General features: G+C 46.9%; 15 protein-coding genes, 2 long non-coding RNA genes, 2 other non-coding genes and 2 pseudogenes across 42 annotated transcripts; 11 read left to right on the plus strand and 10 right to left on the minus strand.

Moving 5' to 3' along the window:
• Nucleotides 1-15,481: 15,481 nt before the first annotated feature.
• On the minus strand, nucleotides 15,482-19,469 carry 2310069B03Rik (RIKEN cDNA 2310069B03 gene). The gene is made up of 4 exons (NR_040520.1): nucleotides 19,385-19,469; nucleotides 18,853-18,925; nucleotides 18,011-18,072; nucleotides 15,482-17,092 (listed from the first exon to the last, which is right to left on the minus strand). It is a non-coding gene; the product is annotated as an RIKEN cDNA 2310069B03 gene (long non-coding RNA).
• On the minus strand, nucleotides 24,879-26,336 carry Gm6312 (predicted gene 6312; annotated as a pseudogene).
• On the minus strand, nucleotides 49,500-77,385 carry Sema4f (sema domain, immunoglobulin domain (Ig), TM domain, and short cytoplasmic domain). 4 transcript variants are annotated; one of them, NM_011350.4, is made up of 14 exons: nucleotides 77,077-77,385; nucleotides 74,677-74,828; nucleotides 73,511-73,570; nucleotides 73,203-73,301; nucleotides 68,514-68,607; nucleotides 57,179-57,298; nucleotides 56,933-57,084; nucleotides 56,148-56,326; nucleotides 55,800-55,947; nucleotides 55,439-55,661; nucleotides 55,205-55,314; nucleotides 54,938-55,098; nucleotides 51,983-52,041; nucleotides 49,501-51,720 (listed from the first exon to the last, which is right to left on the minus strand). In NM_011350.4, exons 1-14 carry the CDS (start codon nucleotides 77,237-77,239, stop codon nucleotides 51,107-51,109), a joined length of 2,334 nt encoding a protein of 777 aa, NP_035480.3. In that variant the 5' UTR covers nucleotides 77,240-77,385; the 3' UTR covers nucleotides 49,501-51,106. The 4 variants fall into 4 exon arrangements, with proteins under 4 accessions (XP_011239566.1, XP_011239567.1, NP_035480.3 ...); NM_001308374.1 differs by lacking the exon at nucleotides 68,514-68,607; XM_011241264.2 differs by lacking the exons at nucleotides 68,514-68,607; nucleotides 73,203-73,301 and having other exon boundaries at nucleotides 49,500-51,720; nucleotides 77,077-77,376.
• A 7,138-nt stretch (nucleotides 77,386-84,523) lies between these two features.
• On the plus strand, nucleotides 84,524-167,925 carry M1ap (meiosis 1 associated protein). Of its 4 annotated transcripts, NM_033079.2 has the most exons (10): nucleotides 84,538-84,568; nucleotides 94,025-94,322; nucleotides 105,583-105,768; nucleotides 119,432-119,600; nucleotides 141,346-141,519; nucleotides 143,122-143,284; nucleotides 143,934-144,075; nucleotides 163,814-164,020; nucleotides 166,008-166,148; nucleotides 167,386-167,925. In NM_033079.2, the coding sequence occupies exons 2-10, from the start codon at nucleotides 94,083-94,085 to the stop codon at nucleotides 167,551-167,553; spliced, it is 1,590 nt and encodes a 529-aa protein (NP_149070.2). In that variant the 5' UTR covers nucleotides 84,538-84,568; nucleotides 94,025-94,082; the 3' UTR covers nucleotides 167,554-167,925. The 4 variants fall into 4 exon arrangements, with proteins under 4 accessions (XP_006505431.1, NP_149070.2, XP_011239443.1 ...); XM_006505368.2 differs by lacking the exon at nucleotides 166,008-166,148 and having other exon boundaries at nucleotides 84,524-84,568; nucleotides 167,386-167,798; XM_011241141.2 differs by lacking the exons at nucleotides 84,538-84,568; nucleotides 94,025-94,322 and adding an exon at nucleotides 98,726-98,820 and having other exon boundaries at nucleotides 167,386-167,798.
• On the plus strand, nucleotides 90,396-90,752 carry Gm19287 (annotated as a pseudogene).
• Gm32644 lies at nucleotides 145,797-160,122 on the minus strand. Its single transcript, XR_377783.3, has 3 exons — nucleotides 159,937-160,122; nucleotides 159,588-159,653; nucleotides 145,797-145,916 (listed from the first exon to the last, which is right to left on the minus strand). It is a non-coding gene; the product is annotated as a predicted gene, 32644 (long non-coding RNA).
• Nucleotides 167,926-168,547: 622 nt separating the features above from the next.
• Nucleotides 168,548-171,111, minus strand: Dok1 (docking protein 1). Of its 4 annotated transcripts, none has more exons than XM_030255140.1 (5): nucleotides 170,987-171,111; nucleotides 170,383-170,682; nucleotides 170,151-170,244; nucleotides 169,921-170,031; nucleotides 168,548-169,676 (listed from the first exon to the last, which is right to left on the minus strand). In XM_030255140.1, exons 1-5 carry the CDS (start codon nucleotides 171,044-171,046, stop codon nucleotides 169,660-169,662), a joined length of 582 nt encoding a protein of 193 aa, XP_030111000.1. In that variant the 5' UTR covers nucleotides 171,047-171,111; the 3' UTR covers nucleotides 168,548-169,659. The 4 variants fall into 4 exon arrangements, with proteins under 4 accessions (XP_030111000.1, XP_006505560.1, NP_001278728.1 ...); NM_001291799.1 differs by having other exon boundaries at nucleotides 168,550-169,676; nucleotides 169,847-170,031; nucleotides 170,383-170,680; nucleotides 170,987-171,087; NM_010070.4 differs by having other exon boundaries at nucleotides 168,550-169,676; nucleotides 169,847-170,031; nucleotides 170,987-171,087.
• Nucleotides 171,112-171,820: 709 nt separating this feature from the next.
• Nucleotides 171,821-190,182, plus strand: Loxl3 (lysyl oxidase-like 3). Its single transcript, NM_013586.5, has 14 exons — nucleotides 171,821-171,905; nucleotides 173,071-173,413; nucleotides 175,045-175,208; nucleotides 176,011-176,225; nucleotides 185,604-185,823; nucleotides 186,194-186,374; nucleotides 186,485-186,639; nucleotides 186,800-186,967; nucleotides 187,100-187,262; nucleotides 187,390-187,633; nucleotides 187,732-187,847; nucleotides 187,924-188,060; nucleotides 188,174-188,285; nucleotides 188,416-190,182. The coding sequence occupies exons 2-14, from the start codon at nucleotides 173,098-173,100 to the stop codon at nucleotides 188,487-188,489; spliced, it is 2,265 nt and encodes a 754-aa protein (NP_038614.2). The 5' UTR covers nucleotides 171,821-171,905; nucleotides 173,071-173,097; the 3' UTR covers nucleotides 188,490-190,182.
• Nucleotides 187,327-187,389, plus strand: Mir7040 (microRNA 7040). The gene has a single exon (NR_106007.1). It is a non-coding gene; the product is annotated as a microRNA 7040 (primary transcript).
• Htra2 (HtrA serine peptidase 2) lies at nucleotides 188,882-192,187 on the minus strand. The gene is made up of 8 exons (NM_019752.3): nucleotides 191,537-192,187; nucleotides 191,229-191,433; nucleotides 190,945-191,139; nucleotides 190,654-190,686; nucleotides 190,314-190,419; nucleotides 190,089-190,158; nucleotides 189,358-189,453; nucleotides 188,882-189,250 (listed from the first exon to the last, which is right to left on the minus strand). Exons 1-8 carry the CDS (start codon nucleotides 192,040-192,042, stop codon nucleotides 189,085-189,087), a joined length of 1,377 nt encoding a protein of 458 aa, NP_062726.3. The 5' UTR covers nucleotides 192,043-192,187; the 3' UTR covers nucleotides 188,882-189,084.
• Nucleotides 192,111-195,298, plus strand: Aup1 (ancient ubiquitous protein 1). Of its 5 annotated transcripts, none has more exons than XR_377416.3 (12): nucleotides 192,111-192,448; nucleotides 192,527-192,664; nucleotides 192,745-192,895; nucleotides 193,122-193,306; nucleotides 193,514-193,586; nucleotides 193,683-193,756; nucleotides 193,984-194,050; nucleotides 194,158-194,260; nucleotides 194,403-194,494; nucleotides 194,594-194,709; nucleotides 194,830-195,010; nucleotides 195,114-195,298. XR_377416.3 is itself a non-coding variant. In NM_007517.4 (12 exons), the coding sequence occupies exons 1-12, from the start codon at nucleotides 192,312-192,314 to the stop codon at nucleotides 195,148-195,150; spliced, it is 1,320 nt and encodes a 439-aa protein (NP_031543.2). In that variant the 5' UTR covers nucleotides 192,137-192,311; the 3' UTR covers nucleotides 195,151-195,298. The 5 variants fall into 5 exon arrangements, 2 of the variants coding, with proteins under 2 accessions (NP_031543.2, NP_001288578.1); XR_377415.3 differs by having other exon boundaries at nucleotides 194,892-195,010; NR_125891.1 differs by having other exon boundaries at nucleotides 192,137-192,448; nucleotides 194,375-194,494.
• Nucleotides 195,299-195,362: 64 nt separating this feature from the next.
• Dqx1 (DEAQ RNA-dependent ATPase) lies at nucleotides 195,363-204,929 on the plus strand. 7 transcript variants are annotated; one of them, XM_006506808.3, is made up of 12 exons: nucleotides 195,363-195,450; nucleotides 196,106-196,351; nucleotides 196,533-196,726; nucleotides 197,055-197,442; nucleotides 197,784-198,017; nucleotides 198,107-198,206; nucleotides 198,313-198,471; nucleotides 198,552-198,743; nucleotides 202,140-202,259; nucleotides 202,410-202,600; nucleotides 203,706-203,896; nucleotides 204,049-204,835. In XM_006506808.3, exons 2-12 carry the CDS (start codon nucleotides 196,124-196,126, stop codon nucleotides 204,206-204,208), a joined length of 2,157 nt encoding a protein of 718 aa, XP_006506871.1. In that variant the 5' UTR covers nucleotides 195,363-195,450; nucleotides 196,106-196,123; the 3' UTR covers nucleotides 204,209-204,835. The 7 variants fall into 7 exon arrangements, with proteins under 7 accessions (XP_006506871.1, NP_291084.1, XP_006506875.1 ...); NM_033606.3 differs by lacking the exon at nucleotides 195,363-195,450 and adding an exon at nucleotides 195,460-195,755 and having other exon boundaries at nucleotides 196,046-196,351; XM_006506810.4 differs by lacking the exon at nucleotides 195,363-195,450 and adding an exon at nucleotides 195,474-195,755 and having other exon boundaries at nucleotides 204,179-204,929.
• A 1,011-nt stretch (nucleotides 204,930-205,940) lies between these two features.
• Tlx2 (T cell leukemia, homeobox 2) lies at nucleotides 205,941-207,841 on the minus strand. Its single transcript, NM_009392.2, has 3 exons — nucleotides 207,296-207,841; nucleotides 206,670-206,907; nucleotides 205,941-206,590 (listed from the first exon to the last, which is right to left on the minus strand). Exons 1-3 carry the CDS (start codon nucleotides 207,693-207,695, stop codon nucleotides 206,374-206,376), a joined length of 855 nt encoding a protein of 284 aa, NP_033418.1. The 5' UTR covers nucleotides 207,696-207,841; the 3' UTR covers nucleotides 205,941-206,373.
• Nucleotides 207,842-215,167: 7,326 nt separating this feature from the next.
• On the plus strand, nucleotides 215,168-218,471 carry Pcgf1 (polycomb group ring finger 1). 2 transcript variants are annotated; one of them, XM_030255588.1, is made up of 9 exons: nucleotides 215,168-215,854; nucleotides 216,511-216,616; nucleotides 216,732-216,884; nucleotides 217,050-217,121; nucleotides 217,256-217,361; nucleotides 217,538-217,571; nucleotides 217,670-217,756; nucleotides 218,166-218,246; nucleotides 218,326-218,471. In XM_030255588.1, exons 3-9 carry the CDS (start codon nucleotides 216,782-216,784, stop codon nucleotides 218,371-218,373), a joined length of 531 nt encoding a protein of 176 aa, XP_030111448.1. In that variant the 5' UTR covers nucleotides 215,168-215,854; nucleotides 216,511-216,616; nucleotides 216,732-216,781; the 3' UTR covers nucleotides 218,374-218,471. The 2 variants fall into 2 exon arrangements, with proteins under 2 accessions (XP_030111448.1, NP_932109.1); NM_197992.1 differs by lacking the exon at nucleotides 215,168-215,854 and adding an exon at nucleotides 216,006-216,094.
• Nucleotides 218,472-223,980: 5,509 nt separating this feature from the next.
• Lbx2 (ladybird homeobox 2) lies at nucleotides 223,981-225,859 on the plus strand. Its single transcript, NM_010692.4, has 2 exons — nucleotides 223,981-224,238; nucleotides 225,299-225,859. The coding sequence occupies exons 1-2, from the start codon at nucleotides 224,040-224,042 to the stop codon at nucleotides 225,685-225,687; spliced, it is 588 nt and encodes a 195-aa protein (NP_034822.1). The 5' UTR covers nucleotides 223,981-224,039; the 3' UTR covers nucleotides 225,688-225,859.
• Nucleotides 225,860-227,926: 2,067 nt separating this feature from the next.
• Mir3470a (microRNA 3470a) lies at nucleotides 227,927-228,003 on the minus strand. The gene has a single exon (NR_037301.1). It is a non-coding gene; the product is annotated as a microRNA 3470a (primary transcript).
• An 11,128-nt stretch (nucleotides 228,004-239,131) lies between these two features.
• Nucleotides 239,132-246,737, plus strand: Ccdc142 (coiled-coil domain containing 142). Its single transcript, NM_001081266.1, has 9 exons — nucleotides 239,132-240,254; nucleotides 240,574-240,660; nucleotides 240,736-240,885; nucleotides 241,018-241,148; nucleotides 241,228-241,341; nucleotides 244,669-244,783; nucleotides 245,071-245,248; nucleotides 245,371-245,570; nucleotides 245,707-246,737. The coding sequence occupies exons 1-9, from the start codon at nucleotides 239,300-239,302 to the stop codon at nucleotides 245,991-245,993; spliced, it is 2,217 nt and encodes a 738-aa protein (NP_001074735.1). The 5' UTR covers nucleotides 239,132-239,299; the 3' UTR covers nucleotides 245,994-246,737.
• Nucleotides 246,724-247,548, plus strand: Mrpl53 (mitochondrial ribosomal protein L53). Its single transcript, NM_026744.3, has 3 exons — nucleotides 246,724-246,819; nucleotides 246,930-247,042; nucleotides 247,138-247,548. Exons 1-3 carry the CDS (start codon nucleotides 246,728-246,730, stop codon nucleotides 247,287-247,289), a joined length of 357 nt encoding a protein of 118 aa, NP_081020.1. The 5' UTR covers nucleotides 246,724-246,727; the 3' UTR covers nucleotides 247,290-247,548.
• Nucleotides 247,549-253,121: 5,573 nt separating this feature from the next.
• On the plus strand, nucleotides 253,122-256,518 carry Mogs (mannosyl-oligosaccharide glucosidase). 2 transcript variants are annotated; one of them, NM_020619.3, is made up of 4 exons: nucleotides 253,122-253,542; nucleotides 253,635-253,864; nucleotides 254,244-254,440; nucleotides 254,593-256,518. In NM_020619.3, exons 1-4 carry the CDS (start codon nucleotides 253,197-253,199, stop codon nucleotides 256,322-256,324), a joined length of 2,505 nt encoding a protein of 834 aa, NP_065644.2. In that variant the 5' UTR covers nucleotides 253,122-253,196; the 3' UTR covers nucleotides 256,325-256,518. The 2 variants fall into 2 exon arrangements, with proteins under 2 accessions (NP_065644.2, XP_006506487.1); XM_006506424.2 differs by lacking the exon at nucleotides 253,635-253,864 and having other exon boundaries at nucleotides 253,253-253,542.
• Nucleotides 256,519-256,659: 141 nt separating this feature from the next.
• Nucleotides 256,660-259,077, minus strand: Wbp1 (WW domain binding protein 1). 3 transcript variants are annotated; one of them, NM_001083922.1, is made up of 5 exons: nucleotides 258,819-259,077; nucleotides 258,388-258,489; nucleotides 257,801-257,903; nucleotides 257,484-257,660; nucleotides 256,660-257,336 (listed from the first exon to the last, which is right to left on the minus strand). In NM_001083922.1, the coding sequence occupies exons 1-5, from the start codon at nucleotides 258,885-258,887 to the stop codon at nucleotides 256,876-256,878; spliced, it is 912 nt and encodes a 303-aa protein (NP_001077391.1). In that variant the 5' UTR covers nucleotides 258,888-259,077; the 3' UTR covers nucleotides 256,660-256,875. The 3 variants fall into 3 exon arrangements, with proteins under 3 accessions (NP_001077391.1, NP_058037.2, NP_001077392.1); NM_016757.2 differs by having other exon boundaries at nucleotides 258,388-258,492; NM_001083923.1 differs by lacking the exon at nucleotides 258,388-258,489.
• A 303-nt stretch (nucleotides 259,078-259,380) lies between these two features.
• Nucleotides 259,381-262,735, minus strand: Ino80b (INO80 complex subunit B). The gene is made up of 5 exons (NM_023547.2): nucleotides 262,627-262,735; nucleotides 262,201-262,393; nucleotides 261,923-262,041; nucleotides 261,610-261,779; nucleotides 259,381-259,980 (listed from the first exon to the last, which is right to left on the minus strand). The coding sequence occupies exons 1-5, from the start codon at nucleotides 262,682-262,684 to the stop codon at nucleotides 259,444-259,446; spliced, it is 1,077 nt and encodes a 358-aa protein (NP_076036.2). The 5' UTR covers nucleotides 262,685-262,735; the 3' UTR covers nucleotides 259,381-259,443.
• Nucleotides 262,736-270,461: the final 7,726 nt, after the last annotated feature.

Consider the following 270,461-nt stretch of genomic DNA (forward strand, 5'->3'; position numbering starts at 1 on the left):
CATCACCCCCATCAAGATCCCCATTTTATGCTGCGGTGTAATGTGGTTTTGCTACTTAAATCCTTAGCCGGGAACAGCATCTACCTACCTACCTACAGGTGCACACACAAGTATAGACGTCTGGGAGAGGCAGGCCAGAGGTGGGAGCAGCGGGGACCTCAGAAACAGGCAGAATAAGCAAACAGGTCACAGCAGCCAGGGGAGAGACAGAGGAGGGAGCAGCTGGTCCGAGTGTCACATGTCCCTAGAGGTTAAATTGGATGAGGACTAAAAAAAGACCCAGGGATTGAGTGACGAGAAGGTCACCATGTAGGTGTCAGCTAAAGGAGCGCAGGCAGAAAGGGCAGACTCATAGTCCAGCAGTCTGCAAAGGGAAAGGGCAAGTGTGGGGTGAGCCAAAGGGGGAGGCGTTCACGGCACTCTCTCTCTGGTGGGCAGGTGGGGGGATTGTTGTTTGTGTATGTACAGAGTCTCCTGTAGCCCAGGCTGGCCTTGATCTGATCCTACCCTCCCGTGTATGTGTTGTGGATCCTGTAGCAGCAGCTGACCTTTAACTCCTAATCTTCCTGCCTCCGCCTCCCAAATGCTGGTTCGCGTTGCAGTGTATTATTTGTAGGGGTGGGTGGGGGTGGAGGCAGGGCCTGTGAACGTAGGTGGAAAGAGACGCTTCTGTCCAGGGAAAGCATTCAGGGACCTACGAACCTGGATACGGGCTTTAGCCTCCGATATGAGGAGAAAGCAAGAGTCTACATGCTGGGGTTTCCCTGGGTATGGCTAAGAGATGGGAGTGCGCAACCACGAATCTGAGAAATGGGTTTAATATCCTTCCCTCTGCTCCAAATATTGGAAAGGCCACTGACCCAGCCACAGAATCCTGACCCTTTATCCCCCTTTGTGCATCGGTGAGGCCTTCTCTTCTCAGGGATTTGATTTTCCTGCCTGAGGAGCCTGGTGGGGTGAGGCACGCTGGTGGGTAGGATGGCAGAGGAGGGCAAGCCAGGGCTTGGTAATGCAGACTTCCACATGCTGACTCCAGCTTCTCATAAGAGCTGGGCTCCCTCCCATTAATGGAACAGTTCCTGTCCCACCTGTTTTCTGATCACACTGCCAGGCGCGTTCCAAAGATGAACTCAAAGGGAGCACATATCCCAGAGGAGGCTGGAAGGAAAAAAAAAAATGTAGCACATGGGTTGGGAGAGGCCGGTGGCAGCCACAAGCACATAGGTCATGTTGCCTGTCCTCACTGTTACACAATCACAAGGACTGCAGTGAGTCACAGCAGCAGCAGACAGAGCTCCCCAGAACCTCTGCCTGCCCCAGGAGCCCAACACAGCCCTCTGCTGCCATGGCCTGGCACAGGCGGGCTGCCTGCCTGTAAACTCAAAGCTAACCACTTCCTCTGGAAGGGAATCCCGGCCCCCCAAAATACTTCTCTGAGACAGCAGCAGTATCAACAGTCTGCACAGCAGCGTCCGCGTGAGAGATGTGGACTCTCAGCAGCTGTGTGTGGGTTTTGAATGTTCTTTAACAAGCTCATAAATGCATATACTGAATTTTGGTCATTTTGGTCATTTTTACCCCCATTTCTATCCTTCTCCTTCCCACTCAACCCTTCCTACCTTCTAATGACTTCCCCTCCTACTTAAAAAGCAATTATATTTAGTTATTACTTTGTACGTGTGTGTGTGTGTGTGTGTGTTTGTGTGTGTGTGTGAGAGAGAGAGAAAGAGAGAGAGAGAGAATGTCAAGGTCAGAGGATAATTTACAGGAGCCAGTTCTCTCCATTATATAGGTCCTGGGGATTAAAGTCAGTTTACCAGGTTTTCTGGAAATTGCCTTTATCCACTGAGCCATTTCAACACCCCTAGCTTACCTTGGAGAGGGGTGTGTGTGTGCCCCACTATGTTTAAATAAAGTTGTTTATGTGAGCATGAGAGGAAGAAGAAAATCCCAGCATTTCAAAACTGGGAGATTTAGGCAAGGCACATTGGCGAATACCTTTAATTCCAGCAGAGGCAGGTCAGGGGGATCTTCATTAGTTCAAGGCCAGCATGAACTACCCAGCAAGTTCATGGCTAGTCAGGGTTACATAGTGGGACTCTGTCTCAATAGGAAAAAAAAAATGTGCTTCAAAGATGAGAGAATCTTTAGAGTTCTTGAACAGATAGGAAGCTGGCAAGGTGGCTTATGCCTGTAATTCCAGCACTTGGTGGGGAGGCTGAGGCAGTAGAACTGCCTGGGGTCTTGGCTTACATAGTAAGTTTCAGGGCAGCCAGGGGAATAGCAGGAGAATTTTTCTTAAAAAAAAAAAAGCCCAAACCAAAGAGGCAAAATCAAAACCAGGTAGGAAACCTCAAGCCCAGCATCCAGTGAGCAACAACTGAAGGCCACACAGTGAAACAGAAACAGAGTTGGGCCAAGCTGTCTTATTTCAGGCCGGAAGCCACTGGCTCCCACTCCACTGGAACCTCACAGCCCTAGCAGAGACTGGAGAACCTGGAAGCAGAAGAAGCCCTGGCCTTGGAGTGAGCCAAGGGATAAAAAGAGCTAACATCTATAATCTAAGCTCTAGAGGTTCCCCAGGGATGACTGAGAAGGAGCAGTTCCTACCCACCTCCACCTCCACCTCCCAGAAATTCCACAGGAGGCATCGATGCAGCTGACAAACCCTGGCCCTTCATGTCCATGGGGGCAGTTCTTCTTAGGACCACATTCTTCCTTCCTGAGGAACCCCAAAGGGTTTTCTCACACTCTCCAAATTCCACTTAGAAGTCGCCTAGCTGAGCCAGGTGTGGTAGCTCTCGCTTTTAGTCCTGAACTAGGTGTAGTAGCTCTCAGGAGGCAGAGGCAGGTGGAATTCTCCTACCTGGAACATTTATAGGGATTGTATATGGGACCAGGTCAGATCCCAAGTCTGTCTGCTCAGATGTGCTTTTCTCATAGACACTCTGGCTCCGTGACACGGGACATGTTATCCAAGTTATCTGAGTCTCCATCACCTTGCACATATGATAAGATAAAAACTATAGGTTGTTGTGAAATCACTCAGATAATCTGTGAAAAGTGCTGAGCGCAGTTGGTGCTTGGTGTAAGATCCTTTCTGGGCCTCTGCCTGATGAGTGCTGACATTCCTGTATGAGAACACTGGAAGGGCCACATCCCATATGGTGCTGACTCTGGATGTAGTCAAAGGTAGAGGACTGCCGTGCTGGCCAGTCTTAGTGTCAACTTGACACAAGCTAGAGTCATCTGAAAGAGGCGACCCACAACTGAGGAAACGCTTCCATAAGAGCCTACTTTAAGGCATTTTCTTAATTACTGGTTGATGTGGGAGGGCCCAGGCCTTTGTGGTTGGTGCCATCCCTGGGCTGGTGGTCCTGGGTTCTACAAGAAAGCAGGCTGAGCAAGCAATGGGGAGCAAGTCAGTAAGCAGCATCCCTCCATGACCTCTGCATCAGCTCCTGCCTCCAGAGTCCTGTTCTGAGTTCCTTCAATAATGGTGTGATGTGAAAGTGTAAACCGAAAAAATTCTTTCTTCTCCAACTTGATTTTTGATCACGGGGTTTCGTCACAGCAATAGAAACCCTAACTAAGACAATTGCTGAAGGGGCAGATCAGATCCCCTCAAAAGTATCCTCCACAAAAGATTAAAAGTCCCTCTTGCTAGCCCAAAAGTCTGGGGGAGGGGTATATATGCATACACACATTTGCCTGCATGTCTAGGCCAGAGGCTAACCTTGGGTACCACTGCCACCATGCTTAACTTCATCTAAGAATTCATCTAAATGGATGATTGTAAGAAAAATATTTTATTCATGTATCTGTTCTCTTTGGACACGTCTAGTTTTTGAGACAAGGCTGATCTCACTATGTAGCCCAGGCTGTTCTCAGGTTCATGGCAATCTTCCTGCTTCAGCTTCCTGAGATATGAGCTACCAAACCTGACTTGTATTTGAATATGTTTAAAGCCTATATTCTAGGAAAGAAGGGCCAGTACGTATTAACAATAATAGAGGCAGTAGATGAACCCTGCAGGTAACAGGAAAGTTGGATCGAGGAGATGGCCTGAAAATAATGGATTAAATCTGCATATTAAGCAATGACACTCACATATCTTCACCCTGTTTGTTTCCAAAAGTGCTGGAAACCAGGTCCAGAGAAGTGAATCAAAGGAGGAGAAACAGCTACAGATCCTACAGCTACTAGCATCTGAAAACGCCTCAGTGCAAAAGTCCCACTGGTGTCCCAGTGTCCTCTAGCAGGTCTGTTGTTGTGATAAAAGATCCTGACCCAAAAAAAAAAAAAAAAGAATGTAGGGGAAGGGGGGTTATTCGGCTTACAATTCCAGGCCACAATGTTATAGCAGAGAAATCACAGCGGCAGTAGCTTGCAGTACCCTCCCATAGCCAAGAGTAGAGAGAAATAAATGTGTTCGTGCTTGCTTGCTTGCACTTAGCTAGATTTCTCCACTTTTACCCAGCCCAGAAAATGATGTCATCCATCACGGGCGGGCCTTCCCATAGCAGTTGATATAATCAAGACAATGCCCCCACAGGTAACCTGATCTGAACAATCCCTCATTGAGATTTTCATCCCAGCCGATTGATTCCAGGTTGTGCCAAGCTGACAATCACAGCTCAGTATCACCGTGTCCTTGTGTCCCTTTGCTGTTTCCCACGTCATGTTCCCAGGCAGTCAGCAATCTTCCTTCTGTCACTCTAGATTAGTTTGCATTTTTGAGAATTTTATAGAAATTCAATCATACCAACATGTACTCTCGTAATCTGGATTCTCTCATTCAGCATAACTATTTTGCAATATGTCCATCTGGAGATGACATTTGACCTTCTTTTTTAAAAACAAAAATTTTGAGCCTGGCATGGGATGCCCACTTGCAATTGAAGCCATTCAGGAGGCTGAAACAAAAGAATCTCTGCAAGTTTGAAGCCAACCTGGGTTACAAAGTAAATTTGAAGCTAGCCTGGGCTACATAGCAAGACTCTGTCTCAAAAAACCAAAACTACCAAAAACTAATTAATTTGTTAACATTTTGAAACATCCTTTGCTGTCGGAGCTGAAATTCATAGTTAAAATAACATGCCAACAATTTTGTTTAAAAAAAATCACACTAAGGAAATGAGGAGATGGAATCCTGTGTGCAGTGCTTTCTGTGGAATCATTAGGACATAAGTCCAGATCTCCAGCACCCACATCAAAACTGGGCAGAGCAGGCAGGCAGGTCTGTAACACTGGCACTGGAAGGACAAGCCAACATTGGGCTCATTGGGCAGACAGACTAGCTAAAGCAGCAAGCTTTGGGTTCAGTGAGAGACCCTGCCTCAAAAAATAGAGCAGAAAGCAACAGAGGAAGATACTTAACAGTGGTCTCCAGCCTCCACATGTGCATTCCCAGGCAAATATTCTGGCATTTGCACATATGCACACACACATGCACGCACAATGAAACTGCCCTAACAAAGGAGAAGGAAAAGAAAAGAAATTTATGATATAATGCAGGTGCTTCTCTGTGTGAGCTGTACGTTCTGGAAGACATAATAAAGTAATTACATAGTTTCATCATCTTGCAGTGAATAAGTTCAAGACAAATTAAAGCTGTTCAACTGAAAAACTTCCAGTTTCCTCATTATACTGAGTTTGTGGGTTTCTTTTCTTTTCTTTTCTTTTTCTTTTGAGACAGGGTTTCTCTTCCTAGTTCTGGCTGTCCTGGAACTCACTCGTAGACAAGGTTGGCCTTGAACACACAGAGATTCTCCTACTTCTGTGCCTTGTGTGTTGGGATCAAAGGTGTGTGCCACCACCCTGCATGTTGTGTTTCTTATACCAAATTTTTCATCTCAGAAAGAAAAGAGAGAGAGAGAGAGAGAGAGAGAGAGAGAGAGAGAGAGAGAGAGAGAGAGAAGGAAGAAAGGAAGGAAGGAAGGAAGGAAGGAAGGAAGGAAGGAAGGAAGGGGGAGAGAGAGAGAAAGAAAGAGAGAGAGAGAAAGAAAGAAAGAAAGAAAGAAAGAAAGAAAGAAAGAAAGAAAGAAAGAAAGAAAGAAAGAGGAAAAAGAAAATCTCTTAAATCCATGCATTTGAATACTCACGAGGAAAGGAGGCGTTTACACACAGGTACCAGGGTATTTAACCACCAGCGTTGCTGTTGACAATGGCAAGTTCTTCTAAGTCATGACAACCTTCAGTTACGTTATAGATGTTTGTCTCCAGTCTCCCTTCAATTTAAACAGTAGTTGCATTCTTTACAAATCTAAAGGGAGATGCTGGAGAGATGACTCATCTGTTAATAGTGGTTGCTGCTCTTGTAGAGAACCCAAATTTGATTCTCTCAATCTGGTGGCTCACAACCATCTGTAACTCAAGTCCTAGAGCAGCAGTTCTCAACCTGTGGGTCGAGAGCCTTTGTAGGGTTGCATAACCTATTTACAGGAGTTGCATATCAGACATCCAGCATATCAGATATTTACATTATGATTTTTGTTTGTTTGTTTGTTTTTGGAGACAGAGTTTCTCTGTATAGCCCTGGCTGTACTGGAACTCACTCTGTAGACCAGGCTGGCCTCAAACTCAGAAATTTGCCTGCCTCCAAAGTGCTGGGATTAAAGGTGTGTGCCACCACGCCCGGCTGATTCTTCATAGTAGCAAAATTACAGTTATGAAGTAGGAATGAAATAATTTTATACTTGGGAGTCACCACAACATGAGGAACTGTATTAAAGGGTCACAGCAACAGGAAAGTTGAGACCCCACTGCTCTAGAGGCTATGGAGGCCTGAACACATATACACATGAAGGCGAACACTCATACACAACAAATAAATAAGTAGACAAATAAACAAACACACAAATAACAAATCTTCTAAAAATCACAGGGTATTTAAAACATAAGTCTATGTTTTAAAATTATTTGTATCTATATATAAAGCAGACTCTATGCCATGTATAGTTATAAGCAGAGTTGCTCATACAAGCAGCTGTAATTAAATTCTATGGGTCGCAAAACCCAACAAGATATGGAAGCAGGAGGAGAGTTTTATGGGGACAAAAAGGGGGTCCAGGAGAAATGGGAGGAAGATAACAGGGGAACGGAGGGTATATGTGATTAAAATATAGTATACATTCATGAAATTATCAGAGAATAAAATCTCTCCTAAGTTTTGCCTTCAAGTATTCTGTCTGCAAAATTCCAGACTTTCCTTAGCTCTCCATTAAACAGCAATTATATGGTCATAAAATATAAATACCAAGATTGGATTAAACTGACAGCTTGATGTGGTTATTTTGGCAGAAAGAGGAGTCAGAAATGGAAAGAGATACCAGGAAAGTCATCTCATATGAGAAAGACTCAAGCCAATCATATATACATATCACAAGACTCAAGCCAATCATATATACATATCACATAGGAAAAATATGACTAGAAAAGATGGAAGAGAGCTAAAATATAACCTAGGACCTAGCAGTAGCACTACTGAAGATCTGAAATGAAATCAGTGTATCAGAGACATCCAGTGCAGCACTCTCATAAAAGCTGAGAAATAGAATAATCACTATTGTCTAATGGCAGATGAATGGGAGAAAGACTGTGGTATGCCTATGCAATGGAATACTACTCAGTCATAAGTAAGGATGCAGTCCTGTCATCCATGGTAATGTGCATGGGTTGGGAAGGCATTATGTTAAGCAACATACATAAATACAGCATTGTACAAATAAGGTGTTTGTTTTTACAAATACTATATGATCTCTCTTATATGTAGGATCTAAGAAGTTGGTGTATCAGACACTCTCACCTGGTAAGATAGTGCTTACCAAAGATTCAGGGGTTAGGACCAGGGCAGAAGGGAGGGAGATGGTCCCAGGGTTTGAACTTGTGTCTTCAGGCCTGCATGCTATCTTAGTTAGGATTTCTATTGCTGTGATGAAACACCATGACCAAAAGAGTCTAGGGGAGAAAAAAAAAAGTTTATTTCTGTTTATACTTCCAAGTAACAGTTTATCACCAAGGCAAGTCAGGGCCGAAACTTAGCAGGGCAGGAGCCTGGAGGCTGGAACTAAGACAGAAGCCATGGAGAACTGCTGTTTGCTGGCTTGCCTTCACAGCTTGCTCAGCCTGCTTTCTTGTAGCACCCAAGACTGCCAGTTTGGGGTGGCCCCACCCACAGGGAGCTTGTTCCCCTCATCCATCAAGAAAATGCACCAAACTAAGTGTAGTGGTACTTTTAATACCAGCACTGGTAAGCAGAGGCAGACAGATCTCTGATTTTGAGGCTAACCTGCTCTACATATGAGTTCCAGGCCAGCCAAGGCTACATATAGAGAGACCCTGTCTCAAAAAGAGAGAAAAAAAAGGGAAGGAAGGAAAAGAGGGAGGGGAGAGTGAAAAAAAAAAGAAAGAAAATAATTAAAAGGAGAGAAATTGTACCACAGGCTTGCCCATAAACCAATATGGTAAGGGCATTTTCTTATTGACATCCCCTCTTCCAGAATGACTCTGGCTTGTGTTGAGTTGGCACGAAGCTAGCTAGCACTCATAACAAGCCGGTAAACCGCTGAGATCTCCTGCCAGCCCCTAGAATGTTACATTAGATGTCTCCGAGTGCTCTTGCCACAGGATATGATAAATGTATGAATGATCAGTCACTATGCCAGCTACCCTGAACAACAGAGCACTATGACAATGTGATACATTATACATACCTATGTATGCTTAGTTAGTATATCCTAAATATGTATAGCTATCGTAGCCTCATTAAAACATTCAGAAATTGCATGTGTATATATAACATTTTTGAGCCAGAGTCTCATTATGTAGCCTTGGAAAGCCCATATCTACTTGATATGTAGACCAGTCTGGCCTTGAACTTACAGGGCTCCATCTCCCTCTACCTATTGAGTGCTGGGAGGGATTTTAGGTATAGCAAGCACACCCAGCTCATGTGGTACTAGATATCAAACCTTAAAGCTGCTGGGTAATCATATCATAGTCCTTTAACCCTGGCACATCGTCCTTTATTTTTATTATTATTATTATTATTATTATTATTATTATTATTATTATTATAAGACAGGATCTTACCATGCAGTGCTGGCTTGCCTGGAATCTGCTGTGCAGACCAGGTCTCAAACTCACAAAGATCCACCTGCCTCTGCCTTTCAAGTGCTAGGCCTGAAGGTGTGGGCTAGGAAAAATAAAAGAGCATAGATCTGGCAGGTGTCACCTGGCTTCTTTATAAGCCCCTTGAGGGGCAAGAGGATCAGAAGTTCAAGGTCATTCTTGGCTTCAGACCTGGGCCATGGGAGACCTTGTCCTGGAAAGGGGTTGGGGAGGAGCAAAAATCCAATGTAATGAAAAAGACTTCAGGAGATGGGGTGGTAAAGGACCCTTACAGACCCACTGTGGCATTCTCTCTCTCTCTCTCTCTCTCTCTCTCTCTCTCTCTCTCTCTCCCTCTCTCTCTCTCTCTCCCCCTCTCTCTGTCTCCCTCTCTCTCTCCCTCTCTCTCCCTCCCTCCCTCTCTCTCTTTCCCTCCCTCTCCCTCTCTCTTTTCCTCTCTCTCTCTCTCCCTCCCTCTCTCTCTTCCTCTCTCTCTCTCCCTCTCTCTCTCCCCTCCCTCCTTCCTCTCTTCTCCCTCCCCTTCCCTCCCTCCCTGCCTTCCTGCTGCACTCCGTATTCATATTCTGCCAAGTCACCAGGAGCAGGAAGCCACTTTCTCTCTTATGCAAGCAACCAGAGGATGAGTGGTTTCGATCATGAAAGCTGATAACTGTCCAGGCAGAAAAAGCCTGGGCCTCCGAAGGCTTTAAATTACAACTTTGATGGCACTGATCCGAGTTCCTGAAGCTGCAACTGGGACACAGAGAAGCCACAGAAGAACACGGAGTATTTTTCTTGAACACAAAGAAGGACCTGGAGTCAGATTAAACAAAGATTCCCTGCTACTGAAGCAGGTGGGGTGGGGCAAGGGGGCAGATTGAGATGAATCTATCTCTTCAAAGCTTGCTCTAAATTGCAAGACGGTTGCCTTATAAGTGGGGTGAAGATTAGAAATTACCTCATGGTTATTCAGTTTCTTATGTAGAGTTTTGTTTTTGGCAGGAAAATAAAACCGCATGTGGTTGTGTGACGTGGGGAAGTGATAAGCAACTCAGCCCTACTTAGGAGAGATTAGTATGTTTCAACCATAGTTAAGGGCCCGGTGGCTGCTGATCACGCCACAGCAGCCTTACCAGGGCTGTATGTAGACTTCGTGCCAAGGAAGAGTGTGTCACTTGAATCCAGGACTTGGTGAGAAACACCATTCCTACCTCAGTCACGCGTGCCTTGTGCATCTCAGCTTCTGACTGCACTAATGTTTTGACTATAGAATGTGTTGGGCCTAGATGTGTTATAGTAGCTAGCACACGAAGCCCCTTAGAACATGACAGCCATTGGTGTGCAAGGGTAAGGGAGCAGGTAATTAAAGCCTGGGTCTCTCACCCAACTCTAGACAACTCTGAACATCAAACACACTTTAATCACTGTCCATGGGACGGATCAATTGAGGGCGTAGAATAAGATCAATGCCAAATTTCCTCCCCGTCCAATCCTGTCCAATCTTGTTTCTTCTCTTCCTCTCTCCGCTCAGGCACTGATCAAGAACTCCTTGTAATGAAGATCTGAGGATCATCCTAGGGAGGAATGGAAGAAGGAGGGAAGGAAAGAGATCTGAAGAGATGGCTCACTGGTTAGGAGCCACCTAAGTGGCTATTCTTGAAGAGGATCAGGGTTCTATTCCCAGTACCCAGAAGCAGCTCACAGCCATTTGTGACTACAATTCCAAGGGATGTAATTATTTCTGACATCCACGGGTAGGGCATGCATGTAATGCACACACATACACCCATGTAAAACATGAATACACTTAAAAAATAAATACATCTTTGTTTAAAGGAAAGGAAGGAAGGAAGTGTTTGATTTTTTTTTTTTTTTAGAAAAATCTATAAGCCAGAAACTAATTATTTCTGCAGAAGTCTTGCCAGACTTGGGTTGATTTTTCATTTCTTTGTTGTTGTTTGTTTGAGTCAGGATCTCCTGTAGCCTAGGCTGGCCTCAAAGTCATTACTTAGCCAAGAATGCCCTTGAACACTGGTGTGTACCTCCACACCTGGTTTCTAATTCCTTTTCTTATTTCTTTTTGCTATTGTTGTTGACTGCACACTAAATAATTATGTAAAAAATGTAAATACCTATCTTATAATCCAAATATTGGATAATAAATAGGTATACATGGGAAATAGCAATGTAAATAAATATTTTTAGCACCAACAACAGAAGCCTCATCCAATAAGCGCGCCCACTGAGCTTTTTTAGGAGAGGAAAGAGCCACCAACTCAAGCATCTTGGATTATTTCTATCCCTTAATCGTATGGGTCACTGGAGACAGAAATTAAGTAAGAAGTAAAGTCCTGTGAAGATTTTTGGGAATTCTGATAAAACACACACACACACACACACACACACACACACACTTAATAGAATCAGAGCAGCACGTGTCTTCTGAGTGAACACCTCTGTTCTGGTTTCTCCCTCTCTGCTCCCTGCATGTTGCCTACCAAGATTCTAAGAGCTGTGTGCTCTGAGATGTGTTGTTCTACAGAGCCCCTTGCTCCCTTCTGGGGATCAGCCCAGGTCCACACACAAACACATCCTCCCGCCCACTAATGACAATTGCTTAAAACATGTAGGACAGGGAACTGGGGGAAGGGAGAAGGCAGCCTTTTGCCAGTAGATTCAGTTTCATTTGTTATATTTTTATTATTATTTTAAATTATGCATACAGGCAGTGGCGGGTATGCACACATGATTGTGGCTATGCACAGAAATCAGATGGAGCTGATGTTACAGGCTACTCTGAGCCTCCTGATATAGGTGCTGGAAACCGTGCTTGGGTCCTCTCTAAGAGCAGTCCTCGCTCGGGCACTGAGCCATCTCTCCAGCCACTGTTGCTTAGCCTCTTAATTAACATTTGTGTGTGTGTGTGTGTGTGTGTGTGTGTGTGCACCATATACATGCATGGTACCACAAAGGCCAGAAGAGGGCATTGGATTCCCTGGAACTGGAATTACACATGGTTGTTAGTGGCCATATGGGTGTTGGAAATCAAACCCTAGTCCTCTGCAAAAGTAGCCAATACACTTAACTGTTGAGCCATCCTGCCATCCTCCAGGCACCAGAGTTTTTTGTACTATTTAGTAGTAGTAGTAGTAGTAGTAGTAGTAGTAGTAGTAGTAGTAGTAGTAGTTTGAGTCAGAGGTTTTCTGTGTATCCCTGGCTGACTTGGAGCTCACTATGTCAACCATGAACGATCAGAGATCCATCTGCCTCTGCCTCCCAAATGCTGGGAGCATAAAGGTGTGACCTACCAAACTTTATGACTCATACTCTTTTGTTCATGTGTGTGGCATATGAGTGTGTGATGCATGTATGTGGGTGTGTGGCTGTGCACAGCTTAACATACATGTTCAGAAGTCAAGGCAAGATAGTAGGCGTTCTCCTCCATGCCTCTCACTAAGGAGTTATTGCCTAGAAACAGAGATCTCTCACTGAACCAGAAGTGGCTCTCAGGGTCATCTGTCTACACACACACACAGACACACACACAGACACACACAGACACACAGACACACACACACACACACACACACACATGCACACAGAGCAGTGGGGTTATAGGCACGAATAGCCATGATTGACTTTTTACATGGGTTCTGGGAATTCAGACTTAGATCCATCATTCCAGAGCAGGCACTCCCACCCATTGAGCCCACAGTCCAGTTCCTGATATGTGAGTTTTAAGCTGAACTTTATTTTTATAAAGGGCACATGTGCTCACAGTTGAAAGGGTGAAGTAAAAGAAAGGTAAGCCACTCTGGCTTTCTGAGGAAGATATCTCAGGCTGGGGTGGATCTTCCAAAGCCAAGCGGGGCTGGATTCCCTACTTTTCTTCTCTTGCTGTCACTGAACACCTGATAAGAAACAACTAAAAGGTGGAGGGTTTGTTCTGGGTCAATTTGAGGTGGTTCAGCCCATTAAGAAGAGGAAAGCATGGTGACAGACAGCTTTATGGTGACAGGTGCTGTCACTGGGATCTGCCCACCCTGGCCCCACCTCCCTGACCCACTTCCCTTAGCTAGGCTCCAGCCCTTTAAGGCTCCATTGCCTTCCACACCAGCCACACCAGCTGGGAAACCAAGTGTTCAAACATGAGCCACTGGGGGCACATTTCAAACAAAGCCTCTTTGTCTAACGTTGTGTACGTCTTCCTGATGGTTTATCCAGAGAGGGCGGGTCTGTAGGAGCAACCTGTAAAAGTAAATGGAGAAATGAAATAAAGCAAAGCCTGCCCATCGTTCAGTGGCTCTGCCTGAACTGTGTGCCTCCTCCTTGGCTAAACAGAGAACTTCCAAGAACTCTCTGTGTGGCAGCTGTTGGCGTGACAACTGGTGTGGCTCGTGGGACAGGAGCCTTTCCCAGAGCTTACTCTTGACACCACATTTTCTGCCCCAACACAGACTCAGGGTCAGATATTCACTTCCAGGGTAGTGCCTTTAACGCCAACACTCAGGCAGAGAGGCAGAGGCAGAGGCAGAGGCAGAGGCAGAGGCAGAGGCAGAGGCAGAGGCAGAGGCAGAGGCAGAGGCAGAGGCAGAGGCAGAGGCAGAGAGGCAGAGGCAGAGAGGCAGAGGCAGAGGCAGAGGCAGAGGCAGAGGCAGAGGCAGAGGCAGAGGCAGAGGCAGAGGCAGAGGCAGAGGCAGAGGCAGAGGCAGAGGCAGAGGCAGAGAGGCAGAGGCAGAGAGGCAGAGGCAGAGAGGCAGAGGCAGAGAGGCAGAGGCAGAGGCAGAGGCAGAGGCAGAGGCAGAGGCAGAGGCAGAGGCAGAGGCAGAGGCAGGCAGATCTTTGTGGGTTCGAGGCCAGTCTGGTTTCCATATAGTGAGTTCCAAGCCTACATATTGAGACCTGACTCAAAAACAACAACAAAAAGCTTCCCAATGTTGTCCTTGCTTATGTCTTTGGCCCCTGGCACCCTTTTATCTTCCTGGGTTTGAAATGCCTGGTCTCATTCCTATTCACTATAGAGTTGCTAAGATTTCTTAGAAAAAGCATCACAACTGAGTTCAGGGATTTATTTTCTTTTCAGTGAATGAGTGTTTTGCCTGTATGTATATATGTGTACCACATTCACGCCTGGTGCTCAAGAAGATCAGAAGACATTGGATCCCCTGGAACCCAAATTACAAGTGGTTGTGAGCTACTGTGTGCGTGTGCTGGAAATCAAACCATGATTCACTCTGCAAGAGCAGCCCGTGCTAGGAACTGCTAAACCTTTGCTCCAGACTATCTTTTTTTATTTATGTTTCAGGAAGTCTGTGAAAAGGTTTCCAACTATCTTCCTTTAAAATTTTTATTTTATTGAGACAAGCTGTAATGTGGTCCAGGCTGGCATTGAAATCAATACATAGCTAAAGATAACATTGGATTCTTAATCTTACTGCCTCTACCTCCCAGTGCTAAGATGACACATGCTTACAACTACCCCCAGCATCCTCAAATACCAACATGTTTTCTAGCCAGAGTACATCTATCAACACTGGAAAAAGTCAATTAAATAATACCATCCACTAAACTACAGAATCTATTAGAATTTTGGGGGCCATAGAGATGGCTCAGCAGTTAAGAGCACTGGCTGCTCAGGTTCAATTCCCAGCACACACATAGCAGTTCACACCCACCTGTAGCTCCTGTCCCAGGGCTTCTGACACCCTCACACAGACATACATGCAGGGAAAATGCCAACGAACAGAAAATAAAAATAAATTATATATTTAAAACAGTCATTTTTCCAATTGCCCCACTATTATTTAGTTTCTAAAGCTATCTTTTGAAAAAGCTTTCTACTAACTTCATGCTAAAGAACTACTTCTAACCTTTAAAGTTCTGAATATACACATCAGAAATGGCAAGAGGGAAAATTTAGAAACTGTACTGGCTGGTTTTGTGTCAACTTGACACAGCTGGAGTTATCACAGAGAAAGGAGCTTCAGGTGAGGAAATGCCTCCATGAGATCCAGCTGTAAGGCATTTTTCTCAATTAGTGATCAAGGGGGAAAGGCCCCTTGTGGGTGGGACCATCTCTGGGCTGGTAGTCTTGGTTCTATAAGAGAGCAGGCTGAGCAAGCCAGAGGAAGCAAGCCAGTAAAGAACATCCCTCCATGGTGTCTGCATCAGCTCCTGCTTCCTGACCTGTTTGAGTTTCAGTCCTGACTTCCTTTAGTGATGAACAGCAACGTGAAAATGTAAGCTAAATAAACCTTTTCCTCCCAAACTTGCTTCTTGGTCATGATGTTTGACCAGGAATAGAAACCCTGACTAAGACAGAAGCTATAGCAAGATATATACGAAGAAAATAAGATATAACCACATCTGACCAAAGACAAAACTACTCGTTTATTGGACACGCACAACAGAAAAGCTTGCTCAATACACACTGTGGGGTAGTATCAGGAAAATCCAGACGGTGTCTTAGGAAAGAAAAATCAAGCAAGTTTAAAGGTAATGAGAGGGTGACCTGTGTCTTGAGGAATCACAATGGGTGAGCTCTCTCTGGGTCCCAGTGTAAATATGCTATAAAAGGTTCTAATAGAGTTCTAAGGTGGCTCCTGAGGATCGAACTCAGGTCATCAGGCTTGACTGCAAGCCCTGCTACCTGCCGAGCCATCTTGTGGACCCATAGATTTTCATATTGGAGATACTTGTGGAAATATTTACAGATGTAATGACTACTTCAGAGTCCTGGGGGTGGGGCAGGTAAGGAGGAGGTGACACAGATTAGCTGTGCAGTAACAATTATCAGAAAGGTGTGACTTTGAAGCAAGTTCATTGCACTTGGTTATGCTTACAATTTTTCCATTACAAAATATTCTTCAAGTATTTCTTTCTTGTTTCTCATCAATGAAGTCCCAGTTTTATATAATCTATTAACTAACTTCCTGCTCAGACAATTTCATATATGTACATAATGTACTCTGGTTACGTACACACACACACATACACACATACATTCCCTGACATCACATTTTGATACTCGTCTGTTAAACAACTTTTAATTGATCATGTTATTGATATATCTGGGATTAATTGAACATGGTGGCCCTTACCTTCTCAAGGCTTATAATTCAGATTATTCCTTTTAAAGATTTTTTTAAAAATGAGTACATACATGTGTCTCTCTGTGTGTGCACATACATGTAAATGCCCACAAAGAGAGCAGAAGAGGATGTCAAATCCTCTGTAGCTGAAGTCATAGGCAATTGTGAACTGCCTGGGGAGACTGCAGTGCAAGCTTAAGCAAGGAGCCACCTCCTCCACCTGGACTATTCCTTTATATAGATATGGACATGGATATAGATAAAGATTCCTTTATACAGGGATATAGATTATAATTAATTCCTTGACAGTTTTATACAGAATATTTTGGTCATATCCACTCTCCACTCTTCTCCCTACCCCTCTCAGGTTAGCCCATATACTCCCTGTCTTCTGTGGGTTTTAAATAATCCATGGGGTCCGATTTGTGCTGCCCACATACTTCTGGGTGTGGGGCTATCCACTGGAGCATGGTCAACCAACTGGGAAACCACAGTCTTAAAGAAAACTCTTCCCCCCCCCCCAACTTATCTCATAAGCTAGTAACTGTCCACAGCTCCTCAGTTAGGGGCGGGGGCTCATGAATGCCTTAAATTCCATGCAGGAATTATTGACAGGCTGGGTCTTGTACAGGTCTTGTGAAGGCAATTACGGGGCACTGTGAGCTCGTGAGCACGATGATTCTACCATATTCCATATCCGGGAGACGATGTCACTCCAGTTTTTCTCGACATCTGGCTTACAATCTTTCCCTTCGCTCTTCCACTGTGTGCTATGGTCCCAAAGCCTGGTGGGAGTGTGTGCTGTAGAGAGGACCAATCTGTGCCTGGGCACTCACTCCACTGACGCTCACTCTTTGCACTTTACACAGTTCCGATTTCAATGTTAACCACTGCACAAAGAGAAACATGGAAGATTATTCTTTCAGGAAGAAAACTGAGAGCAAGTCAGGGCAATCTGTAACAATGCATTTAATCAGCTATAATCAAATTCCACAGGGTGTAATTTAGACACGTGGTTTCCCGGAGGGGGGGGGGTCAGGTGGGGAGCGGTGGATAGGGATGGGTGGGTGAGGCAGGGAGGGGCAGAGGCTGCGGGAGTCACAGGAGTCACGTGAAGGTTGAGCTGGTGGAAAGGAAGTCAAACACAGGTAAGGAAAGTTGAGTGAAGAGTAATTTCCCAGAGGACTAATTACTCCCGCTTTCATGGAGGGTAGGAGGGGAGGGAGGATAAACTGAGGTGAGTCTGCCACCCACTGAGTTAATGATTCTTTGTGTTGGAGTGCCAGTAGGTGACAGGGGATGCCAGTTACGTTGTTCATGTGCAGTCACTGTCATAATTATAAACCTCGGGGAGAACTAACTATCTGTCAGCAGACTGGCTGAGTAATAGAAGTCTCCCTAACCTGTTGCTGAATAAATGCAACTTCCGGGCTTGCAGAACCGCCAGTGATTCATGGAGCGTTGGGGTTTTGAGTGTCTGAGGTACTGTTTGGATTTTAAGGTCATGGCTTCATGTTTCACCTGAGTGATGTCGGGAAGTCCAGCCGCCCTTTCTTAAAGGAGCACAGCTGACACGAGTTAAGAAACGTAATTAGGGATCTAAGAAAGAAATCCACATGCAAAAGCCCTTCTCAGCCTTTAATCCAGCACTCGGGAGGCAGAGGCAGGAGGATTTCTGAGTTCGAGGCCAGCCTGGTCTACAAGTGAGTTCCAGGACAGCCAGGGCTATACAGAGAAACCCTGTCTCAAAAAACAGAAAAAAGACAAAGGGAAGAAAAAAAAAAAAAGCCCTCCTCCCAAGGACTTGCCTGCAACTTCTGTACGGCGTCTTGAGTTGGGGCTCATCTCTGCCTTATGAATATGAGCATTCCTGAACAGAGCACATTGAAGTCTGTTAGCTATTGTGTGTGTGTAAGTTCACATGCATGTATGCACATATGCACATAGGTACCTTCAGAAACCAGGCATTAGTTACTAGGTACCACAGAGCTGTGATTCTCAGCCTGTGGGTTGCACAGGCCATCCTTTGGGGGAGTTGAATGACCCTTTCATAAAGGTCACTTCAGACCACCAGAAAACGCAGATATTTGCTATAACAGTAGCAAAATTACAGTTATGAAGTAGCAACAAAATAATTTCATGGTTGGAGGTCACCCCCCATGAGGAACCATGTTAAAGGGTGGTAGCATTAGGAAGGTTGAGAATCACTTATATATGGACCGTTGTGAGCCACTTGATACAGTTCTGGGAACTTAGCTCTGGCCCTCAACAAGAGCAGCAAGTGTTTACCATTAGGGACACCTCTTCAGCATCAGGTATCTTTTAAAAATTTTTATTAAATTTTTATATAAATTTTATACAATTTTTTTTATTTATGTGTGTGCATAGGCAGGTGTGTAAGGAGGCCAGGAGAGGGCGCTGTGCTGGGAAATGAACTTAGGTCCTCTGGAAGAGCAGCAAACTGCTCTTGACCCTGGTCACTGCTCATACATCCTTCCCACCAAAATCTGTTATCTTTTTAACTATGATTAGCCTAATTTTTGTTTGTTTGCTTGCTTGCTTATTTTTGTTTTTCGAGACAGGGTTTCTATGTAGTCCTGGCTGTCCTGAAACTCATTTTGAAGACCAACCAGGCTGGCCTCGAACTCACATAGATCCTCAGCTTCAGCCTCCAGAGTGCTGGGACCAAAAGTGTGTGCCACCATGCCCGTCGATTATCCTGTCTTTAAAGGGAGAAACAGAGAACCCTGAGGAGGAAAGGTGGGGTGCAAATTAATCAACACTGCCTGGTCTAAAATAAAAAGTCTCAAGACCAGGACCCCAAACCATCTTCTCTGCCTCTCCAGGGGCCTGCACTAAGGGGCCAGCCAGCCAGTCAGGGGAACGCCACAGTAGCCCACTCTTGGAGGTCCCAAGCAGATGACCTTGTGGTCCCCAGGAGTGGCAGCACGGAGGGCGGACATGCTCAGATCTCAGTGGCTGTTGGCAAGGTTACATAAAATTTTATGAAGCACGCAGGACTGGCCCTGGAGCTGGCAGGAGGGCGGAGGAGAGAGCCTCATAACCACGCAGGCTATTGATCACTCAGCCTCTGCTCACAGTCCCCCACACCCAACCCACCCGCAAAGGCGTCCTACCCGCTGGGCAAAGAATGCTGCTCCCGCACTGGCCTAGGGCCCAACCTGCGCTGCAGGTCTGCAGGACCCACCGAGCCTGCTCCGGTGGCCTTTCCAGTGGACCTAAACTGGTGAAGGTTAGAAGAGTGAGGCTTTGTATCACAAGTTTCTGACTCAGTATTCTGATGCTCAAGTTACTCACAACCCCGAGCGCCCTCGCGCGTTGGCCATGCGCACTTCCTTCAATGCAGCCGACTGGGCCATCGGGCCTGGAGGGAGGACTCAGAGCAGGGTAGCAGATATTCCAATTTATGCTTGCCCTTTAGATATGCTTGTTCTGAAAAGAACGATAGCTCAATAGCTGTCAACAGACAGAATCTAGCTCTCTCACCTCTCTCCCATCCTCCCTCCTTCCCTGCCTTCCTCTCCTCTCCTGTCCTCTCCTGTCCTCTCCTGTCCTGTCCTGTCCTGTCCTATCCTGTCCTCTCCTCTCCTCTCCTCTCCTCTCCTCTCCTCTCCTCTCCTCTCCTCTCCTCTCCTTCCTTCTTCCTCTTCTTTGTTTTGAACCCCCTTATGCCTCTTCTGACCCAGTCTCTCCATTTAGTCCAAACTGGCCTTGAACTCCCAGCAGTTCTCCTGCCTCAGTTCATCAGCCTGGCCACATTTCCTGTTGATGAACTCCTACACCACAAATGCTATTCAGAAGTGTAAGGTAACATTCGCCACCAAAGCTTGTAGTTGGGGCGGCTCATTCAGAACAGATTTTCTACCCCTACTACAGCAATGTCCTTGAGATTTCCATTACAGCCTGCTCCGCCCTGTCTGCATTGCTCAGAATGACCAGTAGACATCACTTGTGGGTCATCACAGCATAGCTGGTTACTCTACCAGCTTACTGTGAGCGAGGAACTCTTTCCAAACCTAAGCAGCTATTACAGAAGTATTTAAAGGACAGCATTCGCGTGGTGGCTCACGGAGGGCACTGAGTTGGAGTCTTAACACCAACTATCGCTAGTTTGTCATCTTGAAGTTACCTTTGTGTGCATTAGCTCCACACCTGCCACCTGGAAATAACAGAGTCTTCGTGAGACAGAGTCTCAGGTACCCCAGGCTGGCCTCAAATTCACTATGTAGCCAAGGATGACCTTGAGCTGACCTTGAGAGTGGAATTAGGGGTTCATGCCACCATTGCCAGTTTACGTGGCACCTGATAGTAAACCAGGGCTCGGTACATGCTATGAAGGCATTCTACTAGCGGAGTTATGGCCACAGCCTCTGTGGCTCCCTTTAATTGAGATAGTATACACAGTCCTTTAGAACTGAAAAAAGAAATGTGCTCTGCACCTGAACATCTGGGCGTGGACTGTTTGGGGACTTGGGGTGAGTCACTTCCTTTCTCTCTGCCTCAGTTTTCATCTACAAGATGGGTTTGAGAAGATTGTTTATGAAATCCCAGCACTTGAGAGGTTGAGGCAGGAGGACTGCTACAAGTTCGACCTGGGGCTACATAGTGAGTTTCAGACCAGCCTGGGCTCCAGAGTGAGACTTTCTCTTATACAACAACGATAAAAAGTAAAATAATAAAATGGGATAAGAGAATCTTACCAAGTGATACTTACTCATTTATGAGATTAAATGAGATATGTCTATCATGCCTACATACAGTGAAGGCTCAATAAGTGTTAGTCTTTTTTTTTTTTTTTTCCTATTTGTTTGAGACAAGGTCTCGTGCGGCTCAGGCTAGCATCCAATATGTGTATCTGAGGTTATTAACCTTGATCTTGTACTCTTCTTGCCTCTGCTTCCCAAACACTGGGATTACAGATAGGTGCCACAAGCCAGGCACCATAAGTCTTTAAAACCTTTATGGTGTTTGCTCTTTTTAGCATCCCACTGTTTAGAAGACCAACTGATTTTATCCTGACTCTTAGATTCCTGGGTAAACAGCATGTATCTGCTTGTTCATCTTTTGACCTTTGTCTCTTGTGAACTATATGCGACCCTACCACTACCTTAGAAGGTAGTTGTTCTTGCCCCCCAACCCCCACCAGTTTATGGACAAAGATACACAGGCTCAAAGTGGTTTGCTCACTTACCGGATAGGGACGGTAAGTGGAACCAGACAGCATACAGCTCCTTCCTCCAAGGTCAGGGCTCTGTCTGTTTACTGTAGTACAGCTGCCTTTATAAAACCGCTAAGAGAAGCATTCTTGTGTGCATGTGTGTGTGTGTGTGTGTGTGTGTGTGTGTGTGTGTGTAGGCCAAAGGTCAACTTCAATGCCATTCCTCAGAACACTGTCCACTTTGGTTTCGAGACACGGTCTCTCATCTGTCTGAAGCTTGTCAAGTAGGCTAAGAGGCAGAGGATCTCCGAGGATCCACCTTGCCAGTCCTACCCAGCACTGACCGGCATTGCAAACGTCAAACACTACATCCTGTTTTGTTTTTTTTTTTAAAACAGGTTATGGAACTGGAACTTAGGTCATCTCCTGCTCTGCCAGCACGCCAGTCACTTAGCCATTTTCCTAGCTCCAGTGCACATCTTATTATATGATCCTTTGCCAGATATCTATGCAGGCTTGTTTCTCTTCTCTTCTCTTCTCTTCTCTTCTCTTCTCTTCTCTTCTCTTCTCTTCTCTTCTCTTCTCTTCTCTTCTCTTCTTTCTCTCTTTCTTTCTTTCTTTCTTTCTTTCTTTCTTTCTTTCTTTCTTTCTTTCTTTCTTTCTTTTCCCAAGATGGGTTCTCACTGTGTATCTCTAGCTGGCCAGAAACCTACTATGTCAACCCAACTGACCTTGAGCTCAAAAAGATCCCCCTGCTTCTGCTGCCCATGTGCTGGGGTTAAAGGCCTGTGCCACCATGCCTGGCCTCAGGTTTTACATTTTTCAACCTACAGCAACTTCCTATCCTGACCTCAAAACCTCAAGGAAACTAAAAGAATTCGACCTCCAAGCCTAACAACTCAGCTTCCTAACTTCTCAGTGGCCCATTAGCTGATGCTTCCAGGGGGAAGGCCAGCAAGGGCAGCAGGAGGCAGCTGGGAGTCAGTCCAGCACTTCTTTGTCTCCCCCAGGCTGTTCCCAACACCTGACACAGCTCTTTCCAAATGCTCCTCCACTGCTGTGACATCTGTCACACTTCATCTCTGACTGACTGTGAGCTCTAGGAAGCTCAAGATAAAGCCCAATACGTCCTTTCCCCGAGAGAGAGCTGTCACCCTGTCTGTTTTCTATCTGGGCCAGGCATGGTGGCAAATACCTACAACCCAAATACATGGGGGCCCTAAAGGCAAGAGAGTCCCTGGAGTTTGAGTCCAGTCTGGGCTATGCAGGGAGATCTGTCTGCACTGATTTGCTTCCGGTTGCAGTGATAAAACACTGACCAAAAGCAACTTGGGAAGGAAGGGGTTTATTTTATCTTACAAGTTACAGGGCATTGTTGAGGGAAACCCTGGCAGAAACACAAGGGAGGAACCTAGAGACAGGAAACTGGAGGCAGGAAACTGGAGACAGAAATGCTGCCTACTGACATCTTTTCTCTGGCTTGCTCAGTAGCTATCTCATATAACCTAGACCTACTTGTTTAGGGATGACACCGCCCATAGTGGGCTGCGTAATCCTTTATTAATTAACAATCAAAAAAATGCCTTCACATGCATGCCCGCAAGTCAATCTGATGGAGGTTGTTGTTTTTTTTAAGTTTATTTTATTTTATGTACATCAGTGGTTTGCCTACACGAATGCCATGCACCATGTATATGTAATGTCCTCAAAGGCCAGAAGAGGTGTCAAATCCCCTGAAATAGAAGTTATAGGCAGTTGTTAGCTGCTAAGTGAATGCTGGGAGCCAAATCCAGGTTCTTTGAAAGAGCAGCCAGTTCTCTTAACTGCTGAGCCATCTATCTCTCCAGAGACTTGAGCCTTCCTGGATTTGATATTGGCAGGGGTTCCTGGATCCAACCCCCATGATACTGAAGGTGGCTATACTAGTTAGCACTCCTGTCATTTTACTGAGACGTCTTGGAGAGCTAGGATCAGTCAGCATAACACACCTGGTAAGAGAACAGCTGAGACTTGACCACAAGTCTGTCTGACATAGAGCAAGAAGACTGTTGTTGCGGTAATTCTCTCCATCCCAAATATGCCCCGGCAATGAAAACACGACTCAGTTAATATGAATACATGCTGTGCACCTAGATTGGGCAGATCTACTGATACACTACCATCTTTCACATCTATCCCTTAGATTCCAAGCCATGTGCTTCTGCTCTGCGTCCTCTCCCTCTTTCATTTTCTCCTTCTTCTCTCCCCCACCTTCCGCTCCACCTTCCCTTTTATCTGCCCAATCATCAGCTCTCCTTTGTTTTACAAATTAAGGTGGGAAAGAGGTTACAGGAAATCACCTGAGTGCTGACTCATTCCTTGTTCGAAACCCCTCACAGGAAGATTGGAATAACATCAAATATAATTAGCCCCAGGGCTATCCACAACAGACTTTAACCTCTGTCCTTGCCTCTGGGAGCCACAGAGCAGCTGAAGAAGTGGCAGCCATCTCAGGGGAGACCCTCGATGTGGAGAAACATGAACCATGGTGAACACAGCAGCCCTCCTACACTAACCATTGGTTTCTTCTCTTTCTTTTTCTCCTAGGTGGTGGGGGCTCCTCTCTGGGGGGTGTTCTCCCAGTGCCTGGCAATCCATGCCCTGGCTCAAGTCCAGAGAGCTCTGTGTCCCAGTGCCTGGCACCAGGCTAGGAAGGCTATCCAGTGTCAGAGATCAGCAAAGCCCTCCATGTGACCACCCCATGGACCAGCACTTGCCTTCCCAGCATGCCGCAGCCACGTTCCCAACAAGCGGCTTCAATGGCGGTCAGCCAAGGCAAGGCCAGGCTCTTGGTTGGCCAGTCACAGAACAGCTGCTCCCTGCATGTGCCTGGCCCCAAAGGCCAAGTGTTTCCATTCAGTTCCTGCAGTCCTAATGCCTCCTCATTCCTCTACCCATGTCCCCAGATGTCCCTTCCCAGAAAGCCAACCTGAACCAGAGCCATTAGCTCTGGGCTTGATTTCTTCCTTTTTGTTTTTTAATAACTGTATATTAATAATCTCAATTCCTCGATCAAAAGACCCAGACTAACAAAAAAGATTAACAACAGCAACAAAAACAAAAAAACAAAGTCCCTACCCAGTTAGATTCCTCAGCTGGTAAAAAAAAAAAACCTTTGCCATGTATGCATATTTGACCACTGCCGCCCGGGGCTGTGCTTGGGTCCCTGGTCCTGCTGCAGCTGGGGGAGGTATTAATGTCTGTGGCCTGTGTTATCACTGTGTCTGGTCTGTGCTGCCCCCTGAAGCCATGTTGACGTCACTGGCCTGTGCTGCTGTGGAGGGCTATGATGCTGTCCGTGGTTCTTGCTGTGGCAGAGGGCTCAGCTGATGTCCAAGATCTGCACTGCCACCTGAGACCAATGTGGATGTCACACGTGGTCTGTGTGGAAGTCCATGACTGATCTGTACTCCGGCTGAAATATGGTGTGTGAGATGCCTTAGTTCTCCATGTATTCACACTCTCAGCCCAGGCCTGGGTAAACTGTCATTGTCTTTGTCCTCATATAAATATTTTGCAATGATGTCCAGGGCACCATTGCTGATGTAAGTGTTGTGCTGGTGCTTAGGGACTTCATTGTTTCAAAGCCACCAACTTCCCCTATCTGAAAACACAGCCTTTTCTTCTCCTGTAGATTGTCTACCTGGAGAAGATGAGAAATGATGTCAAGGATGACAGTGACAACCTCCATGTCTGGGGCAATGAGCAGACTCAGCATTGGCTCCGAGATTCCTGAGTGGTCCCTGTTGCCATGTTAGCCACGGTGCACACAATCTCTTTCTGGACTTTTAATTCTGCATTCCTTAGTAGGTCTACCAAGAGAGGCAGCAAGTTACACAAAGCCAGCTGCTGGATGTGATGCCTGGGCCCAGCAGCCATGTTGCTCATGGTCCTGGCAGCCAGCATCTGGATGAAGGACTTTGGGTGCTTCAGGACCTGGCCCAACACCTTCTGCATGCCAGCATCGATGGCCATTTGGGTCTGCTCATCTGCTCCAGCCACAAGGCTGCCTATAGTGTGGAGACAAGGCACTGAGTTCTGAGCCGGTCCTAAGTTCTACAAGCCCGGGCAGGATGTCGGTGGTCACCACGTGATGGACGAACTCTTTGCTACCCTCAGTCAGGTAGGCCAGGGCCCAGCAGATATCTGAAAGAATCTCATTATCATGATGCAGCGGGAGCTGACAGAGGGTCGCTAGCATCTGCCTCAGTGCCTCCTCATAAGGATGTGGATCTTAGTTTCGGCATAAGTTGGCCAAAGTCCATGTGACGTTCCGAAGAGATGTGACTAGTATGTTTTTTGAAATAAGGTTGATCAGGTGCGGGATGGCAGTATTGGAAATGACATTGTCTCTGAATTCTGCACAGTCACCAGCGATATTCCCAAGGACCCACACTGCCTGCTCAGACACAGTCAGGTGAGGGGAACAGAGGAGTTCAATCAGGGGCTGAGTGGTACCCCCTTTCATAACAGCTTGGGTCTGCTCTGCAGTTTCTGAGGTGGTTTAGTGAGTGCCCATGCCGCCTCGAACTACAGGTTGTGGAAAGGTGTCGCCTTCAGGACATCTACCAGCTTGGGGATGGGCCTGGCCTCAATAATCAAATTTAGAGGAGGGTTATTTTCCTGAGATAGCATTTCCCTGGCAGCCTTGGTGGCCTGGAAACGCAGCATCATATCCAAACTATTCACCCCTTGGATGATGTCGTCCAGAGTGAAGTTGGCCTTTTTGACTAGTGCTTGAGAAACCATGTCACTGAAGAATAGATCGATATTTCTTCTCTTTAGCACCTGCTTATATTTCCTAGTCTTCCAGAGTTGTAGGCTGGAAGCAATCCTCTGTTGCTGCTGCAAAGACATTTCTTTGCCTCGGTACTTAAATTTCTTCAGCTTCTCTTGGGAGCCTCTGAGGTAGCCATATTGACTGGAGGAAAGACACCACCTCATGAAGTTTTCTTCTGGCCTCTGTCTTCTTTGACTCCTAGGCCTTCTCAGAGTACTCCCCCTTTTCAAGCCTTGGCGGAGGGTCCTACAGACGACGCTGGGCTTGATTTCTAAGTACTCAACAGCCCCAGTCATTTTGGCAGCACTGGGCAGGCGGCCCCAGAATCTCTAAGGCCTTCCATGCTTATGGCTATTTTAAAGGTGTCCTCCTTTTCTTTCTGTTGCTTTGACAAAATACTCGGTCCAAAACTCAGAGGAGGAAAGGGTCTATTTCTTACAACATCACACTCCATCAGTAAGGAAAGTCAGGGTAGGGACTGTAGCCAGGAACCTCAAAGCAAGAACCACAGTAGAACGCTGATGCTGGTTCACTCTCTGGCTACCTCACAGGCTTAACTAGCCTTTTTCCTTTGTTAAAGCCTGCAGACATTGGGTGCCTATTTATTTATTTATTTACTTACTTACTTACTTACTTATTTACTTATTTATCTGTCTGTCTGTCTATTTATAATATACATGGGATCCCCTGGGATGAGAATTACAGATGGTTGTGAAATGTCTGTCTGTCTGTCTGTTTATACATGGGATCCCCTAGGAGGAGAATTACAGATTGTTGTAAGATGTCTGTCTGTCTGTCTGTCCGTCTGTTTATAATATATATGGGATGAGAATTACAGATGGTTGTAAGATGTCTGTCTGTCTGTCTGTTTATACATGGGATCCCCTAGGAGGAGAATTACAGAAGGTTGTGAGCTCCCAAATGGGAGCCAGGATCCTCTGGAGGAGCAGCAAGTACTCCTGATTACTAAAGGTCTCCAGACCATTCTCTAGCTTTCTCATACATCCCATTTCCCTCTGGCTTGGGGTGGTACCACCCACAGTGGGCTGGGCCCCCTAAAATCAATTAATAATCAAGACATTCCCCCAAGTCAGCGAGCCAGTTTCATAAGGACAATTCCTCAATCAAGGTTTTCCTCTCTCATGACCCTAGGCTGTGTCAAGTTGACCATTCAGGGTGACTAGGACAAAGGGGTCCTTTAGAACTCTAAACTCATTTTCCTGTTGTCTTTGATTCTAAGGAACTACTAAGCTCTGTGGCAGGCCCTAGGAACCACTAGTCACTTGAGGGACCCTACAGGAAAGGCAGACGCACACAAACATGGTGCTTTAGAAATAGCAGCTACAACTGCAGACGGCAGAGCAGGGCTCAGGGACTCTGAAGCAGGGTCACCGCAGCTTCTGGGGCCACGAGGACTCATCATCTCTTCTTTACAAAGAACTGTCTAGCAGCAGCAATGTCGGCTGAGCCCCCTCCACATGTCGTGTGCTGGGCTCTACATGTGGTCTCTAACCCAACCCTTCTGATGATGCCATATCCTATTTTACAGAAAAGGAAACCGAGGCTCAGAACTCAGGCCCACCTCTCAACCAAGAAACCACAATGTGGTGCAGACAGTCCGAGAGTCATGCTAGATGCGATTTCAGGTTGAAAGCTACACAGCCCAAAGAAGATCAAAGTTAAACTGCAGAATGGGAGTGGAGGAAAGGGGTCCCAAGTATTGATAGAGCACCTCAATTCCTACCCAGCCCACCCGGGGTCAGCTTTCTGTACTTGACCCCAGAGACCTGACACTCACAGAGGCCCAAAGGATGAATCTGTTTCCTGATGCTCACATCCTGGCCTTCTTCTCCCAGCTAAAGTGGACACTAGGAGGCTAAGAGTGTAGCTTAGGGGGAGGATACTCTACATGCTCGGCATGTATGAAGTCCTGGCTTCAGTTCTGGAGATACAGTTAAATAAAATGGATACTAGGAACTGAACATTCCAAGAACCATTTTCATCTGGGTACCACCTTCAGGGCTCGTGGGTTGCTGAGGAGGACTCAAAACCTCAGGTCACATTGGGATTTGACCCTACCACTAACAAAGAGATACAAAGACCCGCAGTGTCCCTTTTCATCAGCATCTCACAGGAGGGTCAATCCAGGCGAGCCCATGCTTTCCTCAGTTCCCATGAATCAGTGCTCTGGAAGCAAACGCTGTTATTGAGACTCTGGAAGCTCAGTTATTAATAGAGCCAAAGACCGGGCTTTACTTGAAAGACAGGTACCCTGTCCACCCAGTGCTGACCAGGCCATGGGATGGGGGGAGTACTGAAGTTGTTGCGGGTGGTTTTCTGCTCTTCTTAGTGCCCCCTAATGACAGCATCTCCCAGGAAAAGGTCAAAGTTAGCCTTTCATTCTGGTCCTTGCAACGCCCAGGGCTTCCCAGCAGCTGGCAGAGGAGGGTGGGCCAGGGAAGCTTGCTTTACTGATTCTCTGTTGAGACCCACTCCTTCCATGCCTGATGCTTTTCCAAACCACTCTTGTCAACATACCTTGGCGACTTTGCAGCTTCCCTAACCTTCCAGAGCCTTGTTTGTCTCCATCAGTCGCTACCATAATGCCTTCTTTGTTCCATGGGCACTTGCGCACCTTATGCACATCTGGATTGCTGAAATATTGGAGCTGGGGGTGGGGCGGTGATGATTTGAGATGTAGTTCTTGCCTACAGACCAAGTGCTTGCCTACCTATTGTACGACAGACTTTTCATGGAAGGACACCAAGACACTCATCTATTCACCCCAGAGAGGGAGGCCATGGCAGATCAAAGTAACGACTGTAGCAACATCCAATTTGGTAAAAAGTAAGTTTTTACAGGAGTTACTATCAGGACTGTGGGTGAGGGGGTCACTTATAAAGAGCAGGGATCACTCAGAAGCAGCCGCATCACCAGAAAGCCCACCCCAACATGGGTGACCTGTCCCCATAGCTGCAACCCTGGAGCTCTCTGTGCATCCTGGGGCACTTCAGCAGCTCAATCTCCAGACACTGCGCATGGGGCTGAGCCGTAAGCATCCTTCAGACTTGTGTGCTCCCAGGCATGTGACCTTTCGTTGCCCTCCTGGAGAAAGTATTTGCTCAGAGGGCGTGTTGCCACTTTGCTGCTGCGTTTCTTTTACAGGATAATAGCAGTGGGTTTTCCCCTAAGGTGGCATAGGCCTGACCCACTTCCTTCTGCAGGAAATAGAAAGGGGAAAGGTTGTTGGTGCCCAATTGGTTCTTTTCCCCTTTTCCTTAAAGTCTGGGCCCCATCCCATGGGAAGGGATCACTCTGTTCAAGGTGGGCTTTCTCCCCCAGTTAATCCTCTTTGGAAAAACTCTGTCTCTCTCCCCGTCTCTCTGTGACTGTGTGCATGTCCGTCTGTCTCTCTTCTCTCTCTGTCTTTTCTCTTCATCTATATCCCTCTCTCATACAGACACACAAAATGGGCTTCATTAATGACCTGCTTGTGTATATTTGTATTTTATCATTTAATTTTTTGTGTGTTTTGTTTTAAGATTTATTTTATTGTATGTGTGTGACTGTTCTGCATGCGTGTATGTCTATGTGTGGGCCTGGTACCCATGGAGGTCAGAAAAGGGCCTGAAATACCCTGAAACTGGAGTTTATGGATGGCTAACCATAAACTGCCGTGTGGGTTCTGGGAAGTAAGCTCTGGTCCTCTCCACGGGCATCTGTTGAACCATGGAGCTCTCTCTCTAGCCCCTGCTAAGCTGTGTGTCTGTCTGGTGTCCTCTTGCTTGGGCTGCAGCCTTGTTGATGGATTGTATGTTGATGAGGACTGACCTGCTCTCACCACCCTGAGAAGACATTTATGATGATTACTTTTGATTGTCGACTTGACTGACTTAACGGCCAACTAAGGTTGTGCGTGATGGCACATACATTTAACCCCAGCACCCGGGAGGCAGAGATAGGTAGATTTCTGTGAAATTTGAGGATAGGGGGATCTATGTAGTGAGTTCCACACTAGCCAGGGCTATAGTGTGAGACTCTGTCTCAAAATCAAATCAAAACAAAAACAAAACTAACTAAAAGGAAAAACAAACAAAAAACTGGGCTGGAGAACTGGAGGGTCACAACCACCTGTAACTCCCATTCCAAGGGGTCTTCTGCCCTCTACAGGCCTCCATGGACACTGCACTCACACACACAGCAAGAAAGACACACACAAACACACACAATTTTACAAAATAATAATGAATTCTTGAAAGGAGAAAGAGAGAGAGATGTTGGCACAGAAGTGTCAGAAACTTCTCGATTGCCCCCACACTTGGCTCGTGGGATCCTGCTGGGCATTCCATGAACACGCGTGAGCAGTCACCACTGTTTGGTGGCTGGCATGGTTAACCCCATAGACTGATTCTGAGATTCTCGTTTGCACAGGCTTCCATAAATGCACAAAGTACCTAGAACGGTCTTCTTCTTAAGGTTGAAATCACAGCCTGGACTACCACTTGCTTCTGGTATCTCTTCTATACTGATGCTAAGTTCCTTTGACCTGAAGCAGGTGATGTCAGTCTCATTGCAAGGACTGCCCAGTGCCCTTTCTCCTCATATTCTGAGCACAGAATGCGCTGCCCTTGCTCATGACCCATTCAGGACTCATCCCCGCCCTCCACTCTTCGTGAACCTGGGGAGTATGGAGATGCGGCACACAGAGGAGGAGAAGAGGGCTTCAAAAGGCCTGGCCAGTTGGTATGAGATGTCTGAAATGTGTTTACTGGTCAGGGAGGAGTTGTGGAAGAGGTAGGTATCATTAAAATACATTGTCATTGTATGAAATTCTCAACGAATGAATAAAGACACTGTCTTTTTTAAAAGTACTAACTGAATATAGAATATAAAGATTTTTTTCTAGCAGTGTTGAGAACCTGTTGAGGGAGGAAGTCATCAATCTGTCCCCAGTCAGCCAGTCTGACTGAATTTTCTCTGGCTCAACTCAAGCATAGAGAATAAATGTTAGGAATGACTGAGTTAGGAAGTGACCTAATTCAGGTGGATGGGGAGAGCAAGCTGTGGGTCACTGGGTCCAGGGCACGCACAGACACACAGACAGACAGGGGGGGGAGAGGGAGAGGGAGAAGGAGAGGGAGAGGGAGAGGGAGAGGGAGAGGGAGAGGGAGAGGGAGAGGGAGAGGGAGAGAGAGGAGAGAGAGCGAGATGTGGTGTCCCACTGCAGTCAAACTGCGGGGAACCAGCCAGGACCTTGAGAGGGGTAAATGGGGTGGGGTGGGGGGGGGTGTACAGAGGAGGGAAGTTCAGGATGAAGGAAACTAATACAGTTTGCACTTCAAGGTAGATTTGGATTCAGTGCCCTTGACAGCTACATAGTAATTTTAAGGCTGGTGTAGGTCACATGAGACCCTATTTCAAAAAGATAAAAATAGGCAGAGCAGAAGTGGCACAGGCCTTTAATCCCAGCACTTGGGAGGCAGGGACAGGAAGATCTCTGTGAGTTCAAGGCCAGCCTGGTTTACAGAGTGAACTCTAGAACAGCCAGAACTACACAGAGAAATCTTGTCTTTATTATTATTATTACTATTTCTTTATTTATATTTCAAATGTTATCCCCTTTCCTAGTTTTCCCTCTGAAAACCCCTATCCCATCCTCCCCAGAAACCCTGTCTTTAAAAAATAAATAAATAAATAAATAAATGAATAAATAAAACATGTTTAAGAAGAATGCTTCCTATGTCCTTTAACACCCAGGTTCTCAAGACTGTTAATCTATCAACTATCCTTTTTGTCTACACCCCACACACCTTCCCTCTGTTCTTATCTCCTGAACTCTTCCCACTGGCAATGGAAGCAGCCAGATCTTGGCTGGATGTAGGGTGCCTGCCTAGCATGCATGAAGTCCTGAATTCCATCTCCAGCACTCCACATAGACTGGACATGGTAGCACATGCCTGTCATCTCAGCACTCCAGAGGTTAAAGTGGGGAGGAGCAGAAATTCAAGATCATCCTGGACCATAGTGAGTTCAAGGCTAGCTTGGGCAGCAGGAGACAAGAAGGAGGAGGAGGAGGAGGAGGAGGAGAGAGAGGGGGGAGGGGAGGAGGAAGAGAAACAGAAAGAAGAGAGGAGGAGGAGGAGGAAGAAGTAATAGATCTATCCCTTCATAAAGCCAAGCAGCTCTTGATTTTCCCTAACACCACAAAAAGTTGTCTCCTCTCCCTAACGACTTTCTTCTTCCTCTCTTCTGGTCTCACTCACTTTTAAGAAACTAATGCTTGCCCACAGTTTGCCACATGTCTAGGGATCTACCATTGATGTCACTGTAACCTGTGCTCAATTCTCTCCTGGGTGACCATTATCAACAGTCTTTCTGTCACTGTTCCTCTTCAATCACTCCTTGTATTTTTGGGGTATCTCCCTCTTCACCCACAATCCATCTTTCCCCCACGGTGAACAGTTGACTTCTTGTAGAGTCTGAGCTTTGTTTTCTGTGTATGGAACCATCCTATATGGGTTTTGTATTACCTACATTATGGTGAGATGTTCATATTTGAGCTCTGTGCCAGCAAACCTAACCAGGGATGGTCAGAGACTCCTGAATCTGGGGGAGGCATATAACAGCCTGAGGCCAGGAAAGGACTTTTGAGCTTAAATCTACAGATAGGTCTGTTTCTTGGGTGGAAGAACAGAAGACAGATACTACTCTCTGAGAAAGGGTAGTTCAGTCAGCTTTCTGGATAGCTACATGACAGCTCCAGCCCTAGCCACTCTGCTCCAAAACATGAGTTATACCTGTTTTTTTCTTGTTTACAGCCTACAACCTCTGCTGGCTTTCTCCCATTGAAATGTTTTTACTGGATAGATCTCTCGATCTATACCCAGGTTCTCCTACTTTGCATGAGATTGGCAATTAAATTAGATTCTTTCACACAGTACCTACTGTTGCTCTGAAATCCCTTTGCCTACTCCCTCCCCTAGTCCCTGTGATCTTCATTAAAAGAATTTGGTTATATTTGAACTAAAGACTGTTTCTATTATTTTTATGCAGTCTAGAGCCAGTCTTCAATGCTACTTTCTGCTTCCTTCCAATGACCCACCCCTCTCTAGCAGGAAGCAACTGCAGCTCAAAGTGTTTCCATCCCCAAATGCTCTCTACTTTGTCTTAGCTCCATCTTGGGAGATATCTCCATCTTCTTTGCCTGGTGTCTTCAGTGAAGCCTAACGACTTCCCCTGTATTCACAGGGTCATTTTTGAGGACTCGTTTAGAGTTGGCCACCTGGTTGCTCAACATCCAGGGCTATTCTAAGCAATGACCTCCCCAAAGAGAATCAAAAGGAGGAGGTGATCTGAGGTGAGAGACACCAGTTTGTAAGTGCCAAGTTTGTAAGTCTAACCTGGTTCTTCATGTTACTAAGGAAGTCCCAAAACTATGTCCTCAAGAGATGAAACAACAGGGGACGTTGGTTCAAACAGAACACAGCTCAAGAAGGCAGAGCTCCAGCAAGGACTAACACATCTGTTCTGCCAGAGGGATTTCAAAGTGGTTCAAGCACTTTGGTGAAGACATCTGAATAATGCCTGACAAAACTATATATGCAGGGTTGCAGAGAAGGCTCAGTCAGTAACAGGCTTGCCACACAAGAATGAAGACCTAGATTTAGATCTGCAACACACACACATAAAAGCCAGATGTGGTAGCACATGTATGTAGTAACTTCAGTGCTGGGCAGGCAGAGATAGGTGGCTCCCAGAAGCTCATTGGCCAGCCAGACTGGCTGAATTGATGAGCTCCAGGCTCAGTGAAGAGTCATTACTCAAAAGGAAAGATCAGGGTGGAGGAGTAGTTCAATGGTTAAGAGGATTAATCTTCCAGAGGACCAGAATTCAGTTCCCAGCACCCACATATGGTACCTCAGAACCACATGTACTCTGTTCCATAGAATATGATACCTTCTTTTGGTCTCTGCAGACACTAGTATTGTGTGTATTGCACACACATATGCACACCACACACAACTAACACCTACATATATAAAAAAGAAACGTTTAAAAACAGGTTGAAAGCAGTTGAGGGGAAAGTCCAACACAAGTCTTGGGCCTCCACATGTGCACATGCACACACATACACACAGATATACGTACACACACACACACACATACACACACACACACACACAGAGTGCCTAAGATCTTAATAAGAGATAAGGCAATGTTCCATTTATATTGTTTTATATTTTAATATATTATTTATTCTTTGACAATTTTATGTATACATGCAATGTATCTTGAGGATTTACACTCGTTGTCTTTTATTTTTGGATGATCCCAATATTTTAATTTTCAAAAAATGGAATTAAGGCCTAGGGAGGCAGCTCAGTCAGTAGAACGCTCCCCTGGCACACAAGAAGCGTTGGCACTTGCACATCTCCAGCACTGCGTACACAAGGTGTCATGGTGCATGCATGCCTGTGATGTAGCATTCAAGATGTGGAGGCAGGAGGATCTGAAGTTCAAAGTCATCATCTGGTAGACAGTGAGTTTCAGACCAGCCTAGGATACAAGAGAACTGGTCAAGAAAGGGAGTGGCAGGGAAGGAAAAAAGAGAGTCAAAAGAAAAAAAGAAGGTCAAACTCTCTCGGGATGTTTCCAGAAAAGCAGGGTGCTGGGCTAGGTGACAAAGGTCCTGTCTTGAATACCCAGGTCCTGGTCCACTCTGTGCCTTGTTACCTGGAAGACGGGAGTGGGTAGCCCCATCTACCCTCAGTTCCTCCCAGGCCTCTCCTTCTATAGATACAAGGCTTTCTGGTACCTCCTGTTCCCTCTTACTTGTGCACATAAATAAGCTGACCAGGCAGGGCAGCCTCACCAGTGTTAGGACAATCCCCAGCACCTCACAGCTCGTATCTGGTTACTTCCTTCTCTTGTACTGGCATGTCAGTTACCCATGTTCACGTGCTTGTCTCTCAGGCTTAATTTAGAAGCTTTGAATGTTACACACTGACTCCAGTTAATCCCTTTAGAAAGGATTGGACCCTATAAAAGGCAGCAGTGGGGGAGTGCAGCAGAGCACCCTCCTGCTTGGTCAATTGTCCTCTACATGACAAAGTCCAGTTCTGGCTTGTTCATTCGTTTGGAATCATTTCAGTTAAGGTTGTGGGGATGAGGGAACAAGGGTGGTAGAAACCTATGGGACAGGATGGGTGTAGGTGAGTCGGATTGCTCTGCTGTGTCTGAAGTGAAGGAAGGGAAAGCTGGGGACTAAAGAGGAGCTGGTCAGGGCTGTGTGTTAGACCTGGGGACTTTCACTGCTCTGGGCTGGGCAGAAGCATTGCCACGTTCTAAAGTATTGTGAAGATACAATGTATAAGAGTCCAGACAACAGCAGGTCAACTAAGGGCTAAAGGAAGAGGGAGGCCAGGCATTGTGATCTCAGAACTTGAGAGTAGAGACAGGAAGCAAGTTTGAAGCCAGTTGGTCAACTTAACATGTTCCATGATGCATACATTGTCCTAAAATCATCAAAATCATACTAGTAAATGAAGGACAGTAGAGGTGTTCTGTGGATGGCAGCTGCCAGCTGGCTGTACACTTGGATCTGCTAGACTGTCACACCTGGCCAAGTGTCTGATGGACAGTGTTGGTACCCTCCCCTGAGATGCCTATCCATCCCAGCAGATCTATTCTCCTTTTTGTTGTTGTATACTAATAGTTAAATCATATTGGATAGGTATGTCCCCCACAGACTCATATGTTTGAATATGGGGGCCAGGGAGTGGCACTGTTAGGAGGTGTGGCCTTGTTGGAGTAGGTTCGGACTTCTTGGAGTGGGTGCGTCACTGTGGGTGTGGGCTTAAAGACTTGTCCTAGCTTTCTGGAAACCAGTCTTCTCCTAGCAGCCGTCACATGATGATGTAGAACTCTCAGCTCCCCCTGCACCACGCCTGCCCAGATGCTGCCATACTCCCACATTGATGATAATGGACTGTACTCTGAATCTGTAAACCAGCCACAATTAAATGTTGTCTGTTGGCCATGATGTCTGTTCACAGCAGTAAAACCATAAGACATACGATACTGGAGAGGTTGAGGCAGAAGGAGTGTCATGAGGCCAGCTTGGGCTACAGTGAGAATGCTTCAGAAAAGAGAGAAATGGAGAAAGAGAAGCGTGGGGGAGGAGGAATGAAGAAAAGAACAGATGAAGGAGGGAGGGAGGGAAGCCAGAAGGGAGCAGGGGAGGGAGGAGGAAGGGGGGAAGAAGGGTATTCTTTGCTAGTTTTTCTGACTTAACCTAGATGGTAATAGGCTTACAGACCTAAAGTTTACTTTGGCTGTGTGGAGAGGGGCGCCAGGAAGGAGCAGGAATTCGCACTGATTGAGTGTGTTTATCTTACACTATATACAGTCCTCCTTGGGGACACTAATTGAGCAACATTAATTATCTGGTGAGGGTGGGAATTCGCAGGGTAACCAGTCAACTTTGACATTGCTGTTCAAGACCAGGCTTCTATTTGTCTCACTTTGAGTTCTCACCTAAACTTCTATACTGCATGCAGCAACTAGCCCCACCCCTCCCCGTGGGAGATGCTCCATAAGTAGTCATTAATCTGACATGATCTGACATCAGAATAAGATGTCATTTGGGGAAATAATCCAGAAGCTACTGAGTATTGTTCTTAACCAACAGGACACAGCACAGCATGTTGCTCACTGCAGAACGAGAATACTGGCAGAGCTCAAGGGTCAGCGTGGCTGATAGACAGGGCGTGGTACAGAGCAGGCAGACTTGGGTTCAAATCCAGCTTCTGCCACTTCTTAGCTGAGCCTTGAACAACTTGAGCTCTGGGACCTTGCATAAAGCAGAGCCCAAAGTGTTCTTGGTGCCGCTAAAATGAGAGAAGTGACACACTCAGAGCTGCAATCCCAGTGTCCAGAGGCTGGAACAGGAAGAGAGTGAGTTTAAGGCAAGCCTGGGCTACACACAGAAAGGCCTTGCCTCAAAACATAGAGAAACAAAGGAATGGAGGAAAGAAAAGAAAGGAGGGAAGGAGGGAGGCAATGGGGGAGGGAACAGGAGAAGGAACGTAAAGGAAAAAAGAGGAGTGAAAGCAAAAAGAAAGAAAGGAGGGGCTAAGCAGACGGCTCCATGGGCAAGAGCACTTGCTGCATAATCAGGAGGACCTGAGTTCAAAGCCCCACACATCAAAAGCTGGCTGTGCTTGCTTGCAACCCACATGTTGGTGAGGATGTGGAGAAAGAGGAACACTCCTCCATTGCTGGTGGGATTGCAAACTGGTACAATCACTCTGAAAATCAACCTGGAGGTTCCTCAGAAAATTGGAAATAGATCTACCTGAAGACCCAGCAGTACTACTCTTGGGAATTGTCTTAGTCAGGGTTTCTATTCCTGCACAAACATCATGACCAAGAAGCAAGTTGGGGAGGAAAGGGCTTATTCAGCTTACACTCTACATTGTTGCTCATCACCAAAGGATGTCAGGACTGGAACTCAAGCAGGTCAGGAAGCAGGAGCTGATGCAGAGGCCATGGAGGGATGTTCCTTACTGGATTGCTTCCCCTGGCTTGTTCAGCTTGCTCTCTTTTTGAACCCAAGACTACCAGCCCAGTCCTTTTTGGTACCACCCACAGTGTGCCTTCCCTCCCCCTTGATCACTAATTGAGAAAATGCCTTACATCTGGATCTCATGGAGGCATTTTCTCAAATGAAGCTCCTTTCCCTGTGATAGCTCCAGCTTGTGTCAAGTTGACACACAAAACTAGCCAGTACAGGAATATACCCAAAAGATGCCCCACCATGCCACAGGGGCACGTGTTTCACTATGTTCATAGCGGCCTTGTTTGTGATAGCCAGAAGCTGGAAACAACCCAGATGTTCCACAACAGAAGAAAGAATACAGAAAATATAGTTCATTTACACAACGGACTACTACTCAGCTATTAAGAATGAGGACATCCTGAGTTTTGCAGGCAAATGTATGGAACTAGAAAATATCAGGACAGGCATGGTATGTACTCACTAATAAATGGATATTAGCCCCCCCCCAAAAAAAGTGCCGTGCCGAATACCCAAGATACAGCCCACAGAACTCAAATAGGTCAACAAGCTGAAGGGCCCAAGTGAGAATGCCTCAGTCCCACTTGAGAGGGAGAAGAAAGCAACCACAAGGTGGGGGAAGGGGGATGGCGGTGGTGGAGAGGGGAACATGATCAAGTATTGGGTAAGGGAAAAGGACTGAAATCCCTGAGGGCCTGTGGAAAGAATGGAAACAGGCAACCTGGGGAGGTAGGAGGTTGGAGGCACCCTCCGAATGTACCAAAGGCCTGGGAGGTGAGAGACTCTCAAGTCTTTAAGGGAGAAACCTTAGACAAAATGCCTGACAGTGTGGAGAGGGAACTTGTAGAGCCTACCTCCAGCAGGAAGACAGGACATCAAGTGAGGGATGGGGTTGCCATCCCACAGTCAAAACTCTGACCCATAATTGTTCCTGTCTGAAAGAACTACAGGGATGGAAATGGAGAGGAGGTTGAGGAAAAGAAGTTCCAGTGACAGGACCAAAGTGGAATCCAGATCAAGGGGAGGCCCCATGACCTGACAGTATGACATAGGCTATGGAGCACTCACAAAAAAGGACCTAGCATGACTGCCCTCTGAAAGCAGCTGAAAGAGTCAGAGGCAGATATTTGCACCAAACCAATGGACAGAAGCTGCTGACCCCTGTGGTTGAATTAGAGGAAAGCTGGAAGAAGCTGAGGAGAAGGGCGATCCTGTAGGAGGACCAGCAGTCTCAATTAACTTGGACCCTGGAGAGCTCTCAGATACTGGAACACCAACCAGACAGCATACACCAGCTGATATGAGGCCCCCAACACATATACAGCAGAGGACTTCTGGGTCTGAGTTTAGTCAGAGAAGATACACCTAACCCTCAAGAGACTGGAGGCCCCAGAGAGTTTAGAGGTCAGGTGGGGTGGGGTGGGGGTGGGGGATTGGGACATCCTTGTGGAGACAGGGCGGGGAGGAGGTATAGGATGTGGAACAGTCAGAGGGAATAAAAGTTGGAGTTTAAAATACATACATACATACTACATACATACATATATAACACATACATAATACATGCATAATACATACATAATACATACATACATACATACATACATACATACATACATACATACTTGGTTCCAAATTGGTGGAGCTGTTTGGGAAGTCTTAGGAGGTACAGCTTGTTGGATAAAGTACATGGCTGAGGGCTCTGGGGTTTCAGAGTTTTGTACGATTCTCAGTTCACTATCCCTGACTCCTGCTTGTTATTTGAGGTGTGAGCTCTCAGCTTGCCACTCCAGCTGCCTGCGTGCCACCTGCCAAGCTCCCACCCACCATGATGGCGATGGACCCCTCTCTATCCTGGTCAATAGGCTCATGTAGACCCTTCTCTCTCTAAGTTGCCTTGAACATAGTGTGTTTTATCAAAGACATAGAAATGGCTATTGTTTTCCTTGGTGACATTGCTTCTCAAAATCTGAATGCATAAAAAATAAAATAAAATGAATCCCAGCTTTTAGGAGGTAGAGTCAGGTAGATCTCTGTGAGTTCAAAGTCAGCCTTGTCTACACAGTAAGTTCCAGTCCAGCCAGCATTACACAGTGAGACCCCATCTCAAAACAAAACAAAACCCTTGAAAGCCTAGAAGTTATACGCAGCTAGGGGAAAATATGAATATAAGGAAGGAAATATGAAAGTATAAAAGAATGCCCCACACGCATATGCACTCCCTGCTCAACAGTCTTTGTGGAAGTTATTAATAATATGTAGTTATTAATAATATGTAGTTGTACATGGATCACCGCTGAGTGACCTGAACTCTGTGCATCTGAGCCTATCATAGTCTGTTTAGTGGTTATCTCTAAAAGACTGAAAGTGTCTCAGTTCATTTCAACACAAAAACTAATCCCATTTCTGAGAATGTCTACTGAACTATACACCCGTAATATAGTGTGTATGGGAAGCAACTGTGGCAAGAGGTCTGGAACCACCTCTAATCTCCTCCACCCAGGAACTGGCTTCATAAACCCTGACACAGCCACTCAAAGGAACACGCTGCGACGATAACCAGAGAATAAGGAAATGCTCTTGGAGCTGATAGGGAAATAGTTTCCTGGATTTATGGTGAAGTAAAAAAAGCAGGTACCTCACGGGTTATAAAGCCGGCTATCTTTTCTTTAAGACTTCCGAGAGCAGCAACTTCCCCTTCTGAGATCACAGAATCATTTACGCAGGGGTCATGCCAGGAAGGAAGCCAAGGCAGGTGCCACACCAGGACACTTCCAGTAAAGGAGAAAAACTACATCATCGTCTTGGTGGATGCCAGGATTCATTATTTGATGTAATTTAGCATCTACTTTGATGTGTGTGTTCTATAATTTTCTTTTTCTTTTTAAAAAGATTTATTTATTCATTATTTATTATATTTAAGTAAACTGTAGCTGTCTTCAGACACCCCAGAAGAGGTATATAAAACACTGTATGTGTTAGAAAACAGCACAACAATTCTTCCTTAATACTATAAATTTGGGGACTGTAGAGAAAGTTCAGCAGTTTAAAAGGCTTGCTTCTCTTCCAGAGGACCTGAGTTCAGATGCCGGCACCCATGCCAGGCTGTTCCCAACCACCTGTAATTCCAGCTCCAGGGGATTATGCATCTTCTTCTGGCATCCACAGGCCAGAGACACATAAATAAGTAATGCAGTAATTATTTTTAAAAATAGTATAAACTTACTGGAAATCAGCAAGAAAACTAGATAAAGCTGCTGGAACACTAGAGGTGCTGCTACAAAACCAAGCTGAATTCTGTCTAGGCTGTCATGGGAGGTCTAGGCATCTTGCTTAAGTAAAAGAGAAAGAAATTTATTCAGATATGGTATCAAATGGAAGAAGCAGATCACAAAACTATTTCAAACTCAGATTTCATTCACAAATGTGTTACGAGATAGGGAGACAGCTCAGTCAGTCATTACAGCGCTTGCTGCCCCAGTATGGAGATCTGAGTTCAGTTCCTCGAACCCACATAAGCATGCATGCATAATGACTCCGCTCTGGGGAGCAACGAGATCCCTGGGACTCACTCGGTGTCCAGCCAGCCTCGTCTACTTGGTGAGGCCAGTTAGAGACCCTGTCTCAAAAAGCAAGTCACATTTTGAAGTTTCCAGGACATAGTGGAGTTTAATCCCAGAACTCTGGAGTAAGAGGCAGGTGGGTCTTCAATGAGCTTGAGAGCATCCTGGCTTAAATAGTGAGCTCTGACCAGTGAGGACCACATACCGAGACCCTGTCTCAAAAAGGGGATGGGGCTGGACAGATGGCTCAGCAGTTAAGAGCATTCACTGTCCTTCCAGGGACCCAAGTTCAGATCCCAGCACCCACATGTAACAACTGCAGCCACCTATCACTCCAGTTCCAGGAGATCTGACGCTGAATTCTGAGCACAGGGACCAGGCACTCATGCGATGCACTTACACTCATACACATAAAATAAAAATACACAAATCTTTCTTTCTTTTTTTTTACTGTACCTTTTCTTTTTAAACTAAAAACCACTGCAACAAAGAGCACTGAATCCTGAACAAGGACACACAGGTTGTTGTCTGGCTCCCATGTGTGTGTATGAGTCACACACACACACACATACACACGCACACACACACACACACACACACACACACACACACACACACACACACACACATGCACACACACACACGCACACACACACACCCTTACAGGCTGATGTTGAATAAATTTTTCCATATTTGAGATTATACTCCTGACCTATGGGAACTAGTTTTCTAGATCTTTCAGGATTTCCTGAGTGCTTCTTTGTGGGGGTGTATTTATATAACAATTTTAAAAATCGATAAATCTCTTTACCCACTAATGGGGTTGTGTATATGGAAAACCCATTTCAGGGTACATTTCTCATAAAGTGGTGGTGTTTGTAATCTGAGGCCACTTCCAGACTCACCTCCACCTCTGAACTCCCAAATTGTTCTGCTCTGCAAAGTCCTGAATCTCCTTCCGACGGAAAGTTTCACATCTCTGGGTAGGAAGCTTTCCGTCTCTGGGTTCTAGTCTGGGCTGAGGCCCCAGAAGACCACGGATTGGCGCGAGAATGTGCGTCAGTGCTGATGCCCCCTCATCCTCTTGCAGCAAAGCTTTCCTTCCTCCCAAGGCCGCCTGCCTTGCCCGACACTGAGGAGTCTCTGCCTCGCAGCAAGTGAGCACCCTCTTACGAAGCATCCTCCTCTACACCCAAATGTGGGCACATTTAGCAACCTCTCTGGCAGCCTCAGCTCTCCTCAGGACGGGTTTCCCAGACCCACTGTTGGGCTGCAGGTCACAGACAGAGCGTGCCAACTCCAGCCTCCTCTTTCTTTCCACGGTTCCTGGGAACCCTGACTTTTACCTCCCAGCTAGAGCTCCTGACATCTCACTCCTGAAGACCACACGTCATGAACTCCAGGCTACCAATACTCACCGCATCTTAGACACATCACCGGGCACCGACGCACAAGTGGCTGCTTCTGACCTGTGAACCAAACCAAGGCCTCGCACACGCAAGTAACTTACCCCGCCCGGAGCTACATCTCCGACCCACACCCAGTCTTCTTTTTTTTTTTTTTTTTTTTTTTTTTTTTTCTTCTCTGTGCCCTGAGCTTGCGACCCAGCCCTAGTGGGTCTCAATACTTCTAAGGAGAGGACCCAATTGGCCATTCTCTTTTTCTGTTCAAGTCATTGTGACGGCTTGCTTTCATTGTCAGCCTGACTGGTCTTAGAATGCCCTAGGACACACAGCTCTCGGCACATCAGAGGGTATTTGCAGAGAGTTTTAAGTGAGGAGGGGAGACCTGTCCTAAATGCAGGCTGCACCATCCTCTTGCTGGGCTACTGGGCTTAATAGGAAGGAGGGAGAATGAAGCAAACTGAGCAACAGTATTTAGTGCTCTGTCCGTCCTGACGGCAGACACAGTGCAACCTCGCCTCTGGCTCCTCCATTCTTGTCACCATGACCTCTAAAACTTTAATCCAAAATAAACCTTTCTCTCCTAAAACTGCTTTTTGTCAGGTATTGGTGGTGTCCAGGCCAGAGGAACTGCAGCCAGCGCTGGAGTTTGTGGAGTGTGGCTCAGTGGTTAGCGCAGCTACAAAGCGTGTACCTCCAAGAGACAGTTCCCCTGGAGGGTTGTGCCCAGCATGTCCTCTGTTGCTGCTAGAGTTTCTTGCGCTTGGTGCTATGGTGTTTTCCTCGTGACTAGCTTGGTGTGATTATCTGTGGGAGCTTCCCACTCCTCCCTGGGCATTTCATCTGCCATATAGAATAGAAGTGCTGATTTCCCCAAGACAAGGCTGCTTACGGATTCAAGATTCAGTTGAGCTTTCTGAGAAGAGTTTAAAGACACAAGTAGCTAGGGCTTCTAATGAGGGATTTGGAGGATAGGGATAAGACTTGAAAATACCTCTTTTCCAGCTGGACGTGAGACAGGGAATAAGAACAGGGAAGTTTCAGGCATTGTTAGCCCACAGTTCTTGGCTGTGAGACTCAGGCCAGTGATCAAAGACAGCAATTATGTTCCTAACTATGGTTAGGTCTGAGTCTCCTGGTCATGTAGCTTATAGATCTAATTGCAGGGTTTTGGTACGCACCTTAAGAAAACAGAATACTTTGTAAGAGGGAACTAAATGATCCTATTGGGAGTGAAAGAGAAGAAAAGCAAATGGTTAACTAAATGGCTAGCTAAGCCAGCTCAGAAAGGACAACTCAGCTAGGCTTTGTAAACTAGAACAAGAACAACAGTCCAGTTGGCCACACTGTAACCGCAAACTGCTGTCAGCCAGTACAAGAAACTGGCTGAAATATACTTAAAACTAGAAGAGAAAATTAGAGTGTTATGCTTCAAACATAACAGGTCTATGTGTCTTCCTATCTCTGACTTCCTATCTGTCTCCCCCTCGGACCCCTGACCTGCTGGAGTTGGACTCCGGGAAGATATTTTGTCACAGCAATGAGCAGATAACTAATGCAGTCACTATCTGGCATTGCCTACAGCTCTCCCTACAGACCTAAGTTCAAATCCCCCATGCCCATATAAAAAGATAGGCGCAGTGGTATATGGTTGAGATCCCTGCACTGGGAGGGCAGAGATGAGAGTCTCTGAAGCTCATTGGTCAGCCAGGCTAGCTAATCATCTCCAGGTTCAGCGAGAGACTATATCAGAAATAAATAAAAAGTAAAGAATGATTGAGGAAGATGCCTAACATCAACCCTGGCCTACACACACACACACACACACACACACACACACACACACACACACACACACACACACACACACATCATATATAACTTAAAGGTAAAATCTCTACCAGAACTAGCCATCACTAACAGTTTAGCTGTGTTGTCCCACACAAACTTGTGACAATAGAGATGAGTTAGCATCACAGTCGATAGTGAGATGGCAGTACTTAGCAGTGCTCTCCTGCCTCAAACCACCATGAGCAGCCAGCCACAAGCTGGGCTTATCATTCTCTGTGGTTAAAGAGTACGGGCATCCATGAGACATTTCAGTAAGGGCTGGGCATTGGGAAGAGCTTATTATGGGGCCTAGGCTACTACAGGTGATTTGAAGAGAGGTTTAAGAATTCGGGGCATTGATTGGATTGGATACTGAAGAAGCCAAGTCATTCTGAGACCAGACATCTTAATATATCCTGTCTGAAAAGAGGGGAAACTAGTGTAAGGCCAAAGCTAGAGAAGAGTCAAACACCTATGTCCTTACATCAGCTGGGAGAGGTGGATTCATGCTCACTTCTTCTTTTTTTTTTTAATTAGGTATTTTCCTCATTTACATTTCCAACGCTATCCCAAAAGTCCCCCATACCCTCCCCACCCCTACCCACCCACTCCCACTTTTTGGCCCTGGTGTTCCCCTGTACTGGGGCATATAAAGTTTGCAAGTCCAATGGGCCTCTCTTTCCAGTGATGGCCGACTAGGCCATCTTTTGATACATATGCAGCTAGAGTCAAGAGCTCCAGGGTACTGGTTAGTTCATAATGTTGCTCCACCTATAGGGTTGCAGATCCCTTTAGCTCCTTGGGTATTTTCTCTAGCTCCTCCATTGGGGGCCCTGTGATCCATCCAATAGCTGACTGTGAGCATCCACTTATGTGTTTGCTAGGCCCCGGCAACAAAAGAAACAGCTATATCAGGGTCCTATCAGCACAATCTTGCTAGTGTATGCAATGGTGTCAGCGTTTGGAGGCTGATTATGGGATGGATCCCTGGATATGGCAGTCTCTAGATGCTCCATCCTTTTGTCTCAGCACCAAACTTTGTCTCTGTAACTCCTTCCATGGGTGTTTTCATGCTCACTTCTGTGGTCTGGGCACTATTCTTGTTTGTGCCTGTGCCTGTGTTTACATGTACCTAGAGCTCTTGCTTTCATTCTGACCTGTCCTCTGCACTGAGTGTCTTATCCAGTGCTGATGCTCTGAGCCATTCCCCGTTCAACAGAGCTTGCAGAACCCACATGCTTGGCTAGCGCCCAGCACTCCGGGGTGACTCTCCTCCCTCTACGTTGTCTCTTCCTCACTAACCAGTGTTGCAGACATGTTTTCACGCCAACACTGAGTCATATTCAACTAAAAATATTTTTCATTGACTCGTTGTGTTTTCCTGTTAGCCTTAGAATTAATGTTAGCATGATGAAAATCTTTAGAGACACATCTCCACGCGGGCTTCAGAATTGGAGAGACTTGAAAACAGTCCCACCTCCACTGGGAGATGACTGTGTGATGTTCAGCAGGCTCCTGCTCTGAACCTGTTTTTTGGCTACAAATATGACTATTTATTCTAGACTTTCTGGAGTTGAGATTAGTATGAAAAATGTTTACTATACCATACATAAAATTAGTACATGCATGGACATAATTTTTATTATTAGTTAAAGCAACTATTCCTATATAGGATGTCTATTCTTGGAAAAGAATATTGTTATCTCAGATAAATGAGTTTAATATCTTTGATCTGGAAGGAAGAGCAGGAGAGACTAGTCTGCAAATAACCAAACACGAATTATTAATAGAGAATTATTAATAGAGAATTATTAATAGAGAATTATTAATAGAGAAAATTAAGGTCTAAGCGGGAGTTCAGAACCCAAGCTAGAGGGAGGCTGTGGGAGTTATAAAGGGAAACACCCTGACACTACCTGTCACAGCAGAGCGTCTGTGTGGTGCTTTGAATGTGAACTCCATAGGCTCAGGTGGGAGAAAACTTAGACCCCAGTCACTGGTGCTATTTGGGGAGGTTTAAGACGCGAGGTCTTGTATGTCACTGGGGTCAGCGGTCAAGCTTAGATGGCCTCTCCCCGCGTGCAGTTTACTCTCCCAAGTTTGTGCTTGTGGTTGGGGGTGTGAGTTCCTAGCTTTCTGCTCCAGTCACTGCCTGCTGCCATGTCACCACGCCCGCCAGGCTTCCAGGCCACGGTGGAATTTTATCCCTCTGGAACCGAAAGCCAAAACCAAGGATTTTCCCGTAAGTTGCTTTTGGTTGTTTGATGTTTTACCACAGCAACAGAAAAGCAACTAAGTCAGTCAGCCTGCGAGACAGAGGATTCCCAGCAGCCATGACTCAGCGCTGTGGAACCGGGGCAGCTGGAGCCTTGTGAGTTTCTGCAGGAGTGAGTACACACTAGTTCTTGCCATGACTCAGCGAGCCAGGTCAGCGATGGTCACACAGACTCACTCAGTTAATATTGTTGACGTCTCTGTAGGGCACGTCTTAGGCACTGTGCATCTAGGATTATGCTAAACGGCTATGGTGCGGGACAATATGAAGTACAGACTTAGTAAGAAGGAAAATAACTCTAACAGAATAAACAAGCCAAAAAGAGGAAATGCACATTAATGATAAATGCTATGCTGAGAAGGATGTGTAGGTAGTGTTGTAGGTTAAATATGAAATGGCTCCCACAGGCTCGCACTTGTTTGCCACTTGGTGGTGCTGTTTGCAAAGGTTATAGAACGTTTAGGTTTGGAGCCTTGTTGGAGGAAGTTAATCACTGGGGACCAGGCCTCTGTCTCTCTGTTTCTCTCTCTGCCTGTCTCTGTCTGTCTGTCTCTGCCTGTCTCTGTTTCTCTGTCTCTCTCTGTGTGTATTTGTATCTGTCTGTCTGTCTGTCTGTCTGTCTGTCTGTCTGTCTGTCTGTCTCTCTTTCTCTCCCCTCTCTGTGAGGGTGAAACATGGTTGCTCTGCTTCCTGACTGCCAGGCCATCCTCATTTTCCTGCCGCCATACTTCCTCACCTTAATGGACTGTGTTCCCAGTAAGCTCCCCTCCCCTGCTAAGTTGCTTTTGGTCAGGGTCTTTTATCCCAGCAACAGACAAGCACGCATCTATACTGTGTGATCAGGGTGGTCCTCATTCTGGAAGTGATACTTAAAATAAAGCCTAAATAGCCAGAAGAAGCCAGGCTTTCCACCAATAATGAGCTTAATTGGCATATGGTAGGAAAAGCCTTATCGTGTCCACAATGAGTGCCCACCTTGAGTGAGAGGGAAGAAAAAAATAAAAATAAATAAAAAATAAAAAGTAATATATATGTAAAAAAAAAAAAAACTTAAGTAAGAACAACAGTTCTAAATTAGAAGGAAGGGTTGGAATTTCTCCTGGGTGTCATAAGAAGCCATTAGAAAACTTTAACTTGAAAGGAACATATTTAGCATTAATTTTTGAAAGATCACTGTCTACATCTAAATACCTTTAGTAAACTACAACTGGTGTTTTGTTTGTTTGTTCTGTTTTTGTCTTTTTTATCCAACTTCCTTATGTCCATTCTTCTGATAATGTAATCTTTCCCTCCCTGGACACGTATGTGACTTAGGCTTGGCCAATCACAGTATCCCATTTCCTTGGACACACTCATTGGTGCAATGGAGTCATGTGATATGAGCAGAGCTGTCCTTGTGATTCTTGGTTTACGCTGAAAAAGTAGTTTTGGCTTCTAAGATCTGTGGCTGAAAGGATGTGGAAGCAGCCATATTTCTTTTTCTCTTTAACATTCATTTATTTTGTGTATGTGTGCATGTATGTGCATGCACATGTGTGCCAAAGCACACATGTAGAGGTCAGAGGACAACTTGAGTCAGTTCTCCTGCCACGTGGGTTCTGGAGATCAAAGCCAGCAGCACGTGCCTTTGCTCATGAAGTCATCTCAGCAGCAGCCACCTTTTCTGCTTCTTTGAGTGGGGCCATTTACAGCAAGAAAGAAAGAAATCAGGCAAGACAAGCAAAGATGACAGACAGGCAGACAGACAGACTCCCTCTAACCCTGAATCCTAATTCCAGGGGCTGGGACCTTGACTCCTAAAGTCCTTTGTGCAGTCCTGAGGGTATCTTATTCCTGACTTCTCTACTAAGTGAGCCATGAATTTCTCCATTTACTGAACTGTTAGCCTTCTTAAAGGCATGCCAGTGTATACCTGTAATCCCAAGACTTTGGGGAACTGAGGCAGGAGAATCACAAATTCTGGGCTAGTCTGGGCTACATAGTAAGTTCAAGACCAGTCTGAACTATGTAGTAAGACCCTGTCTTGAAAAAAAAAATCCTTACTTCAGAATCTCCTTCTTAGCTGGAGTGTGTGTATGTGTGCATGTGTTTTCAATCTCTTTTTTCCTGGAGTAAAATCCACGTCCATCTTGGAAGTGGAATAGCACAAAGACTTAGTACATGTGTCCCTTCCATAGAGAAGCAAAGATGACATCAGTGGCTCCTGGTTTAGCAGAAGGAAACTCTGGCTATCAACATCACTCAACATGTATAAGACTAGAGGGCTGGAAAGATGACTCAGCAACTAAGGCACCTGCTACTCTTTCAGAAGGTCTGAGTTCAGTTTCCAAAACACACATCAAGCAACTCACAACTGCCTCTAACTTTAGCTTCGGGGATCCATTGCCCTCTTTTGGCCTCTTGAGGTAGCGGCACTCACGTATACATACGTTAACATACACATATACACATAATTTTTTAAAAAAATAAATCGCAGATTTGAGTAAAGCCTAAATATGGGTGGTTAAGACCCATCCTGAGATGATCGAAGATCAGATGTTGGTGAAGGCTTGTCCACCTTCCACTGCATGGGGTGCACAGTGAGTGCCTGCCATGGTGATCACGTGGTTCGGCTATGATAAAGCAACAGCTACAATAACCACGCCCGCTGCTCTGGGTAATGCTTTATTGTTCATACGTTTCCTCGTTTGATCCTTGCAGCAACCCTGAGGTAGGTATATCCCCACTTTACAGATGAATAACCAATGTCCCTAGGTTAGACTACGTGCCAAAGATCCTACTCAAAGCCACTGGTAACTCCAAACCCAAGGGGACTCTTGAGTAATTCACAGGCTGCTGTCAAGGAAAGTAGAACAGAAACTTCAACTGGAAAGGGCTGCATCCTCACCGGGGTTCGAGGTCCCTCACCAGGGATGGACGAGGCACATTCACAGGCCAAGAGCAGGACGGAGCAGATGCAGCGCACACAGGAATAACGAAGCAAGAAAGGAGGCGATGGTGTCTTCAAGCACGTGCAGAGCCTAGCTTCACTAGCTTCCGAGGAGGACTGGAGAGAGGTGGGATCTCCAGCAGCAGTGTGTCCAGGGACTGGCCTCAGGCAGCAGGCCAGGGAGGAACTGCCTCACAGCAACACCTCCTCCATTTATGTGGCCCAAGTGTGGTGACTATGGACCATGGTCCTTTAACCTCATTAAGGCCTTGAGAATCTGATGAAAGCCATCACACACACACACACACACACACACACACACACACACACACGCACGCACGCACACATGCCACACATGGACAGACATTTCTTTGCATACAATTTCAGGGAGTCCTGCTAGGGGACTCCTGCTTTAGGGCAAGGGTGAAAGTCACTGAGGCAAATCTTCTTGAACCTGCTTGTAATTTCCTACACACTTTTCTGGGTTCCTTTTGTCATCCCTCAATAGCTAGAATGTTGTGAAGTTCATTTTAAATGGAAGCCAAGGAAAGAGGGCTCAGCCTCCACTCCAGCCAGGGAAAAAGCAGCGGTGGCACGGCAGTGGTGGCAGCCAGAGGAGAAAGATGAGGAGAAGGACGGGGCCACGTGTCCTGCTGCCCTTCCCACCAGAAGGTCACTTTGGGAACTTTGCTCAAAGTTGAAGAAGCGCTGTGGGGTGATGGGGTCGTGTGGTTTCCCTCACTGGCTACCGAGGGTAAAGTTGTCCCCCGTTCCAACCTTCCTCTCCGACCCCCCAAAAGCACCTAGGCACCGGCCCTGTCATCCACACACACCTGGACAGGTCTTCGAGGCACACCAGTGTATAGACACACACTCTTCAAGGGACAAAGGGAAACTGAGTTGGGAGAGATCTCAAGGCAGTCCGGGGATCATGCGCTCCCCAGAGTCAGCAAACTGGAAAATCATCATACAGGCACCACACGGATGCAGGGCACACGCGCTCCAACCACCCCGCAGTGCTCCCTCTTTCCGGGGGCCCACCATAAGCAAATCAGAGCCTGTGTCCTTGCTCCACCCCACAAGCTGATGATGGGCCCAAGACAAGAGGCCATAGCAGAGGGCTACAGGGTTGATCTCTCATGAGAATCAGGAATCAGGCAAAGGTCTGGCCCTCAGCTCATCCAGGTCCAGAGGACAGACACTGACGTGTGATCACACAGACTCCAAGAGAATGGAGCAGCCATGATCGTCTCCCAGGTTCAGTGACCCTGGTCTTCGTAGCCGCTAGTTCCAGAGATTGCTCATGGCTGGCAGTCATTTTCCTGGCTTTAGATAGACGTCTCATCGCACGTGGCCAGAGGAGCCCCAGTGAGCCGGATGTGGGCTGGGCTCGGGCAAGAATCCAGCAGGAAGGGTGGAGGGAAGCCACCAAAACCACTGCCCCGCTTACCCAGGGCCAGGGGCAGCCGTTCATCTTCAGGTGAAGGAGAGGGAGGGTCTTGGCTATAGCTTGTGGTCCCAGAAGGTGGAGCCCCCAGATCTAAGCCCACCTTGTCTCTAGCTAGAAGCTCCCTCTGTCGCCGCCGCTGCTGACGGCGACCAATCAGGAGGAGAGTGAGAGATGCTGCTAGAACACCCAGGAAAAAGCCAACCAGCCCAGCCCCCACAACGGTGTGGGCCCGGTTTGCGGGCCCCCTCTGGCTGCCCCACACCAAGCTATAAGCAGCCACCACACGGGCGGCTCCACCCTCCTGACACTCGCAAGCATAAGCCCCCATGGCCCCTGGGGTCACCACCACCTCTAGCCCATCCCTTCGTGGGGTGAGCGAAGTCACTCCACTGGGCTGGTGCCACACACAGGATGCCCAGGCAGAACTGGGGGAGCACGGCAGGACCACGTGGCCCACCGTAGCCACTGGAACTTCAAACACTACCGGATGTTCTGTGGAGAGAAGGCAAAGACACAAAAGACATGAAGCTATAGGCAGGAAGTAGGATGGGGGCATATGGAGAGATGTCATATATAAGATATGTAGGGACATTGCCAAAAGGGATTCCCAAAAATGGAAAGGCCCTGGGTCCTGGGTCCTGGGTCCTGGACTGCCATGTCTTCATGGGATCAAGTCTTTTGAATGAGACAAAAAAGATCAACTCTCTAGCCCCTTTCTATACATTCCACCCGCATTTCTCTGAGCCATACAAACCTCCAGGTTCTTTTGGACACAAAGAAGAGACATCTGCTGACTCTATGTCTTGAACCATCCTACAGAGAAGAGAATATCTGGTAAACCTAGTGTTCCAATGTGCTTGCACCTTCCTCAGACCCTCACAGTACCATGGTACTCAGCCCCACGGTACTCCCACTACCACAGTACTTGGTTACCACAGTACTCAGTTATCACAGTACTTGGTTGCCACAGTATTCAGTTAACAAAGTACTCAGTTAACACAGTACTAAGTTATCACAGTACTCAGTTATCATAGTACTTGGTTACCACAGTACTCAGTTATCACAGTACTTGGTTGCCACAGTATTCAGTTAACAAAGTACTCAGTTAACACAGTACTAAGTTATCACAGTACTCAGTTATCATAGTATTTGGTTATTACAGTACTTGGTTACCACAGTACTCAGTTATCATAGTACTTGGTTGTCACAGTATTCAGTTAACAAAGTACTCAGTTAACACAGTACTCAGTTATCATAGTATTTGGTTATCACAGTACTTGGTTACCACAGTACTTAGTTATCACAGTACTTGGTTGTCACAGTATTCAGTTAACAAAGTACTCAGTTAACACAGTACTAAGTTATCACAGTACTCAGTTATCATAGTATTTGGTTACCACAGTACTCAGTTAACACAGTACTTAGTTATCACAGTACTCGGTTATCACAGTCCTGACTCCAGAACCCATCATGTTAGAAATCACTCCTGGAGTTAGTCAGCATTCACCCCTCCACCAAATCTTTCCTTAATGTACCTCAAGGCTTTTCCCTGTCAAGTATCCACATATTCCTAGCTGACAATCTGTTGGAAACGTGCTTGGTGGGTATCCCCTAAGAGGCAGGGAAATCTGAGAAGTGAAACTGCTGTCCATGGCTACAGGGTGCCCTCTCCTTTACACCTGAAGGCTTGGGGGAGGGGCTGTGAGTCGTGGTAAACAAGATTGCCATGCAAGCATGAGGCCCTGCCGTAAACCTGCAGCACCCAGGTAAAAGGCTGGGTGTGAGGCCAGGCTGGTGGCCTGCCATGGGCTTCAAAACGGAAAATCCTAGTGTTACAATGAAAAAGAATTTTGCAAGCACCTGGCCAAAACTATTCCACTAAGAGAATTTAAATTAACAGCTGAGACTAGCTCAGGGGAGGGGGCCTCCCGACCCTCACAGACCTAGGTTTGGATTAGGCACTAATCGTGACGCCTATAATCTCAGTGTGTGGGAAGATGAGGCAGGAGAGATCACTATGAATTTGAGGCCAGCCCGGGTTCTACAGATTAGGGTGAGCTCTAGGCCAGTGTGGGCTACAGATTAAGACATTATCACAGTATTTTTTTTAATTAAAATATATTTATAAAGCAAATAAGCCTACGAGTATTGATGGTATTATTTGAATCTTGAATTATACAGGTTAAGTATATGCAAATGAGGAAACTGAAACATCACTGTATATTTGATAACACTAAAAAGTTAAGGATTGGGTATGGCTACATAAGTATTACCTATTATGTAACATGATTATTTTGTGTGTGTATATTTATGTTTGTGTGTGTGAACGTGGACATACGTGTGTGTGTGTGTGTGTGTTGAGCCCAGAGGACAGTCTTCATTCTGTACTGAGTGACAATCTGTCATTCCTCAGGCAGCCTGCACCTTTTCCCCACCTCAGTGCACTACAAGGGTGCAATTCCCTCAGAGGCCAGAAGAGGGCACTGGAGCCCCTGGAACGGTGAGCCATCCTGTAGGTGGGAAGAATTGAACCTGAGTCTTCTGGAAGAACAAGCAGTGCTCTTAACTGCTGACCCATGTCTCTCTCCAGCACCCTTTTCTTTTGTTTTAGTGTCCTTGTATGCCACAGATACTCAAAGATTTATGAATAAAATAACATGATATCTAAGAAAGATTTGCTTCAAAATAACTGACAGCGAAGTCATTAAAAACAGTGTTGGTCAGGCAGCAGTGGTGGAAGGGGTGGAGATACACAAATTTATCATTTTAGTCACATTTATTCATTCATCGTACTTTTAAATATTTAAGATTTCCAAGGATAAGATCTTTTTAGGAGATTTCTTATGTGACAAGAGAGTCATTCTGAATTATTCAGAGTGAGGGAGGGACGTCAGGGTTTGCTTCCGTGTGGTATATTTTTAAGGTCACCTCTGAGAGGCAAATGGATGGCAGGAGCCCAGAATTAGGAGACCCCAGTGAGAAGTGACTGGGTTGGGGATAGCTCAGTGGAAACAGTGCCTGCTGTACAAACCTGATTAAGTGAATTTGGTTCCCCAGAACCGGCCTCAAAGTTGGCCACAGTAGGACAGGTATCTCACAAGTCCCTGTGCAGCCCTATCGCCTGATGAAGAGACAAAAGAAACTAGAAGCTTGAGGGCAGCTAGCTTGAATACAAAATAGTGAGCCACAGACAGACCTTGTCTCAAAGTGTAAGAAAACTAGCAGGGATTGTCCTCTGTCCTCTGACACACAAGCTGAGGCAATGACATACACTTGCCAGTCCTCATGTATACACATACACACACCTTACATAAATATACATCATACATACACACATATCATATACAAACACACACATACATATACACTCTAATACATCACACATACATACACACACGCACGCACACCACGCTGGCTTGGTGGCAGTGGAGGTGGAGGAAGCCAGTGGAGCAATGATCCACTTCGGAGCTGGAGTCACTATCATCCGAGGTACAATGTGTGCAATGCCCGGTCTAGCATTAATTAGACAGCACCAGACGGGCAGACAGATGAGTTAACATGAGCTAACCGACGGGCAGGCAAGAGATGCGGCTCCAAACAAGAAGCCACACACAGAGGGAATGGCATCGGCAGATGAGACAGCCATATGGGAGGGCGGAGTCCAGGAGGGCGGGCAGGCAAGAGAGCAAAGCAAAGCAGCCCCACTCACCCACGGTGCTCGCCTGCATGGGCCACACAAGCATCGAGCCGGAAGCTCCAGGCACACACGGGATCCTGGGCCAGGATACATTCTGAGCAGCTCTGGAGACGGCCACAGTTGCTGGTGTTCACTTGTGTCACCTCAGTATGGGAGCCCACCAGAAGCCAATCCTGTAGAAATGGAGCGAGAGAGAAAATGTGCTCATCGTCCAGACCAGACCGTTAACTGGCCACAGACTCGACTCTCCCCAGCAGGCTCCCCGAATACACAACTCACATGGTACAATTTCATGCTTTCAACCGGCTGTGTTTCCGGGAACAAGGCCAGATCCTCCAGGACACTGAGCTGAGCTCCGATGCGCACAGCCCGATGGAGGTGCCCATCCTCTGGGAGGAAGGAAAAGGGCAAGAAAATGGCTTAGCTGGCACTGTGCCTGGAACCCTGGTGCCTGGATGTCACAGGGCACCTCTCTGTGGTGACGTTATGGGCAACTTGCTTGATGCTGTATACCTGTCCCCAGGTAGAGCACATCATATTCTTTCCCTGAGAGGCTGGTCACCCGGTGAGCCACAACTCTGAGATAGGCTGTATCCGTAGTGACCAGCAGGGGGCGGCCATCAGCTGGAAACACGGGCCTGTCCATGAGCGGGTGGTCTCTGATAAAGGTGAGCACACGGTCTGGCAGGGAGAGTGAGGATCCAAACTGCTGGAACTTCATGTTGTTGGTGATGCACTAAAGGAGACAGGTCTGGGTGACAATGTTTCTCAGGGAACAGGAAGTATCAGGGATGCTTAGCAAAGCTCTTGTCCTTTACGATGGTGGAAAAAAAAATCAAGGTTGTGATGAAGACCTGCCCCACCCCCTCCTCACCTCTCCAGGTCTGGGCTGGGGCACCTCGTTGTCCATGACAGGTAGTCCCCTGTTGCAGTCATGTTTTAGCTCTCTAAAGGGACCATTCAGCACTGCCCGGATGTCTTGGGGTCGGAAGGCACACACAGCAGAAATGGCGGCTCCTTCCCTGGAGGAGTCACAGATTGGAGCTAAGTATCTGGAGAGAGCTAGGTGACAGCAACTCGTCCCTTATCAAAGGACTGGATCCCCGAGAAGCACACAGGAGCCATGCAGCCGAGGGAAAGAGAGTCCACCTGCAGTGACCATACCAACTCCACGGACACCCCTCCCCCCGTCACCCCGTCATCCACACCAGGACCCCCTCACCACTGGGAGGAAAAGATGCCATAAAAGAGGGGGGTCCCCGCGCCAGGCTGAGGTCGAAGCTCTGTCATATCCTGCAGAACCCCCGAGGCCCTTCCATGCTCGGGCCCTGGACACAGCAGGTCAGCCTTTAGAAACGTCGTCCATCTCTGCTGAAGGGTCTTCCGGCCCCCAAGGTCCCCCTGGGGTGACAGGAACATGGGAAACACTCTTTAGAAGACCAAAACTAGATAAAACATGTGTAGACCCTTGTGTGTGCTACCTGAGTTCATAGCACGCGGACAGACAGACATGGAGAAGAACAGACATAATCTGAGAAACTGGGGGTAACAGGGTGCAGAGATGGATAGGATTGTGATAACAAGGACACTGACAACGTAAATCATGACAAAGAACTGTGACTTCACTTAGTCCTTAAAACCAATTTGTCCTCGGTTGTTATAAAAACTCTACATATACGCTTCAAAGGTGCCAAGGAACAAGAGAGAGGTCACAGAGGCAGGAAGTGGTGGGGCAGGACTTGAACCTGGGTCCATCATTACATCCTTCCTTAAACTTCTAATGTAACCCAACTTCCTATAGACAGTGTGTTGCGAAGGTAAGTGTGGGGGAGAGCTAGAGTCGCCAGAGTGGCCAGAGCCTTCTCCCTCACCTTCCTCAAGCTCCCATGAGAGAAGCCTAGGTGGAGAACAAACCAGACAGAGGAGAGAGGCGAAAGAGGCCCAGGGAGGAAGAGATGGAAGGCCAAAACACTGGGAGATGACAGCCAGCCAGGACAGAGCTCTCACCGCACACACACGGGCCACTCGTGGGACCTTGATGCGCTCATATGAGTCCAAGACTCGGGAGGTCTCCGTGAAGAAAAAGAAGATTTCATCGTCTCCATCTTCATCCCCCCACTCAGCCGGGCTCAGGACCATAGCTGCGACAAAGGCTGGGGCTGAAGAAACCAATGACCTCAGATCTTCAGACAGCCTGGGGCTACCCAGCCTCCACCTGACCTGTGTCCCAGGTGACCCTGTCCCTCTTCCCACCATTAAGCCAGGATGACAAGGTCTCTGTTCGAATCCAGTCCTCAGCTCGACCCACAGCTCGGGAGATAATCGGCTCTGTCCCCAGGAAGTTTTTCACAGTGGCGGTGTAGAGGACGCCCCCTGCAGGGTGACAGGAAGGAGATGAGCAGTCAGAGACACCTGGAAGCAGAAACAGTCACAGGCAGGGCGTGGGACAAAGCAGAGTAGCAACACACAGACTGAGCATGCACCAAATGTCATCACGGGGGACACCTGACTCACAGGAAGTGCTGGAGTAGGAAGCCTGCACTGAGGGAGAAATGCCAGAAGGACCCAGGCATGACAGGAGCAGAAAGGCTTCTCTAGCAGACATTGGGTGTCACTGCAGTAACCTGGTGAGAGCTAACTGTCCTCAGACTCCCCAGGCGGTGGCCTTTGCTTTGCAGCAAACCCCAAGTTTTCCACTATGGAGTAGAGAACCCGTGTTCTTTCTGAACACTGCTGGGTACACTACCCTGGAACCATTCACAGCTAAGGAGTATACTGGGATCACGTGGATACTTGATGTAGGTCATCAGGCCCAGCAACTCTAACTGGGTAAAATCGGGGCATGTCCCAACACCTTGCATTTCAAGCAGGCAGAAGTCACACTGATAACAAGTGGTTCAAGCCACACTTTGGGAAATACCAGCTCAGTTTGATGAGAGGAAGCTTCACAGAAAGTGAGGAGTGTCTCCTGCACTGAGACAGTCTCCAGCACTCTAGGAATAGTGGGGGTAAGAGATGAATCACAGGCACGTTGGGACACAAGAGAGGAACAGCTCTGCCACCATGAATAACATGGGCAAGGGGTCAGACACAAGGAATAAGAAAGTGGCTGTGGGCCATAGAAAGTCATGGGCACCCAGGGTCTCTCATGAAGCACAGGCATTCTGGGAAAAGCAAGGTGGCAGGATTCCATCAGTTGCTGTGCACAAGGCACTGTGCTGAGCGCATCACCTTCTGGGGCAAGGAGGACAAGCAGATGTTCAGGGACCAGGAGTCCTGAACTGGGGGAGGGAGACAGGCAGACGATGATCCAGCCATGCCTATCTGGGATTGCAGCATCTTTTGAGGGGCAGCAGAGAGGTACCAGGGATTGAAACTGGGACCCTGCATATGCCAGGCAACTGTTACACCACCTGAGCTATATTCCCAGACCCATAGCATCTCCGAAGAATAAAAAATTTGCCAGTTAGAGGGCATCAGGGAGAAAGACAGGGAAGCAGTGAACAAAGGAGCCATACTCAGGCATAAGGACCATGGTGGCTGATGCCCAAAGGGGCAGACGTTTCTGCACCAAGCAAATGAACAGAGGCAAGGCTAGAGGCATGGAGATGTGTCCTCGTTTGTGAAGTGTGCTCTGACATATCAGGACACGAAGTCTTTATCTCACAGGGAAGAGAACAGTGGAGTTTTTTTTTTAAATGGGGAGTGTAACATAATCAATTGGGGTTTATAAAGAAAGCAATGAGGGCTGGAGTATAGCTCAACGGTAGAGCCTAGTAAGCCCTAAGTCCTGGGTAAGAAGACCATGATGATGGTGATGGTGATGGTGATGGTGATGGTGATGGTGGTGGTGGTGGTGGTGGTGGTGGTGGTGATGGTGGTGATGGTGATGGTGATACTGACAATGATAATGGCCAGGCATGGTGGTGTGAATTTGTAATCCCAGCAGTAGGGAGGCTGAGGTAGGAAGATCAGAAATTGAATGCAAGTCTGAAATCAAAAAACAAGAAGCACATGCCTTTCATCACAGGGCTCTGGAAGCAGAGGCAAACAGATCTCAAGGTCAGCCTGGTCTAGAAAGCAAGTTCTATGACAGCCAGGGTTATGCAGGGAAACCCTGTCTCAAAGCAAAACAACAACAAAGATGGCTCAACCATTAAGAACCCTGGCTTCTCTTGCAGAGGACCTGAGTTTGATGCCCAGCATCTACATGGAGGCTCACAACCATCCTTGACTCTAGTCCCAGAGGTTCCAACGTCCTCTTCTGACCTCCTTGGGTACTGCAGTCACGTGGTACCCAATCACATGCATGCAGTATGCACACGCGCATGCACACACTCACACACACATATGCACACACACAGGAAGTGAAAATGAAGAAGAGGAGCCACCTCAACATTAAATTCCTCGTGTGATGTTTTGATTTGTGAACTCATTACAACAAAGTGATGTTTATGTTTTCCAAAAGAGAAGAGGGAGAAGAGGAAGAGGAAATGGAAGAGGGTGAAAGGGGAGAAGAAAAGAGAGAAAGAGAAGATGCAGAGGAGAAGTAACAGCAACAAAGGACCATTCACACAGCTCAAGAAGCATGGAAGACCCAGAGGAGGCAAAGAAGAAAGGGGAGAGGCCAAGAAGGTACTTCTAAGAGAAAGTGTGTTAGTGCAGACTGAGCACAAACTGAAATCGGAGAGATGAAAGAATAGACAAAGATAACATCTCTGTGGTTTGTCAGACATAAGTAACCAGGACAGGAAACAACAGAGGAAGGCTTGTGAAGAAGGCAGCCGGAGAAGAAGGGCATTCACTCCTGGACATGCTAAGGCAAAAGGGCTTTCAGGAGACATGGGAAATTCAAGAAGGCAACTAAGGATGGTCCAGGAAACACAGCCAAAGCCATCACCTACGCGTCACTACACATCCTGTTTAGGTCCCAATAGGAACAACACAAAGGTACTGATCAGAGATGCAAATAGACTAGGGTGCCCTGAGGAACACCACCGTCTAAAGGAGAATATTCTGCAGGCAGCTGAGAGGTCAGATCAGAGAGCCGGGAGAAGGAAGCAAGGGCTTGAAGGGGCTTGTGCTAGCCCGGGGAAGCAGGAGAGAGCAGGGTCATGCAGAAGGAAGCAGAGACATGCTGGCTAACAGATGCTCCCTAAGGGCTGTGCGTTGTTAGCAGTGGCCAGATACCCAGCCTTGAAACAACACTCAGTGCAAAGTGAAAAACAGCCAAGAGGCCTGGGAGACTTGTAGACCGAAAACCTCCTTGCAGGGTGTAGGTGGGAAGGAGAGGTGATTCCACCGCTTGAGATTGTGGGCAGGGTTTTGGCATCAGAAGACTTGGGGTTGAACCCCGAGAGCACTCACTAGACAACAATCTTGGGCAAACTGGCTTTCCTAAATCCCAGGCTCTTCAAATGCAGAACAGGGAGAAAGCCACCTTCCACTCATCAGTGCAGATGCTAGAAAACAAGTACAGAACCCTCGCGAGGGCCAGCCACACGGTATGCATTCTGTACCATCGGTGACAGTCCCTGTAGAACTTCAGAGACATGTCTTGCTGCTAGCAGAGGAGGAGCAGCTGTCAAGTGACATGCCAATCCCTTCCAGAAGAGTTTAGGACAGAAAACCTAAATATTAGTCACAGGTCCCAGCAACTAATGGAACCCCACATGAGCCAACACTCTGTACTTGCTAGGTGGTAGGTGAGAGAGAACTGATACTGGAAAACTGATTGAAGAATGGTGCCTAGAACCTAGGCAGTAGTGGCACATGCCTTTAATCCCAGCACTCATGAGGCAGAGACAGGAGACAGGTCTGGGTGACAATGTTTCTCAGGGAAAAGGAAGTGTCAGGGATGCTTAGCAAAGCTCTTGTCCTTTGTGATGGTGAAAAAAAATCAAGGAGTTCAAGGCCAACCTGGTTAACAGATCAAGTTCTAGGACAGCCAGGGCTACACAGAGAAACCCTGTCTGAAAAAAGGGAAAGGGAAAGGGAAAGGGAAAGGGAAAGGGAAAGGGAAAGGGAAAGGGAAAGGGAAAGGGAAAGGGAAAGGGAAAGGGAAAGGGAAAGGGAAAGGTCCTTAACAACACCATACACAGAAAACCCTAAAACCAAACCTCCGTGAGCCATAAGAAGCTGTGCCACGCTGTCCTGAGAATGGAAGACGTGTGAAGCAGACAGTTATGTATATTTAGGGAGCATGTCTTCAAGGATAAAGGTGATAAATAAAATTGAAGAGGGATCACAGATAATCACACAAAGGCCTAGTTAGCACCGGAGGCAAAGGGTTTCAAAATGCTCTAAGGGATTGTTACCCTAAAGAGCTAGCAAGACTGGAACCTGCAATGGCGGAAGAGAACTGTCCCTGAAGGTGGACTAGAAAAGGGTCACTGACACTAGGGGACAGAAAAAGGGACAGACACCTTGGAATGTAAGTAGCAGTTGTCCAGATGCAGAGGCTTACCATGATCTCAAATATTTACAGAAGGGACATCAACCGCACAGATATGAAGATCATGTCTGTAGGAGGACATAAGACCACAAGACATTCTAGACTGTCCCAGACATTCTCAATTCCAATATGACAGAACTGTACTTTCATATAGTAAAATATTCATAAATATGTAACTGTTTGGCTATTTATTGCTGAGTAGATCAATTGGTAAGCATTCAACTACACATCTGGCTCAGTGGTACATGCCAGAAAACCCCAACACTGAAGTAGGAAGCTGAAGTAGGAGTATTAGGTGCCCCAGGTTAGCCTAGGCTACACAGGTCTAGAGACTGAGGGCAGGGTATAATGGTGCACCTTTAAACTCAGCACTTGGGAGACAGAAGCAGGCAGATCTTGAGGCCAGCCTGGTCTATATAGTGAGTTCCAGAATAGCCATAATCACACAGTGAGACTTGGTCTCAAAAATAAAAAACAAAAACAACAAAAAAACAAAAACAAAACAAAAGAGCCTGGTGGCTGGGGTGGAACTCAGCAGTAAAGCTCTTGCACAAAACAAACAACAAGAAAAACTAAAAACCTTCAAAAGAGAGCAGTGAGATGACCACAGTGTGATGACCCAGTGTGATGACCCAGTGTGATGATCACAATGTGATGACCCAGTGTGATGACCCAGTGTGATGACCACAGTGTGATGACCCAGTGTGATGACCACAGTGTGATGACCACAGTATGATGACCCAGTGTGATGACCCAGTGTGATGACCCAGTGTGATGACCACAGTGTGATGACCACAGTGTGATGACCCAGTGTGATGACCCAGTGTGATGACCACAGTATAACATAGAGTTCAGTGAGGACAGAGAGTATTGAGACAGCATCTCATGTAACACACGCTGGCCTCAAACTCCCCATGTAGGGAAAGATGACCCTGGTTTCCCTACCCCCACTTCCCAAGTACTGAGATTAAAGGTGTGTATAGCTCCATACCTGGCTAGGTTTTTCTTTATACTTTCAGAGTCATTGATTTTTTTTTGTAGTTAACATCTTTTACTTTAATAACTCAAAAATTAAAATATTTTCACTTTAGAAATAGAAAAAATAATTAAAAAAAGAGATTGAAAGCCATAAAAGATAAAAACAAAACAAAACAGAACCAAAAAACAAACAACTGTCTGTGAAACTGATCCCTACTTGTCTAGATGACCTGGGGACACAGGTCCCAGAAGTGTTAGCCACCTGAAATTAACAGACTTGGTGTGTACCAGCAGCAAGTACCCATTATACTCCTGGAGTCTCAATTTTCCATTTGAGGTACTGGAGAGATCGCTCAGTGGTTAAGAGCACTTGCTGATCTTGCAAAAGACCTTGTTTGACTGTCAGAGCCCACATGGTAGTCCACAACCATCCTTGCTTCCAGCGTCAGGAGATGCAGTGCCATCTTCTGGCCTCCGGGAGCACCAAGGGTGCATGTGGTACACAGACACATGTGCAGGCTAAACACTCAACACACATAAAATAAAACAGATCCAAAAGAATTTCAACAACAAAACAATATCAACAACAAAAACCAACAATCTACTTTGCAACCTAGAACAAACAGCCTTGACCTCCAGATCTTCCTGCCTCCATCTCTCAAAATGCTCAGGGTTAGAGAAAATTAACAATTGGGATTGTTTGGTTTTAAAGAGAAGATCATTAATATGCTCTAGTTTTCCTTCTTATGGTCAGGCTCCTTTCTTCCTTCCTTCCTTCCTTCCTTCCTTCCTTCCTTCCTTCCTTCCTTCCTTCCTCCCTCCCTCCCTCCCTCCCTCCCTTCCTCCCTTCCTTTCTTCCTTCCTCCTTCCTTCCTTCTTTCCTCCCTCCCTCCCTCCCTCCCTCCTTCCTTCCTTCTTTCCTCCCTCCCTCCCTCCCTCCCTCCCTCCCTCCTTCCTTCCTTCTTTCCTCCCTCCCTCCCTCCCTCCCTCCCTCCCTCCCTCCCTCCCTCCCTTCTTCCTTCCTTCTTTTTCCTTTCCTTTCCTTTCCTTTCCTTTCCTTTCCTTTCCTTTCCTTTCCTTTCCTTTCCTTTCCTTTCCTTTCCTACCTCCCTCCCTCCCTTCCTGTTCCTTTTTTTGACAAGGTCTCATGAAGCCCGGTCTGGCCTAGGACTCACTCTCTAGCTGAGAATGGCTTTGAACTCCTGATCCCCCAGCTCCTCCTCCACAGTGCCAGGACTATAGGCTCGGGCCACCACACCCAGCTGCTGCTGCTCTCACAGTCTTTCTGCTTCGATTCCACCACGTTTTCCATTTCCTTATCTAAGGATTAGTTGAGCAAGTTATCTTTTCTCATCAGTAAGCCACGAGAGATAACGTGTTTGCCCCTTACTGCTCTCTGTTGGCCATACAGGATCCTATGACTGTCACGTTTCAGCGTATACTTGGATGTCCAGGGGCAGATGTGGATTTCGGAGGTCGGGTTTGACCTAAGATGTGGCAGCAGCTGCACACCTGAACACTTGCAGGGCACCTTGGCAGGAGCATTGTCACCAGATGGAACGGTTCTGGAATCCACAGGAAAGGGTGCTGGAAGGGTTCCAAAAGAAGACACAGCAGAAGCTGCAGCTCAGCATCATGAAAACCTGATTTACTACAAGATGTGGTGGGAAGACCACAGACAGTGGGCTGCTGGCTCCGGAGTGGGCGCCTGGGTAAGAACAGCACTCTGAACCCAGGAGCAGGTTTGGGGGACTCGGAGGAAGACGGTGAGCTTTTGTTGGAGCACAGTGGTTTTTGAGATCCTTTTGGGACACTCAAGCACACTGTCTGAAAAGCAGCTGGATGTGTGTTCTCCATCCAGGTTAGGTCTGGGAGGCAGGTAAAGAGCCAGGAGCCACTAGAATGCGGTGGAGAAAGACTCCACACGGCTGGTTAAGCGCACAGCTGTGTGCATGAGAAGAGGCTTCTGGGTGGGAGCCAACCTTCAAAGAGCAAGCAGAAGGCATGGGGACTGCCAAGGAACCACCAGTGATTTCAGGCTAATAAGAATCGATTGCCAAATAGTCACACTTTCCCAAGTATAAATATCACAAATAAAGATAGTGAGATGACTTCGCTCATTTTATCTGACTGCTGTACCGATAAATGTCATATTTCAAAATCGTACTTACAGCTAGAAATGGATGCTTTGGTCTGCTATCCCAGCACTCGGGAGGCTGAGGTAAGACTATTAGCAGAGGGTCAAAGCCAGCCTAGACCACACAGAGCCCTGTCTAAAAAAACCACTAACAACAACAACAACAATAGACCCTAGGTTTTTGGGTTATCCCAAAAGAAATACAAGTACCAGAAAACATGAGGAAAGCTGCTTGACTTCATCAGAGAAATGCCATTCAAAATACAAATCAGGGCCAGGGTGGTGTACAGTTTTAATCTCAGCACTCAGGGGGCAGAGACAGGAAGCTTTCTACAAGTTCAAGGCCAGTCTAACCTACTAGGCCAGTTCCATGTCAGCCAATGACCATGGAGAGACCATGTCTTTAAAAAGAAAGAAGAAATATAGAGAAGAAGAAAAAAGAAAGAAAAGGAAAAAATTACAAATCAAATTGGACACTGGAGGAGAATTTACAATTAAATAATAATAATAAATGTAACCAATAAAATAAGCTTAAAAGAAAGTTTCTCTCCTTAAACCATGTCTTAATAGGAATTCTCTTTCTCACAGAACAGACAAGCTATCCAGAGACTCACACGTCCTTAAAGAGTATTTTGCTTAGGAAAAAAAAAAAAAAAAAAAAGCAAGCTAATATGCTAATAACGACCTCAGGTTCCTGCAACTGGGAAGTCATTTGTGTTGATACACAATTCTGCAAAATGTAACAGTGTTTACAACAGCTACAACTCAGAAATCCTTCTTAATGACCCCAGTGACCAATTCAGAGTTTTGCCAAAACTGTTGGTAAAAAGCCAAGAAAAATATTGACCCAGTTGTTTTATTCAAACCTGAGCTTGTACAAAGCAGGTCTCCTCGGGTCCACACTGGGTGATGCAGCTCATGGCGGCTGAATACCATAGTTACTCGGCTTTCTGCTTGCTTTCCAACAGAAAGTCATACCTGTATGACTGAAGGGTGACTTAAGAATGAAGTCATCCGTAAGGACAAAGCTCACTTTTGCAGTCCAAGGGTCAATTTTTGGTTTGTACAGAATATTATGCAAGCTGGATGTGGTGGTGCAGGCCTTCAATCTCAACATTCGGGAGGCAGAGGCAGGTGGATTTCTGTGAGTTCAAGGTCAGCCTGGTCTACAAAGTGAGTTCCAGGACAGCCAGGGCTATACAGAGAAACCCTGCCTCAAAAAACCAAACCAACAAAAGAACCCATAATATTAACAAGTAATAAAAACTTTTATAGCATGCCCAAAAATATAAGAAAAAAAATATTTTATGATAACCTTGGCAACAAGTGTCGAGGAAGAAAGCAGAAACAGCTCGATCCACGAGAACAAGCCCTGCATTAGCTAGCTAGGAGAGACAGACTGTGAGCCCCACTCACACCATTCATAAAATAAATTCCAAATATTCAAAGAACCAAATCAGAGAGAACTTTTTAAAGGGAAAATGGCTATCTGTTCTTTAAGAAGAAAGGCTGAACTTTAAAAAGGTATAAATCAAAAGCCAGTGTGAAGACACAAATCTTTAGTCACAGCCTAGGGAGGCAGAGGCAGGTGAAGCTCTGTGAACATATGGCCAGCCTGGTCTACATGTTAAATTCCAGGACAATCAGGACTATGCAGAGAGGTCCTGTCTCAAAACAAAACAAAACAAAACAAAACCTAAAAAATAAGTAAATAAATCAGGGCTGGAAAGCTGGTTCAGTGGTTAAGAGCACTTGCTGTTCTTTAAGAAGACCCAAGTTCAGCTCTAAGCACACATCACCAGTGACCCACAACCACCCATAACTCCAGTCCCAGGGGATCTGATGCCTCCTCTGACTGCCGAAGGCACCAGGCATGCACATGTTGAACTGACATACGTGTAGACAGAACATTCATACACATCAAAGAAAACAAAGAAAACACACCACACCACACACACACACACACACACACACACACACACACACACACACACACAGAGGGAAAGTTGTGTGGCTTGGAACACTAACACCCTATCTGAACTGAGACTGTATGCAAGAAGAAACAAAAATAAGTACTACAACAGGGGGAAAAGTGCAACTTCACTAACATTCAGACACATTAAAGCAAAGTGCCGCTTTTAGCCTCAGATTAGCACAGATTTTCTTAAATGACAACAATATATTAATGGCAAATTGAATGTGAGAAAATAAAATACCCCCATACTGATGTCTTAGGGTGTGAACTGGTACACCTCATCTAAAGACACCATTAGCTCTCCATAAAGAGCCATAAAATATCACACCCTTCAATGTGGTAACCCATTTCTAGGAATCCTGAGAGGATGATCGAAACTGAGGACAAAGACCATTCGCATACAAGTTCACTGTCGCAATACGGATAATACTAAGAACTTTGAAGGAAACAAAAAATAACAACATTTTGGAATTATTTGATTAACTTATAGTATGCTCAGAAGATGAATAGCATAATGTCTTTTAAAACTGTCTTCTTGGCTGGGCATAGTGGTGTATGCCTTTAATCCCAGCACTCGGAAGGCAGAGAAAGGCAGACAAATCTCTGTGAGTTCAAGACCAGCCATGTCTACAGAGTGAGTTCCAGGACAGCCAGAGCTACAGAGTGAGACCCTGTCTCAAAGAACCAAATATAGATAGATAGATAGATAGATAGATAGATAGATAGATAGATAGATAGATAGATAGATAGATAGATAGATAGATAGAATGGAATTTTAAAAATGTCTTTACAAAGTGTCTTTAGAGACTGGGATGGAAGCTCAGCAGAGGGTGTGCCTAGCACTCACAGAGCCTGGGTCTCCTCACCAACGGTGCATAAGGCAGATGCAAGCCTATCATTCCAGCCCTTGCAGGTGGAGGCAGGAGGATCAGGAGTTCAGGCTCGCCTTTGGCTACAGAGAGTGTTTGAGTCTGGCCCGGACTACACGTGACTTTGTCTCAAAATAACAAAAAGTATTTGAAGATCATATAGAAAGTTTTATAAAGTTACATGGCAAAGTTCAAAGTTATATTTATGTCAAAAATGAAATATTTTAAATGTCAAAATACACACCTAAGATTTCTATTCTGTTCCTGCCGCTTCTGCGCCATCATGAGAAGACAGCTGGCCTTTTCTCTGAATTTGGAGAGTCTCGGTGAGGTGCCCTCCCCTAAAATATGGGTTATGTAGTACAGAAACAATCTGTTCCCTATGCCAATAAATTCATCATTCTCCAAAAGAAGTTTGGGTGGGGTCCACCCTGAGCAACTGCAGGTGGCTCCTTCAAAGGAGGTAATGAAATAAATTGAAAAACAGCCATTCTGCTGAAGAACTAAGAAAGGGCCAACAAAGTGTGCCTAAGTGTCTAAGGGTGTGTGCACACATCTCAGAGGCTCGAAAGGAATATCCTAAAATACTGGCAGTGGTTTTCTAAGTAGAGATATTCTAGAAGTGTGTTAAGTGATAGCTACAGGAAGCATGGGGCCACTTTCCCTAAATTAAACTCAACTTAATTTAAAATTCCCTCTTTCTTTCCCTGCAGTCGTCACATTTCAAGGGCTTAATGGCCAAGGTAGCAAGTGGCTGCCAAATCCGACAGAGCTCTCGACCACCTCATTATCACAGAAAGGTCATCCGGACTGTGCCATTCTATACTATGCTCTTTTTAAAATGCTCTCCCCAAATGTATTACGATATATGCTGCAGTCAATCCCTCTTGCCAACGGGAGTGGGTGCTGTAAGAGAAGAAAACAGGGTCTACAGAAGCAGCAATCACACTAGAAGTGCAGAGGCTACAGTCCCTAAAAAGGAGCCAGGGGGAAAATATCATCCTATGGAGACATGTTGGTAGTCACAGTCACGCGGGGACACCAGGAAAGGCTGAATGGAGACATGAGTGCAGTTGACATCCCAAGGGAAGAAGAGACACAGAAATTGGAGTAGCAGGGGTGGGGAAGGAGGTCGTTAGAGCAAGAATCACCGACTCTTGGCTCTCCCCACTCACCAGCCATTACAGCTGCTGACCGTTGAGCTGGCTCAAAAGGACATTTCCCCCGGCCACTCTCAAGTCTTTCAACCTGCTGGAAACTGGACACATCCTACAGACCAGAAGGGGAGGGGGGCAGGTAGTTTAGGGTTTATGGAGAAGGTTCACAGTGAGAATTAAACATAAGATCAAATGAAGGAAAAGCCCATCTCCATTCGTACCCCGCTCACCCCACTCCCATCTCCGTATTCAGCTAGCTGCCTTACCCCTGCCTCCTCCACCCACTCATTTCTTTCTCTGCTTTATTCCTCTTTGCCGCCCAGACCTGTCCCCCACACTTCCCCCATGAAAGCATCCCTAGAATAGCCCTAGAAAATACCATGAGGCTGCACAAAGACCTTTCCTCTCAAATTCTGGAGTCTGTAACTGCCTAGAAGATGTGCTGCAGCCAAAGAGATGGAAGGAAGCAGGCAGCCTTTTGAGGAAGGGCTAAGAAAGCCATATGTCTATGGGGACCAGCTGAAGCCCAGGGCCTTGAAGAAAACAGAGTATCATTCTCTCTCAGTTCCCACCCAAAGACAGAGGGGAAGGCCAGGGTTCCACATCCAAGCAGAGAAGGAAACTGAAGTCAGTGAAGAAGGACCTAAGTCTTAGATCGTGATCTTAGCGCTTGAGAGATCTTTTTCTTCTTCCCAGGATCTCCAGAGGGGTGGGAGGTGACAGATATAAGAGCTCCACCAGGCTCGGTCACAAGTGACCTTAGATACAGCACTAAGAGAGTTTCAAGACAACATCTAAAAGTGGAAATGAAGGGTGCTTTCATGCTATGTCTCAAAGGAACATTGCTGTAGTTGGTTTCAAATCAAAGTTACACCACAGCCATTCCAGGCATGCTGCCTCTAGCTCAAAAACTCAACAGACATCCACTGTGGCTCCAGCTTCCTTGTTCTGATGGCACTCAGGGGTGGGAAGCAAAGATGTGTCCCCTGAGCTGAAGGCTCTTACTGGACTATATCCGTTGCTCCTCTCTTTGCAGCAGATGGCAAACAAGGTTTGATTCACTTAGACAATTCTTAAAGAAGGCCTGTGAAGATGACGGGCAATCTGATGGCTTCTCCAAAGGGAGAGAGTTGGATCAAAAGAGCATTTTAGAATGAAAGACCCCCAAAGAAGGACAGCACTCCACGTGTGTGATAGAGAAGAAGGAAGTCATCCTTGCCTGAGGCGAAGGATGGTGGTTTTGACTACTGAGGTGTTCAGGCAACCTTGAAGTTCAGTTAGCACCTAACATGGCTACACTTCTCTCTCACCTGAGCTACTCCTTGCTCTACCCTGAAGAGCTCCATCCCCAGTTTACTGCCATACTTACCTCACATCACTCTGCCAGAATCACATGTGTGTGTGATTCTGTTGGGCTTTCTCACAATACTCACCTGCCAGCTTCTTAAAACTCCATATGTCAAGACTAGCTCCCTCCCAGTTTCCCCAGTGGCATAGTCATATCATCTAGCCTTCTAACACACACACATGTACCCACACACCCATGCATGCAGCCCACCATTGCCCCTGGAGTACAAACTCTAACCCAACCTACTTATTTTCTACTATTTCTCAATATGATCTTTGTTCTGTCCAAAGTATCTATTATGCCAGAAACCAAACCGTATTCCCATCCCTGTGCCTAAAACTCTTCCCTTCCATTTCACCAAAGACCAAAAAGATGGGCCTTTTCCTGATTCCTATCCACTTCAATCTCTATCTGTCAATTGGCACTTTCAATTCATTTCCTTGAAATATCCCATTCCTTGGCTCTTAAAACTCTATCTTCCTGGATCCTTCCTCCTATTTGATACTTGTCTCTCTAGCTCCTTCTTTTGCTAGCTCCACTATGTTTATCCTTAGGATCTATCTATAGTCTTTGTAACATTCTATATCACTCAAACATCCCATTCATTCTTGTATTCCCAGTCTTTCTATGCAAACCAGTGGCCCAACCAGTGGGCTTTCTCACAATACTTACCTGCCGGCTTCTTAAAACTCCATATGTCAAGACTAGCTCCCTCCCAATTTCCCCAGTGGTATAATCATATCATCTAACCTTCTAACCTTTGAGAAAGTGAGCCACCCATTAACAAATAAGTTCAGATTATCCTCTGATTATCAAATAGGTTCTGATTATTAGAATGAACCTATGATACCTTGAACTAAGGTATGAAAATGGAAACTGTTCTCACTGGAAGATGTTTTCTCTGTCTGTATGAAGAGATTCTTCATTATATCACCATGTCAGTAGACAGTCTCACTATCAGCTGTGGTGAAGGTAAGTCCCTAAAGCTGAAATCTGGGGATGGATAGGAAGGCTCTACTGAGTAGTGAAGTTGGAGTTGGCATTGGCCCTTTGGCCTTGCCCCAGAAAAATAAATAGAAGGCAAATAACAGACCTCTCCAGATAGGAAAACAGCAGCAGCAGCAGCAGCAGCAACAACAACAACAACAACAACAACAGGATTCTCCAAGATGAATGAACCATGTCAAATGGCACAAGAGAGTGAAGTCAGATGAAGTCCTTGGGTTGCAGGCTGACCACACAGACAGGGTTATAGAACATATCTAGACCAATCCAGGTTCAAATACTGGCTCTGCCTCTTCTAGCTACATAACCTTAGCCATAGTATCTAATTTCTCTGAATATCAGTTTTCTTGCATATAAAATAGAAACACATCATACCTGAATAGCATGATGTGATGGTAAAAATTAAACTTAATTGTGAGTATAAGGTACCCAAGCCTGCAACACAGTGAGTGGCCAGTGCTTTTCTGGTGGTCATTATTGAAGCCTAGTGTGTTTCTCTATTAATGGCTGGAGTTCCTTCAACAAGTCATGTGTGGTGGGAGCTGGCACTGAAAGACAGCAGTCTCGCTAGAACCGTTAGCTCCAGGGCTTCCTAGGGACCTTCACTTCTCCACAGTCATCAATGAGTGAGCTGTGTCAAAGATCAAAGATGTCTGGGAATAGTTATCCACAGCCTCAGCCCCATTACTCAGGGAGCTTCAGCACTAATGGAAAGCAGGAGCAAAATCAGACAGAATAAGAGAGTAAAAGCACAAGAGGATGCTCAAAGAGTCTTCAGCACTAATGGAAAGCAGGAGCAAAATCAGACAGAATAAGAGAGTAAAGGCACAAGAGGATGCTCAAAGAGTCTATAGAGCATGCTCACGATGGGTCTTGGCAGGCTATCAGAGCTAACCTTCTCCCTCCAGAGACTGGCCCCTCAGTTCCTGCGTCTGTTACATAGAAGGCTTCAGAGAAAACACTGAACTGGTGAGATGAACTGGGGGGACACAGAACCCTGGCTCCACTCTTCATTACCGAAATCTCTCAAGAATAAATAGGGGCCCCAGACACACCAACGACCACAGGCATTCCCAGAATATAGTCCATCTTGGAACTTTGGCTAGGACCTACCAGGGTCCTAACTCAGATCCCAGGAAGAAAGGAAAATTCAAGAAGATGAGCTGGGATGGTCACAGTATGTCTGAGCAGACTGGGAAAAATAGCCCTGCTACCTTGTGGACCTGGTGGTAACTATAAAGAACTAAACCATCAGTATGGGTTGATGGGATTCAGAGATACTATCCAGAACTAATAAACTTACTCAGACTTTTGTAAAGAGTGTGTGGAAAGAATGCCACAAGCCCAACTAAACCTGAGGAAAGTCATGGAGGCTGCCTGCATCCATCCTAAACTAGAGACAGGAGGATGCTGTAGGAGAGAGGGTTGGGGGATGTGTACTATCTAGGCCCAAGTGGATCGATGCATTAGTGCAGACTACAGAACAGTCCAGCCTATATCTGCAGCTCAGGATCAAAGCCAAGAAAGAAACATGGTGCCCACTGTTGTGTGCAAAGGGCAAGTAGCCTTTCTGACTCACCCCAGCACTCAGTCACAAATCTGCTGCCAGAAGACCAGTGGTGAGCACCGTACAATTAACAGAGAAAGGTCAGAGTTCCAAACATGTAGCTGTAACTAGACTAGACATCACTAAGAATATATTCATGCCCAGACTGCCTGGGTGTGAGGGTGGGAGATCCCACAGGCTTTCACCAATAAACAAGATCTAGAAGAAAATGTGGTTGGCAGGGTGTCTCACCCCAAAGATTCAGAGGACAGAGCCAGCTGGTACCACATTACAGGGTGGTGACATCAGAAGTCATGAGAGTCACACCCTGCAGAGAATGGGGTTGGCAGAGGATGCCAGAAATGATGAAGCCTACTATGACAGAAGAGAGCCTGACCTGTTCTAAAGAAGAAATAGGCTCCAGAGTTGGGCCGAAGCATCTACTGGACAAAGAAACATTTGTGTCTGCCTTCTGAAGCATCTCTTGGATTTGTCCTGTACCCAGGCCAACCAGCAACCCTAACCCCACTCACTGTCTTGCTTCATCTTGTTACACTTAGCATAATCTACTCTCTATAGACCATCTCCCTTCCCAACTCCAATTGCCCTCCCCTGAAGGCAGACAAAGGCTCCACCCTAGGAAGGCATCCTTTACCCCCCCCCCAACACTTATCCTACACATTGGGTGTCTTAACCATGCTCAACATGGTCACTCCCAAAAACCCCTTCCCAGCATCTCCTACCCACCCCCACCCCCAAATAACTCACACTGCTGCAGGCTCCCTCTCCCTCTGCCCCTGTCACTCACAATAACCCCGCACTTCGGATCAAAAGCGAAGGTGCCACACGTGAGGAGGTGAGAGGCATTGGCAATGGCGAGAATCTGGATAAAATTGTGACATTCGTCCTGGTGGGGGTTAGAGATGGTTAGAATCAGAAGCAGTGGATATGAGGAAGGACAGGGTTGGATATAGATAGTTAGAGGCAGCTGTGGTATGGGGGTGTATGGGCGATGGTGTTAGAGTCTTTGCCTGGACCCTTCAGGATAGGAGCGCTGCTGGAGGCTGAGCCAAGGTCTCCACAGACACTCAGGACAGGGTGTGGGTTTCCACCTACCTCTTTCTTGCCTTTCTTCCTACAGTTCTGTCTGTGAGTCTCGGGCACCATCCAGTCGATCTGAGAAAGAAGAACTCATTTCAGGTTCCCTTCCCCACCCCACTGCACACTGAGGCCAGGCGTGCACTGACGCCACAAGCTTCAACAATCTGGAAACATCTAAGATTCCTCACTCTCTGCACCTCCTTTCCAAGTCCCCTAGCTACTACTGAGTAAAAAAAAATCAACTGTGAGATCAAAATCACATTTATATTTTTGAGACAGGGTCTCAGGCAGCTCAGGCTGTCCTCAGACTCTTTATAGGGCCAAGGCTGACCTTGACCTTCTGATCATCTTGTCCCCCTCCTCAGTTCACAGGCCTATGCCTCTACACCAGGTTTTATGTGGCGCTAGGGAGCAAATGCAGGGATTTGTCCGTGCCAGGCAAGCACGTCACCTACTGAGCGAACACCCAACCCCAAACCACATTTAAGGAAATAGAACATATCAGAAGTTATGACTTTATGACTGACAATGCTGTTCTGAGTGTCCATCAGGACACAATTACATTTCTGTGCACTGTGTCACAATGTACTACAGTTCTTACTAATACATGGTGAGATCAGCTTGCAAACTCTCTCTCTCTGGAAAAACCACCATCCTAGAGATACCACTGCCCACTGCCCTTGAAACATGCCACTGGGCACTTTCCCCATCTTTATGCTTCTCTCAGACTCTCTCCCATTACCATGTCTCCCCCTCACAGCCGACACAGGTAAGAAAACCCCCTTCCCATTATCTCCTCCCTTACTGGCAGACAAGGGTTTTACACTCAGTAAGGTATCCTCTGCCCCATCCTCTATTTCGTACAGTGATGGTCTTACCGATACCCACCACAGTCACTCACAGAAAACCCTTCCCCCGCCACCCACCACCCCCACGTAACTCATGCTGCTGCAGTCTCTCTCTCTCTCTCTCTCTCTCCCTCCCTCTCTCTCTCTCTCTCTCTCTCTCTCTCTCTCTCTCTCCATCTCTCTCTCTCTCTCTCTCTCTCTCTCTCTCCCCCCCCCTTCTGCTATATTACATTACATCTTTAGTTATTATGAAATTCTCCCACCTACAACCCTCAAGATGATGGATTTAAATGTATGCTACTGGCTCTGGGTTACCCCACTGTCATCTCTCACCCTTCGAGGCTTTTCCCCAGAGAAGGGCAGGGTTAAAGCGAAGATGCTGTCCCGTGCACCGACGTAAAGTGTGTGAGAAGCAGGATCCACCAGGAGAGCAGAGTAATTGTACGTATGAGGGGCCGCAAACCGGGTGAGATAGGAGTCAGCCTCTGGCAGGAAGAGAAGAGGGGAGAGGAGACTCAGCCATCCTGTCAGAAACACTCAGTCCCCAAAGGGGGTGATTTTTGTTGTCTTTCAAGGACTAAATAAATATCTGGTAGCCAACAAGGGGGGGAACCAGAATCTCTACATGCAAACCATCTTCCTGTCCCCAGAGAAAGATAACTGGGGAGGTTAGAACAGTTAGCACACGACCCAGTCAGGCATGCTTTTTCTATAAAAAGAACACTATAAAAAATTGAGCAAATATTAACTCTGTCACTTCTACTCGCAACAATGTGATATGTACTTTAAAGTACCCATAGAGAGTATAAATACTTTCCTGATGTGCCTTTTTTTTTTTTGAGATAGACTATCATTTTTGTAGACCAAGCTGGTCTTGAACTCAAAAACCTCAGCTTCCTGACAGCTGGGATTAAAGGTGTGTACCACCACAGCAGGCACTATTTGGAGTCCACTCCCTGTCTTACCCTACACTCTTGACTTCCACTTACCTCATTAAACCGGAAGCTATAGTGGATGGATATGTGTTTCTGACATAGACTAACCTGCATTGAAACACAACTCTTCCCTTACCACTGTGTGCACTCTGAGAGCCTCCTCTTCCTTGAAGAGTGTTGGGAGAATTACATGAGTGAACATGCCACCATCTCACAGACCCTTCCTTCCTTCCTTCCTTCCTTCCTTCCTTCCTCCCTTCCTCCCTCCCTCCCTCTCCCCCTCCTCCCTCCCCCCTCCCTCCCTCCCTCCCTCCCTCCCTCCCTCCCTCCCTTCCTTCCTTCCTTCCCATGCATTCCACCTAGACTCAGACTCAACTCATTTTCAGCATCCAAAACACTTAACTATTTAAAGTTCACAACAGCTTTTCATGAATTCCCCTTTGCTCCACCTCTGGCTTTGGAGAACCAAGTCGTTTGTGTTACCTACTCTGCTTTGCCTTGCCATCTGGGCCTCTCTGGATCCCTGGATATCAGCGAAGACTGGCATCTGTAACTCTCTTTGTAGGGTATGGGTTCAGCACAAACTGAAACCCCAGAGGTTCTGGTCTCAGCTTTGACTTCTGGACTCAGCATCCGTGTATGTCATTTGGCCTAAGCATAAGCTTTAAGTTTCTGTGACCCAGTTGTGAGTTGTGGCGTCATTTGTACCCACTGAGAAGAAAACAAGCCCCGTGCCACACTCATGTCCAGATCAGCAAAAAGTATTTAAACTGTGAGCACCATTTATGCTTTTTCCATGTCTTCATAAAGAACCTAAACCCTATCTTGTTTTATTAAATATATAATTTTTATGTTTCTTTAAACATAATGTGTGTGTGTATGTATGTATGTATGTATGTATGTATGTATGTATATTAGTGTCTGTATATATGCACTATAAGTAACCACAGAATCCTGTTCCCTCGGAGCTGGAATTGCAGGTGGTTGTAAGCCACTGACATGGGTGCTGGGAACAGAACTCAGATCTCCTGGGAAAGCCGCCAAATGCTCTTAACAACAGAGCCATCTCTCCAGCCCCTCCTTTGTTTTGTGTGAAGAACTTTGAATGGGCTCATTGAAGTGTTTTCTAGCACTCAAAGTAGGGAATGGGCAGGGGGAGCAGCGGACATTCGGGGAATTAAAGTTAAAGTGAATTGATAGCGGAGGATGGATGTCAGCCATAAGGAAAGTGGGCAGGAGGGATACAGGTCTGGATGAGGGTGGGAGGGCATTTAAAAGGATGACGTGGGGGTGGGGGGAATGAAGCTAAAAGGGCGGAAATTCTGGGCTAGGGATGACCCATTAGAATGAAAGAGCAAGAAGACAGGGAATAGCAGGAGCTTGGAAATGAAGTGATGGGTGTGGGTGTATGTGTGGGCAACAGGGATAAAGGACTGAAATGGACAACCTTGGGCAAACCCCAGGCCCTCCATGGGCCTCAGTATCCAGGTCTACAGGGTAAAGGACTGCACCCTAATGAAAAGAGGGGCTTCGGGAGCACCCTGGTTGTGTCTTGGGAGCTGAGGTGCAGGGCCAGGTTGGGGGTGGGATAGGTGGGATGGAGTAAGGTGGGGTGGGATGAGATGAGATAGAAAGATGCAGGGTAGAAGTCTCAGCTTTGGTCCCACAGGGGTGTGCACCGTGCAGAGGGGCCTTAGATGGCTGTCACTGGAGTTAGCAGGGCAGGTGGGTGTGGGCACCTGCTGGCAAGGGCAGGGTACCGTGCGAAGGGCTGAGGACAAGGGTTCCTGCATCTTACCGGAGATGGGCAGCGAGGTTCTGGGCACCGAGCGGGGGACGCGGCCGCACACCGGGGCGCTCAGCATCGCCAGCAGCAGCAGCAGCAGCGACGACGGCGGCGGGAAGAGAGAGACCGGAGGCGGCCGGGGGCCCGGGCGGGGCCGCTCGGCCCTGGCCAGCATCTCTGGCTCCGCCTGGTGCCGGGTGGGGCGCGTCGGGCAGCCTCTACTCAGTACCGCTACTGCGCGGGCCTCGGCCCCTCTCGGGTACCCTCGGCCGAGCTCGGCCTGCAGCGGTGAGATGAAACACAACCCGACTCCTCCCACTCACAAAGGAACCAATGGAGGACCGGTTTCTTCCTATAACCAATGAAAATTGAGTGGAGGAGGGACGAGGAAGAGAGGCCCTACCCAGGTGTAGGCGGAGCTAGGACAGGTGTAGGTGTGGGTTTCTTCCTCAGAAGGATGGAAACGTTCCTAGGTCTGGAGTCACCAGTGAATTTGTAGCAGTTGCTCCAAATCCCCAAATATCCATATCTGTGCTACTAAGAGCACCAGATTTTTCAGATTTTTATTTATTTTTTTTGTTCCTGTAAGATGGCTCAGTGAGTATAAGGGGCCAGCTGCTAAACTTGAAGTCTGAGTTGGATTTAACCACTGCCCCCACCCCGGGACCCAACAACATGGAAAGCAGAGAATCCACTTGCTCAGATGGTCCTCTGACTTCCACATGCACGCCATGGTACTAATGGCCTCCAACACACATACACACAATAAATAAATTAAAATGCAAATATACTTATGAATATATTAGTTACTTTTCTCATTGCTAAGGTCCAACTTAAGGAAGGGTTTATTTTGGTTCACAGTTGGAAGATATAGTCTGCCATGATGGAAAAGCAGGGTGGCAAAAAACTGAAAAGTCTGGTCACATTGCATCTGCAATAGGAAGAAGAGAGCTTAGCCCAGAGTATGGTGCCATCCATAGTCAGGGTGGGTCTTCCCACCTCAACAAAATCGAGAGACTCCCTCACAGTAGCTCGTCCAGTTTTGTCTCTGGGTGGTTCTAGACTCTATCAAGTAGACATTGTTAACGGTCCCACTTTGAATCATTGGGCTGGAGAGATAGTCCAGGGGTTAAGAGCACTGACTCCTCTTCCAGAGGTTCTGAGTTCAATTCCCAGCAACTACATGGTGGCTCACAATCATCTGTAATGGGATCTGATGCCCTTTTCTGGTGTGTCTGAAGAGAACAATAGTGAATACATTAAAAAAAAAAGTAAAATAAATAAAATAAAAGAACTAAGGAGACTGGGAAGTGTGCTGGCCAGAGTCAGGAATGACCACTGTGTATTTGAGAGGAGACTCCACAGAAATACACCCAATGCAGTAGACCTGGAGTGGTGCCTTGGCCCTGTTCTTCACGTAAAACTACCTCATTTCTAGGCAGCCTTTAAGGAGTCAAGTGCCCAGGTTTTCTACAGAAGCTGTGGTTTAGGGCAGGACTCTGACATGTGAAGTAACTTCCTCCTGTCTCAGAGGGAACTTGCGCTTACCAGGTGTTTCACTTATGATTCCGTATCATCTCCTTGCCATCCTGGGAGGGAGACCTGAAACAGAAGTTAACATCCCCAGTGGTGTGCTATTGGGAACTGTATTGGGATTTGCTGTCTCAGATGCAGGGTTGACAGACTTCCTACAAACAGGCAGTTTTTAGCTTTTTAAAACTCCTACCCACTTAGGTATGTCAACAAGCCCTTTACCAACCCTCACTTTCATATTGAGAAAGAGAATTTAGTGGTAATGACCAAAAAAAAGGGGGGGGGAATGAACAGTATAGGTTGTAGTATGAGCTTATGTATGCAATCTGTATGTTACCATATAGCACATTTAAATTTACCATCTTATTATATTTAACTTGATACAGTGTTGTGAATTATTTTAATAGCATACAATTATAAATGGATTTAACTATAACCTGCTTTGTTGATAAAGCTATGAAGAACTCCTACTTAAAGATTCCTGCTTAAACCATAATAAACATATATTATGGTGTAGCTAAGAGAGAACTTGGCGGCTTTGAGCGATAGCTCCGTGGTTAAGAGAACTTGCTCCTCTTCTAAAGTAGCTGAGTTTGGTTCCCAGCACCCATGTCAAAGCAACTCCTAACTGCCTGTAACTCCAGCACTAAGAGACTCAACACTGCCTTCCAGCCTCTGCCCCCACCTACACATGTCATTCACTCACACATACACAGAGAAAACTTTTTAAAGAGAAAGAGAGAGATCTTGGGTTTCAAATAATATGGATGTGAGTAAACATCTATCAACTTACTAAGGACTAACTAGATACTTCACAACAAAATTATGATAATTATCTAGTAAACAATGACTATTAGGAATTTGTAAAAGTTAGATAATTATTATGGTGATTTGAATGAGAAATGCTCTCCATAGGCTCAGGTATTTGAACACTTGGTCCCCAGTTGGTGGCACCATTTAGAGAGGTTATTGAAACTGTAGAAGGTGCTGCCTTGCTGGAGGAAGTATGTCACTGGAGTTGGGCTTTGGGAGTTTATAGCCTCACTCAACTTTGTCCTATCTGCTTCCTGGGTATACTTGAAGATGTAATTTCTCAGCTTCCTGATCCAATCACCTGCTACCATGCCTCCCCACCATTATACACTCTCCCTCTGGAAACATAAGCCAGAATAAACTCTTCCATAAGTCACTGTTGGTTGTGGTCTTTTATCACAGTAACTGGTAGAATCATAAATCATGAATAACGGGCTGGTGAGATGACTCAGTGGGTAAGAGCACCCGACCGCTCTTCTGAAGGTCCAGAGTTCAAATCCCAGCAACCACATGGTGGCTCACAACCATCCGCAACAAGATCTGACTCCCTCTTCTGGAGTGTCTGAGGACAGCTACAGTGTACTTACATATATTAATAAAATAAATCTTTAAAAATAAATAAATAAATAAATCATGAATAACAACTGAAGACAAAGACTAGCTGGAAGCATCCCTGATGTCATTTCTAAAATTGCAGAATTACATTCTACTTGTGCTGTGCACGCAATAGGTGCTTTACAGACCAACAGCATGTCTCAGTAGTGACCAGATAACAAGTCCAGCCATGCAGAAGTGTGCTCCTCTATTTTTGTGTGTTAGTGTTAATACTCATAGCAACTGAGTTGAGATGGTGATGAGTAGGCAGTCCTTAGTCACCTGTAAAACGGAAGTCTGGAACAGCATCCATGCTGTCTGTGAGCAGTGAGAACTTTCACTAACTCAGGATGAAGACTACTTCAGTTCATCATACACTGTTCTGTCTCCTAAGGAGGTCTCTCTGTTAATTATTTGCTTACTGGGAAAAGCTTCTGAGCAAAGCCTGGCCAACTCTCCAGTCTTGATCACATTCCCATTAGGTGCACAGCTCATGAAGGCAACTGTGGTCTGTCATGGCTTGCTTCTAGCAATCTCATTTCCTTTCCATAATCAAAACCTCAATCAAGTCAGTTCTAAAATAATAATAATAGTAAATGACAAATAATAATAAATAATAATAATAATGTGTGTGGAACTGGAAAGTTGGCTCACTGGTTAGGAGCCCCTGTTCTTCTTGCAAAGGACCCAGGTTCAATTCCCAGCACCCACATGAAGGCTAAGTACTTCCTCAGGCACCAAGCATGCATGTGGTGCACAGATACACATTCAGGTAAAACATTCATACACACAAAATATAATAGATCTTACAATAAACAAGTGAAAATTTTTCAAAAGGAAAGATGATCTTTGATAATGGTCAGGAATGGAAAATGATCTTTGTGAATTCAGGGGTTAAGTAGTACTATTTGGTGTGTTTATTTCCCTCTCTCGGGGTTTAAGAGAGTAAAAAGCACCCTACAATTATATCCTATTTCATCAAGAATTCTTTGCCTGTTCAAACACTTCCAATATAATTACTAGATTTATGACCATAGTTGTGCCTGACATTTTGAAGTATATATATGCTTGTACCTTTGCACAGAGCTTCTTTAGCACAGTGAGCCTCTGCTGCCTTTTTATCAGCTTACCCTGTGCTCCCTCCTCAAGTTTCCTTCACTAACCTTTTCCTTCCTCCCCAGGTCTCATTATCTCATGCAAACCTCTATATCCTTTGAGGTCTGGATTCTGTCTTCACTCCTGGGCTATGCATCTCATTTGCTTCCTTCATGGTGTTACTAATACTTTGTAATGGTCAAAAGCAATTGCAAACTTTTAAATTTTGGGAAAACAAGTGTTTGCTTTTGTCCTGGTCACTGTTCTATTGCTATGAAGAGACACCACGATCAGGGAAACTTTTATAAAGAAAGCATTTAACTGGGGGTCTGCTGACACAGTCAGAGGGTTAGCCCATTATCATCATGGTGGGGAGCATGGCAGCACGCAGGCAGGGATGGAGAATTAGCTGAGAGCTACATCCTGGTCTGTAGAAAAGAGAGAGAGCGTTCCTGGGCTTGGTCAGAGCCCACCCACAGTGACACACTTCCTCCAACAAGGCCACACCTCCAACTCCTTCTAACCCTTTCAAACAGTGCCATTTCCTGCTGACTAAGCATTCAAACATATGAGCTTCTGGGGGCCATTGCCACTCAGATCACCAAAGCTTTGTGGATCCATTCTGGATTATTAATTTCTTGAATATTATTTCCTCGCAAAAATATTTATACCTGATATTCCTTCTCAGATTACAGGGTGATTTACATATTTTCCTTTGCTTTTAGTTTTCTTGAAGAGTTAATACTGTACGTCCACTTCTTTGCCTTACAAACTGGTTAAAGGAACACGTTGTGTCACTTGGCAAACCTAGAAAAAGTATGTATCTTAGCCACTCAAAATATAGTCTGGGGACCAGTAGCCTTGGGTGTCACTAGAGAACTTATAGAATTGCAGACCTGCTGGATCCGAGTACTCACACTAATGAGATGCACACCCTGAGAAGCATTCACTGTGAGGCTCTTTTGGAGAGAAGATGCTCGGTTCCTTATATGTGGTGGCATCTGCTGCATTCACTAACTTTCTCGCCAGCATCTCATATATCACATTTTTACCTGTTTACTCACTGGGTGAATCCTCCCACTACCATATAAACTCTCTCATAAGGGTTGTGCTTTCTTGTTGCCATATCTTCTGTACCTAGCACAGTACCTGTAGAAAGTGGTTACTATTTTTGAATGGATGAATACATGCATAATTTATCAGTCCCTGCCATTTGTCCTGCTGTCATTTGTTAACACTGTTATGCGAACTGCTCTCATTTAACATTGTTATGTTAGACAATGAAGATATAGAGCATTTCTATATCTTCAAGCCACTAGAGTGGCTTGATCTACTTGGGCTTTCTTGTTTCCCTTCCATCTACCTTGAATCCATACTTTTGCAGTATCATTCTTACCAAAACTGTGAAGAATCTGTAATACCATACAGAATTAAGTGCATAGTTCTTAGTGCAAACTTCAGATCTTTGCAGTTACATTGACTCACATATACATACATATATACATATATGTCAATTGTATAACATACTATATTATATATTTATATATACATATATGCACATACATACACACACATACAAGAGTCATTCAAGTCCATTGCAGGCACAGCAGCCTTCTGCTCCATAGTGCATGACTCCCATGGAACTTGACAGTCAAAGGAATCCGTAAAAATAACCTGATGGTCCTTTGCTGGGCCACGGATAGCAAAGCCTTTTGTTTCTGACTGAGATTTTTACATCATTATGGTATAGCTACAGGCTGTTAGTATGTAGATAGGATAAAATCAGATCCTGGAACCCAAAGCACTTCCCATCATGTTAGATCGGGATTGATCGACACAACGTGAAATCATTTGTTCTGATCAAAGAACAATTCTTCTCATGTAAAGATTGCTCTCCATCTTCTTTTATTTCCACATCGATTCAATCACTTCTGATTTTAATACATCCCACCGAAAATTTCTATAAATCCAGATTTTAAGATCCATATAGTATCCTATAAGTGAATATATTGTTATTTTTTAAGCCATTGCTCTATTTTGATTATTTTTACTTTAGTTTACTTTGTAATTAATGATTTCGTGAACATTTTTGTCTCCTTTGAGAATTACCTTAGAATTGGTTTCTATAAGCTTAAAGGCTCAAGTTGGGCACTAGGGATATAGCCAGAGGAAGAATTTGTTTTGCATCAATCTCTAGGAGGAAGAGAGAGAAGAAAAGGGAGAGTAGGAGAGAGGGAGGGAGCAAAGAGGGAGCGAGAAAGGGAGGAAGGGAAGGAGAGGGAGGGAGGGAGGGAGGGAGGGAGAGAGGGAAGGGAAGGGAAGAGAAGAGGGAAAAGGAAAGTAAAAGAAAATACGTTTTAAGCCAGGTTGTGGTGCTCACACTTGTAATCACAATATTCAGGAGGGTCGAGACAGGAGGATTACTTGAGCAACATGAGTTTCACTTGCAGAGGATCCAGCGCCCTCTTCTGGCCTCTTCAGGCACTGCGCACTCAGCACACAGACATGCAATTAGGTAAAAACACTCATACTCGTACAATAACACTAAATAAACATTTAAAAGACAAAAACAAAAGAAACGAAGCAATGAGGCCATCTTTTTTTAACCTCAAAAACTTTTCATAGACAGACTCTAAATCTGTCCCTTGTAACTCATTAAAATCTTTTTATATCAGCCTCCCACCTAGAATATCTGCTTAATAGTATTTTCCTTAATTATTTCATGAAAGATTAAGAGAAGTAAAAATAATTCTAGTATTCCTACAGTCCAAATTGAGACATACATTACTTTAACAAATACATTAGCAATGCATTAACAAATGCCATTGGATCAGGCATGGTGGCATGCACCTGTAAGACCAAAAAACAGAGACACTGTAAAAAAAAAAAAAAAAAAAGGCAATTTTCTTTTACGAGGGGACAGGGGACACGATGGCCATTGTTTGTGCACTTCCATACCCAAATCATAGCTTACTGCATGGTACAGCTCACCACCAGGGTTACTGAGTAAGAGTTGGCCAACTGAAGAAAGTTGTGGACAGGAAAAGTTAAAGGCAAGAACACAGTAGATCTTGTGTTTGATGGGGGGGGGGGGGTACGAAGAGAAAGTTATCTTCACTATGTTTTTCTGAAATCTACAACTGCTCATGGACCCTAGAGGACTATTCTCAGGACACCCTAGAACTTGAGCGACAACTCCAGGAATGAAGCTGAGTGATTCCCGAGGTCCGGAGCTCGCGGGTGAGGGGCCTTGTGCAGTGAGATGGCCTGATGCCTCACACCCTGGGGCCACAAGCGGCACCAAAGTGATGTCTGAACTTGAGGAGCCTGAGGGGAAGAAGGCCCAGGCGGCGGGAGACTCAGTGGGAGGAGCCTCTGGGAGGGGCGGTGCTACAAGGGGAGGTCCCTATAAGAGAGGAACTCTGAGGCTGAGCCAGCGGAAGGAAGGCGTGCAGGTGCTGAGCTTGAGGTGAGTGAAGGGAACTTCTGAGACGGAGTGGTGGGTGCGCTGAGGGTGCTACCTGAAGAGGGACTCCAGAGAAAGGTGCCCGAAGTGGGGACTCTCTTCAGCAGGTACCTGAGAAAAAATTCGCCTGAGGGAGTTACCAGAACTCGGGGTTGACGGGTTGCCCCAGAAAGAGACTCCTGAAGGAACATGAAGGGAAGGTCTGAGGGGGGACACCAACCGGGTGTCTGGAGGCGTACCTTCCAATTGAAAAATAGTTGCCTAAGTGAGCGACTTAGGTTCTAGGCTGGAGCTTTGGAGCACTAGAGCGTTGCTTTTGTTTGCTGGGGAAGGGGTAACCAAGCAGGAAAGCCTGAGGGACTTGCCCTGGGGAAGGCATCTGAGGTGGACTCTTGAGGGAGCGGAGCCTGAGGTGACCATATCTGAGGGGCAGTGCCTGAAGGAGTTCTCTTGAGTAATCTCCTGAGGAGTTCCCTCGAGAGGCCGTGCCCGAGGTGAGCTTTCCCAGAGATGGCGCTCTCTCTAGGACCAGACAGCCTGACTGAATGGTAATAATGTTCAGTCTTCAGACCTCTGGGCTAAGGAAAGACTGAAGGGCTTGGGAGTCAGAATTGCGCCTCAGAGGTTGGTTTGAGAACACACCTTAGATCCGTGTATCTGGGCGGGTACGAAGGTGCAGCCCGAGAACTGCATCACCATCGCTGGGTCGGTGAAGTCCACTAGGGCTTGGTCGCTTGAGGGGTGACAGGACTAGAGAGGCCCAAGGCCTAAGACCCGCTCTGGCCAGAGCCCTCTGACTGACTGACAGAAGGAAGAATTAATTCATTCTCATTCTTTCATTCATTCATTCTTTCATTCATGCATGCATTCTTTCCCCCTCAATGTCGTGTGTGGGGGGAGGAGTCTGCCTGTCCCCCCCATCTCTGTCTCTGTCTCTCTAACTCTGTCTCTCTGTCCCTCTCTCTTCTCATCTGTCTATCTTTCTGTCTCTGGTCTGGAACTAAGGGTGATATCTCTGTTGGGGTTCAGGAATCACCACACAAAACATACAATCACTGATCTCAGTTAAGCAGAATAGTTTATGTGAGACATAGCTCAGAATTATCTGAAGTATAACAATGGACATCTTTGTCTGTTAGCTTATAAAGGGAAAAAACATGAAAACTATAATGAGTACAGGAAGTACTACCCAGTGGGCCAGCTCTGACTCAAGGTATTTTAGACATAACAACTCATAATTGACCTTTAACTTGATGGGTCCTAGGTGAAGCTTTGTAGAATTTCTTAAGATTAACAAACCACATAACATAACATAACATAACATAACATAACATAACATAACATAACATGGTATGTCATCAGCATGATCCTGTTCTGAGTCAAGTTATTCTTTTTCTTGTCAGTGGCTGGCAGGCATATTACAGCAATATGAAATAACTGTCAGGCATGGAACAAAATTGCTGCAGTTATGCTGGTGGAATCAGATCAGACCATAACAATTTCTGCCTCTGTCTTTCCAGAGCCAAGGTTACAGGTGTGACTCACTGAGCATGTTTTAACTTCTTCAGTAAGAAGGAAACAATGAGCTATGAAGGTCAAAGAAACTTTGCTTTTGTCTCCTCTCCCCCGAGGAAACCTTGACTTTTTAAAGACTCTTTTTAAAAACTATTAATTTATCTTTTTTTTAAAAAATGGAGGATAGTGTCCATGAAGGTAAAAATTCTTAAAACCCACAAAAAGTATGGTTTTGTTTGTGCTACTAGGATGGAATCTAGGACCTGCACATGCTAGACCAGTATTCCCCCACAGGACAACACCCTTCTGACAACACACATACACACACACACACACACACACACACACAGAGAGAGAGAGAGAGAGAGAGAGAGAGAGAGAGAGAGAGAGAGAGAGATTTTAATGGAACCCAACTCAAGGGAGAACAATTGAATCATTTACAGAACAGTAAACTGTCCTTAGAGGTATAAACACACAGCACAGATGTAAAGGAACCCAAATCTCGTGAGAAAATCTTAGAAAAGAAAGTATTCAAAGAGCTGGAACCTGAATGTGTTTGTGATGAAAGAAGCCTGAAGAGTGAGCAGCCCGCTGCAAGCTTCAAGCCTGGCTCAGGGATGGAAAACACAAAGACAAAACAAAAAGACAAAAACTTGAAGCCAGGATGAAGAGTTTTAGATTTTGATACAAGCATAGTTGAAGCCCATTGAGAGATTTTAGTACTAAAGTAACTTGTTTTAGGATGGTTCAAGTCCAGCTCTGGGGTTAAGCGCATTACATAGGAAAAAACATTCAGGGGATGTTCTTATAAAAGGAGAGTTTATGGGGTCCAAACACTTCAGATGCACTATTTGACTATGTCTGAGGAGAGGTATCTCTTACGTCACCTGAAACATAGCCTTCCAATTGTAGATTACTGTGAGATCTGAAAATGACTGTGCAGCCACAGTGGTACAAGAGCATTTTACTAAACTTAGAGGAAAGAGATGCTTCTACTGTCAGCGCATTTTCTAATTTCAGTGCAAGGAATATCTTAAGTTTACTCTTAGAACTTACTACACAGAGAGGGTATTTTATTCAGAATAAACTGTATAATCTCGTTATCATTGCTGCTAACACCCATTCTCTTTCACACAATCATTTCATTCCTTTTTTCTCCATTTTTTTTTTGAAATTTGTAATCACAAGAAACTCATTTGTTTAGATTCTTGTACATTGTGGGCCCTAAAGATTTCTGAGGGGAAAAAATTAGTTTTATCTTTGTCTTTTTTATTGTTCATTATTTATATATTGTTCATCATATATATATGTATGATGTATGTGTGCATGTACATGTTCATGTGTGTGCAAACACACAGCTTGAGTGTGAAGGTCAGAGATCAACCTCAGATGTTGGTTCTTGCTTTCCATCATGTGTGAGACAGGGTATTTTTGTTTGTGTATTTGTTGTTCATAATACATATGCCGAGCAAACCAGCTCAAAGGCTTCTGGGAGTTCTTCTATCTCTGCTTCCTATGTTAAAGTAGAACTGGGCTAGCAGGTGAGGTGTGCTATGTCTGGCTTTAGGTGGGTTTCAGGGATTCGAATTCAAGTTGTCAGGCTTGTTAAGCAAGCACTTTATCCATGGAGTCATCTCCCTGGTCTTATTTCATCTTGAGCTTTGTGTTTATTTGTAATACTTTCCTGTAACTATCTTGTAATACTTTACTTTCAGTGAAATGAATCACAATCCATTTCCTATCAGACAAGATAAATGTGTGAGAAGATACACAACATTTTTACTAGAATTATTTCCCACTGATCTAAAATAATAATAATAATAATTGTATAACCTGAAACACAAAGGTATTCTAATCACTAGGAAAACACTAAAAGCTCTCTTCCTATGTACATATAGGAGAATGTAAAGGTAATAGTTCACATACTATACTTTAAAACACCAGTAACACTGAAAAAATGTTTTGTTTGTATTTAAAGGGGAAATAGGTTTGGGGCATTGGATGTGATGATATCCCTCTGATTTCAGCACTTCAAAGGTATCAGAAGGATGAAAATCAAGGCCAACCTGGGCTATATGATAGAACCTGTCTAAAAAAATAACACACAAAATTATTTTCAAACAAAACCTTCTCAGTGGTTTGAACAGTATCTTGTGCTTGCTTTCTTCCCACAATAGAACTCATGATATACCACACTTTTTCTATGCCTCAGAAAATGGTTATAATCCTCTCTAAGTTTGTATCTATTTGAAAATTTTCCTGAGAGTTCCTTTAATGATTCCATTTTTGCTAGTGGCATTTTCTCTGAACTATCTGCATCCTTTTTGTCAACCTTCTGTAAAATGCTACGTGGACTAGTCACAAAGAGAAAAGGAAGCAACACACTTACTTCCTTTGCAGTCAGGACTCTGCAATGTCCAGTCACTGAGAGACTTTAAAAGGAGTTATATAATTGTTCACTGATCATCACAATACACATCTGTTATTTCCATAATGATCTGTGGACTAAAGAGCTAGTTTCTTTATGCAATTACCTGATTAGTTTTCTGCAGCAACCTGAAATTTGAATTGTTTTTGATAGACTAGTATTAATTACCAACCCTGTTGAAGCTAAAATTGGTATGTTGTGGAACTGTGCAAAATGCAAACTGCCTATATCTAAAATGATGTTTTCAAGCTGTGCATGGTGGCTCACTGTAATCCCAACATCTAGAATTCTGAGGAGAGAGAAGCAATGTGGATTTAAGGCCAACCTGGACTACATAATGAGTTCCAGGATAGCAAATGTGATATTTTCATATATGAAGGAAATAGGACTGGTAAACAAGAATAAGCCTTCTGGGTGTCCATTTTTTTCTGTATCAATATATGTTACCCTCAAACAAAGCATTCCATTTATGTTTATACTGTTGTTGTCTTCAAACACATCAGAAGAGGGCACCAGATCCCATTACAGATGATTGTGAGACACCATGTGGTTGCTGGGAATTTCAGGACCCCTGGAAGAGCAGTCCACTCTGGAAGAGCTTTTAACCACTGAGCTATCTCTCCAGCCTAAACATTCTATTTAGAAATTAGCCTTGTACACTAGTTTATTTGTTCACTTTTATTTATTTTGTTTGTTTTTGAAATAGAGTCTCCCTCTGTAACTTTGGTTAGCCTTGACCTTGTGATAATCCCCCTGCTTCAGGCTACTAAGCCATGCACTAATTTAAAAAGTACAGTTAAAGGAGTAAATGCCAGTTAGTATTGCTTTTTTGGTAACTATATTAGGCATTGATTTGGATTTCCAGTTCCAAGAGTGCATTTAAGCAAGAGTTAGAGAAGTGGTTCAGTGGGTAAAGGCACTTGCCTTGAGTTCAATCCCCAGAACCCACATAAAAGTGAAAATCACCACCAACTGCGCAAGGTTGTCTCCTCTGGCATCTGTATGCATGTGTAGCACACGTGTACCCTGTATACATGTGTTGTCCACACACAAACACAATAATAATAAAATAAACCTTTTAGGAGAGTCCTTTCAAGTTAGGCTTGGAGGTACAGGCATGTAATCATAATTACTATGGAGGCTGAGGCAGGAGGCCAGCATGCTCAAGGACAGGGGTAATGTAGCAAGCTCCTGTCTAATTAAGGGATAAAGTCAACTATAATTCTATACAGTAGGGAACAAATATCAAAAATTAAATGTTAATTTATAACCAGATGTCACTATGTATCCCAAGTTGGCCATAAACTCAGGGTCCTCCTGTGTCAGCCTCCTGAGTACAGGCGTGAGTCACCACACCTAGCTGTCTGCCTTTTATTTATTTTTCTTGCTTTGTTGCCACCTTCAGTATGATATTGAATGGAGGTGATTGTAGCAAGCCCTTCATCTTATGGAGAAAACTGTCAACACATTACTATTAAGAATGATTGTGGGACCAAAGAGATAGCTAAATCAGTAAACTGCTTTCCACACCTGAATTTGTACCCTCGGTGCCCACATAAAAAGCCACACATGATAGCATGCACTTGCAGTGCCAGCATTATGAAGGCAGAAAAGATAGATTGCTGGGGTTTGATGACCAGCTAACCTCAACCAGCAAGCCCCAGGTCCCAGTCAGAGGCCTTTTTTCAAATAACAAAAGGTGACTCCTGAGGAATGACACCAGAGATCATCTTCTGACCTTCACACACACACACACACACACACACACACACACACATACACACACACACACACACACACACACACACACACACACACACACACACACAAAGAATGAGTTTGTTGGGTTTTTTCCTCTTCCGGGGACGGTGCTCAGAGGCACTCAGGATGGTCCAGTGTTTGACATACTACTGTAGGCTTTCCTACAACACAGCCTCTAACAAAACTAGGCTGTCTCGAACCCCTTGCAACAGGATTGTTTACCTCTACACCAAGAAGGTTGGGAAAGCATCTAAATCTGCATGTGGCGTGTGCCCAGGCAGACTGCGAGGGGTTCGCGCTGTGAGACCCAAAGTCCTTCTGAGACTGTCTAAGACCAAGAAGCATGTCATGACGCAGGGCCTATGGTGGGTCCACGTGTGCCAAGTGTGTCCGTGACGGGATCAAGCAGGCTTTCCTATTGAGGAGTAGAAAATCGTTGTGAAAGTGCTGAAGGCACAAGCACAGAGTCAGAAAGCAAAATAGATATGCAACTATTTTAAGTAATAAAAATCAAGACTTGGAAAAAAAAAAAGAATGAGTTTGTTGCTGGAGATGTGGCTTAGTGGTAGAAGACATTAAAGTTACTGTGTGGTATGTGTAAGGTCCCAGGTTCAACCTTCAATCTAAAAAAAAAATAGATAGCGTTCTCTCCAGGGTTTTTGTTTTGGTAGTCATTGCTTTTATTATGCAGGTTCTCATTCTATACCAGAAGACTAACACAGAACTCACTATAAAACCCAAGTTGGTCCCAAACATGAGATCCCCCTGCCTCTGCCTCGTGACTACAAGAGTAAGCCATTAGGCCTAGGTTACTCTAGACTTTTTTTGGTTGGGGGCAGGGGGAGAGGAATTGAATCAATGTTAGATCAGTCTGTTCTGAAGCTCACAACATAGCCCAGGCTGGCTTCCATCTTCCTGCCTCAGCCTCACAACTCATATTGAGCCACAATGCCGTGCTGCTCCAAGTTTATACTAACGTATTTTAACCAAATTATTCTTTCCCAAGTTACTAAGGGACTTTGTCATGTATGGACATTAGATTAAAAAAAATCTATAGAGGATTATATAATTTTCTCATTTAATCTTTTACTGTGATAAATTATAATTCTGATGTTATATTGAACTTAGACTCTCTGGTTTCTTTCTTTCTTTCTTTCTTTCTTTCTTTCTTTCTTTCTTTCTTTCTTTCTTTCTTTCTTTCTTCTTTTTTTTTTTTTGGTTTTTCGAGACAGGGTTTCTCTGTGTATCCCTGGCTGTCCTGGAACTCATTCTGTAGACCAGGCTGGCCTCGAACTCAGAAATTCGCCTGCCTCTGCCTCCCAAGTGCTGGGATCAAAGGCGTGCACCATGCCCGGCTTCTGGTTTCTTTTTTTTAGTTCCTCTTTTTTTAAAAAAATTGTTTATTTATTTTATATATATATGAGTACACTATTGCTGTCTCCAAACACACTGGAAGAGGGCATCAGATCTCATTACAGATGGTTGTGAGCCACCATGTGGTTGCTGGGAACTGAACTCAGGACCTCTGGAAGAGCAGCCAGTGTTCTTAACCACTGAACCATCTCTCCAGGCCCCTTTTCCTCTTTTTAAAGACAAGTTTTTCTTTACACTGTAACCCAAGCTGACCTCAAACTTAAAACAATTCTTCTGTCACAGCTTCCCAAATGCCAAGGTTAGAGATGTATGTGTAAGCCACCATGCCTGGCTAACATTATGCTTCTGAGATAAACCCAACTTATGGTCATAATATGTTATTTTTACTTTCTGCGTATGAGTGTTAATGCTTGAATGTATGTCCATATACCACTCTGATACTTGCAGAGGCCAAAAGAGGATGTCAGAGCTCCTGGGACTGGTGTTACACACAGTTGTGAGCTACCATTACAGCTGCTAGGAATTGAACCTGGGTCCTCTGGATGAGCAGCAAGTGCTCTTAACTGCTGAGCCATCCCTCCAGCCTATGATGTGCTATTCATTTTACATGTTCCTAGTTTTAATTTCTTGTCTTATTTGGGATTTTTACATCTAAGTTTATGGTAAAAATAATTTTACTTTTCTCCTTTTTTATTAACAAAATTGGTTCTTTGACAATCAGATATATATACATATATATATATATGTATATATGTACATGTGTATACACACACACACACACACACACACACACACACACATATATATATATATATATATATATATATATATATATATATATATATATATACATATATATCATTTGGAATACTCTCCACCCTATCACCTGCTCTTATTTCCTCCCACCCCTGTCCACCCATATTTACTAGTTTTTGTTTTGTTTATTGTCCCACTGAGTTCAACTAGGGTCATCTGTGTGATCCAGAGCATAGCAGTTCATGTATAACTGGATACTGACTATGCCTCCCATCCTCCCAGATTCTATTAATTCTATTGATTCTGCAAATCAATTATAATAAGCAGTAGAACCCTATCCCTTCCATAGCTGACTATTAGGAGGGCCAATCTGCTTTCATGATTGTTGTGGCCATGCTGTACTTTTTCAGCCCTTCTCCATATCTTCCATCTTTTACACCTTTCTGCCTCCTCTCCCAGAGTGTCCTCAGAGACTTAAAGGGATCGGGTAGATGTCTTATTTAGGGCTGAGCCCTTAACCATCCATCCTTTATTCTTAGTATCTTATGCATGGTTTTCATATTCACCTCTGTTCACTGCCAGGATTGGCTTCTTTATTTAAAGCTGAGAGTAGCCTGTGGGTGTAAACATAGATATTTAGAAGGTGGTTTAATAGTGTGTCAGTTTATCTAAGCAGCAATGTACCCATGAACTCTACAGTCATGTTTTGGACCAGGTTTACAGTAGTAGGTATAGGTTCCCTCCTATAGAGCCAGCCTGAAATCCAATTGAGAAGTGGTTGGTTACTCCTGCCCCATAACAGTCATGCCATTATTGCACAAATGGGCACATCTTGCCAGGCAGGTTAGAATCATAGTTCCTAGGGTTCACAGCTGCGTAAAACTGTTGATGCCTCCAGCCCCCAACAGCCTTCACAGCACCTTCCAGCACTGTGGGAGGTAGCCATCAGGGAGGAAACATCTAACTCAGTTTCTCAATACCTTTTATTCTAGGTGTGTGGTGCCTGCAGCAATAGGCTTTTATCAACTACTTGTAATGGGGAACCAAGAAAAAGTAGCAAGAACCTTTATTATTTTGGGAGCCTCCCTGAGTAGCAAATCCTATGGAGTTATCCCACACCCGACCCTGTGGGAAGCCTTATAATATGGTGAGAAAGACAAACATAGAAACAAGTTAAAATATAGGGCAATAAGCAGTAACAAAACTTATGAGGGCAGATAAGAGATTCCAAAACTTGTGTTTGAGGCACACTGATGTTCATGTATAATTCCTGCACTTGGCAGACGGAAGCAGAAGGATCAGGAGTTCAAGATCATACTCAGCTACATAGTGGACCCTAGGCTAGCCTAGGTAACATGAGACCTTGTAAAACCAACCAACCAAACCTGAAGTTTGACTTCTGTGTAACTGCTTTATTCTTTATTAGTTCCACAAGCATCTCTAAGCATTCTCATACTTACGCTAAAATCAAACACAAAGATCAATGTGGGGTGATCTTGCCAAGTTTGATGTGGTGCCCACATTGAATCCTTTTTAGGGATTTTTATCCCCTCAATATATATTCTTTGCTTCAAGTACCTGATCCAATTTTATGAAAGCCAGTCATTTTTTTTTCCTTTCCTTAGGCTCATAAAACATTGGTTATTCAAGTGGTGGCCACAGTTCCACACTGCTTTGGCTGCCATGAACCGAAGGAAAACTACTAGTAGAGGGACCTCCGCTGCCATGAAAATTAGTCATCAACCTCCGAGGCTTCTCATTGTGAATATTGCCGTACCTTCCTGGGTTGACATCTGCCCCAACCTCTGTGAGGCCTTGCAGAACTTCTTCTCGATAGCCTGCAGTTTGATGGGCCCCAGCCGGATGTCTCTGTTCAGCTTATACACAGTACAGAACCAGCATGAGTGTGTCCTCCCATTTGTGGTAAGTCTATCTCTACTGTTGGTATCCTGAAAGCAAATGAGATTTCCATAGCAGAACTCACAGTTGGTATTTCTTACAGTAAAAACCACATTGGTTCTTCATATCTGATTAGCCCACATGAACCAGAAGTTATCAGGTGTATGTGGGAGTTTGTGCTGCAAGAGGGAGCCTCTGAGTTGTAAATTTGAGGGTTGAAATAGGCTGCAACCATCCCTCTCATTGAGAGAAGAGAAGTCTTAGCATTTGCAGTTCTTTGAAGTGCAAACAGCTAGAGCCTTTCACCCTCTTTGAAATGTAAACACTTAAAGAAGTTTCTAAAGCTCTTCAGCGGTCTGGTTATCCAATCAAACTTGTCCTGGGGTAAAACTCAAGGCCCTAATTTCTTTGCTCAGAAATTCCTAACTGCAAAAACCATGAGACTATTTTTCCCTGGGCTCCACTCCAGTGAAACATGAGCTCCCTTCCTGTCAAACACCAGTAAGGTTTTAGAAGGAGGGGCTGAGGACCATTCTCTTTACAAAGCCCCCTTTCAATAGTCTACTTCCTCTCTTCCTCAAAGAAATTCAAGCTTCCCTCTCTCTTAGATATAGTTCAAAATCATGGGGATGGCAAAGACTTCCAGTGATTCCACGCAGCTCCTTCTCTGAGTCAACCTTATTGTTAAATCGATGTACGTGCACGATGTCTTTAAGATAACCAAAGGAAGGCGCTTCACAGACTTGTTGGTGGTTAAGTCTGTAAAATCTAACTAGAAGCCACTCGTTTTCTCCTCACTGAAAGTGAAAATATAACATCTCTTTTGGTATTATAAAGTATGGAAATAATACTCATTTGTTGAGTTCCCTTTCTATTACCATAATAAACACTGTTGTGGTTTGAATATGGTTGGTTCAGGGAGTGACACTATTAGGATGTTTGGCCTTATTAAAAGAAGTGTGTTACTGTGGGGGTGGGCTTTGAAACCCTCCTCCTAGCTACCTGAGGATGCTGAGTCTTCTCCTATCTGTCTTTGGATCAAGATGTGGTCTGCTAAGTTAATATATTCTAAAGGTTTTAATATATCAGTCATAAGACATTGATTCTAACACAGAGGTGGGCAAGGAATGGTGCCAGTGGGCTAGAACTAGCTAACTGTGTCTCTCCACTATACAAAAATCCTAGTCAGACACAGCTTCTTTCCAGGAGCTCTCATTCACAGAGAGGAAAGGGTTTATTGGACTTACATATTCAGATCACAGTGCATCATGAAGAAAAGTCAGGGCAGGAACCTGTCAGAAGTCATCTAGGAAAGACTAAGGCATGCAAATGAGTTTTATGGAGATGACCTTCCATTTTGCATGGCCTTCGATGGGTGAGCTCTGAGATGCAAGGCCACCAGAGACTTTATCCCAGGATTGCTTCTTGCTGCTGATATGCCTTTCCTGTCACTGTTATAAAACCTAATGAATCCTGGACATTGCCCCATCCTATTGGGCAGATTTCCTGTAGAATCAATATGAAGATGTAGTTTCATATAATAATGCTGTGTAGACAAATTGATGATTTCATAATTCCTGATAATGGTCTTATAAAATTCCTAAATTTATATAAGTGATTTCAAGCCATATATAGAATAAAGCTGCAAATAGAGCTCTGTAAAGCTTCATGTGTCATGAGTTAATTGCAATAAGATAAGAAAGCAGGTTTGAAATAAATATGTGATCAAGAAAAAACATTCATTCTAAGTCAGATCCAAGGATGAAATCATAGGTATGCGCTATGGTAAAGCAAGGCCATGTGAAACTGTCCTTTTAACTTGCAATGAGCTTATAGAATGAAATACTGCTTTGAACTCACTATGGACATCCTTTTGTAACTCCCCTTTTGTGCAACATTTTATCTATGAAGTAATTTTATAAAGAACTTTTGTCTAAGAAGGTATAAGGCAGACAGAGAGAAAAAATAAGTGTGACACTTGGGGCTCAGCCCCATCCACCAAATGTATATACGTATAAGTCTATTTGTCTATCTGTATGCACATACATATGTATATAGGTATATGTGTAGGTATGTAAATATACATGAATATTTGTGGAATTGTTGAGACTGGTGGTCTGGCCTGGCCAAAGTATTTCCTCTTCTTTTCTTTCTGGCTCACAAAAAGTTAATGAACTCCAAATCTCTAGGCTTGCCAGCCAGGGACCCTTGAGCCAGAGAAGAACTGCTAAAAGTCTGTAGATTTTGGTCACAGAACAGCAAAGAATTAAAGACAGAAGAATTACCAACAATAAAGCAGCTTAGGCTCCTATCACTGACTCCATATCCCTACACTGCCTTCCTCGGGGGAAACTGTAATGCCAGAAAGCTCCCCAGCAGGAAACAAAGTAGAGGCAGGCCGTGGAGGAGTGCTGCTTTCTAGTTTGTTCTTCATAGCTTGCTCAAACTGCTTTCTTATACAACTCAAGACCAGCTGCCTAGGAATGACACCAACCACAGTGGTTTGGCCCCTTCCATATCAACTGTTAATCAAGAAAATGCCCTATAGACTTGCCTACAGGCCAATCTAATAGAGGCATTTTCTCAACTGAGGGTCCCTCTTCCCAGATGACCCTGCTTGGTCAAACCAACAGAAAAAAAGGTTGGGGGAACCAAAACAATAACCAGCACAATAGACCTCTTGCCAGTTTTATGTTTTATATTTATTGGGTTACAGTACTGCTAAAAAATATAATATTCCAGGCTGGAGAGATGGCTCAGTGGTTAAGAGCACTGATTTTTCTTACAGAGTCCTGAGTTCAATTCCCAGCAACTACCTGGTGGCTCACAACCATGTATAATGGGATCAGGTGCCCTCTTCTGTCTGGTGTGTCTGAATGTCTGAAGATAGCTACAGTGTACTCATATAAAATACCTAGAGTACATTGCCTATGAGCTTATAGAATGTAGGTTTTGTGTCTCAAAATGGATCATACAGGGAAAAATTTTTTTATATAAACACTCCAAGTACTTAGTCTAGTAATTGTGTCTAAGTACATTGTTATTTCAGCTGGGTTGGGCATAGGAACTCATTAAAATTACGTAAGGAATAAAACTGATTCTTTCTATGTGTTGTGTAGAATTTGGTTCCTTAGATCATCGACTTTTTCTGTCAGATTATGCTAAAATGTGATAGCTTAGCATAATAAACATTTATTATCTCATGTTTATTGTGAGTTAAAAATCCATAAGCAGCTCAGGTAGGTAGCTCAGGCCTGAGGGTCCTCGTGAGGTTGTATTAAAAATGGGAGCCATAATTGTAGTCATTTGAGGGCTTGATGAGAGCTAAAGGAGCTACTTCTAAAGTTTTAAAGTAGAATATTCATATGCTAATAGTTCATACTTCCTCACGACCTGGATCTCTCCATAGCATTATTTTCATGTTCTCATCCTAACTCTTCTACAACCAACTGATGAGAGACAGAGACAGAGAATGCTTTATGTCCTTGTCACAAAAGTCCATTTATTCCACATTCCATTGTGAGAAGCAAGTCATTGTTCTATCCAGGCAAAGCAACAAGGACCAGATGTACCATCTTGTCTAAAGTAACCAGAACAAAACAAGAGGCTGTGGAGATAGTTCATCAGTTAAAGAGCTTGCTGTCTCAAGACCTGAGTTTGATCATGAGCCAGACCTGTTGGCTGAAGAATAAGAACCTGAGGCTGATCTTAATCATCATGTAAAAAGTTAGATGTGATGTGTGCTAATGCTGAGAAGACAGAACAGGAGGAGCCTTGGTACTCTAGCAAGGCCAAATCAGCAGGCCCTAGGTCCCAGTGAAACTCTGTCTGAAAAAGAAGGGAAGGGGAGGGGAGGGGAGGGGAGATGAGAAGAAATGAGAGACGAAAGAGGAGAGTAGAGAGGGGAGAAAAGAGGAGAGAAGAGAGAATAGAAGAGAGAAGAGAGAGGAGAGAAGAGAGAGAAGAGAGGGGAGAAGAGAGGAGAGAAGAGAGAATAGAAGAGAGAAGAGAGAGGAGAGAAGAGAGAGAAGAGAGGGGAGAAGAGAGGAGAGAAGAGAGAGGAGAGAAGAAAAGAGAGAAGAGAGAGGAGAGAAGAGAGGAAAGAGAGGAGAGGAGAGAGAGGAGAGAAGAAAGAGGAGAGGAGAGAGAAGAGAAGAAAAAGGACAGAAGAGAGGAGAGAGGAGAGGAGAGAAGAGAGGAGAGAAGAGAGAGGAGAGAAGAAAGAGGAGAGAAGAAAGAGGAGGGAAGAGAGAAGAGAGAAGAGAGGAGAGAAGAGAGGAAAAAAGAGAGGAGAGAAGAGAGAGAAAAGAAAAGAGAGGCAAGAAGTGAGAGGAGAGAAGAGAGAGAAGAAAAGAGAGAGGAGAGAAAAGAGAGGAGAGAAGAGAGGAGAGAAGAGAAGAGAGAGAAGAGAAGAGAGAAAAGAGAAAGAAGAGACGAGAAGAAAAGATAAGAGAAGAGAGAAGAGGAGAAGAGGTAGATGACTACTGTAATGACTATCTTGGCTGTCAACTTGACATACCAGGTAAGAAGAAACCTCAATTGAAGAATTGTCTCCATCAAATTGGCCTATGAGCATGTCTGTGGGAGCATATTCTTGATTGCTAACTGATGTAGAAGGGCCTAAGCCCCTGTGGGCCATGTCATGTCTGAGCAGGTGGGATGTACAAGCCAGTAGATAGCTGAGCAAGCCACTGAGTAGCATTCCTCTATGGTCTTTGCTTCAGTTCCTGACTCTAAGTTCCTGCCCAGTTTCCCTCAATGATGGACCTTTCCTCTCCCAAGTTGCTTTTGGTCATGGTGTTTATCACAGCATCAGGAAGCAAACTAGCAAAGCTTCTGAGGAATAATGCTCGAGGTTGGCCTCTGTCCTAAGCACATGCGTGCACACACACACACACACACACACACACACACACACACACACACACGTCTTAAGGAATCTGTACATCAGAGAATACCATGAGGGGGAGCAAATGAGGGCACCTAAGGCTGCCACTGTCTTCAGTTTCCAAGCCTCAGTACAGAAGAGGAAAACCTAGGATCTGGGACTTCAGAAAGACCAAGGTATCTAGAGGAGAGAGAACTATATATGGGAAAGGAAAGAAAACTCCCATTTTCCTTTTTAAAGGAAGCTTTTTAAAGAGCTATATAAATCAGTCAAGTTGCAAGCAAGAAACAGATGGTATGCCCAAGCTGAAATTTTTTCAGAGATACAGAAAGAGGATATTTGCAGAGGTGAAGGCAGAGTTTAGACAGAGTCAACAAAAGATACTGCTACAGCCAGGCCACCCAGGACTAAAGAGGGCCGCCTCATGGAATCTGTGACCTTTGTTACAGAAAATGTAGTGACTCTTGTTAAAGCACCATTAAAGATTTTATTTAGAGCCATTGCAGTAGGTGCAAGAACACTGACAATGGGATTTCGCAGTGGGGAGAGCCTGGACTCAGCTAAGTACAGTATGGGTAAGTGGGACTCCTGAATTAAATCCCCAGCTACTGCCTTCCATTGGACACACAGTTTAAGAAGCAGGAGTGTGGGGAAACTCATTGAATCATCCCTATAGATTTGCCTTCAAGGATACAAAACCAGAGAGTGAAAAGTAGACAGATATCTGAAAAGGCAGACAGAAACTACACAGTATCAAATATTGTGATAATTTCTCTTATCTCCCTGTTACTCCCTAGTATAGGTGGCCATTTTGAAATCAATTGATTCCCTTAATCACTTCTCTAGGAAAGGCAAGCTGTTTTATACTAAAAACCATGAGCTTGAATGAGCTTATCCAAGCTGGCAAACAGCTGATCTGCCAGGTGTCAAAGTCAACTAACAAACCAAGGGAAAAGGTTAAGCCTTTAGTCACCTACTGAAATGGAGTAAGCAAGGGTCTAACCTGAGAAAAGTGCCTATCCCCCATTCCATTTTGCTGTTAGTGGTGTTGGTGATGTTGCTGGTAGATTTTGTATTTTATTCTTTTGTTTATTTAATTCAATATCTCTCTGTGTCAACCAGACTGACGTGAAGCTCACTACATGGCTCAGGCTAGCTTCAAACCTGTGGCGACTCTGATTCATTCCTCAGAGTGCTGGGATTGCAGTTGTGCATCACCACACCCAGCTTTCCCACTTTTTTTTTTCTTCTTCAGAATGTTTGAGAGCTAAATGTATTGACAGAGATGAAGACACTGTTGAGTGAACCCCAGACAAAAAGTTTTGATGGCTTTGTAAGGTTGGGGTTAAAGAAAGCAGAAGGAAGGCTAAGGGTAGAAAAGACTGAGTTAGAATAGAGAAAGGGGTATTCAAGTTTCCCTGTCCTCTCATAAAGAAGTCTTGGAAGAAGCACTTGAGGAGAACCTCATTATAGGCCTTAGAGACCTAGGAATGAAGCTGTCGAGAGATAAGGAGACAAATATCCCAAGAACAGGACATGCCAGGGCAACCTGAGTCCTTGGCCATGTCCTTCAGAAACTGAAGTGAATTGGCTGCACACCAGAGTCACTTTTCTACTGCCACCATGAAACCTTCCAGGTAAAGCCTTTTAATTGCCTATAGTCAGTCCTGGAAAAAAAAAAGTCACCCATAGGACTCCTCAGTGGTAACTCAGAAGTAATGACAAGCCAAATTTTCCTAACTGTAGAACAGTAAAGTCAGTGCTAGTTAGAAGTTCAAGGAAATGGCAGGAGTGACTATCATTGTGTATACAAACAATGCAGTCTATAAGGAAAAGAGGCCCTTAAATCCATTTTCACTGAACTATATAGACATCTGACATTTTCTGTCCACAGAGTCACCCAAAATGTAAATGTAGAAAGACAGCATATGGTGGATCATTTCTAGGATGGACCCAAGATTACCCTCACATTTAATTTTTTAGTATCATCAAATCTGAACCTGTTATAAGGACTCATGACAGAGAATTCATAATTAAAATATTAGAATTCCTTTTATAGCCATTGTGACATGAATATAAATAATTCTAACCCAAATGATTAATTTCCCCCTCAAAGGAGGATTCCAGAAGAATGTCCTTCCTGTGACACTCTTCCTAATTCTTTAAAATTTTTCATTATAAAGAATTTATTGAAATTAATCTACATTGAGGTGTTAGGGTTCACCTAACTTTGGTTTACCTATAGTGTTATTTCCTCATCCTTAGTAGCTGATATTCAAAAGGAATCATGTCAAAGCAACAAATAACAGAGATAAAGGTGAGTTCTAAGAAAGATGCTGTGGTAGACTATAACTGAGTGCAATGGGAGAGGGAGAATAAGACAAAGAAATAGAGTAATTCTGTCATGTGGCAAATCAAATACTTCTAAAGTTTAAAGGAATCGCATAAACATAGAGTTATGAAGATAAAAACCCAAACAGGCTCACATATTCCTAGTTGTGACAATAAAAGCATACAGAAAAAGGGCAAATAAAAATGCACAATATAGTGATTTTTCTTTCCCAAAAGTTGTAAAACAGAAAGTACTGGGGCTGGAGAGATGGCTCACAAGTTAAGAGTATGTACTGCTCTTTGAGAGAACCTGAATTCAGTGACCAGCATCCATATTAGACAACTCACAACTGCCTGTAACTTCAGTTCAGGGAATCTACGGGCACTTACAGTCACGAGTATATAACCACAGACACCTACACACGTACATACTATCTTACTTTGGGTTTTATTGCTGTGAAGAGTCACCATGACCATAGCAACGCTTATAAAGAAAAAACATTTGATTAGGGCTGGCTTACAGGTTCAACACCAAGCAACAAAGAGACCCGGACTCAAAACAAGGAGGAAGGCAAGGAAGAGACTCTAGGCTTTCCTCTGACTTCCACAAACCCACATGAAATGTCTCCATTTGTGCACATGTACACACATACACACACACACACGCACACACACGCGCACACACACACACACACACACGCACGCACATGTACATACAATCACACACATACATGCATACTCCGCACAAATAAATCTTTTAGGCTATATTTACGGTCTGATTTCGCTTATTTCTTGAATAGGTTTTTTTTTTATTTCCCTATCTAGATTTTTCATTTTCTCTGTGTCAGAATTGATGTCTAATTTCTTGTGCCTTCAGGCCCCCCTCCCTGAGACTTAAAGAGGAACATATAAAAGCAAAGTAAGAAAGGCGAGACAGCCTGACTTAAACAGTCTTTTTGCCCTGGCAGTATTACAGCTCAAACTCATGGATTTTATAAGCATGTCAAGTATCATTTATTTCTGCTTTTGGGTCATGTCTTAGTCACCTTTCTATTGCTGTGAAGTGACACCATGACCATGGCAACTCTTATAAGAGAAAACATTTAACTAGGGGCTTGCTTACAGTTTCAGAGGCTTAGTTCATTATCAACATGGCAGAGAGCATGGCGGCAGGAACAGCAGACCTTTTGCTGGATGTAGTTGAAAACTACATCCTCTTTGGTTGGTGGCTTAGTCTCTGGGAGCTCCCAGAGGTTCAGGTTAGCTGACACTGTTGGTCTTCCTATGGGGTTGTCATCCCCTTCAGTTCCTTCAATCCTGCCCCTAACTTGTCTATAGGAATCCCTGACCTTAGTCCAATGCTTGGCTATAAGTATCTGCATCTGTCTCATTCATCTGCTAGTAGAACCTCTCATAGGACAGCCATGTTAGGCTCCTGTCTGCAAGCACAACATAGTATCAGTGATAGAACATATATGGGCTAGTCCAAAGCACCCCCTTTCCTGCACATATGTATCGGAGAATTGCTCTGTGTGGCCTCAGTGGGAGAGGATGAGCCTAATCTTGTAGAGACTGGATGCCTCAGGGAAGGGGGATTTGGAGATGGGGTGGATGGGAAGAACTCTGTGAGGGGGGGCAGGGAGGGGCAACATTTGGGATATAAATTAATAAAAATGAATAAATAATTTTTAAAAACCTTAATCCTGATCCACAGGCAAAGAGAGTGAGACTGGGTCTGGCATGGTCTTTTGAAACCTCAAAGCCCACACCCAGTGACGCACCTCTTCCTAAAAAGTCACACCCCCTAAGCCTTCTAATCCTACCAGACAATTCCACTCCCTGGTGACTAAACATGCAAATATATGAACCTCTGGGGGCCATTCTTATTCAAAGGTTTTTTCCTCCTTCCTTACCTTACTGATTCTTGGAATTACTTCAAATAATGTCTCAGATCTTTAGCACACATTCTTTTTAATTCATACATCCGTACAAGTATCATTGAACTAGAATCAGATTAAATTACATTGCTTCCTTAAGAATCTGTCTTTAGTTACAAACTATAGAAATGATCCCTGATACTCACAGGAGGAAATATGGAGACAAAGTGTGGAGCAGAGACTGATGGAAAGGCCATCCAAAGACTGCCCCACCTGCGGATCCATCCCATATAGAGCCATCAAACCCGAACTTTATTGTGGATGCTGGGAAGTGCTTGCTGACAGAAGCCTGATAACGGCTGTCTCCTGAGAGGCTCTACCAGAGCCTGACAAATACAGAGGAGGAAGCGCGCAGCTAACCATTGGACTGAGCTTGGGGATCCCCGATGGAGGAGTTGGAGAAGGGACTGAAGGAACTGAGGGAGTTTGCAGCCTCATGGAGGGAGCAACAGAGCTCCCGGGGACTGGGCCATCAACCAAAGAATACACATGGAGCAACCCATGGTGCTGGCCACATATGTGGCAGAAGATGACCTTGTTGGACATCAGTGGGAGGAGAGGCCCTTGGACCTGAGGGTGTTCAGTCCCCCAGTGTAGAGGAATGCCAGGGCCAAGAAGCAGGAGTGGTGGGTTGGTGAGCAGAGGGAGGGGGAGGGGATAGGGGGTTTTTGGAGGGGAAACCAGAAAAGGGGATAACATTTGAAATGTAAATAAAGAAAATATCTAATAGAAAAAAAAGAAAGAAAGAAAATACCCAAGGGGGGAAAAAGAACACTTGCAAAAAGAAAAAAAAGAGGAGGAGGAAGAGGAGGAGGAGGAGGAAGAGAAGGAAGAGGAGGAAGAGGAGGAGGAGAAGGAAGAGGAGAACTGGTCTTTATAAAGGATGGTGAGGAGAACCATGAGGTCACTTCACTTGTCCGGGGTTTACTTGTTGGCTCCTTAAATTAAGTGAGATTCTCTTCTTCACTGAAATGCCCCTGAGGAATGGATTCAATAGATCCTTATCAATTATAAAATGAGAGACCACATCACAATTCTTGTTTCAGGAGAAACATTTTTTGTTGTTGTTTGAAAGATTGTCAATATATAGCTCCAAATACCTTGAACTCTAATAATAGCCTGAACTCTCAGTCCTCCAGCCTCAGCTTCTTGAATGCTGTAATACCAAGCTAGGGAAACATCATTCTTAAACAGAGAATCTCTTAGTGACAGACTAAGAAACCCAGATAGTATCTAAAGTTAGCCCTCTTAGACTTCCAGTTTGAAGATCACCTAAAGTAAAACTATAGTCATGGCCTGGACACATGGCTCAGCAGTTAAGAGCACTTGTTGCTCTTTCAGAGGACCCAGACTTGGCTCTCAGCTCCCACACAGTGACTCACAACTTCAGATCCAGGAAATCTGGTGCTCTCTTACAGCCTCTGAAGGCACCAGGCACACACATGGTGCACATTTTAGGTGCAGAGCACTCATACACCTAAAGTAGTTGCAAAGACCTTTCACTGAACGTGTAACTGAATTATCACGTTTCCTTCCCTGTTTCTGATAAATCCACAGCATCTAGGATTTTTAGCTGCATTCTTCCTTCTGATTTAGAGAAATTTTAGTGCAATACTTAGAACATGATTGACATTCTGTATGTGTCAGTCAGACATACATGGTTTTAGGAAGGAGAGGAACTCCTAAGGAGTTACTGATGAAATAAAACTGCCAATTAGTCAAAGCCTGAGTGTTTCGTAGTTTTGTATCTATTGATATGATAAACATCATGACCAAAAACATTTTGGGAAGAGAAGGGTTTATTTGGCTTACACATCCTAATCAGTCTATGACTGAGGGAAATCAGGTCAGAATTCAAGCAGGAGGAGGGACCACTGAGGAAAGATCCTCACTGGCTTGCTCCCCATTGCTTGCTCAGCCTGATTTCTTATACAACTCAGAACTCCCGACTCAGGGTTAATCAAGAAAATGTCCCCACAGACAAGCTAACCGGCCAATCTAATGGAGGCAATTCCATGACTGATGTTTCTTCTTCCCAGGTGACTCTAGTCTATGTCAATTTGACAGAAGCTAACCAGCATACTGGGTTCCTAAAGCTTTGTGTCTTTGCTTCACTTTCTCTCTGCAGCAAGTGAGAGGGAACTTCATTAGGCTGCAGGCCTGCATCTCGGAGCTTCGAATGTTACAGGTAGAAGGTTGTCACAGACCACCTCACGCCTTACTACCCCTGGCAATAGAAGATGGGCTCCAGCAGTTCAAACAGTACAGCAGTCACATGGCCTCAAGTGCTGCTCAGCCCTGGACTTCCCTGGAGGTAAGAGATGCTGCTTTTTAGGACGTGAAGTCATCTCCCCACCCCCATCTCTGTAGTGTTACAGTATTTATTAACCTTATGTTGTTCTGTTTTATATACATTGAATATCATTTTTAAGATGAGATGTTCAGCTAACATTATTTTTCTATCCCATTACCATTTTCTTTTCTCCTAAATTCTTTTTCTTTTCTTGGTGAGTACGTGTGTGTGTGTGTGTGTGTGTGTGTGTGTGTGTGTGTGTGTGTGAGAGAGAGAGAGAGAGAGAGAGAGAGAGAGAGAGAGAGACCCCAGACCTAGAGTTACATGCAGTTGTAAGTTTCCCAATCAAGTACTGGGAAAGAACACCAGTAAATGTATTTTATTTTTAAATTCTTACTTTATTTTCAATTATGTGTATGTGGGTATATGCATGTGTGTGCAGGTGCCTGCAGAGACTAGAAGCACTGGGGCCCCTGAAGCTGGGGTTATAGGCAATAATGAGCTGTCTGCTGTGGGTGCTGGGAACCAAACCCGGGCCCTCAAGAAGAACAGTACAGGTTCAGAACCACGGAACCATCTCTCCTGCTCCAACAAGTGCTCTTAACTGCTGCCACCATGTCCTCAGTGTCACCTACTCAGCTCTTAATATGCAGAAGGGCATCAAGAGAAACTGGAAAACAGGGACCAAAGTGAACTCTAAGGAAAAACTGAAATAAAAATGAAATGTAAATACACCTGCCCAGGACATTTGGAGTTTGCAGGGTAAATGTTAAGTTCCCTAAATTGGCTCTGTTTTCTATCTATCTGGGTACCCTTAAAGCCAGACAGGGAGGTTCACACCTGTAATCTCGGCACATAGGAGATTGAGGCAAGGCTAAACCAGCACGGGCTATGTGGTTCCAGGCCAGGCTAGGTTACTGAGTCAAATCTTATCTCAAAAAAGAGCCCAAAATAAAGAAAAAAATTGTAATTGTCTTTAATCAAAATTTTACCCAAATTTACTAAATTTTCTCTGGGATTAGCGAATGTCAAAGTTGATGCTATTCTGATGCCATGCTGAGACAATCATAAAAATATAGATAAGTTATGGGTGGATACTCCACGGGTACATTCGTGTGTGTGGGTTAAAATATTTGAGGGACCTCTGGCTGCAGACAGAAGAGTTGGAAAATAATTGTGTTAATTTCCCATTGCCATTTTCACACGCTAGGAAGGTGGAAGTTGCCACTTTGTCCCAACAATTATGAAAACACTTGCAAAGTCAACAATTCCCTTTAGATGCCTAGGAGAGGCAAGGTTACAACACAGGGCAAACAGCTGCCTCCAGAATCAGACAGACTCACAGCACACTAAAGCAAAACCTCCATGGCAACCACTGCTTGGGTAGGAAAACCCAAACATTAGTAAACGGCTAAAAGCTAAGTCTCAACATTTAAAACTCCAAGGGACGTCCTAAGGCCTCACACACTTCTGTGAGCTCCAAGTCTAAGAGTTCAACCAGACCCTTAAGAGGAAATTCCCTTATGACTCAAACCTGGATGGCAAGGGGGTGGGGCAGGAGAGAACAGGCATTCTGAAATACACTCAACGGTTCTTTTTCATAAGTTCTGTGGCCAGGAGAAACTAGTTAAACAGAACCTAGGGTTTGAACTGACCTAACTCACCTGAAGGACAAGAGAGAGCAAACTCAAGCTAATTACAGCCTTCCACATAGAGAGGAATGATCAACTCCAGCCCAATCGAGTCCCCATGCTCTAACCCACTCCAGCCCAGTCAAGTGCCCATGCTCCAACCCAAGGGGAAGAACACACTGAGAAACACTGTGGAGTTTGTATTTGAGTAGCAGCTTCTCTTGAAGACTAGGAACAAATAATCACATATCAATATTATTTTACGAACTTGTTTTGGGGGCTGATGAGTTGATTGAGTGGGTAAGAGCACTTGCTGTTCTAGCAAAGGACCCAAGTTCAATTCCCAGCACCCATATAGAAGCTCATCACCTTCTCAGACACCAGTCACACATGTGGTGCCCAGATGCTCTCGCAGGTGAAACACCCACACACATAAAATCATAAAAATAAATCTTAAAAAATGTTTAAAAACTTGATTACGCGAGATTTTAAAAACTTATTACTCTTATTATTTGAATAGAAAATAATAATAGTAGAGAATGTGTCCTTTCACACAAATACCACATTTGTAAAGGCCAATTACAATAACATCTTTGACCCAGTGGAACCCGTCTATCACAGAAGATGACAAGCGGAATAAAAGGCAAGACACACCATTTGAAGTTAGAATAGGTATTAGACCCAGTCATGGCAGGTATGCTAGAATTATCTGACTGTAGAATCTATTTGTTTGTGTGTGTGTGTGTGTGTGTGTGTGTGTGTGTATTTGTATGTTATTTATTTTTGAGACAAAGTCACACTATGTAGCCCTGGATGACCTGGAACCTACAATGTAGACAAGGCTGTGCTCATATTTTTGGAAATCTTCTTACCTCTGCCTTCCAAGTGTTGGCATTATAATCATGTACCAACATACCTGGCACTTGACTGTAGAATTTAGAGAACAAGGATTGATAGCTAGCAGAGAACAGGGCACGGTGACACATCCCTATAATTCACGGCAGTCGTGGCAGATCCACAGAGCCACCACAAACCAACCTGATCTAAGCAGAGGCAGCTTGAGGCCTGGGAGGACAACCATTTCGAGCTAAAATGGCAAACAGTAGCCCAGGCATAACCACATCAGAGCCTTAGAGTTTAATCCAAGCTGAGGCTCCCAGCACTGGGGACAAAGTATCTCCATGAGTTCAGGCCAACTTCATCTACATAATGAGTTACAGGCCATCCAGATCTAAATTGTCAGACTATCTCCAAAACAAACAAACAAACAAACAAATCAGAAATCCAACTGTTCGTAACAAGAATGTGTAACAAACCAAGCTTGGGAAATTTAATCAGCCAGTACACATGAAACAGGCATGGATGGGAACTACCCAAATTCTAGTCCATGTGGAGGGCTGGGGCTGGAAAATGAGGATGTGCTGACATCTACTGGACACCAAGAAAAACTCAACCCAAACGGTTATACGTGTGTACTCCACTATTCACAAGGCATGCCCACCCCGGGAATCTGGTTTTACGGGTTTGAACTGGACCTCTAGCCCTCAAATCCTGTCAGTTTGCTACAGAAGCTATCACAGGGAAAGGAGGAACTCAGTAGTATCCTGTTAAGGAAGAAATGCTGACTAATGTTATATAAAATGCATATGATACATGGGACATATTACATAATTCATGTGGAGGGTCATTGAACTCAGAAGTTTGCACGTGTTGGGCAAGCACCATGTGATTTTTTTTTAAAGATCTTTGGGTTATATAAGTATCTCTTAATAGTTTTTTTTATATTGCCTGATTAGGTTTCATGATTATTCTGTGTTCCCACACTCGTCCTATTGTGGACTCTCTCTCATTCCCTCCTCTCTTTTTCCCATGCCTTCTCCCTTTACCTCTTAGATATAATTTTCTGTGGCTTCTTTAAACTGTTGATCCTTCTAATATCCCAGCTTCATCCTCCCATGTGTTTTCTCAGTTGCTCTAACCTTGATCCCTGTCCTTCCTAGGCCTGTTTCCTAGCCTTAGTAACTAGTAGCTTGGTGCGCACTGCACTGTCCTTGTTTCTTTGTATCCTGATAGTTATTAAAGTTAGATGACTGTTTTTAAATACTATGATATTTACATAGTGTGGTGGCTTCTACAGTTCATAGTCTACTCTTGGAGTGGTGTAGTGGATGGTGCCCGACACCCTGGCACAAGGACTGGGGATTCAGCTACTGAACCACACCCCTCACCGTGGGAGGGAATGACAACTCAGCTTCAACACCTCAACTGGAAAAATGCAGCTGACCTTTTAAATCCAACCAATGGGTTAACCCTAAATGCACAAGTAACAATGAAGAAATACAAGAGACATGAAGAAATCAAGGCAATGGGACTCCTCTGGAAAATGCCAGTTCTCCAGTGAGGGATTCAGTGAAAGAGAATTAGAGGAAATCGCACACACAAAAAAAAGTTAAAAGAATAATCAGAGGAATGTGTAATAAATGGAAGAAGCTCCTAATATACTTCTAAGTGAAGTCAAGGAGCATCCAAATAAGCAACAGACCACGGAGATGGTCCACACCAACTCTTATTGCATCATTATCCACAGTAGCTAAATTATGGAGTCAGTCTAGATGTCTCTCAACAGAAGGATGCATGACAAGGTGATATATGTTCACAGTGGAACTTTGTTCAACCATAGACAAGATAACCTCTTATTGCATCATTTTTAGGAAAATGAATGCATCACAAGATTATCTAAGTGAATTAAGTCAGATCCAGAAGGACAAAAGTCACATTTTCTCATTTGTGGGTCTTGGACTTTATACAGATATATAAAATCATATGCATACATGACATAAAGTAATAAAGTAAGAACAAAACTGACTCATGAAATGAAGAGGACTAACAGGAATGAAAGGGAGGAGCAAGGGTTAGATTCAGCTTCTTCAAAATCATTCAAAATAAAAAGATGATAAAATGAAATATCTAGTATTAAGAGGAAATAATTCATCAAGCTACAATTTGTATGAAATCATACTTGAGAAGGGTGAGAAGAAGGACAATAATATCGGTTAGAAATGTGTATCTATAGCCAGGTGGTAGTGGTGCACACCTTTAATCCCAGCACTCAGGAGGCAGAAGCAGGCAGATATCTGAGTTTGAGGCCATCTTGGTCTACAAAGTGAGTTCCAGGATAGCCAGAGCTACGCAGAGAAGCCCTGTCTCAAAAAAAAAAAAAGAAAGAAAGAAAGAGAGAGAGAGAGAGAGAGAGAGAGAGAAGAAAGAAAGAAAGAAAAAGGAAGAAAGAAAGGAAGGAAGGAAGAATTCTTCTGACTCCACCTTCCAGGTGCTGGGATAGTAGTCATGTGACACAATGCCTGGCTCAAAATTATTATTTTAGCATGATTAAACTACCTGTAACCTAGTATAGTGTTATTTGAAAGTTGACTTGGATGGGTCACGAATATATTTAGGGTCCATCAGTCACCCCACAAACCACCAAAACACCGATCTCAGACAAAGGTGGTTTATTGAACGCACACCCTGAAAATGATTGATCAGGATTGTAGCTGAGGCTATGGCATTGAACATCTTTTTCTGTCAGCTTATAAAGAAAAGAAAAGAGGAGAGGAGAGGAGAGGAGAGGAGAGGAGAGGAGAGGAGAGGAGAGGAGAGGAGAGGAGAGGAGAGGAGAGGAGAGGAGAGGAGAGGAAAGAGGGGAGGGGAAAGGAAAGAGAGAAGAGGAGAGGAGAAGAGAAGAGAAGAGAAGAGAAGAGAAGAGAAGAGAAGAGAAGAGAAGAGAAGAGAAGAGAAGAGAAGAGAAGAGAAGAGCACAAAAATCACAATGAGCTCATATTAGGAAGTGTTGCCTGGTGGTCAGCTCTGACTTAAGACAGTCATATTGACCTTTAACTTGATGGGTCCATCCTATGTAAAGCTTTGTGGAATTTCTTAAGATTACCAAACCTCATACAGAACATACAGAACATAACAAGGTATGTGGTCAGCATGACCCTGCTCTGAGACAAGCTATTTTTCTGTGTCAATGACTGACTGGCAGGCGTTTTACAGAAACAATATGAAATATCTGGCAGGCAGCCGGGCAGTGATGGCGCACGCCTTTAATTCCAGCACTTGGAGGCAGAGGCAGGTGGATTTCTGAGTTAGAGGCCAGCCTGGTCTACAGAGTGAGTTCCAGGACAGCCAGGGCTACACAGAGAAACCCTGTCTCGAAAAACAAACGAAAGAAAGGAAGAAAGGAAGGAAGGAAGGAAGGAAGGAAGGAAGGAAGGAAGGAAGGAAGGAAGGAAGGAAGAGAAAAGAAAAGAAAAGAAAAGAAAAGAAAAGAAAAGAAAAGAAAAGAAAAGAAAAGAAAAGAAAGAAAGAAATAGCTGGCAGGCATGGGTCAAAATGGCTATAGCTATGCTGGAGGGGCAGACCTCAACATATATATATATATGAGACATATATATATGTCTCATATATATATATATGAGACAGGGGGAGAGAGAGAGGGAGAGGGAGAGAGAGAGAGAGAGAGAGAGAGAGAGAGAGAGAGAGAGAGAGAGAGAGAGAGAGAGAGAGAGCACCAGCCTAGGGGCTAAAACTAGGAAAGAAAATGAAATTTTAGAAGCTGCTTAACTAACATGAGAAGTATGGTAATGTGGCTGAAGGTAGAATGTTTGCCAGGCATGCAAAAAACCCTGGGTTCGATCCCCAGCAGAGCAAAGACAGAAAGGGAGAAGAGAGAGGGGAACATGAAGCAGGAAAAAGGCTGTGTGAGAGGCATATACAGTAGTGATAGTGTAGATCACTCAACAGTGTCAGTAAGGACTGAATGTCAGTAACTAAGGAACACTCATTTAAAAAAGAATAAAGAATGGACTGAAAGAAAGATTATGTTTTGTGTACAAAACATCCACAGAATTAAGCTCAGCCAATAAAAGTGCTTGCTGCTCAAGCTTGAGAACCTGAGTTGGATCTTTGAAACCCATAGTGGAAGGAGAGAACAACTTCTGAAAGCTGTCCTCTGACCTCCATTCTTGCACCGTGGCACAAATGCATGGACACACGCCAATAAGAAATAAATAATTTAATTTTTAAAAGAATTGCCCCAGGCTGGAGAGATGGCTCAGTGGTTAAGGGCACTGACTGCTGTTCTGAAGGTCCTGAGTTCAAATCCCAGCAACCACATGGTGGCTCACAACCATCTGTAATGAGATCTGGCACCCTCTTCTGGTGTGTCTGAAAACAGCTACAGTGTGCTTACATATAATAAATAAATCTTAAAAGAAAATTAGTTTAAAAAAAAAGAATCCCATATTAAATAAAAGATATATAGAGATTAAAAGTAAGCGTGTGGAGAAAAACACGAGTCAAAGCAAGAGGAGTTGTATTACTTTCCAGCAAAGAAATATCAAGGTGCATAAAGTCATCCGAGGCAAAGAAGAATATTACATAATGATAAAGAAATCACTTGTTCCAAATGGCATAACAATTCTTTTTTATTTATTTTTTTGGGTTTAAACAATTCTTTTTTACTTTTTATTTTTTTGGTTTTTAACAATTTAGATTTTTAAATATTTATTTATTTATTTATTGTGGGGTATAGTAGTGCATACCTTTAATCCCAGCACTCATGAGGCCAAGACAGGCAGATATCTGTGAGTTCGAAGCCAGCTGGTCTATATATTGAGTTCCAGAACAGCCTGAGCTTCACAGTAAGACCCTGTCACAACCTCCCCCAAAATTTATTTTATATGTATGGGTGTTTTGCCTGCATGTAAGTAAGTCCACTACTTGCATGCTCGGTGCCTAGAAAGGCCAGAGAGGGTGCTGAATTCCCTGGAACTCTATTTACAATGGGTTATGAACCAAGCCAGATCCTCAAAAGCAGAAATGAACAGACAGCTCCATGTGCTTACTGGAAACCTCTGTCCTCTATCAGGAATAGACAGATCCCAGAGGCAGGAAAATCTTTAAGGCACAACTGAACTCATTCATCAAACCAAAGGATACAATCGGCATCTATAGAATAAGTCGTCAAAAACAGACAAATGTGTAGTATTCTCAAGCTCAAATGGAACATGAGCAAAGGTTGACCACACTGTGGGCCATAAAGAACTCCCTCACAGGGCTAGTGAGATGACTCAGCCGGTAAGAGCGCTGAGTTCAAATCCCAGCAACCACATGGTGGCTCACAGACACCTGTAATGAGATCTGACGCCCTCTTCTGGTGCATCTGAAAGCAGCTACAGTGTACTTATGTATAATAATTAATAAATCTTTAGGCTGAAGCAAGCAGGGCCACCTATGGAGTGAGCGGAGTTGAGCAGAGCGAGCAGAGGTCCTAAATTCAATTCCCAACAGCCACATGAAGGCTCACAACCATCTGAGCAGCTACAGTATACTCATATACATAAAATAAATAAATAAATCTTTAAAAAAAAAAACAAAAACAAAACTCCCTAGCAATTTCAAAAAACAAAAACTATTTAACGTCTGCTGTCAGAACACAGTCGAATTAAACTAGAAACCAGTTCCATGTGTGGTGACACGCACCTTTAGTCCTAACGCTCAGGAGGCAAAGGCAAATGGATCTCTGTGAACTCAAGGGCTGTGTAGAGAGAGACCCTGCCTCAAAACATACATACATACATACATACATACATACATACATACATACATACATACTCAAGGATTATTTATATATAGCTGAAAAGGTCAAACAACAACAACACACACATACACCATTAAACAAGGTGGGGGATATTTTGAACTAAGAAAAAAATGAGGATGACTGGCTCTTGGAGAGGTGGCTCCGTGGTTAAGAGCACTGGCTGCTCTTCTAGAGGACCTGGGTTCAATTCCCAGCATCCACATGGCTGCTCACAATTGTCTGTAACTCCACTTCCAGGGGATGTGACACCTTCACATAGACACACATGCAGGCAAAGCCAATGCACATAGAATAAAAATAATTAAATCATTAACCAAAAAGAAAAAAGAAAAACATAAAAACAAAGTTTCTTGAAATTTGTGGAACACAGTAAAATTCAAGTATTAGAAGGAAATAGCACTGAATCTATATATTAGAAAAAATGTATATTTGATACTCTAGGTTTCCACTTTAGGAAACTAAAAATAGATGAGAACATAAAACCCAAGTAAGCAGAAAAAGAAAAAAATAAGGATAGAGTAGAAATCAATGAAGTTGAAATTAGAAAAGTAAAAACTGGCTTTTTGAAGTGATCAATAAAATTGATAAAGCCAAAGTATGAGAGAGAAGAGAGGAGAGAGAGAGAGAGAGAGAGAGAGAGAGAGAGAGAGAGAGAGAGAGAGAGGAGATACAAAATGCTAACATTGAAAATTAAAAAGAAGACATCGCTACAGATCCTATCACCTTAAAGGGTAATAAAGGAGTACTTTGAATAACATCATACCTACAGACTGGGAAAGAAAAAATAAAACACTTTTTCTTCAAAAGATACTCAAAATAATTAGCAGCAAAACCCATCTGAAAACAATAAGCAATTATAAGAAGGTTTCAAGCTACAAAATCAATAATACAATACAAAAGTCTGTCATTCTCCTATATATACACCACAATGAACAAGAGGTATGTGAAATAAATAAACACACAATATGGTTTGGCTTGGCTATGCATACCTATAATCACAGCACTCTGAAGTCTGAGACAGGAGGATTGCTCCCTGGGCTACACAGTGAGTTTGAGTCCAGTCTGGGCTATAGAGCCAGACCCTGCCATCAGAAAAGTAAGTAACAAAATAGAAACACAGTGTTGTTTATTATAACTCAATATAAAAGTCTATGATGAAAACACTAGAACTCTGGTGAATAAAATCAAAAACTGTGGGAGTTGTGGAGATAAACCTGGTAGAGGAAGAAGTGGGACCAAGAACAAGGAGCCATAAGCTCCTTCAACTCATTGAAGAGTCCTGATCTACTGTGCATGGTGTATGATCTAACATGGTTCATGGCACACTGGTGAGACAACACAAAGGACCCAACACCAGGGCAGTGGCTGCTTCCTCTGTCTTCACAGAAATCTACCCAGGGGATTGGACCCTCCCCTACAGGCTCATGGACAGGAGAGTCAGATATGGCTAAACAACACAGGTTGCACCTCATTTTGCCCTTGAACACGTAAGCATACCCTACTTGGCTAAAAAGCTATATATAAGCTTATTAATAAACAATAAAGTTAGATCTGCACTCTGATGCTGGTTTCTAGAGTCTGAATCCAAGGCATCTTTGTGGGCTCCATCTCCACTCCCCCCCCCACCTCCTGGTCCATGTTCCCACAAAGATACATGGGGAATTTCTATGTTTGTGGATAAAAGGCTTAATATTATTATCAAAATGTCACTCTATGGCATGAGCTATAGATTCATAGTAAGCTTATCAGAGAACTGTTTTGTGTATTTGAAGAAACTGATTCTAAAATAGATTTGAGGTCCTGGGGATGTGACTCAGTGATAAAACTATGTATGTAGAAAAAGAAAAGCAACCCTAAAATTCATATGGAAACACAAATACCCCAGATAACTAAAGCAATCCTGAGCAAATAGGTGATACTGTGGACATCACAACACCTACCTTCAAACTGTAACCATAATAACAAAATAGCATGTTACTGGCATAAAACAGACATGTAGACCAATGGAATGTAGTAGATGCTTTAGAAATAAATCCACAGAGCTACAGCTATTTGATTCCAGACAAAAACATATATTATAGTAAAGACAACTTCTTTTTAAAAAAAAATGGTGCTGAGGAATTTAAATACAAACATATTGAAGACTAAAATACTATCCTTTTCTCTCACCCTTTACAAAAATCAACTCAAAATGCATAAAAATCTTCATGTAAGACCTAAAATATTAAAAGTATAAGAGAAAAATGAAGGGGAAACATTTCAAGATCAAGGCCTTCACAATTATTTTCTGAGAAGATTCTAATAAAGAACTGATAAACAGGTTACATTTAATTTAAAGGCTTTAGCAGAACAAAAGATCAGCAGATAAACAAAATCAGAGAAAATCCTTTCTAGCTAGTTATCAGACAGGTGATAAATACCCAAAATATATAAAGAATTGGAGCTAGAGAGATGGCTCAGTGGTCCAAAGAAGTGGGTTGATTCCCAGCACCCACTGATATAAGTATCTGCAGTTCTAGGGAGTACAATAGCCTTTTCTGGCCCCTGAGGGCACCAGGCACAAAAAGTGGTACAGAGACGTACAGGTGGGCAAAACACCCATGCACATAGAATCAAATAATGCTGATTTTAAAGTTGAAAAATATCATACACAGAAATTTTTAAATAAATCTTTTTTAAACATTAAATATATAAAGAATTAAGGTTAAATGCAAATAATCCAAGCAATAAGCCAATGAGATGAAAAGGCACTTCGAATGAAGGAGTGGGGCTAAAGACCTTAAGAGACGCCTCACCCAAGAAATCATACCAATGGCAAGTAAGCATATGGAGAGATGATCTACATAGTGTGTGATCGCAACAGGAAGTAAGCCAGCAAGTGAACGCCACTACACTCCTGTCAGAAGAGCCACAGTCCAGAGCACTCATGAAGCCAAATGCTGACAAGGATGTGGAATAACAAACTTTCATCTGATACTAGCAGGAAGACAACTTGATGTTTCTGCAATAGTTAATGTTATCACCTAGATAGAAGCTAGAATTACTTAGGGGACAAACCTCCAGTCATGTCTAAGAGGAAGTGTCCAGACTGAATTAACTGAGGGGAAAACTCATGCTAAATGTGGACATGGCACCATTCCATAAATGGAGATCCTGGACTAAATAAAAAGGAGAAAGCAAGCTGAGCACCAGCATCCACCTTCTCTCTTTCCCGACTGTGGATATAGTAAGGCTAATCACCCCATTCTTCGGCCACCATGCTTTCTCCACCATCATGAGCCGTATCCCTTTGAACTGTAAGCCAAAATAAACCCTTCCTCCCTAGAGTTGCTTCTTGTTGGGTATTTGCTCATAGCAATGAAAAACATAACTGATAGTTTCTTCCAAAATGTAACAAAAATTTAACACACAATCCAACACTTACAGCTCTTATATTTACCTAACGGTGTTAAAGACTATGCCCACACACCAATATGTTTATAATTAAGCTCCATCCATACTTTCCAATCTTGGAGCAACACTTTTTTTTTTATTTTAAGAATTTTTATTTTTTACTTTTGAGACTTTCAAGCATGCATACAATGTGCTTTGGTCAAATTCACCCCCACTTCCTCCCCTCCAATTACTCCCAATCCCCATTACTGCTCGTCCCTCCCAGCTTCATGTGATCTTTTTAAAAACAAAATGAAAACCTGGAGTTTCATTTAAGGTTGCTTGTATGGTCAAGGATGCGGGACCATCTGCTGGAGCATGGGCAGCCTCTTGGGGGCCATATCTCAGAAGAAGACTGACAGTAGCTAGAGGTGGGACTTTATAAGTCCCTCTCCTGTCTGTGCTGGGATTCCAATGGCTTGATGGCTTGACCTTGTGCAGGTTTTGTACATGCATTCACAGCCACTGAAACACAACGTCTCTCAGTAGATGAACAGATAACACATTGCAGTCCATCCAGACAATAGAATGCTATTCAGCACCTAAACTAATGAGCTATTGAGTCACAAAAAAGCCATGGAAAAACCTTAAATGTACATTACTAAATAAAGGGAGCCAGTATGGGGGAAAAAATGACACCATTTGTGATTCTAAATACTCAGTACCCCGTGAAAAGGCAAAATTATAGAGACAATAGACAAGGTGACTGGTGAGCTAGGAATATAGTTCAGTAGTAGACTCTGTGTCTAGCAAAGACAAGGCCCTGGGCTCAATCCCTGGTATTGAAATAGGAAAGAAAAAAAAAAAAGGTGTAGTGAGTGGGATGGGCAAATAAGCACAGAAGATTTTTTTAAATGCAAATATTCTTTATTCTTTATAATCAGTCTTCCATATATTTAACAGTTTGAGGCTAAGATTTTTAAGGAAGTGAAACACCTTGTATGAAAATATGTAATAGGTTAATGTCCCTTTAGAATGTACCACACTAAGAGCTTGTCCAAACATAAACTAGGGGTTTAAGATTAATGTTATTTGTCAATATATATGAATCACTTGCAGTGAATACATTAACCTGGTAGAGGAAATTAATAATGGAGAATCTACGTCTGTGTGAGGGCAGGGACAAGCATCATTGGGCCCTACTTCTCAATGTTCCTGTGAACCTAGAACTATTCTACAACACTGAAGTATTCAGAAATCATAATAGCAATTGGACTTTCATCTACATTTCTCTTTGCTAATTAAAAACATCTGCATCCAAAATAATTGCAAGTGCAATTGTCTTTCAGAGTCTCAAAATCCAGGGCAAAACTGATAATTAAAAACATTCATTTCGAGGGCATAAAAGATTCTAATTACACACAAATGCCTTAATACTTCTTCAATTCTACATTCTGGTCAAAGGTTAAGTACAGTTTAGAGTCAAAGGAAATGGTTCCATGCTAAGAAAACTGAGAATCCATGTGAGAAGGCTACACATGGATGCACTGTTGGGAGAAGAGCAACTGGCTCTCTAGGACGCAGTGTACATGCATGAGCGGAACTTAAGCTCCTCTAGTCTCCTGGGAAAGCAAAATATTCCGAGCAGAGGAAATGCTACCAGTGGTTTTTTTAATTAATAAAAATGTAAAGAATGAATAAGAAAAAGACTAGAACACATGTATGGCTTCCCAATGGTCACTGTCTAGACACTGTCTACTAACTGTTTGGAATCACTGTACTGGAATGGACTTGTGTGGGTTTTCTGTCCCTCTAGACTCTATCCCATGAAATTTGATTTGTATCACTTCTTAACCTTTTGATCACAATCAAATGAGATTTTATTTGTAAGTTATACTTAAATCTCTCTTTCTTTGTACTAAACACACCAGCTGCTACCAGAGACAACAGATTGTATGTTCCTCAGTCTGAATATCATGAAAAGCAGGTATATTGATTATTTTCATGGATTTCATTTTAGATTACTGTCCTGACTTCTCGGCCTGGAAAAGAAGTGGTCAAAGAACTGGAGGAAGGGTTGAAAGATATAAACCTACTTAGTGTCAGAAGACTGCAGGTGGCTGAGGTCACAAAAGGCATCCAGGAGCGTTCAGACTCACCATCTCCTACTGAAGAACCCAGCAATGATGGTAAGAGTTCTTGTTGCTGTTTCTTGATCTAGCAATCCTCCTGCCTCATTTTTTTCTTTTATGTTGAGACTGGAGCAATTAAGATCACTCATTGGCCTTACAGAGGATTCAGGTTTAGTTCCCAGCACCCACATGGTGGCATGGAGCTGTCTATAACTCAAGTTCTAGGGGGTCCCAAGCTCTCTTCTGGCCTTGGTGGGTACTGGATATGCACATGGTACACAGACATGCATGTAGGCAAAACACCCATATGCGATGAAAATAAAATAAGTAAACAAATTAATTTTTTAAAGGAAAAAAAAAGTAGGGTATGGTGATCCACACCTGTAACTGAAGTATTTGGGAGCTGGAGGCAGGTTGGATCAGAAGTCCATACCACGTACCAAGTTTGAGGCCTTCTTGGGCTACATGAAACCGGGAGGAAGGGAGGGAGGCAGGGAGAGAGGGAGGGAGAGAAAGAGGGAGAGAATGATCCAAGTTTTCCGAATTTTGTAACAGAAAGCACTTAGAAGAGTGCCTGCTACAGATAAATGCCATGTCCTGATATTAAGAGTAGAATAATACAAGTATTTGTAATGCTTTTAATATACCTGTTACTGAGAAAAATTCAAATGCTAGTAATTTTTTGTTTTATTAAAAAATAAATGACCATCAAAGTACTTTTCAGCTTAGAAGCCTCTCGTGATCCCATAACCTGTTGCACTACTCTCCCCATTGCACAACTCTCCCTGTGGCACTACTCTCCCATTGCACTATTCTCCCCATTGCACAACTCTCCCTGTGGCACTACTCTCCCATTGCACTACTCTCCCATTGCACAACTCTCCCTGAGGCACTACTCTCCCCATTGCACTACTCTCCCATTGCACTACTCACCTTTACTTTTGTACATTGCCCTCGGTTGTCCCGTCACATTTACGCTGCATAGGCATACTCTGTGTTGTTTCTTGTTTTCATCCTTGAGTTTAGCCCCTGACTTGCCCTGCTCTCTTCCTCAGTTCTCTCTGCTTCTCAATCCTCTCTCTCATAAGTCGGCAATTTCAAAACTCTTACACAGTTCTCATGACCCTCCTTTTCTGCTTTTTATCTATTTTTGCTCCTTTTCACTTTTAAAAGAAAATGAGCACGCATTGGCCCAAGAAAAAAGATATAAGGGAAACCTGTGTGCTTTTTATAACCCTATTTTTTTCTCTCTTTGTGTGTGAGCCAATGCCTGTATCTACAGCAAATTCCTAAAAATCTTAATCGATTTAGGATCTTGTAAACCCTGCTTAATTAATCTCACCCAAAATTAATCTCATAGAGGAGCCATAATGCATGGGAACAATGTTGCTATCTTCTTTTAGGATGTGTGTGTGTGTGTGTTGTCGTTGTTATTTTATTTTTCATTTGTTATTAGTATGTGTATTTGCACATGTGTGTACATATGGACACATGTATGTGGAAGTTAGAGGACAACTTTTGGGAGTTCATTTTAGCTTTCACCTTGTTTCAAAACAAGATGCCTCCAGCTTCTGCTGTAAAGTATACTCCAGGGTAACTGGTGTGTAAGCTTCCACAGTTCTCCTGTCTGCCTCCTAAGAATGCTGGGATTACAGATGGCAAGCCATGTTTTTCCCTGTGTTCTAGGGATCAAACTCAGGCTGTTGGCCTTGGGAGGCAAGTGCTTTTACCATCCTGAGCTATGTTTCACTGCAGAAATCAAAGTTTGGCTTTCCTGTTTGCTGCAGTGCTTGAGATCAAAGTCAATACCTTGCACCAAAGCAAGCATTCTACCGCTGAGCTGGATCTCTATCTAGCTCCTTAGGAATAAGTCTTGAGCGCTGAGAGATGACTCAGTTAAGAGTACTTTTGCTTGTGGCAGTCTGAATGAAAATGGCCCCCATAGGCTCATATATGTTGCAAACTTAGTCCCCATTTGATGAATTGTTTGGAAAGGTTTAGAACTGTGACCTTCTTGGAGGAGGTGTGCCAACGCCAGGCCTTGTCTGTCTGTCTGTCTCTGTCTCTATCTCTCTCTCCCCCTCTCTCTCCCTCTCCCTGTTGCCTGTGGATCAGGATATAAAGCTCTCAGCTGTGTTCCAGTGCCATGCCTGTTTCCCACAGTAATGGTCATGGACTGACCCCCTGAAACTGCAGGCAAGCCACCAATTAAATGTTTTCTTTTATGAGGTACCTTGGTCATGGTGTCTCTTCACAGCAATAGAACAGTAAGTGTGACGGTTTGTATATGCTTAGCCCAGGGAGTAGCACTATTAGGAGGTGTGGCCTTGTTGGAGTAGGTGTGTCACTGTGGATGTGGGCTTTAATACCCTAGTCCTAGCTTCAGCCAGTCTTCTCCTGAATCATACCTGCCTGGACATACCTGTATGGGCATTGCCATGCTCCTGCCTTGATGATAATGGATTGAACCTCTGAACCTGTAAGCCAGCCCCAATTAAATGTTGTTCTTTATAAGACTTGCCTTGGTCATGGTGTCTGTTCACAGCAGTAAAACACTAATTAAGACAATAAGACAGTGTTCTTCCAGAGAACCCAGGTTTGGTTCCTATCACCCACTTTAGGCAGCCTACAACCACCTTTAAATACAGCTCCAGAGGCTCCAAGGCCCTCTTCTTGCTTCCTCGGGCACCCATATACATATGGCATACATTCACATAGTCACATACATATAAATATTTTTTCATAAAAGAAAGAAATCTTAACAGGAATACCTGTCTTAGTTACGGTTTAATTGCTGTGAGGAGACACCATGATCACAGCAGCTCTTATAAAGGCAAACATTTGATTAGGGCTGGCTTGCAGTTTCAGAGTTTTAGTCCATTATCGTCATGGTGGGAAGCATGACAGCATGCAGGCAGACATGGTACTAGAGAAGGAGCTCAGAGTTCTACATCTGGATCTGCAGGCAGCAGAAGGAGATTGTGTGTCACACTGGGCATAGCATGAGCAGAGGAGACCTCAAAGCCTGCCTCACAGTGATATGCTGGGGATTGGTTCTAATGCTTTGAGTTAATCCAGCCCCCCAAATTGGGAATCTGCATGTCCAAACACAGAGGGCCCTTGTCCACAACTGGCTTTTGATTGATCAATAAAGAACCAATGGCCAATGTCTGGGTAAGAAGACTGAGGCAGGACTTTGAGATTTGCATGGGCTAGGAACTGGGAGAAAGGGAAGAAGCAGAGATCACCATGATGGGGGAAGAAGAAAAACCAGACCTAAAGGCCTGCTGATGTGTGAGAATCAGGGAAAGTGGCCACATGGGTCACTTCCCCAATTGAGTTTGGAGTTGCAAACATGAAATACAGATTTTTAAAACATATTAATTCAGGAGTACCAGAGGGGAGTGTTTTCTAGCAGCAGAGCAGATTAGAAAAGCCAACCATTAAGCTAGTCAAGGCATAAAAATTAACTGGCGTGTGTGTGTGTGTGTGTGTGTGTGTGTGTGTGTGTGTGTGTGTGTGTGTGTGATTTGAGAATCCAGAGGGCTCTGGTGGGTGGCTGGGAGCACAGCTTGCTGGGAGCACAAAATAATTAGCTAAATGCATCACTACTGACACACTTCCTCCAGCAAGGCCACACCTACTTTAACAAAGCCACACCTCCTAATAGTGCCATTCCCTATGGGCCAAGCATTCAAATGCATGAATCTATGGAGGCCATGACTATGCAAACCTTCACAGGTACATATTATGGGACTTCTTGGGGGTGTTTAAAGCTTCATTGGTGTACCTTAAAGAAGTTATATTTGGATGGAAGGAACATGATGTTAGATAAAATATCAATATCATTAGAACAGAATTTAGTTCTCCCCAAAATGACCTGCTAACTGATTCCAATCAAAATCCTATCAGAGTTTTTTGTTGATTTTGTTTTGACTTGGTTTAGTTTTGAAACAGGGTCTCACTGTGTAGTTCTGGATAGCATGAACTTGTGGCAATACTCCTGCTTCAGCCTCTTGAGTGCTAGGATTACAAGTCTGTACTGCCACGCCCAGCTTCATTTGTTGATTTTATTCTGAGGCAGAGTTTTGCTTTACAAAGCCTAGGTTATGTGTAACCTAAGCTGCCCTAAAAAAATCACATTCTCCTATGTCAATCTCAAATGCTCATCATAAATGAGATTACAATTACTATACCTAGCTCACTTTTTAAAATTAATCTGATGAACTAATCCCATGCAAAGTGTATATGCACTCACACGCTCATGTGCATGTGCACATTGAAATTAAGGTGCATGTTAAAGCCAAGGGTGCAAAGATGACTCATAAAGTTGTTAAATAAGACAGTATTGGAGGGGCTGGAGAGATGGCTCGGCTGTTAAGAGCACTGACTGCTCTTCCAGAGGTCCTGAGTTCAGTTCCCAGCAACCACGTGGTGGTTCACAACCATCTGTAATGGGATCAGATGTCCTCTTCTGGGGTGTCTGAAGACAGCTACAGTGTACTCACATAAAATAAATAAATCAATCTTAAAAAAAAAGACAGTACTTGGGCTTATCATATGCTCAATCACACATCCTTTGTTTCATATGCATGATGCTCTGGGTTTAACACACAGCACTGCAGAAAATAATATGTAGTGTCATACTGACACAGGAATAGACCATTTGTCCTGTCCAGAACTTATTACTGAGCCCAGAAGCAGAAAGTCACATGAAAACATAATGTGTGGTGTGGCTGCCATGGAAAAACAATGAAAATAGATTAGTGTAGTTACTAAATCATGCTGGAACGATCATTGATCCTTCAGGAAAAAAGAGAAGTTGGATCTCTACTTTATAAAACCTAAATATGAGAGAGAAAACTTTTAGAAGAGAATGTATAAGAAAAAACTTAATGACTGTAGGTGAGGAGAAGGAAGAATTTCATATGAGACACAAAGTCTGCTAGCTACAGAAGACTGAAGAAGCATCCCTATAGTAAAATCAGAATTCCTGTTTGTCAGAAGACACCATGGAAAAGGGAGTCAGAAAAACCACACCTACAGCTCTCACTCAAGTAACCAGCGAGAAGTTGCTGTCTGGAATGCAAACGTTGTAACATCATCATAAAGTGGAGCACCACAGCTGAGAGGAACGATGCTCATGAATGTTTATACGGGGGGTGGGGGGTGTTGGGGGGGTGGGGAGAGGCAGGCCACTCATGGCATATAGAAGACTGTGCTTCTTACAAAGCTCCAGGAAGTTAAAGCAATGAAATATTACTTAAAGCAGTAACCTTTTTAAAAGAGAAAGAATGATAAGGAAGTTCAGCATAGCAAGGCTTCCTCTGAGGAGGAGGGAAGAGCACACAGACATGTCGTGCTATTCATGACATTCTGTATCTCAAGTTAACAAAAGAGATTCATGATGTCTGCTTATGGCTGAGCTTTTAGAGCTTACAAGGGCACACCTGATACGTCTTCATTTGCATACGATAAAATTTTTATACTAGTCTTCTAAAGAATGGATAAGTAATAAATATGCCAAAACTCGGGAGGTCACAGTGATCAATATACTTTGGCATCCAGACAGCATCTGTCCAGGTTGACAACCGTCTGCACTGATTGGGTATGTGAGTCTTGAAGCAGTTACAAATCAGCTTAACGAGGCTGTCAGCGAGCCTACAGTTCTCAGCCGTGTACACAAGGATATCAGGTTCCTTTGCTAAGTGCTCACAAACCATCTGTTTAAAATTTCCTCCTAGAGTTTACCAGGGATCGATGTCAAGATCCTTGGAAAGGCAGCCTATCCACATGTGTTCTCAGGAAATACCAAATGTTAACAATCCAAACAAAGAAGATGGAGATTCATTGCTCCTTAGAAGAGTCCAGAAAGAAGTAGGGGTAGGGGATTGGAGGGTCCCCTCTGTACTTTAAGCAGTTGTCAGACTCTGATGTCTTACAAAATAGGCCAGATGAGCAGCTGCGCATCGAGTTTGTCTTGGATAACTGCATTAAAGTCGTTTTCCTGTGGCATTAAGTCTAAATTAGAAGCTCTGTTGTGTTTGCTACCTAAAGATTTTTAACCCAGACAGACATGTGTTTCATTAAAAGAAGCCGTGATCTCAGAAAAATAGCATCCCCTCCTTTTATACTTAAATGAAGTGATAGGAATTTAGCAGCATATCTGAAATTACTTGAAAATGGCGATTTTTTAAAGTTTGTTCTTGCCGGGTTGAGGAATAGTCTACATACCAGAAGTTACATGCATTCAACATGTACAGCTCAGTGAGTTTTCACAGTCCTGTACCCCTACAGATCATCACCCCAGTCAAGATATAAAATCCTTGCATTGTGCTCAAAGGCCCCTCCTCCCCTACACACACACACACACACACACACACACACACACACTCAATCCCACCCTCCGCCCTTTACTTCCCATTTTACAAAAGTAGAATCATACTATATATATATATATATATATATATATACTTTTGTGTCTGACCTTTTTCATTCAGATGTTGAGATTTGTCCATGGTGTTTATAACAAGTCTTTATTGTTGAATAGTAATATTTTACATAAATAATTTGTTTAACTATTCACCTGTCAATGGACACTTTGGTTTTCTATTTTTGACTATGAGTAAAACTGGTATAAATGCCTACACACAGATCTTTCCAGGCATGGATGCTTTCATTTCTCCTGAGTCCTTATCATTTATCTTTTCTAATACATGTACTTTCAATTCATTTGTGGATTTGTATTTAAAGTATATTGAGCCAGGCATGGTGGCAAGGCCTTTAATCTCAGCACTTCATAGGCAGAGGCATGTGGATCTCTGAGTTCAAGGCCAGCCTATCTACAGAATGGGTTCCAGGACAGCCAGAGCAACACAGAGAGACTCTATCTTGAAAACCAATAAGAATAAGAATAAGAAAATTTGGGCTGGTGAGATGGCTCAGTGGGTAAGAGCACCCGACTGCTCTTCCAGAGGTCCGGAGTTCAAATCCCAGCAACCACATGGTGGCTCACAACCATCCGTAACGAGATCTGACTCCCTCTTCTGGAGTGTCTGAAGACAGCTACAGTGTACTTACATATAAATAAATAAATCTTTAAAAAAAAAAAAAAAGAATAAGAAAATTTGTTGTAGACAACATATTATTTATTTATTCTGATAACCTCTAAGTTTTACTTGGAATGATACTCCATTAATAATTATTTAAGTGTTGATATGGTTAGTTTCATGTCTATTGTTTTATTCTGTTGTTTGTTAATTCTGTTTGATTGGTCTTTTTTTCTCCTGCTTTCCTGCCTTTGAGGGGTGTTCAAATATTTGTAAGATTTGGGGCTAGAGAGATGGCTCAGCAGTTAAAAGCTTTTGATGTTCTTTCAAAGGACCCAGGTTCAGTTCCTGCAGCTACAACAGGTGACTTACAACCACTTGTAACACCAGTTCCAGGGGGTGTAACATTCTCTTCTGGCCTCCAACATCACCAGGATACATGTAGTATACACACAGAGACACACACATACATATAAGTAATTTTTTTTAATTTAGCTGGGTGTGGTGGTGCATACCTTTAATCCCAGCACTCAGAAGGCAAAGGGAGGCAGATCTCTGTGTGTTCAAGGTCACCCTGGTTTACATAGTGGATTCCAGGCCAGCCAGGGCTTCATAATGAGACCCTGTTCCCCCAAAACGAACAAAAAAAGACATAAAAAACCATTTAATTCTATTTATCAATTGTAATTTAGCTATTCATTTTTTTATTATTTTTAGTGGCTTCTCTGGAGGGTTACATTTTGTCTATTCACAACCTAATTAGAGTTAACATAGTATCCACCATAGGACTTTAAATCTATATTTTAGACTTTTTATAGCCTACTTAGAATTAATATAGCAGGGCTGGAGAGATGGCTCAGCAGTTAGGAGCATTGACTGCTCTTCCAAAGGTCCTGAGTTCAAATCCCAGCAACTACATTGTAGCTTACAGCCATCTGTAATGAGATCTGACTCTTCTGGGGTGTCTGAAGACAGCTACAGTGTACTCACATATAATTAATAAATAAATCTTTAAAAATTAATATAGCACAACTTCATGTAAAATATAGAAACTTCAATTATGTAGGTCCATTTATCCCATCTCAACCATATATTCTTTTACTTTGTATGCTTGGGGTGGGGGGGGTTGTTTGCTTGTTTGTTTTTGAAACAGGGTCTCATAAAACCCAGACTGTATTTGAACTCCATATATAGCTGAGGATAACCTTGAACTCCTGCCTCCTGTTCTGCCTCTCTAGGGTTATATATACACTATTCTTTATGCTGTAGTTATCATATGTGTTCAGTGCTGGGGCTGGAATGGCAGATGGTTGTGAGCGACCATATGGGTGCTGGAATTGCTCTTAACTGCTGAGCTGAATTTCCAGCCCTCGGTCTTAAATCCTGGACCCTCCATCTTCACCCATAAATATTTGCTACTTCCACATTTCCCTTGGATACCATGTCCTTCCCCTTGAAGGACCTTGGTATTTTTTATCTCGAGGGTTCTGGCAGTGACAATTCTCACTGCTATTTATCTGACAGTGTCTATTCCACCTTCATCCTTGAAGCAGATTTGTCTCGCCATATAGAATTATAGGTCGCCTGGGATGTTTCAGTAATTTAAAGATATTCCCCTGCCTTCTGGCCATCCCTTGTTTCTATCTAAAAGTGACAGCCCTTAAGTCACTTCCAGCTATCTGGAACGGATCATTTTTCTGACTGCTTTTATGAAATGTGCCTTTATGTTTGTCTTCATCAGCTTGATAATGATATAACTGCATAGATTTCTTCTAATTTATCCTGTCTGGAGATCACTAAGCCTCTAGAATCTACATACTTTTCTTCCAGATCTGATCATTTATTTGTTACTTTTAAAGACTTATATTTTGACTGGACTCAGAAATAAAAGCTCTGAATAAGGATAGCCTACGTCTTTTGGCAATCTGTTCCTGGTGTTTTTCTTTGCTTTCCTTCATTCCCTTGGCCAAAAGTTTAGCAGATTCTACAGACTTCTCCTGGGCTTTCTCAATATATTGTTTCTTCCCAGCGATATTTTGCATTTGTGTTGCAGAACAAGGGAAGTAGCAAGACTGTGGTCTTGGGTGCTTTGGTCCCGGCCTTCTTCCCTTCTTTGTTCAAGAGCTTTCTGACAGTAATACACTGGCTGGCATTATCTTCTTTAGAGAGCCTGAAAAGAAAGGATTCGGCTAGCTCCTCTGATCACCAACCACTAAGGGATAGTAGTAGCTGTCAGTCTAGGAATAGCCTTCTCTCCCTTTGTGACAACGACCAAGTTGAGAACTCAGGTTAGACTTCCACCATACATCTGTGGCCAGACTTGGGCTTCCTCTCTCCAGCTCTCCTTGGTCTGTAACAAGAGTGCCCCTTTCTCAACAGCTGCTGCACTCGGTCATGAGTCAAGAAATCTCGCTTCATGAGAAAACCTTGTTTGTCGTTCCCACTGCTCATTAAGACAACACAGTCCGTCTACTCTTCACCCAGAGCATCAGCAGCTCCTTATGTGCCCTGCGCTGCTCGTAGAAAGTACAAAGTTGGCATTCATCGTCCACTTCAAAGTGTTTTTCCGTGTGTTTCTGACAGCTGGTGATTGGGAAGGAAATACGGTTTCATTTTGATTCAGCTGATCACTGAGGAGGCTCCAGAAAAAAAAAAAAAGACCTCGAGTCTAGATGCTTTATTCTTCTTTTTTATGACAGGGTCTCACTGTGTAGGCCTAGCTGGCCTAAAACTCAATTTGTTGACCAGACTAGCCCCAAAGTCACAGAGATCCATCTGCCTCTGCCTCCCAAATACTGAGGTGGGTTAAAGGTGTGCACCACACACCCTACCAATCCTATAAACTTAAACCTGTAACTTAAGTTCTAAAACTCTCTACCATTATTTCTTCAAATACTTTTGTGCTATATTCTTTCTCTTTTTCTAGGACTCCAAGTGCCCATATGTTAAACTTTTAAAAATTCTTCCACAGAGATCCCCACATGGTGGTGCAAACTTCCATCCCAGTACTTAGGAGAGTAAAGCAGAAAGATTCCCAAGTGTGAGGCCACCCTGGACTACAGAGCAAGACCCTGTCTCTAGCTTGGCGTGGTTGTTCAAGCCTTCAAGAGACCCTGTCCAAAAACAAACAAACAAACAAAAACAAAAAAAACCAACCAACAACGAAAAGACTCCATCTCAAATAATAACAGCCATAACAAAATACAAAATATAGAATAAAATAAATGTGTTCCACAGAGCCCTAGGCTAGGTACTTGTTGTTTGGCTTGCTTGCTTGCTTGCTTGCTTGCTTGCTTGCTTGCTTGCTTGCTTGGTATTGTTTTCCTGAGGCAGGCAGGGTCTCAGGTAACCCAGGCTGATCTTAAATTCTCTACATAGTAGTAGATAACTTTGAGCTTCTTATACCCCTCTCTGTACCTCCCAAGTTCTAAGATTTCAGGTGTGAACCACTGCATCTGGTTTTATAGCGCTGGGAACAGAACCTAAGGCTTTGTGCTTACTAAGCAAGCTCTCTACCAACTGAGCTGTATCCCTGGCCAGTGTTCCTTTATTTTGTCCATCCATTCTTTTTATTTGATATTTTCTTTATTTACATTTCAAAAGCTATAGCTTTTCCTAGATTCCCCTCTGAAAACCCCCTATCCCCTCCCCACTCCCCCTGCTCACCAACCCACCCACTCCTGCTTCCTGGCCCTGGCATTCCCCTATACTGGGCATAGAACCTTCACAGGACCAGGGGCCTCTTATTGATGACCGACTAGGCCATCCTCTGCTACATATGCAGCTAGAGCCATGAGTCCCACCATGTGTTTTCTTCGGTTGGTGGCTTAGTCCATTTTTGTCCCTTTGGGTAGATGCTTATCCGTCTGCTTTTAGGTCACTCACTTTGTCCTCTTCATTCTCATTCTGCTTTTAACCCCATGTGAATGTTTTTGTTCAGATACTGTATTTTCAAGTTCTAAAATTTCCATCTGATTATCTTTCATATTTTCTGTTCCTCTATTGACATTTCTTATATTTCTTTTTTAAATAATTTATTAATTTATTTTTATTTCACGTGCATTCGTGTTTTGCCTGGATATGTTTCTGTGTGAAGGTGTTGGATCCCCTAAACCTGGAGTTACAGGCAGTTGTGAGCCACCACGTGGGTGCTGAGAATTGTACCTGGGTCCTCTGGAAGAGCAGCTTAGCACTGAGCCATCTATCTAGCCCCTACTTCTTATATTTCTATTTATTGTGAACATACTTTCAATTCCTCCTTAAGAATTGTTTCAATTATGCCAATTGAATTATTCAATTCAATAAGATTCATATCTGGTAAGGGCAATATTTTTATCATGTAAAGACTTGAATCTGTGATTTGTGTTTTCTTTTGAGACTGAGTCATAGTTTTCTTCTATATGCCAAAAACATTTCAATTAATTTGGTTTGTGAATGTTAGGCTATAGAGATTTTAAATTCTGTTATGTTGCTTTGGAGTGTCTGTTTTGTCAGACAATCAACTTTGTTAGGCTCAGACTGCCACCTGTTGCACCTACAGTGAACCAATACTCAGATTCTCAGACCCACTCTTCCTGTGTTTGTTTTGCTTGTAGTAGTAGTAGTAGTTGTTGTTGTTGTTGTTGTTGTTGTTGTTGTTGTTGTTGTTGTTGTTGTTGTTTGAGACAGAGTCTTATTAGGTAGCCCTGGCTGCCATGGAATTGCCTATGTAGACTAGACTGGCCTTCAACTCACAGAGACCTATCTGCCTGCCCCTGCCTCCTGAGTGCTGGGATTAAAGACATTTGCCACCCTGCCTGGCCTCAGTCCCATTCTTTAAGCCTAAACTCCAAGCTGTTTTCAGTTTTCCCCACACTGTAGTACAAGGGCCAGCCAGGGCCTTGGGCTGAGCTAAAGCACTCTCTGGCTCTCTGGCTCTCTGTTTCAGTGGACTTCTTCCTCACTGTCTTTTAACTGGTGAGGTGGAAGCAGGAGCATTCCAGCGGCTTCCTGGCCAGGCAGCCTGGCCCAAACAGTAAGCCACTCACTCAGTGAGAAACTCTATCTAGAAATAAGGCAGAGAGCAATAGGGGAAGACTGATGTTCACCTCTGGCCTCCACACATGCAATCACAGGATCATGCACACCTGCACACATACATACACTCCCATACACAAAAATGAGGTGGGGGGGTTAATTAAAATCTAAGGCAAGTAAAGGTACTTTCTGCCAAGCGCAAAATCCTGAGGCTCCATACCCTAGTTCAATCGCTAGGACTCACTCGGTGGAAGAAGAGAGCCAGCTCTTGCAAGTTGCCATCTGACTACCCCATGCACACCATCACTCACTCACACACCCACCACACACACACTCACACACACACAAATAAATGTAATTTTTAATTAGTGTAGTTGGCAATATAAAAAGCCCTATGATGTCAAGGGACTTATAACATGGGGGAACTGATATCTAAACACGAAGAGGGGAATTTGTAGATACCTTTGGAATTTGTATGTGTTTGCTTTTGAGTCATCAGTTCCTCTTTCATGAACCCAGTATCCTGAGAAAACTCTTGCAGTGAGTCAAAAATGCAGACCCATGCAGAAGTACAGTCACAGTCATGCAACCTAGGTGTGTGCACGTGCTTTGGGGGGGTGGGGTGCATGCACACACACGCGCACGTGCTTTGGGATTTTCTTTGTTTTCAGAGACCTTTTCAACTTTGTCTGATTCAACCTAGCTCACTCTGCAAGCCTGGCGATCCAAGTTCAATCCCTGGACCTCACAGTGACGTTAGAGAACTGACTCCCAAAAGTTGCCCTCTGACCTCCACACATTTGCACCCTGCACACTTGCCACACATGTGTAGCAGTGTGCGCATGCTCACACACACGTAATAACGGCAATAATTTATGAATACAATGTTAAATGTTTAAAGGAGACAAGCACAGTGCTGTGGCTGTTGGGGCTGTGCCATCAGCCCTGCCCTTTCCCCTCTCCTTACCACGGTGCCTATGAAACCACTACTTCCCAGCCAGCTTCAACACTTTTAACTTTGAAAGTTATGTTAGTTTACATTAAATACTCTTAAGCTATATAATACATAAATTAATATCTGCAGGAGGAATAAAAGACTTTTGTTTTAAAACATGGCCTCTTTATGGGACAGAGACTGCCCTGGTACTCAGGAGCCATCCCATAGCCAAATTCACAGCAATTCTGTGCCAGCCTCCCTAGAGCTGCGACTATAGGCATGTGCTCCCATGAAGAAGTCTTAAATATCTCCTAAGACTAGTGTTTAGCAAGCCAAATACTACTTTATCTGTTTTTATTCTTTGCTGATGTGGGGGGTATGTGTAGAAGCCAGAGCACAGCAGTGCCATCCTCAGGAATGCCACCCACCTCCTTTGACACAGGGTCTCTGCTGGTTCTAGAGTTCACCACCGAGACTAGACTGGCTATCCAGTGAGCCCAGGTATCCTCCTGCCTCCACACCACCATGCCCTAGCATTTTCACATTAGTTCTGGGTTTGAACTCAGGCCCTCATGCTTGAGAGGCAAAACCCTTACCAACTGAGCCATCTCTCCAGCGCCAGGTAATATTTTAGACTTTGGCACACCTCAGTCACTACTAAGTGACATCTTTAACATAGAGTCGTCTTCTTCTTCTTCTTCTTCTTCTTCTTCTTCTTCTTCTTCTTCTTCTTCTTCTTCTTCTTCCTCTTCTTCTTCTATGATATGAAAATGGGACCGTTGTTTAAGAACTGTAGTTAAAGCCGGGAGTGGTGGCGCACACCTTTAATCCCAGCACTTGGGAGGCAGAGGCAGGCGGATTTCTGAGTTCGAGGCCAGCCTGGTAAGTAAGTTCCAGGACAGCCAGGGCTACACAGAGAAACCCTGTCTCGAAAAACCAAAAAAAAAAAAACAAAAAACAAAAAACTGTAGTTAGGCTCTGGAGAGATGGCTCAGCGGTTAAGAGCACTGACTGCTCTTTCAGAGGTCTTGAGTTCAATTCCCAGCAACCACATGGTGGCTCACAACCATCTGTAATGAGATCTTGTAAGGGCACTCTTCTGGTGTGTCTGAAGACAGTATACTCACATATATCAAATAAATAAATCTTGAGAGAGAGAGAGAGAGAGAGAGAGAGCTGGGCCATGGTGGCACATGCCTTTAATCCCAGCACTTGAGAGGCAGAGGCAGGTGGAACTCTGAGTTTGAGGCCAGCCTGCTCTACAAAGTGAGTTCCAGGACAGCCAGGGCTACACAGAGAAACCTGTCTCAGAAAAACAAACAAACAAACAAACAAACCTGTAGTTAAGATATATTTTTCTTCCAATTTGGATCACATACTTCACTAAAAAGAAAAAAGTGAAAGAAACGGCAAGACTTTGAGCATCTCAAATGTTCACATCACTGTAGATGTAGACTTCCTCAGCAGCAACTTTTTAATCTTTATTCCCAAGAGCTGCATGGCACTTAAAAGTCTGCAATGCTTCTAGGTGACCAGTGTCCTTATTTCATATCCAGTGGGCTCTCAGCCTAGCCATCACTATCATTTCCAGCTCAGAGGAATAGCTACTTTCCTGTTGCTGTGATGAAATACCATGACCAAAGCAACTTAGAGAAGAAAGTTTGTTTGGGCTTATGGTGCACAGGGGGCTGAGTTTACAATGGTGAGGAATAGCATGGCAGCAGGCATGCCGGCAGGAGCAGGAAGCCGAGAGCTTCAGCCACAAACACAAAGAAAAGAAGAGCAAGCTGGCTGTCGGGTCAGTCCTTAAGCTCTTCAAGCCCATTCCCAGCGAAACACTTCCTCCAGCACCCACGTGGCAGTTCATAATAAATCCAAGTGAAGGCTGTCACTGCTGTGGCCACTAGGGGGCAGAATAAGTCCACACATAGACTGTGGATGCCACCTCCTATGGCTTACAGGGACTCAGGCAAGGTTGTTCCAATGGTTAGCTGTAGTTTCGAGCGGCACCGCGTCAAGGGGCCTGTTTCATCAGATGCGTAATGCCTTGCTTTCTGGGAGGAGCTATGCTTCAGTATTATCTAAGAAGAACAATATCTCCTTCCCAGCTCTCCCGTTTAGCACATTTAGTTATGTTTGTGAGCAATGCTGCAGTGGGCGCTGCTGTTCTAACCCAGAGGAAAGCAGAAGCCAAGGAGGATGACCTAGCAAAACACAGTTTGAAGAAAAAGGAAAGTACCTTTTTTTTTCTGCCCATGAGAGTAGGGAAGAGTAGAAGGGCCGGGCGTGTGGCACAGTTACTAGCATGCTTGCCTTACATGCATGAAGCCCTGGGTTTGACCCTCAGCACCACATAAACTATGGTGTGGTGGTGAATGCCAACCCTCATCATCCCCACAACTTGAGAAGTGGAGACAGGAAGATGAGAAGGGCAAGGTCATCCTTGTCTATATAATGAGTTTGAGACCAAGCTGGACCATGTGAGACCCTGTTTCATGTCAGAGTGACAGCAAGAAAGGGAGGGAAAGATAAAGAAATGGAAGAGGAACGGGAGGATGAAGGCAGTGGCTGACCTACTGCATGCTGTTCTTAAACAACGTACACTGTAGTGTGTTATGATAACTAGGAAATAGGTTCTAGTGTCCCTGCTGCTCCCAAAAACACACAACTAACAACATCCCAGGCACAGCTCAAGTCCTGATCTTGCTACTAAATCACACTGCCTTTCAAAAACTCGGGGAAATAAAGCCTTCAACAGAAATAAATTAACAAGTATGATTAATACTGCACAATGAAGCTCACAAGCACCCCTCCGTTACTAATTAAAGCAGACAAGGAAAGATCATATGAGCACAGCTCCTGGACAACGTTCTGAGTCAAAGGCTGGAGGAGGTGCAAGGCCTCGGATTAACAGAGTAATAAAAGCCCTAAGGAAGGAAGGAAGTCACGTGACAAGGAGACTAACTTAGCTGAAGCAGAAGGGTCACAGGAAAAGCAATGGGAGTGACAGGCCTCTGCCAAGGCCCCAGCTGGGGGATGGGGCAGGATGGACATGAAAAGAAGCCTGCACTTAAATGGGGAAGATCAAATGTGTGACAACACAAACTATACAATGAGCTATCTGCCTCGCCATCATCACCTACACATGAAGGGTGGGTCAGGACAGGTACAGGTGGCATTTGAACTGGATCTTGAAAAACCAGGGTGTCAACGGGGGCAATGGGGAGGAGCGCCCTGGACCATCACAGAGGAAGAGGAAGGCGGAGTCTCTGAAGAGTGATGGCTCCACGAGGAGGTGACAATAGAATTCAACCTGAGCCCTTAGGAGGAGCAGCCAGTGCTTGTCCCTGAAAGGATGCCATTTCTTCTGAGACAGCAGAATCAAGGTTCCAACCTGAAGCCCAGCACCTCTGTGGGGATGACACGAGAATCTCTTCAAACAAGAAAACTCTGCTGTTACTCTCCCCCAGAGTGTGTGAGTTAGGAGGTGAGAAATGAAGGCTGGAAAGATGGCTCCACAGTGACAAGCACTGGCTGCTCTCCTGGAGGACCCGGGTTTGAGTGCCAACAATTCCCAGCACTCACAAGGTGGCTCACAGCCACCTGTAACTCCAGTTCCAGGAAATCTACTGCCATCTTCTGGCCTCTGTGAACACCACACACACATGGTCCCCCACACGTGCACGTAGGCAAAAAACACCTATACACACAAAAATACATGAAATAAACTTTTAAAAAGTTAGAAACACTAACAATGGACAGTGCTGAGAAGACTGCCTGCCTGACTCATCTGGAGAACAAGGCAGGGCGTTCTCCATTGTACAACACGTGCTGCGTTCAAGAACCCGTTCCTCAGAGTCGTTTTTTTTTTTTTTTTTTTTTTTTTTTTTTTTTTTTTTGCCTGCACCCTCAGACATGTCGCTTCCCAACCTCAGAACTAATGGAAAAGCCGAACATTTTAGAGAGGGAATTGTCACTGCGGTAATCCACAAGAACAGAGGTGACATCCACATCTCTGCCGCTGGGACACATCTAGGAACCTGAATCTTTGTTGCTTCCTCTCTTAGTGTTCCATTTCTGATGAGTTTTCTCCCTACCCGTCCTCTAAGCCGTGACGAAACCATCAGCAAAGCTACAGCAAAACCTTGAGGCCTGCACGCCCCCCTCGTGCATAGCGTCACGCTTATCTTCTGGTCTAGCTTTAGCATATTTGCTGTTAAAAAAAAAATTCTCCTTCATTTCTTTCTTTGACCTTTCTTTAAAAGATACAGTTTCACTGTGTTTCTCTGGCTGACTTGGAAGTCTCAGTGTAAAATAGGCTGGCTTTGAACTTACAGAGATCCACCTACCTCTGCCTCCTGCATGCTGGGTAAAGCATGGGCCACCACACCCAGCTTCATCCCCTTCTTCTCAGCAGAACTACTTTTCCTTGGCCTCGCCATTCCATGTTAGCTGTACAGTTTTAGAAAACCCTTTTCAATGTTGTTGTTGATGATGTTGTTGAGTGATGGTGGTGGTGGTGATGATGATTCTATGAAGAATGATGTCTTGTCCCCTCCCGCTACCCATCAGGGGAGTTCCCAATCTTCTACCCTTTATACTTACTTCTCTGAGACTCTCGGGGTTTGGTTTTTTTTATATATATACTTTATGTATATGAATGTTTTGTGTGTACATGTACCACATGTGTGTCTGGGGAAGCCAGAGGGTGGTCAGTTGGATCCCCTGAACAGGAGCTACAGGCAGTCATTAGCCAAATGCAGGCGTGGGGAAATTGAACCCAGGTCTCCTGAAAAAGCAGCCAGTGCTCTTGACCACAGAGCCACCTCTCCAGCCCCTCAAGTCCATCTCTCTAGCTCTATCCTTGCCTTGTTGCTTTCATAGTTCTTTTGCCTCACTAAGGACCAGCCACCCCCTCACTGTGTTTGCCTCTGTCGTCACCAGACGAGCCACATTAGTTATTTAAATGCTGCTCTGGCAATATCTTGTGCTTATTATTCTAGCACCATAAAACACAATGGAGCGGACAGGAGTCTGAGACGGAGTTCTCAAGGCTGCTGCTTTAGAAACTCAACAGGGACAGAGAGAGTTGTGTGTCCCTGATGAGATGAACGAAACAGCTAGAAATGAATGAATCTGCATAACTGTTTAGCAGAGTTGATCGTGCTGGCCAGGGAAAAAAAAGTGTACTGTACTTGCTATCCCTGTGGGAGACAGGAGAAGTCCTTGAATGAATGTGAAGTCATCTCACTCCCTGCGCCTCCTGCGTTGGAGCCAGCACCATGGACTGAACCTTCTTTGTTCCTGAGGTGGAAAAGTCTGCCGCCTCTACCAACCTCTCCTCAGGAATGTCGCTCTAGAAATAACCTGCCTGGCATTCGCGAGTCATACACAGAAGTTATTCATCCAAACCCTGGCTTTTCTTAGGCCCTTTGTATCTCAGTGGACCCTCAGGGTCTCTCCTCAGCTCTTCCCTCCCCGCCTCTGTCCATGCCTCCGCCACTACCTTCTCTCTGGCTTTCCCTGACCTTTACTTGTAGAAGCAGATGCCAGCGTCAGAGGTAGAACTGGCTGACTTCAGAAGTGCCCCCAGGAAAGCCTGTTAACTCACCTACCCAGGGCCTCTCATCACACAGCAGCCTAGCCCCTCACCTTGGATGCCAATCACACTTGTGAGACAGTGTGCCAATGAGTTACTCTGTAATCTGTACGATAAGGTAGGGCCAATATAATAGTTCGCCTTTTTTTTTTTCTTTTAAATGTTAAGATTCATTTTAACAGAAGTAATAATTAAACACATTTTTACTAAAAATGATAACATAGAACTGATATGTCCCTCGTTAATAACTAACGAGGGTTGCGGGCCGACCAGCAGCTCGAGAGGAACGGTTCAATTGAGATGGCAGCTTGGGCTGAAAGAGAGGAACTAAACGAACGGAAGAAAGAACAGAGCCAAGTCAAAATCAACTCTGATCAAAGCTCAATTTTACTATTCCAACATGCAGTTATGAAGGAGGGGAAGGGGGACCGATTCCCGCCAAATAGTCCTGGAGTCCAGTAGCAGGGTGACCACGTGTATGGCTCCGAACAGCAGTGGGCGTGGCAGAACGATTGAGTGGCAAGCTCCATCCAGGTGTAAACAGTGGAACCATTAAGGCTGGGGGAGTGGAGGCTACAAACGAGCCTTGCTGTGTAGTTTTTCCTAGCTTTTATACTCTAGAATATTTTTGGTGTTCTCTAAAGATTCATTTTATTTATTTGGGGTGTGTGTGTGTGTGTGTGTGTGTGTACGCCCATGGAGACCAGAGGAGAGCACTGGACCCCTCCTGGGAGCTGGAGTTCCAGTGTGAGCTTGGGAACTGAACTCTGGTCCTTTACGAGAACCACAAGCACTCTTAACTTTTGAGTCATCTCTCCAGCGCCTAAGAATATTTCAAAACAGAAATAGACAATTAAGATAAATTTAAAGACTGTAGGAGTGTGAATAAAGAGAGACTGTGTCTCAGAACCCTGCCCATTTCTGCTTCCTAGCAGCTGATAACTGGATGGCAGCCTTTCAGACCTTTATAGTAGGTTCGTGTATGTACTTACAGATGCACGTTTGCAGGTACAGACTCATGGATTCACGTTCACAGGTAGTTTTACATTCATACAAATAGGATCATATTACTCCTTTCTAAATTTCCATGTTGGTAAACTTAGCTTTAAATTGCTAATGACTACATAGTACAAATCAGTGTGAGTGTGTCGTAATTTATTTAAACATTCCTCTATTGATGGACACTAGCTAGACCTGCTTCCTGTTTGGAGTTTGATTGTCGGGATGATAACCCTGTGCTGAACATCTTTGTGTAGGTCTCTTGTGCATGCTCCGAGAGGGTGTCTAGGACAGACATTAAGTTTGTGTGCTTAAAGTTTATATTTTTCAAATTTTATAATTAAAAAATTAGGTGCATGTAATGGTTCATGTTTATAATCCCAGGAATTGGAAAGGAAGGTAGGAGGCTCGTGACACATTCAAGGCCTGGTCTACAGAGTAAATGCTGGGCCAGGAGGCTACAGAGCCTAGCTCTGTCTCAAAACATGCTTAATTAAGAATTAAATACTTTCCAGGTGGTGGTGGTGCACGCCTTTGATCTCAGCACTGGGAGGCAGAGGCAGGCAGGCCTCTTTATTGGTTTTATTATTATTTTATTTATTTATCTCTGAATTCGAGGCCAGCTTGGTCTACAGAGCATGTTTCAGGATAGCCAGGATTACATAAAGAAACCCTGTCTCAGAAAACCAAATAAATAAGTAAATAAACTTCACTGAGTGTAGTAGTGCATGCCTTTAATCCTGGCTCTTGAGAAGTAGGGCAGGGAGCTCTCTCTGTAAGTTCAAAGCCAGCCTGATCTACACAGTGAGATCCAGGACAGCCCAAGATACACAGTTAGACCCTGTATCAAAAAATAATAATAGTAGTAGCAATAATAATAGAAAGCTGTCTCAGCACTTGCTGCTCTCCTCGAGAGCCCGAGTTCACTTTCCCAGCACACAAGCCAAGGATCTCATGACCATCTGTAACTCCAGCCCAGGGAGTTGCATGCAATACCTACATATAGACACATGTGCATAATTAAACATTTAAAATGGGTGGCTGGAGAAATGACTCAACAATTAAGAGTACCAGTTGTTCTTCCAAATTCAATTCCCAGCACCACAAGGTAGCTCACAGCTGCCATCTATAACGCCAGGGCATCTGATGCCCTCTTCTGTCCTTCATGGTCGCCAGGCCCATTTGTGGTGCATAAACATACATGCACACAAAAATCCCAAACACATAAATAGTGTCTGTCTTAGTCAGGGTTTCTATTCCTGCACAAACATCATGACCAAGAAGCAAGTTGGGGAGGAAAGGGTTTATTCGGCTTACACTTCCATACTGCTGTTCATCACCAAGGAAGTCAGGACTGGAACTCAAGCAGGTCAGAAAGCAGGAGCCGATGCAGAGGCCATGGAGAGATGTTCTTTACTGGCTTGCCTCCCCTGGCTTGCTCAGCCTGCTCTCTTATAGAACCAAGACTAACAGCCCAGAGATGGTCCCACCCACAAGGGGCCTTTCCCCCTTGATCACTAATTGAGAAAATGCCTTAGAGTTGGATCTCATGGAGGCATTTCCTCAACTGAAGCTCCTTTCTCTGTGATAACCCCAGCTGTGTCAAGTTGACACAAAACTAGCCAGTACAGTGTCTTAACATGTTTAGGTTTGATTTATTATTTCATGTGTGTGAGTCTCTTGCCTGCATGTATATATTTGCAACACAGGCATGCCTGGTGCCTATTGAGGTCCAAAGAAGTGTTGGGTCACTTGGGATGTGAGTGACAGGTGGTTGTGCGACACCATGTGGGTGCACCTCTCAAACCCAGATTCTCTGCAAGACCAAGTGTTCTCAACAGCTGAGTCATCTCTCCAACCCCAACACAAAAACAATTTTCAACTAAAACAAATCTATTTTTAAATAATTGTGAAGACTTATTTTTTTTAATTTTTAATTACACCTGTTTGCATGTGTGAGTTCAGGTACCCTTAGAGTTTAGACGAGAGAACATCAGATCCCAGGGACGGGAGTTACAGGTAGTTGTGTGCCAAATGATATAGATGCTAGGAATTGAACTCAGGTCCTCTGCAAGAGCAGTACAGACTCATAACAGTTCAGTCACCGTCCCAGCCTCCCCCTGGGGAGAAAACCTTTAAATAAATAAATATTAAGATTGAAAAAAAAACCCACTTTAACCACAACCTCCCTTTCTTCTGCAGAGAGTTCTATCCTGGAAGCTGACATTGTCCTTGAGACGCTAGACAACGATGTTGTCAGCATGGAGGTCTTCTTCAAAGCCTGGCTGCATAACAGTGAAACTGACCAAGAAAACATCCACCTTCTTCTTACTCCACAGAGTCTTCCTCCTCCTTCCAGAGCCAAGGATCATCCAAGTACACGGCCCTGAAAAAGATAGATTCTGTAGGCTCAGGATATCCTTGTCTAGGGTTAGAACTCTGGATGACTCTAGAGAGGCAGCAAAATACAGATAAGCTGAGGCCCAGGGATTGGGTGAGACTTGGGTGAAGCTGTCTGGTGATGGTGTTCTCAAGAGTGACCATCCCAGCCTGCAAGGGCCAAGTAGTGGCAGGAGCAGAGTCCTTGGTACCTCAATGATAAGACAACGGCTACGCCGTATAAGGATACAAATGATCAAGCATTTTTCTCAATAGTCTCACTCAATGGTGGGCATGATAATGCCAACACTGCCTGCGGTGAGAAGAACAAATAGAAGTCTTCTCACTGGGGCTCGAGAGACGGCTCAGTGGCTAAGAGTATTTGTTGTTCTTATGAAAGATCTAGAATCAGGTTTCAGCACACACATGGAGCTCACAATCTCCTGTCACTCCAGATCCAAGGGATCTGACACCTTCTTCAGGCACTGCACCCATGTAAGACACATACATGAAGGCAGACAGACAGAAAAAAACACGCATAAAATAAAAATAAAATTCCTAACAATCTCACTTAGCTAGGCATCACATTGAGGAAAACTGTATCAACTCAGAAGCAAGCTCCACGTGGCAGCCCTGTCCCCTTCTCACAAGAGCCCAGTGTCCACAGACTCACACATCTGCCATCAATATTCAAACCAGAGAGATATGTTTTATCCTATTGTAGCATCAAGGGGTCAGGCTCAGAGCAGCAGAACCCTGGGCCTTTGGCACCTAAAGGTAACTGCTGGGGTAGAAATACAAAACCCTGATACACACCTCAAACCATAGCACTCAGGAGGTAAAGGCAGGAGAAGCAGGAGTTCAAGGTCATCTCCAGCTACATAGCAAGTCAAAGGTCAATCTGGGCTGCAAGAAATCCTGTCAAAAAATTAAAGCTTAAAAAAAAAAAAGCATAATAGAGCAGCATGCCCTACACCGAGAGCAGTCCAGCTCAGTACCAGTTTATGCACGCCTGTCATCATACCACCGCTGTGCTCTGAGGCCTTCTACTCTGTCCTATACTCAGGTTCCTTTCAGGGCATTCAAATAAGCTATTTCAGGAACTTGTGCCTCCCACAGCCCCTGGTGGCCCCTACAAGAGCCCAGAGGAAAACAGTGGCAGTCAGCTGACTCTCTGACTTCCGCTTTCCTGCTCTTCCTTCATCTGACCAGCACGCTTGCCAAAGCCACAGGGAAGCAGCAGAGGCAAGATTTCCTAATGTGATGCCCAAGGGCCTCTGCATATTTTACCATTAGCTGCTCCACCAAGAACACGTGGTCCTCTTGAATGGCAAGCCAGAGCTCTCGCTATGAGACAACAGGTCAGCCAGCCCGACAGGAAAGCAAGAGACAATCATGTCAGGCTCAGAGAATAAGTAAACTGTTAGACCACAGGTGGCAGATCTGCCTTACCTCCTCAACCAAGCTTGCTTTCTTTGTCCCAGTCCCCCTACCAACTCCTGACCCTTGCCTGCTTGAAACTAGTAGGAATTGTTGTTGCCTCTTAAAGGCCTAGCCTGAGGTAACCCAGTCTCTTCTCTAACTCTCCTTTTATTGTAGTATGTCTAAAATGTGATCTCCAAGAGCGATTTCTCAGCCCATCCCTGCTTCCTGGTACAGCTGATGGCGTGTCGAGAATAGATGACCCCAAAGGAGACATCAGCACACTCTACCAGATGGCATCCCTGGCTTCAGCCTCTCCGTATAAGCTTCAAGTGGTCAAGTACGCTTTGAGGAAGCCTCGGCAGTCTAAGCTGTTCTTACTGGTTCTGTGGCCTGGACGTGCAGAGATTTAGATTACATCTCTGCAGTCGGGCTGCAGTCAGTGGCCAATAGCAGTTACCAGCTTGTCATTAAAAAAAAAAAAAAAAAAAAGTAAGGCTGGGCTTCTTAGCAAGTGGAAGCCAGAGGAGCAAGCCAGGACTTGCTACCGCAGAAGACTTGGAGATGCAGGCAAGAATTGGAAACACGGCCTCTGAGTGCAGAGAAAGGCAAGGTTAATTCAAGGGCAGCCAACCATCCAATGGATGTTTATCAAAAGCCTGTTAGAATTAGTACAGGAATGAACCTTTCAAGGAAAAGGGTATCCAGACCCAACTCCCACCCCACCACTACTCTAGGTGCTAGAATTGCTGCTTCAGGGGACCCAGCTCTCAAGCACAACCATGATGGCAAAGCCCAGCTTTGCTGCTTTCTAGTTCTTACTGTAAAGCCCCATGTGAAGACGGTTGAGCTCTGAAAACTTTCCGTGTGCAGATCTGACCACACATTATGTAATTTACACAGCCTGATGCACAATAAGGTCCAGAGCCGAATTCAGGAGGATGTGGTTAGAGGTCCGGGATACCACTAAGAAACACTTTCTTTTCCAGGGCTCTGAAATCTAGTGGGATCTGCGAGTCCCTGACCTATGGACTACCCTTCATTCTCAGACCCACAAGCTGTTGGCAGCTGGACTGGGATGAGCTGGAAACAAATCAACAACATTTTCATGCCCTGTGTCACTGCTTGCTGGTGAGTGTTCTACCCCGGGCAAGAGTGCTCACATAACAACTAGACAAAACCAGCCACTAACACTCCTCCCTGATCCCAGACCTGTATCAACCCTGGAAGGGTGGAAACCCTGGAAATACTCTGAAATTCGCAGTAAATATAACTAACGTCGCCTCTGTTAGATGAGCCCAAAGGAGTCGTTAGTACACTCCACCAGGTGGCTTTTCAGGTGTCAGCCTATAACAAGCTAACCAACTGATAAAGTGTGGTACAAAAGAACCTCCCCGCTCCATACCAATGCTACTATTTATATACTTCATCTATTTGTTTAGTGTCCATATGTGTAGGGGGTGATGCACAGATGCCCTGGCACATGTGCAGAGATCAGAGGACAACTTCTGGGAGTCAGTTCTTCTACCCTTTGGTCATAGAGTCCTGGAGATGGAACTCAGGATGTCAGATTTGCCAGCAGTCAACTTTCCTGAGCATTACCACTTCACTGGGCCCAGGTGTTGCTCTTATTGACACCATGGCTAGGAAGTCCAGGAATTTATATCCTATCTCTAAGTGTCAGGTAAAAGTCAGTTTAGGGGTAGCAGTGGCGAGCATGGACGAAAAAGCAATGTGAGGCTACTCAGCCTGTACGCAGAATGCTTCCTGAACTCAGCCATAGACCTTTATTTTAACACCTTTAAACAGAAGCAATGATGCTTTAAGATGTACTTCCTTTCGGACGAGGTGGTAATGGCGCTTGCCATGCAAGCCTGATGATCTAAGTCCAACCCCCGCATCCACAGTGGAGAACGCAAACACATTCAGGGAGTTGTGCTCTGGCCTCCACTCATGCACAGTGGCACACTGGTACCCACACTCTCACACACACACACACACACACACACACACACACACACACATAAGAATAACAGTGAATGCTCTAAGCCCCAGAGCCCTCTAACACTGTATGGTTATCACAGGTCACTGAAAGAACAGTCTCTGATCCAGACCCAGGCCAATCATTGCTTTAAGCCCTAGATATGTATTCAGTGATGACATAATAGATATATCAGTTTCCTCTGTAAAGGAGGAGACAGAAATATACATATACATATATATATATATATATAATAGATTATTATATACTGGAAGTCATGGTTAGAAAAATACAACAGAGAACTATTTGTAGGCATATATAATCAATTAGAGCTCAGCAAAGAACGGGATATGGGGGGGTGAGGTCGATGAAGTATCCAACACATGCTTGGCATCTGACTTGAACATCAAGATGTCAACCCTTTGAACAGAAGCAAATTAAAACAAAACAAAAACACACGCCCAGAAACTAATGTGGTTGCCCAACTCCACACAGTTACCCTCTGACCCTACACATTCACTGTGGCACGCACACCCACACACGAATTAAACACTCAGACTACAATAACTACTTGTAAAAGGAAAACCAATGAGGGGCTAGAGAGGCAACTTTGCAGTTAAGAGAGCTTACTGCTCTTGCAGAGGACCCAGCTTTAGCTCCCAGTGTCCACATCAGAAAACCCACAACCTCCTGTGATTCCAGTTCCAGGATCTGATCCTTTCATCTTGTCTCCACTAACACACACATACACACACGCACACACACACACACACACACACACATGCACACACATTAAGCCCCACGTGCATACACATAATTAAAAAAAAAAAAAAAAAAGGAAAGAAGCCAGATGTGGTAGTACTTGCCTTTAATTCCAGCACTTAGAAAACAGAGGCAGGCTGGTCTCTGCGAGTTCAAGTCTAGCCTGGTCTACATTGCAAGTGCTGAGCCAGCCAGAACTATATATAGCATGAGATTCTGTCTCAAAAACCTAAAAAAAAAAAAGATAAGATAAAAGAAAATTAATGTAACACTTAAGTTGAAATAAAATAATTGAAAAAATAATCCAAGGACAAAATACTAAATACACACTTGACCTAGTGCTGGAGAGATAGCACAGAATTTAAGGGTACATGCTGCTCTCTCAGAGGACCTGAGTTCAGTTCCCGGCACCCACATGGTGGCTCACAACCACCTGTAACTCCAGGGAGAGCCAACACCTCTGCTCTGCTCGGCACGGACACCTGCTCTCAGATCACCTGCGCAGACCACACACGCATAGCTGAAAATGAAATACATCTCTTAGAGATAACAAAGGTTGGAGTGAGGTGGACCGGAGTGAGAGACATGTGTCCCTCAGGTTTGACCTAGGTGGACCAAGTGACAGACATGTGTCACACATGAGTGACAGGCACAAAGGAAGGGGCAGCACAGCGCTGTGTCTTTCACTGTCAGAAGCAGGCTTCTTTTCCTGTTTCTTTTGGTGTCCACCCACTGAGTTCCTGTTTCTGGTCTGAAGAACGGCCTCTCCTCTTTGCAGAGAAGTGACACAGATCAATCACTTCTGCGACTGCCCCTCAGCTCAGTTTACTTAGGTTCTCCACCCACTTCCTCAGAGTCTCTGAGATGATCCATCACTCAGCAAGCATTTCTCCCAGTGCTTTCAATCCCTTTTCTTTTCTTTTTGACAAATTGGAGGTTGAACCCAGGATCTCACATATGCTAGTCACTCTACCCTGATTCTATATCCCCAGGCCTCCATTTGTTTGTTTGTTTGTTTGTTTGTTTGTTTGTTTATGTATTTAGTCTGAGACAGGTCTCATTTTAAGTTACCCAGGGACTTGAACTTACTCTGCAACCCAAACAAGCCTTGACTTCAAGACCTTCCCATCTCGGCCTCCCTGACCTTGCTTTTAATACAGTTGTTGTTTTGTTGTTGTGTTGTTGTTTTGTTGTTGTTTTGTTGTTTAAATAAAGGCAGGGTCTCATGTAGCCCAGGTTAACCTTCTGAAACTTGCTATGTAGCTGAGGATAGCCTTTGCTTCCCCAGCATCGGTATGCACAGGCACCGCTATACTTGGCTTAATGCTTATAGTAGAGGATTTTTTTTTTGTTCATTTCGTTTTTTGTTTTTTGAGACAAAGTCTCTCCCTGGCGTAGCCCTGGCTGTTCTGGAACTCACTTTGTAGGCCAGGCTGGCCTCAAACTCACTAAGATACTCCTGTGTCCACTTGCTGAGTACTAGGATTAAAGGTGTACACCACTATGCCTGGGGAGTATGTGATATTTTAGACATTAGCATTTTAACACATTTTCCTGAAAATATGCATCCTTCAACACTCTTGCCAGGATTATAGTCCAAGACAATGAAGTAAAGACATATAAAACAAGACGTGCATCTCAGTGTTATTTACAGTGGTGGAAAATTAGAAATAACTTAATGTCTTAAATGGATGAATGGATGTCCTGGTTGACTTTTTGTCAACTTGTCACAAGCTAAAGGTATCTGGGAGGAGGGACTCTCAACTGAGAAAATGCTTCTGTAAGACTGGTTGGTAGGCAAGTCTACAGGGCATTTTCTTAATGTGGGAGAGGCCATCCTATTATGGGTGGTACCTCCCACTGGGCAGGTTATTACAGGATATTTTATCTCACTGTGATCAACCCAGAGATTGTTATTTACTGAGAAAACCTGATTTTAGTTGTAGTGTGGCTCAGCCTTAGCACACACCTTTAATCCAAGAGCTTTCTGATTAAATTCTATCCAAGAGCTTTCTGTAAACGGATTAAATAAAGTCAAACATAGGTCAAGAGGCGGAGCAAGCAACCAGTAGACAGGAAGTGAACATCAGATTATTAAGGGAAAAACAACCATAGACTGTAAGAGGGACTCAGGAGGACAGATAGCGAGACGCACAGGAAGTAGAAGGGACGGATACTCTGTTTGATGGAGGTTTTCTGCGACAGGGTGAGAGAGAGGTTCTTCTAGGATGTGGACTGAGGAGGAAGGTCAGCTGGGTGCTTTCTCTGCCTCTCTGAGCTAGCAGGCTTTCACCCCCACATCTGGCTCCCAAGGCTTCGTTGCTAAAATCAAACAATTGAGGTTTTATTTAAAAACTACATAGGTGGCCCTGAGTTTCATTTTTTAAAAAAGTAGTCTGAGCAAGCCATCGAGAGCTTCTTCTGTGCTCTCTGCTCCTGTTCCTGCCTCCAAGTTCATGCCTTGAGGTCCTGGCTTGGCTTCCTCTGAGGACAGACAGACAGACAGACAGCTGAAACAAACTTTTTCCTCCTGATGTTGCTTTTGGACTTGGTTTTGATTCTCCTTTGCTCACACTGTAGGCTTCAGTATTTCACTAGAACAGAGTCTGCTCATTCATGGTCTCCTTTTATGTCTGTGTGTTTGTGTGTGTGTTTGTGTGTTTGTGTGTTTGTTTGGGAAGTAGGAGGTTTCCACGCTGTAATATGCATGGGAGTTAGGGGACAGCCATCAGGAGTCGTACTCTGTGTGGGTCCCAGGGATCTTGATCTTCCCACTGCCCTCCTAGTGGGAGGAGGGACAAATCAGTTTTCTACATCCATGCTATTTGAATGACACCTTCTCTGCGTGGCATAAATCCCAAATGGCAGCACAAGAGAGAGAGAGGGAGAGAGAGAGAAGAATTTTTCACAAGCTTCAAGTCATTCATTCGACAAGAAATAGTTTTACACTTACTATGTGACAAGGCTTATTATTTGGTTTGAACATGCCTGACCCTGTTTGCACAAGTTGCCCGAACCTTGGTTTTTTTTTTTAGATCTTTATTTTTATTAGCCTGTATGGATATATATCTATATGAGTGTACGCCGCTTGTTACAGGTGGCCACCGAGGCTAGACCTGGAGTTTCAGGCAGTTATGCCCTGGCTAGCATGGTTGCTGGAACCAAACTTGGGTTCTTTGAAGGTCGCAAAGAGCTCCTAGTTGCTGATCCGTCTCCACAGCCCTGTGTGTGCTGAACTTTGCCTCCATCTCTGGTCCGGGATTTTTACATTTGGTTTATTTGTCCTTTTCAAATCCAGTGCCTCCTCAGTTCCCCGTGCAATTCTCTGTGCCCCCGCCTTCCCACACCGGGGTTCCCCACAGCCAACTCCTGTTCTAACTTCTGTCTTTCTGTTAATAGAGCTCTATCATTGTCTAAGTCACCCAGGCTTGAAACCTCATCCACTTTCAGCCATGGTGTCCTTTACACTCCAGTCACCTGGGGCCACCTCAGTTTTCCTCTCCTAAATTGGAGTTGTCCTTGTTTCCTGTTCCCAATGCTTTTCAAAAAACTTTTTCGTGAACTCCTAACTTCCCTTCCCCAGCTCCATTTTACCTACGTGGTGAGACTACATTAATCTTTCTCTCTTTCTTTCTTTCTTTCTTTCTTTCTTTCTTTCTTTCTTTCTTCCTTCCTTTTCTCTTTTCTTTCTTTTACTGTTTATTTTTAGACACAGGCTTACTCAATAACTCTGGATGGCTTAGAACTTAGTATGTAGACCAGGCTGGCCTCGAACTCACAGAGATCTGCCTATCTCTGCCTGCATAATGCTGGGTCTAAAGGCATGCACTACCACACCCAGCCTCACCGCCTTCTTGGGGCAGTCCTGACATTGAAGTTTCTCGTGCCTACACCCACTCATTTAATGAGCCTCACCTGCCTGAGAGATCTGTCCATCAGCGTCATTACCTGGATCCTTACTGTGCTAATCCAGCCCTGTTTTACTTGTGCTTTAATACTGCACTCCTTCGCGAGCTGGAGCTGGGATGCTCTCAGTCTCTCCCCTTCTCAGCCTGGCTTAAGCATGGCAGTAAGTCTGCCATCTACAGCTTCAAAATACTGTGTGTCTTCGGCAGTTCAGTGATAGGGAACTTGCCTGGTGTGTGCATGAAGCCGTAGGTTTGATCTCTAGCAACACACACACACACACACACACACACACACACACACCTATATTTGAATACAGACACACAGTCTATATTCAAGGCTTACCATTATTCTCTTCACATACCGTACCATACCCTACAACCAAATGAGTGGGAAGCATTAGCTTCCCCTCTGTTCATGCTGTCTCTTCTCTTCTCTCCATGTGTTCAAATCCTGCCCTAACCTGAAAGACTCAGCTCAACGGTTTCCTTGGTGAGCCCTTCCCAAATGCCTTTTTTCATCAGACCTTGTATATTTTATTCCTACTTTAGAGAAAAGCATATTTCAAGTCATCATTTTTTTTAAAGTATATGTCCGATGATTTGACTTAAGGACTGAGATGTAAACTTAATTTATTCTAAAATCCAAAATGACACACTTGCCCTTTCCTGCTGTTTCTACCACTTCCCCACTCTCCCAGCCAAGTTCTCGGCTTTAGTTAAATTTTGGCTCAGAAAAGAAATTCCCCCTTAATTACCTCTATTTTTTAATGTGTGTGTGTGTGTGTGTGTGTGTGAGAGAGAGAGAGAGAGAGAGAGAGAGAGAGAGAGAGAGGGAGAGAGAGGGAGGGAGAGGGGGCGGGGGAGGGAGTATGGGAATGGGGGGGTGCGCAGAACACATAAAAGAGCATCAGATGTCCTCTCTCTCTCTCTCTCTCTCTTTCTCTCTCTCTCTCTCTCTCTCTCTTTTCCTTTGAGGAAGGATCTCTTCCTGAACCTGAAATTTGTGAATTCTAGACTAGGTTGGAAGGCAGAAACCATAGTCATGCCCCTGCCTCCATGTCCCTCAGAGTTAAGGACCCTTGTAGGGAAATCAGGCTTGTTGTGTGGGTGCTGGGATCCAAATGCCAGTCCTCAGACTGCATACAGGTGCTTTTGATTGCCGAGCCATCTCTCCTGGCCCTCTTACTTTGGAGTGGCTCAGGCAGTTTGCTAAAATATTCTGATAAAAATATCCCTCTTGCTCAAGAAAAGCCTGTGCTTTGGAACTTGATAGCCCTCAGTCTGCTCCTTTATTGCTTCCTGACTGTGAACTTCAGAAACATAATCACATCTCTAACTATGGTGTATTTGTGTGTTCAGAACCCTAACAAACACAGTGACCTCCTGCGGTCTAGTGCCTACAGGATGACATATTAAAAAACATTATTCAGTGACCCAAAAGAAATTTTTAACTAATTAATTTGTGTTTTCAAAAACACCAGAGAAGAGCCCTCTTATAACTACAATGGCATAGAAATGAATAGACTTTTCTCCTTCACTCAATAATTATCTGTAACCCAGAGATGCTGTCCCTAAGCCCTTTTACACACATGCGTGCACACACAGTCACTCTCACCACATCCTCTGGGCCTGTTCTTTGCCTTCCTCCTCCCACTCAGCCACAGAGTCTACACTGACTTAGCTTCTCTGACATAATTTGCAGCATTGTGAGGTCTTGTGTAAAATATTCAAGGCCAGCGCTAGCAAGGCTTCTGTGAGCGGTCAGCAGGAGAGAAAGAAAGGGAAGAGGCACATCTGAGACACGCTAGCAGCTCTTGTCTCTGTCACATCTAACCGAAACTATAAAAAGTGCCTTGCATATTTTTGAGTGCTTAGAACTACATGTGTAAACCTGGCACATATCTGGCGTGTGGTTTACACAGAGTTGTTGGCTACTACTTTTATAATTTCCATTTGTTTCCTCCTGTTTTCTTTTTTTCCTGTTTTGATTTTTTCAGACAGCGTCTACATAGTCTTGGCCTTCCTGTAATTGCTATATAGACCAGGCTGGCCTCGAACTCACAGTGATCCACCTGCTGCTGCTTCCTGAGCGCTGGGATTAAAGGCATGTCTCATCGTGCCTGGCTCTTATTGTTTCCTTTCAATATCATTACATTGTTTGTGTGTGTGTATGTGTGTCTGTGTGTGTGAGAACTCACTCACAAATGTAAAGATCAGAGGACAACTTACAGGAGTCAGTTCAAGCCTAATGACCAGAATTTGATCCCTGGGACCTCCACAGTGGAGAGAATCTATACTTGCAATCACTCCCACACCCCACCCACCCCCACCTCTCTCCTCTCTCTTTCACACACACACACATACACACAAACACACACAACTCACACAGACACACAAACACACTCACACATACACCCATACAAACAAACACATGCAGTTTTAAGCATTTAAGACTCTTTACGGTTAAGCCTTAATCGGTGCCTTTGTTTTTATTCTTTCTTTTGTCTTTTGGTTTTCAAACTTACAGTCCTACATGACTTTTTTTTTTTAACATAACAATATTTAGTAAAAGCCTCACCTTGTGAATAAGTGTATTATAGAGGCTTCAGTTGGTAGAGAGGGCTCGCCCTTCCCTGCACCAGGCAGATAGAGCACTCGGGTACCGTGCTGAGTCACAGCTGGGCAGCCATCCTGCTACAGCTCAGCCTATCTTCCAGAGCTTTCAGCGACAAGCCTGGTGTGCTGCGTGTCTCTCCTCACCCTAAAAGGTCTCAACCCTGATCATTTCCACCCAAGTCTCCTTAAACACTTAGCTTCTCTCACGAATTTCTGCCTCCAAATCCATTTAACTCTAGTATATCACAAATGTCCTAAGTGGAAAACTGGCTTGAGTCACACCCTACCCCACCAGCAGATCTCTGCCAAAAGATCTGCTTCCTTGTAAACATCTCTTAACAGATAGGAATCCTAGATTCTGAGCTCCACCACTATGACTACCACCATCCCCTCCCACTCAAAGTCAACGTATGCCCTCAGGGAAATGGAGCTAGCCTAATTCCTACCTCTCTCTGGATCTTTCTCCTCTAGAGACTATAATTGTACCATTAAATCTGTACTTCTTTGTCAGTATTCAAGGACCAGCTTTATACATTTCCCATTGTATTCTCTTCACATAACATAGATTCCACACTATCTAGCTTCTCTGACTGTCCTGGGAGGGAGAAGCGGTCTGAGGTGATCTCTAGATGCAGACGTAGTTGTTATCATGAGCTCTCATCCACCTTTGTCACCCGACTACACACACACAGCACAGTCTCTAATTCACCCCAGCCACTCCGTGTTTTCACTGCCAGGTTCATGAGCTTCCGCACAAGTCAGAGTATAGGTGAGTGTGTTTGATATTCCCTCTCCTCCACCTCTTCATTTGCAGCAGCTTTCTGGACAAGACACATGCTGCACTAATCAGATCCTAGCCATTGGTGTCAACCTATCAGGCTCCTCGGCTGTAAAAGTTACATAACCTTTCCATCTACACTTTGCACAATGCTTTAAGCCTTAGTCAAATGCAGTCAGAAGTGTACTTTCCATTCCCTGGTTTTTTGTTTTGTTTTGTTCTGTTCTGTTCTGTTCTGTTCTGAAATTTGCTCCATTTCTGTCTTCCTCAAAGTTTGTTTTATTTGGGTATCTGACTTTCATCAGAAAAGATTTACCCAGTCTTTCTGATCAATAGTATTCTCTGTCTTTATATTATATGATAACAGTTCTTGGAGACAAGAACAAACATCTCTCCATTCTACATAGGAAATTGATGACAGACCAAAGTAGAGACACCACTAAAGTCCAGTTTGGTGAATCAATGAGTTCTATTGGGATTCCTTAGGGGAATATGGGCAAGGGGTTACTTACAGGAACAGAAATGACTCAGAGACAGCTGCATTACCAAAAACCCACACCAGCATGGGCGACGGCTCACAAAGGCCTGAAACCAGGAACACAGTGCATAGCTGCAGGCAGCTGGACAAGAGTAGGCAGGGCAGAGTGTTCTTAACAGGTAACTGACTTGGTCTGTGTCTCCTCCAGGCAGCTTGCTTGTTCTGAGCCTCTTCTAAGCAGCTCTTCTCTCAGAAGTCCTTACAGCTTGTATGTTTGAGGGAAAGGGGCTAGTGAGTCTGGTCAGTTTCAGGGACTTCCTAAAAGCTTTGCTTTGTTTACTTCCTGAGCTTAAGGAACATCTCTGAAGGATGGAGTGTTTCATCTCCCTTAGACCATCCTGTTGTCTCACCTTCTTTCTGACATTCTGTGTCTTCAGGAGTTTCTCTCCAAGATGGAAGGTTTTACTCTCAGAGAAAATCACTACACATCTACCAATCTCATAAATTTCACTCTTAGATTAGTCCAGATCATAATGGTCTGTGTCCTTATAGTACTTTGATGCTTTCATAGCCCTATATCTAAAAATTACTCAATTATTTTTAATGTGGCAAAATAAGTAACTAATAATTAAACATGTCTTAATTAAAAGGGGGGGGGGGCGGACAGAGAACTCACTACATAACCCTAGCTGGCCCAGAACTCACTATGTAGACCAAGGTGGCCTTGGATTCACAGAGATCCACCTGCCTCTTCCTCTTGAATTCTGGGATCAAATGTGTAAACTATTGTGCCCGGATAATTTTAGAAACTGAACATTTTATAATGTTGACTTTGGGCTTTAAGCAGTTCCAAGTACTTTACAACTATCAGATTAGTTTATTACCATAACGATCCTATAAAGTAAGAACTGTCTCTGTCTTGCAGATAAGGAAACTAAGGTTCAGGTAAATGGCAGAGCCAGGGCTGAGCCCAAGAAGCTTGCTCCAAGTCCCAGATGCTAAACCGCTCTACAGTCTAGGGGTTCGCTGGCCCACTGACCACAGTAGCCTCTGAAACATACTTGTTACTCAGTAACATCCACTAGGCAGCAGCTCCCAGACTGTATGTCAAGAACCATAGGGTCCCTAGCAACTCTGATGGCCTTTCTAATCCTGGCTCCATCATTGCCCTTCTCCTATCGCCAACTTCCTTAACTTGTTATTCTGTCTTCGCGTGCTTTCTCATTTTTTTTTTCTGTTTGAATAACAACTTCATAAAATATGGTAGGGAATAAAGATATATAGAAGAAATTAAAATTAATTTTCCAAGTCTTTCTGAGATAAATCCCTCCATTGCCAGGAAAATGTTGTTTCAATTACTGGCCCTACTGTGGAGTCCCAGTTATGCAGCCAGTGACTCACTTTCCACATCCTCATTTCTCTCAAAGTTAGCTCTGTGCTAACTAGAAAAAGAAATGAAAACACCACCTCACTCTTTCAGTTTCCTACTTAAAATGTCAGCGTCTCTAGAGACACATTCCTGAGTTTCCAGTCCGTGTCTGCCCCAACTGGCCACAGAAGTGACAGAATTCCAGCCAGGATGTGTCCAGTCTGAGCACACAGGCTATGAGCTGGTTGGGCTGTGAACGGGTGGAGAAACAGAAAGTCCTTGGCTGTGCAGGCCAAGAGTCAAGTCCAGGACTGCAAGCCCAGAGTGGGGTGATAGCAGGTCAAGAGCCTTGAAGAAAAACAGAATGAGGCTAGAGACTAGACTCTGAAGGTCGGGAGGGGAGTAACCATAAAGGCATGAGGTCAATAGGATTCCTGTGGTCCATCCTGGTCTACTTCCCTTGCTTCATTTCACTAGGCTTCTTCTAGTCTCCATTCCAGAGAGAGCAATAAGTTACTAACTGTTCCCAAATACACTAACTTCTTTCACGCCTCTACCGTGGTGTGCTCACCCTTGCCTCTGCCCAGCTCACCGAGTTTTATTCACTTTCTCCAGATTCTGCTTAAATGCCCTCTGTGAAGCTTTCCTACCCCATCAGACCTTGTCCCCACTCATCGCTTGTCCTTTTCCACCCTTGTGTCTGTTGCCACATCTTACCTGGCCATCATAGCACCCATAACAGCGCAGGTTGGTCCACAGCTCTCTACTGTGCTAACTGTCATGCTGCTGTTTTCTTATGCCAAAGTCAGAAAGTACCAGTTCCCGTGTGCCATGTTGTTAGTATACCTGGCATCTTCATGGATGTGCCTCACCCGGAGTCAGATACAGAATCCTAACCTCCTAAAAGACCTCTGGTCTTCAGTATGTCTCCAGTACATTATTGTAGATAATGGGTAAGACCAGATATATTTGTTTCTGCTCTTCTGTTGCTGTGAAGAGACACCAAGACCACAGCAAGTCTTATTTAAAAAAAAAAAAAAAAAAAGCATCTAAACCAGGCAGTGGTGGCACACACCTTTCATCCCAACACGCAGGAGGCAGAAGCAAGTAGATCTCTGTGAGTTTGAGGCCATCCCGGTCTACAGGGTGAGTTCTAAGGCGGCCAGGACTACACAGAGAAACCTTGTCTCAAAAAATGAAAAGAACAAAGAAAGCATTTCACTGGGGCTAGCTTACAGTTTCAGAGGCCTAGTTCATTATCATCATGTCAGAGACCATGATGGCATGCAGGCAGACATGATGCTGGAGAACTAGCTGAGAGTTCTACATCTGGATCAGCAGACAGCAGGAAGAGAGAGCCACTGGGCCTGGCTTGGACTTTTGAAACCTCAAAGCCCACCCTCAGTGACACATTTCCTCCTACAAAACTACACCTCCTAATAGCGCCACCAATGACTAAGCACTCACAAGTATGAGCCTGTGGGTGCCGCTCACATTCAAACCACAGCGTGCCACTGTTTACCACTGAGTTAGAATCTTGAGGGAGTTTTGTGCAGGTAGGGAGTTGTTTGCTTGTTTATTTGTTTTGAAACAGAGTCTTACACTGTAGTCCAAGTTGGCCTGGAACTCACTACCTAGCCCTGGCTGGTTTTGAACTTGTGGTGATCCTCCCCGCATCTGCCCTCCCCTGTGTTCTAATCATAGGCACAAGCCACTACAGTGGGCAACTATGAGGTTCTTTTTCAATTTTGTTGTTTTATTTTGGTTTTAGCACTTTGTCAAGATAAGGAAGTACTACCCTGATTCCTAGTTTGTTGTTTGTTTTTAATGTCTCTCTCTCTCTCTCTCTCTTTCTCTCTTTCTTTCTTTCTTTCTTTTTTAAATAAAACCTACCAGGTAACTATATAGAGGTTTCTTTCTCTTTACTTTATTAGCATATGTGGTGGTTTGAATAAGTATGAACTCCATAGACTTGTGTGTTTGAATGCTTGGCCCATAGGGAGTGGCCATATTAGGAGGTGTGGCCTCGCTGGAGGAAGTGTGCTCCAGTGCAGGCAGGCTTTGACGTCTTATATGCTCAAGCTACGTCCAGTGTGGAAGAGTCTCCTTTTTCCACCTGCAGATCAAGATGTAGAACTCTCAGCTCCTTCTCCAACACCATGTCTGCCTGCTTGCCACCAGATTTCCTGCCATGACAATAATAAATTAAGCCTCTGAATTGTAAGCCAGTACCAATCAAATATTGTCCTTTATAAGGGTCGTCTCCATCATGGTGTCTCTTCACACTAATACAAACCCTAACTAAGACAGCATAGTATAATCTACTGACTGGGTTTTTTAAAATATTAATCCAAAGGACTGGAGAGATGGCTCAGCAGTTAAGAGCACTTGTTTCTCTTACAGAAGACCTAGGTTCGGTTCCAGCACTCTCATGGTGGCTCAAAGCCCTCTGTAACTACAGTTCCAGAATATGTGATGCCCTCTCTGACCTCCACAGGCTCCAGGCATGCATGTGATGCACAGATATGCCTGCAGGCAAAACACCCATACACATAAAGAAAAATCTTGTCTTCTGCGTGCTATCTCAGTTGCTGTGGAGTCATCCACGCAACTGTCCTGCTATGCCCAGACAACAGTCTCCTGTGGTCATCCACCACCTCTGACTCTCATTGTCTCTTTGCCCCTCTCCATGATCCCTGAGTCTTGGGTGGAGGAGTGTGATACAAATGTCCACAATCTCTTATTCTCTGCACCTTGACCAGTTGTGGGTCTCCAAGTTCATCACTATTTACTGCAAAAATAAAATAAAAAATAAAAAAATAAAAAGAAATTTCTATAGTGAGGGCTGAGACACGCTCTAATCTATGGGTATAGGGATAGGCCATTAGGAGTTGGTTTGATTTTATGTCCACTTACCAGAGTAATAGAAACAGGTTCTTCCCTAAGGCCTATGGTCTGTCTAGCTACAGATTCTTGGCCCTGGTAATAGTATCAGGTATGGTTTCAACTTGTGAAGTGGGCCTTAAAGCCAATCAGAAAGTTGTTACTTCCTGACATTTGGGCCACTATTGCACCCATGGGCATATCTTGCCTGACCAGTCGTCGTTGTAACCCACAGGGTTCTCTGCTAGGAAAGATTGGTGACTCCTTTTCTCCTCTCTTACCGTAAGCCCCGCCGTAGCAGTTTGTCATAAACTTTGCCATCTTGTGTTTTACTTTTCATTCCCTGTAAATTATTTTCTACGTTCTCCTGTGATGCCCTCAGCTATGAACATGTTGAAGTATATTGTTGCTTTCATTACTGATTTCTACTTTCATTCTACTGTGGTTGGAGAAAAGATTTTGTATGCTGTTAGTCTTTTTAAAGGTGTAAAAGTCTGTATTGTTGTCTGTTCTGGAAAGTGTTCCCTCGTTCATTTGTGAGGGCTGGGTAATCTGTATTAGGTGGTTTGGAATCTTTTACCATCTCCCCTGCTTATGAAAGCTAGTGTGATACACATGGGTGTATCAGTCAGATTTTTAGCACTATGGCAAGATGCCTGATATAATCAAGAGAGGGAGAACTTATTTTGGCTCACAATTTCAAATATTCAGAACATAGCCCTTGGCTCAGTTGACTCTAGGCCCATGATGAAAAAGAGATGTCTCAGTTCATGATGAGCAGGAGGCAGAGAGAATGACAGGAAGGAAGGACAAGGTAAGATCTAACTTCCAAGATCTAACTTCCATCTAACTTCCCCTGGGTGACCTCTTTCCTGCAGCTAGGCCCCACCTCCTAAAGTTTCTAACTTCTCCCAGATGCTTCCATCTACTGAGGACCAAGATTGCAACACAGTCTATGGGAACTCGTTCAGATTCAAGCCAATAAGGGCACTGGATGCTGCCACCGCTGCTTCTCTCCTGGTTTGTTCCTTGCTTGGGTGAGAGAAAAAGCAAGTCCTAAACAGCCCTATTTCTTCCTTGCTTCCTCCCAGTTTCCTAAAGCCCCAGGCATGCTTAGCTTACAGCTTCTTTTCCTAGGCACATTATACCAAGGAGATGCCTCTCTCTCCACAAGCAAAGGGTGTTTTGTTCCCCCAGCCCTCTCAGATTGCCTCTGAAATACCTACCTCACTTGGCAGCTGGTCACACTCCATCAGTTGCACACTGTAGTTGTTCTCTGGACATCACACTGATGGAAGACCAGGGCAGTACTGGTCTGTGAGGTTAAAATTTCTGCCTGCTATAACAGACACTCCCCTGACCTTGCAAGGCTGGCGGCGATGCTGCTTCTATTCCTGTCAGCCAGAGGTCAGTAACCATAGCCTCTTCCTTCTCATTGGTATCTATAATGAATCATTGGGCTACAGCTAGAAGACAACCTCCACAACTGTAAATTAATTAAGTTTTCTGAGATGTGTATGTAGCCCTAGCTGGCCTGGAACTTGTTATGCAGACAAGGCTAGCCTTACACTCACAGAAATCCACCTGCCTCTGTTCTAAGTGTTGGGATTAAGGGTGTGTACCTCCAAGTCCAGCCTATAATTAAGATCTTGTTTTTCTCATGTAACAAGATATCTGAGGAGAAACTAACTCATAGCTGATGCAATTGACCAGCCAAGGACCCACCTCCATTTTTGTGCTCCAGTATCCATAGCAGAGAGACATCATTTTTCTGCCTGTTGCCTCGTAGCTCCAGGGTGGTTGCTAAGCCTTAAGACTAAATCTTATCATAAAGATAAAGACCTACCAGGATATTCCAGAAGACTTACCCAGAAACTTCTGTTCCATGATGTAAACTTGGGTCTCATGATCACTCTCAAACCAATGACAGAAGGCTGGAAAGTAGGTAAAGATAAGAGAATAAAACATGAGTGTGGTGGAGACCCAATTTTGAATGGTTGCCACATCTTCTGTCACAACTCCAGTAATTAGAAGCTACAGAGGGTGTTGGGGGAGGATGGCCTTACTCAGGCTGAACTTGGACTATACTGTGCCGTTCAAAGCTTCCCTGTCCACTCCGCTCTAAAGAGAAGGAGCCCACTTTGTAAAGTCTAACCTGCATTCAATGTAAACTCTTCAATCACAGCATAATCTGTTCACATACTGTGTAATAGTTACCTTTCTTGTTGATGTGACTGAATACCTGACAAGGAACGACTTTGAGGAGGAGAGATGTATTGTCTCACAGTGAGGAGATGCAGCCTCTCCTGGTGGGAATAGTGTTCAGCAAAGGAGGCTCACAGTGATAGAGGCTCACTTATCACATCTCAATGGACCAGAACTGGAATCCAGGCCAGACTACAAGCCTCTATGATCCACTTCCTTCAGCTAGGCCCCACCTCCTAAAGGTTCCCTCTTCCTTAGAAGTAGTCAAAGTATATTAGAAAGAACTCAGCAGTCTACTACAGTCTTAAGGCTGTTTCCCTTGAGACTCTAAAGACTGCTGTTTTTGAGATGTTCCTAAGTAGTGCTTTTTCTCAGCCTCAGATACCACACCCAACATAGGTACAACTGCTTGTCCTAACAGTTCAACCCATAATTTGGTTAGTATACTTAGACTTGGGCCCTGGACCTCAAGGGTCTAGTGCCATAAGCTACTATCCAGGAGGAGATGTTAGAAGTCTACAACCCTAAAGAGGAGCTTTAAAGTTCAAACTTCCTTCCTCCTCCCTTTTTCCAGATGTTCCTAGGAACTGAAGATCAGTGGGAGTTGTCATCTGATAAGGACATATTAATTTCTCTTCCAGAGCTTTGTAACAACTTCTTTATTATATCAAACCCAAGGAAAGGGAGAGGACCAAAAAGTTTTACTTAGTCCTCTGAGCATCCCGACATTAGCAGAGACTTTTGAGATTTCATTCCTTTCTATGTATGTGCCAAAGGAAATTTCGAGATCCTTAGCAAATCCATGACTCTTCCTTAAAGAGGAGATCTAAGAAACATCATATTGCCGTGGCCCCTAGCTCGTTGCCTCCAGTAGCTAGATACCTCATGCTTAGTCATGTCATGCTAGAGCAGGTGGTTGACATTATCAGCTTGTTTAGGACTGATATGTGACACAGGACACAGACCAGTCAGAAGAGTCGATCACATGGAGTCTTAGGCGAGCATCCTTTGCAAGATTCCCCCTTACTCTATTATAAATGCCAACAGGACACAGGGTGTATCCGGTGAACTCCGCACACCTAAGCCGTGGAATATAATAGGCACCCAATAAAAACTGTTAAGTGTTTTGTCTGCATGCATGTGTGTGCATCTCGTGCATGCCTAGTGCTCATGGAGGTCAAAAGAGGGTGTTAGGTCCCCTGAAACTGTAGACACCAGGTGGGCACCAGGAATTGAACCTAGGTATTCAATTCTGCAAATGCTCCTAACCACTGAGCCATCTCTCTGGCTCAATAAAATTTTAACAAACTTACAAACAAGTGCCTGAACTGGTACAAGATAGAAGACTGAAAAACAATACTGATTGAAACCTTGACCCCAATGAGAAGTTACTTTGGCCAAAGGAAGTCAAACAATTGCCTAGTCTTTCCTCAGAATGAGCAAGGCTGTGTCCCTACAGTAGGTAAATACCCAGACACACACATACACTATCATTTTAATATTATTTACTCCCAGCTTGATGGATTCAGGAAGCCTCAAGTAGACTTTACATCACATTTTCAATCTGTTCTCCAGAAAAACCTCTAGATATAAGCACAATAATAATAGCATGTGAACTTGGAAAGGCCTCCATAGTGCTCTTTTTGTACAGTGTCTGTGGCTGGGTACGCATTCCAGTGTGGTGAGTTATGATGATATTCACCATCACTATTGTGATTGTGATTAGAGTTATAGTTAACTTTCTCATGCCCAGATCATCTATCTCCACCCATGCTTTTATTGAGGAAGCACCAGGCTCCAAAACTTTCAGCCATCGCCACCAACCACAAGAATAACCAGCCACAGCTTTTCTTCTTGGAGGCATGTATGTGTTCCCTACCCCTCGCCAGCAGCTACCAGATTCCATGGTGTTCTGTGATGCCTGGTTTGATGGCACTGAGTTAAGATGGCAGAGCTTTCCCTCCTGTCTCCTGCTAATTTCTCTGGGTGTAAACAAACTCGCCAGGCCAGCAGGCTTTAGCTGCTGGGTCACTTCCCTTGTGTTCCACTCAGCCCCGACAGCCCCCTTTCCTGCTGTCTGCCTTCTGTGTACTACTGATGGGCTTCTTTCCCATTCCAGTCTTCCAAACTGTTCTTGCTAGACTGGGAGAAGTAGTGTGGGGCTGTTGTTCCCTGTCTTGTGTAGCTGGGAAACTGTTATATTTGTGCCAGATGTCATTAATGGTCTCGGTCAGCCAGAGGACATAACTTACTGATTACTTTAACCATTCTGACTCCATGTTTCTTGGAGATTTGTGGTTTTCCTTGGAAAAGCACCCCCCCCAAAAATGCCTCCTTTCCATCTCATCAAAAAGGGTACGCCTACAAATTCATTTGCAAATGCTTGTCTCTTCTCTCTGCCCATGTGCAGAGACGTGTCACAAAGTGGCTCTTCATTCACAGAGCCACTGCCCCAGAAACCTGCCACTTCACTTTGTCCTGTGGACTGGCCGAGTTGATCTCAGGGGCCCTGTCCCCACCCACTGTCTTGTACTAAAGTTTTCCCCTACACAGTTCCTCTTTCTCTTCTTGCTCCTTAATTTTCTTCAGCATCTTCTTAAACCTTCACTGGATATTCCAGGGGCATCCCCCATCATTCTTTTGTTTGTTTTGTCTCATATATAGGCCAAGCTGGCCTTGAGGCTGTGATCCTCCTGCCTCCATCTCCTGAGTACAGGAGTTAAAGGTGAATACCCCCATACCCAGCTGGTAAAGATCTGGGGTAGAAGAGATGGTTCATCGAGTAAAACCACTGGCCACACAACGCTGACCACACAAGGTCAAGCCAAGCACACTAATCATTTTTAGTTTATGTGTGTAGATGTTTTGTCTGCACAAATTGTACATGTCTGAACATCGTTTGTGTGACTGGTGCCCAGGGAAGCTAGAAGAGGGGACATTGGATCCCCCTGAAGTGGAGTGACAGATGGTTGTGAGACACCATGTAGGTGCTGGAAATTGAACCCAGATCCTCTGGAAGAGCAGCCAGTGCCCTTAACTGCTGAGCCAGGCTCTGGCAGCATGCATCTTTACTACCAACACTCTTATAGCAAGATAGGGGTGGAGACTGGAGAATTGCCCAGAAGCCTGTGGGTCAACTAGCATAGAATTTACATCAGGAATAAAAAAGTACCCTGCCACAACAAGGTGGAAAACAAGGTCCAATTTCCAAAAGTTGACCTCTGACACATGCCATGGCATATGCATGTCTGTGAGCACACACGCACACACGCACACTCACACACACACACGCACGCACACACACACACACACACACTCACACACACACACACGCACACACTCACACACACACACACGCACACTCACACACTCACACACACACACACACGCACACACACACACTCACACACGCACACACGCACACACGCACACACTCTCACACACACACACGCACACACGCACACACTCACACACGCACACACGCACACACACGCACACTCACACACACACACACGCACACACACACACACTCACACAAGTAAATCACGTACATAAAACATTTATAAGATTGTCATTTTCAAACTCCACACTTGGCATATAATAGTCTGAGTTGAACCTACTTCAAGTTAAAGGGCATTTCTCAGTTAGTGTCTTCACTGAACTCAGAGAGACTTGTAGTCTCTCTGGCATATTCTAGACTGGTGAGGAAGAGAAGTAACTCTGCTATTAGAATATTAGAAGCCCTTCCTCCCCCTACCCACTCACCCCCGCCAAGGGCTAAAGTGAAATGGGCGCTTTCCTTCTTGACTCCCCAAAGAGAACTTGGAATCTCCAGTTGGGCTCATCCTCAAAATAAGCCAAAGACTGAAGATGTTTGTCTTTGTTGCAGAAGAGAGACTGGCTGCTGTTGGCCAGAGGGGAACCCCTGATCCACAAACACAACCAGAGTCTCCCTGCCTGCAGCTTCTATGTGATCACACCTTCTCACTCTCTCACACTGCTGGTGAAGCTGGTGGCCACCAGGGAGTTGATGCTGCCTGGCTTCTTCCCCCTGCTCTCTGAGGACCCACCTGAAGACAGCCTAAAGATCATAGAGGCAAGTAGAACCCCTGTGTCTTAATGTTCAATTGCTGTGGAGAGACACTATGACTTTGCTTATAAAAGAAAGCATTTAATCGGGGACTTGCTTACAGTTTCAGAGGGTTAGTCCATTATCAATGTGGTGGGAAACTCGGCAGCAAGCAGAGGGACAGTGGGCCTGATGTGTGCTTTTGAAACCTCAAAACCCACTCCCATTGTTATGCCTCCTCCAACAAGGCCATATCTCCTAATGTTTCCAAAGTATTCACGGCTCGGCAAATGTGAGTCTGTGGTGGTCGATGTCATTTAAAACACTACACTATGGTCAGATAGAATGGAGCTTGAGAAAGGGGCAAGGGAGAAAAATAGGGTCACAGAGGCCGGGGAGATGGACAGCAGACAGGGTATGTTCCGGCCATCAGCGATAAAAGCAAGATAGAAAATGAAGTGGGAGGAAGTCAGTGGTCTGATTAAAGCATTGCGGTAAAAATTAGTTGAGAAGCAAACCTGGTTTGAGAGAACTAAAGGTTGTGAAGAGAGTATAAAGAGAGAAACAGGCCCTGACATAGACGAATAGTTGGAAATTAGTGTCATCTGTCTTAGAGATGATCCCACAATTGCACACACCCACATAATCATATGCACATACACACAAATCCTGAGATCTGATTTGAATGAACACCAACAAATAGCTAGCTTCGAAGAAAAGGGGGCCAGAGTCCCGGAAGGGAAAGCTGACAGTGGGCAGGGGAGGAAGTTCTGGCAGGCAATCCAGGTCCAGGTGGTAAATTTGATTGCTTTAGTTTGCTGTAGAGTGCTCCTCAAAAGAGCATGATCCTCCTCTCATCTGCACTTCTACCTTGAGGAAACCATGAGGTTATACAGAAGAGAGGCATCCAACTGAGAGGAAGGGATGGAAGGAGGCAGTGGGAGGCAGAGGAACAAAGAAACGGTGATCATAAGGGAGATGCCCAAGGGGAACATGTGGGTGGATTTTCTTGTCTCCGAGCGTTCCTCACGGCGCTCCAGTGTGCGTGTGCAAAGCCTCCAGACAGATGGCAGCATGTCTGTGGCTTTGCCTGAGCCACACTGTGTGCCGAGTCACACTGTGCGCTGAGCCACACTGTGTTCCTCTAATACTTGTGCATGCCTGTGCTCTGGGCCTCTGCTGGGGAAAAGGGATGGAAGAAGTCTGCAACTCAGATGCAGAGACACAAACAGGCCAAGAGGCAGCCTTCTTCAGCCCCTCCTTCCCCTTCTCTTCACTCCTCCATCCTTGCTCTCCTCTCTCTCTAGATTCTGTCTTTCCTCCCCTTGCCCCCCGCCCCCCCCCCCCGGTTGGGGTGGGAGAGGAGGAGGCTCTGGACTGGGAGAGTGGAAGCCACATTCCCCGCTGGCTGGCTGGCTGGGGAGCAGGCAGGACACAGCCTGGGATTGTGCTTGATGCTTGGCAGCCATGGGAATGCAAAGAGGCGGGCAGAGACACCATGGCTTCCTCGGCCAGTCTCACTTCGGGGCCAGTGGTTCCTGGCACAGGATGTTGTGGCCGGAAAACCTAACTACTCAGGAATGCTGTGTTCAAATGTCCTCCTTCTGTGCTCGACTCACCTCAGGCTGGGAACTCCCTGTACTTGTCTTGAGGACTGGTGCACCCCCATGCTGCCGTATAACCTGAACACACTCTCCCTCAGCCCTCCACACTGGGCCCCTTGTCCCTCTCTGGGGAGTTCTGGTTTTTCTCAGAACCCAGTGACATTTCCTGGGGTTCAGTATTAGGGGGTTCAGAGTCTGTGACCACCAGGAGTTCCACCTACCTCTGTCCCTTCGCCCGACACAAGCACACCCTCCTGGGACAGGACACCAGCAGGACTCATCTGTCTCAACAGCACCTGGTGTCCTCGCCCTCTTCCAGCCTCTCACACACCCGGGTCTCTATGTGGCATCATCTATGTGGTATTCTGTGATCTTGAGTTCTCTGAATAAAGCACTCCTCTCCACCCCAGAGCACCCTAGACAGCCTGGACCTGGGGCTCACCTACAACCCTCTGCATGTTGGGAGCCACTTGTACTCACATCTGAGCAGCGCCCATGCCAAGCCTCAGGGACGGCTCTACACAAGCTGCGCAAGCCGGGGCCTTAGAAAGGTACCTCTCTCTTGTCCCCATCTTCCCTTTAGCCTTCCATCCCCTTTGTGCCCTGAGTCCAAGGAAGCCCCTTCATATCTACCCCCAACAGCCTGGGGCCCAAGAGAGCAGCCTACTCCCCACACCCCACAAGTAGAGGGGGAAACCAAGCCGAGGTAGGAAAAAGAACCTGCTGAGGCAATCACATGCAGTAGCTCTGAGGTGGAGAGGGTTGGTCGGTTGGTTTTGGTTTTGGTTCTGATTCTGTTTTTGTTTTTCTGAGACCAGTCTTATGGTATAGCAGCATAGGCCAAACTGATCTGGAGTTTACTATTTACGTGCTTCAGCCTCCTGATTCTCTCTCTCTCTCTCTCTCTCTCTCTGTGTGTGTGTGTGTGTGTGTGTGTGTGTGTGTGTGTGTGTGGTGTGGGATGGAGATAGCTCACACCATCACACCCTGCAGCTTAGGTATTCTAACAATGGGATTTATAACTCTTAATTATCTACCATCCAGCTGTCTTATTAAGCAAACAGGCCACACTGGAACTACAGCCACAATTCTCGCCTTGAAAGAAAGGGCTGACAGGGAAACAGGACTAGAACCGCCTGAGGGAAGGGAAAGGATTGTAGCTTGCCAGGCCTTCTAGTAAACTTCACAGTGTTCATTTACACTTCCCAGCACCAGCAAGCAAAGCCTCACACTGAGTACAGAGAAGACAGGGGCCCGACGCCTAGGAATGGGGCTCTGTAGAAAAGGCTTGAAACTAGAAGCCAAGCATGGTGGCTCACGCCTGTAATTCCAGCACTCAGAGAGCTAACTTGGGAGGATTGCTGTAAATTTGAGGCCAACTTGGGTTACAGCGAGACCTGGCAAAAAAGAAGGAAGAGCAAGAGAGACCAGTCAGAAGGCCAACTGGAGATGAGATGTGTCTGTGTGCTCCGTGCTCTATTGTATTAAGTTTTCCTGGTCTCTCTGTAACTGAGCACATTTTCATCTCAGCTAAAGCTGAAGCATATTTCTAAACTCCAGAGGTAGAAGCCATGACCAGATACATAGGTGCAGAGCCCACCATGGGAGCTTGGTTAGGCCGACTGACAGAGAAAGGACACGGGCCAAGGAGAGGCTGTCCTGGGTCTTCAGGGTGTCACTCCAGAAATGAGATTTGGGGAGGAATTAGGACCAGAGTCTGGCAGGGAACCGGGACAGGAACTCGGGAGCCGTCTGCTCTTCATAGAAATCTCTGGTTGTTCTTTGCAGGGGGGTCAGCTGCAGACCAACAGAGTTCGAGCCGCAGTGGTTCCCCTCCCAGTGGCTCCTGCCCCACGTAGAGCTCTGAAGATGACAGCAGCCAGCAAAGCATCCTCAGCAGCCTTCCTGCCTTCGGATTCGGAGGAGGGAGAGGAGGAGCGTCCTTCTCACACCTAAGTCCCCGGTGCCAGCACACAGCCATGCACTCACCCGATGGCTGTCTGGGGGCAGATCTGCCTGCTCCCAACCTGTGCCTGTAAATGAGCTCCGGCTAAGAAACAGCTCTTCCTCTTCTGACGCTGCCCAATGGGGAAGGGAGACCCTGAAAGCAACACCCCCAGGCCTGTCTTTTGAGCAGCAGGGACTCTCTCTTGGATCATTTGATAGTGTTTACACACATAATTAAATGCCCAGTAAGCCTCCTTCATTGTTCAGAGCATTCCTGGGCCAGAATTTCTTCCTGCAGCTCTGTGTAAGAAGGTGGGTGAGGTCAAGTCACCCTTGGGAAACTACAACTCAAGAATAAAGAGGAGGTTTTCACAAAACAAGAAAAAGCAGGGCATCAGAACCTTGTCCCTGGTCCAGAGAGGGGTACCCTTCCCAGACCGCCACCTGCAGCAGCTTCAGCTTCAGACACAAAAGCTGGGCACTCCTGAGCGCCCCTTAGCACTCAGGGCCTGTGAGCAAGCATCTGTGTATGCTGAGGGGGCAGGCTGCTGTGTGTAGCCCAGCAGAGAGTGGGAGGTGTGAAAGAACCCCACTCCCTGCCTTGTCTCCTCTCCCTACACCTGCCTACCTTCCTGTCAGCTCCCCTGAACTACAGAAAAATAGCTGCCATTTGTAAAGTGCTTTAGATTACACTAAAGTGCTTGGGACGTGGATCTATTTCATGCAAGCGGTCTTGAAACAGAGCCAAATTCTCACTCTCGGTGAAAGGGCAGCAGAGGAGAATAAAGACATGTAGATAACAGACAAGTGACCCAGAGTCACCGAGACAGAGACCAGCCCAGGTGAGGCTGTGGCCACCCAGGCTCTGAATCACCACGCTGTAGGCGTCTTTCCCTTGGGGACCTTCATTCTTCCATGGTCGCCAACGTATTTCTGGTTCCTCCCTTGATCCCGCCACACCCTCCCAGCACACGAAGCCATAGTGCTCATTCATACGCAGAGGCCTTTTCAACCCAAGCTGGCTTTAATGAGATTTGTCTTATAAGTTAAATATGTATCTGGCAAAGAACAAAACAAGAATGAAGATCCACACTGGTCTCCCCAAAGGGCACCCACTCAGACCAGTGGGCCGCTTCCATAGGCCTAGTCCATCAGCTAGCCATCCTTAACGCTGCTGGGGCTCCCCAGGGCCTATCCCTCAGCCCTGTTTGTTCTACTCCTGGGACTGGTCATCCCTTGACTCCTCTGGTCCCTGGCCCCTCCCACCCTACGGTTTCTTTTTCAGTGCCACCACCCCATTGGACCTCCTATCAGCAACTGTCTCAGGTGGAACCCTCAGACTTGACCCCCGCCCTGTCATTCCCTACTTTAGAGAGTCCACAGTCCCAAGCCCCTGAGGTCCCACTTTTCTGGACCTGGCTGTACAGAGCTGTATCTGAGCTGAAGCCTTTGCTGCCACTGCCACGAGTGGTACCCGATTCGGGAAGGATCAAGCCCTGTGGCTTGGGGGCAGGAGCAGGCTTTGGGCTCCGGGGAGGTGGCACAGCATAGTCATCGGTGGCAGGGTTGTAAGGGAGCTCATAGCCCTCTTCCTTCAGCCGAGCCTGGCACCACCATGCATCCCGAGGCTCCTGAGGCAGATCATAAAGGCCCCGGGGAGGGGCGGGGGCCAGGCCTTCAGGTTCATCATAGATGGGGTCCTCTTTGGAGTCTGTCAGCTTGGTTTTCAGTAACTGCTGCTGCACATGCCCATACAAATCCCAATAGAGAGGTTTCTTGGAATGCACCCCTTCCCCTGCCCCAGCAGGGGTGCTGCCCAGGGGGTCTGAATATACAGAGTCCTGAGAAGGGCCTGGAGGAATTCGCAAGGAGTCTAAAGGCTCCGCATATAGGGCTGGAGGGCTGCCCAGGGGGTCCTGGGGAACAGGAGGGGGAACTGTCTTCCCCTCTGTCTCCCCATCATGGGAGTCAGTTCTGAGGATATCCTGTGCCTGGCCCACCTTTCCTTGGGCTTTCTGCTGCTGGATGGCAGCCTCAACTGCCTGAAAGATGTCATTTCCCTGAGAAGTCTGGAAGGTGAAGGTCCCAGGGCCTGAGGGGCAGCGGCGACCAGCTTCAAAGGAGAACATTACCTGAGGGGGTGGGGGAAACACGTTAGGCGTGTCATAAAAAATGAGTCACAGGCCTGACCAAGTTACTGTATCTGCACAGAAGAGACCACCTGAGAATGGAATTGTCACCTACAGCTACTCAACCTGGTAGCCCTCCCTGACGGGTCATCCTCCCAGACAGCCCCATGCACCTTGTCCCGGCCATAGCGACGCAACAGAGTGTAGGGCCAGAAAAGGAGCGGCTCCAGGATTTGACTCTGCGCACCCAAAGTCAGGAGAGTCAGCTTCTCAGCTTCCACCCTCAGTATGTAGGAGCCTTGCAAGCCGCAGCGTTCAGAAGCCTCGGTCTTCTGCGAGGTTACCCAGAACTGGGATCCTGGAAGAACACATACGAAGGAGAAGGAGCGCTGGGGCAAGTTAGGGACTCGGTTGACTCCAATCACTAGCTCCCCAAGGGCACCTCTTCAACCCACTCCATTCCTGCCAGACATCTACCTTCCCAGGTGGGGCTGTACAGCGAATTCTCCAGCATCTCCAAGGCAGAAAACTTAGGTTGGTTCTCCGTCTGCGCCAAAGCCCAGCCGCCTTTCTGCAGAAAAGGGAACATGGAAGAATTATATATAATTCTCTTGGGTCTAGGGTAGGTGCAAGAAGTCCAGTGCCTCTATAATAGCTCCATCCTCGCAGTGTCCCTTAAGCCCAGAGATGCCCACCCCCAGTCACTCACCGGAAAGGCGGTTCTGCATAAAGTCTGCACCCAGGCGGTGCTGGATACGGCGTCCGCCGCCAGCAGGTGCGAGCGCTGTGCGGTGTCCAGGCGGAAGGCAACAGCGCCGGGCTCAGGGGGACTCTCCACAGTCACCGGCACCACGCTCACACATTCAGCCAGGCGTATCATCTTGCAGTCTAGACGGCGAGAGCCGCCTCGACCCCCTCTAGAGCTCGACCCCTTGTGATCAAAGAATTCCAGCCGCGCCACGCCGTGAGGACTGGCTGGGTAAAGCACAGCCCAAGTTTTCCTCCACCTCTGGGAAAGAACGAAAGACTCGAGAGTGCGCGGTGGTAGCACGCGCCCCACAAGGAAGAAGAGACCCATGAAGGCCGATCTGAGTCTGGGGCTTCCCAGGCTGAGCTACTTTCCCAAAGATAATGGCATCCCAAGACCGCACCAAGGAGGGCACAGCCCGAGACTTTTAAGGGAACGTCTTGGGGATCTACAATTGCCCGCGCGCCGTTCCGACCTTCTTCCGGCCCCTTCCCTCTTTCTGGATTCTTTCACCCACTTCTAGTCCAGAGGGGTTTCGCCATCCCCCACGCCACAAACAAACTACCTTGGTCCCGAAGCGCTGACTCTGCAGAAAAAGCGGACCCTCCATCACAGCCCCGTCCATGGCCCAGGCGATTCCTTCCGCGCTTCCTGGCCCGGAGGGCTGGGGGCGGGGCGGGGCGGGGCGAGGCTGCAGGGTGCCGGAGGCGTGCCCGCCCCTCCCCGGCCCCTGCGGCGGTGATGGGGGAGCGGAGGGCTTGGAGGAAAACGAGCCATCAGGAAGAACTCAGGGAGAGCTCACTAAAGCCTTTATCTTTAGTGGTGCACACAGTGGCACCACTCAGGGAAGCGGTGATCACCAACCAGGGGCCCTAGTGCCTGGGGGGTGGAAGCTGAGAGTGACGACATATGTTTAACGTGACATCAGAGTGAAGGCCGTGACATCACCTGCAGGCACCTCGGGGGCGCCATAATGACCAAGGGAGCCATCGGGACAATAGTTTTCTTTGTGGGACCTTTTCTCATGGCCCAGCCCGGGAATTGGACTGGACTGTTGTTGATACTCTGTCTAGTTGGGGATGTGGAGGAACGGCTACGGGCTGGAAAGCTTCCCGTTGCCACAGGGGCCGTCCTGCTGTCCCGAAACCGTTTGCAAGTCAAGCACCCTGAATACGGCTGCCGGGCCTCCAACCTGCGGGAAAAGAAAGCTTCATTGAGCCGGGAGGAGTGGGAGGGGGTGGCGTGGCTGCAGCCAGCTCCACAGGGGAGGGGAAGATCTAGAGGAGGGAACTGGCCTGGCCGGAATGGAGGGAGAAAGCGGAATGTGGGAGGGCTCTAGGGGACGTGGGAGGGACCAACGAAGAGGGGAGAGGAAGGGGGGGTCCAGTCTCCCCTGGCCGAACACTTTTTTTCTGAGAAGTCCTGAAAGTAATCTCCAGGACCAGGACTCTGCTTCCAGCCTCTGGAGTTGTGCCTAGTCGAAGGTAGGGGAGTTACTGCTGGCCAGCGGGAAGAGGAGTTGGGGATGGAGAGGATGGTGGACCAGGAGAAACGCTGATTTGGGATGGAGTCGGGAAAGCCAACCAACTGACAGTTTTATTATTGGTCAAGGAGCGAAACAGAAGAGTGGAAAGCTGAGCAAACTGTTGGGGATGGAGGCTTCAGGGTGCAATTTGCAGGCCCTACGCTGAACACCAGGGCTTCGGAGCCAAATGCCCCCAGAACAAAGCTGTCTTGTCTGAGTTGGGGGAAGCAATGGAGGGCCCCCCTTACTGTGGAGGACTGTTTTCAGCCTCGGATAGAGAAGGCCTGAGCTGGGGAGCTAGCCCTAGCTTCTGGTTGCCCAGTGACAGAAAAAGAGGTGTTCCAGGGAGCTTGGATAACTCCATACCAAACCCTGCCCAGCTTGAAGCCTAGGTCTCCTGGAGTCCCTGACCCTGCAGCATATTTGCCAGCCCATGTGCTAGGGAGGGTGGCAGAAGGTTCTCCTACTCCGGTTAGCCTCGGCCCTTCCTGCATGGGCATCTGCCCCCATAGGAAACTGAAGAGTCTTCTCATTCATAGTGCTGAGATTTCCAGGGCTGGGCTCCCAGGCTCCCCTTGCCTGTGATGCCATCTGTCTGTCTAACTGCATGGGTCTTGCTGTCATTTCTCCTGTGCCTGCACCTTGGCTTTTATTCCCTCTCCTCATGGTTTTTGCCTCTCTGTGTCATTCCCCATTACTCTGTGCTTTGGTTTTTTTGGTTTGATTAAAACCATCTATCCATATTCAATGTGTCTCTCACCCCGTGCCTTTCTGTTTTTTCCCCTTCGTTCCCACAGTCTCCCTTCCTGTCACATCCTGTCTGGGTCGTCCTCTCTGTGTCTCTTCCCAATATCTCTGTTTACCCAACCCATCCGTAGACTCTCCATCTCTAACCCATACCCACCCCATGGATGAAAGTAAATAGAGATGATGGTGTTGGTGGTAATGATGGCCAAACCAGGGAAGGTTATGGTGGGACACTAACCACAAGTTATAAGTTTTATTATTTGCAAAGGGAAAGGAGAGTCTCCCTCGCCCCCAATCTAGGTCTCTAGGGCTGTGCCTGTTTTCTTTGTGTTCCTACCCTCATTCAGTGTGTGTGTCTCTCCTTCTCTGTCCCTTAGTGCCCCCCTCCTTGGGCCCCACCCGCCATGAGAGCTGTCAGTGTGTGGTATTGCTGCCCATGGGGACTACTGCTGCTACACTGTCTGTGCAGCTTCAGTGTGGGGTCTCCGTCTCCTTCTATCAGCCCAGAGAAGAAGGTAGGAAGCCAGGGGCTGAGGTTCCGGCTGGCTGGCTTTCCTAGAAAGCCCTATGAAGGTCGAGTGGAGATACAGCGAGCTGGTGAATGGGGCACCATCTGTGATGATGACTTCACGCTGCAGGCTGCCCATGTCCTCTGCCGGGAGCTGGGCTTCACAGAAGCCACAGGGTGGACCCATAGTGCCAAATATGGCCCTGGAACAGGTGAGCGATGCTCTGGACTAGCCCGGACATTATCTAAGTGCAGTTCAAGTACATAGAAAAGAACAAAACACCTTAATGGCACAACCAAAGGGACACGGGACACCAAGAATGGGCAGAATCAAGCAAACCCACAGATTATAAACCATCTAACATACTAATTTCAGGGCCATGTGACCTGAAGCTAGCCAGTACTCTCCAGGAGCCTCCAGTGTTCCATGTGTACAGTGAGAAGGGGGCTATGTTCTCTTCCACAAAGTGAGACTCCATAGAGCTATGCACAAAGACAGCCCAGTGCAGGGGAGCCCTGGGTGATCCAAGTGCAGTCGACTCAGTGATAATATGAGGGCAGGTGAATGGTATCCGAATGTCCCCTAGCCAGAACGGGTCATATACTACAGCTGACAAAATCGGGACCCAGGTCAGAGCTAAAACCAGCAAGCAGGAACTCATGTGGAACAAGTATGACAGTGCGAGGGTTGAAGCACAATTCTCTGGAGCTGAAAGTGCTCAGATTGTATGGGCTCACACTGTGGGTGTGATGGGTGGGCACCTGCTGTTGATCCCCCTCCCCTGTTCCCAGTTGCTCCACTGCTTCAGAGATCAAGTGTCACTTTGGAGATAACAGCCTTGGAGACCAACAGTAGAAAGTGGAGATGCTCAGAAGTACTTTCCTACACTCAGTCCTCCAGAGAGAAGGAGGGAAGGAGGGAGGAAGGTGGAGACAGACAGAGAGAGACAGAGAGGAAACCGCTTTCAGAAAGCCACTTTCAGGAGGAATAGCTAAAGAAACCAAAAGCTTGGCACAGAAACAAACAAGCAAAGCCTCACTTAGCAATTACATGACGGTTGGGTTCAATTCAGGAAGGACAGTCGTGGCTGAAGGGTTTTCTGGGTGGCATCAAAGGACTGAATCAGACCTAGCAGGGGAAAGTTGTAAAGACCCACAAGGACCTTCTGATAGTTACGTGGCCTCCTGGGGCTGAAAGGTAAAAGCCCTGTGAGAATAGGTGAGGTGCCCTGAACACTGGCTGGAACACATAATTTTCGCGAGGTTCCTCCCAGTTTTGAGTGGTCAGTGATAGTCAATATGGCCCAGAAAGTAAAAATAGGGTTTCTGTGGCAGTAGGCCACGTAGGTATACAGAAAAACGCCACAGGGGAGACGCCAGGGTGAAGTGAAAGACTCTAAGATTCCCAAGTCTCAGGGAAAAGTCAGACTCTTAGGCAAGTTACATCATTTTTCGGAGCCCCAGTCTATTTATATAAAGTAATCTTCTGGCAGCTGCAGTCTGAGAATGATTGTGTATATACTATGGCAAAGCATTTGGCCCTAGTAGGGACTTAGTTATAGCTGATAGTGAATGAATCCTGATTGATATTGGTGAGAGCATAAATGTTGATTCTCTGTTGTTGGTTGTTTTGGTTTTAATTCACCCTAATCAGGTCTTCAGCATCCCAGATCACCAGTAACCTTTCATCAACCTCACACCCTCTTTCCTCTCACCCCCCCCAGGGTCCCCTGTCTCTTCCCCATCTTCCTCTCATCAAAGAAGGATTAGCCTCAAGGCCGAGTGAGGCCACCATTACTGTCAGCCATCCTCAAACACTTCTTGCTCATCTCCCTTTCCACAGGCCGAATCTGGTTGGACAATCTGAGCTGCAGGGGGACTGAAGGAAGTGTGACAGAATGCGCCTCTCGGGGCTGGGGAAACAGTGACTGTACCCATGATGAGGATGCCGGGGTCATCTGCAAGGACCAGCGCCTTCCCGGTTTCTCAGACTCCAACGTCATTGAGGTCTGCAGTACACACTTGTGCATGTGCACTCACGCACGCGCGCGTGCACACACACACACACACACACACACACACACACACACGGCTGCCAAGTGCCATATGTGATTAGAAGAGATATCATATAAGGATCCCATAAGCCTTTATAGGATAATGTGGATTTCTGGGACACTTGGAAAGTGGGGGGGGGAGTACTGCACTGTAAAATCCAATTTTTTAAAATGTGTATGGGTGTTTTGCAGTCATATATGTCTGTGTACCCCGTGTATGCCTAGTGAAGAGAGGCCAGATGAGGGCACTGGATCTTATGGAACTGGAGTTTCTGAAGGTTGTGAGCTGCCATGTGGGTCCTGGGAATTGAACCTCAGGTCTTCAGGAAGAGTTCTAGCCCTCGAATCCATTCATTTCAAGTATTCACATTAAATTACTAAACCTGGCATGCGCTCTCTAGTTTCACTCCTGTTCACCTGTCCCTCTCCTCCCAGGTTTCTGCGCTCTGCCAATGTCTTTCTTCCTCCTCTTCCTGAGACACTTCCATTGTAAAGGTTGCCTCATGCTTCAGGCAGACTTATTATAGCTTCCCTCAGTGCCTTCGGACCCTGTGATTATGTCTCGAACATAGCATATTCTGCCACCGCTACACACTGCACTCTGGGGCACATCCTCCACACAGGCAGCTTGGCCTGGCATCCTCAGCCCTGTCTCAGTGGTCACACCGTTGGGTTTTACAGACACAATCAGGGCTCCTTCGAGGCTGCACAGTATTGCTACTGTGATTCTTTCCCCTGCTCTGGTCCCATCTCAGGTGGAGCATCAGTTGCAAGTGGAGGAGGTGCGACTCCGACCTGCGGTGGAGTGGGGAAGGAGACCCCTGCCTGTGACTGAGGGCCTGGTTGAAGTCAGGCTTCCTGAAGGCTGGTCGCAAGTGTGTGACAAAGGCTGGAGTGCCCACAACAGCCACGTAGTCTGCGGTATGCTGGGCTTCCCCGGAGAAAAGAGAGTCAACATGGCCTTCTACAGGTGCGGGGGCTAAGGGTGTTTTCAGACTTTGGAGAGGTTGAGAGGCACTGTAGGAAGCCCGGGGGGTGGGGGGAACGCAAGGAGACTGCTGTGACGTAGGCAACTGGGAAACCATGCGTGACCTCGAAGGCTTTCCTACCCAGAAATTGAAACAGCTAGGCAAGGTGCAGAATGCGCGTGCGCGCCAGTGACGTCATTGGTCGGCAGGCAGATTTCTGGAGTCCGGGCCCTGGGGCCTTGAAAGTTCAGAGTTCGTGGAGGGTGAGGCGGCCTGTTAGAGGCGGTGCCTGGGGATGTCTTTGCAAGGCTGCGCCCGGGGCCTCAGAGATTGTGACTGGCCAGCGCCAAGTCATCCTAGGGAACGCTGTGCAAAGGGTGGCTTCCTTCTTGGGCATCTCATTTGGTGAATGAGATAAACAGCCAGTTTGATGACTTTTCATTGAGCGCACTGCATAAGATGTGGGCCGGGTATTGTAAAAAGTTCCAGCCTTTAAAGAAAGTCTACACTCCTTGCATGAGATAGAAAACCGGTTCAGGCCTTACCTCTAATATGGATAAAGCTGCCTTTTGAACCTGAATATACTCTGGGTAGAACGTGGTGCTAGTGTAACCAATATTTCATTCATCTATAGTGAAATTATGAGAGGGTTCTTTTTTTTTTTTTTTTTTTTAGCCTTGCTAAAATCCAGATAATCACCGCTATCTCTAGTAATCCTCCCCAGAATGCTATCATGGGTTTGAGTGTAATTTTATTATTCCAGTAATTTCAGATCTCTAAGAATTGCCATATGTTGTCCTTAGCATTTATCTGCAGAGTATGAAAACTTTCTCTTAGCCGGGCGTGGTAGTGCATGCCAGCCTGGTCTACAAAGTGAGTTCCAGGACAGCCAGGGCTATACAGAGGAACCCTGTCTCAAAAAAAAAAAAAAAACAAACAAAACAAAACAAAAACAAAAAAACAAAAAAAAACCTTTTTCTTTCTAAAATCAGTACATTCTGTGACATCCACTCATTTCCACGTTGGCTGGAATTTTCTTTACCGTGGTGCCCAGATGTTCCTTCAGCCCTGGGGAATACAGTTGAGTCACCTGCAGACTGGCAGCATTTTACAAAGCTGTGAGCGATCGTGTGCCTGTCCTGGCATCCATCTGGGGCTGAGGTCCTTGCATTGAGCTCAGGCGTTGTCTTTGGGAATCCACACACCAGGTTATAAACAGTTGTAGGATTGAAGCCCAAGCTTTTCCAAGAGGAGTGGATGGACTGAATCAAGGTCTAGAGGGTCTCTCGTCCAGCATGTATTTGATGCCCCACCATGTGCGGCTTCTATCGTAGACTTTGGTGATTCCACACTAAGAACAAACATTCTTCCCCTGAGGACCAAGGGACAACAAGGGACAACAAGAAAACAAGTGAGCTTATAAAATGGAAGGATGGCTGTGTTATCGTGGCTTCTATCAGAACCAGGTTCATGGCTTCTTATTCAAAGAATTGAAAGAGCACAGACAAATAGCAAAGTGGGAAAGGAAGGAATAAATTCAAGGACAATGTGGAAGTGTGGGACAGGTAGGCTGCAAGAGAGCACACAGCAGGCTACCTGAGCTAGAGTGCTAGAGGTCACCTGGTCACCACCCTTTTGTGGGTCCAGGAGAAAGACTGGTGGTTAAGGGATGAACCATGGGCAGTTTTCTGTTTTGATTGACAAACTTGGCTTATATAAGCCTTTGGTTAGTGTTCATATCTTTCCCCAAGAGATGTCTGATTTTAATCAATATGTTCTCCCAATCATGCATAGGCATAAGATGGTAGATTGGGCTTTTCCCTAAAAGTACACTCAGAGAATACAGTAGACCTTACTGCACTGGCTCCCGAACCTGCCCATGCTGGATAGGCTCACTCCTCCTGTTCCTGAATATTCATCAGGATGTGTTTGCTCCAAAAAGGGAGTTACTAAGGGTTCCTGGGTCAGCTGTGACAGAGTGACTTAATTGCTTTGTTTAGAGACAGGTGTGCCTGTAGCAAGATGGGGAGGGTTGGGGGTACTCCAGGATGCTCAGTGCTTTGTTGAAAAGGGGGATGCATAGATTCAAGCCAACTAGAACCCCAGTTTGCTAAGCTGTCCCCATGCTTGCGTGCCTCAGTAGTGTGCAGTAAGGATAAGGAAGTAAAAGTGCTGAGGGAAAGCCTTTTTGAGTAGACATCTCATGAGACAGGGTTTAAAGGCAGTGGGGCACAGCTATGCAGTCGTGTAGTTGAGGATGAGGCATTATAAGAGACAGGGGTGGGGAGAAGGCATTCTTGTCTTCACCTCAGTGAGGCTGGAGCTGAGCGCGCATAGGACGTGTCAGGTGACCTGATCCAGGAGATGGAAGGGAAGAGTTGGTGAGCTAGATCCAGAAGGGCCACGTGGGAGACATTGGCCTTACCCTGTGACGTAAGGAACCATTGGGGAGTTTTGAGCAGAAGTTGTGCCTTGCTGTTTTAATTTTTATCACATTTTTATTTCTTTTGCGTGCCACTGTGAACAGAGGGAGGTCAGAGGACGGCTTGCCAGAGTCCGTTCTCTCCTCTGCAGGGTCCAGGGACTGAACTCGGGGTATCAGTCTTAACGGCAAGTTCCTTTCTATGCTGAGCCATTTTCTCCAGCCCCAGAGGTGGTTTTTAGTTTTGGTTTTGTTTGAAACCACATCTTGGATATCCCTGGCTAGCCCTGAACCCCTGATCCCTCTGCCTCCACCTCCCAAGTCCGGGAATATGGGCCTGCATCAGCACACCCAGCTGAGGGGTGACATCTAATCACATCTCTAGTCTTTACTTTGACTTGTTAATTATTTTATCTTGTTAATTAGTGTGTGTGTGTGTGTGTGTGTGTGTGTGTGTGTGTGTTCGTGTGCTGTGTGTGTACATGACTGTGCATATGGGAGATCAAAGAATAACTTTCAAGAGTCAGCGTCTCCCTCCACGCTGGATTCCTGGGGTCAAGCTCAGGTTCCCAGGTTCCAGTGTGAGAGCTTTTCCCTACTAAGCCATTAGTTGCTTTGCTCTTTTCTTCTCTTTAAAAAAATATATATATCGTGGGGGGGTTGGGGGGGTTGAATGGCAGAGTCAATAATAATTATTTTATCTCCTAAAGGAAAAGCCAGGGCAATTTTGATATGAATAATATATAAGCATTCACCACATGGGTGATAAAGCCAAACTTTTTATCAAATTACAGGTGTGTTCAGTTTTGTGTTTATAATTTAAACTTGTTTTGGTGTTGTAGAATGCATGGAAGCTATAGAAATTTAGAAGGAAAATGTATAGGTATTTGAACTCTTCACTGCTCTTGTGCAGGAAAAGAAACTGAGGCTCTGAGAGCTTCAGTGACTGTAAGAAGACACGTCTTTATATAAGACACTCTCCCTATGTAGCAGCTTACACTGGCAATCCCCTTGTCACAGCTTTGAGTGCTGGGACAGCAGGATCCTCCACCATAGCTGGTTTTAGAGGCCACTCCCTCATTCATGTCATTGTGGCACATACTGACTGACCTCCATGCTAGGGTGGAGAGCACAAGGATGCTAAATGATGATGGAGGTAGGCAGGCGGCAGATTACAGAGCCACGAGCTGTGGCTACAAATCTGCTAGACTTTTCTAATAAATGTAATGGGAAAAGACAGCAAAGTGGCTAGTTGGTTTGTTGGTTGGTTGATTTGTTTGGGGAGAGACAGGGTCTCTCTACATAGCTGTCCTGAAACTCACTATATAGACTAGGCTGGTCTCAAACTCATCTACCTGCCTCTGCCTCCTAAATACTAGGATTAAAGGTGTGTGCTACCATGTCAAGTGACACTAAGGTGTTCAATGAAGTGGTATTCACCCACAAGCCCAGATGACTGGAGCCTAAGGCAGGAAGATCTGGAATTATAGGCTGACTTGGAGATTCAGTCTTGGTGGGGGGTGGGGAACTGTTCAATGAAGATATCTGTGAGATGACATGATCAGGCAGGCTGTGGCTCTATTTTTTTATATGGATTTTCATAAATGAAATAATTATGGGGCTGGAGAGATGGCTCATTGGTTAAAAGTACTTGCTGTTCTTTCAGAGGACTTGAGTTTAGTTCCCAGTTCCCTCACCAGGTCTCAAACACCTGTGATTCCAGCTCCAGGAATACAGTGACTTATTCTGGCTTCCAGGGATACATGCATACACATATGCCCTAACACACACACACACACACACACACACACACACACACACACACACACACACAAGCAAGACACCTACACACATAAACCCAAATTTACAAAAACAAAAAGCAAAAGAGCCATGCCTGGTGATGGCTTGTAATTTGTAATCCTAATAGTTGGGAGGCTCAGACAAGAAAATTATAAGTTTGAGGCCAGCCTGGACAACACTCAGGGGAAGAGAGTAAATACATTTTAAAATGTACATATAAAATCCTAGTGCACATTCACACAGTATACTACATTGAAATGCATGGATATTCAAGAGAAATGGCAAAGCAGGAACATGGACAAAGGAACAATAACCAAGGGGCCAACAGGGAACTCCATAAACCTCTTTCTAAAGATGCAGACCAGCCAGGCGGTGGTGTTGCATGCCTTTAATTCCAGCACTGGGCAGGCAGAGGCAGCCAGGTCTCTGAGTTCAAGGCCAGCCTGGTCTACAGAGTATATCCTGTGACTCCAGTATGTGTGGTACAAAAGTAGAAGAATCAACACTGGTTCGAGGCCAGCCAGGGCTATGTAATCAAGCCCCTGTCTCAACCCTGCACCCCACCACACTGCATACTCTGAGAAAGGCATACATAGTGTTGGGTAGGGCAAAGAGTGGCCACAATTAAAGTCTTCAAAATGAAATGGACAATGAGGAGAAATAGGCTTGAGGAAACAGTTGAAGGAGGAAGTAAGGCAATTTACTTCCCTGCAAGCATGTTTGGGAGATGAGCTCAGCTTGTGAATGACCAGGCCTGTGGGGTTGGAACGTGGGCAGAAAGATTCCCCAGTCAAATGTGAACGCTAATGTCCTCAGATATGTTCTCAGTCCCTGGACCAGAAGTCTCAGGTCTAGACAGTGCCAGGGCATTCCTTGGAGAGACCACCCAAGAAGCACACACACAAAGGGGAGTGAAAGAGGTGTTGTCAGCCTCCCTGGGCCTGATTCAAGCTGCTTCTCTGACCTCCAGATCCCAATGGCCCCTCCTCTGCCCTCCCCTGAGGTTGTCTACCTCCAGAGCCAGCGATGCTCATTCCTCATCCGTCTTGATCTAATCTCTGAAGGTCCTGGTACTGGGGCACTGTTCTGAGTCCATGGCCCTCACTGAGGCTCGCTCGCCTGTTCCTGTGCTAGCAGGGCCAGGAGGGCCTTGGGAGTGGCTGATGCCATCACACTCTACTCTTGGAAGTTCTCCATTAGGAATCTTGTCCCGGATTCTGGCTGCCCTGGCCTTTTCTGCCTGGTTCTACAGCAATCCTGACTCGATCTTGTCTTATCCTCACAGAAAGTTGAGGAAGCGAGCGGCCAAAGCCTCAGCCCGACACCCCAAGTCCCTTGGAAGGTAAAGGGGCAAGAGCCCTGGGGACCTCCTGTCAGCCCCTGAGGCCTCAGGAGGTGGATGGATGGATGGGGACCTATCCATGTCCATCCCAAAACCCAAGCCTGTAGGTTAGGAATGTAGTTGAAGAATGGCTACTCCCAGGGGAGGGTGGGAAGCAGGCATGGGAATGGGTTAGCTTTGATCTTAGGGAATGGGAGGAGAAAGATATGTAGGAACAGCTGAGTAGATACTGCAGCCTCAGCCCTTACATCCCTCCCCCTCCCTACCCACACCCACAACTCCCTCGGTCCAGGAACAATTCCACTCTCTCCTCCATTGACCTTCCACCGACCTCCTCTCCTCGCCCTCACCTGGATTTCCATAATTGGATTTGCCTTTAGTGGCACTGATTCCAGTGAGCATCAGGGGTTGCTGAGTGCATGCCCTCTTTGGCATTCAGCAGTCTTTATGTGCAGGGAGATCAATTGCCCTCCCCATACTGGGAACAAAGGGTCCTTCTAAAAACAGAGTGCTTCACTTTCCCCAGGCCATATGCTCAATGACTGCCTCTTCCAACATCTTTCTCCCTTTTGCAGAACAATCAACAAGTTTAAAGTCAAACACAAGCCCCGAGTGGGCAGAGGGCCAAGCAAGAGGTAAATGAGGTTGGGACTGGAAGCAGGGCAGGCAGGAGCAGGGGCAGGGGTAGGGCTCTGACCAGGAACGCATGCAGGGCAGGCCTGTTGGACTGATGGAGCTGGTGACAGGTGGATTGGCAGCGGTGACAAACATCTTCCAGATCCTTCCAGAAACGGGAAGTAAGGCACTGTGTTCTGAGTCTCTGGGGACTGTGTTAGTCACAGGACTTTGTGCTTGCCCATGTGCTTGTCTTCCTTCTGTGAACTCCAGTAGGCCATCCAGCACTCCGTCCTGTACTGCCTTTCCCCGGAGTGCCCGAGAGATCGGTGTTCTCATCCTGACTTATCCGATGAGTGCTTCCAAGTTCTTTTTGTTTGTTTGTTTGTTTTTGGTTTTTTTCGAGACAGTTAGCTGTCTGTGTAGCTTTGGCTGTCCTAGAACTCACTCTGTAGACCAGGCTAGCCTCAAACTCAGATATCCGCCTGCCTCTGCCTCCAAAGTGCTGGGATTAAAGGCATACGCCACCGCGCCCGGCTCTATTTTTTTTTTTTTTTAAGTAAATACTACCAGGGGCTGGTGAGATGGCCTATGGATCCCACTTGGGATCAATGGTTAAGAGTATGGATTTCGGCCAGGCAGTGGTGGCACATGCCTTTAATCCCAGCACTTGGAAGGCAGAAGCAGGCAGATTTCTGAGTTCGAGGCTAACCTGGTCTACAGAGTGAGTTCCAGGACAGCCAAAGCTACACAGAGAAACTCTGTCTCAAAGAAAAAAAAAATGTGGACTGCTCTTCCAGGGGACCTGAGTTCAATTCCCAGTACCTGCATTAGGCAACTCTACTCAACTGATACTCTGACACATACATATGCACATTATTAAAGTTTTTTTTTAAGTAAACATTACCAGTTTACCTGGTGTGGAAGGTAGCCTATAGAACTTTTCCAGGAACAACTTAAGAATCACAGGCCCCACCTGGCTGTCTGTTAGGCATCCAGTTGCATATTTTTTTTTTCCTGGGCTTCCTCAGAATTCAAGGGAATAAGAGATTCTAACCCTAGCTGGACGTGGTGGCGAACGCCTTTAATCCCAGCACTCGGGAGGCAGAGGCAGGCAGATTTCTGAGTATGAGGCCAGCCTGGTCTACAAAGTGAGTTCCAGGACAGCCAGGGCTATACAGAGAAACCCTGTCTTGAAAAAAAAAGAGAGAGAGAGATTCTAACCCTTCTGTCCAACTTGTCTTTAAAAGGCAGGCAGCACCACTGAAACCTCCCTGATAACTTGTGATTGAGGATAGGAGAAAGTAGCTCTTCCATTGTCCCCTCTTCCCTCAGCAAGCTCACCTCACAAGTGGGCTTCTGTCCCTGGCAGCTGTCGAAGAGCTCAGAATTTGATGAGTGCAAGTTCTTGCAATCCTCTTTGGCTTAGGTCATCTTTACCCAACACGAATCTCTCTGACCCCAGCATGCACTGCTCCTTTTTTGTTGGTTATAAGGAGAGGATAAGGGAGATTTGGAAGTTAGATGTCTTTTCCTGTGATGCCCTGACTTTGATTTTCAGCCAAAGAAGACACTGAAAGTACCTGATCTCTTTGGTTTCCAGGATCCGTCTACCCTGGGCTTCCAAATGATTTCTTTCTGTAAAGTCTCCAGCCTCCTTTGCCTGGTGTGTGTGTGTGTGTGTGTGTGTGTGTGTGTGCGTGCGCGCGCGCGCGTTTGCCTCTGCCTCTGCCTCTGCCTCTGCCTCTGCCTCTGCCTCTGCCTCTGCCTCTGCCTCTGCCTCTGCCTCTGCCTCTGCCTCTGCCTCTGCCTCTGCCTCTGCCTCTGCCTCTGCCTCTGCCTCTGCCTCTGCCTCTGCCTCTGCCTCTGCCTCTGCCTCTGCCTCTGCCTCTGCCTCTGCCTCTGCCTCTGCCTCTGCCTCTGCCTCTGCCTCTGCCTCTGCCTGAGTGCTGGGATTAAAAGCATGCACCAACCACCACTGCCCAGTCCTTTGCCTGTTTTGTTTATAAATACCGTCTCTTCTGTCTTCCTAGCTTCAAATTGTTACATTCCCTCTTTCTCTAATATCAGGGATAGGGCACCAGACTGCAATGAACCAGCCTGGTGGACCACTCCACACACACCAGGTCTCTGCTTTGCCTGTCTCCCTGAGTCCACCCAACCTTTCTGGGAAGAGAGTTCTCCCTTCCCACCACCTAGCTGCAAGCTCTTGTTCTGTGGTATCTACAACTCCCCCTCTTCTCTCATGCATCTCTAGTGTTTCCCAGTTTGGTCCTATTTTCTGCTCAGCTGGCTGTGGGACATTGCTCAGTTGAAATCGCACAAGCATGACTACCTCATTAAAACATCTGTGTTTGCCATTAGGACAGCCATAGCCACCTTCCCTCTTTAGCCATGTAGTCCTTCCAACTTTTGTCTGTCTTGAGTTTGTCTTCATTCCAGAGAGCCGTCACCAGTTCTTCTAGCCTATTCTTGCTATAGCTGTAATAGTATGACAGAGCTTCTAACATGGAAGCGACTCTGGCCTCTGAGAAGCCATTTTCATGCAGACTTCCTCGGTACTCTGCATCCTAGCTCATCTTCATTCGGCGTGTTCAGTCACAGCATAATAGAAGGGTCTGCTTACTGACTGTTTGGGCCAGTTTTGTGCCAGCCCCTCCTTCAGAGCCATGTCTTCTGGCTTCCTGTTAGATCTATATGGCTGCCTTTGGTCTCTTCATGACCTAAATAGCCTCAGCCTGCCTTTAGGTCATTAAGAATAAGGTTGCAGCAGTGTGGTGGTGGTACCTGCCTTTAATCCCAGCACTCCAGAAGAAGGTGGAGGCAGGCAGAGCTCTGTGAATTCAAGGTCAGCCTGCTCTATGGACAGGCCAGCCAATGCTACAGAGAAATCCTGTCCCAAAATTAAAAAAAAAAAAAAAAAAAAAAAAAAGTACAAGACTGTTATCAAACCTGGCCACCCTTCCCTTAGGGTTCTATTTGCAAGTCTCCAAAGGACCCCGACTGGGCAGCGCTCTTTCATACTACACACTAGCCGGTCCTGTCTTCCTACAAGGAAAACACAGAAGGGGAAGAAAGGGATAAGTGGCCATGAGAGGTTGGGGGTTGTCAGGGAAGTGAATTGGCAGATGGCTGTGGGGCGGGGGCGGGGGAGGTAAGAACTCACTCTCACAGCACTTCACCTCACTCCTGTCCCCATAGGATGCTGGCCCAGAAGAAGCAACACTCCTTTGGTCTGCACAGTGTGGCATGTGTGGGCACAGAAGCCCACCTCTCCCTTTGCTCTCTAGAGTTCTATCGTGCCAATGACACCACCAGGTGCTCTGGGGGAAACCCTGCAGTGGTGAGCTGTGTGCTGGGCCCTCTTTATGCCACCTTTACTGGTCAGAAGAAGCAGCAACACTCTAAGCCTCAAGGGGAGGTATGTAAGACAAGTTTTCATTCAGCAGTACTGGGGATTTGAACCTCAGGCTTCACACACACACACACACACACACACACACACACACACGGCAAACTTACCTTTCAGTTACACACTCCCACCCAAGACAGTAAATGTGACCTTTCTCCACCCAGGGTGGGAATTCCCTAGCCCGGTCTCTAGTTAATAAGCAAGCCTTGACCTTTGAAGACAAGGAACCTTCCAGTGGCTGTGCCATAGATCTGATGCCACCCACTATCATAAAAACCTCATTCAGCTCTCCGGACTACTTAAACCAACAATCTCCCTGGTCTTCCCAAATCAATGTTTCCACTCATCTCTTTGGGCATGGCATGTCTCTCTTCTACAGGCTCGTGTGCGTCTAAAGGGTGGTGCCCACCAGGGAGAAGGCAGAGTGGAAGTCCTGAAGGCTGGCACATGGGGAACAGTCTGTGACCGAAAGTGGGACCTGCAGGCAGCCAGTGTGGTGTGTCGAGAACTGGGCTTTGGCACTGCCCGAGAGGCCCTGAGTGGTGCCCGCATGGGGCAGGGTGAGGGAAGAGGATGTTCACACTTCTAGGGGTGCATTCCTTGGGAAGGTATGGAGTCCTCTGGGCAATGGTCTAGTTCCAACCTCCCCAGCCTTGACTTTCGACTGTAGGCATGGGTGCCATCCACTTGAGTGAAGTTCGGTGCTCTGGCCAGGAGCCCTCCCTTTGGAGATGCCCGTCCAAGAACATCACAGCTGAGGACTGTTCCCACAGCCAGGATGCGGGTGTCCGGTGCAACCTCCCCTACACTGGGGTGGAGACCAAGGTCATTCAGACATTCTACTTTAGGTCTTTCTACTCAGGCCCGGACATCCCTCAGCTCCCACACAGCCCTGCCATCTGTGAGCCCTTTCTCTGTCCCTGCTCCCTGCTCCAGACTGCCATCCCCAAAGATCCCCCTGCACCTCCCCTCTATACCTCTACAGATCCGACTCAGTGGGGGCCGCAGCCGGTATGAAGGGCGAGTCGAGGTGCAAATAGGGATACCTGGGCATCTACGCTGGGGCCTCATCTGTGGGGATGACTGGGGAACCCTGGAGGCCATGGTGGCCTGTAGGCAACTTGGTCTTGGCTACGCCAACCACGGCCTGCAGGTAAGCAGGGAGAAAAGGGAACTTTTGGTTGTCACCAAAGTCTGTGTTTTGGGCAAGGACTGTGGAAACACATCCCTTGGCCCTGGAAACTGGAACCTATAACCTCACTGGAACTCCTCCCTACATCCCCAGGAGACCTGGTACTGGGACTCAGGGAATGTAACTGAGGTGGTGATGAGCGGAGTGCGTTGCACGGGGTCTGAGCTGTCCCTGAACCAGTGTGCCCATCACAGCAGCCACATCACCTGCAAGAAGACGGGAACCCGCTTCACTGCGGGGGTCATCTGTTCTGAAAGTGAGTAGTATCAGCTAGAGCTAATTGGAGGGGCTGTGCTGTGATCTGCCTCGAGAGAAGCCAGTCTCCCATACGGAGGGAGATGGAGGCGCCCTCAGTGGTAACCGCCACCCTCTCTCTCACGTAGCTGCTTCAGATCTGCTGCTGCACTCGGCACTGGTACAGGAAACTGCTTATATTGAAGACCGGCCCTTGCACATGTTGTACTGTGCTGCTGAAGAGAACTGCCTGGCTAGCTCTGCCCGCTCGGCCAACTGGCCTTATGGCCACCGGCGTCTGCTCCGATTCTCTTCCCAGATCCACAACCTAGGAAGAGCTGACTTTAGGCCCAAGGCTGGGCGCCATTCCTGGGTGTGGCATGAGTGTCATGGGTGAGAGGGCAGAGGGGGCCAGAGACGAAGGCAAGGCTCAGGGGTGTAACAAGCCTGTTGGGATTCAGGGAAGAATCACAAGTTCCCTTGTCCCACAGGCATTACCACAGTATGGACATCTTCACTCATTATGATATCCTGACCCCCAATGGCACCAAGGTGGCTGAGGGCCACAAAGCTAGTTTCTGTCTAGAAGACACTGAGTGTCAAGAGGGTGAGTTGGGGACAGAGTGGCCTTAAGCCCAAGCATGGCCTTGCCGCCCTTCCCTGACATCTAACACTTCCTTCAGATGTCTCCAAGAGGTATGAGTGCGCCAACTTTGGAGAGCAGGGCATCACCGTGGGATGTTGGGATCTCTACAGGCATGACATTGACTGTCAGTGGATCGACATCACAGATGTGAAGCCAGGAAACTACATTCTTCAGGTGCCTAGCATCTGCCTGAGCTTTCAGATGCTGGGGTTTGGGGTGAGTGATGAGGACACCTGTGACCTGTCGGAGTGCTGCTGGGTCACACCAGCTTTCTTCCTCACTCACAGGTCGTTATCAACCCAAATTTTGAGGTAGCAGAAAGTGACTTCACCAACAATGCAATGAAGTGTAACTGCAAATACGACGGGCATCGCATCTGGGTGCACAACTGCCACATCGGTAGGTAACAGATGAGATGGGTGAATGCAGGGCAGGAGGGAAAGGCTTCCATGCTGTCACTGCCCATGATGGGTGTGTGCTCTTGCCTCTGTGCAGGGACAGCCCCTCACAGTGCCTGTCTATTCTGCAGGTGATGCCTTCAGCGAAGAAGCCAACAGGAGGTTTGAGCGCTACCCTGGCCAGACTAGTAACCAGATCGTCTAAAATGCTACCACCCTCTCTGTAAACCACCACTGGCCCCCAATGGCAGGGGTCTGAGGCTGCCATTACCTCAGGAGCTTACCACAAGAACCCCTGATGTCAGCAGGCGCCCTACACTCAACCACCTGTGCACTACAGGCAACAAACTGTCAAACAGAAGTTGGTGCCTCCTTTACGGGGTCAGCTGTCATTACCTTTGGCCAACAAGCATGGAGAATCAGCCAACAGCCCCAGCAACAGACAGAACACACCACAAAGAACTGCCCCACACAGGATGGCAGCAGCTCATTCTCTTGAATAGGGGAGGTCAAGAGGGTCAGCTCCCATCGCTCTCCGTTCTCCTAAGGACCGCGTTACCTCTAGCCATTTGGTGGGGGAGAAGATCCAACCCCCACTTTTGACTGTAACATGTTGCTAGGTATAATTTTATTTTATATAAAATGTGTTCTTCGGAGCCCAGGACTGATGCAGCGGTTAGAGGGACTTGCCCTCCGCAGGTTCACTGACTCCTCCTCTACCCACATGCACTCAGAACCTAGGCTAGGAAAGCAAGGAGGAGATCAGGGCAAGAGCTTCACACTCTTGCCGGTCCAGTCATTCATTCTGTGACCTCGGGGGTCACATATAAGGTCAGTGTCTCTGATCCGCGCCGGATCCGCACTGCCAGCTGTGATTGGGTTCGAACAGCTTCATAAACATCTTCAGCATTTTGTGCCAATTTCTCCCCAATGGCCAAGATCACATCACCAGGCCGCAGACCAGCCCTGTGGAGGATGGACGGGGCAAGGAGAGAATAGACAGAGAAGTTCAAGGATACATCCACCCATCCCATCCCACCCAACCCCCCCCCCCAGAGCACGCTCCCCATCACCTGTGTGCGGGGGAGCCCAGGATAACTTTATGAATGAGGACACCATGCTGAACATCAGGGAAGCTTGGCTCACGGAGCTGTAGTTCAATAAGGATGCTGAAAGGGCACAGACACTATTAGCTCCACACAGGCCCTCTCCCATCTTAATAGTTCACCTTCTGCCTTCTAGAGCTTAGGAAGTGGGATATACACATAAAAGATAGCTAATTTCGAAAGATACATGGTGTTGATCAACTTCACTTCTGTCATCCTGAAGGGTTAGAACTTAAGCTGAGCCTAGAAGGGTGGGTCCTACCACCTTACGAAATAAGGTATTGAGACATAGAAGTGGAAAATGAAAGTAGTTCCGAAGAAACGGCAAGCTGTCTGGAAGGATAACGAGATGGGTGGGAATGGGCGGGAATGGGCCTCCAGTGCTAGGTCAATGTTGGCTTTACATCACAGCAATAGCAGGATGTACTCAATCTACTGAAAGATCCAGATGCAGTGGGATGAGAAAGTTATGAGAGGGAACAGTGCTTGTGACAGAAGACAACAGCTTATCTTAGGAAAAAACAGACATGAGAGAAAACCCAAGAAAAGGATAGGGTGTGTGTATGGTGTGTGTGTAGGGGTGTGTGTGTGTATGTATGTATAGGTGTATATATATATACATATATATAGATATATGTATATATCACCACACTAACATACATATATATGTATATGTATATATCACCACACTAACATACCTGGGAGTCAGGGTCAGCATCATCACTCCAATGTAGCGGCGCTGGGACCCACTGGTTCCAAACCAGGAATCTGTAATAAAAGAGGACAAATGAACCGCCCCCCAGCTACATTCTTTCCCTTACTTTCTACCAGCACACCCCTCTATACCAAGCCCCAGTGAATGCCCTCCCCTAAGTCCCATCCTCCATTTTAAAGGAACCCCTTTCCCTGTAAGACAGGCTCACTTTTCTTTTCCCCGCGATGCAGAAACTCCCTAAGGCGATCAGAAGGGATGGCAAAGGAGATTCCAGCTGTCACCTTCATGGTGTTCACTCCAATCACCTCCCCATCCTGCAGGGACACAGCCCCCTGTCCCCTAGCCCACACAGATGGCAGAGGATGGGGGCACCTGAACAAGAGTAGCAAGGATTTGGGGACAGAAGTCTGTCTGTCTGTCTGTCTGTCTGTATACCAGGAGAGGAACAAGAGACTAGAGACTTAGCTAAAATTCCCTAAATCAGAGGAAAACCCACACTTCCCACACTAACCTGGGGCATGGATTCTTAGAAGAACACGGACACTCACCAGGTTAACCAGGGGACCACCAGAATTTCCAAACTGTGAGATAAAATGAAAGAAAACATCAAAAAGATCTGGAATCCCATGCTCTGGGAATTCTAAGACCGAGGACATAAACAGGGTGTAGGGAAATTTTTCAAATTCCATTCCTAGCACATGAACTAGAGAGGCTGCCTTTTGCAGCCCAACCTCTGATACAGGCCCAGTCACCACCACGTGTCAGTTGGTGCTCATACCCAACAGCTGTTCTCCCCAATTCCAACCTTAGCACCTAATTTCCCTCATATCAGGACGCACATCAATAGCTGCATCGGTCTGAATGTATTCCACGTTGTTTTGAGGGAGTCCCAGGTCCCTGGCTGGGCGCTGAGCAGAGCTGACAATACCAGATGTGATCGTGTTCTGCAGTGCAAAGGGGCTTCCCATGGCAACAACAAACTCCCCTTGCCGGACATCAGCAGAGCGGCCGAGGGGCAGTGTGGGAAGAGGCTCCTTAAGGGAAACAAGGCCAGCAAAACTGGTCATTTTAAGAAGGGAGCAAGAGAACAGCTGCCATCAGATCTGGCCTACTCCATCCCCACCTTGGTTTGAATCCTCAGTGTGGCAATGTCTGCTACGGGATCCACAGCTGTGACCATGGCCTCATAAGTATCCCCGCTAGGCAGCCTCACTCGTACTCGGCGCCGATCAGCCACCACGTGGGCGTTGGTAACGATGAGCCCATCTGAAGCCACTACGAATCCTGATCCGTTTGAGATGGGGACTTCACGGCCGGAGAAAGGGTGCCTGGGATGGGGAAAGTACCCATTACACTGCAGCTTCCACCTCATCCTGCTCCCTTGCCTTCACTAACGGCAGTTCAACACCTCCTGGTCAACTTCACCATTACCGGTCTAGGATCTCGATATAGACCACAGCAGGGGCTGTCTTCTCCACCACATCTGCGATGAAATTGTACTGGCTCCGGGGAGAAGTGGGTGGCGGAGCAGGAACAGCAGCCAGCACCGTGGAAAGACCCCGACCCCAACCCCACAACAGCAGCACCACTGCACCTCCTGCGCCCACCGCCACCGCCAGCCATTCGCGCCGACGGCTTCCAGGGCTCCTGCGGGCCTCCTGGTCACTGGAGCCTGAAGTCCCCACATTCAATCGTGCCCAGAGATCCGGGGTCCTAGACGTCAGATCTGCCCGTGATGCAAGGAACCCCTCAGGCACCTGGGCCGGGAGACTGGGGGTCCCATAAGTCATCCAGATCTGAGAGTCAGGAGTTCCTGACGTCAGCAGAGCCCGGAGGTCAGGAGCTAACAGGGGAGGCTTCCTCCAGAAGATGCCCCCCAAAGCCCGCCATGCCCGAAGGCTCCAGTTTGCACCCCGCCCCGCTTTCAGCGCAGCCATCAGCTCCGCCTCGACTCTCCTCGCCCGCCCTACTCAGAGGCGGTCCTCTAGAACCCGGCAAGCGGTCTAGGAGAAGCAGGGCACGACGGTAGCTGTTCAGCGCATGCCGGGAAACGTAGTCCCGTCAGGACGCGCTCCTCTCCAGCATACGCACACGCTCACACACAAACACACACACATACACACACATTCCCCGGGGCCGCGAGGCATGCTGGGAACGCTAGCCCTTCCGGGGCGCCTCCGGGCCTCAGGTTCTGGCGTCTCGGCGGATGCCCAAAGACTCCGCCTTCCCAGGGGCCCCCGCGGCCCTGCGAAGATGGCGGCGACAGCGGCCCCGCTCTCCTGAAGCGGCTGCGATGGAACCTCCCCCAGCTCCGGGGCCGGAGCGGCTCTTTGACTCGCACCGGTAAGCGCTGCGGAGGGAAGAGACCGGTCAGCGCGTCCTGTCAGCTTCGGCGCCTGATCGCGTCGCCTCTCGCCACAGGCTCCCGAGTGACGGCTTCCTGCTGCTCGCGCTACTGCTCTACGCGCCGGTCGGCCTCTGCCTCCTGGTCCTGCGACTCTTCCTCGGGCTCCACGTCTTCCTGGTCAGCTGCGCTCTGCCCGACAGCGTCCTCCGCAGGTGCGGACCGCGGCGCCCGGGGGAGCATCGGGGCTGGGCTGGGCTCTGGACCGCACGGTCACCGCCGCCTGTGTCCCCAGGTTCGTGGTACGAACCATGTGTGCGGTCCTGGGGCTCGTGGCCCGGCAGGAGGACTCCGGACTCCGCGATCACCGCGTCAGGGTCCTTATTTCCAACCACGTAACACCTTTTGACCACAACATAGTCAACCTCCTCACCACCTGTAGCACCGTGAGTGGGGGGCGAGGCCGAGAGCGCCACCGGGTGGCTCCCCAGGCCCAAGCTCAAGGCTCCCCTTTACCCATTGGGATTCTCTTGGGGAACACCGAGCCTTTCCCCCAGCCCCTTAATCGCCACCTCACGTGTCACCCTTTTCCTCTTTCTTTCTGTCTTTTCCTTTCTCTTTCTCTTTTTGACATTTCCTTCCATTCTTCTTGCTTTTTCTCCCCGTTCTCAGCCTCTACTCAATAGTCCCCCCAGCTTTGTGTGTTGGTCTCGGGGCTTCATGGAGATGGATAGGCGGGTGGAGTTGGTGGAGTCACTCAAGAAATTCTGTGCTTCCACGAGGCTTCCGCCCACACCTTTGCTGCTCTTCCCCGAGGAAGAGGCCACCAATGGCCGAGAAGGGCTGCTGCGTTTCAGGTGGGTAAGCGCAGGCATCTGGCTCCAGTTGAGTGGGTGCCCTAGTTCCTTTCCTGTCTGCCCACTTTTAGCCCTGCCCTCGAAATTCTTAATTCCTCAGTTGTCTGCTTATGGAGTTGGACAGTTTACTAGTTTAAGTCAGATATAAGTGGTTGGCTGGGCTAGGCTGAACTCCCATACTACTCGCTCTCTCTCCCTCTCTCTTAGTTCGTGGCCATTTTCTATTCAGGACGTGGTACAACCTCTTACCCTGCAAGTTCAGAGACCCCTGGTCTCTGTGGTGAGTGCATGCTGGACAGGGACTACTCTGGGGTCTGGAAGGGAAGTTTCCCACCTGTGGCCCTGGCTTAGACCTCACTTCATGCCCTCCCCTCAGACGGTGTCAGATGCCTCCTGGGTCTCAGAACTGCTGTGGTCCCTTTTTGTTCCTTTCACGGTGTATCAAGTAAGGTACTAACTGTCCTCCGTTTTTGGTGGCTGGGAAGGTGTTCACCTCAAGGGCATGGAAGTAGTGACCACTATCCTGTCTGCCTGTGGTTTGTTAATGTCGAAGTTCTAACAGAAGCAACACTTATCTTCATCTCCCTACTCTCCCCACCACTGTTCCAAGATAAATGGGGAAGGGCCATACCCTTAGCCCCTGTCGACTTAACAGGGCAGGGCTCTGGTTTTTGTAGGTGGCTTCATCCCATTCGTCGACAGCTAGGGGAAGAGAGTGAGGAGTTTGCGCTCCGTGTACAACAGGTGGTAGTGAACAGGGGTGTGGTGGAAGTGGGGGGGTCCCTCCCTCCTGGGGAGAAGGGGAAGAAGACCTGACGAGGCTACAGCTATAACCTTCCAATTCTCCCTAGCTGGTGGCCAAAGAATTGGGCCAGATAGGGACACGGCTCACTCCAGCAGACAAAGCAGAACACATGAAGCGACAAAGACACCCCAGATTACGCCCCCAGTCAGGTGTGTGATCTGGGCACAAAGATGCTTGCTGCGCTTGGTGGTTTTGCTTCCCTCCTTACGCGTGTCTGCCTCTCTCAGTAATCCACTCACCTCATTTTTTTTTCTTTTAAACAGTGCAGTCTTCTTTTCCTTCTCCTCCCAGCCCTTCTTCTGATGTGCAGCTGACCACTCTCGCTCACAGAGTCAAGGAGGTTCTGCCCCATGTGCCATTGAATGTCATCCAGAGAGACCTGGGTATGGGAAAGGGTAGCATCACAGAATGGCAGACACAGGAAAATGGGTCTCAACAGAGAAGGGGTACAGGGAGTGGACACTCTGCCCCTCTCTTCCCAGCCAGGACTGGGTGTGTAGACTTGACCATCACAAACCTGCTCGAGGGGGCTGTGGCTTTCATGCCTGAAGATGTCACTGAGGGATCTCAGTCCCCGCCTGCACCCTCTGCCCCAAAGGTGAGACCTGGAGTAGTCAAGGCCAAGACTTAAGGGCAGGTCTGGGCAGTCTCTGCTCCCTCTCCCTGACTTCTCGCCTTGATGTTGAGACCCTAGCACAGTGCCTCTCTTGCAAAGTAGGCATTCGATGGGTGTATAATGATGATGACTTCGCAAGCCCTCTGACATTGTGATCACCTCAGTTCCCCAGCTCGGGCCTGGCGACCCCTCAGCCCACAGCCCTAACGTTTGCCAAGTCTTCCTGGGCCCGTCAGGAGAGCCTGCAGGAGCGCAAGCAGGCACTGTATGAATATGCAAGAAGGTGAGAGGGTTAGAGGACAATATGTGAGAAAGAACAAGTTGGAGAAAGGCCTGATGAAGCTGATGTGACAAAGCCTATACACTCTCTCCCCCATGTCCCACAGGAGATTCAGAGAGAGACAGGCCCAGGAGGCTGAATGAGCCCAAAGGAACAGGATGGTACCCAGAGCCGCAGGACGGAGACTGGGGGCAGCCCTCACCCAGCTAACAACAGGCCGGATGAGTGGGTGGTAAAAAGGGAGGGATGGGGCTCCCCCAATCTCACATTAAATTCAGGGTTTTCACTCAAGGTCTCTGTTGCCTCTTTGGGTTTCAAAAGCCCCTTGAGCAGGTTTCTTTTCCTGGGTTGAAGACTACAATATGGGTGAGAATGGTCAAAATGGAACTGTGAAATTACACTAAACTGAAGACAAAACAACTGGATCCCAGCTCAATTATAGTGTAGGCTGTCACTCCAAAACTACAAGTCCCAGAATGCATTTCATGACTATAGTCATATAGGCTCAGTTATACAAGCTCAGGGTGGCATCAGGAACCTGCTTTCCATAGGTTCCTAGCTAAGCTGACCAAGGTGGAGCAAAAGGCCCCTCCCCCCAAAATAAAGCTCTGGGATTGGAGTTTGAGCTCAGCCTCCCGGATGGGGCCGGAATTTACCTTTGTACTCCAGGGAGGCCTGGGTTGGTGTGCCTGGCTGGGTGTGTCCAGAACTGGCTGCCATCCTGACCGTGTCCCAGAGCTGCTGGCAGGTTTGAATCCAGAATCATTAATGGCCCTACCTACTGTCCCCTTCTCTCATCTCCAGATTTCTTACTTTTCCCCACTTGGGCCTTTCCCACAGATGACTGCTTCTTGTAGCTCCTGCTGCCACCGTGGGTCCCTGTGCTAGTCACAGATCTTTACTACTCAGGGATCCCAGCTACAAACAGGGTGAAAGTCCACTGGTGATGTCCTCTTAGAGACACCCAGCACGGTTTCCTGGGAAGGATGGACCCCAAGGCATTCTCCCCTGTGGGATAACGTTGGGGATCAAGCTGAGATGGGAATTCAGTATCAGTCACCAGACCCAAGGCCTTACTGGCTGCCCTGCTTTTCGTAGGTTCTATGAGCAGCCACCATGGCCTCTGGGCTGGCAGAAGAGTCTGAACTGAGTCCTGGGGAGTCTGAGCTGGCTGTGAACCCCTTTGATGGGCTCCCCTTCTCCTCCTGCTACTATGAGCTGCTTGAGCAGCGTAGAGCCCTGCCCATCTGGGCTGCTCGCTTCCTGTTCTTGGAGCATTTGGAGAGTAGCCCCACTGGAGTGGTGCTGGTATCTGGGGACCCTGGCTCTGGCAAGAGCACCCAGGTGGAGGAAGATTCTGGGAGTGGACAAAGGGCAGGGTTAAATGTGCTTTTGCCTGGGTAAAGGAGAGGGGATGTGGGCGAGGCTGACCCACTGGGTGGTAAGGTTCAGGGATCCCAGTTCAGCTGGCCATAGTTGTCTGAGGTTCTCCAGTCCTCTGACACATTCCCTCTCCCTACCCCAGATTCCTCAGTGGTGTGCAGAGTTTGCGCTGGCCAGAGGATTCCAGACAGGACAGGTTACAGTCACTCAGCCCTACCCTCTGGCAGCCATGAGCCTGGCTTCAAGGGTGGCTGATGAGATGGACCTGACCCTGGGTCATGAGATTGGATACAGCATCCCTCAGGAAGACTGTACTGGGCCCAACACCATGCTCAGGTGGGCCATCTGCAGTCTGACCTGAGCTTAACTCCCCCTGTGGAGTGGAGACAAACCCAACTGCCTATTATCTCCTTATACCCTCAGCTCAACCTGCAATGGAGTCATGTGATACAAACCTCACTCCCCTACCACAAGATACAGGATATAGTGCATAAACCAAGTGCTCTCAACAGAGATGTGGGATCACACTTAATGGTCCACAGGCTTAGGACATCTTTTTCTGTCCTTCAGTATCAGAATCTGGGCAACTTGGGGAAAAAAAATACATGGATTTTGGTCTGGTCCATGTCCACACTGACTCCCTGCCCTCTACGAATGCCAACAGGTTTTGCTGGGACAGGCTATTTCTGCAGGAAGTAGCCTCAACCCGGGGCCCTGGAGCCTGGAGTGTGCTGATACTGGATGAGGCTCAGGAGCGGTCAGTGGCCTCAGATTTACTACAGGGGCTCTTGAGAGATACCAGACTGAGAAACCTGCCAGGGGATCCCAGAGTGGTTGTAGTTACCGACCCAGCGCTTGAACCAAAATTCCAGGCTTTCTGGGGCAATTCTCCCATTGTGCGTGTGCCCAGGGAGCCTGGTGGAGATCCCACCCTTGCCTACAAGGACACTGTCCCTACCGACCTGGTGGAAGCTGCCTGCCAAGCTGTGCTTGAGCTGTGTCAGCAGGAAGAGGCACCAGGAGATGTGCTGGTGTATCTGCCCAGCGAAGAGGTAAACGAAAGGAAAAAGCAGATATGGGAAGCATTCCTGTGCTGCTTTCCCGTCCCAGAGGCAACATATCTTAGGAACAGTGGCTCTGTTTACTCTTTGCTAAAGACTGCACAGGGGAATCAACAACTTCAGAATAAAGAAATCTGCTGCTCACTTTTTAAATTGCTTATAATTGTAGAGCTTTGTGCACAGCAAACTAAAATTCTAGTGTGCCCAACTTTAGAAGTATGCCTGTTTTCTCAGATAAAAGGGAGGGCCTTAGCTTTCATCAGTTTGTCCAAAAGGTCTGTGCTCCCCCAAGAAAGGTAAGAACTGCCCTCATGCCCCACCCCTCTTCTCAGGAAATTTCTCTGTGCTGTGAATCCTTGTCTGGGGAGATGGGAACGCTGGCTGTCCCAGGGCCTCCACCGCGGGTGCTACCCCTTCACCCTGGCTGTGCTCAAGCCATCCAGACAGTGTATGAAGACACAGACGTGAGTGTTCGCAAAATCGTAGTCACTCATTGGCTGGCCGATTTCTCCTTCTCCCTTCCTTCCATCCAACACGTCATTGACTCAGGACTGGAACTTCGTAGTGTGAGTGAGAGAAAAGAGGGGGAGTGGGCCCTCAGATAGAAGGGAACCACTCTGATCTGTCTTGGCCTTGTCTGGGGGCTGGATGACAGGTTTACAATCCTCGGATCCGGGCAGAATCCCAGGTGTTGAGACCAATTAGCAAGTGCCAGGCAGAGGCAAGACTGCTTCGGGCAAAGGGGTTCCCACCAGGTAAGAGCCTTTGCCCTCAAGACCAAACAAACAAACAAACAAACAAACAAACAAAATCTCACACAAGCTCTGAGAAATCTACTTCCCCAGACTTTTCTCCTTTCAGGATCCTGCCTCCGCCTGTATTCTAAATCCACCCTAGAACTAGAGGCTCCCCCACTGCCCCACCCCAAAGTGTGTGAAGAGAATCTGAGCTCTCTGGTGTTGCTACTAATGAGGAAACAGATTGCAGAGCCAGGGGAATGCCACTTCCTGGACCGGCCTGGTGAGCCCCCACCCTGACCCAGGGCTGCCTCTGACTTCAGGGTCAGCGCTTGTGACATCTAAGCCCTGTGTCCTCACCAGCACCAGAAGCACTGATGCGGGCCCTGGAAGACTTAGACTATCTGGCTGCTCTGAATGATGACGGGGAGCTGTCGGACCTCGGAGTGATCCTGTCGGAGTTTCCCCTGCCCCCGGAGCTGGCCAAAGCCCTGCTGGCCTCCTGCGAGTTTAACTGTGTGGATGAAATGCTCACTCTGGCTGCCATGCTCACTGGTACATTCCTAGCTTGAGTCTACCTCACTTGTTAGTTGGGACTTCGGAGGTGTTGCTATGCTGAAAATCTTACCCAGGGCCTCCTGTCTGTCAGGCAGCTGCTCAGACCTGCACTGGGGTGAAGCTGGAATCACTGGTTCTTATAGCTGTGTCAGCCTCCCCCAGCCCCCTGCCTCCCCTCACAGCACCTAAGGAACCAAGTGTCTGCCCATCTCTTCCTATCATCCCCACAGCCTTCTCCTCTAATGCTTTTTTCTTCTCAGTATACAGAATCTCGCCCACATTGCTGACTAGATCCACTCACCTATCCTCTGCCTACCTCTCTCTTTCAGCCATGCAACAAAACCCCTATCCCAGTCTCACCTGCTGCATTCCAGCTTCAGGACCATGTGTCCCTGCAGTGACAGCTCACTAGTGAGGGTCCAGACACTCAGCATTTGTCCATAACCTTGTGACACATTGTGTGTGTGTGTGTGTGTGTGTGTGTGTGTACATGTGCATGAATGTGAGTGTGCTCTGAAGCAGAGGATGTCAGGTGTCCTGCTCTTTCACTCTCTTATTCCCCTGAGGCTGAATCTGAAGCTAGGCTGCTATCTCAAGCCCGAGTGATTCTCCTGTCTCCAGTTATAAGGGATGTGTGTGTGTATGTGTGTGTGGCCACGTCAGGTGGCGTTTTCATGGGTACCCAGAAATTTGAACTCAGGTCCTCATTCTTGTGTTAAAAATGTTCTTAACCACTGAGCCACCTCCCTGGCCTTCTTTTTGAGACAGCATCTTGTTATATGGCCCAAGCTGGCCTTGAACTTGAGATCTTTGTGCCTCAGTTTCGAAGACATTGGGATCATAGGTGCCCAGCATCCTGTAGTTTCCATCCCACCTCCATGGCCATTCTGTCCTCATCTCTTCCTTGGGGTTCTCATCCTCTTTTCCATTGTAAATCTCCCCAAGGTTATAATGTTTGGCCTGTGGGTCTTCTCATTCCCAGAACTCTGAGCCCCATCCCCAGCACAGATCACAGCGCTGCCTCTATACTTGAAATTCCCAGAGTGCTTTGTGTCTCTCTGCCAGTATGAGTTTTTAAAAACTAGGGCTTCGCTATATAGCCCTGGCTGGTCTTGAACTCACAGAGATCTGCCTGCCTCTGCCTTCCAAATCCTGAGGTTAAAAGTCTTTGCCACCACTCCTGGCTTTTTTTTTTCTCCCAGTAGCATTCTTTTAGGTCTTAGGAAGGAGGATATTGGGAGGGGAGAAAGTGATGAGGGAGAGTGACACATAGAGAAAGGAAAGAAGAGCGAGGAGAGACATCCAACTCCTGAAGAATACCACCTCCATCAGGATTTTATTTTTATGTGTTTCCCTGCATGTCTGTCCGTACACCACAGCATGCAGTATATGCAGAGGTCACAAGAGAGCATCTGATCTCCTGGGACTGAAGTAACAGGTGCTTGTAAGCTACCATGTAGGTGCTGGGAACCATACCTGGAACCTCTGCAGGAACAGCTAGTGCTCTTAACTGCTGAACAATCTCTCCAGCTCTGTGCTCCTCTCTTGTTAAATGTCTTATTGTGCATGTGCATGATGTATGATGTTTGGCAGCAAAGGCGTGCCACAGTTCCTGTGTGTTGTCAGGAACAAGACTATAGGATTCCTTCCACCTGTGTGTGTTCTGGAGGTTTAACTAAAAGGCTGGGCGTATGCAGTGTGTGCTGAGCCATTTAGCAGGCTTCTTTTTCTTTTCTTTCTCCTCCTCCCCCACCCCCTCACTCCCGGCAGGGTTTTACTCTGTCATCCAGGCTGGCCTGGAATTCACTGTATATCTATCCCATGCCAGTCTCAGACTTGCAGCAATCCTCCTGCCACAGTCTCCCAGGTAGTAGGGTCACAGGGATGTGCCACAGGACTCCTGTCTTTCCTAGTAAATAGTTCTACTACACCAGTCCGTAGTGCCTCAGCTCTGAACCTAACTCAAGCATTCTGTCCGCCTGCCCTTCTTAACGCCCCACCACAGTCTTCCTCTCTGCTCCGACTCAGACAATCCCATCACCTCTCCTGTTCTCGTCCTATGCTAATCTGTCTCCAGAGTTCCCTTCCCTGCTCCTACGTGTGGTTTCAGATCATGCTTTCTGCATAATCACAGCCAATGCCAGTGTTGGATCCTCCTCTCTGCTCATCCAGGTTCCATCCGTGGTCTCCTAACCGGTCATGTGGACCAACACTTGGACTCCTAGTTTAACATTCCTCTTCGGGAGCTGTTCTCACCTCCTTGAGTGTGCAAACTCTTGTATCACACAGTCAGCCTCTTACACTGACTATGCAGATCACTCCAGCTTCCCTTGCCTTTCTGCCACATGTCACCCATCCCATACAACATATATGGCACCTAATGCCCCACATAAGCCATTAGCCTTTGTTCTATGCCGGTCCCACAGCCTCAAACGGCCCCATGGTCCCTTCTCTGTGCAAACTTCTGACACCGACCCAAGAACCTCATGCTTTGCTCCCACGTCACCCTTATTTCTACCACCAAAGCCTGGCTCCGTTGATCTTCTCTTTACTTTCAGAGTGCTTATTTGTTCACTTCCTTGTTGAACTCTCCCACCAGACTTGTGTGTGTTGGAGGGAGGGGGCATGCATCAGTGTGCTTGCATGCAAAAGCTGGAGGAAGCAGGTCATCTCTTCTGCTAGACTGATTGGACTGCAAGCTCCACGATCTGCCTGTTCCTGCCCACCGGGTTCTGGAGTTACAGGCACAAGTAGCAGGCTAGGCTTTGTGTGTGTGTGTGTGTGTGTGTGTGTGTGTGTGTGTGGTGGGGGTTCAAACTCAAGTCTTCATTCTTGTACAGCAAGTATCTATTGAATCATATGCACAACCTTTCTCTACTAGACTCTAGTCTCCTTACCGGCAAAAACTGTCTTTCATTTCCAAACATCAGTATCTATGGGAGACAGGTTCCAGAGCCCTCGGTGGATACCACAGTCCACTGGTGCTTCGGTCTCCAGGGTGCTATAGAACCTGAACATAACCTGGGCACATTCTCCTACATACTCTGCATACCCTCCAGATTACTTACAGTACCCCATACTGTGTACAAACATCGTGTAAAAGCCTTCCTGTGTTATTTAAGGAAGAACAGCAAAGGATGACCTGCATCGTCTCTGTAGATGTAGCTTTCTCAATATTTTGAGTTAGCAATTGACTGAATCCACAGATGCAGAGCCATGGATGACGAGGGCTGGCTGCACATGTTTCCAAAGTATAGTGAAGTGCAGAGCACCTAGAGTCTATAGTCTTTTAGATTAAGCCCCCAGAGGATGACTCCTACCTTTGGAGCATTCTGTGTGTGCTGCCACCCTGCCTTGTTCCTCCTAAACCACCTTCCTGCGTCCTGCCTCCAGCTGCTCCTGGGTTTACCCGGCCTCCGCTGAGTGCGGGAGAAGCTGCCTTGCGCCGGGCTCTGGAACACGCAGACGGTGATCACAGCTCTCTGATCCAGGTCTATGAAGCCTTTGTACAAAGTAAGTGTCTCAGTCTGCACCGTCAGACTCCCAGGAAATACCCAATCGGCCGACATAGCTCTGTGTTCGGGAGGAGGAGGTCCTCTACCCAAGGGTCGTTCTTTGTGCATCTTAAAGACTTAATTACGCGTGTTTCCTTTCTCCTCCGAGGTGGAGCAGATGAAGCTTGGTGTCAGGCTCGGGGTCTAAACTGGGAGTCATTATGTCAAGCCCGTAAACTCCGAGCAGAGCTTGTGGAACTCATGCAACGGATTGAGCTTCCTTTGTCCCAGCCAGCCTTTGGCTCTGAGCAGAATCGCAGAGACCTTCAGAAAGCACTGCTGTCAGGATACTTCCTCAAGGTTGGGGAGAGGGCTGAGCGTGATAACTCGGTTTGCCCGGTGTGGTAGTGCACATCTTTAATCCAAGCACTCTAGAGACAGGCAAAACTCTTTAAGTTTGAGGCTAACCTGGTCTACATAGTAAGTTCTAGAGCAGCTAGGACTACATAGTAAGATTTTTGTCTCCAAATGGGGTGGGGGTGGGGGCTGGCTGGAGGGTTTCCTTAGCAGTTAAGAGCACTTATTGCTCCCTCAGAGCGCCCAGGGGACCCAGGTCTGGATCCTAGCACCCATATGGCTTACAACCATTCTTAACTCCAATTTCAGAAATTTAACACTTCTGACATCCAAGGGCAAGCGCATGGTGTGCATAATACATGTAGGCAAAACAGTCACACACATAAGATAAATAAATCTTTTTTTTTAATTAAAAAAAAAAAAACAAGGCAGGGAGAGAGGAGTTGGGGGACGAGCTGAGTGGGTAAAACACCTGCCTCCATCTCAAGGACAGAATTCAATCCCCAGAACCCTGGGTTCACATGTAGTCCTAGCACTGGGCAGGCAGAGACACTTGGGTCCCTGGGACTCTCTAGCCAGCCTAGCTTAATGGCAGGTTCCAGGTTCTGTCCCCAAAAACAGGTGGATGGCACCTGAGGAATGACACCCAAGATTGCCACCTGACGATATTCATTTTCTCTCTCTGTCTCTCTCTCTCTCTCTCTCTGTGTGTGTGTGTGTGTGTGTGTGTGTGTGTGTGTGTGTGTGTCATATGATCTCTTAGAATAGGGGTCTGAGGGTTTGGAGGACAAGGGGCCATGGAATATGTCCTATGGTGAAGCAGGAGCAGACCTAATTAGATCGACTTTCCGGCTTTACAATACTCTTACTCCTTTCGCAGCCCCTTCTCTTTCCTTCTTTCTTTTTAAAGGCAGCAAACAATGAGACAAGGTCTCATGTTGTCCAAGCTGGCTTCAGACTCTCTAAATACCTCAGGCTGGCCTCTAACTTCTGCTCCTCTGGCTCCCAGATGCTGGGATTCCTGCCACGCCCAACCTTGGCCTTCTTTATTTTCTGTGCTCCATTGCTTATTTTACTTATTCCACCCATGTTTTTGTGTTTCAATGAGGTGGCCCGAGACACAGATGGGACAGGAAATTATCTGCTTCTCACCCATAAACACGTAGCCCAGCTGTCTCCATACTGCAGCTACCGAAACCGCAGGACTCCAGCCCAGCCACCCACGTGGGTGCTGTACCACAGCTTCTCCATCTCGAAAGACAACTGCCTTTGCATTGTCTCTGAGATCCAGCCTGAGATGTGAGTTTCCCTCACTCATACAGGGCCCTTCTTCTCCCAGGGCCAGGAACCAAACTGGGGAGTGAGATGTAGGAAGAGGGTTGGTGGAAGCAGGGCGGGGAGTGAGGGGCAGGGGAAGGCACAGATGATCCCATCCTGACTTTCTCTGTCAGGCTGGTGGAGCTCGCCCCTCCATACTTCCTGAGTAACTTGCCCCCCAGTGAGAGCAGAGACCTCTTGAACCAGCTGAGAGAAGGAACAGCAGAGCCACCAGCAGCAGCGACTGAAACTTCCTCTCCCCAGGAGTATGGAGATGGCTGTGTTCTGCAGTGAGCTAACTGCCTAAGGAATGGAGCCAAACCTCATCAGAGAGCGCCAAGGCAGTCAGACTTAGAGACCCAAAGTGTAGGGTCAGATATACTCCTGGAACCCAAGAGCCAAGAACTGTTAGGAGTGGGGGAAGAGAGCGCCACAGTTCAGAACAAGCATACTTTTCTTCTCTGTCCATGGACATGGGAGCAGATGCCACTCACCCCACCCATGCGGCGCCTCACACAACCTTGTCTCCTTGGTGAGACTATAAAAGACTTTGGTGGGGGGTGGAGAGATGGCTCAGGGGTTAAGAGCACTCACTGACTGCTCTTCCAGAGGTCATGAGTTCAATTCCCAGCAACCACATGGTGGCTCATGACCATCTGTAATTGGATCCAGTACCCTCTTCTGGTGTGTCAGCTACAGTGTGCTCATATACATTAAATAAATAAATCTTTTTTTTTTTTTTTTTTTTTTTTGGTTTTACGAGACAGGGTTTCTCTGTGTAGCCCTGGCTGTCCTGGAACTCACTCTGTAGACCAGGTTAGCCTCGAACTCAGAAATTCACCTGCCTCTGCCTCCCAAGTGCTGGGATTAAAGGCATGTGCCACCATGCCCATCTAAATAAATCTTTTTTTTAAAAAATGATTTTTCTATGATGCCAAGTTTGATTTTTAGTTCTGTAGTGCCATATACAACATCCATGAGTCAGAGGTGACACAAAAGGAAAGGCCGACTTCTGCAGGTGCAGCCTCCTGCCTGCCTCCGCCCAAGCCTCTGTGCTGCTATATCTGTCCCTAGCACAGAGCATCCGTGACCTGGCTACCACAGGTCTGTGTCCCGTCACAGTGTTCTAGCCTCTGCCAGGAACAAGAGGGGGACAGTGGAGTGAGGCGAAATCTCCCTGTTAAGCCAGAGAGCTTTGTAACCATCCTCCACTTAACCAAAAGCCTGCGCCCTCTGACTCACCTACAGTCTGCAGTCTCTCTAATTTTTCATTATAGTTTGTGTGTGTGTGTGTACACCCACAACACATGTGCAGTGGTCAGAGGATAGTTTGTAGAAATCAGTTTTCTTCCACAAACTTGCCCCTAGGGCTCAAACTCAGATTGTCAGGATTACTGCAAGTGCCATCTCCTAAGAACATTCCAACTTAAAGCCGCCATCCTTCACTTCTCCCTAACTCTTTCCCTTCTGCCCTTAGTCTACTCGAATTTCTGAATCCACCACCATCCTGCACATCATAAATGTGTTTGTAGAATACTGTGGAAAGAAAGGCTCAATCCATGTAACTCCCCAGAGTTCCCTGTGCCTTCCCGCCTTTACCAGGAGATCTTAGACCCAAAATTTCATCTGTCTCCACCCCCTGTGATGTCATGGAGATTCCCCCAAAGGCAGGCATTAGCATTTTTTTCTCTCTCTCTAAATCTAACATTAGTTTTGCCTACTGTTAATCTTGCCCCCAGTTTCCCCTTCCTGGCCTACACATCTCCAGTCTTAAGGTCATCTTTGGTTCTTCTTAGGTTTGCTAGTCCCAAAGCATGTCTCTTGCTCACTCTAACACTGGGCCCATGAATTCTCCACCGGCTCCCCATCTTGGCTCTCTGACCCTGCATGGCACGGGAGTCAGGTTCTCTTTCTAGAGTGTATCTTCTGGGTATATAAGAATCTATCTTACCTATAGCATAAGTGCGTTAAAACTCAAGATGGAGAGTCCGCAGATTGGGCAGGAGACAACTGGAGACTGAGGCTAGAAGGAATCCTTAGTTATTGTTTTACAGATGAGGGACGAGGTCCCTGTCACAGTAGGCCACATTCTCTACTGCCAGCGCCTCTTCCATTACCCCTCCCCCGCTGTCCTTTGATATCTGCCTTTACACCAGCTCTGTGGTCCCTTCCCAGCAGGACCTGAGCTCTGAGCCCACTCAGGGCAAAGTCGCAGCCTTGCAGGGTCCCTGCTTCATCCACAATCCTGCAGGTTGCTCTTGCAACCCACATCTCAGCGGGGTTTTTTTTTTTAAACAAAACAAAACAAAACCTTGAAGGGCGGAGTCAGAGTGTGGGCCAGGGGCCACTGATGACCAAAGAGCCTCAGAGGACGGCCGCGGGCCGCGGGCCTTCTGCTCCTCACTCTTCGCTGGCGGTACGGCACCCGGCCACGTTGGCGCTCGTCGGGCAGGTGTCGGTCACACCACCGAGGCGAGCCCGGACACCGAAGCCACCTTGTTGTCTTCCGCCCAGGGCTGCAGATTCTGCAGCGCGAAGAGCGACGAGTTGTGCAGGCAAAGCGGGTCCGGTGGCAGCGGTGGCCGCAGCGGCCGGGGCAGCGCGTCTTGCTGCAGGTGCAGCAGCAGGCGACCAGCGCGGTGCCGCTCGGCCTCGCGCTCCTCCGCGGTCTGGCGCCTGGGCGAGCGGAGAGCCGGGGTCAGCGGGCGTCCCGGTCCTACCCCGCCACTCGGCCCGCCCGCGCCCCGCGCCTCACCGCCACTTGGTGCGTCGGTTCTGGAACCAGGTCTTGACCTGCGCGTCCGTCATGCGCAGGGCCTTGGCCAGCGCCGCCCTCTCTGCGGAGGCCAGGTACTTCTGGCGCAAGAAGCGGCGCTCCAGCTCCAGCACCTGCGAGCGGGAAAAGGAGGTGCGCGGCTTCTTGCGCTTCGGGGGGGTCCGGTTTTGGTAGGGATGGCCTATGCGACGTGTCCCAGAGAAGGGCGAGAGCGCAGCTACGGGACGGAAGAGCAGGGCAATGTTTGGGGGTAGTCCGAGGTGAGACTGAGAAGAGAGTCCCTAGTCCTTATCGGGGTTCCTCCCCCAACCACAGAAGCCTCATCAAGAAAGGGCTTAGGAAGAATCGGGGTCCTCCCAAACTTCACCCTGCCCCTCCTCGCCGTAGGCACGGTGGGACTGCAGAGGCAGGGGTGCATGCACCCGACGACAGCAGCTCTCTCCTTACTGCCTCTCTGCTGTGGGACCGAGAACTGTGGGGTCGGGGAGGGTCCACGCGGATGAACAGAGGGGAGAGATAACCGGGCAATGGGGTTGGAGCAGAAAATGGAGAAGCAAAGAAATGGGGTCGCGGGGGAAGGACACCGAGGGGTAGGGCAATCTCACCCGTGAGCCTGTCCTTTGCAAAGCGGCGGCCGCTGTCCATCCAGGGGAAGGTGAGTCCCGCTAGGCCCCCGGCGCCACCCAAACCAGAGGGTCCGGGCACGGCGGGGGCCGCACCCGAGGGTGGCGGCACGGGCAGCGGGCGGTGCGCGGGGACGCGGATCACGCCGCCGGGGCCCACTCCCGAGCCTCTAGGCAAGGAGGCCAGCGAGCCGGCTGGAGCATAGCCCGAGGCTCCGTGGAATCCACTGGAAAACGCCGCACTTTCTCCGTGGCTCTGGCCCGACTGACCGGGACCCAGACCGCCCCCCGGGGGTTCGGGACCGCTCAGGATCTGATCGATGCCGAAGCTGATGGGTTCGTGGTGCGGAAGGTGGTGCGCAGCCAACACCGCGGGCTCCATGGGTCCAAGCCTGAGAGGTTGGATGACTGGAAAAGGTGTTTCTGACGGCTGCGGGAGCCCGGCGGCGGCGCGCTCAGGGCAGAGGCTTCAGGGGCCCGCGGGGCTGGCCACGGCCATGCGCCGGGGCCCCCGGGACAGCAACATCCCTGTGCACAGGGCGCAGCCGCGCGTGTGCCCGCCCCTCCCGGGAGTCCGCTCTGGGACTCGCATCCCGAAGGAGCGCGGCGGGCGGGGGTCGCAGTAGCGCAGGTGGACGCTAAGTTGCCCAGGCCGCTGCCCGAGTCCGGTGTGGAGAGGGGTGGCCAGCTCAGGCAGGGGCAGTGACTCGGGTGGGCAGAGGGGGCTGAGGGAGGGCAGGGGCGGGGCCCCGCTGTTAAAGGGGAAGGGATGGCTGGATGTGCCTGGTGCAGGCAGAGGAGGGCGCGGGTATCAGGAAGGCGCGGTGCGCGGGAGGGGCCGCTGACTCAGCCGGGATGCTCGAGCGCCCGCATCTTCGCCGGCCTCCGCCTTCGGACTGGCTCCCGGGTTCCTCGGCAGGGACTTCTCTCCCCAGACCCCACTCTTCGCCTCCCGATGGGTGCCGCTGGCCAGCTCCTCGATTCGTTGTGGCCCCCACCCAAATGCCCTCTGAGACCAAATCTCGTTGTGGCTACCTGGCTCTGCAAGAAGCGGTTGGGGAACGGCGATTCGCGATCTGGAGTCCCAGGAACAGGCCAGGTGTAGGAAGCAGACGGTAGCAGGGCGCGTACGGTGGGCTCGGGCAGGAAACGAACATCTGAGCTTGGAGTCGTGGTACACCTCCTGGCTTTTTCTGTGCCACTCCCCACCTTACTGGTCTTGGCCGACCAAGAATTAGTACCCTGTTTCTTAGAATTTCGATTTTCTGAAATTGCTGTAAATCGGACCCGTGTCTCAAACGGACCAACCCGGGCCTCCACCGCGGGATTCCACTTCTCTAATTCGCATCTTGGAAAGCTATCCTCACACACTATCCTCCCTTCTCTAAGGCGAAAGGGCTACACTGGGGAGTCGCTGAGGCCTTGGGAGGCTCCGAGCGCCGCACCCTTACAGACACTTTACCCCACCCAAGCATCAGAAAATGAGCCTGGAGCATGCCAGCCAAGGAAAGTGGGAGAAGGCTGAAGCGTCTTGGTGACCTTATGACCTCTGGGCGCGGACCCAGGAGCGGGGAGAAAGTGACCTCCAGGTCCCTCCCCGGGATGGGACCCCTGCCGGGCGGGCCCCAAAGCCGAAGACACGCCCCTGCCGCCACCCTGCCCGGTGCAGGCCGCCATAATCGGGTTAGCTAGGCCGGAATTACATTACCTTCCCCAGCCCGCCCCGGCCCTGGGGGGGGCCCTGGCGCCTCCGAGCCGGTGAGACTGGGCCCAGGGAGGGGGGCAGAGGGTGGGCACGGAGGCGCTGCTCAGCCTGGCTTGGACACGTCCTGGCCAGAAGACCCCGCCCCACTATGACAGGCCTGGACCCTCACTCCTACCCACTTCAGGGTTCAGCTCTACCCTATGGCTTTCCCGTGTGAAGCGAAGTGCCTAGCAAGCATAAACTCGTTGGGACTACTGTTCTAGTTGTTTCTCTAGGATCCCCCAGGGAAAGGCGCCCCTCCTTTCTCCCAGCAGATGGGCTGGCAGCCTGGCGCCTGGGGCAGGGTGAAGGGGTCTTTTCTCTCCTGGGAACCAGGATATTTGGGCATCTGGACAGGAACATAAAAGTAGATAAAAGTACCCCCTCCCCCAGTGTTCTCAGAAGCCTGCGGGGTGGGAGTGGAGGTGCAGATAGTGGTTAGGGGCTCAAGAGGACATTAATACTGTGCAGGAGCCAGTTCCCATTTTGGCCACAGTATCCTTCTCAGATATTCCTTCCACCTTTCTGGTCACAGGGTGGGAGGTAGAGGGGACAATTTGGCAATGGTGCTTTCTATACCCCCTAGAGAACACTTTCATTTCCCCTCCCTTGGCAGAGCCCTCCCTGTTCTGAGCTGCAGGGGGGGAGGCTACACGGAACTTGAAGCCTAAATCAAGCCAAAGTGGAGCACTGGATGGGAGCCTAGGCTTGCAGGTGGGCTAGGAGGGTGAGCGTCCCTGGGGAAAGAGACCGTGTCTCTCACCAATCTCAATAAATCCTTTTGAACTGTTCAAAGGATGAATCAGTGAATGAGAAACAGGCAGTAGGTGAAGATCTGGATGAATGTCACCTTTGAAGTCTGCGCAGGTGGCACCGCCTCACCCCCACCACTCCCCCCATTGATGACCCTTTGAGAAGAATGGCCACAAAGGGCGGCTGTGCTTACAAATCTGGGAGTTAATGAGAAAACTGTCTAGTACCTGGCTGTAAGGACGGAGGATAAGATATTTTGTCAGCCACAGGCCCAACCAGGAGTCTCTCTTCCTGCACCCATCTCTACTTGAATGGTTCCTGCTAGTTCAGGTTGAAGATGGGGCTTCTGGGTAAGTGCGTCCTCCTGCCTATCATATGTGTTGTGACTCACACCTCGAAGTGTTTTCTTTTCCCTTCTTTCTCCCCTACCTCCTTTTTAATGTTTGGGGTTGTGTCTTGCTATATAATCTAAGCTGGTTTTAAATTCTCCATCCACCTACCTCTTCTGTCCTCCTGGACCCTGGGCTTCCAGACCTGCACTGCCATGTACAGTCACCCCAGAGTCCTGGAGTCCTTGAGCCTTTGAGGCCGCAGCCTCCGGGGAAAGAAGCCGAGTGCTCACCTCATCTCCATCCTTCCCCGTCTCCCCAGTGTTGTTCTTCAAGATGGCTCCAACTCTTATGTCACCATCCCTGACATCAGCTTAGCCCTTCCTACCCTGAGTTGCCTGACTTCTTAATCCTTTGCTCTATCCATTGCTGCTGCCTCCACTTCCTCCCCCGAAGCTGTTCTGGTGTTAACCCAGTGGAGGGTGGGTTTTCGACACCACCGCTGGCCTTTTTTTTTTTTTTTTTTTTTTTGAGGGTTGGGGTAGGGGTGAGGGTGTCTCTCTATGTAATCTTGGCTGGTCTGGAACTCATTCTGTAGGCCAAGCTGGCCTTGAATTCTCAGGGATCGACCTGCCTTTCCCTGTTGAGTGTACAACCACGGACAGCAACCCATTATTTCTTGAATTTTCTTTCCTTCCTTTTTGAAATGTAAAATTACATTTATTTTTGGTGGTGTGTGTGTGTGTGTGTGTGTGTGTGTGTGTGTCTTCTTCAACCACGTGGGTCCCAGAGATGGAATTCAGGTCATCAGGCTTGGTAGCATCTTCACCTGCTGGATCATCTCTCCAGCTCTTAAGGTGCACTTTCTTTTGGCTTCTATTTGTTTTTCTTTTTCCTTTTCTTTTAGGCTGGGGGTGGGGGGGTGGGGGGTGGGGGTGGGGTGGGGGGTGGGGGGAATTGACTGTCTCAAGCTTGCTAGGCAAGTGCCTCCCACTGAGCTACATCCCCAGCCCTGCTTTTCATTTCTTGAGTTCTGTAGCAGGGCTTACATTGTTACTGTTTCTAGCCTTCCTCCACTGGCCTTGCTCTCTCCTCCTGGAGAGTTGGAGCATACTTCAGAGCTCTGGCTATAGCTTTTCTGCACCCCTTCAGGTTTCATCCATTCCAGTAGCCCCTATTCTCACACCCACTCCAGACAACAGTGGCACCTGACATTTGAGTCTCGTCCCTCCAGTTGCACTTCTGATCTAGCCTTCTGGCCCTGGCCAGCTCCACCCGGCTCTCTTGAAGCCACTCTAAGTCCAACAGGCTGAAGGAAAGAAATGCTTACCTCTCATTCATCCCCTTAGGCCTACTACCCTGGCTGCTTTCCTTTAAAGTTTAAAATAAAAGTAAAAATAAAAAGCCAGGCAGTGGTGTCACATGCCTTTAATCCCACCACTTGGGAGGCAGGGGCAGATGGATCTCTATGACTTTGAGGCCAGCCTGATCCACAGAGCAAGTTCCAGGACAGCAGAAGTTGCATAGAGAAACCCTGTCTCATAGATAGATAGATAGATAGATAGATAGATAGACAGACAGATAGAGTTTAAAAAGCAGCTGCCGCCTCCTGTTCTTCAGTCTACTTTGCTGGTCTCAGGTCTTGAATTCACTATGTAGCCGTGGCTGACTTTGAATTCCGATCTTCCTGCCTCTACCTTCTAGGTGCTAGGATTACAGGAGTGTAACTGTTCCAGCTACAGCCCTTCATTCCAATTGCTAAATCCTTAATCTAAGCTACCAATGTCACCTACATTCTTTCATTTGTTCATTTAGTACATTTTTAAAAGACTTACTTAAATTTTTTGTCCATGTGTGTTTGCCTGCTTGAGATTATGTGAAGTACATGTGTGCAAAGACCCCCTTAGAGGACAGGAGTGTCAGATCCCCCCAACATGGGTGCTGGGAACTGAACTCCTGTCTTGCAGAGGCAAGAGCCATTGAGTGCTCCTAACTGCTGAGCTGTCTCTCCAGCCCCCATTCCGGGGTATTTTAACATGCACTGTGTGCTCAGATCTGGAGATATAGATGTGGATAGCACATTCTAGTCTAAAAGGCAGAGGAAAAACTAGAAAAATACTAGAAACAAATACTATAACATGCATATAGTATATGAAGAGATAGAATACACACAGAGAGATGCAAGACTACAACTCTAATTACCTTAGGAGGCTGAGGCAGGAAGATCACAGGTTTGAGGCCAGGTGGCAGAACACTGTTTTTCAAACAAAAGCAAGCGAGCAAGCTCAGTCAATACAGTGCTTACCAGACAGAGGTGAAGATCTGAGTTGAACTCCCAGGATTCCCGTGAGAGGCTGGGTGTGGTGGAGTACTGGCGGGGATGGGGATGGGGGCAGTGACAGGAGAGCCTCTGCACCTGTTGGCCAGCCAGCTTAACCTTATTAACAAGGAGGCTCTCCTCGGGTCTCTCAGGATCCTAAGGACACCAGAGTTTGACATGTATGCACACACATGTGCACTCAGTGTAGCATGAATATGCACATATACAAAACAAGTTACAAAAAAAAAAAAGAGATTTATCTTTTTAATTTATGGGTTTGCTTGTGAGTTTATGTGCAGCACGTACATACAAGAGGCCAGAAGAGGGCATCAGATCCCCTGGAACCTGAGTTACAAGTGGTTGTGAACAGCTTCATATGGGAACTAGAGATACACTCATCTGAAAGAGCAATAAACATGCTTAATCAGACCCCAAGTCAAAAAAAAAAATTTTTTTTAAAGAAAAAGATCCAGAACCTGGCATGGTGGCACATGACTTTAATCCCTTGAAAAGCAGAGACAGGTGATCTCTGTGAGTTCAAAGCCAGCCAGATCTGCTTCGTGAGTGCCAAGTAGCCAGGGCTAAATAGTGAGACCCTGTCTCAAAAACAAACAAAACTAAATAAACATCAACAATGCTAAAACAAGGGCAGTGGTGGCCCACGCCTTTAATCTCAGCCCTTGGGAGGCAGAGGCAGGCAAATTTCTGAGTTCAAGGCCAACCTGATCTACAGAATGAGTTCAAGACAGCCAGGGCTACACAGAGAAACCCTGTCTCATGAGAAGAAAAAAAAAACAACTAAAACAAAGCTAAAAATGATGCTAAATAAAATGTTAACAATGTTAAAGTGGTAAGAAGCATAAAGCAAGGAAACTAGAGGTCAAATAGGGTTATTTACGCAGCTGGGAGACAGAAGCCTCGTGGAGACCTGATGGGGAAAGAGACAAGGATGGCCAGCGTGTCAAAGCAGAGCCCATCTCAGTGTGTCTACGGAACAAGCATCGAGGAGCCCAGTGTGGCTAGAGAACCCGTGCAAGACCTTAGACTTTTATTCTGACTGGAAAGGGAAGCTATCAAGTTTTGGGGTTTGGTTTGGTTTTAGATTTATGTGCACGAGTGTTTTGTCTCCATGTATGTCTGTGTGTCACATACATGGTATAGTGCCTGTGAGGCCAGAGTGCCATGTATGTATGTGTGCCACATACATGGTATAGTGCCTGCGAGGCCAGCCTAGGGCACTGGATTGTCTACAGCTGGAGTGACAGAGTGTTGGAAACCTTTTATATGGTGCTGAGAAGTGAACAGAAGTCTTCTGAAAGAGCAGCCAGTGCTTAGCATCTGAGCCATCTCTCTAGTCCTTGAGGTTGCTTACTTGTATGTTCCTAGGGTCAACAAAGAGCTGGGGCAAGCACTTTACTACTGAGCTGTACGCTCTGCACTATTAAAATATCTTAAATTGGAAAAGGACAAAAACCAAGCAGATTATTTGTTTTGGTTTTTTGAGACATGATTTCTCTATATAGCCCTGGCTATCCTAGAACTTGCTCTGTAAACCAGGCTGGGCTCAAACTCAAGAGATCTACTGCCTCTGCCCTGCCTGTTAGAATTAAAGGTGTGTGTCACCATACTTGGCTCCACAATTTTTTCAATGTTATGATTTACTTATTGTTTTTGTTGATTTTGAGACAGTCTTAAGTGTCTAGGTTAGCCTCAAATTTGCTATGTAGCCTAGGATGGCCCTGCACTCCTGATCCCCTAAGCTTGTGCCATTTTTTTTTTTAACAGTTTTTTGTTTTTTTCGAGACAGGGTTTCTCTATAGCCCTAGCTATACAGTGCTGGGATTAAAGGTGTGCGCCACCATGCCCTGCTTTTTTTTTTTTTTTTTTTTTTTTTTCTTCTGAGACAGGGTTTCCCTGTGTAGCCCTGGATGTCCTGGAACTCACTCTGTAAACCAGGCTGGCCTTGAACTCAAAAAACCGGCTGCCTCTGCCTCCCAAGTGTTCGGATTAAAGGCGTGTGCCACCACTGCCCAGCTGGAACTCACTTTTAACAGTTTTCTTGAGGTCTAATTTATGATACGCTGCAAGTTGCAAGTATTTAAAGTGTATACTGTAATTGGTTTTGCCCCATGTACATGTCCACTAAACTAGCACCACCATCAACATGAGAAACACATCATCAAAAACGTGTGTTCTTTGTAACCTATGATCAGAATCACTTTGCCATGCTGTGGGAAGAAAGGTCTAAAGAGGGAACGATATAGACATGGGCAAGCAGTCAAGACCTGCAGTGGCTCAGAGGTGACTAGGTGGCCTGGGCCAGGAAGGTAAACCATAGCTGTATGTAGTCGATTAACAAGTCTTTAATACTTTCCTGACGCTTATGTACTACCACTTATGGGGTAACAGACATACACTCCTTTCTGTGAGGTTCCTGTTACCTTCAACCTAATTATTCCAGTTCTTTTAGACCCCATTCCTTCCATTGGGGCTCTCAATCCACACCTGTTTCTTTGGTCGTTCCTCTTCACACTGCCTTTTTTTTCTATTTCCATCACATTTATACCTCTCGTGCATCCATTTGTCAATCATGCCCACACAAGAGTCCCAATTTTCTCCAGAGAGCCTTTCAAGTTTCCGCCAGTCTCTCCCCTCTCACTCGAATCTCCAGTTGTACTCGATGCTAATAACGCTTCAGAGTAAATTTATTCTTTTAAAATTCCGCCGTAGGGACCCAGTGATGACAGTGTACCAGACCCGGGAACCCCTGTGTCCTCCCCAAGTGCGGGCCCGGGCCTATGCTACTGCAGGCACTCGCTGCCCAAGTCTCCTCGCTGTCAATCCTCCCCTCCTCCTTCGGCATCTGCTCTGCATTAGTCTGTCCCAGGCCTCCGCAGGCGCCGATGATTAAATCATCATCATTAGCCAGGGCCTATTCTCCCCATCCTCGGCAGCAGGGAGAGAGTGGGGAGTAAGAGCTCCCGGTTCCCCGGGGGGTCTCTCCCTCTCCACCCCGCCCAGGGCACCCTCTCCCAGACTTCGCGAGCCCGGAAAAAACTCCCGCGGCGCAGACGGGAGAAGGCCCGCGGCTGGGACGCAGCTCCGCAACGCGGACGCCGCAGCGGAGCAGGACTGCACTGTATAGAGAGGACCCCGGGTCGGAGGCGAGGTCGGGTCCCAGGACTCCCACACTCCGGAGCTGTAGCGGCGGGCGATAGCCCGGCTTCGGGGTCCCAGGGCACACAGGCTCTCTTAGCACAAGCTACCGAAGTTGATCCAGAGGTTGTGTGCGCGCCGTTGGAAGGACGCCCGTGGGAGCGTGCACCGCAGAGACCCTGCTTCACTCAACCCCCCTCCATAACGACCACCGATTGTTGGGGGGGCAGCGGGCTCAGGTGAGCACACGGGGAGCTAAAGAGGGGGCGAGGGCGGGGTGTGCCGGAAAACTAGCCAATCCGGAGAATGTGAGGCCCTCGTTGCTAGGAGACAAGTCCCGCCCCGCAGGCGGTACCGGAAGTGGCGGGCTGGGATCAGCCTTTAAGATGGCGTCTCCTCAGGGGGGCCAGATTGCGATCGCGATGAGGCTTCGGAACCAGCTCCAGTCAGTGTACAAGATGGACCCACTACGGAACGAGGTGCAGGGGCAGCGGGATGACTGCTGGGGTCCGTTAGCTGTGTGAACCCAAACGAAGGAGAGGACGGGTGGCGGCGGGATGGGCGCCCAGTGCGCTTGCGCAGCCACGGGGTGCGCGATACGCACGCGCGATTCTGGCCGAGTTGCCAAACGCTGGACTTGGACGCTTGCGCGTTGTGTCTCCGACAGCGTCTGGTCTCCCGAGGGAAAAAAGAGAGTCAGGCGGGTCCGCGAAAAGAGAGCACCCGCTGTGCGCGGAGCCCTCTGCTGGGCGAAGGGGGAGCTCACTCCCCCGTCTCTTCTCGGGGGCCAGACGACCCAGTCCAATAACAAACTGCTCTGTTGCTGGGAATTGCAGAAGGTGAGATGGGGTGGGCTTGCAAGACCAGTGGGGAGTGACTGAGGGTGTGTCCACAGGAGGAGGTCCGGGTGAAGATCAAAGACCTGAATGAACACATCGTTTGCTGCCTGTGCGCGGGCTACTTCGTGGATGCCACCACCATCACAGAGTGTCTCCACACCTGTGAGTGTCCCGGATCCTGTCTCTCCTCTTCCAAGCTGGCTGCCAGCCTCTGTGCTGCCTGTCCCATGTGTCGGGTTCCCAAGGGACCTGAGCATCTTCGTTTCTCCTCTTACAGTCTGCAAAAGTTGTATCGTGAAGTACCTGCAAACCAGCAAGTACTGCCCCATGTGCAACATCAAGATCCACGAGACGCAGCCGTTGCTCAATCTCAAACTGGATCGGGTCATGCAGGACATAGTGTATAAGCTAGTGCCAGGCTTGCAAGACAGTGAGTGGCCACCTTATATTTGTGGGGCCTCCTGACTCTAATGCTGGGTGGCACCTTGACGTTTTGTTCCCAACAGTTTTGTTGGGAATCAAAAAAATACAAAGATAAAGAGGTCAACAGCCAAAACAAAGAGAATTAATATGGCTGCCCTTCACCCCTCCTTAGGTGAAGAGAAACGGATTCGGGAATTCTATCAGTCCCGAGGCTTAGACAGAGTCTCCCAGCCCAGTGGTGAAGGTATGTCCTTGGTGCTCATTTGGGGGAGGGGGGCAATTAAAGCCCTCAGAGCATCTCTTTTGCCTGGTTTTGCTCTCTGGGGAGAAGAGGGTATGGAACCTGTACCAGCCTCCTCAATATCTACTTTTCCTCAGAGCCAGCCCTGAGCAACCTTGGCCTCCCCTTCAGCAGTTTTGACCACTCTAAAGCCCACTATTATCGATATGATGAACAGCTGAGCCTATGCCTGGAGCGGCTGAGGTGAGGGGCAGGTCAGAGGTTGCGTGAAGTGATACTACTGGTGACCCAGATGCTAAGGGACTTGGGGGGAAGGGTGAGGGAGTGTCTGCTCCCCTGAAGAAAGTGTGCTGTGGTGCTTGTGCTAGGTAGGAGACAAGAAAAGTGGAACCCTCTAACTTGTATCTGTTTCCATCCAGTTCTGGCAAAGACAAGAATAAAAATGTCCTTCAGGTGAGAGGGGTTGAGGGGAGGGCCCCTTTGAAGGAGCCGTTTCTCCCAGCAACCCTTCCCTCAGACACCTGTGCCCTCCCCTCCTTCTCTGTTCCTAGAACAAGTATGTTCGGTGTTCTGTGAGAGCTGAGGTCCGCCATCTCCGAAGGGTTCTGTGTCACCGACTAATGCTAAATCCACAGCATGTAAGTAAGCCCATCATGTTACGGGGAAAACAAGGGACTGAAAGGGGAGGGCATGTCTGGCTTGCCAGCTTGTACCTGGAAGAAAGCTCAGGCCGGAAGATCACTTCAAGTTCAGGGCTAGCCTAGGCTATATAGTGAATTCCAGGCTAGTCTGGACTCCAGAGTAAGACTTTGTTTACAGGAGCAAAAAAGGTTTGAGAGCGGTCTGCTCAGATAGCTTAGTCAAGTATTTGCCTTTCAAGTACCAGGATCAGAGTTCAGTTCCCAGACCTAAAAACAAACAAAGAAAACCCTAGCATAGTAGTGCAAACTTGTAATCGCAGCAGTGGAGCCGCACAGAGGAAGAGACGGACAGAGTCTAGGGACAAGTCTCTGTCCAGCACTACTTCCCTGCCCATCTCCCTCTTAGGTACAGCTCCTTTTTGACAATGAGGTTCTCCCAGATCACATGACAATGAAACAGCTATGGCTGTCCCGCTGGTTCGGCAAGGTAAGCCGGGTGCACAGTGGGCTGAGGGGCCAGCAGGTGCTGAGAGCCCACTCACTCCTTCTTTCCCTTTTCTCCTTAGCCATCTCCTTTGCTTCTCCAATACAGTGTGAAAGAGAAGAGGAGGTAGGGGCCAGGCTTGCTTCCACCCCCTTCCCACCCCTCCCCAGATATTTATGTGAAATTAACTGTGGCTTTATTTTTTGAAATAAATGCTTTTAAAAAGCACTTTTCATCTTCCTTCTTACCTGCTACACACTCAGGCTTTGGCCTGGGTCCTAATTCCTCTTAAGTCTCCCAGCTCTCACTGGAAAGAAAGGTCTCCTCCATCTACCAAATGCCCTCAATGGCTTGCCAAAGAAGAGGGATAGAGGCTCACGGGGAACTGGAACCTGGCCCTTTGGTGAAGGAATGCTATCTAGATGGCAGCTCTTGCTGTCTTCATATGCTGCAGTATATGGTGCCAGCCCCAGTGGATGTCACAATCCATGTCAAGAGAGGACATGTGGCCACAATAGGACTGAAGAGGAAGAAGAGTAATATTTAAGGAAAAATCCAAATAACTTTATTCTGTATAGCTGGAAAATAGAAACAAGAAAGACCCTACGAATGGCATCTAGTAGAGCAGATCTGAGCCCAGGACAGAAGGGTCAGCTAGCTTAGGGAAGGGGGGTCAGTGAAGCCAAGATGAGGAAACGGTGGTCGAGGAGGAGCTATTGTCTTTAACAAAATCTCAGCAGTTTGAGTTTACCAATGAAGACTTAGGAGCCAGATGCTGGAGTGCAAACCTGCCTGCTTAGGCAGAAAGCACCCAGCTGACCTTCCTCCTCAACCAGTGGAATGCCCCTGTCCTAAAAAACTTCCTTTAAACTAAATGCCCCCTTTCTTCTACTTCCTGTGCATCTGTCTAGTCTTCCTCCTGAATCCCTCTTAACTCTCTCTCCCTCTCTCTCTCTCCCTCTCTCTCTCTCTCTCTCTCTCTCTCTCTCTTGATTTTGTTTGTTTGTTTGTTTTGGTTTTGATTTTTTTGAGACATGATTTCTCTGTGCAGCCCTGGCTGTCCTGGAACTCACTCTGTAGACCAGGCTGGCCTCAAACTCAGAAATCCGCCTGCCTCTGCCTCCCGAGTGCTGGGATTAAAGGTGTGCACCAACACTTTTTTTTTTTCTTAATCTATATTCATTTCCTGTCAACTAGTTGCTTGCTCTGTCTCTTATGGTTGACTTTATTTAATCTTGTTTACAGTACTCAAGCAGAAAGCTCTTGGAGAAAAGGTGTGGGCTAGGGATGAGCCACACCACAACTAAAAACAGGTTTTTCCAGTAAATGATAAAATCCACAGTGTAACCCTTAAGGAACCCAGGTGGGAGACGCCATGGTGAGCTCTAAGGAGGAAAAGGTGCTTCACAGGAGAGGGGTGTGGCCAGGCGTGGGCATATCTCGTCTGTAAAAGCCCACCGGGCTCTGAGGATAATCCCATCCAGTGTCCTTATTCTATAGATAGCTATCTGGGAGAGTCAGAAAGTATCCCCCCCAAATAATAAGGCCATCCTGTCTACAGAGCTAAAGACAGCCAAGGCTACACAAAGAAACACTGTCACGAAAAAAAAATAAGGGCTGGAGAGAAGGCTCGGCAGTTAAGAGCACTGGCTGCTCTTCCAGAGGTTCTGAGTTCAGTTCCCAGCAACCACATAATGGCTCACAACTTTCTGTAATGGGATCCGATGCCCTCTTCTGGTGTGTCTGAAGACAGCTGCAGTGTACTCACATACATAAAATAAATCTTTTTTGAAAAAGGAGGAGAAGAAAAGCCAGAACAAATAGCAGTCGGGGCCACCCCCAGGACTTTCTGAAGGGAGCCTGAGGCTGCTCTTCAACCTGGGATGAGCCTCAAGGAGCAGCCAGTGTAAGTGTGGAAGATTGTAAAGCCTAGCTCTCAGTGACTGCAGGCTGATGCCTGGGGTTCAAGGGGGTCCTGGTACATAGCTGAGGTTGGAAGGCTGGCCTTGGATGCAGGCCGCACGAGCCAAGAAAGCCTAAGCTTGCATCTGGACCTTCTCCAGCGTTCATTATGTTGTCTGGAAACCAACAAGTTGCTTAGAGGGCCAAGGCAAAAAAAGTGCTGCAGATGAGGTAGGGCAAGTGACTCCCATCAAATTCTAACATTAGGGGAGCTGAAGCAGGAGCGTTCTCAGCCAGCTTGAATGGAGTACAGTCTCCAACAATAAGAAAGTGCTTGACTGCCTGAGGTAGGAGACAGGGATCTGGGGGGGGGGGGGTCACCTCTAAAGCCTCCCCTGTCTCCATGCTGTTCCTATAAACTTGGGGTATGTGTTATGAGGGGAGGATGTCTCATCTCTTCAGGGACTCCTCCCCCATGCAGAACAGAGCTGTTCCCAGGAGACGACCTCAACAGCAGTGCATGTTGGGTTAACTATCCCAGCGGTATTTCCCTGCTACCTTCCGCATGCGTCTAAAGCCTGCCACCCCTAAGGAGTTTCCTGAGGAGTGATAGGAAGGAGCACTCAAGCGCAGCTCTGCAGGGAGTCCATCCCTGGAATTCTGCGAAGGACGTGGCTACAGCTCAGCTACAGAGAGATCAATCTTAGAGGACTTGGGGTTGAATACGATCAAAATACAAATTATGAAATTTTCAAAAACAATTTTTATATAAAATTTAAGTCAATCAGATAGCAGAACAGCAGCTTGTGTCCTTCAGTCCCACCCCGAGTTTAAAAAGTGGTGGTGGTGGTGGTGGTGGTGGTAGTGGTGGTAGAAGCGGTGCCAGTAGCAGCGGGGGGCGGTTTTAATTAAGCTGTGCCTGAAGACTAGGAGGTCCTATATCAGGAGCCCTGAGCACCCACTCTTGGAGGTATGTGGTCCTTGCTTTGAGGCTCAGGACAGCTGAAGGTGCTAAGGTTTGTTTGGGTCTGGCTGGACCTATTGGGTAGTCGGAGCCTGAGCCTTCCTCCTGTCAGCTCAGTGACAGCAGCAGCTCCCGTGCATCTCCAGCTGTGCTGCGCAGCTGCAAACTCCCTTCCCTTTTCCACCCTGATCCCGAGGTCACTCACATCTCCTATTGGGAAATCAGGCCAATGCCTCTGGGGAAAGAGTGCAAAAATCCAGTGGAACTTGGTGCCCTTAGGATCCCTAAGTTATATATGCCGCTCAGGGCTGCCCACTGTGCAGCCTACCAGGGTCCCAGGCCTCAGAATCAGAGGGAAGGGATGTGGACCAGCCCTTGCTTTGTTCCATCCCTACCTTCCCAGCCCCCGAGGTTTTCCAGCTCTGCTCTACAGCTCTGGCCGTGTTGGGTGCAGAGGACATGTCTGTCACTCTGCAGTGAGCAGGGATACAGACCTGTAGTGCTGAAGCTGTAGATGCAAAAGAACTGGGCGCCAGGGAGCTTCTGCGCTCCCCAATTGCTACAGGCAAAACTATGAGAGAGCTGAGTGCCCCCCTCAAGCCCAGAACCCACGTTTAATCTCTTAACATCCCTCATTAATCACTCACACTCCCCTGGTCCCCCTCTGTGGATCCAGTTTCTCCCCAGCTCATGTTCCAAATGCTTAGCCAGGAGAAGCCCCCCTCAGTGGCCCCAAGATAGTCTGGACTAATCCCTGGGCATTGGTATGTCCTTAGTCTCTGATGTTGGGGCATTGTCCTTTTACCTTCTCCACGTCTCTTCTCTGTCTTTCCCCAAACTTGTGTCTGAGGACCATCCCATCCCTTCCTTACCTGAGCCCATCTGCTGAAGGGAGGAGGTAGGCAGGAGAGATGGAAGGAAAGGAAGGCAGAGCCCCTCGGGAGAGCCTCATTCCGCACGCACACACAGGAGTAATTGAGAGCAGAGGTAAAAGGACATAAAAGCCACGTAATGGATACACGGGGAGAGGTTGCAGTGTCTGTTGGGTGACAGGACTGGGATGCGGTAGGGCAGTTCCCTCTGCCTCCTGGGACCTGCTTTAATTGCATATTAAGTGAAACCACAAGGGTTGGGCTGAGGGCTGAGGCTTGAAGGAGAGGCTCTCTAGTGCCCTCCCTACCCCTCCATTAATAACTAATCGACAAAGTCCTGAGGCAGCTCAGCTTTCCACTGAGGCCTGGCTCTGCTCTCTGACCCTGCAGTGCCTCCTGAAGCCCAAGAGCATCCCCCAGACCCCAGGAGAACCTGGGTGCCTGAAGGCTCAGAGTATCACCAGAAGAAACTCGGGACGGGGAAAACACCCCTCCTACTAAGGGGAGTGTCCTATTGTCGAGTAGCCTTTGGCCCAGGTTTCCAGGGTCTCCTAAGACCTTTTTGGAGCACCCAAACGCTTAAGTTAACTTGCCCCAAGGAGGAGGTCACTGAATAATAGTGGGAGATGGAGAGGCTACAGGAGAGGTGACATTGGGAACAATGTAGGAGAGACTGTTCTGGCTTTTCATTGCACTCCCAACAAAACAAAACAAAGCACAACAAGCATAAATAGAATTCTCATTTTGACTGCACAGTGGCTCACTCCACAGACGACTGAGCCAAGGTTAACTTTGAGTTTGAGCAGAGCCTGGACTACATAGTGAGACCCCAGCTCAATCATAAATAGATTGATTAAAGTTAAAGCCAAGTATGGTGGCACACACGAGACCAGCCTAGTCTACATAATAAGATCCAGGACAGTGAGAGCCTGTCTCAAAATAACAACAACAACAATAATAATAATAATTTAAATGAATTTTGGCTTGCATTTGCAACTGCCCTAGCAATGAAGAGGCTTGCTCTTTGGGAGTAGCCAGTCTATACCTATAAGCTGTAAAGCTTTCAGCTATCTGAGGAAGATTGCCTAGAAAAGGAACCAGGCCTATGCAACCTTACTGACCCAGCTTTGTTAAGCCAGAGTTGCCTTATTTCAGCTCAAGATGATCATGGAGTGCTAACCCAGATACAAATAAACGTGGAGGAGATGGGGACAGAGAACACAAAACGCAATGAACAAGCCAAGCCTTCCATTAGTCTTCCCTGGAGAGTGAGTGATCCTACAGGAAGTCACACCTGAACTCTGAGGACTTAATAAAAGGATAAAGTCAGATCTATAGCAAGCCAGTAAGAAGAGCTGGCCCTCTGGAGTCCAGTCCTCACTAGCCAGGAGCCCTCTGAGCAAGTAGTACCAGCCCAGGTCTCTGAGATCCTTTTGGGTGGGTTTTAACTTACTGGAGCCTCCAGGCTACAGTGTGGCCTGCCCCATTCCTTGTGGTATCATTTTATGACAGGTATTCCAATAGGCCAGGTTCTCGATCCTGGACCCCCACACTACACCAACCATCTCTAGCCACCATCTTCTCTTTAAGACCTTTTCCCAGGGTTGGGTGAGAAAGATAGGCAAAGTTAGGATGCTGAGTCCCTAACACAATCAGCCCTGATCCTGTTTCTCAGAACCCTGCAAGTCCCCAGTCCTTGAGGCCAGGGAAAGCAATTTTATTGCCCTAGAATTTATGAGCCAGAGTTTAAGTAGGGAGCCAAGCAGCATGCAATCCAGGGGAGTACATCCAGTTTGAATGTGCACCTCAAAATCAGAAGCCATGGGCTTCTTTCTACTCTATAGAAGAAATAAGGCTGCCAGTACACCTATGGGCACCCGATTCACTGAGGCCCTTGGAAGGAGGTGGGGGTGCAGGAGGAGGGGACGTGGGGCTTCAACTGAGCTCTAGGGGGCGGGTCCGAGGCAGGGGGCCCAGATCGGAAGCTGAGCGCTGGGGGCCTAGGAGGTTGTGAAGCCAAGCGCAGCAGAAGGCGGGATCGCTACAATCCCGCTTGCCATGAACTCTGTACATCAGCGCCGGACACCCTTTAGTATCGCAGACATCCTAGGTCCGAGCATGGTCCCCGAAGCACCTTCTGCACCGCAGCTTCCCGAGGCCGGCCCTGATCCCGCGTCACCACTGTGTGCGCTGGAGGAGCTAGCAAGTAAAACTTTCCTGGGCCATTCCCCGCGGGCTACACCACAGCCTTCTGAAGGTACACGCCAGCCAAGTAGCGGACTTGAACTGTGTGTGTGTGTGTGTGTGTGTGTGTGTGTGTGTGTGTGTGTGTGTGTGTGTGCGCGCGCGCGCGCGGATCTGTCTGTCTGTCCCTGTCTATATCTGTCTCTCCCTCCACCCCCCGCTTCACTCTCTCGTCCTTGGTCACAAAGTTTTGTCTGGCCCTGGCTGGTCATTTTTACCCACCCCCTGCCTTCTGCCCAAGTGTCAGGAGTTGCATTTGACAGGGCTCGGCAGGTCTCCTGAGTTAGTTCTGAGACTGCAATTGCTCCAGGGGGTGGCAGGGGCTGAGGGGTACCGCCAGGCTGGAGCGAATCCAGGGACCCGCTCGGCTGCTGGTACGTTCGCTGTATGCGGGGTAATCATGACCAAGAAAGGCTGTGGAAGAGAAAAAACGCTTGAGCTGCTGGCAAGAAAAGACTGAGGCAGGGCTAGGACAAGGCAGAAAATTCCTCCCAGCTACCTAGCCCCAGCTACCTAGCCCCAGCCCCAGCCCCAGCCCCAGCCCCAGCCCCAGCCCCAGCCCCAGCCCCAGCCCCAGCCCCAGCCCCAGCCCCAGCCCCAGCCCCAGTCACTTCTTGAGCCCTGTAGAAGATCCTTTGCAGCACTATTGGGCACAGGAACCGCCTTCCGCCTGCCTTCCTTCCCTTTGGGCTCCCGGAAAGAGAGCTGGTGTTAAGGACTTTATTTGGCCAGATGGGTCACCCGACCTCAATTTGGCCTCTAACTTACTACCACGCACAGCCTGGAGCTCCAAACGGCGTCAGAGACCTTCTCCAAACGGTCTTGACTCTCGTACCAGATCTCTGGTCAGTCCCACTCACCCTCTACCCGCTGGAGTAATCTCATCTCTCTGTCGTCAGCATTCCCACAGGCCTGCTGCACTTCGAATCCGGGTTCTGACCCGGTGTATAGGGATCGTGATGCTGGCCCACCCCGCTCCCTCTACCTGCTTAAGCCCCGCGACCCTAAGTTTTTCCATCCAGACCTCAGCCTCCTCCAAAGCCGAGACTGACATTTCCGTCTCATCCTGGCAGGCAGAGCCGCCCCGGAGGCGCCGCCGGGGCCTGGCGCTGGTGTCCGGAGACGCCGCAAGTCTCGGACAGCGTTCACTGCACAGCAGGTGCTGGAGCTGGAGCGGCGATTCGTCTTCCAGAAGTACTTGGCACCGTCAGAGCGCGACGGACTTGCTGCGCGACTGGGCCTGGCTAATGCGCAAGTGGTCACTTGGTTCCAGAACCGTCGCGCCAAGCTCAAGCGGGATGTGGAGGAGATGCGCGCGGACGTGGCCTCCCTATGCGGGTTGTCCCCTGGAGTCCTGTGTTACCCAGCACTGCCAGACAGCACTTCAAGCCCTGACCCTGGCCCTTCAGGGCCCGATTCTGAGCCCAACTTATCAGATGAGGAGATACAGGTGGACGATTGAAAGTGAAGCTGCTGCCCAGCCCTGGATTTTAGGGCCCTGGACCCCCTGCTAGAGGCCTTGTCTGGGTTCCCGGGTGGAGGGTAAACACCCATTTAGCTCTGTTCTGTCTCTTACTCCACACTCCTACTTTTCTTACTCGTTAAAGAATAAAGCCGCCACTCTGCTGCTGCAAGAAGCCTCAATTCGGAAAGCCCGCAACCCAAACCAAGGCAAGCCGCTACTCACTGGGAAATTCCTTGCGGCTCCTTTAAAACTTCTTTTAGCCCAAGTAGCAAGCCTAAAAGGTATGTGTCTGGCTATGGTTATTTTTCAAAAGAGGCTTGAGGTCAGGATTTGTACACAGGCATTGGCCACTCCTCAGAGACCTGGCTTGTCTTTCACCTCTGGAGACACTGGATGGAGAGGAAGTGGGTAGGATTCTAGTGGTGGCTTCCGGCCACTACCCCCTACTGGCTACCTTTGTTCCCAAGGCTTGCAGCCTTGGAGACCTCAGTACTAACCTTTAGGTTGGCCCCTATATGATAATGTGAGCCTTCTACTCTTAATTAAACTTTTACTAGGTTTCCTGCATTAAGAAAGCCATAGTAAGCTTAGTGTAGGTGCACACCTGTGATCCCAGCACTTAGAAGGTGGGGTGGGGGGCAGGAGAATCAAGAGTTCTAAGTCAGCCTATATCACAGCGCACTCGCGCTTACGCGCGCCCCCCACCCCCACACACCACACTAAACAAACAAACAAAACCTCTATGATGAGACACTGTGACACCCCAGAGTCTGGAAAGAGAGCACTATCCACTTCTACCTCTGCCCAGGTATGGGAACCTGGGGTGAGACTGAAGAGAGGAGGTCAAAGTAGCTGTGACTGTCACAAGAGCATCCTAACCTGGCCCCACTGATGACATCTCGGACCTTCAGCTTTGACCTCCCTTTTTGCTGGCCATTAATCACTATCCTCCTGCAAAGGCACTGACTGGGGAGGGACAGGGAGCACTGAGGGGCCAGAGGCCCACCCTGTCAGTTTTTAAGAGACCACCATGCAGCTAGAACCTCGGACAGCGAGTGGAGGGCCAAGGAGAGGAAACTCAGGGGAGAATAAGTGAGACTGAAAGGCGGGCGTGATTCTGGTGTCTTCACACAAGATCTGAGTGCTTTGTGTGAATTGATCAGTGGGACAGACCAACTGAATGGACTTTTAGTCTGGTGTCAAGACACTGCCCTTGTAGGTGGGAAAACACGGCTTCACCTTTTCTCACACACGCTTTTGTTTGCTTGCTTTGTTGCTTTTTTTTTTTTTTTGGAGTCAGGGTTTCTCTGTGTAACTTTGGCTGTCACACAACTCACTTTGTAGACCAGGGTGACTGGGAACTCAGAGATCTTCCTACCTCTACCTCCTGATAGGACTAAAGGTGTGGGCCAACATGCCCAGCACACTTTTATTCTTAGATTGGTTTATTTTCATTTTATGTATATGAGTGTTTTGAATATATATATATATATATATACATATACATATATATATATATATATAGAGAGAGAGAGAGAGAGAGAGAGAGTGCTTGGTTGCTTGGTACCTACATTTCCAGAAGAGGGTGTTGGATCACTTGGAACTGGTTTTTTGAGACAGGGTTTCTCTGTATAGTCCTGGCTGTCCTGGAACTCACTCTGTAGACCAGGCCGGTCTTTAACTCAGAAATCCGCCTGCCTCTGCCTCCCATGTACTGGGATTAAAGGCGTGTGCCACCACCGCCCGGCTGAGACAGCATCTTTTACTGAACCTATAGGTCACTGCTTCAATGGGCTGGCTGACCAGTGAGTCCCAGGATTCCAAATTTCTGCCTCTCCAGCAATAGGATGGCACTGCATTGAGCCAGGCTTCATATGCAGGTCCTTAGATGACTAACTGACTCCCTATCTCCTTAGCTGGTATTTTGATTTCATGGACAGCAGTGCCATTTCATAACGTAAAAAGGTTGTCCATGGAGCTGGAGATTTAGCTAAATGGACAGGGTTTAGTCCCCAGAACAGGGTAAGAAAACAAGCTGGACATAGCCGAAGGCTAAAATACCCCACAGTGAAAGGAGGCACTCTTGAGAGACCAGGAGGAGTTCTAGCAGGGCCCCTGAAGCACGCAGCTTGACCTTCCAACCACCACAAACCAAGAATGCTGGATGAACAGTTCTTAAGGAGTTACTAATGGAAGAATAATCCCTGAGCTACTGGGTGTGGTTACCATGCCTTTAATCCCAGCACTCAGGAGGCAGAGGCAGGCTGATCTCTGTGAATTTAAGGCCAGCCTGGTCTACAAAGTGAGTCCAGGACAGCCAGGGCTCTATTACACAAAGAAACCCTGTCTCAATAAAACCATAAACAAATAAATGCCCTCAAACTAAACTGCCACCTCTCCCCAGCCCATGCCCCCAACAGCTTCAGGACAAATCATTTTAGCTGAGGCAACGGAGTCTTGTTAGCTGGTACTGAGCCATCAACATCAACAGTGTTCCTTACTTTCTTGTCCAGCTGGTACCACCTCCCCTTACACTCCAGCCTTGGATAACAAACCAGCAACCAGAAGGAAGGTGTGATGGTGTGAGCCTGTCATCTGATTAATTAGGAATCTAAGAAAAATTATGAGTTCAAGGCCAGGCTGAACTATATATAACACATGCTGGATAAGGCTCAAGTTGTACCCTTTAGCTTGATGGATGCTCACCCTCCCTCATCCCAGCCCCTTCCCTGTCTGTTCTAGATACAACCCTCAGTTCTATATTACTCTGTTCCCAGCAACGGAGGAGAGGGGAGGGAGGCGGGGGAGAGAGCTAATTGTGACGTCCATCTCTGAGAGAGATGGTAGCCAGGGTATCAGCAGTGCAAGTGTGACCCTGTCTCAAAATACAAACTAAAACCAAGCCAAATAAATGGGCCTTGGCATGTAGCCCTGTTGGCAGAGAGCTTGGGTAAGTCAGACGTGGTGGTAGAGGCTTGACACTCAGGACTTACCATGTAGAAGCAGGAAAATCATAGTTTCTAGGTCTTCTTTGATTACATAGTGAGTTTAAACTATTCCAGGCTAAAGGAGACTTTGTCTCAAAACAAATAAACACACTAAGGTGGGCTCTGGATGGATGTCCACTCTGGTGACCCTAGAAAAAATGTGCAGTGTAGACCAGGAAGACAGTTCTGTGGGTAAGAGCAGCCTGTGTGAAAGCAACAGGATCTGAGTTCAAATCCCCAGCACTCATGTTAAGTTGAGTACGGCTGCACGCATCTGAAGCCCCAACTTCATGGGCTGAGGTAAGCAGATCCTGGAAGCTCACCGCTGAGCCACCCTAGCCAAGATGGCAAGATCTAGGGTCAATGTGAGACCCTGTCTCAAAAATAATAATAATAATAATAATAATAATAATAATAATAATAATAATAACATGATGAACTGGGCAGGGTGGTGCACACCTTTAATCCCAGCTCTTGGGAGGCAGAGGCAGACGGATCTTTTTGAGTGTGAGACCAATCTGATCTACATAGAGAGTTCCAGGCTAACCAGGGTACATAATAAGATCTTAGAAGGAGGAGGAAGAGGATGAGAAAGAAGAGAAAATGGGGGGAAAGGGAAGGGAGGGAGGGGGAAAGGGAGGAAGGAAGGGAAAGAAAAGAAAAGATGAGAAAAGGAAAGGAAAAGGAAAAGGAAAAGAAAAGAGGAAAGAAAGGAAAGGCAAGGCAAGGCAAGGCAGTGCGCTGGGCAGGCCTTTGAGCACAGCTCTTGGGGGCCAGAGATAAGTGGATCTCTGTTTGAGGCCAATCTGGTTTACACATCAAATTCCTTATAACCTTAAAAAAGTGTGAAGCATTGAAGAAAGAGGTATGTACTCTTTTGGCTCCCATAAGTGTGTATATGAGTGCAAACACATCCTTCTCACATGTGTATTACACACACACACACACACACACACACACACACACACACACACACAAGTGCTCGTACCTGCACACATGCACAGGGATTACCTGAAGTCTTACTGAACACAAATTGTTGGGAACTCAGTGTTCTTTAGCTGATTAAAATTTCTGCCCTGATGCCCAAGTGTTTGCATCCATCAGTTTCCGGGTGATGTTGATGATATGGTCTCCACACTTGGAGATCCACAGTCCCAGGAATTCTGGACTTCATTAATTAAAAAGCAATGCGCTCACACTTCCCTTTCTATCTAAGAGTCACAAATAAACAGGAGAGGTGTAGGCAAAATCTGTTTATTTAGCAACCTCGATGGGTATATTTGTTCTCTTCCTTCTTGAGGAACTACTCTATGAGGCAGGGGTTGCCTCTGTTGTGCAAATGAAGGGACTGAGCTCAGACACTGAGAGACCTGTCTCAGGGCTCCAGCTAATCACAGCTGATTGTCTCCTGCTTAGTACTTTTAAGGACCTAAACCATAAACGATTAAAATTTTGTCTATGGTCTATATAAAAGATGTGTCAACAATCTCAGAAAGGAAGGAAGCAGTTAGAGACTTAGCTCAGTGACAGAGAGCTGGCTCTCTTCCCAGCGATGGAGGCTGTGTGGAGGGAGGGAGGAGAAAGGAGCTAGTTACAATGTCCATCTCTGGGCAGAGATGGTGGCCAGGACATCAGCAGTGCAAGGGTCTGCATCATGCTGTGTTAGTACCACTGGCACCAGGCAAGATCTAAGAAGGGACTTCTTAAGTGCAAACCCTTGAAGAATCTTCAGGCAGGGGGGAGAGATGGAGATTTGACCAGTGAACGAACACATGAGAGTGCACAGCAACAGAGACAGGAAATGTAACTAGGGCTAAAGGTTACAGAACTGAAGGCTGTAGCTACAATAGGCAGGGCAGGGACTCGGGAGGGAGGGTCAACATCCATCAAGCTACAGGATGTGACTTGAGCATTATCCATCAGTGGGACCCTGCTCCTGAGAACCGGGCTACAAACTCCACTGTCTCCTCTCTGGCTCTGATATAGTCTCAAAGTCTGCTGTGAGCCTTGGAGCACTCGAAACCTTTGATGCCCTCAGGAGATGTGGCATTCTCTCTCTCTCTCTCTCTCTCTCTCTCTCTCTCTCTCTGCATCCTTTTCAAAAAAATCATTAGGGGCTGGAGAGATGGCTCAGTGATTAAGAGCACTGGCTGCCATTGCAGAGAACCTGTCTGTGATTCCCAGCACCCACATGGTGGCTCACAATGATCTATCTGTAACTTCAGTTCCAGGGGATGGATCCCATGCCCTGTTCTGGATTCCTCAAGCACCACATATACACCTGGTATACAGATATATGTGCATAAAATAAAAGGAAAAGGGAAGTGAACTTTTTTTTTTTTTAAAAAAAAAAAGCATTTTGGCTAGGTGTAGTCCTAAGCATTTAGGAGGCAGAGGCAGGCAAATCCTTGTGAGCTTAAGGCTAGCCTGGGCTACATAGTGAGATCCAAGACAGCCAGAGCTACTTAGTAAGATCCTCTTCCTTCCTTTCTTTCTTTCTTTCTTTCTTTCTTTCTTTCTTTCTTTCTTTCTTTCTTTCTTTCTTTCTTTTTCAAGACAGGGTTTCTCTGTATAGCTCTGGCCGTCCTGGAACTCACTTTGTAGACCAGGCTGTCCTTGAACTCAGAAATCCGCCTGCCTCTGCCTCCCGAGTGCTGGGATTAAAGGTGTGAGCCACTACGCTCGGCGTGAGATCCTTTCTTTCTTTCTTTCTTTCTTTCTTTCTTTCTTTCTTTTAAAGATTTATTTATTATTATATCTAAGTACACTGTAGCTGTCTTCAGATGCACCAGAAGAGGGCGTCAGATCTCATTACGAGTGGTTGTGAGCCACCATGTGGTTGCTGGGATTTGAACTCAGGACCCTCGAAAGAGCAGTTGGCTCTCTTAACCACTGAGTCATCTCTCCAGCCTGTGAGATCCTTTCTTTAAAACAAAACAAATTAAAAAGTATTTGTATTGTGCTGGGCACAGTAGTACACACCTTTAGTCTCAGTGCTCAGGAGACAAAGTTAGATTCTGGCCTGATCTACATTGTGAGTTCAAGACAAGCCAGGGTGATATAATGAGCACCTATGTGTATCTGTGTCTGTATTTGGGGTGGGGGTGGGGCAACATGTGTAGAGGTCAGAATTCAGCTATGCAGTTTCCAGGGATCAAACCCAGGTTGTCAAGCTTGGTGGAAAATGTATCGACCCACTGAACTATCTCTCCAGCCTGATTTCATTCTCGTGGCACTGCAGTGACACTCGAGGCTGAGGTTGTTCCTACTTAACCACATAGAGTGTGACAGCCATGTTTGGCATCCACTACCTCATCCACTCCCTATGACTCTATGATGTAAGGTTTGTCCATATCCTTACTTGAGTTTCTTTTTAAAGATTCATTTAGCTTTTTTTTTTTTTTTTTTGAGGCAGAGTCTCTCTACATAGTCCTGACTATCCTGAAACTTACTATTTAGACCAAGTTAGCCTAAAAATCACAGAGGTCATTCATTCATTCAGTTTTTTTGAGAGAGGTTTCTCTGTATTACCCTGGCTATCCTGGAACTCTCTGTAAACCAGGCTGGCTTTGAACTCAGAAATCTGCCTGCCTCTGCCTCCGGAGTGCTGAGATCAAAGGTTTATGCCACCACCACCACCACCTAGCTTATTTTACTTTTAATTCTATGTATGTGTCTATGTGTATGTGCACAAGAGAGCACAGTGTCTACAGAGACCAGAAGATGGCGCTGTATCCTTTGAACTTGGAGTTGCAAACAGTTGTGAGCTGCTCCGTGTGCTGGGAATCAAACCAGGGCCTCAGCAAGAGCAGCGATCGTTCTGAACTACTGAACTCCAAATCATCATTTAAAACATTTACTGGGGAGGCACATGGCTGAATGATGACATCTACAGTGTGTCACTCCCCTCCCCGCATCTCCAGACACACATACATAGGTGCTCATGGTTCAGTGGGTAAGGGACTCAATGTCCAGCCTGCTCACCTTCCCAGGACCCACCTGGTAGAAGGGGGAACTGATTCCTGCAAATTGTTCTTTACCTGTCCATACATGCTATGGCACACATGCACACACATATAAGCAAGCAAATGAACAAATAAATGTAATGTAACATTTCAAAAGATTTATTTTACCTATGTGTATGTGCACATATGTGAGTGCATCCCATACTTTGCAGCACAGTGGCCGGAGAAGGCATCAGATCCCTCAGAGCTGGCATTACAGGTGTTTTTGCCACCTACAATAAACTATTTACACCCAGTTTGTTATGTGAGTGCTGGGATCTAAACTCTGGAACTAAGAAGCAAGCACCCTACCTGCTGAGCCATCTCTCCAGCCCCACTATCCTCACCTGATAGATGAAAATCAGACAGGAGTGCCAGCAGCCAGAGGCGCCACAGTAAGGAGAAGCAGGGCATAACCAAGCACTCAGGGATCCCTACCACCATTTGGATGGTCTCTAGAAGACTCTAGTCCCCAGGCCATTTGAGCCCACCTGGCAAGGGGCCCTCCTTCAGGCCACACTGAGCCCCACAAAGCTCCTCCCACATCTTTCTGGACACCCTTCCCCCAACACATACGTTCTACAGCCACCTTCTTGGGTCATTTCTTCTCAATTTTCTGTTGCATCACTCCTCCTTGCCACCAGCTTGTCAAACGGAAGGCTGGCTTCCTGGAGAACGCAGGGCAGGTAACAGGCACAGAAAGGGGGAGCAGAGAATACAAGAGAATGAGAGAGGAAGGCAAGCTGGGCACAGAGGTATACGCCTTTAACACCATCCATCACACAGGCTGACTCCCATGCATTGGGGGGTCAGTCTAGTCTACATAGTGAGTCCCAGGTCAGCTAAGGCTACATAGTGACCCTGTCTCAAACAAACAAAAACAAAAACAAAAAAACAAAAAACAAAAGAGAAAGAGAAAGGAAAGGCAAACCTAAAAGGCAGTCTTGAATGGTACAGATTGGGTAGGAGAAACGGGTGGAAATACAGGGCTTTGTTGTGTGAACCTATTTCCGGGGAGATATAAACAACTGTAACCCCAGGTAGACCACAAAAGACCAAAGTAAAGATACCACCAACGTAGAACTTAGTGCACCAGTGAGTCTTATTGGGATTATTTACAGGAACAGGGCGACTCAGACAGCTGTATCAGCAAGGCCCACCCCAGCCTGGGTGACAGCTCACAAAGGCTGGGAAGCAGGAGCTCACTGAACAGCCTGCAGGCAGCTCAGCAGGTTGGAGAGCGCTCTTCACAGTGAGCTCATCTAGTTCCTGATCTCCTGTGCGGCTCAACTTGGCTAAGAGTGACTCTCAGCAGTGCCTGCTACTTACATATGCCAGGGAAGGGAGCAGCCTAATGAATCAGGTGGGCTTCGGGGGGCTCCCTTAGTAAGCTACACATCCCACACACAGCTGTTTAGCAATGGTATAGACCCTAAAACAGTCATAAGCTTTGCATTGGATCAGACATAGCCTGAGGTTCCCCGTGACTTTTCCTCTTGTAGGATGTATTCTGGTTACAATCTTGTTCTCTGAAGACTCCATGGCCTCTCTAAGCAAGAGAACGAGTGGGTTCCCATTGTCTGCAGGATCCTAGCTGACCCTGGTGGTCAAGGGTCAAATCTTACAAAAAGAGTCTTCTTAGCCTCTTAGCATCCCTGCTGTAGGTTCCCAAGTCATTTTAACTCCATGTCACATTTAGGTAATGCTTAAGACAGATTTAATAACTCTCTCTCTCTCTCTCTCTCTCTCTCTCTCTCTCTCTGTGTGTGTGTGTGTGTGTGTGTGTGTGTGTGTGTGGCCTTAGCTGTCCTGCAGCAAGCTCTACAGATCAGGCTAGCTAGCCTCGAAGTCACACCTGCCTTTAAATGTATGTGCCACACACCGCCCTGCAAGCTAAGCTTAGACAGTTTTAAACAACCCAAACAGTTTTACATAAAACTGTTGTACTGCTATGGCTCAGTTTCTCCAATAGGTTAAAGTCTAACACAGCAAAAAAATGTAAAATAGTTATCTTGATTAGACATACATTTTTGTTCTTTTAAGCTAAGGTTTGCAAATATCACAAGTTGACCAGTATAACCTTGGGATTTTTAAAGATTTGCTTGGGAGTTGGAGAGATGGCTCAGTGGGTAAGAGCACTGACTGCTCTTCCAAAGGTCCTGAGTTCAAATCCCCACAACCACACGGTGGCTCACAACCATCCGTAATGAGATCTGACGCCCTCTTCTGGCGTGTCTGAAGACAGCTACAGTGTACATACATATAATAATAAATAAATCTTTTAAAAAAAGATTTGCTTATTTTATTTTGTGTTTAAGTGTTTTCTTGCATGTATGTGGGTGCAGCACATGCGTGCTTCATGTGTGTGAAGGTCAGACAAGGGCTTCTGATCCCCTGAAAGCAGAGTTGTGGATGGTTGTGAGCCACCATGTGGGTGCTAGGAACCAATCCCAGGTCCTCTATTAGAGTAGCAAGTGCTTTTAACAGCTAAGCCATCTCTCTAGTCTAATCTTATAAGGTTTAATAAACTTTGATCATCAAACATATGTATCATCTTTATATTCTATCCTTGTACAAGTTTACTCAGACCTCCTGTGATTTGGATTTAGTTTTCCCCTCTCTCTCTCTCTCTCTCTCTCTCTCTCTCTCTCTCTCTCTCTTTCAGTATAGAATAGAGTTTGTTCAGGGCATGGGGAGGGGAGTTAAGAGGGTAGCAGAAGCAGAGAAAGGCAGAGAGGAGGAGAAAGTAGAGAAATGGGGGCGGGCCATGGCTACGTGGAGAGAGGGGTGAAGGGAGTTGGGAGTAAGGGGGCAAGAGAGAAGCAAGAGCATAAGAGGGTAAGAGGGCTTTAGTCTTTCATTGTTTGGCTGCATTGTTTTTCATTCTTAGAACAAAATCTTTGTTTAAAAAGTCATACAAATCCTATCCTCATCCACAATATTCCCTTTTCTTTTCTATCCTTTTTACAAAAATATGACCTTATACTGAAATCACTGCCAACAGTTCTCCTATACTCATTTACTGCTTCTTTCTTATTTCATTCCCCCAGATAACAGACTTGGCGCCGTGTAACAAAGTAAGATCGCCTGTACACCTGCTTTAGCCACCAACCCTTTTCATCACAAGTCTTAGGCAAGCCTTTTCTTGGCTCAGATTTTGATAGCTTTTCTTTCTCTCTCTAGTTACAAAGAAAAATAGTTTATATTTTACCAAGAGCCTTGACAGATTGTCAAAATGACCTTGATGCTAAGGAAAACAATCTTGCAAACAAGAAATGGCAGAAAAGAAAGTACATACAGAGCCAAAAGTTTCTGCATGTTAACTTTGTAACTGCAATTTTAGATGAGACATTTATTAATGTCTTTTAATCCTCATTGGAAGGAGGGGCATTCTTTCTCTTTTTCTTTCTAAGCCAGGTCATCGCCTCTTGGCCCCTCCACTTGTAACACTGGATTTCTTTCTCCCTGGAGTCTCTCTTCTGTCTTATTTCCTTTGAGATTTCTGTTTGGTGATTTGGACCTTGGCTTCCTGGAGCCTTGCCTACCCTCATTAATCTGATTTATGGTTGTCAACAGTATCTAAGCTTTCTGCTTGAGTTTCTCCTTGACCCTTCTTACAAAGACCTTTTGCAGCCTCTGGAGAACTACATTCCTGCCTCTCTAGTCCTCCATCTTTTCTCTGTTTTCCTCAGTCTGTCTGCTTAGCGGTTAGTTACAAAGTGTAAATTTAGCATCCCTTACCCCAAAGGCACTTTTATGTTTACTCTCATATTTTTTTTTCATTTTGCTCTTAAGCCTTTCTATGAACACTGTGAGCCCACCTTCTTTTCCTGTTTTACATTAAGGCTTTTTTGCTAATGTCCCCTTGGTAGTGGCAGCCCCCTCTGACTGAAGGCCAACCTATTTCACACATTGTCCAAAGCTTGTCTTGAGACAGTTTAACACCATCTGTAACTTCGCATGTCTTATGTCTTCTACCTGGGATGTGCTTTCCCAGAAAAATGGGTTGGCTCTCTTGTCTCTTTTAGATCTTAGCTTAATTTTTTTTTTTTTTTGAGAGAGAAACCCCTTAATTCCACCTTACCCCCTGTTTATACATCTCGTGGGACAGGCTGTGTTATGTATGGATGGTGCCTCCACTAGATACTGCTGATTCATTGAAAAGAAGGATTTTTTTCATTATTATTGGTGTGTGTGTGTGTGTGTGTGTGTGTGTGTGTGTGTGTGTGTTTCTCCTTCCATCTTGTGAGGTCCAGAGATCAAACTTAAGTTGTCAGTCTCGGAATCGAGTGCCCTTATTGGCTGAGTCATCTCACCAGCCCTCTCAGAACAAAACAAAACATTCTAGTGGATGACTACATGTCTGAAATAAAAGGACGACTGTAAAAGGATTCTCAAGATTTTTTATTAAGCAAACAGAAGTTTGTGTTATGAGCCAAAACCCCAACAAAATAAAAGATAACTTTTAAATATTTTCTTCTTCTTCTTCTTTTTATTTTATTTTATTTTATTTTATTTTTTGAGACAGGATTTCTCTGTATAGCCCTGGCTGTCCTGGAACTCATTTAGTAGACCAGGCTGGCCTTGAACTCAGAAATCCGCCTGCCTCTGCCTCCCAAGTGCTGGGATTAAAGGCTTGCGCCACCACCGCCCGGCATTTTCTTCTATTTTTGAATTATATGTATCTTAGTGCGGGCATGTGCAAGCATGTGAAGGTGCCTCCAGAGACCAAAGATGTCAGAGCCCCCAGGAACTGGAGTTACAGGCTGTTTCAAGCCAACTGCACAGGGGTCCTCTACATGAGCAGTCAGGCTAAAGCACCTCTTCAGCTTCAATTAGTTAGTTTTGAGACTTCTTGACTTTGGAGGCAGGTGCTCATGAATCTACGGCGGGGGCCAATTTTTATGTGACCTGTAACTGATCAGTATTAGCTCAGGACCACCTGCCCCTGCCCCCTGCTCCAGACCAAGTTCTCAGCACAAAAGAAATTTATTTGCCCTAGAGTGACAAAGGGCAGGTAATAAGGGACAAAGACAGGAGATAGAGGACCAGGAAAAAGAGGAAGGGAACAAAGGAGAGGAGACAAAAGGGGCAAGGGTGTTTATCCTGGAGGACAAAGGACTACCTCTGGATAGAGAGGAGACAGTTGTGGCCCATAGACAAATGGAGTTATGATAGTAAAGGGGGAAACCCGGGTTAGGATGAGGTGTTTAATTTTGATCGGGTATGCTAATTAGGTAAACTAAAGGGGGCCTTTTGATTGCTGGACTTCAGTACTTTGATAGCCATACCTTGGTAGTCAGCCTTAGAAGAAGGAAGTGGCCAAATAAGGGAATAGACCTCTTGGCTAGTTTTAGAAATGTAACAATGTTTTTTGGTTTTGTTTTGTTTTGTTTTGTTTTGTTTTGTTTAGCAAGGCAGGGGGAATGGTTTTGCCAGAACAGTGCCCACATGAGAGTTAGCCAGAGTCCCTTCATAACCTGGATCTTTAGCCTGAGGACTTGTTGACTCTGAGAGTCTAGAAGTGAATGGCCAGGAAAACTGCTGTATATTTACTTAGTCTTTCGGTGATCCCATATCTGATCCTCTCTCTCCCTCAGTAACTGTACCAACTACTTCAGGAATCTAACCCCCTATCTCCAACCTTTTAAACCACTCTCAGAGGCTGGGTCTCACACTGTAGCCTAGGCTAACTTGAAAGTATGTTGGCCAAGTGTCGACCACCTCTAGACAACCCTCCTGCCTCAATCTCTTAGTGCTGGGCAGTAATAATATTCTTTTCCATGCTGTGGGGTCTTGTCCTCTGTTCACAATATATTCCCAAGCACTTGTAACTACTGCCTTGACCTCAAACTGGAGACCCTCAAATGCTCAATTTTGCCTGCTTAGAGCATTGCAGCAGCAGCAGCAGCCCGAGGACCCCTTGCTGTTCCTTTGCCTAAGATCTTTATGAGTAGGGTCCGAACCAGCTGCTTCCCAAAACTCTCAGAGATGACTGAAAGAAAACATAAAAGAAGTTGAAGCTGGCTGTGATGACACACATACACACTCTTAACTTAAGCCAGGAAGCGGAGGCAGGCTGACAACTCTGAGTTCGAGACCTGCCTGGTCTACATGAGAGTTTCAGGATAGCTAAGAACATACACAGTGAGATTCAAAGAGAACTGAACAACAACACGCCCACAAATGAACACGAAGACAACGATCAAAGCAAAAGCAAACTGAGGTCTCGCTTTCCTCTTTTCTGTAGTAGACCGCCGCAGGACCCCCAGAGGGCAGACTGCAGGAAGGCGGTACACTAGGAAGTCAGGGATGGCGGAGACATGGGTCTCCTGCTGTCAAGTCACACCTAGCTTGACTCTCCCTACAGCATTTAGCATCAGCGCCACCTCCCGTTAACGGTGACAGGAAAGTCTAGCTAGAATTTGATAGTCGTTAAGGGCCGGGAAAGAGTAAGTGGGTGGCCATCTTTGTTAGGGGCAGAGGTCGTGGCTACGGAGCCCCAGTAAGACCACGAGACTTCCGGCTAGCTGGTGAGTCCTGGCGCCCACGGGCGTGGAGTGCGACGGGAAGCGGGGAGGCGGCGAGCGTTAGGTTCGTTTGGGACTCGCCGTGCAAATGGCACGGGCGTCCAGCTCTAGTGGCCCTTTGCCTCCACTCGCTAACGTACCCTCGTCGTGGGCGCAGCCCGTGGGCGCTGGGGAGGAGCGGGACGAGGGGAGGCGTGGAGGGCTAGGGCTACTGGCTGCGGTGAGCGTCCCGTGCCCGGACTTCAGCAGACAGCCGTGGGCTCCCGCGTCTGCAAGCGGCCCGATGCCCTTCGCTCTTCAGCGGCTCCGGGCCACATTGCTTCGTCTGCACCGCGAGCGAGAGCAGCTCCTGCGGGCCCGGGACTGCGCCCGCCACCTGCAGGCGGTCGTGCGGCTGCTCCGCTCCGGCTCCTCGGCCGGTTCCCTCTCCCTGCAGCAGTTGCACGGCGATTTACAGCTGTGCCCATCTCGTGGGGCGGCTCTGCGCCTCGGCTTCCCGGGCTCCAGGGAGACGCTTCTCCTGACTCGCCCTGTCGGGCTAGCTGCCCAGCACTTGGAGGCTGCCATCGAGATGCAGCTTCGTTCACTGGGCCGGACACCCGCTAGCCTGGGCCTGACATCCCAGCTAGCCGAACTGTTGCTGGCCCTTCCCTTCTACCACACTCTGCAGGGACATTCCCTGAACTTCGTCCCCGGGGCCGCGCGCCCATTCCCCGCGGCCCGTGTGCTCCAGCTCCTGGCTGCAGAGCGGGGTTGTCAGGTGGCAGATAAGCTGGCTGAAGCCCGTGGCGGATCGGGCTTGCAGGAGCAGCTCCGTCGGCAGTGCGAGCAAGAGCGAGAGCTGCTGCCCGGGCTGCTGGGCCTGGTAGGGGGCGTGGCTAGCACCGACAGCAGCGGACTGAGGCTTGGGGGACCTGGAGCCCTGTGGAGCCAGTATTGGACCTTGCTGTGGGCAGCCTGTGCTAAGTGTTTGGACCTACGCGTGGGACCCTGGGAGGACCCTAGAGCAATGGCACAAGAGCTGAGTCAGGCACTGTGTCAAGGTAAGCGAGGGGTCCGAGCTGGCATTTGGAGGTTGTGGTGAGGGTGTCTTTTTCCCTTTACCCTCTCTCAACTCCAGCCTGTCAGCAAGCGCAGGGCCTTGAATGAATGAACTTCCCCGAGTTTAAAGTATAGCGTTTAGGGTTTCCCAAGGCCACGCAGCTTCCCATAGCAGTCTTTATTTAGGTTTTAGTCCACACTGGCCTGGGACGCTGGTCTCAGCCTCCTGCCTCCGGAGAGCCACCATGCCTGACTTGAGTGGAGTCGGCAGGGGCTGTCACCAGGGATTTGTTTCCAGGCTTCCTTCATTTCTCCCATCAGCACCCCTGCCTCAGGAGTGTGAGAAGGAGCTGTTGTCTCTGTGTCACAGCCTGTTTCACCAGTCTGTCATCTGCAGCTGGGACCAAGGTAAGGAGAAAAGGACATTGGGGTGACCCAAGGATCCTGTTGCGCACCCCCTCAGACTATATTTTGTCATGCCAGGGTTCTGCCAGGCCTTAGGATCAGCCCTGGGTGGTCAGAGCAGCCCTGCGTCACTGTCTCCTACCTCTGAGCTGCTGCAGCGGCTTTTTCCTCCCCTCTTGGATAGCCTTCGACAGCCCAGGCCAGAACTTAGGCTGTGTCCGCCTGCAGGTGAGACAGGAGGTGTGGAATGGGAGGGCAGGGGGCGGGGCAGTTGTTATCTTTTGCCTGTCCTCTGTTCTGAAGCTGGCCTTCTCCTGGAGGTGACCTATGAACCCTAGGGTACTGTCCTTCCCCTCCCAGGTCCTACGCCTGTCGCTCTGGGGCTCTGTACCCTGCAGACCACCTTGCTCTGGTTTGTGGGCAGAGCTCAGCAGCACCTGGCAGCGTGGGACCCCGGTTCCTTCTTGCTCCTGCTCCAGAAGGATCTGCCTGTGAGTGGCCCAGAGCTGGGAGGGAGCAGCCTCCCTCAGTGGCCTGAGCTGAGCCCTCCCTCTCTGTTTCTGCCCACAGCCTCTTCTGTCTGCGGTGGAGGCGCTGTCCAGCCTGGCCTCCGAAGCAGCGCTCACTCTGGAGGTGGAGCAGCAGCTGGGCCTAGAGATCCACAATTTGACTGAAAAGATGCAGGTGAGTGCAGAGACCTGAGAGTGGCAGCGTAAGTGTGTGCCTAGAGAACAGGGCTGGGGACCTTGCGATCTCCAATCTCCTTAGTCTCTGCTAAAGTTTTCTCTGTTGGCTTCTTGTTCTTTACTATGGAAAAAAATTCAAATATGGTCATAATAGTAATCAACTCATGGTCAGTTATGATTCATACTCCCTTGCTACTCCCTAATAGTGTTAGCCAATGACATCATTGTTTAGACTTATTTCATTAGCGACTGCATAATTATGTCTTTTACTTTTCCTAGTAGTGTTTAATTCATTATTCTCTTTAAAAGTGACATTTGTATATATTATTGTATATATATACATATACTATATATATACATACACACACATATACACACACTATATATATAGTATGTGTATGTATACATATACATACATTTGCTTGCCTCTGCTTCTTGAATCTGAGATTAGTGGCATATGCCCTTGCATCTGGCTTGCTTTATAGTTTTACTAAAGTAGCACATGTCTATATTTAAAGGGTGAAATGCAAGCTGGGGCTGTAGCTAAGCAACAAGCACTGCTGATCATGCATCATCGAACTTTTCTTTGATTCCAATCACGAGTGGGAAGGGGAGCAGAAGGAGGCAGCAAGATGATTCGTTAGTTATAGGTGCTTAATGCCAAGTCTGACAACCCCAGACCCATATGGGGTAAAGATAGAACTAATGACGGCAAGTTGTCTCTGCTGCATATGTGAGCATGCCAGCACATACACACACACACACACACACACACACACACTGCATATGTGAGCATGCCAGCACACACACACACACACTGCATATGTGAGCATGCCAGCACACACACACACACACACACACACACGAGAGAGAGAGAGAGAGAGAGAGAGAGAATGAAGTTAAAAGTATTTTTAAGCCCTCTAATGGGGAGATCAGCAGAACAGCTCCACTCCCCTCTGGGTTGGCTGTTTCTTCTCGCCCTTTCTCTGGATTATGTCAGGGCCTCATGTATGCCAGGTAAGATCCGTGACACCAAGCTATGTCCCCCATGATTTTCTTCTAGGTTTATGGACAGAGCTATTACTTCTGTCTTTATCTGTCCCATTTTGCACACCACTGCTTCCTGTTGCAAAATATAAGGTTATGTTTGTGTTCTCCTGGTGTGTTTGCAGGGCTCAAGTTGGCCCTGTCCTCCTGGTGTGTCTGCAGAGCTCAGGTTGGCCCTGTCCTGGTGTGTCTGCAGAGCTCAGGTTGGCCCTGTCCTGGTGTGTCTGCAGAGCTCAGGTTGGCCCTGTCCTCCTGGTGTGTCTGCAGAGCTCAGGTTGGCCCTGTCCTCCTGGTGTGTCTGCAGAGCTCAGGTTGGCCCTCTGCTCCTAGTGTGGATGCAGAGCTCAGGTTGGCCCTGTCCTCCTGGTGTGTCTGCAGAGCTCAGGTTGGCCCTCTGCTCCTGGTATGTCTGCAGAGCTCAGGTTGGCCCTCTGCTCCTGGTGTGTCTGCAGAGCTCAGGTTGGCCCTCTGCTCCTAGTGTGGATGCAGAGCTCAGGTTGGCCCTCTGCTCCTGGTGTGTCTGCAGAGCTCAGGTTGGCCCTGTCCTCCTGGTGTGTCTGCAGAGCTCAGGTTGGCCTTCTGCTCCTAGTGTGGATGCAGAGCTCAGGTTGGCCCTGTCCTCCTGGTGTGTCTGCAGAGCTCAGGTTGGCCCTCTGCTCCTGGTGTGTCTGCAGAGCTCAGGTTGGCCCTCTGCTCCTGGTGTGTCTGCAGAGCTCAGGTTGGCCCCTGCCCCTTTGCTCTGCTTCTCTGCTTACCAAGCATCTTAACTGCTGTGAACTCCCACCTTTGGTCTCCTGAATCTGAGACTTCTAGTCCAGCAACTGTTTGGGATTTCTTCCATTCTTACTGTTTTCTCTTTAACATCATGCCCTAGCGTAGCCTCCTAATGAGAAGAGCTTCACATAGATGGTTATGGAAGCCCAGAGGAGGACCAGTACCTGAGGCTTAACTGCTGGCTGGGCAGCCTCTGAGTAGCAGAAGCAGGCTCCCCAGACAGCCTTCCTGGGGAACAAAAGCTCATATGCTCTCTTTGTGAGTCCAGTCCTCCCTCCCTCCCTCTCCCCTCCTGTTTGTATTCAGGACTGTGTGTGTCAGGAAATGGTGTGGAGCTTGGCAGAGTAGCCAGTTAGCATTACATTGTTGGAGGCAGGGCCAGGGGTGCTAGTGTATACCTTTAATCCCAGTACTGAGGAGGCTGAAACAGGATTTGAGTTTGAGGCCAGCCTGGACTACATGGAAATTTCAAGGCTAGTTTGGGCTAGACAGATGGGAGTGGGGAAATTCTGTGCTGGAGAGAAGGGAGAACAGAGGCACACACATGTCTGATGTGCCAGGGACCCAGTGGTTTCTTCCTCTCCCCCATGCCGCAGAACCTCCCTTTCCTTAGGTTCCGGGGATCATATATCCACGTCTTTTTCCATTTTCTTTTGTTTTTTATTCCCCCATCCTTTTCCTTTCTTGACTCTAATGTAAGAGTCAGCTCAAGCTGGCCTCATGGAACTTGTCATCCTCCTGCTTCAGCATTCCCAGCCCTGGGGTCACAGGCATGTGCCACTATGCTCAGGTCACAGAACTTCTGCCAAATGCCCCATTTTTTTAGATTCTCCAAAAATCTAAAGCCGGGCGTGGTGGCGCACGCCTTTAATCCCAGCACTTGGGAGGCAGAGGCAGGCAGATTTCTGAGTTTGAGGCCAGCCTGGTCTACAAAGTGAGTTCCAGGACAACCAGGGCTATACAGAGAAACCTTGTCTGGAAAAAACAAAAAAACAAACAAACAAAAAAATCTAAACAACACAACCTTGTTATCACCATCTTCTTCCCACCCCATTTTTTAAAAAAAGATTTATATATGCAAGTACACTGTAGCAGTCTTCAGACACATCAGAAGAGGGCATCGGATTTCATTACAGATGGTTATGACCCACCATGTGGTTTCTAGGAATTGAACTCAAGACTCTAGAGGAGCATTCATTCAGTCACTGAGCCATCTCTCCATCCCCTGGCCATTGAGCTTCTAATACTCTGATTCTACTTTCCAAATGCTGGGAGTCTAGCCGCATGCCCAACACGCCTGACTTGTCATGTGCCTTTGATTACTAAGGAAACCTCTAATCCTAGGTACTGTGCATGGTTTAGGTCCAGACCTCCTTAGAAAATGCCCATGCTCCCACAGTGAGGCATCAGGGTTTTACAGATGCCCACACTGAGACCTCAGAGAGAGAAACACCATTCCCAGTCTAATAGACTAGCCCTTCTTACTTTCTTCCTCCCCATACAGCTCCTGCCCAAAGAATCACTGGGTCTGTTTGTCCAAGAATGCCATAAACAAGCCACACAAGGCTTCAAGCTCCACATGCCGAGGGGTCGATACTGGAGACTTCGATTGTGTCCTGGTAATTTTTCTTTCTTCCTGGTGCTGGAAATGAAACACAAGATTTCACACAAGCTAGACGAGCAAGCCTTGCTGAGTGAGCTACAACCCCCAGCCCACTGTCTTGGTAATCTCTCACTTCCACCTTTCTCCTTCGGGTTCCTGGTATAAATGGTCCAAGCCCTCCCCAGTTGTGGCTCCACACCACTGTCAACATCTTTGTCCTTACCCTTTGTGCCCTTCCTTCCCTCTGGAGCCCACTGGACTTCTGCAGTCTCTCCATCTGTCTTTTCTCTTGTCTCACTCCAGAACCTCCCAGTGACCCTAGTGAGTACGCTCGGATAGTGGTCTACTCTGTGTTGGAGCCTGTGTTGCAAGGACTTCAGGGATTGCCACCTGAAGCCCAAGCCCCTGCCCTCGGCCAGGCACTGACAGCCACACTGGGCGCCTGGCTTGACCACATCCTCACCCATGGGATCCGGTTCAGGTATGAAGGAAAGATGCTAGTGGCAGAGGAAGAATGCCAAACAGGGAAAATGGAGACCATTTGGGCAGAGCAGTCTGGGGAGGCAGAAGTGTCTGGTGGCCACATTGTACCTGGACATCTAGCCTGCAGGGGGCGCTGCAGCTCAAGCAAGACTTCGGAGTGGTCAGGGAGGTTCTGGAACAAGAGCAGTGGGGCCTGTCGCAGGAGCTTCGCCAGACTCTGCTCTCACTCAGCATCTTCCAGCAGCTAGATGGGGCCCTGCTGTGTCTCCTGCAGCAACCCCTGCCCAAGAATCCAGTCCACAGAAGACCTCCCCGTTGCTGTGAGTTATCACCACTCCTCAACCCCAGGCTTTTCTAAGCCCTTCCAGGGGTGCTTTCGAACACCCACACCCAATCTCACCATTGCTTTGGCGTCAGCATTCCCCACCAACCTGCCGTCCACTCCTGCCTTCCCAGGTCTCTGTTATGAGGTCCAGACCACTGAACTGCCCACCAGCAGCCTCAACAGCCTGGAAAACTTGGCACCCCCTCTTCGTCTTGGAGTCTCCCCTGCCCAGAACACTCACCTGCTAAGCACCCTGGGGGGAGGAGGACGAGGAGGAGGGGGAGGGGGAGGACCAGGACCTAGTCCTGAGGCTTACCTGGTGGGAAACCAGCAAGCCTGGCTTGCCCTGAGGCTGCACCAACACCCACGTTGGCACCTGCCTTTTTTTTCTTGCCTGAGGACAAGTCCTGAACCCTAAGTTGACTAGGACCAGGGGTTGCAGATCATGCCCCAGACAAGGAACTGTATGCTAGAGAAGCTTAAACCTGGGTGCTTGATAAAACATGTTCATAAACTAGAGTCCAGAATTGAACCCCCAGATCATCCTAGGATCTGCAATCCAGAGTAATAGGCAAACTACAGCCTGAAATCTGGATGTCGGAAACAATGAAGACATCTTGGAGCTAAAACTAGAAGGGGTCTACAGGGCTAGCGCTCAGGAGACAGGCAAACCTTGCTTTCTCTCGAATCCCAGGAGCAAAGCGAAAACTGATTCATGAGGAAACACAGACAAAGCAGACATTTCTACACGTGGAGGGCAGTCTTACCCCTTCCCCGTCTCTGTTTCTAGTCATTAGGCTGTAGGGCCTGGACATTTAAGCCTTGGCTGTTGCTACAGGGGCAGGGCTTGCCTTCTGCTGGGTGGACAGTCCCCGCAGTGACATCCTTTCCAAGGAAGGAGCCAGGATGTGGGGTGGTGCTGACCTAGATCTCGCAGGCAGGACCCCGAGGGAGAGGGCTGAAGGACGTTTTCCTGCGAAGGGGATTTTGCACATTCACTGCTTATGCTGTGTGGCACAGAACACTGCTAATGGCTGAAGTATTCGCGGGTGGCCCCGGAGGTCAGCCGCGCGAAGTACCGCGGAGCCGCCGGAAGCGGTCCGTTCCAATAAACCGATCCCCAGTGCTACTCCTTCCGGGGTGGAGGTAACCATGGCGGCGGCTTTGGCTCGGCTCGGACTACGGCCGGTCAAGCTGGTTCGAGTTCAGTTCTGCCCGTTTGAGAAGAACGTGGAGTCCACGAGGTACGGGTTCTGGGGAGGTGGGAGGCGTCCGTGTTCCCCACGCGTGCGCGCGCACCCTCGTCCCGGCTCCCTGGTCCCCCGGACGCGCTCACGCTGCCCTCCGGCCGCAGGACCTTCCTCCAGACGGTGAGCAGCGAGAAAGTCCGCGCCACCAACCTCAACTGCTCTGTGATCGCCGACGTGAGGCACGACGGCTCTGAGCCCTGCGTGGACGTGTTGTTCGGTAAACCTGGTAGGGACGCGGGTGGGCGAGGGCAGATCGCCGCCATAGCCCTGCATAGTCAGGGTCCCTAACTCATCGGTTTGCATCTCCCCCAGGAGATGGGTATCGGCTGATTATGCGCGGTGCCCACCTCACCACTCAGGAAATGTTAAGTGCCTTGGCCTCCCACATCCGGGACAGGAACGCCGCGGCAGCATCTGCACCGGGCGCAGACAAGGTCGCCCCGGGTACGAGTACCCGCCGCTGATATGGCAGAAGAGTCCAACAACCAAATGTTAGCTTGAATCTAAAGACAGTGAGTGGTCTGAGAAGACCTGGGCTTTAATCACTCAAAATGCTGCATGGAGCTCATGATACGGAGCAAGAACACTAACAACAGGGCTTCTGGGGCAAGATAAGTAAGTTTGGGTGGTGAAGGGCCCCGACAAATTGGAATTTTTCTTTCTCAGTGTTTAACTTTATTTGGATCTGTCAACCAAGTACATTTTAATTAAATATTTATTGCCAAATGAATGCTATTTTTCTCAGGTTGTTTACTTGGATTTTGAGAGAGGGTCTTACCATGAGCTAACCTGAAACTTAGTAAGAAGACCAAGGTGGCCTAGAAATGTGAAAGCATTTTTCTGCTTCAGGCTCCTCAGTGCTGGGATTCTAGACAGCCACCACCCTCAGCCTACAGTACTCATCTTCCTTAGTAGTGTTGTCTACTCTTCATTCACTCTCATGGAACCACCCATTCTGTCATAATTTCAACTACTCAGGATTTAAACCCTACCTTTTTATTTGGTTCTAACCCCATCTTCTATGATTAGCTACTGCCAATTTCCCCCATATGCCACCAACATTCTTTCCTTCAAGTGGAACGGTCACTTGGCTCTTCTGACTTCCTGCTCAGCCTTCTAGGCTAGAAATGTAGTGTTTCCTCTCCTATCCCTTCCCTTTCTCCGTAGATCCAACCAGTCTGTCTGCACTGAGGGGAAAGAGAGGAGCCAGCCCCGTCTATTGGCACACACTATCCAGGCTACTCAGGAGGCCAGCCTGGTCTACTTATCGAGACCCTTCCATTCTCACTCATTTCCTGTACCACTTTTATTCTCCTGCCTGGTGTCATTTTCCCTTATCATTTTAGCTGCTATGAAATCTCATCCTTCACATGGGTAATAATGGCTTACTTCCCACAGTCCGGAAATAGTTTTTGGTTAACATCCATTAATGTGACCATGAAGTCATTTTAGAGGATCAAATGGCATAAAAAGTTATCCATTCGAGGCCAGAGGAGTAGCTTAGTGTTTAAGAGCACTAGCTACTCTTCCAGATGACCAGGGTTCAATCTCCAGTACTCACATAGCAGTTCACAACTGTAACTCCAGTTCTAGGGCATCTGACACCCTCTCACAGACATGCATGTAGGCAAGACACCAATGAATGCACATTAAAAATCAGAAAAAAAAGTCGTACAAAAAAAGTTATCCATGCATGCCATGTGTTATTTTTTTTTTAACTTTTAGTTTTTATACCTCTACCTCCCTTCCAACCTTTCTTCACCCTAATCCCTTCTGACACCCCAGCATTATGTAGGAGAGAAGATTAGAGGGGGAGGGGATATAGACCTCTATAGGCTACTTCCTGCTGATTAGGGTCCTTGGGTTCCTTGGGGCAAGTCCAGTCTTCATCATCAGAATATCCAGCAAATGCAGCCGCAGCAAGAGGGATCAGCAGCTGCAGCAGGCCCTCTCCAGAGTCCCCAGAATTAATCTCTCTGCAGCAGGTAAAAATCACACCCCTGCTAGTGCACAAGGCAGTTCATAATCACCGGCTGGGACACAGCTTCTTACCCCACACCTGGCACTAAAACATAACTGAATTTCTAAAGAAACCAACATTCTTACTACAGCCACAAGAGTATTCTTTTAAGAAGTTTTAGTTTTGAATAAATGACTGTATATTTTATAAATAAAGACACTCTAGCATATGTGTGTGTGTGTGTACACTGGGTTACGGTATCATTGTTTTCTTTTTGTGTATGTATATGTATGTAGGTGCACATGCCTGTGTTTGCAAATGTGGAAGCCAAAGGTTGTGTATTTTCCTTTACCATGTTCCATCTGTTTTGGATTTTTGTTATTGTTTTGTTTTGTCTTGTTTCCAGATAAAATGTCTCACTGAACCTGACCTTACTCTTTTCAGCTAGCCTAGCCAGCAAGCACCCAGAATCCCCTATCTCCATCCCCCAAGTGCTGTGGTTACAGGCATATATTACCCCACCTAGCCAGCAAGCACCCAGAATCCCCTATCTCCTTACCCCAGTGCTGCGGATGCGCCCTGGCCTTTTATGTGAGCATGCTGGATCCCAAGTCAGTTCATGCTTTCCCAGCAAGTGCTCAAATCACTGGGCCACCTTCCCAGCCCCTTTGTTTCTCACCTTGAATTACAAGAAGAGAGAAAAAAAAAAAAAAAAAAAAAAAAAAAAAAAAAAAAAAAGCCCACAGCCACTGCCAGAGAACTTAAGAATGCCCAGCTAAGAATAGCTATGTAGTTTACCAGATAACTCGGGCCCCACTCCCCAGCAATACTGTAATTCTTCCCTGCCTAAATGAGTAGTAGAGGCTCTCTCGCTGCCATCCTTTAAGAAAGACATCTCCCTGAAGGCCTGGGGTGTGTGCTGCAGGATATTTGGCCATTCTGTGAACCCCAAGATTGTGTTACTTACTGGAAAATACTGGAATACTGGAAAATAGTTGTGGTGTGGCTCAGCCTTAGCATACACCTTTAATCCAAAAGCTTTCTGAACTATTGTAAACAAGATTAAAGTCAACTGTAGGTCAAGAAGTAGAGCAAGCAACCACAGGCCCAAGTGTTGTCAGGAAGTGAACATGGGCTTATTAAGAAAAAATGATAGAGAGAAAGAGTCAGGGGAACAGATAGACACACAGGAAGTAGAATTGCTTGAGACTGTGAGAGAGGGTCATTCCCGGTGAGACTTAGGCTGAGGAGGAAGGTCTGCTGGGTGTTTTCTCTGTCTCTCAGCTAGCAGGCTTTAACCCTAGCATCTGGCTCCCAAGTCTTCACTGGTAAAATTGAATGAGTTTTTGTTAAAAACAGCAGGTGTCAGGCTGGAAAGATGGCTCAGTGGTTAAGAGCACTGACTGCTCTTTCGAAGGTCCTGAGTTCAATTTCCAGCAACCACATGGTGGCTCACAACCATCTGTACAGCTACAGTGTACTCATATACATAAATAAATGAATCTTAAAAACAAAAACAGAGCTGGGCGTGGTGGCACATGCCTTTAATCCCAGCACTCGGGAGGCAGAGGCAGGTGGATTTCTGAGTTCGAGGCCAGCCTGGTCTACAAAGTGAGTTCCAGGACAGCCAGGGCTATACAGAGAAACCCTGTCTCAAAAAACAAAACAAAACCAGAACAGCTGTCAATCCCAGTCAGCTCTGCCCTTAAGTAGTTATGACATGGGACAGATAAATCTGTCACTGTCCACTCTCATTTGTCAAATAAGAATAGTATAGGCTTGTCCACCTATCTAAAGGTTCTGTGTTGGTTCCATTAACTTAGGAATGAAAATACTCTAGATTAAAATAAAAAAACAAACAAAAACAAAGGGCATCCAGGGCTTGAACAGATGGCTCATCGGGTAAAACTGCTTACCACGAGGCTTGATGGCCTGTTTGATCCCTGGGACCCTCATGGGGAAAGGGAAGAATAACAGCAAGTCATGGTCTTCTGACAGCCACTCACACACTGTGGAACATGCACACCCGAATACAAATTAATAAATTTAAAAGTTGTACCTGCATGAGTATGTACAGATTTCCCCTTGTTATTATCCCCTAAATAATAGATCTATTGACATATCATTTACATCACATTAGGTATAAGTTATTTAGTTAATATAAGATACACTGTAAGCCAGGTATAGGTTACATGCAAATACTACTACACATTTTAGTTGAAGGCAAAGCTTGGCTATGTAAATACCAAGGAAACCATGGCTGCATAGTGAGCCCCTAAGTTGCTCATTGGTCAATTTGAGGTGCAGGTACTACCTCGGAACAGCTTCCAGACAGATGTAAATTCTGTTTCCTGGGCCATAGGAAAGAAAATACCTTTGCAGAGTTGGAGTTCCAGAAAAGAGTGGTGGGCGAAGGACTAAAATACAGTTCAGTGAAGTAAGCTGTTACTTGGTGGGTTCATCCCCTCCCCACATCCAGTGTCACCCCTAACACTAGATAGGAGAGAAACAGGATAGAGGGGTTAGAAAAATCCCTGAATCTAATTTCTTTTGTTTCTTCTTTGACCACAGTAACCAACACCCCCGAATGACCACCAACCACCAACCTTGCCTCTTGAGACCCTCCCTTTATGCACCCTCTGGAAAGTTTCCAGAATTCTGTATGTCACACAATCACAGAAATTATCTGCAACTGGCAAAACCACATTTCAGCTAGAGCATGAGGCAAGTCAGGGTCAGCTGCTGCGGCCAGTCGGGCGCAGCCCACAGCCCTAGACCTGGGATTAAAAGGAAAGCACCTTCTTATAACATTTCTATGTTTTCTCAGGACACAAAAATTCCAAAAGTCTCAAAAGTGTCACTACAGTACCTAGCATGCAGAAGTTCCTAAGTTGCTCTCTGGCACTAGAACTGAACGAGTGAGTGAGTGAGTGAGTGAGTGAGTGAGTGAGTGGGCCTGGGCGGTAGCTCAGTTGGCAGAGTGCTGGGCTAGCACTGAGTACACCAATCACTTGTGTGCTTGTAACCCAGCACTGGGAAGGTAGAAGCTGGAGGATCAAAAGTTCAAAGTCAGATTTGGCTACACAGCAAGTTCCAAGCCAGTCAGGGATATAGACTTTGTCTTAAATTTAAAAATCAATCAATAAAATTATAGGCTGTTAGAGACAGACTTGTCTGAAGTTATAGAACTGCTTAAAGAAACAGACCCTACCTGGGCTTCCTTGTGAGTCCACTCCAGGAGGAACGGAAGTACAGAGTATGAATAGTGAAATAGCTTAATTCATACACACTTGGGTTTTAAGCTAGTCCCTCCCAGCTCTGTGGCTTGGACCCAGGTACTTATATTTCCTAGGCCACCGTTTTCTGCTTCCAGATTAGAGCTGGATAGTGATACGTAAACATAGCTTAACAGTCCCTAGCTCCTGACACTCTGGAGGCTGAGGCAGGAGGCTGTCTATCACTATCAAGCTTTGGGACAACCTGGGCTATATACAAAGCAAGACTGTCTTAACCAACATAATTTTACATAGCAAGTTGGAGGAAAACCTAAACAAACATATCCCCCAAACGGGAAACTGGCATTAGTGTGATCATATGGACAAGTGTGTAGGACCCAAAGAGGCCATCAGATCCTCCGGACGTATTTGTAAGATGCCATGTTGGTGCTGGGAACTGAACTATCCTCTGCAAGAGCAGCAAATACGTTAACCATTAAATCATATCTCCCGCTTTCTTCCTTACTCGTACTTTTTTTTTTAAAGACATGGTCTCACTGTGTATCCCAGGGCGGCCTCAAATTCACAGAGATCATCCTGCCTCTGCCTCCTGAGTACTAGGATTAAAGCTGAGAGCCACCACGTCTGGCATTTATTTATTTATTTATTTATTTATCAATCATTTTATTTGTGCTTGCGAGTGTGTGTGTGTGTGTGTGTGTAAACGTGTGGAGGTGAAGTGCGCTCATGCCACAGCATACGCGTGGAAGTTCGAGGCTGTATGCATATTTGTAGCCCTGATGTGAGGATCAGAGGACAACTTGCGTAAGTCTGATTTCTTTCTGCCACGACCTGGGTAAGGGGATATAACTTAGGTCGTCAGCCTCGCGAGCCAGCGCCGTTACCGTCGAGCCATCTCTCCAGGCCATAATCAGTAGTTAAGCAAGACAAAAGAGAAGAGGCTCAGAATGCCATTGCTTCTCTCCCAGCCCTTGAACTCCAAACCACTGACGCTTCTCACCCATCGAGTCCTGGTCTCCGTACCGAGTCAACCAGCCACAGCGCTTCCGGGCTTCGGGGCCGGACCTGACGTGAAAGCGGGATTTCCGGTGGGGCGGGGCGCTCGGGGAGGCGCGCGGCGAAGGCTCGGTCCGCTGACCGCACGGTGGCAGCCGGGGAGCGTGCAGGCTGCCCGCATGGCCCGGGGCGAGAGGCGACGGCGCGCTGCGGCCGCAGAGGGGGCGCGGCCGCTGGAGAGGGCGCGGGCGGCGGGCCGGCGGGATGGCAGGGCTGGTGGGGCGCGGGGCTCGGCGAGCGGCGCGGCCCTGGCCGTGGTGGTGTTGGCGCTGGCCTTCGGCCTGTCGGGGCGCTGGGTGCTGGCGTGGCTCCGTGTGCGCCGCGCGCTCACACTGCACCCCGCGCCGTCTGCGCTGCCGCCGGACTCCTCCAGTCCTGCCGTGGCCCCGGAACTCTTCTGGGGCACCTACCGCCCACACGTCTATTTCGGCATGAAGACTCGCAGCCCCAAACCACTGCTCACAGGTAACCCTGGGGCGGGTGAGTGGGGAGGACCCAGCAGTCTTCGAAGACTTAAGACAGCCTCTGTTGACTGACGTGGCCATTCTGCTTCCCAGGACTGATGTGGGCACAGCAAGGCGCCACCCCGGGGACCCCTCCTAAGCTCAGGCACACGTGTGAACAGGGAGACGGCGTGGGTCCCTATGGCTGGGAGTTCCACGATGGCCGCACCTTCGGTCGGCAGCATATCCACGATGGGGCCTTAAGGCTCACCACTGAGTTCGTCAAGAGGCCTGGGGGTCAGCACGGAGGGGATTGGAGCTGGAGAGTGACCGTAGAGCCTCAGGTCAGGGCATCAGGATCGTCTTTGCACAGCCCAGACTTCCCCACCCTTCCCTTTCAGCAGCAAATGCAGTATGAAATGGAGGTTGACAGCCGGGACACCAGCCTGGCTGACCATGTCTGCCATCTCCTTGTTTGTAAAGTAGATATCACAGTGACGCCTAACTTAAAAGATTGACTGAAACAATCTACGTATAATTCTAAAGCCTCTGTCATTTCCAGGAGGAATCCTGTTCAGGGCCCTTTGGCTCAGCCCACTGGGTGGATCTACCTACCCTCAGTCTTGGCAGATGTATGTTTGCCACAGTTCTTGTAATCCCTGCTGAGACTGGGTCTCAAAAAGATGTTTTTCTGATGCTTTTGTGTGTTCCTTGGTCACCCAGGCCTCAGGTACACCTTCCTTCCCTTTGGTGTCCCTGTTCTTCTACGTGGTGACAGATGGGCAAGAGGTCCTACTACCAGAGATCGGAGCCAAAGGACAGTTGAAGTCCATCAGTGGGCACACCAGTGAACTTGGTGACTTCCGCCTCACACTTCTGCCGCCAACCAGTCCAGGAGACACTGTCCCTAAGCATGGCAGGTAACTGGAGGATTGGTGCAGGGTGGTACAGGGGTGCTTGGGAGATTGACTTAGCCTGGTTTCTATGACTCCCTCCTCCCCTTCCCACCAGTGGGACTGGAGAGGCATCCCTTTCATGAATAACACTCCTTATTTGTCTTCTTGCCTTCAAGCTACAATGTCTTCTGGTCCTCCAACCCGGGGCTGCCACAGCTCACAGATATGGTAAAGAGCCGCCTAAACAGCTGGTTTCAGCACCGGCCCCCAGGAGCCTCTCCTGACCGCTACCTCGGCTTGCCTGGATCTCTGAAGTGGGAGGAGAGAGGCCCTAGTGGGCAAGGGCAATTCTTGATCCAGCAGGTGACACTGAAAGCCCCTTTCTCTGTGGAGTTTGTGTTTGAATCTGGCAGTGCGGCAACAGGAGGAAACCAAGCCTCTGGGCGGCTGGTAGGCAGCCAACTGACCCAGGCCCTGGAGAGCCATGCTGCAGCCTTCAAGGAACGGTTTGAGAAGACCTTCCAGCTAAAGGAGAAGGGCTTGAGTCCCGAGGAACAGGCTTTGGGTCAGGTTGCCCTCAGTGGCCTTCTTGGTGGGATTGGTTACTTCTATGGACAGGGTTTAGTGTTGCCAGACACTAGCATGGAAGGGTCTGAACAGAAAATGGACCCTGCCCTGTTTCCACCTGTCCCTCTTTTCTCTGGGGTGCCTTCTAGGTCATTCTTCCCACGAGGCTTCCTCTGGGATGAAGGCTTTCACCAGCTAGTGGTCCAGCGATGGGATCCCCACCTCACCCGGGAGGCCCTAGGACACTGGCTGGGGCTGCTCAATGCTGACGGCTGGATTGGGCGAGAGCAGATTCTGGGGGATGAGGCCAGAGCCCGAGTGCCCCCAGAATTCCTAGTGCAACGGGCAGCCCATGCCAACCCCCCAACCCTGCTCCTGCCAGTCGTACACATGCTAGAAGGCCATGACCCTGATGATTTGGCCTTTCTCCGCAAGGCTTTCCCCCGCCTGCATGCCTGGTTCTCTTGGCTCCATCAAAGTCAGGCAGGGCCAGTGCCACTATCCTACCGCTGGCGGGGCAGGGACCTAGCTTTGCCTACCCTACTTAACCCCAAGACGCTGCCCTCAGGCCTGGATGACTACCCTAGGGCCTCGCATCCTTCCACAGCAGAGCGGCACCTGGACCTGCGCTGCTGGGTGGCACTGGGTGCCCGGGTGCTGTCCCAGCTTGCAGAACAGCTTGGGGAGACTGAAGCTGCTGCAGAGCTGGGCCCATTGGCTGCCTCTCTAGAAGAACCTGGAAGTCTTGATGAGCTGCACTGGGCTCCTGAGCTGGGGGTCTTTGCTGACTTTGGGAACCACACAAAAGCAGTACAGCTCAAGTCGAGGCCCCCACAGGGGCTGGTTAGGGTGGTAGGCAGGCCTCCACCTCGATTACAGTATGTGGATGCCCTGGGCTATGTCTCTCTTTTTCCTTTGCTACTACAGCTGCTGGACCCCAGCTCACCCCGCTTAGGACCCCTGCTAGACGTTCTAGCTGATAGTCGCCATCTCTGGAGCCCTTTTGGGTTGCGCTCTCTTTCAGCCTCTAGCCTCTTTTATAAACAGCGTAACACTGAGCACGATCCACCCTACTGGCGAGGTGCCGTGTGGCTGAATATTAACTACCTAGCTTTGGGGGCACTACATCACTATGGGCATGTGGAGGGTCCTCACAAGGTTCAGGCTGCCAAACTCTACCATGAACTGCGGGCCAATGTAGTGAGAAACGTCCGCCAGCAATACCAGGCTACCGGATTTCTGTGGGAGCAGTACAGTGACCAGGATGGGCGGGGCATGGGCTGCCGCCCCTTCCAAGGATGGACCAGTCTTGTCTTACTGATCATGGCTGAAGAGTACTAATGGGACAGAAGGAAAGCTAGGCCATTTGTGTCACTTGGAATATGCAGACAAGGGCTTGGGTTTCTGGTCTCATTGTTTCAGATCTTTGTAAGCTCATCTCAGGTGTCTCCTTATTGTCATCCCATATAGCTCTGGGGTGAATGTGAACTCAAAGAGTCTATTTTTCTAAATAAACTGGAAAAGAACCTAACTGACCCCTTGCTTTAGACAGTTTTGCCTTGGAGCTGCCTGTTATCCTCATGTAAAGTGATAAATGGCCCGTTTCTTCCCTTCAGGGCCAGTGTGGTTAGGAGGCATGCAATGAGCTGAGATCTACTCTACCCAGAATCACAAGCAGCTGGTTCATGTCTCTTTAATGAGATTAAAGGCTCCTGTGTATGTCTTGGGAGTGAGTAAAGATAGCACAGTCCTCGGTGCTGCCCCTCTTCAGGGCTCCAGCCCTTTCAGGCGTGTTCTAGGAGGGTGGGGACGGTCCCACATGGAGGACTGCAGTTGAAACCAGGGCTGAATCCTGGTGGCCAAGTAATACCCAGTTTCCCTCTTGAAACTACTTATGGGATGTCCCCACAACTAGAAGCCAGCCCCATGGGAGGAACTTGGGACACAGAATCTGGGGGCAGTGCACAAGGGGAATGGTCTTCCAGATCTGGCTGGGAGGCACTAGCCCTCGCTTCCTTGAGTGGCTCACCTTCACTGGAGTCAGGACAAGGGCAGAGCTCAATACCCGAGTCACCAGTTAGGCGACGATAGCGGCAGGAAGGGGGTATGTGAACTGGGCTCAATCCTGCCCTGGGCTCACCCTCCTGGTGAGGGAGAGCACTCTGCTGGGAGGAAACACCTTCTACATTTGTCCCCTCCAAGTGGGCAGAGCAGCTGGATTCGGAAGAGCAGCGGGTGCATTCACTGGAAGTAGTCCAAGGGTAGCCTGGGCCCACAGTGTAAGGAGGTGGCGGTGTGCCTGGGTGGTGAACCACATCCTCGTAGGCTGGGGGTTTGAAGGCGCTGAGGAGGCCTGCAGGAGAGAGAACAGCATGGATGACTGAAGGACCTGAGCTACAAGAGTGCTCTGAAATGTCTGCCAGTGGAAGTGTGGGGTGGTTGAGGGTCCTGGCTTGGAAGGGGCTACTGGTTCTGCATCCAAGAGCTTCAGGTCACTCACGAAGGTCAAGCAGTGAACCGGTTGGAACAGGGCCAGCCCCGTGGCATGCCCCATGGTAAGCCAACAAGTTGATTTCACGCTGCCGCTGTTGCTGTTGCAGCCTGAGTTTAGCCCTTCGGTGGCGGAAGGCACAACAGCAGCTAAAGAGGATGAGGACAGTCCAAAGCAGCCAGAACCCTGCAGGAGGCAAAGAGGGCACAACTCAGACCACCACCCCAGACTCCAGCCCTAAGCAGAGAAGGGTCTTTGGTAGCTGAGTTCAGAAATCCAAGGGAGGATGGGCATGGAACCTGAGATGGATCCCTTTGAAGACTCACACCAGAGTTCATAGTAGTAGGTGCAGCAGCCAGTCTCCCCACAGCAATGACCAGTCTCACAGAGGTAGGGCTGGGTATTCACTCCTGGGCACAGCTCTCGAAGCTGGAGGCAAGGAGGCACTAAGAACCAGGGGCTTCTACCCAAGGCCCTGTCCACCCCCACCTCCTGCACGCACATACAGTCCCACCCACGAGCCGACCTAGCTTGGAAGGATGGCATGGGATGCTAAAAGGAGGGTCTATATGTAGGGCTATCAGTATGGAAGATTTAAAATGCCAGAAACTAGTGAGAAAGTAAAGTGTAAATACAGAGAAAGTGATATCAGTTCTTTAAACCCAATACTTTTCTCACAGAAGCCTGGCCCCAAGGGTGGTTTTTTGTAGGCTAATGTTTTAAAAGAAACAAAACATAGTGTGACAATGGGTAGGAATTTAAGGCCATTTCCAAAGCTAAAAAGCTTTCAACATCTCCCACCCCAAAGGTCTGCCTCCCACACCCCCAAGATGGTTTTTTTTTTCCACCCCTGGGTCTCAAGCTCCCTGGGGTAGAGGAGGCACAGTGTGAGACCCAGAGCAGTGCTCCCAACCAGATGGGATTGCTGTGGATGATAAAGGATGGTATCCAGGGCGCGAGTCTGGGTTCCAGCTCGTCTCCAAATTGCTCCCTCAAGAGAAGATGCTGCCGGACTCTGCTGTGACAATAGGCACAGAGAAAAACATCACAAATAACTGCTGCAAGACAGAGGGAACCTCCCTGGGGGTTTCACTACGCCTCTGGTAACTGGAGAGCCACTGCAGGCTTGCATTGCAACCATGAGATGGGGTCTAAGAGGGTGCAGGTAAAGTCAACTGCATCTACGTAATAAGTCTAGACAAAGAGTAGAATGGTCATGTTCAGGAACTTCAGAGTACCTTTGGCTCCATGAGCTCCTCCCCCACCCCGGACAGGAAGTGACAGGAAAGGGGAAAGAGAAATAAATGGCTGTAGTGAGATAAGCTTTTAGAGCTGCTGGGATACCTGCTGTTGCGGCGCCTGAAGTGACCCCCAGGCCTCTTCGCTGCTGTTCCTGCTGCTGGCCCGAGCCATGCCTCCACCTACAGACCCCTGAAGACCACAGCCTCCTCCACCGCCAGCTGCCCCGCCCCTGCCACCTCTGCCGCCACTTCCATGGTCCCTGCCCGGCCCATCGCCACCGGTGCCACCATCACTCCGCGGCCGGAGCTCCCGGCCGGGGAGAGCACCTCCAGAGGACACAGTTGCTCAGTCCAGCCAATCAGAATCGCTAACTAACAGATCAGCCAATAGGAACCGGTCACAGGTTTCTCCTTTTGCCCAATCCGCAGCGGCGCCTGTGCCGCTCTCCCAGACAACAAGAACTCACACAGACAAAGACAGGGGAAAGGCTCGACCAAATGCCTGACTGACAGCAACAATAGCCAGTACGGACAACAGAACAAGCTTTGACTTATCGGCCAATGAACGGCCGTTCAGCACAAAAATTTTCGCCGATTGGCTGAATGACTTTACACACTCAGGTTCAGACTCCGCCGGCTTCCCACTCCAGCAATTCGATACAAGCTGAGGCACTGTACGAAATTTAATAGGGTGGGGGAGACAGCAGGAATGTGGCGTGGGAGAGGTCTTAGGTGGCCAGGAGTGGGGACCCCGGGCCCTCGGGCCCTCCCAGCCGTAGCTGCAGGTTGATGCGGTAGCACTGTAGGCTGCAAAGGGCCTGGCCGGTGCGGGAGCAGGCATAACGACGCGGGTGGGGGCAGCCGGGGACAGAGCATCGTGGAGCGGGGCCCGATGGGGCAGGCCGCTGTGCCACCGCCGTGGGTGTGGGAACGCCGGGAGGAAAAGACAAGGTGGAGCCCTGTGCCCCGCTGCAGTAGCGCACCATGGGTGCAGGGGCCGGGGCAGCAGCCCGTCCTCCGCGCCGCTCGCCCCGCGCCGCCCCGCGCCCTCCACGCCCGCTAGGAGCGGCCGTCTTGGTGAGGCGCTCAATTGTCTGATTTTTGTGCTCCTCGGCCCTCCTCGCCGCCTGCAGCCGCCGCTTCCGTGCACGCTCCTCACGCTTCAGCAGCATCTCTTCGGTGAGGGCAGGGGCAGGGCAGCCCCCACCCACTGGCAGAGGCAGAGTCGGGGACGGCTGGCTCCGCGCCTTCTGGAGGAGGGCTCGCTGGGGAAAGAGACAGAGGATGTCTGAGAACCAAATGGCGAGGTTTTTGGGGTCACCCACCCCTATTTTCGTTTGTTTTTGTTTCGAGGCGGTCTCACTATATAACTTTGGCTGCCCTGTAAGTCACTATGTAGACCAGGCCAGCCTGGAGCTCACACTCTTGCCTCTGTTCCCTAGGTGCTGGGATCAAATGCTTGTGCCACTGTCCCCATCTTTAGGGACCCTTAATACCACACTTCTCTTCCCAGGGTTCCTGCCTCTCACTCAGGTCCAAAGGAGGAAACAAAAGTATGGTACCCTGCCTGCCCCTTGTGTAGGTTTTTGTTGTTGCTGTTATTTTAAATAGTATCTCAGGAAAAAACATCAACTTGGATTTGGCTCAAACCAAAAAGAATTACCCTGGATTCCTTTTTTCTCCCACTAAGTAGCTACTTCCGTCATACATCCAGGCTTCAGTGCAGGTTTCTCTATTCCTTTTACTACTTTCTTCTGGACTCGGGCCATCACCAGCTCTCCCAGTTTCCACACCCCATACCCCTCTCCCAGTTTATTGATTGATTGTGTCAGGCTATCTATATGTATTTTTAGATGCCTCGGAATTTGTAACCATCCTCCTGTCTCTCAAGCTCTGGGGCACAGGTCTGCGCCACGACAGCCTACACTTCAGCAGCTTCCTAAGGAAATTCCTTACCCCTACTAAGCTTCACAGCACATAATTGCCAAAGTAATTAAGCCAGCTATGTCACTTGTCAGTATATATCCCCCTGGGTGACCTGGCCACACTCTCCTTCTGGGTCTCTGTGCCCCTGGGCTCTATGTCAGCTGGCCTCTCTGTCTGAGAAGCTCCCCTGGTACTGGAAATGTCATCTCTTCAAAGGCATTCTAGACTGGAAAGACTACTCAGCGGCGAGGAGCACCGGCCCTTGGGGAGGACTCTCATTCAGTTCCCTGCACCTACATGGCAGCTCTCAACTGTCTGTAAATCTAGTTCCAGGAGTTCTGATGACCAATGGCCTCCATGGGCAACGGGCACACACTCATCCACATAAAGTAAATACGATTTATCTTTAAAAAACAAAAGAAAACAATGAGCTAGTCCCCACAACTACCCTAATGTTTCTGTCTTGGCAATTTCTACTTCAGCATTCCTATTTTCTGTAGGATTTTTTTTTTTTTTTAAGGTTTATTTATATGATCACACTGTAGCCCTCTTCAGACACACCAGAAGAGAGCATCAGATCCCATTACAGATGGTTGTGAGCCACCATGTGGTTGCTGGGTGTTGAACTCAGGACCTCTGGAAGAACAGTCAGTGTTCTTAACCATTGGGCCATCTCACCAGCCCTATTTTCTGGAGTTTTAAAAAGTTACTTAGGAGCTCTGTGTGTGTGTGTGTGTGTGTGTGTGTGTGGCAGTACACACCTTTAACTCCAGCACTTAGGGGCAAAGGCAAGCATATCCCAGTCAGGGCTTAAATACTAAGATCCCAATTCAAAAAGGAAAGTCATTTACCTTCTGTCAGCATGCACTTGAATATCCACCCACCTTCCTTTCCTGTTCCTCTCACTGCCTAAGAAACAACAAGCTCTCCATATGTTTGTCGAGTGAATACAGATGGAACTAACTTACCTGTCTCGCTGTAAGCAGCCGCTCATTGATCTCCTTCTTGAGGTCTCCGTTGTCATCCAGCTCTCCCTTCTCCAGGGCGTCTAACCATCTCTGTTCCTCCTCTTCCTCCTGGCCCTCCAGATCCCCTGGCAGGTCCCGAAGTGGGGAGGGGGACAGATTACTGTCTTCATCTGGGTGGGAAAGTTGAAGGAAAGTGCAAACATTAATTTATCGAAGTTGGTCCTAGTACACTGAAAATTCTCAGACCCCACCCTCTTCCTTTTGCTGGTTAGAAATGAGCAACCCAGCTTTGCCACCTCTACGGTCTTCTCACCCAGCCAGGCGCGGTACTGCTCCAGAGGTACGCCTTCCATAGGTTCCTCTTCATTATCCACCACCATCAGGGGAGACGGTGAGCGAGGCCCCTCAGGAATCACAGTGAAAGTGGGGACACTGCAGAGTAGAAACACTACTCTAAAGTGAACAAGCGGCTGGCTCTCTCCTACTTTGGAGCTACAAACAGCTTTTCCGACCTGCTGGGATTCTTGCTGCCTTAACTTGGACCCAGCCCACCTGCTACTGAATTTTCCCGAGTTAAATACTTGATCTCACCTCTTGGTGCCCAGGACCTGTCCACCCAGCTTGATTTTAAGTTTAAGTTGGGGCTTGGCAGGAGTCTGCAGCGTCGGTCCGGCCTCCTCTTCCTGATGATGCTTTTTCTTGTGTTTCTTTTTATGTTTCTTGTGTTTTTTCTTGTGTACTCCGTGGCCGTGGGCACCTGCCAGGCTCAGCTCCAGCGTTTCCCCTGCGGAAGGAGAGCCTGTCTGAGGGGATCGGCCAAAAAGTGGCAGGGGGAAGATCTGACTAACCTAACAATTCAACTGAGTCCCACTCTTCCCACGTTATTAGCTGTTACCATAACAACAGCCCCGCCTCGCTCCTTCCCACCTGTGGCGGGCAGACCCGGCTCCACCGGCTCCACGGAGTTACAGCGACTCCTTTTTCAAGATCACTCGAGTTAGATCCACCCGCGCTTACCTGGCTCGGGGGCCTCCATAGCCCCAGATGTGCTCCCGCGCCGCCACAGCTTGCTCATGGGGTCCTGCAAAGGGAGAGGACTGGAAACTGTCGGGACACAAGCCGACATGCCTTTTCCGCCCCGCGGAAGAACGGAATCCAGCAAAATAACCGGCTACTTCCGGCGCCTGGCAACCATGTTTGTGCGTGGTACGCCTTACAGCCAAAAATATTCCGATAAGAAACAGGGTCCCTTCCAAACAAAAGTTCCGGCATTGCTAGGCACCTTACTGGCGCACCAGACTTAAAAAGGATTACGAGTTCGAGGCCAGGCTTAATGCCATCTTGTTCTCAAAACGAAAGTTCAAAGCCTCTAGGAGGCTGGAAAAGCCACCAAAAAAGGTAAGGTTTTCCCCTAACTTGGGTTCCCTGTATTAGATTCCTGACCTGTTCTGTCTCCCTTTCTCTGTGTTGCTGTCTCTTGTCTCTTCTCTTTGTCTATCTGCCTGTCTGTATGTATGTCTGTCTGTTTGTGTCTTCCCCCTTCCCTCTCATCGCTCTCTCTTCCCCTCCCCTCCTCCTCTCTTTTTCCTCTCTTCTCCCCTCTCCTCTCCTCTCCTTCCCCCCACCCCCATCTCCCCATTCTCATTGGTTGGCAATGAGGGGCAACGTCGTTGCGGTGCATCTTTATTTGTAAACACTAAGCTTCTCAACTAAGAAAAGTTGTGAAATAATAAGATTGACAGAGAATTTAGATTCCAGAGAACAGTTACATTGTAAAGAATACAAGAATCCCTCTAATGAGGGATCTAAATGAATTTACTACATCCCTGTACTGCGAAGTTAGGAAGCTAGTTAACTTGAACAAAACCAAACATAGCAAGGTAGGAAACTGGTGAGAGAAATTGCTGATGTGTGGTTGGGAAATGAGGGAGGTGGGAGACCTTTGTTTTGTTTTTGTTGTTTGAGAAGGGGTCTCACTATGTACCCCAGGTTGGCTTGGTACTCCGTATGTACCCAGACTGGTGTCAAATCCATGAACTTTCTACTTCAGCTTTCCTAGGGCTGAGATTACAGGCATTAATAACCAAACTTTGCTGCCATTTTTCACATATCCTTTTCCCCCTTTAAATTTTGTTTAAAATTTGTGAATGTTTTCCTTTATCTTCTAGTTAATTTATACATATTTTTTAAAAGCACAGAATTGAATATGCCAATAAATAAGAGAAAAACTCTAAAACCTGTGATTCAGGGCTGGAGAGATGGCTCGGTAGTTAAGAATGCACACAACTCTTGCAGAGGACCCAAGTTCACTTTCCATCTCCCACATCAGGCAGCTCACTGCTGCCTGTAACTCCATCTCTAAAGAAATCTGATAGCTCTGGTCTGTGCCAACACCTGCACTCAAGTGTACATAGGCAGACACAGACACACACCTGCACATAATGTTTTAAAATGATCTGAATGGGACTAGAGAGATGGCTCATCAGCTAAGAGCACTTGCTGCCCTTTCAGGGGACCCTGGTTTGGGTCTCAGTGCTGACATAGCTTCTCCCAATCATCAGTAACTCCAGTTTCAGATCTGGATGCTTCTTCTGGCCTCCTCAGGTCCTCTGCAAGGCCAGCAAATCTTGTTAACAGCTGAGCCACCTCTCCAGCCCCTTGATTCTCTTGATTTTATTTATTTATTTATTTATTTATTTATTTATTTATTTATTTATTTATTCATCCATTCATTTTTGAAACAGGGCTTCTGGGCTGGTGAGATGGCTCAGTGGGTAAGAGCACCCGACTGCTCTTCCAAAGGTCCAGAGTTCAAATCCCAGCAACCACATGGTGGCTCACAACCATCCGTAACGAGATCTGACTCCCTCTTCTGGAGTGTCTGAAGACAGCTACAATGTACTTACATATAATAAATAAATAAATCTTTAAAAAAAAAAAAAAAAAACAGGGCTTCTCTGTGTGGCCCTGGCTGTTTATTTGTTTATGTTTGTTTGTTTATGCTTATTTACCTGTTTGGCAGGGTTTCTCTGTGTAACCTTGGCTGTTTTTGGTTGGCTGTCTTTGGAGCTCACTTTTTAAACCAGGCTGGCTTTGAACTCAGAGATCTGCCTGCCTCTACCTCCCAAGTGCTGAGACTAAAGGTGTGTGCCACCACACCCAGCTTTCTTGATTCTTTTTTTTTTTTTTTTAAGATTTATTTATTTATTATATGTAAGTACACTGTAGCTATCTTCAGACACACCAGAAGAGGGCGTCAGATCTCATTACGGATGGTTGTGAGCCACCATGTGGTTGCTGGGATTTGAACTCCGGACCTTTGGAAGAGCAGTCGGGTGCTCTTACCCACTGAGCCATCTCACCAGCCCTCTTGATTCTTTTCATTTAAGATTTATTTACCACTGGGCAGTGATGGAGCGCGCCTTTAATCCCAGCACTCGGGAGGCAGAGGCAGGCAGATTTCTGAGTTCGAAGCCAGCCTGGTCTACAGAGTGAGATCCAGGACAGCCAGAGCTATAAAGAGAAACCCTGTCTCGAAAACAAACAAACAAACAAAAAGATTTATTTACTTAAAATGTGTACAGCATTCAACCTGCATGTATGCCTGCAGGCCAGAAGAGGGCACTAGACCTCATAGGTAGTTATGAACCACCATGTGCTTGCTGGGACTTGAACCCAGGACTTCTGGAAGAGCAGGCAGTGCTATTAACCTCGGAACCATCTCTTCAGTCCCCTTGATTCTGTTTTTAAAAGTATCGTGTACTAGTATCTGCTTAGAAAAAAATGAGGAATATGCAATGTGCTACTAGTGACTGTCTTAGAGTTAAGGATCTTTTCCTGTCTAGATTTGAACTCACTCTGTAGACCGGTCCAGCCTCAAACTCAGAGATTCACTGGCCTCTGCCTCCAGAGTGCTTGGATTAAAGGCTTGCCCCGCCACACCTGGCCTTTTTTATTTATATTTTTAAGGCAGGATCTAATATATTCCAGGCTGGCCTGAACCTTGCAGTATAGCTGAAGATGACCTTGAATTCCTGACTCTCCTGCGTCTACTTCCCCAGTGTGACAATCACAGATATGCCCCATTATACCCGGTCCCATGGAGTGCTGGGCATGGAGCCTGGGCTTCATGTATGCTAGACAAGCACTCTACCCGCAGACATCAACCATTTGTAATTCTTTTTTAAGTCTACTGGGTACACCAGGCACGGTGGGCTGGGTCTAGCAAGAGTAGCACCCAACACCTGCATTTTGGAAAACTAACTTAGGGAGGCCTTTCTAGAACATAGTGGGGTGTTTAGCTACGTGGCTGTTCCGCGGGTTCTGTTGTTTCTGTTCTATAAATAAGGAAACTGAGGCTCAGAGAGACAAACACACAGGCAGGGAGTAACAGTGTAAGCATCAGACAGAGGCTTCCTAACGCTCGTCTGGGCTGTTTCCTCTGTATCCTGGCGTCCAGCAGCGAGGAAGTGAATGACAACCAGCTTCTTTCTGGTCTTAGGCTCTTTTCTTTTCTTTTTTGTAACTTTGCTTTGTTTAGTGTGGAAATATACAGACTAAGAGGAATTTTACCTTCTGAAGGCATTCTCAAGGCTTGTTTTAAAATTTCATGAAAAAAAAATAAATTTATAGTGTTTGACTAGAAATGGCCCCCAAAGACTCATACATTTGAATGCTCAATTACTAGGGAGTGGAACTCTTTGAAAGGATTAGAAGAAGAACTAGGAGGTGTGGCCTTGTTGGAGGAAGTGTGTCATTGTGAGTGGGTTTTGAAGTTTCAAACACCCACCCATGCCAGGACCAGTCTCTTTCAGCTGTCTGCAGATGAAAATGTAGAAATCTCAGCTACTACTCCAGCACCATGCCTACCTGCTTGCCAAGTTGCTTCCAGCCATGATGATAAACTCAATGATGGACTAAACCTCTGAAGCTATAAGCAAGCCCCAAATTAAATACTTACTTTAATAAGAGTTGCCTTGGGGACTGGAGAAATGGCTCAGCGGTTAAAAGCACTGACTTCTCTTCCAGAGGTCCTAAGTTCAATATCCAGCAACTACCTGGTGACATACAACCGTCTGTAATGGGATCCGATGCTCTCTTCTGGTGTGTCTGAAGACAGCAACAGTGTACTCATATAAATTAAATAAATAAATAATTCTTTAAAAAAAGAGTTGCCTTGGACATTGTGTCTCTTCGCAACAATAGAATAGTGACTAAGACATATAGAAAATAGTGCAAGAACGATAAAAAGAACTCTTTCATCTATTCATACCAGATCCTCCAGCTGACACTGTCAGGACATAGTCTAGTCAGGAGTAGTGGAGCACTGGCTATATTATAGCTCCAGCATTTGGCAGGCTGGACAAGAGGATCCCCAGTTCATTTAGAATCCAGCCTGGGACTTACTGAGACGGTCTCTCAAAACAAAACATAACAAAAAAAAAACAAAGACCAAAACAGGCTAGGGGGTTGGATGGTTGGGTCAGTGGTTAAAAGCAATGAATTGCTCTTGCAGAGGATCAGAGATGGACTCCCAGCACTCACATGGAGGCTGACAGCCATCTGCAGTTCCAGGGGATCTGATACCCTATTGGGACATCTTCAAACTCTGCTTGCATGTGGTACACAGACATACATGAAGGCAAAACACCTATAAATATAAAACAAAGGGATAATAATAGCAACAAGAACAATAAACAAAACAAAAAAAAAAGTCAGGCTAGGTATGTATTTGTAATCCCAGAGCTCAGAAGGCAAGCCAAGTTCAAGGCTAACATGGTCTACTCAGTAAGATCCTGTCTCAAAAATCAAAGCCAAGGAACATGAGGTAACATTTCCTTATAGTTACTGCCACTATTATTACCGTTTTTCTGACCACCGTGAGAACAAATTGCAGACCCTATTACTATCCAGTCCACAGGCCCTATTTTAATCTCACCAAATATTCAATGAGTGCCTCTTTTTATTGCAGTTATTGGTCAAACATGGTCAATTGCTTCCCATAGGCATTGCCTCAGTCCTCTCATGTTATTAGTTAGCATACCACTGTAAAGAAGAACCCAGAATGGAGAACAACTTTGAACTCCTGACTCCACAGCCTCCTCTTCTGAAGTGCTGGAATTACAGGTGTATGTAAACATGTATGGCTTGTGTTTCTTTTTTTATTTATTTATTTATTTATTTATTTATTTATTTATTTATTTATTATATGTAAGTACACTGTAGCTGTCCTCAGACACACCAGAAGAGGGAGTCAGATCTTGTTAGGGATGGTTGTGAGCCACCATGTGGTTGCTGGGATTCGAACTCTGGACCTTTGGAAGAGCAGTCGGGTGCTCTTACCCACTGAGCCATCTCACCAGCCCTTGTGTTTCTTTCCATATATATTTATTTATATAAGTTTAGGTTCTCTGTTCAAGCAATGAGTTTTCTATTTTTATTATAAGGGCTGGAGAGATGGCTCAGTGGTTAAGAGTACATGATTCTCTTCCAGAGGACCTGAGTTCAATTCCTAGCACCTACATGGCAACTTAGAACTGTCTGTAACTCCAAGTTTAGGGAATCGAACACTCTCACCTTCACATAGACATACATACAGGGAGAATACCAGTGTACATAAAATTAAAAGAAAAGAAAGTATAATAAACAATAAATATCTTTTTATTATAAGACAGATGTGGTGACACAGCACTTCTGAGGCAGAGGCACTAGGACCCTGGACTACATGTCAAGTTCCAGGACTACATAGACTCTCAAAACAAAAACCACAACAAAAAAATTACATTTATTTGTTTTGGGGTGAAGATACGCCATGGTGTGCAATAGTTATATGTCAAATTGACATAACCTAGAAAGGAGAGAAACCCAGTTGAGAATATGCCTTTATAAGATAGGGCTGTGAGGCATTTTCTTAGTGATTGACATTAGAGGGCCTGGCTCATTGTGGGTGGTGCCATCCCTGGGCTGGTGGTTCTGGGTTCTGTAAGAAAGCAGTCTGAGCAAGCCTCAGGGATCAAGCCAGTAAGCCACACCTCTCTTTGGCTTCTGCATCAGCTCCCACCTCCAGGATCCTGCACTATTTGAGTTCTGTCCTGACTTCCTTCAATGATGAACAGCAATATGACAGTGTAAGCTGAATAAACCTTTTCCAAATTTATTTAAACTTGCTTTTTGGTCGTGGTGTTTCATCACAGAAGCTGAAACACAACTAAGTGCATGTGTGGAGGAAGAGAACAATTTGCAGGACTCCCTTCTCTCCTTCCACCAAGTGCATTCTGGGATCAAACTCGGGTCTTCAGTATTCCTGACAAGAGCCTTTACCCACTGAGTCATCTTGCTGGCTCCCAGGCACATCTCTCTGTCTGTCTGTCTGTCTGTCTGTCTGTCTGTCTGTCTGTCTATCTCTGTCTCACACACTACCAGATGTTTTAAGCTCAGCCTGGACTCTCCCAGGATAAGCACTGAGAACCATGGCAGGCCAAGCAGCAGGAACAACATATGGCTGACATTGAACCAAGGCCACATGGAAGCCATGCCAAGGATCTGCCTGATGAGGCTTTGCTGCCTCTGCCTCCGCCACCACCCACTCCCTCTTCAGGGGCTGCAGTTGCAGTGAATGTATCATGGCCTCTGACTGGACTCTGGCTGGGGCTTGTCTCTACTCCAAGATTCAAAGTTCACTTGGGAGCACTCCGGTTTCTCCTGGTCTATGAAGACGGACAGGGGGTGGATAGAGAGACCGATGTTCTTCAGCTGCCTTAAAGGAGCTACAGCTCCTGCTTCCAGCATGCTCTTGAGGGTGGTAGTGCAAAAACAGGAAGGTGATCTGAGCCCAAATATTGGGAAACACTAGAAAAGAGAGGCGGGCACTAAACCAGTGGTTTGCTGGTAAATGTTTAACAGAAGCGATCCAGTGTGTGTGTTGGGGTGGGGTGTTGAAATCAGCCCTAATCTGCAAAGTCCACCTATTCTGTTATGTAAATACTCTCACTGAGGAGGACCCTTCAAACAGGAAGGTCACTAAACACACAACTGGGGTCAGAGAGGCAAATCTCATACCAGAATGTCACATTTCTACAGATCCCAGAGAACTAACCTTAGTAAAATGACCAGGAAGCAATGACTATTTGGCATGTATCGTCTTTGCCTTAATTTTGAAAATAAAATTTAAAACACAAGTATTTCTTTTATCTTCAGTTATTTATATGCAGCATGTGGGTATGTGCACATGCAGGCTGGTGCCCCGAAGCCAGAAGCCCAGGGTTCCCTAGAGCTGGCATTGTAGGTGTTTGCGAAGCTGCTGTCGGTGCTGAGAACTGAACTTTGGTCCTCTGGAAGAGCAGCAAGGGCTGTCTTAGCACTGTTTGTCCAACCATCCGTACACGTTTCCTTTCAGCTGATCTTTCTTTTAGGTGGCGCAAGCCTTTAATCTCAGCACCCTGGAGGCAGAGTCAGGTAGATCTCTGAGTTCAAGGCCAGGATGGTCTACACAGTGAGTAGTTTCAGGACTCCTCCCACTGTAGCCAAGGCTACACAGAAACCTTGTGTTGGAAAAAAAATTTACTTTTCTTTTACTTTTTTTTCCGTGTGTGTGTGTGTGTGTGTGTGTGTGTGTGTGTCTGTCTGTCTGTCTGTCTGTCTGTCTGTCTGTGTGCGTACAGACCATAGAGTGTTTGTGGAAATCAGAGAACAGTTTGTAGGAGTTGATCTCTCATTCCATCACGTGATCTCCCTCAAACTCAGGTCTTCAAGCTTTGCAGCAAGCACTTTTCCAGCTGAGACAGCTTATTGGCTCAAATATTTTGTCAAATGAAATTTTAATTTAAAAACCAGTCCACCAATATCTTAGCCCT

This window comes from Mus musculus, chromosome 6 (assembly GCF_000001635.26).
Source record: "Mus musculus strain C57BL/6J chromosome 6, GRCm38.p6 C57BL/6J".
NCBI classification, from domain to species: domain Eukaryota; kingdom Metazoa; phylum Chordata; class Mammalia; order Rodentia; family Muridae; genus Mus; species Mus musculus.

What these genes read in the sequence shown, in the direction of transcription:
- Sema4f (NM_011350.4), bottom strand. Translation starts at nt 77,239, where the DNA reads ATGCTGGCCAGGGCCGAGCGGCCCCGCCCGGGCCCCCGGCCGCCTCCG. An exon ending in GGCATCTTTTCCTCCCAGTG is followed by an intron (nt 55,948 to 56,147) that starts GTGAGGGGGTCC and finishes TGACTCCTCCAG; the next exon opens with GGAAGGAGCCGCCATTTCTG. An exon ending in CATGCAGGCGAGCACCGTGG is followed by an intron (nt 52,042 to 54,937) that starts GTGAGTGGGGCT and finishes TCTTCTCTGTAG; the next exon opens with GATGGTTCAAGACATAGAGT.
- M1ap (NM_033079.2), top strand. Translation starts at nt 94,083, where the DNA reads ATGAACCGAAGGAAAACTACTAGTAGAGGGACCTCCGCTGCCATGAAA. An exon ending in AGTGTGTCCTCCCATTTGTG is followed by an intron (nt 94,323 to 105,582) that starts GTAAGTCTATCT and finishes TTCTCTCTGCAG; the next exon opens with CAAGTGAGAGGGAACTTCAT. An exon ending in TGAAGAACCCAGCAATGATG is followed by an intron (nt 119,601 to 141,345) that starts GTAAGAGTTCTT and finishes TTTCTTCTGCAG; the next exon opens with AGAGTTCTATCCTGGAAGCT.
- Dok1 (NM_010070.4), bottom strand. Translation starts at nt 171,046, where the DNA reads ATGGACGGGGCTGTGATGGAGGGTCCGCTTTTTCTGCAGAGTCAGCGC. An exon ending in GTCAGCGCTTCGGGACCAAG is followed by an intron (nt 170,683 to 170,986) that starts GTAGTTTGTTTG and finishes GTTCTTTCCCAG; the next exon opens with AGGTGGAGGAAAACTTGGGC. An exon ending in GTCGCTATGGCCGGGACAAG is followed by an intron (nt 169,677 to 169,846) that starts GTGCATGGGGCT and finishes CCACCCCCTCAG; the next exon opens with GTAATGTTCTCCTTTGAAGC.
- Loxl3 (NM_013586.5), top strand. Translation starts at nt 173,098, where the DNA reads ATGAGAGCTGTCAGTGTGTGGTATTGCTGCCCATGGGGACTACTGCTG. An exon ending in ACGCCAACCACGGCCTGCAG is followed by an intron (nt 186,968 to 187,099) that starts GTAAGCAGGGAG and finishes CTACATCCCCAG; the next exon opens with GAGACCTGGTACTGGGACTC. An exon ending in GGGGGTCATCTGTTCTGAAA is followed by an intron (nt 187,263 to 187,389) that starts GTGAGTAGTATC and finishes TCTCTCACGTAG; the next exon opens with CTGCTTCAGATCTGCTGCTG.
- Htra2 (NM_019752.3), bottom strand. Translation starts at nt 192,042, where the DNA reads ATGGCTGCGCTGAAAGCGGGGCGGGGTGCAAACTGGAGCCTTCGGGCA. An exon ending in TATATCGAGATCCTAGACCG is followed by an intron (nt 191,434 to 191,536) that starts GTAATGGTGAAG and finishes TCCCCATCCCAG; the next exon opens with GCACCCTTTCTCCGGCCGTG. An exon ending in CACTGAGGATTCAAACCAAG is followed by an intron (nt 191,140 to 191,228) that starts GTGGGGATGGAG and finishes GTTTCCCTTAAG; the next exon opens with GAGCCTCTTCCCACACTGCC.
- Aup1 (NM_007517.4), top strand. Translation starts at nt 192,312, where the DNA reads ATGCCCAAAGACTCCGCCTTCCCAGGGGCCCCCGCGGCCCTGCGAAGA. An exon ending in AGAGACCCCTGGTCTCTGTG is followed by an intron (nt 193,587 to 193,682) that starts GTGAGTGCATGC and finishes CCCTCCCCTCAG; the next exon opens with ACGGTGTCAGATGCCTCCTG. An exon ending in TTCACGGTGTATCAAGTAAG is followed by an intron (nt 193,757 to 193,983) that starts GTACTAACTGTC and finishes TGGTTTTTGTAG; the next exon opens with GTGGCTTCATCCCATTCGTC.
- Dqx1 (XM_006506808.3), top strand. Translation starts at nt 196,124, where the DNA reads ATGGCCTCTGGGCTGGCAGAAGAGTCTGAACTGAGTCCTGGGGAGTCT. An exon ending in TGTATCTGCCCAGCGAAGAG is followed by an intron (nt 197,443 to 197,783) that starts GTAAACGAAAGG and finishes CCCTCTTCTCAG; the next exon opens with GAAATTTCTCTGTGCTGTGA. An exon ending in TCTGAGATCCAGCCTGAGAT is followed by an intron (nt 203,897 to 204,048) that starts GTGAGTTTCCCT and finishes TTTCTCTGTCAG; the next exon opens with GCTGGTGGAGCTCGCCCCTC.
- Tlx2 (NM_009392.2), bottom strand. Translation starts at nt 207,695, where the DNA reads ATGGAGCCCGCGGTGTTGGCTGCGCACCACCTTCCGCACCACGAACCC. An exon ending in TGCAAAGGACAGGCTCACGG is followed by an intron (nt 206,908 to 207,295) that starts GTGAGATTGCCC and finishes TCCGTCCCGTAG; the next exon opens with CTGCGCTCTCGCCCTTCTCT. An exon ending in AACCGACGCACCAAGTGGCG is followed by an intron (nt 206,591 to 206,669) that starts GTGAGGCGCGGG and finishes CCGCTCGCCCAG; the next exon opens with GCGCCAGACCGCGGAGGAGC.
- Pcgf1 (NM_197992.1), top strand. Translation starts at nt 216,038, where the DNA reads ATGAGGCTTCGGAACCAGCTCCAGTCAGTGTACAAGATGGACCCACTA. An exon ending in CTCCCAGCCCAGTGGTGAAG is followed by an intron (nt 217,122 to 217,255) that starts GTATGTCCTTGG and finishes ACTTTTCCTCAG; the next exon opens with AGCCAGCCCTGAGCAACCTT. An exon ending in AGAATAAAAATGTCCTTCAG is followed by an intron (nt 217,572 to 217,669) that starts GTGAGAGGGGTT and finishes CTCTGTTCCTAG; the next exon opens with AACAAGTATGTTCGGTGTTC.
- Lbx2 (NM_010692.4), top strand. Translation starts at nt 224,040, where the DNA reads ATGAACTCTGTACATCAGCGCCGGACACCCTTTAGTATCGCAGACATC. An exon ending in TACACCACAGCCTTCTGAAG is followed by an intron (nt 224,239 to 225,298) that starts GTACACGCCAGC and finishes TCATCCTGGCAG; the next exon opens with GCAGAGCCGCCCCGGAGGCG.
- Ccdc142 (NM_001081266.1), top strand. Translation starts at nt 239,300, where the DNA reads ATGGCACGGGCGTCCAGCTCTAGTGGCCCTTTGCCTCCACTCGCTAAC. An exon ending in GAGTCAGGCACTGTGTCAAG is followed by an intron (nt 240,255 to 240,573) that starts GTAAGCGAGGGG and finishes TTCTCCCATCAG; the next exon opens with CACCCCTGCCTCAGGAGTGT. An exon ending in GAGACTTCGATTGTGTCCTG is followed by an intron (nt 244,784 to 245,070) that starts GTAATTTTTCTT and finishes GTCTCACTCCAG; the next exon opens with AACCTCCCAGTGACCCTAGT.
- Mrpl53 (NM_026744.3), top strand. Translation starts at nt 246,728, where the DNA reads ATGGCGGCGGCTTTGGCTCGGCTCGGACTACGGCCGGTCAAGCTGGTT. An exon ending in AAGAACGTGGAGTCCACGAG is followed by an intron (nt 246,820 to 246,929) that starts GTACGGGTTCTG and finishes CTCCGGCCGCAG; the next exon opens with GACCTTCCTCCAGACGGTGA. An exon ending in CTGCGTGGACGTGTTGTTCG is followed by an intron (nt 247,043 to 247,137) that starts GTAAACCTGGTA and finishes CATCTCCCCCAG; the next exon opens with GAGATGGGTATCGGCTGATT.
- Mogs (NM_020619.3), top strand. Translation starts at nt 253,197, where the DNA reads ATGGCCCGGGGCGAGAGGCGACGGCGCGCTGCGGCCGCAGAGGGGGCG. An exon ending in CCCCAAACCACTGCTCACAG is followed by an intron (nt 253,543 to 253,634) that starts GTAACCCTGGGG and finishes TCTGCTTCCCAG; the next exon opens with GACTGATGTGGGCACAGCAA. An exon ending in ACTGTCCCTAAGCATGGCAG is followed by an intron (nt 254,441 to 254,592) that starts GTAACTGGAGGA and finishes CTTGCCTTCAAG; the next exon opens with CTACAATGTCTTCTGGTCCT.
- Wbp1 (NM_016757.2), bottom strand. Translation starts at nt 258,887, where the DNA reads ATGGCTCGGGCCAGCAGCAGGAACAGCAGCGAAGAGGCCTGGGGGTCA. An exon ending in TTCAGGCGCCGCAACAGCAG is followed by an intron (nt 258,493 to 258,818) that starts GTATCCCAGCAG and finishes CTATTGTCACAG; the next exon opens with CAGAGTCCGGCAGCATCTTC. An exon ending in CTACTACTATGAACTCTGGT is followed by an intron (nt 257,661 to 257,800) that starts GTGAGTCTTCAA and finishes TGCCTCCTGCAG; the next exon opens with GGTTCTGGCTGCTTTGGACT.
- Ino80b (NM_023547.2), bottom strand. Translation starts at nt 262,684, where the DNA reads ATGAGCAAGCTGTGGCGGCGCGGGAGCACATCTGGGGCTATGGAGGCC. An exon ending in TATGGAGGCCCCCGAGCCAG is followed by an intron (nt 262,394 to 262,626) that starts GTAAGCGCGGGT and finishes CTCCTTCCGCAG; the next exon opens with GGGAAACGCTGGAGCTGAGC. An exon ending in CAGGTCCTGGGCACCAAGAG is followed by an intron (nt 262,042 to 262,200) that starts GTGAGATCAAGT and finishes TCTACTCTGCAG; the next exon opens with TGTCCCCACTTTCACTGTGA.